Source organism: Hyperoodon ampullatus (genome assembly GCF_949752795.1).
Source record: "Hyperoodon ampullatus genome assembly, chromosome: 11".
In the NCBI taxonomy this organism is placed as follows: Eukaryota; Metazoa; Chordata; class Mammalia; order Artiodactyla; family Ziphiidae; genus Hyperoodon; species Hyperoodon ampullatus.
Window position 1 is genome coordinate 48,618,711 of NC_136924.1, and position 288,358 is coordinate 48,907,068.

At 38.7% G+C, this 288,358-nt stretch overlaps 2 protein-coding genes across 7 annotated transcripts; both read right to left on the bottom strand.

Moving 5' to 3' along the window:
- Window positions 1-92,403: 92,403 nt before the first annotated feature.
- Window positions 92,404-159,214, bottom strand: GXYLT1 (glucoside xylosyltransferase 1; the record flags this gene model as incomplete). Its single annotated transcript, XM_079714715.1, has 9 exons — window positions 92,404-92,544; window positions 98,363-98,520; window positions 106,112-106,284; window positions 106,498-106,621; window positions 120,343-120,594; window positions 123,540-123,665; window positions 128,388-128,559; window positions 144,779-144,871; window positions 158,994-159,214. The coding sequence occupies 9 exons, from the start codon at window positions 159,212-159,214 to the stop codon at window positions 92,526-92,528; spliced, it is 1,338 nt and encodes a 445-aa protein (XP_079570841.1). The 3' UTR covers window positions 92,404-92,525.
- Window positions 159,215-170,396: 11,182 nt separating this feature from the next.
- YAF2 (YY1 associated factor 2) lies at window positions 170,397-235,029 on the bottom strand (the record flags this gene model as incomplete). 6 transcript variants are annotated; one of them, XM_079715167.1, is made up of 5 exons in its annotated part: window positions 234,949-235,029; window positions 234,378-234,503; window positions 210,157-210,289; window positions 171,526-171,678; window positions 170,397-170,729 (listed from the first exon to the last, which is right to left on the bottom strand). In XM_079715167.1, exons 2-5 carry the CDS (start codon window positions 234,400-234,402, stop codon window positions 170,492-170,494), a joined length of 549 nt encoding a protein of 182 aa, XP_079571293.1. In that variant the 5' UTR covers window positions 234,403-234,503; window positions 234,949-235,029. The 6 variants fall into 6 exon arrangements, with proteins under 6 accessions (XP_079571293.1, XP_079571292.1, XP_079571294.1 ...); XM_079715166.1 differs by having other exon boundaries at window positions 210,157-210,228; window positions 234,949-235,023; XM_079715168.1 differs by lacking the exon at window positions 210,157-210,289 and having other exon boundaries at window positions 234,949-235,023.
- Window positions 235,030-288,358: the final 53,329 nt, after the last annotated feature.

The following is a 288,358-nucleotide window of genomic DNA, read 5'->3' on the forward strand; positions in this document are numbered from 1 at the left end:
GGATACAAAGTCAATATGCAAAAATCAGGCACATTTCTATACACTAAATGATAACAAAGTATTTGAAAAAGAAATAAAGAAAACAAACCCATTCACAATAGCATCAAAACAAAAACATACTTAGGGAATAAATTTAACCAAGGTGGTGAAAGATCTGTACCCTGAAAACTATAAGGCATTGATGAAAGAACTTGAAGAAGGCACAAACAGATGGAAAGATATCACATAATCATGGATTGAAATAATTAATATTATTAAAATGTCCATAATACCCAAAACAATCTAAGATTCTATGTAATCTTCGGAATTTGAATCAAAATCCCAATGACAGTTTTTACAGAAATAGAAAATATTCTAAAATTTGTATGGAACCACAAAAGATCCCACATAGCCAAGCCAATCTTGAGAAAGAAGAACAAAGCTGGAAGCCTCACTTGTCCTGATTTTAAACTATACTACAAAACTTGTAATCAAAATAATAAGAGACTGGCATAAAAACAGACACATAGACTACTAATGGGTCAAGTCCAGAGCCCAGAAACAAACTCACACATATATGGTTAACTAATTTTTGACAAAAGAGGCAAGAATACTCAATGGGGAAAAGATAAGTCTCTTCAACAAGTGATGCTGGGAAAATTGGATATTCACATGCAAAAGAATGAAACTGGACTCCTATCTTACACCACTCACAAAAATTAACTTGAAATGGGTTAAAGACTTAAATGAAAGACATGAAACCATAAGACTCTGAGAAGAAAACATAGGAAAAAAATTCCTTGACATCGGTATTGGCAATGATTTTCTGGCTATGACAACAAAAGCACAAGAAACAAAAGCAAGAATAATCAAGCGGGACTATATCAAACTAAAAAGCTTCTGCACATAAAAAGAAATGATCAACAAAATGAAAAGGTAACCTACAGGATAGGAAAAAATATTTGCAAATCATGGATAAAGGACTAATATCCAAAATATATAAGGAACTCATACAAAAAGTAATCTAATTAAAAAATGGGCAAAGGAGCTGAATGGACGTATTTCCAAAGAAGAAATACAAATGGCCAACAGGTACAAGCATTCCTTGTTTTACTGTGCTTCTCCCTTTTGCACTTTGCAGATGTTGTGGTTTTGGGGGTTTTTTTTAACATCTGTATTGGAGTATAATTGCTTTACAATAGTGTGTTAGTTTCTGCTTTATAACAAAGTGAATCAGTTATACATATACATATGTTCCCATATCTCTTCCCTCTTGCGTCTCCCTCCCTCCCACCCTCCCTATCCCACAGATGTTGTGTTTTTTACAAACTGAAAGTTTGTGACAACCTTGCAGTGAGCAAGTCTGTCAGTGCCATTTTTCCAACAACATTTGCTCACTTCATGTCTCTGTGTCACATTTTGGCAATTCTTGCAGCATTTCAAACTTTTTCATTATTATTACATTTGCTATGGTGATCTGTGATCAGTGATCTTTAAATTTTTTTTTAATTTTTTAATTTTTTAAAATTATTTTTTAAACTGAAGTATAGTTGATTTATAATGTGTTAGTTTCAGGTGTACAGCACAGTGGTTCAGCTATACATATATGTATACATATATGTATATCTTTTTCAGATTCTTTTCCCTTATAAGTTATTACAAAATATCCAATATAGTTACTATACTGTGTAGAGCTATACAGTAGGTCCTTGTTGGTTATCTGTTTTATATATAGTAGTGTGTATATGTTGATCCCAAACTCCTAGTTTATCCCTCCATCTAATTTTCCCCTTTGGTAAACATACGTTTGCTTTCTATGTCTGTGGGTCTATCTGTTTTGTAAATAAGTTCATTTGTATTTTTTTTTTAGATTCCACATATAAGTGATATCATATGATATTTGTCTTTCTCGGTCTGGCTTACTTCACTTAGTATGACAATTTTTAGGTACATTCATGTTGCTGCATATGGCATTATTTCATTCTTTTTAATGGCTGAGTAATATTCCACTGTATATATGTACCACATCTTCTTTATCTATTCATGTGTTGATAGACATTTAGTTTGCTTCCATGTCTTGGCTATTGTAAATAGTGCTGCGATGAACATTGGGGTGAATGTATCTTTTCAAATTATGGTTTTCTCTGGATATATGCCCGGGAGTGGGATTGCTGGATCATAATGGTAACTCTATTTTTAGATTTTAGGGAACCTCCATACATAGTGGCTGTACCAATTTACATTCCCACAAACAGTGTAGGAGCATTTTCTTTTCTCCATACCTTTTTCAGCATGTATTATTTGTAGACTTTTTGATGATGGCCATTGTGACTGCAGTGAGGTGATACCGCATTGTAGTTTTGATTTGCACTTCTCTAATAATTAGTGATGTTAAGCATCTTTTCATGTGCCTGTTGGCCATCTGTATGTCCAAATGTAGACATTTGGAGAAAAGTCTACTTAGACTGTGATCAGTGATCTTTTTTTTTTTTTTTTTTTTTTTTTTTTTTGCAGTACACGGACCTCTCATTGCTGTGGCCTCTCCCGTTGCGGAGCACAGGCTCCGGACGCACAGGCTCAGCGGCCATGACTCACGGGCTCAGCTGCTCCGCGACATGTGGGATCTTCCCGGACCGGGGCACAAACCCGTGTCCCCTGCATCGGCAGGCGGACTCTCAACCATTGCGCCACCAGGGAAGCCCAATCAGTGATCTTTGATGTTACTATTGTAATTGTTTTGGGGTGCCACAAACCACGACCATATAAAGATAGCAAATGTAATTGATAAATGTAGTGTGTGTTCTGACTGCTCCACAGACTAGCCATTCCCCCTTTTCTCTGCCTCTCCTTAGGCCTCCCTATTCCCTGAGAAACAACAATATTGAAATTAGGCCAATTAATGACCCTACAATGACCTCTAAGTGTGCAAATGAAAGGAAGTTGCACATCTCTCACTTTAAATCAACATTTAAGCTTAGTGAGGAAGAAATACCAAAAGCTGAGATAGGCTGAAAGCTAGGCCACTTGTGCCAGTTAGCTAAGTTGTGAATGCCAAAAAAAAGTTCTTGAAGGAAATTAACTTGCTACTCCAGTGAACACATGAATGATAAGAAAGTGAAACAGCCTTATTTATATGGAGAAAGTTGTAGTGGTCTGGATAGAAGATCTAACCAGTCACAACATTCCCTTAAGCCAAAGCCTAATCCAGAGCAAGGCCTTAACTCTCCTCAGTGCTATGGAAGCTTAGAGAGGTGAGGAAGCTGCAGAGGAAAAGTTTGAAGCTAGCAGAGGTTGGTAATAATATAATATAAAAGAGTAAGGTGAAGTAGAAAGTGCTGATGTAGAAGCTGTAGCAAGTCATCCGGAAGATGTAGCTAAGATCATTCATGAAGGTGCCTACACTAAACAGGTTTTTGATGTAGGTGAAACAGCCTTATGTTGGAAGAAGATGTCATCTAGGACTTTCATAGTTAGAAAGGAGAAGTCAATGCCTGGCTTCAAAGTTTCAAAGGAGAGTCTGACTCTCTTGTTAAAGGTTACTCCAGTTGGTGACTAAGTTGAAGCCAATGCTCATTTACCATTCTGAAAATCCCAGGATCCTTAAGCATTATGCTAAATCTACTCTGCCTATGCTCTATAAATGGAACAACAAAGCCTGGATGACAGCACATCTGTTTACAGTATAGTTTACTGAATACTTTAAGCCCACTGTTGAGAACTACTGCTCAGAAAAAAAGATTCCTTTTAAAATACTGCTGCTCATTGAAAATGCACCTGGTCACCCAAGAGCTCTGATGGAGATATATAACAAGATTAATATTGTTTTCATACCTGCTAACACAACATGTATTCTGCAGCCCATGGGTCAAGGAGTAATTTACACTTTCAAAACTTATTAAGAAATACACTTCATAAGGCTATAGCTGCCATAGATGGTGATTCCTCTAATGGATGTGGGCAAAGTCAGTTGAAAGTCTTCTGGAAAGATTCTACATGCCATTCAGAATATTCATGATTCATGGGAAGAGGTCCAAATAGCAACATTAACAGGAGTTTGGAAGACGTTGATTCCAACCCTCACGGATGACTTTGAGGGGTTCGAGACTTCAGTGGAGGAAGTAACTGCCGACGTGGTGGAAATGGCAAGAGAAGCAGAATTAGAAGTGGAGCCCGAAGATGTAACTGAGTTACTGCCATCTCATGACAAAACTCAAATGGATGAGGAGTTGCTTCTTATGGATGAGCAAAGAAAGTGATTTCTTGAGATGAAATCTATTCCTGGTGAAGATGCTGTGGAGATTGTTGAAATGGCAACAAAGGATCTAGAATACTACATCAACTTAGTTGATAAAGCAGTGGCAGGGTTTGAAAGGATTGACTCCAGTTTTGAAAGAAGACTTACTATGTGTAAAATGCTATCAAGCAGCATTGCACACCATAGAGAAATTGTTTGTGAAAGGAAGAGTCAATTGATGTGGCAAACTTCACTGTTATTTTATTTTAAGAATTTGTCACAGCTACCCCAACCTTCAGCAACTACCACTCTGATCAGTCAGTAGCCAACAACGTGGACACAAGACACTCCACCAACCAAAAGATGGTGACTCATTGAAGGCTCAGATGGAGGTTAGCATTTTTTAGCAATAAACTATTTTTAAATTAAGGTATGCACATTGGTTTTTAGACACAATGCTATTGTACACTTAATAGACTACAGTATAAACATAACTTTTATATGCCTTGGGAAACCAATAAATTTGTGATTCACTTTATTGTGACATTTGCTTTATTGTGGTGGTCTGGAATGAAACCCATAATGTCCTGGAGATATGCCTGTATACATACAATGGAATATTAATTAGTCATAAAAAAGAAGGAAATCTTGCCTTTTGTAACAACATGGATGATTTTGAGGGCATTATGCTAAGTGAAATAAGCCAGACAAAGACAAATAGTATGATCTCACTTATATGTGGAATCCCCCAAAACCTGAACTCATAGAAACAGAGAGTAGATTGGTGGTTGCCAGGTTTGGGGGTTGAGGGAAATGGGTGAAGGTGGTCAAAGGGTACAAACTTCCCATTATAAGATGAATAGTCCTGGGGATTTAACGTACAGCATGATAACTATAGTTAACAATGCTGTATCGAACACTTGAAAGCTGCTAAGACTATAGATCTTAAAAGTTCTCATCACACACACAACTATGTGAGGTGATGGATGTGTTAACTAACCTTATTGTGATAATCATTTTGCAATATATGTATATCAAATCATGATGTTGTATAACAAACTTATGCAATGTTATATGTCAGTTATATATATATATATATACACACACACACACACACACACACACACACACACACACATATACATATATACATATATATTTTTGTTGTTGTTTGGCCACACTGTGGGTTGCAGGATCTTAGTTCCCTGACCAGGGATAGAACTTGTGGCCCCTGCAATGGAAGCATGGAGTCCTCACCACCGGACCATCAGGAAATTCTCTCAATTATATCTTAATAAAGTTGGGGGGAAAAGAAGTGCAGGTTCTCAGGCCTCACCACAGAGCTACTGAATCAAACTCTACAGGACCCCAGCAACCTGTGTTTCCACATTCCCTCCAGGGGATTCTGTGCATGTCAATTACTGTCTAAGACCCACTCCAGGTATCTCTGTGGTTACTAAGGCAAGGGATTGGGGACTGGCAGGGAATGCAGACAGTTGAGGTGGGTGGACAGTTGAGGAGGGGTGAATCTAGCTCCACAGTGCCTTTTTCTAAGATTGGGACACTAGTAAAATCCATGTGGGATAAGGTGAATCACTCTTCCATCCCCCACCTGTTGCTGTCCTGACAGATTTTTCATCCCAGCATTTTTGCTAAAATTAGAGCCCTCTGAGGAGGAAATATAGAGCTGTACCTTCTCGCCATGGATGAAATCATCCTGGTACTTTGATGGATAAAGGGAGGTCGACATTCTCTGAGAGCTGGCAGGCTTCCGGGCGTTCTCCGTTGTCAAGGCAGCGCCCATGGAAGACTCTGCAGGGGAACGCAGAGCAGCCCCATCACCCCAAGGATATACGCTGCGGCACTCTTGACAGGCAGGACGACAGGAAAGTAAAGGTTTTAGTGTTTCATAAATCATTTGGAGGAAATTGTGTTTTATTTATGTTCATTTTTTATTGTATTTGAATTTTTATTACAGCTATTTTTCAAAGATGCAAAAGCATTAGAGGCAATCCTGGGGGAACACGCACCTCCAAAGAATGTGGCAGGGGTCGACCTGATTGGCTGAGGGGGTGAAAATTATTCTTTTTTTTTTTTTTTTTTTTGTGGTACGCGGGCCTCTCGCTCTTGTGGCCTCTCCCGTTTCGGAGCACAGGCTGCGGACGCGCAGGCTCAGCGGCCATGGCTCACGGGCCCAGCCGCTCCGCAGCATGTGGGATCTTCCCAGACCGGGGCATGAACCCGTGTCCCCTGCATCGGCAGGCGGACTCTCAACCACTGCGCCACCAGGGAAGCCCTAGCAAAGGACTTTGATGCTATTGTAACTAAAATGAAAATGGACGTTTTAATTTGAAATTTTTCATGCTGTGATGTTTGCCTCTACAAACATATTTTTTTGTAAGAATCTTGAATTTTGAGATATAATTTTCCTTTTCCATCATGGTATGAAGTTAGTTATGGGAAAAATATGTTCTCAATAAAATGAGGAATGGCAAACGGAGACAAGGAGCATTTCTTCTCCAATGTATCACTGAAACCGGACACAGGCAAATATTTTAGGGTACAAAGGTATGTGCCAGTGCCGGATGCTGGTACTTTTCTTACAGTATCTGATTTCATAATTCTCCCTGTTACATAATAATGTGACAACAAAAAAGTTGGTTCTGAGAAGAAACAGTGCCTTTGGAATGGGAAAGCAAGAGTCAAATAAGAATATTTTTGTTGATAAAAACTGTAAATTAAAAGGTTTTAAAAAGGCATTTTGATTAGCAATATTAGCTGTCACTGATTGAACTGTGCCCAGGACTTGATGTTTATTCACTGGTTAATTCAACTCATATTTAGTGATCTACTAATGTGTGCCAGGCACTAGCATGAGCTAGTTAACAAGACAGACTTGTGTGTACATTCACCCAGCTTGTCAGAGCAAGTGCCTACTGTAGTTCACCGCTGAGGAAACTAAAGCCAGGGACATGAAGAAACCTCTGGAGGGCTCTGCTTTTGAAAATACTGATGTCTGGGCTCTACCCTAGATCAATTAAACCAGAATCGCTAAATATGGGGCTGGGGGGCCAGTCTTTTCTTGTAAAGTTCCCTTGGGGGCTCTGATGTGCAGCCAGGTCTTGGGGACACTGCTGCGAGGTCACCCTGGGCCGCCCATGGACAGGAAGCCATGAAGTCAGGTGCACGTAGAACGTTGCTATTGACTGAACTCGGTGTCCATGCAGTGGTGTCACTGGTTAGCTGGAGGATGCTCCCGGGGCCTCATGGATTCTCAGCACAATCTCTGCTCTAGGCCTCTCAGTTTCTTGAAAAGTTCTGTCAAGGTTCCCAGTTTGAAGACAAATATGTGATCCTCTAAAGGCTTTTCACTTAATAGACTACTACACGCCGTGCAGCATGTGTGCTTTGTAACTTCACTTAAGAGGTTTGTTATATATATATCCTGGTAAGAGCAGTGGCAGAGATAGTGGGGGAGGGAAAGTGCCGGGGAAGGCTCCCCTTGTCCTCTCAGAGGAGAGCAAGTTATTGCTTTGTTTTCAAATAATGCAGTTGGTAATGAGTTTTTGGATGTGTGTGAGCTGTAAATCGTTCCGAAAATTGAACTGAAGATACAGTATCGTAAATCTCTTCTTTGGTGGTGGAATATTTATGGGGAGGGCAATCTAATCAGTTATGTGGGTATGCTGTGTCTGACGGCTGACTGAGCGGGACCCTGTACTGAGGATCTATCGCCTATTAGAAAATTCCTCTAGGTGAGCACACGCCTGTGTCAGCTGGAGGACTATTTTTAATGGGAATGATCAGATGATCCTTTAATAGAATCAATCCGGAATGCAGTGGTGGAGCAGGTAGGGATATCTGGGGCAGCACAGTGCCAGGAAGGCAAGGACAGGCAGGCTGCACAGTCACCTTCCTGGGGCAGCCTCCTCACCTGGTTGCTGTGGAATTTGGTTCCCTAAATCAATGCTTGTTTATTCTAGGAACTCAAAACTCTACAGATATGCACATTTCATTAGATTTGTTCTGAAACTCTTTATCATCACTATAAATACCTCTGTGTGGAAAGTAATGAAATAAAGCAAAAAGAAGTAGTGAAATCATGGCAAGCTGTGAGCAGTAAAGAATCAAGGCAGCAGTATATACAACGCTGTCGTGATTTTTCTTTTGAATAATTATGGCAGTTATTTAAAAGATAAAAATCTATAATTACTATTTATAGTTTTCAGACATTTTTGTGGGGGAGTTTGTAGTGAAACACTTTTTTCAAACAAAATCTGATTTACAGCCACATTATGTAAAACAGATCAAAGGTTGAAGCTGGGGACGTGACTCAAATCTTGGCCTACTTCGCCTCTAACAGCAGGATCTCCCTCCAAAGTACCTCCACCACCCCAAGGTCGTGCCAATAACAGCTCTATAACAGCTGACCTAGTTAGGACTCTTTCCTTTCATAGATGAGGAAACCAAGTCCAGGAAAAGTCAACTGGCAGAGAGAGAACAGGGACGAGTTGAATCCATTCTTGTGCTCCTTCGGTTAACCCACGCTGCCTATTGACACAGAAGAACTTGGTCACTTTGGGAGAGATAACTCATTTGATTGATTTCACCTCCTTCAAGTCTTTTCCTAAATTTCACCCTCATTTTCCTAATCAACTTTACCCTGATCACTTCATTTAAAGTTTCAAGTCCCCCTCTAGCTCCCTGTATACTTTACACTTATATATATATTCTCACAGCACTTATCATCTCCCTGCCTATGATATCATTTATATAATTTGTTTGTGTTTATTGTCTGACCCCCCGCCCCTACCAGCCCCTCCCCCAACCACTCTCCACTGGAATCTCAGCGTCATGAGGGAAAGGCTTTTTTCTTGGGGGGGGGGTCATTTGTTCACTGATGTATCCCTAGTATATAGAACAGTGCATGGCATATAACAGGTGCTCAATACATATCTGCTGAATTAATAAAATTTATGAAAACTGACTAGATTAATGAGATGGTCTCCACAAGTTATCCGTGACCGTCTTGCTCATGACCATGTATAATCAGGTTTTATTGGGGAATAGAAAAGGCTCAGCAAATCAAATTAGTTCAAGCATTTTCTCCCTCAAAGTGAAAGGTAATTGCCCTCTGAATCAACATTCTGTGTTAGTTTTGCTTTCAGTAGCATCTGCCTATTGTGGACAGGCATGAGAGGACTAGGCTGGTGGCTCTTTTCTTTTTATGGCTGAGTAATATTCCATTGTATATATGTGTCACATCTTCTTTATCCATTCATCTGTCAATGGACACTTAGGGTGCTTCCATGTCCTGGCTATTGTAAATAGTGCTGCAGTGAACATTGTGGTACACGACTCTTTTTGAATTATGGTTTTCTCAGGGTATATGCCCTGTAATAGAATTGCTGGGTTTTCTCAGGGTATATGCCCTGTAGTGGGATTACTGGGTCATTTTACTTTTTTAAGGAACCTCCATACTGTTCTCCATAGTGGCTGTATCAATTTACATTCCCACCAACAGTGCAAGAGGGTTCCCTTTGCTCCACACCCTCTCCAGCATTTGTTTTTTGTAGATTTGTTGATGATGGCCATTCTGACCGGTATGAGGTAATACCTCGTTGTGGTTGATTTGCATTTCTCTAATGATTAGTGATGTTGAGCATTCTTTCATGTGTTTGTTGGCAATCTGTATATCTTCATTGGAGAAATGTCTATTTAGGTCTTCGGCCCATTTTTAGATTGGGTTGTTTGTTTTTTGGATATTGAGCTGCATGAGTTGCTTGTATATTTTGGAGATTAATCCTTTGTCAGTTGCTTCATTTGCAAATATTTTCTCACTTTCTGAGTGTTGTCTTTTCATCTTGTTTATGGTTTCCCTTGCTGTGTAAAAGCTTTTAAGTTTCATTAGGTCCCATTTGTTTATTTTTGTTTTTATTTCCATTTCTCTAGGAGGTGAGTCAAAAAGGATCTTTCTGTGATTTATGTCAAAGAGTGTTCTTCCTATGTTTTCCTCTAAGAGTTTTATAGTGTCTGGCCTTTAACAAATGACAATGAAAACACAATGACCCAAAACCTATGGGATGCATCAAAAGCAGTTCTAAGAAGGAAGTTTATAGCAATACAATCCTACCTCAAGAAACAAGAAAAATCTCAAATAAACAACCTAACCTTACACTTAAGCAATTAGAGAAAGAAGAACAAAAAAAAAAAAAAAAAACCAAAGTTAGCAGAAGGAAAGAAATCATAAAGATCAGATCATAAATAAATGAAAAAGAAATGAAGGAAACAATAACAAAGATCAATAAAGCTAAAAGCTGGTTCTTGGAGAAGATAAACAAAATTGATAAATCATTAGCCAGACTCATCAGGAAATAAAGGGAGAAGACTCAAATCAGCAGAATTAGAAATGAAAAAGAAGAAGTAACAGATGACACTGCAGAAATACAAAGGATCATGAGAGATTACTACAAGCAACTATATGCCAGTAAAATGGACAACCTGGAAGAAACGGACAAATTCTTAGAAAAACACAACCTTCTGAGACTGAACCAAGAAGAAATAGAAAATATAAACCGACCAATCACAAGTGCTGAAATTGAAACTATGATTAAAAATCTTTCAACAAACATAAGCCCAGGACCAGATGGCTTCACAGGCAAATTCTATCAAACATTTAGAGAAGAGCTAACACCTATCCTTCTCAAATGCCTCCAAAATATAGCAGAAGGAGGAACATTCCCAAACTCATTCTACTAGGCCAGTGGCTCTTAATTCAGGGAGTCAATGAACTTGGATGGGGAAAAGACTACTATTTTATTTTAACTTACCTCTAGCTGAAATTTAGCATTTTATTCAGCTACAAATGTAGGCAACGAACTGCAAAGACTGTTAGCAATAGAAATCACAATTTTTTCATATCATGTTATTGTTTCAGATATATCAAAATATTTTCAATTATTCCCACTTCAAAATATGGTAGCTATTACACCAGTCTCTAGATTTTATTATTTAATGCATTAATAAAGAATCATATATACTACTATATCACAAATTTGTTAAAAATATTTGATAAGTATATTTCAATATATTTTGCTTCCTTTGTAATACAATGTATTTTTAAATTAAATTAAATTTATTTACTTTTTGGCCACACCACATGACATTGTGGGATCCTAGTTCTCCAACCAGGGATTGAACCCATGCCCTCCACAGTGGAAGCATGGAATCCCAACCACTGGACCGCCAGGGAAGTCCTGTAATACCATGTATTTTATTTGATGCTTTCAAAAACATTACTCTAAAAAGGAGTTCAGGTATCATCAGATTGCTAAGGAGGCCCATGGCATTATTTGTACCAGGAGAGAGTACAGTGGGAAGTCCTTGCTGCTTGGTGACTCCAAAGAAACGTCCAAGACCAGACTCACAAGAAGAGCTGCATCCTGCTCCCCTCTAGCGAGTGTTCTCTAGGTGCCAAGTCTCTGCAAGCCCAGTTTCACCAAGATACTTGGGCCAACCCAATGCAATTCTGTAGTAATTAGGATTTCCAGCCCTCAAGAGGTGGATCTTGAATTTATCAGCTATGTGAAGCCCTCCCGGCTACTCTACCTGAAATTTCAACAACTGTACTCCCATACATACTTCCTAAACCCCGTCTTGCTTAATTCTTACTGCTATTTATCATACTATATATTTTGGGTATTTTGAGTATTATCACTAGAAGGTAAGCTTCATGAAGGTAGGGAATTTTGTGTTTTATTCATGCCGTGTCTTCTATAATAAGTGTGCCTAGAATAATGCTTGGAACAGAGATAATAAATAGACGTCGGTCGAATCAATGAATGCATCTTGACGCCTTTATTTTGAACTATGTTGTGTCTGTGGGGGACACCGGCATCTCTTGACTTTCTAACTGGCCTGTCTTCCTAATATTACCCTACTGTGTTTAATAGATTGGATGATTAGGTGAGTGCTTTTGTGTTTTTCAGTGACCTCAAGTTCCCTCACTGGATTGGACACCTGGCCCGAATCACAGTCCCTTGGGCTGGACCCTTAGTTCTTCATTACACTAGTCAAGACAGACAAATAGGGGGTGCTTGGACAATCAGTCCTGCACTCATGGCAGACATAACTAATTGATTACAATGCTCTTTTGCTTGGCTCAGGGTTGGTTTCACGGTCCTTCCTAACCTAGTGGTCAGGAACTACTATTCTTTGGAATTTCACCGAGGATTTACCCTCTGGCCAAGTCCTGAGCTAAATCCTATTTCCGTACCCTTCAGCTACTGTCTGGGATCCTGTTCTAGTTTAAATTCACTCCTAAAATCTTGATGCCTCCCTGTACCACTTGCACAGTCCATGTCTCCCTCACCAGGTCCAATTCATTTATTCAACAGATTCTGCTCTAGGTAACTTGGTATATCAGTGAACAATATACACAAAATTTCCTGTACACATTCTTGCATGGGGAGAGAAGCATTAAATAATAAACACAACATAGTTAAATTATGTAATATTTCAGAACATTAAAATGCTATGGATAAAACCTAGAGCAGGACTTAGAGTGAGATTTAGAATTTTCATTCCCCTGCAGGGGGTCAGCAGGACAGTTTTGTTCGATTGGCCCTGTCCCTGTGTGGCCCTGTCTTCTCTGTTTTATTTGCCTAGTGCTCAATCCCAGCTTGGTGTGGGGACAAGTTGTGACACACATTGTAGATGCTCCAAGGAGAGGCAGGGCAAAGCAGGTCTGGGCTAAGCACTGCTGTGGGGATCTGAGGAAGTAACTTCTGACATGTTAAATATATATATGGAAAGGAAGTAGAAGTAAAGCTGAAAGCATGCTAACAGCAAACTTTATTCTTGCCACAGTTTCTCCTAGGGCTTGTTCCTGCAAAACCTGTTTGAAAATTCAAAATCTAACAAACCTTCATTCTTTTTCATCTTTCCCACTGAATGAGCTTCCTACCTTGAGGCTATCCAAATTAGAATTAATTAAAAGTTCATTTCCTCAGTCTCACCAGCCACATCCTAAGTGCTCAATAGTCACATGTGCTAACAGTTACCATATTGGACAGTGATGGTATAGAACACATCCATCATCACATAAGATTCTGCTGGACAGCATTGCTCTGGACTGTGAGCATAGATGGGTCCAGAGCTCACTGGGTAACTGGGATTGTGATTGACATATATACACTAATATGTATAAAATGGATAACTAATAAGAACCTGCTGTTTAAAAAAATAAAATTAAAAAAAAAATTTCTGCACCATGAAGCTTACATACTGGAGGGAGGAGATAGACTATAACAAATAAACATAATACTTCTTGTTATATTATTACATTTAATATATTATGTATGCCATAAGATTATATCTTGTAGGTACTGATTAAATAGTATATTAGAAGATAATAAATGCTATTTAAAATTCCAGTGTTAGAGGCCAAATGCAAACCAATAAGTCAGATTCTGTGGGCATGAAGTCCTGGCATAAATATTTTTCAGAAGCTCTCCAAATGATTTGAAAGTGCAGCCAGATTTAAGAACCACTGCTTTCATCCATGGAAAATATCATTATTGCTCTGTGGGAGTTCTTTCTTTTGTTAATTCATTTATTCATTAATTCATTTATTTAAATAAATAAATGTTTGTTTATTAAAATGTAGCACCTCCATTTTCCAGCTTTGTTGTAAACATCAGGCATACAGCAATGAAGAAAAGAGACAAACTCCTTGCTCTCATGCTGTTCACATACCAGACAATTGTTATTTTTCCTTCACCATCTCATTTAATTCTCACAACACATATAGGCAGTGATCATTATTATCTCCACTTTCCAGGTGAGGAAACTGAGCATTCATCAAGAAACTTGCCCCAAGTCATACAACTACTAAGTGACAGAGCTAGGACTCACATCCAGGCCTGGAGGAATCAAAAGACCATATTCTTTTTTTTTTTTTTTTTTTTTTTTTTTGTGGTACGTGGGCCTCTCACTGCTGTGGCCTCTTCCATTGCGGAGCACAGGCTCCGGACGCGCAGGCTCAGTGGCCATGGCTCACGGACCCAGCTGCTCCGATGTGGGATCCTCCTGGACGGGGGCACGAACCCGCGTCCCCTGCATCAGCAGGCGGACTCTCAACCACTGCACCACCAGGTAAGCCCAAAAGACCATATTCTTATAACCTCTCTCATAACTGCATTTTCCCAGTGACAGGCCTTTATGCACGCTTCTTTCCATCTTATTTTCAATACTTCTTATGGACCAGTTTCATGATATAATTTAATGGAATTAAATCTGAACAGCTCAAAATGATGTAATTGATTGCATTCAGTTTCCATCACAAATTACTAATTTGATTCACACCAGCTGATGTGACACCTAGAAGGAGGGAGTAGAGCTGGGTGGGTAGTTAGGCCTTATTGATCCATGATATATGTGCTAACTAATTGTGTAAAAGAAATGTTATTTAAAGATCTCCAATGGGCTGTGATTAAGCAGACCACATAGCTATCATCAGCTTACCTGTTAGACACCTGGAAATTACTGTAATCTGCCTGATAAATTCTGAAATTAATTTTCATTAAATCTCCCTATATGGGAGATTCAATGAGGATATCTCCATGTATTGTATGAGATACTCTCAATGTCTGCTTCATATATGGATCATACATTTATGTGAGATCATATATTTATAGAAATTCTAAATTTTTGGTCAGCATTTCACATTCAGTATAACTGTGTGTTATTTTAGAGATATATATTGTTATGGGCTGAATTGTGACCCCCCCTACACTTCAATGTTCAATCCCTGTCCCCCAGGACCTCATAATATGACTGTATTTGGAAATAGGCCTTTAAAGAGGTGACTGAGATAAAATGAGGCCATTAAGGTGGGCCCTAATCCAGTGTGACTGGTGTCCTTATAAAAAGAGGAAATTCGGACATACAGAGTGACACCAAGGATGTATGTGCACAGAAGAAGGGCCATGTGGGGACACAGCAAGAAGGTGGTCATCTTCAAGCCAAGGATAGAGGCCTCAGAAGACACCAAACCTGCTGAAACCTTGATCTTGGACTTCTAGCCTCCAGAACTGTGGAAAAATGAATTTCTGTTGTTTAAGACACCCAGTCTGTAGTTATGACTGCTGTAGCAAACTAATACACATGCATGTTACATTCAATTAAACAAATGATTATACTGTTACAAACAAATAACAAATAACTATACTGTTAGGGAGATGTTGTGGACCCTTTCTTCAAGGAACTTATAGTCCCTTAGAAAGACACATACATGGATGAGACAGAGAGTAATCAGAGGTCCAGTAGAGTAAATAAGTGCTACTCCGAAGCGATCAAAGCCAAGATAGAGCATCAGGGATCCCCCAAAGAAGAGTTTGAAAAAAGGGAAGTACTGAGGTTGGGTGGGGTAAGGGGTAGAATGGACAATAGCACAGACAGTGAAGGCTTATGAGAGAGTAAAACAAAGAGGTGAAAGGCATGTGCTTTGGAGCACTCATTGCCACTTACTGGATACGTGACCTTCAGGTGAGGGCAGAAAAATGCACTCTTTGTGGGGCTGTGGTGAAGATTCCCTGTGACAGTGCTGTAAGTGTGATTTGCTGACATATATTAAGCTCTCAGTAAGAGTAGTGGAATTTGGGGAGAACAGTGAAGAGAGCTCACGCAGAAAGAAAAGATTCAGCCTGAGAAACAGTGAAAGATAAGGGGTGTCCTTGGTGAGGACTTGAGACTAATCTTATTGGGAGATTAATCCTCCCAGTAAGATTTTCCCTAAAAGGAATATTTTGCTCCCAAACTTACAATACATCCATATAACAATAGCTGACGTTTGCTGAGTACCCATATATGCCAGGAGCTATTTTAAACATTTTGTTATGTATTAATTGCTTCATATGTATTAATTGCTTATTATTATGAGTATGGTAATCCACTGAGATAGGCCTGATAATAATGACCCCCACTTTATAGATGAAGAAGCTGAAATGGAAAAAGCTGACATAGGGGGCCCACAGTTGCAGTTATAACCACGGAGGGAGTCAAGAGCTGGCAGCTCTGCCCCAGAGTCCGACTCTGCACATGCACTGGGACCTACACCCTCCTCAGAAGCACACACAGTGCCCCACGGGCATGAGCTCTTAGAACCCTCTAACTGATTAATGAGGAAACTGAGGCAAGAGAAGTGTCCTGACTAATTACCCAAAACTGTATAGCAGGCAAGTGGCAAAGCCAGAGCTCAGAGTACTTAGAGCCTTTTGCCTGTGCCTTCCCCCAGCTTGGCCCTGGCTCTCGTTTCAAAATATGTCACTTTCAGGGATCATTTTTTATTTTCCCCAAGAGAATATGTTGACTTTCACCAGACTCAGTGTACTTCCCCTACTTCTCCACATGACTTGGTGACTCTCAGAACAACAACAAAAAAAAAAACAGGAAAACTCTCAAAATACAAATTCTGCGACTTCAGGGAGAAAAAGAAATTTTAAATGCAACTTTTTTTGTATGCATATGCACAAAAAAAGCTAGTATAATATTTACAAAGACTCTAACTGTGCAGAGCACATTTGCTGCACTTTCTCATTTCATCCTCACACCAGCCCCTGCAGATGGACGGATGCCATTATTATCCAGTTGTAGAGATGAGGAGACTGGGGATCAGAGAGAGTGAAGTAACCGGTCCAAGTCTGACAGGTCCTCAGTGGTGGGGCAGGAGGATTCAGAACCAGGTTTGTCAGACAGAGGCCACACCCCTAACTCCATGCTTTACTACCTAACTAACGTTTCCACTAACGTTCTCCTCTGTCCTTCCACTCATGCTCGTTCCCACTCTTGAAAGCCTTCTTTTCCCTCCAAATCCTAATTGTGTTCCAAGGCAGCAGTTTCCACCTTCCCTGCCTCACCTGCGGCCCCTTACACCAGGACACAGGCCTCAAAATGACCTAAGGTGGCTGGTTTATATGTATACATAGAGCTGAGTCACTTTGTTACACAGCAGAAACTAACACAACATTGTAAAGCAATTAGACTCCAGTAAAGATGTGAAAATAAATAAATAAATAAATGTAGTTTCCTGTGCCCCACCCCTAATCCAATGAATTATAATCTAGGAGAGTGGGGTTGACTCTGCATTTTTAACAAGGTCACTGGGGGATTCTGAAGCTCGTTGATGTTTGAGGGCACTGGTCTGCCCTACGCCACATGAAATGTGTGTACCAATGACAGGGTGACCCAGGGACACTTGGAGTCTAGCACGAGTTGCACCAGCTCCAAGCAGGTTTGGTCTCAAAGATAGCTGTTTGGCATCTCTCATAAAAGCAAGATTATAAATGTTTATTGGGCTCTTAGGTTGGCCAAACAAAGCAGGGTTATTCATAATGTGGCTTAACTATGGAACCAGTTGAACCTTGATACTGATAACTGAAGAAAGATTAGGTACAGAACACAAAGTATAAAAGAACATGGTGCCTTGCAAAACACTTATTTCCTGGGGTTCATGTTTACTGTGTATTTACAGGTCAAAGAGTATGCACACCCTTTTGGCATTTCCACTTCAAACATATAGATGTGTAAGAAAGGAAAATGGATACCAGAGATTTAAATCAAGCTCTGTAAGAAGCCACTTCTAAAAGCCAGGTGGCTAATTCAAATTAAAATATATTTTGTTTCTTTTCTGAATATCAAGGAGGAGCAGAATAGACACATTTTCAATAACATTTATGAAGCATTGATTTTCCTTTCCTTCTAACCCAGGGATACTCCATTCATTTCACAGATACCCCCCTAAATATGAATATAATTACCAATGATGATTTGATGACAGACGTACTTAAGAGTAAAGCATCTTCTTTGTCAACATTAATAAACATTTACTGAGCACCTAGTATGTATAAAGCATACAGTGAAATAGGGATTTGAAAAATATTTAGACTTAATGCCCATGAAGACCTAAAGATGACAGTATCTGAAAGAATGATTAAGCTGAGTCCTGGAACAGATCTGGAGCATTTAGGGAGCATCTTCATTCAGCCTGATCAAAGAAATAATAAAACCACTGGAATGTAAGTTTTCCTCAACTGCTTCATCAACTAGCAAGGTTTAGGGAGCAGAAACTGCCTCCTCCTAGCAGCCCTCCTAGCTCTCCAGAGCACCTGTGATTGCACAAATTGTTCCTAGGCCCAGTCGATGTGAGAAAAAAAAAAAAAAATCCATGCATCTTCCATAACATTATTTTTGTAGTATCTGTTAAGAAAATGTATGTTGTTGAAAGGTAACAAATTCAGTATGATCTTAAAATAACTTGTATTTCATTAAGCACAGCAGTATCTGCATTCTACATATATCTAAAAAGCAGTTAGTTAAATCATGTGGTTTATTCAGGCTACAGACCGCTCTTGGTGCACTGGGGAATTTGAAGTTGTTTTCAATAATTTCAAGGGTCAGAAGCAGAAGCTTGAGTCCCACAGGCTAAGATCTGTTGCCCCAGCCTGTCATCTCGAGGGATTCCCTCCCAGGCTCTTCTCATTAACTGGTCTGTGGAAAGACAGCCCTAGTGCCCCAGTGAAAACAAGGAGGTCAGACCTTTTAGGATATGGGAAGGCTGGCAGCAAACGCTGAGTTTCTGCAGATGGTTTGCAGCAGCATTTTTTAAAGCTGTCAGGGCCTTCACCATGTTTAGAATTGGGGACTGAACCTAGACTGGCTCAGAGCAACTACTTCACCCTCTGCAAAGATCTGATTTCACCCCAGAGGACACCTTGATGGCTTAAAGCATGATAGGTAGTAAAAGGATGAGGAAAAAAAGCATCAAGTATCTCATAAATGTACAGTTCTCTCTAAAGGAGGCGAGCATTGTCCTTAGAAATAGTTACACTATAAAACTGTAGGCAGCAGAGAAGTGGGTTAAAGCAGATCATTCTTGAGGTTTGTTCTTCAAATGTCAAACATGATTTCAGTTTGGGGTCATCCACGAAGCGTGAAGGTTGTGGATAACAGTATTATTAATATTCCATAAATTCTTTATATAGTACTCGGTGGAAAATCATCATTTGTAATATTTATCTGGTGCTTGAATGAGAACATGCAATAATATGACAATTCAATTTTCTACTTTGACATTTCAGATATGACCAAGTCATAATAATCAATCAGCAATACATTTATCATCTACATGAAGCCAATTATGCGCCAATAATCAGTAGAATTTCAAACTTGTAACCTAGACCCGTGTGCAGTGGCGACAGTGGAGGTGGAGACATTTGCTCTAATTATGCTGTTATTGCTTCTAACAAAATGTTTTATACCTGAAAGAGCAGGCAGTACTTTTAAAACCTCAATTCCACTCTGGCTCTTTGTTATTAATTGACTTTTGAATCATAAGATTTTTAGAAGGGCAGTAGGAGATGCAGTCATCATAAGGCAGCAGGAGTGTATGGCTTTGGAATCAGAAAGACGGTGGTTCAAATCCTGGCTCTTCATTTATTAACCAAGTAACCTTGGGCAAGTGATTTAACTCTCTAAGCCTCAGTATCCCCAGCTATAAAGGGGGTAGTAATAATTACCTCACAAGATTGCATAGGGATTCACCATGATGTAGGGCACAAAGGTGCTCAAAAAACAGGAGCTATCATTAGAACCAAAAGAATATAACCAAAGCTTAAAAGTTTAGATCGTGTTTTTAAAAGAATAAATTTAAAACTTTCTATATAAGTGAACCAATGTTGAAAGAAGAAAAACATTTCAAACAGAGGACTCATTATAATCAAGTATCTTTTAAAATATTCTGATTACTAGACAACAATTATAGGCACTATTTTAGTAATATCATAAAATGGTTGCACTTTGTTCTTTGTTTATTGCATTCTGAAAGCCCATGTTAGAATTATAGGCATATAAACTGTAGCTATTAAGAATGCCTGTGGAAGGCACTTACTGATGCATCATTTAGCCCGTATCTTGTCTTTGGAAGAGCGAAATCCAAATGGCTCCTTCTTTCAAAGGTCACCCAGATACATAGTATTCATTTGAGGTCATCTATATATTTCTGTGTATGCGTACATGTGTGTGCACATTTTAACTCAGCTTTCCACAGCACCTCATAGGAGTTTTTCTATCCCTATGAGACAGTTAAGAATACTGTCTGGGGGCTTCCCTGGTGGTGCAATGGTTGAGAGTCCGCCTGCCGATGCAGGGGACACGGGTTCGTGCCCCGGTCCGAGAAGATCCCACATGCCGCAGAGTGGCTGGGCCCGTGAGCCATGGCCGCTGAGCCTACATGTCCGGAGCCTAAGAGGCCACAACAGTGAGAGGCCCGTGTACCACAAAAAAAAAAAGAATACTGTCTGGGACAAGGAGGGATTTGGAGGTATCCAATATGCATGGGATATGGCACTATAGGAATCTTCCCATGAAACTCAGAACTCACAGAGCTACAGAGTTGCTGCCAAGGGATCCTTGAAACAATATGAACACAATCATTCACAGTGTGCAGAGTACAAAAAGCATATTATCACAAAGGATGTGTGTTCCAGTTATCTATTATTGTGTATGAATAATAACAGCCACCCCAAAACTCAGAGGCTTAAAACAAAATGTATTCTCTCTCATAATTCTGTGGGTTGACCAGGGGTTCTTCCACTCCACCTGGTGTTAGCTGGAGCTCCAGGATGGCCGCAGTCATCCGGGGACTTGATTGGGCTGGAACGTCCAAAATGGCTCACTTACATGGCTGCCTCTTGTTGGCTCTTGGCCGGCAGTTCAGCTGAGGATGTCAACCAAAGCACCTACACATGGAATCTCCATGTAGATTGGGCTTCTTAGTTGGGTGGCGGGGCTGAAAAAGGTAGCACCCACAAAAGAGACCATTACAAAGAGCCAGATGGAAGAAGCAAAGCTTCCTGTGACCTTGCCTTGGACACCACACAGTGTCATTTCCACCTCATTCTGTTAGTCAAGCAACTCACAGGGCTAGCCTGATTCAAGGGGAGGGCGATTAGATTTCGATTTGGGGTGGGAGAACTGCTATTTTTCAAGTTTTTCTGTGTGTAATAGCTAGAATACTAATTTATTGAAGCACATATTGAATTCTTAGTAAATTTTAGTCATTAAATATTTTTCAGTCAGCTCATAAAAATGTATAAGCAATTTAACAAGGTGATTAGGAGTTCAAGCTCTGCTGTCAGACAGCTCTGAATTTAAATACTGACACCTATTGGTTGTGTAGCCTTGAGAAAATCACTAAGCCTCGATTTCTCTACCTCTAAATGGGCGATGGAAATGGACTTGACAGAGCGGTTCCCAGGATTGCACAAGAACATGCATGGCAGATGCTCAGTACTCAGAAACAGTGAGCCCTTGTAGTTGCTGCAACACTGGGATCACAGCTCTAGCTGACTCTCCTTTCTTCTGGCTCCCAGCCCCCTCCCCCATCCCTCCCCTCACATCATCTTCTATTGTACTTGAATGGATGGATTGCTACAATGCCAGACCCGGTTGTGGCTGGGAAGCGTCTATAGGTAGAAACTTACTGGAAAGATGAATTTTAACATTTTCTCATGCAAAAAAAAAATTTATTAATGTCAAACAAAATTTAAGAGACATGATATTGTTGGAAGAAAATGAAAAACTTAAAAAGTAGCCCTATTATCATTAAGTATATTTTTTCAAAAATTCTTAAAAGCCCATACATGACAAGTAAGCCAGGAGTCAACTACTACGTATTAATCACACGTGGTGAATCAGCTCTGGTCCACTTGCCACATTTCTTGGGACTAAATTGACAAAGAGGCAGAAGTGGGCTCTAGCGCATAATGAGTTAAAAGCAGTATCTGAGTGCAAAGTGGGCAGATCAGGTCTGAAGCCCAGGAATGCAGGAGGAAGAGGGGTTGCACGCCAACACACAGCAGATAATTAGGAACCAAAAGAACTTCTGAATTCAGCCTGCGCAGTTAGGGTAACAACAGTAGACTAAACAAATGGGGGGCAGGAAATCAAACTGGGCAGAAGCCAAAGGTCAAATAGCAGAAGTATTGGAAGTTCACAGAAAAGATTCTGCTGGCTTTCTTGGGGCTGGTCTATTCTAACTGTCTATTCTAAGCAATTCTTCCCTACCTGGAGTAGAAAACTGCACTGGTGTGGCTTCTGACCCAAGCTTAGTCCAGTCAAACCCAAGTTCAGCCCAACTAAGAGCTCAATGTAGGAATCAAAATTCTGCTAAATTCAAATCTTTTAGTGAAAGGAAGGAAGGGAGCTCTCTGGCCCTAAACTATGCAAGTGACTGTCTCATGAGGTGAAGTGGTCCAGCAGACATCATGCATGAGGTTTCATTCCCATACTCTGAAGCCAACAAGACTTATGCACATGAGCAGAACCATGGAACCTGCTTTATAAAGTGTTTAGGAAACTCTGAGGGTGAAAATATTTATGAAAGTTCCATGGACAGCACCCCTCTCTGGGTATCATAACCCTGGTATGTCATGGGTAAAATAAGGTTCCAACAAAACGCTCCAATATAAAGCTTTTTTAAAAAGGTTGGTAGAAGGCTGATAGACCTGCCTACATCTCATTCCACACTGCAGTAGCTCTTGTTATGTATTAGGACTCCAGTGCATAATGCTTTTTCAGTAATAGCATTTCTCCCCGTTCTTGGACTATACCTACAGATTCACCAAGTAGCCTGTCTATGTCATCCTCATGTTTGGTGCTATGTATTAATAGTGTTGAAAAATGATTTATAGACAATGCATTAGCCACTGAAATTTGACTCACAGTAAGACATTCATGTCTTATTACATACAGTATTTGTTATATTGTTGAGAGTAACTTTTATATACTTACCCTTTCTTAATTTATAAGCTAGAAGAGAGAGCTGTCATTTAACATTCCCATTCTGGTGCATTTCCAATTCTGTTAGTGCCACCAAAGAAGAAACAGCTTGCTAGGACTGCTGGTCCCTTGAGAATTTCCCTAATACACTGATAGCCACAGCAGTCATCTATTCACGACTTCGATGTGAATGTCTTATATCTTTTTGTTTAAACTCAAGAGATTCTAGTTGGATGATTAGTTGGTTCAAATAAATCTCATTGCTTTTTGCCCCCTATCCCCATCCAGAGACCTTCTTTTCTAAAAATGCTCATTGGCCACACTACATTGTCATTGAAAAGAAGGGCCCACCTTTGATGATGCTCAAATGACTGTCCCACACCTTCAGGCAGCCATTTATTACTGAAAACCATGATACCAGAGAAAATGACGTTTATATCTTGTAGAATTAAATTCTGCTGACTACTCCCTGCCAACTACTTGCATTTAAATGTACACTTAATTAGATGGGAGTTTATCCAGGCAAAGGTGCAGATCTGCAGTCACCAGGCCATGTGGAATTGACTGTCACTCATTAAAGTTATCCTTAAGATAAAGATTTAAATCTATTTCATTTCCTTGCTCGGTATCACTAAAGTAAATAGGACTAAGACATGAGAATTAAAGGAGATTTTCCAGCCAAGAACATTGACAGCTGAAATATAATCAGTTTCTAAGATTTATAATGCTATTGACTTTTCTTTTGCATCATAAATTTCACTGCTGACTCTCTGCCTGAGTTTTATTATAATATCATATCATATTAGGGAGATCAGAGTTGCTGGTGACAAATGAAAATCACTGATACGAAAACAAATTCCCATTATCAGCTCATCACCTAATCATATTAGCATCTTTATATCTTATTATCAACTTTTTAATATAAAATAACATTTCCTAATGACAGGGATTTCACTAATGCTAGATGAGCGGGACTAATAGCATTTGAGAGTTCTCATCATGCATATCCTACTTGAAAGCAAAGTATATTTGTTTTCTACACAGACTTTGAAAATTTCAGATGAGTGTCTAGCAATTCAGGCAAAAATGATGGTTTATGGAAAAGCTATCTTCTTGATTGGCATTGAGGCCCTTTCACAATTTGGTCCCAAACTTCAATTAACAGCATAATGACTCACAAAATTTGAAGGTAGTTACAGCAGATTTTTTAAAACCCCAATCAGCTAACCTATTGAATGCAAAGTAGAATAGATCTAATTTCTTTAGTTATCACTCATATTATTCTTAAAGTTAAATCAGCATAAAGTTTAGCTGAGTTAACTATTACCCGATTCCAAGTGTTTGCCAATGCCACTGAATGAGAGATTTTTACCTATTTCTTAGCAAACTTTCTTAGACTGGTTGAAACCTGATAAAGGGAAAAAACAGCATTTCTACAATTTATTTTTTAGAATGTGACCGAATCACTGGAGTTTGTGGCTATATCTGCAAGATACTGAACTAGTCAATCACCTCAGCAATTCAGTATAACAACCAGTCAATGCAGTGAGAAAATCAATTTCATCAGCTCATTGAACTGAACTGATGCCGGTGGACACATGCAAATCGAAGGCCTTTCACGGCTTCCCATCGCTACTATGGCAGCTGCTTCTCTCTCGCCAGTGGGATAAGGTTCTCACACAGCCAGAATTCCACAAAGGGGGACCCCAGCTCTTGCATGTTTTTAAGTTCCCCTGGAACCTGGCACCAAACGAGAAGACACTTGCAAGGCAGCACCAAATACCTCTCCTGGCCAACTGCAGCCCAGGGCCCCAGAGAGCAGGCTGAGCTCCCTTGATGAGGACTTCCCTGGCTGTCCTCTCAGTCCTTCTAAAATCCAGGGTTCACCTTTGACCCTGCTATGAGAGTATGCTCCCAGTGATTCTCGAACTGATGTTTCAGTCCTCTCCAGCATTTCATCCAAGAAACTTACTTACCAGGCCCTCGTTTCGTACCTCCATAGTCAGCCAAGAGCTTCCAGAATTCTAGAGTGGTTAAATAGCTCAACTTCTCATGAACCCTCCCTAAATGTCACCGGCTGAAATGTAAGTGCTTGAAATGGAGGGGTCTGTCTTTATAACCCATGCAATGAATAGCAGGTCATGGGGTTCAGTAAGATTGAATGACTGGATTAATTAACTAATTAATTTAAAGCAGTGGCTCTCAAGCTTTAGATGGCATTAAAAGAAATTACCTGCAATCTTTTTAAAATATGGATTCCTGGACCCCATTCCCCCCAAAATGTTTATTTAAAAAGTCCTGGATTGGATGCAGATTTTAACAAGTAAAAATCCAAGATTGGATTTTTAACAAGTACCCTGGGTGACATGTTTTGATTTAAAGTATCAGTTGTCTTCCAGTGATCTGACTCTTACTTACTTACTTTATTTATTTATTTATTTATTTATGGCTGTGTTGGGTCTTCGTTTCTGTGCGAGGGCTTTCTCTAGTTGCGACAAGCGCGGGCCACTCTTCATGGCGGTGCGCGGGCCTCTCACCATCACGGCCTCTCTTGTTGCGGAGCACAAGCTCCAGACGCGCAGGCTCAGTAATTGGGGCTCACAGGCCTAGTTGCTCCGCGGCATGTGGGATCTTCCCAGACCAGGGCTTGAACCCGTGTCCCCTGCATCGGCAGGCGGACTCTCAACCACTGCGCCACCAGGGAAGCCCCGTGACTCTTACTTTAAAAAACAAAGAAAACTATGTAAATGTTTTCTATAAGACAAATTTTCTAAGTTGACCCATTTCTGCTGCAAGTGTCTATTTTTGCTGTTGTTTTGATGCATCATTTATCTAAGCCTAGGAGAACGACCAAGCATTTAAAATATATTTCCAGCCCTGAGTTTCAGTGGAGATTAGTTGGGAAGCCGTCCCTAGTGAAACGTGTGAAAACATTTTCACACAGAATACCTGAAAGTCTTAACAAATATCTCCCCTCTCGTGGCTTTCTCGTGACCTCCGCCTCGTGAATTTCCAGGCACCCAGCATTGGAAGGAAACACGCCCAAGTCCCGAGCAGTTCCCACCTTTAAGGAGAGGTGAGAGGAGTCAAGGAGAAACCTAACTATGCTGTCAGACTGAAGGATCAAGTGAAACAAGGAACAAGCTGGCTTCCTGGGAAGCTAGTAGAAGCCAGTAGAAGAGAGGAGGTTAGAAATGTCGTGTCTCTGCTGGCCTCTCAGCTCCTCCTGGCAGGGGAATTACCCCCTGTTCTGTGCTCCTTTTCTCACTAGCATATGTCTACATTCCAGTGCTTTTTACAGTATAGTCTACTTCATGGCCCACAGTTTCCACGAGTCCATAAGCCCTTCAGGGCAAGGCCTGTGACTGACAGTATCATGATTAAGAGCTTGTTCTAGAGGCAGACCCCAAATTCAAGTCCAGGTCTGTCATTTCCTGGCTGTGTGGGCTTGACAACTTACCCGCTAAGCCTCAGCTTCTTCATCTGCCAAATGGGCAGAATAATAACTTCCCTGGAGGAATGGTTGTATGAATTAAGTGAAATAATCCATGCGAAATGCTTAGCAAACCTGCTTTGTAAGTGTTGGGTACGTATTAGCTCTTATAATTATTGTTCGTTTTGTGTCCCCAGGAAAACTTGTGATAAGTGGAATGGAAATGAGGATTCTGATACCCATCCTACCACAGTCAGCCTCTAGCTCCAGTTGAGCCCCTGAGGAAGACAGACGTCAAGGCCAGTCACATGTCCACTTCTGGTCACTCTAAGTCCTGGCCACGAGCCTTATGTGGAATACCTAACCCTGGTGGGCCTGGACCAAAAGCCCAGGCCAGGAGATCGCCACGGCCTCTTCTGGGCCCATCCACTCTGATCTTGGCTCTTGAAGTTTCACCACTCCGTGGAAAGAAGATGTACAGAAAAGGGATGCTGAAGAAGAGAAAGGCCTTCCCTAAACCACACTCCTAGGTCAATCCTGGTATAATTATTAATAATACACCCTCTCCAAAGCACACCCAGCTTTGAAAGATAAATTCTGTGGTTATCCAGCCCCTACACATTGGAGGGCAAGAGCCCCTCCAAGTCACTTGCACCAAGTTGGAAATAGCTCAAGCCTGTCGTGTGACACCAGCCTCATGGGCTAACAGGGAAAGAAGCTATACAGGAGAAGAACCTCCAAGGATGTAAACTTCAGGCCCTACCTCCACTCTGAAAGGCCTGCCCTGGAGCTTTGTGGCCCAGGTGTATCCCTGGGAACTCCTTTGCCCCTGGACCCCTGTCGAAGTCCCTCTTTCTCAGTGGGAGGGAGCCCGGGGACACCTAGCTCCCAGGAGAGTTTTAAAGAGGCCTTTAGGGGGCTTCCCTGGTGGCGCAGTGGTTGAGAGTCCGCCTGCTGATGCAGGGGATACGGGGTCGTGCCCCGGTCTGGGAAGATCCCACATGCCACGGAGCGGCTGGGCCCGTGAGCCACGGCTGCTGAGCCTGTGCGTCCGGAGCCTGTGCTCCACAACGGGAGAGGCCACAGCAGTGAGAGGCCTGCGTACAGCAAAAAAATAAATAAATAAAATAAAAAGAGGCCTTTAAACTGCCACTCCTAGTAGGGTCCCCAACCACTTCAAGAAACTCAAAATATGAACTTTCACTTTAGGAAAAGCCTTTCCATGGACTTAAAAGCTAGCTTGTTTTTGATGATCATAGCATTCTTGGGTAAGAGACAAAAGACAATCTGACAAACTGCTGGTTGAACAGTGGTCACAGACTATCAAAGACGCAAGTCCAAAATAACAATAAAAACCACAGTCAGCCACAGTAACTCATTCCTGTCAAGTACTTTACATTCACCATGTGCATCCATGGCCTCATTTCTGCCTTTCAACAGCACTACAAGCTCGACATTGTCAGCCCAAAGTTTACAAGTGAGAAAAAGGGCACCAAGAAAAGTGTTTTGCCAAATCACACACATGTAAGCAGCAGGCCTGCAACCTGAATACTTGGCTTTTGATTTCAAATCTTTGATTCTCTTTAATACAGCCAGCCACATCATATTCAGATTAAACTTGAATTCAATTATATAGAAAAAAAAAGAAAAGGGAAAAATACAGATAGAAGGAAAAGCCAAGGAGAAACCATTTAAGAATTGCAGGCAACATCTCTGACCCACCCTTTCAATACAAACACGCCATGGAAGGAGCAAATAATTAGGGACAGGACCACGCTATTGACTAAGCTTACCTCTGTCCTCAGATCATTTCATAATGGAGCATCTCATCTTACTGAATGTGATTCGAAGATTTAAAGGTTTGTATTTTGGGACAACAAACTCCTTAACACAGATTAACTAGTTCATCTCATGCTCAACCCAGGGAAACAACCATATATTAGCTATAGGAGGTAAAACCCCAGGGAGGGACAATGACAGGCCCCACATGGCACCTTCCCAGAGCTGTGGCTCCTCCAGTGTCCAGCATCCCACAGTTGAGAAAATGCTTTCACAGACCCCACCTCATGCAATATTGTCAGCATCCTGGAGACAGGGAGAGATAGGAAAGATGTGCTTAAGATACTGCATTTTGTTTTTTCTGTCTGCATTTGTGCTACAGGGAAGGAAGGGGTAAAGTGGTTAAGACTCAGGCTGATCAGGCCCCTAGGAGTGGAGCTTTCAGAGATGGGCAAGGTTTTTGTGCCCAGGCTTTGTCCAGAAGCCACAGAGCTGCCTGCCTCCAAGGCACAGGGCTTAATGCAGATGCCAGCTGTGACCACACGGGACTGATACTGGATGGTCCTCCCCAAAAAGCAGGGCCCCACTGAGCATCCTGCGTTCTTGTCAACCCAAGGGAATTGGAAGAAGCCCCAATAATGACTATAAGTAAGTGTCTTGCTCACCTTGGGAGATAAGCACCCACAGTTATGTTGATGTTGACTCTTTGTTTGTTTTTAAATTAAGAAAAATTTTTACAGTAAAGTTCACAGCAGAATTGTGGGGAAGGTATAGAGATTTTACATATACCCCCTATGCCCCTACACATGCATCGCTTCCCCCCTGTTATCAACATTCCTCACCAGAGTGGTACATTTGTTTCAATGTTTCAATGGATGAGCCTACATGGACATATCATAATCATGCAAAGTCCATAATTACCACTAGGGTTCACTCTCGGTGCTGTGCATTCCTGGGACCAATGTATAATGACATGTATTCACCATTATGGTATCACATGGAGTATTTTTACTGCCCTAAAAATTCTCTGTGCTCTGTTTATTCACCTATCCTTCCACCTCCCAACCCCTGACAACCACTGATCTTTTTATTGTCTCTATACTTTCATCTTTTCCAACATGTCATAGAGTTGGAATCATACAATATGTAGCCTTTTCAGATTGGCTTGTTTCAGTTAGTGATATGCATTTAAGTTTCCTCCGTGTCTTTTTATGGCTTGATAAGTTCATTTCTTTTTAGTGCTGAATAATATTCTATTGTCTGGATGTACCACAGTTTATTTAACTGTTCACCTACTGAAGGACATCTTGGTTGCTTCCAAGTTTTGTGTTGACTTTTTTTAATGAAAAAATATGAAATTTCTTGCAGATCTTATTTTGTGATTGCAAATTTTTTTCCACCTGTGAATGAGGAAAAACTAAGATGCCAAACATCCAGAAAAATCATATATTTGTGTTATAAGGGCAACCTTTGTTGTGGAATGAGGCACTCAGTTTATTAGGCAGACTGTTGGCTAATGTATGCTTCTCCTTTGTTTCCTGTACAGACCTCAGTTGTTTAAAGTGACTTTGGGGTACCCCTGTCTTTACTGACTTACTTGTCTCTAACACCAATTACCATCCCAAGTATGTGACATCAGAACAACTTGTATGGCTCCTTGGAGACACACAGAAGAAGGGGTTCCCAAGGCACACAGTCATTAAGCAAGTTTTTGTGCCCTGGTGCCAGGGCCTTTCCTTATTATATAAGAAGTAGCTCAGTTTAATGGTTCCTTGCCATTGAAGAGTCTATGAATAAAAACTCACTTGATATTCATCTAGTTGAAAATATCTCCTACACATGTCCTGTTCTGCTCTCTCTGCAGCATTCTGAATTTTGGCTTTTGCTTGCTTTTGGTATTTAAGGATTTGTTTTCTTGCTTTCAAGCTCAGCTATAGTTAAGGGTTTCTCTTACATTGAATCCAGCATGTCTCTGTGTTCAGAGCCTCAGGAGGGCTTCCCATAGCACCCAAGTTTGCCATTTTCGGGGTAGTCTCCATAGAAAAGTTCATTCAATCAACATGTTTGAATCCTTAAGAGGTTTCAGGCACTATGCAAGGCACAGGGTATGACATAAACATGAGTGAGATGCAAAGCCTGTTCCCAACCAGCTCATAGCCTAGAGATAGACCACAGATGAACTCCAGTACAGTGGGACCCCGGGCCAGCCTAGGCACGTGCAAAGGGAACGGGAGCAGAGCGCTGACCGTTGGCTGTGGCCGGAAAGCTGAGGAAGGCTTTGCATGTACAGCTGTGTGTGATGACTGTGACCAGCCAAAATCTATCCATGATCAGTATGTCAGTGACAGAAATTAACTTTGACGTTTCTGATCCGACCCTGTTTTAAAATGCAATAGAGCATAAAGTAAAGTGGGTTGTTAGACTGTTCAAGACACCTGGGTCAAAGTTCTCATTCTGAATCTACGGGCACTTGTGAGAACACTTGTACACTTCTAAGCATCCCTTTCCTACCTTATTATTTAACCAGTTGGGTTAAATAATCTCTAAGATCTCATCTAGGGCTTCCCTGGTGGCCCAGTGTTTGAGAGTCCGTCTGCTGATGCAGGGGACACGGGTTCGTGCCCTGGTCCGGGAGGATCCCACATGTCTCAGAGCAGCTGGGCCCTTGAGCCATGGCCGCTGAGCCTGCACGTCCGTCCGGAGCCTGTGCTCCGCAACGGGAGAGGCCACAGCAGTGAGAGGCCCGCGTACAGAAAAAAAAAAAAGATCTCATCTAGCTGAAAATTATATGATTATTATACTGAACTGTCATCATTTTCCCACAAAAGCTCTTTTATTCCATTATTTAAGGAAATAAAGCTAAATGTATCTGTTTGCCAAGGTCAACAAGTGCAATTTAACTAAAGAAACAGACCCAGAAGAAGAAACAGACACAGACCAAAAGACTAAAGACAGGAGAGATTGCTGGTGAGCATCAGATGCAATTAGCACAGTAATGCTGGAACACAGCAAAATGAAACTGCTTGTTTAGTATCAATGGGCAGAAAATCGTTTTGACTGAATATCTGCCTGTCACCGTCGCAACCACAAACTTCTCAAAGTTACGAGTCACATCTTGTCATTGCAGCTCACTACCAAGCATCAAGGGACCCTTAATAAATACAAATTGGTTACGAGAAAGAAGAGAGCATCCTTTTCTTGGTATCTGTTGGGGGCTGCTGAGAACAGTCTTTCAACGTCCCACGGCAACGATCGGGTCCTTTCTCCTGATAAGCAGCCGGTTCCCTTAGCGGTAATGAGCACTGTTAACCCAATGCATTAAGCCCCCTAGATCAAGGATAACAAAAACTATGTCCTTGAGAGCACAGGTCGGTATGAAGTGAGGTGAATTATGATGCTAAAACGTAGCTTCAATTGCTCACCCAGTTCTGAATATGTTGTTTACAATCTGCAGCTCAGCTCTGCCAAAATTGGGTTCCAGTCCCATTACCGAAGGCAGGCAAAAGGGGAAGCGCAGCGCCATCTGCTGTCTGCCTGAGGGGAGAGCTGACACTGCGAAGGAATTACTTCTGTGTTCTGAAGGTGTTTCTTCCACGTTCTGTAAAGCAATGCTCTCTGATATCAACGAATACATGAAATTTACTTGTTGAATTTTTATTATTTATTATCATTTTATTTATGTGTGATATTCTAGATAAGGGTCTCAGACGAAAATAAGGTTTGAAGTTTAAAATCTAGTTTATAATATTTATGAATGTCATAGCATCACAGCATACATTTTTTTAATAAAGCATCTGACCTTAATTGAAGTTCTTTCTTTTGCATTCATTTTAAATACCACAAAATTAATGCCATACACAAAGGGAAATATTGCAGAGGGATAATGTATTCAAACAATGTTATAAAACAGCACTTTTTGAGTTAAGATAAATATTTTTAAAATAACATATTAGAACTTAAAGAATGACTCAAAAGTAGTCTTCTTTCCTTAAAATAGCTGAGGTTTTGCACTGGGTTACTGATCCTTCCTTAGCTGTATTCAGTATGTAATTCTATTTTAATGAAGCCTATTTTCAGAGCTGACAGTGGAGCACTGGGATTCTTTCAACTATGAATGAATATGCCCTGGACAGGACTAGATACTGGTCTCTAACTTGGATGATTTGGGGCTTATGTGACCAGAAAAAATGGTAAACAGGATGTCAAGGACAGCCACAAAAGTCTCGGAACCCTTACCTAATGTACAGCCAGCCCTAAAATTCTGGATTGAGGCCACAGCAGAGACCTGGACAGAGAAGCCCAAAGGCAGCTTCCTCTGGCACCTCCTGCCAACATCTTATTCCAGGTGTTGATTTTTATTAAGTTTCTACTCCTATAACTTGAGGTAGGAGTGACAGCAAGAGATAAACAATGCTTGTTTTTTATTATAACTATTCCTAAAAATATTGGGAGAGAACAAGATGCTAGAAGTAGTATTCATGAAACAAATTATAAATTAAGCCATAAGAAATTACTGATACTTGACTATTTTTTACCTTAAATAAGGCAATTTCACATACCACTTAGGAAATAGGAAACTCGAGGAAAGGTACACTAACATGGATGTGACTAGGGAATAACATTCCTTGTAAGTGCAGTTTTTAACTGCACAAAGTTTGTTCACAGCCGAAGCCATGTTTATGCAACATTAAGTTTGTCAAATATTTTAGCTCACTTCCGGGTAAGATGGCGGAAGAGTAAGACGCGGAGATCACCTTCCTCCCCATGGATACACCAGAAATACAGCTACACGTGGAACAACTCCTACAGAACACATACTGAACGCTGGCAGAAGACCCCAGACCTCCCAAAAGGCAAGAAACTCCCCACATACCTGGGTAGGGCAAAGTGGAGAGATTCCCGCACAGAGGAACGGTGCCGAGCGGCACTCACTAGCCCGAGAGGCTTGTCTGCTCGCCCGCCGGGGCGGGCGGCGCTGGAAGCTGAGGCTCGGGCTTCGGTCAGAGCGCAGGGAGAGGACTGGGGCTGGCGGCGAGAACTCAGCCTGAAGGGGGCTAATGTGCCACAGCTAGCCGGGAGGGAGTCCGGGAAAACTCTGGAGCTGCCGAAGAGGCAAGAGACTTTTTCTTCCCTCTTGGTTTCCTGGTGCGCGAGGAGAGGGGATTAAGAGCGCTGCTTAAAGGGTCTCCACAGACGGGCGCGAGTCGCGGCTGAAAGCGCGGAGCCCAGAGACGGGCGTGGGACGCTGGGGCTGCTGCTGCCGCCGCCAAGAAGCCTGTGTGCGAGCGCAAGTCACTGTCCACAACGCCCTTCCGGGAGCCTGTTCAGCCCGCCACTGCCGGGGTCCCGGGATCCAGGGGCGGCTTCCCTGGGAGAACGCACGGCGCGCCTCGGGCTAGTGCAACGTCACGCCGACCTCTGCCACTGCAGGCTCGCCCCGCACTCCGTGCCCCTCCCTCCCGCCCGGCCTGAGTGAGCCAGAGTCCCCGAAGAGGCTGCTCCTTTAACCCTGTCCTGTCTGAGCAAAGAACAGACGCCCTCCGGCGACCTACACGCAGAGGCGGGGCCAAATCCAAAGCTGAGACCCAGGAGCTGTGAGAACAAAGAAGAGAAAGGGAAACCTCTCCCAGCAACTTCAGAAGCAGCGGATTAAAGCTCCACAATCAACTTGATGTACCCTGCATCTGTGGAATACATGAATAGACAACAAATCATCCCAAATTGAGGAGCCAGGAGTCAGTGCTGTGCCTCTGAGGTGGGAGAGCCAACTTCAGGACACTGGTCCACAAGAGACCTCCCAGCTCCACATAATATCGAACGGCGAAAATCTTCCAGAGATGTCCATCTCAACACCAGCACCCAGCTTCACTCAACGACCAGCAAGCTACAGTGCTGGACACCCTATGCCAAACAACTAGCAAGACAGCAACACAACGCCACCCATTAGCAGAGAGGTGGCCTAAAATCATAAAAAGTCCGCAGACACCCCAAAACACACCACCAGACGTGGACCTGCCCACCAGAAAGACAAGATCCAGCCTCATCCACCAGAACACAGGCACTAGTCCCTACCACCAGGAAGCCTACACAACCCACTAAACCAACCTTAGCCACTGGGGACAGACACCAAAAACAACGGGAACTACGAACCTGCAGCCTGCAAAAAGGAGACCCCAAACACAGTAACATAAGCAAAATGAGAAGACAGAAAAACACACAGCAGGAGAAGGAGCAAGATAAAAACCCACCAGACCTAACAAATGAAGAGGTAATAGGCAGTCTATCTGAAAAAGAATTCAGAATAATGATAGTAAAGATAATCCAAGATTCTATTTCCAAGATCCAAAATCTTGGAAATAGAATAGACAAAATGCAAGAAACAGTTAACAAGGACCTAGAAGAACTAAAGATGAATCAAGCATCGATTAAAAACACAATAAATGAAATAAAAAATACTCTAGATGGGATCAATAGCAGAATAACTGAGGCAGAAGAACGGATAAGTGAGGTGGAAGATGAAATAGTGGAAATAACTACTGCAGAGCAAATAAAGAAAAAAGAATGAAAAGAACAGAGGACAGTCTCAGAGACCTCTGGGACAACATTAAACGCACCAACATTCGAATTATAGGGGTTCCAGAAGAAGAAGAGAAAAACAAAGGGACTGAGAAAATATTTGAAGAGATTATAGTTGAAAACTTCCCTAATATGGGAAAGGAAATAGTTAATCAAGTCCAGGAGGCACAGAGAGTCCCATACAGAATAAATCCAAGGAGAAATACGCCAAGACACATATTAATCAAACTGTCAAAAATTAAACACAAAGAAATCATATTAAAAGCAGCAAGGCGGGCCTCCCTGGTGGCGCAGTGGTTGAGAGTCCGCCTGCCGATGCAGGGGATGCGGGTTCGTGCCCCGGTCTGGGAGGATCCCATATGCCGCGGAGCGGCTGGGCCCGTGAGCCATGGCTGCTGAGCCTGCGCATCCGGAGCCTGTGCTCCGCAACGGGAGAGGCCACAACAGTGAGAGGCCCGCGTACCACAAAAAAAAAAAAAAAAAAAAAAAGCAGCAAGGCAAAAACAACAAATAACACACAAGGGAATCCCCATCAGGATAACAGCTGATCTCTCAGCAGAAACTCTACAAGCCAGAAGGGAGTGGCAGGACATAATTAAAGTGATGAAGGAGAAAAACCTGCAACCAAGATTACTCTACCCAGCAAGGATCTCATTCAGATTTGATGGAGAAATTAAAACGTTTACAGACAAGCAAAAGCTGAGAGAGATCAGCACCACCAAACCAGCTTTACAACAAATGCTAAAGGAACTTCTCTAGGCAAGAAACACAACAGAAGGAAAAGACCTACAATAACGAACCCAAAACAATTAAGAAAATGGGAATAGGAACATACATATCGATAATTACCTTAAATGTAAATGGACTAAATGCTCCCACCAAGAGACACAGAGTGGCTGAATGGATACAAAAACAAGACCCATATATATGCTGTCTACAAGAGACCCACTTCAGACCTAGAGACACATACAGACTGAAAGTAAGGGGATGGAAAAAGATATTCCATGCAAATGGAAACCAAAAGAAAGCTGGAGTAGCAATTCTCATATCAGACAAAATAGACTTTAAAATAAAGACTACTAGAAGAGACAAAGAAGGACACTACATAGTGATCAAGGGATCGATCCAAGAAGAAGCTATAACAATTGTAAATATTTATGCACCAAACGTAGGAGCACCTCAATACATAAGGCAAATACTAACAGCCATAAAAGGAGAAATCGACAGTAACACAATCATAGTAGGGGACTTTAACACCCCACTTTCACCAATGGACAGATCATCCAAAATGAAAATAAATAAGGAAACACAAGCTTTAAATGATACATTAAACAAGATGGACTTAATTGATATTTATAGGACATTCCATCCAAAAACAACAGAATACACATTTTTCTCAAGTGCTCATGGAACATTCTCCAGGATAGATCATACCTTGGGTCACAAATCAAGCCTTGGTAAATTTAAGAAAATTGAAATTGTATCAAGTATCTTTTCTGACCACAATGCTATGAGACTAGATATCAACTACAGGAAAAGAGCTGTAAAAAATACAAACACATGGAGGCTAAACAATACACTACTTAATAACGAAGTGATCACTGAACAAATCAAAGAGGAAATTAAAAAATACCTAGAAACAAATGACAATGGAGACACGACGACCCAAAACGTATGGGATGCAGCAAAAGCAGTTCTAAGAGGGAAGTTTATAGCAATACAATCCCACCTTAAGAAACAGGAAACATCTCGAATAAACAACCTAACCTTGCACCTAAAGCAATTAGAGAAAGAAGAACAAAAACATCCCAAAGTTAGCAGAAGGAAAGAAATCATAAAAATCAGATCAGAAATAAATGAAAAAGAAATGAAGGAAATGATAGCAAAGATCAATAAAACTAAAAGCTGGTTCTTTGAGAAGATAAACAAAATTGATAAACCGTTAGCCAGACTCATCAAGAAAAAAAGGGAGAAGACTCAAATCAATAGAATTAGAAATGAAAAAGGAGAAGTAACAACTGACACTGCAGAAATACAAAAGATCATGAGAGATTATTACAAGCAACTCTATGCCAATAAAATGGACAACCTGGAAGAAATGGACAAATTCTTAGAAATGCACAACCTGCCAAGACTGAATCAGGAAGAAATAGAAAATATGAACAGACCAATCACAAGCACTGAAATTGAAACTGTGATAAAAAATCTTCCAACAAACAAAAGCCCAGGACCAGATGGCTTCACAGGCGAATTCTATCAAGCATTTAGAGAAGAGCTAACACCTATCCTTCTCAAACTCTTCCAAAATATAGCAGAGGTAGGAACACTCCCAAACTCATTCTACGAGGCCACCATCACCCTGATACCAAAACCAGACAAGGATGTCACAAAGAAAGAAAACTACAGGCCAATATCACTGATGAACAGAGATGCAAAAATCCTCAACAAAATACTAGCAAACAGAATCCAACAGCACATTAAAAGGATCATACACCATGATCAAGTGGGGTTTATTCCAGGAATGCAAGGATTTTTCAGTATACGCAAATCAATCAACGTGATACACCATATTAACAAATTGAAGGAGAAAAACCATATGATCATCTCAATAGATGCAGAGAAAGCTTTCGACAAAATTCAACACCCATTTATGATAAAAACCCTGCAGAAAGTAGGCATAGAGGGAACTTTCCTCAACATAATAAAGGCCATATATGACAAACCCACAGCCAGCATCGTCCTCAATGGTGAAAAACTGAAACCATTTCCACTGAGATCAGGAACAAGACAAGGTTGCCCACTCTCACCACTCTTATTCAACATAGTTTTGGAAGTTTTAGCCACAGCAATCAGAGAAGAAAAGGAAATAAAAGGAATCCAAATCGGAAAAGAAGAAGTAAAGCTGTCACTGTTTGCAGATGACATGATACTATACATAGAGAATCCTAAAGATGCTACCAGAAAACTACTAGAGCTAATCAATGAATTTGGTAAAGTAGCAGGATACAAAATTAATGCACAGAAATCTGTGGCATTCCTATATACTAATGATGAAAAATCTGAAAGTGAAATCAAGGAAACACTCCCATTTACCATTGCAACAAAAAGAATAAAATATCTAGGAATAAACCTACCTAAGGAGACAAAAGACCTGTATGCAGAAAATTATAAGACACTGATGAAAGAAATTAAAGATGATACAAATAGATGGAGAGATGTACCATGTTCTTGGATTGGCAGAATCAACATTGTGAAAATGACTCTACTACCCAAAGCAATCTACAGATTCAATGCAATCCCTATCAAACTACCACTGGCATTTTTCACAGAACTAGAACAAAAAATTTCACAATTTGTATGGAAACACAAAAGACCCCGAATAGCCAAAGCAATCTTGAGAACGAAAAATGGAGCTGGAGGAATCAGGCTCCCTGACTTCAGACTATACTACAAAGCTGCAGTAATCAAGACAGTATGGTACTGGCACAGAAACAGAAAGATAGATCAATGGAACAGGATAGAAAGCCCAGAGATAAACCCACGGACATATGGTCACCTTATCTTTGATAAAGGAGGCAGGAATGTACAGTGGAGAAAGGACAGTCTCTTCAATAAGTGGTGTTGGGAAAACTGGAGAGGGACATGTAAAAGTATGAGATTCGATCACTCCCTAACACCATACACAAAAATAAGCTCAAAATGGATTAAAGACCTAAATATAAGGCCAGACACTATCAAACTCTTAGAGGACAACATAGGCAGAACACTCTATGACATAAATCACAGCAAGATCCTTTTTGACCCACCTCCTAGAGAAATGGAAATAAAGACAAAAATAAACACATGGGACCTAATGAAACTTAAAAGCTTTTGCACAGCAAAGGAAACCATAAACAAGACCAAAAGACAACCCTCAGAATGGGAGAAAATATTTGCAAATGAAGCAACTGACAAAGGATTAATCTCCAAAATTTATAAGCAGCTCATGCAGCTCAATAACAAAAAAACAAACAACCCAATCCAAAAATGGGCAGAAGACCTAAATAGACATTTCTCCACAGAAGATATACAGACTGCCAACAAACACATGAAAGGATGCTCAACATCTTTACTAATTAGAGAAATGCAAATCAAAACTACAATGAGATATCATCTCACACCAGTCAGAATGGCCATCATCAAAAAATCTAGAAACAATAAATGCTGGAGAGGGTGTGGAAAAAAAGGAACACTCTTGCACTGCTGGTGGGAATGTGAATTGGTACAGCCACTATGGAGAACGGTATGGAGGTTCCTTAAAAAACTACAAATAGAACTACCATATGACCCTGCAATCCCACTACTGGGCATATACCCTGAGAAAACCATAATTCAAAAAGAGACATGTACCAAAATGTTCATAGCAGCCCTATTTACAATAGCCCGGAGATGGAAACAACCTAAGTGTCCATCATCGGATGAATGGGTAAAGAAGATGTGGCACATACATACAATGGAATATTACTCAGCCATAAAAAGAAATGAAATTGAACTATTTGTAATGAGGTGGATGGACCTAGAGTCTGTCATACAGAGTGAAGTAAGTCAGAAAGAGAAAGACAAATACTGTATGCTGACACATATATATGGAATTTAAGAAAAAAAAAGGTCATGAAGAACATAGGGGTAAGACAGGAATAAAGACACAGACCTACTAGAGAATGGACTTGAGGATATGGGGAGGGGGAAGGGTAAGCTGTGACAAAGTGAAAGAGCGGCATGGACATATATACACTACCAAACGTAAGGTAGATAGCTAGTGGGAAGCAGCCGCAGAGCACAGGGAGATCAGCTGGGTGCTTTGTGGCTGCCTGGAGGGGTGGGATGGGGAGGGTGGGAGGGAGGGAGATGCATGAGGGAAGGGATGTGGGAACAGATGTATATGTATGACTGATTCACTTTGTTATAAAGCAGAAACTAATAAAAAAATTTAAAAAATAAAAAAATAAAAATATTTTAGCTTGCTTCATGAGTTTTATCAAACAGAATACACTGACTCAAATAAGCTTCCAGTAGGGGCTATCAATTTGGGTGTTAATACTTAGTTTCTCATCCTTCTTTACTAATTAAATTTCTGTCAAACCTTTTGTGTTATAATATAGATAAGAACTACATATGAAATTAACTAATAGATATGCTATGTTGCAAAAGTCCTTTTTTTTTTTTTTTTTTGCAGTATGCGGGCCTCTCACTGTTGTGGCCTCTCCCGTCGCAGAGCACAGGCTCCGGACGCGCAGGCTCAGCAGCCATGGCTCACGGGCCCAGCCGCTCCACGGCATGTGGGATCCTCCCGCGTCCCCTGCACCGGCAGGCGGACTCCCAACCACTGCGCCACCAGGGAAGCCCCAAAAGTCCATTTTTAAGGCAGTTACTTGAAGGTAAGAATGCACCTTCTCAAAGAAATAAAAAGTGGTTAATTTCCCAAGCCAATTCATGAGTCTGAGTAATTCATCATACAGTTACGTTATGACATTATTTTACAAACCAAAATGGTAAGCCCAGGAAACAGAAAGCTAAAAAGGAGAAGGAAAAGAATCAAAAAGTGGCATTGTGATACTTAGTGTTCGTGACACCATTTCCAGTATTCTGTCATACTATGTTATTTTTAAGTACTCAAATACATATTTAGTTCTGGATGATACTGTTGTTTCAATATTTGAAAAAATGTGAAACCTGAATCCTTTATGTATTCAAAAATCAGTGACTCAATTCTTCAATTTATGCCACAAAACAAACCTGTGCTCATTTTTTAGAGCTGGGTAAGACCACACCCAAAATGTTGCAATAAGCAACCAAATGTGCAATTGCAAAGCTTCCACTGAAAGGGTAAGTCTTCCAATTCAAAGACTTTCTGAACAAGTAAAATATGAATCTGTCAGTATTGACATTGATAAAGATCTCTCAATATCATTCTTTAAGACACTAAGAAAAAAAAAGACAAACCCAAAATGTTTTCTTCAAAACAAAATATTGAAGCTTATGATAATAAAAAGATTGTCACTCTCAAAAATATTCAGAAAGTACTCCTCAAAGAGATGGCATTGTTTGAAGATGAAAGAGTCAAAAGTAAATGTCTGGAGTTAGCTTCTAACTTGCTTCTCCACTCTGACAGGTATGTAGAAAGAGCATTATCAGCAGCTGAAAATATTTGTACAAAAACATGCTTGCAACTGAATAATGATACCATTGACCTCATTTCTTTTAAGTTAGTACTTCTTAAAAGAACTATAAATTACAACAGATATTTGATTTTACATTTGGTGACTAATTTTCTTCATTTTATAAAGAGCCCATTTAAGTAAAGCATTATTTTATATATTTCATCTTTTAATAATTTTACTATTATAATGTTTATTTATTTTCATGAATTTATATTTTACTTGAGGTTTTCTAGGTTTATAATTTTTATATTTGAAATGTATGACTTTTTAATCCAACTGAATTTTAAGAATTATGAAATTTTGTTTTAAATAAATTATAGGTGATACATGTATTTCAGTGTCCATTTCACTTAAAATCAAAATAAATACTGAAGTGCCAGAAATGTCAGTTTTTTCTGGTATATCATAATGCCTAGTGGTGCTCAGAGACAGCATGTCGAGGAAGAAAGAACAAGGAACTAGGACCCCAGAGACCTATATTTCAGGCTGAAATAAGACCTGCTGAGGCCATAAATAGTGAATGGTACCCCTTCACCAATATGTAATTAAAAATTAAAACAATACTAAGTCATAAACTAAACTCAACAGTCTTTATTTTTCTCATAATGAATAATAATTTTGTTGTTAAATATTAAAAAATATGACAAGCTTCATCCATCTACAGTTCAGTCCTCCCCAGTCTCCTTCTGCTGCCGACTCTGCCTCTGTTCACAAGTGACTTCACCTCTCCAGGTCTCTTTCTTTATCAACACAATAAAGGGTTTTGATTAGAAGACATCCAGCCTCCCATCCAGCTCTAAAGAATTACTAGAGTGAAGTAAGTCAGAAAGAGAAAGACAAATACCGTATGCTAACACATATATATGGAATTTAAAAAAAAAAATGTCATGAAGAACCTAGGGGTAAAACGGGAATAAAGACACAGACCTACTTGAGAATGGACTTGAGGATATGGGGAGGGGGAAGGGTAAGCTGTGACAAAGCGAAAGAGAGGCATGGACATATATACACTACCAAACGTAAGGTAGATAGATAGTGGGAAGCAGCCGCAGAGCACAGGGAGATCAGCTCGGTGCTTTGTGACCGCCTGGAGGGGTGGGAGGGGGAGGGTGGGAGGGAGGGAGATGCATGAGGGAAGGGATGTGGGAACAGATGTATATGTATGACTGATTCACTTTGTTATAAAGCAGAAACTAATAAAAAAAAAGAAATGTTTAATTCTAAGCAAAAAAAAAAAAAAAAAAAAAAAGAATTACTCCCTGCTTCCAGTCACTGCAGCGTCAGTCCTAGGCAATTGTGACATTGTGATTTATAATAAGATATATATATTTGGTCTTCATCCCCATTTCTGACACAGATCTCCTGAAACCCTTGGAATTTCCTAAGAGGTGAGAGGGATTAAGGTGTCTCTTGTTATGTTAATTAGGTGACTTTGGCCCCTACCTAATGATGGGGACTGGTTGCCAGGAGAACAATCCATGTGATTAAAGGGTTGGAATACTTAATGCCACTCTCAGACCTCCAGGAAGGGGAGAGAGGCTAGAGATTGAATTCAATCACCAATTGCCAATGATTTAATCAACCATGCCTATGTAACAAAGTCTCCATAAAAAACAGGAAAGACGGGATTCAGAGAGCTTCCAGGTTGGTGAACATGTAGAGATTCAGAAGAGTAGCACTTCTAGAGAGGGCATGGAAGATCCGAGACATTTCCCCACACCTCACCCTATGCATCTCTTCTATATCTAGTAAGTAAATGTTTCTCTGAGTTCAGAGGGCCGCTTTAGCAAATAAATTGAGCCCAAGGAGGGGATCATTGGAACTCTGGATCTATAGCTGGTCTGTCAGAAGCACAGGTGACCACCTAAAGTTTCCACTGCACCTGAAGTGGAGTGGGTGCAGTCCTGTAAGACTAAGCCTTTAACCTGTTGGATCTGACTCTACCTCCTGGTAGATAGTATCAGAATTGAGCTGAATTGTAGGACACCCAGCTGCTGTCAGAGAATTGCTTGTTGGTGTGGGAACCCCTTTCCCCCACATTGGAAGTTGGTTGCAAAACCTCTTAGCAAAGTTTATGAATACTTTTGAAATCTTCCTACCTCCCTTTAAGACAGAAAACTGTTGAACTAATTCATAGGACTGTGTGAATGCATGATAAATAGCCTTAACACTTCCAGGTGTGTATTTATTTTAATATTATTAACCATGAGTCTCTAATTAAGAGGATTTCAGGCATTTTTTAAGAATGATTTTTTTAGGAATGATAAGCATGGTATTTGCTGAGAACAAAGGCTTTGGTGCATGACTGATATGGATTTAGAGATTGACCAGTTCTACCAGAGCGGCAGGTACATGGATTTGGCAAGGGCATGGAAAAATAAGCACTCTCAAATACTCCTCTAGGGAGAGTAATTTGGTTATATGTTTCAGATTTTCAAAGGTATGTATCCATTGCCTGGACAATTCCACTTGAGGAGCTTGTCCTATAAATTTATTCACAAAAGGCAAAATTTAGGTAGAAGGACCTTTATGAGGCTGCGTATGCTACGGTGTAGACTGAGCTAGTTATCCTCAGCCCCCCTCCCCACCTTTCTGTACTCTGTTCTGTGCTACTGAGACTCTCATTGTGCCAACTGCATTTTCCAGCCACCCTTGTCAGCTGGCTTCCCATTTGGTTCTGCCAGTAAGAGATCCTGGAAGGTAATGAGAAGGCCAGAGAAAAAAGACAAACCTTCTATTTCTGGCTCTGCAAGTGTGGTGGTTACTGCTGGTTGCTGGCATATACTGTCATGGCAGCAGAAGTCCGAAGTCAGTACCCCAAGAAGCATCTTTTCAGCTATTTCAGTGCTGACCTAAGTGCACAGATTCAGCAGGTCCAGAAGCAACTGGCTGCAATAGCATCTCCAACAGAACAGCGCTGGTGCGGGTTTCTACTCAGTGGTATTAGTGCCTTCTGATCTCAGATTATCATGCCATCTTCCATTTTTCCCAGGGCTCCCTAAATCTTCTAACTTTTGCTGTTCCAACCCTTCTAAGACCTTTCTAACCAGTTTCCTATGTTGAATTTCCTCTGTTTGAAATACACAATAAATTCTGTCTTTCAAAATGGTCCTCAAATGATACAAAGATAATTCATTCCAGTATTGTATTTAATAGGAAAATACTTTAAAACAATACAAGTGTCACTCAATAAGGAACTGGTTAAATAAACTATGACACATAAAAACAATGGAATACTATACAGCTGGCATAAAGACTGGTGCATCTCTATATGCACCAGTATGAATAACCTCCAAGTTATTACAGTTAAAAAAAAAAAAAAAAAGCAAGGTGCAGAATACCATGATAGTATGCAACCATTTGTGTTAATCTTTCTTCCACTTGAATTTTAAGTTCACAGACCCTATATTCTGGCCAACTGGATGGTTTAACTGGCACCATGGCCATGCTGAGGCCAAAATACCTTTCTCATTTTCTCTTTGCTATTTCCTCTATTTACCTCCTTCCCCACAAAATACTGTTTCTGTCTATGGTCTGTGGTTGATGAAATTAATGTGGGTCTAAAATATATGATTGTGTTCTTGGATCATTTCTTTTGTTTGAGATGAGACTATAAGACTACAGTAAGTCCCCTACACATGAACAAGTTCCATTCCGAGAGCATGTTTGTAAGTCCAATTTGTTCATAAGTCCAATAAAGTTAGCCTAGGTACCCAACTAACACAATCGGCTGTATAGTACTATACTGTAATAGATTTATAATACTTTTCACACAAATAATGCATAAAAAACAAATACACACAAAAAATAAAACTTTTTTAATCTTACAGTACAGTACCTTGAAAAGTACAGTAGTACAGTACAACAGCTGGCATACAGGGGCTGGCATCGAGTGAACAGGCAAGAATAGTTACTGACTGGAGGAGGGAGAGGAGGTGGGAGATGGTAGAGCTGAAGGATCGTCAGCAATAGGAGACAGAGGGCAAGCTGCAATTTCACTCATGCCTGACGTTGATGGCACAGGTTCTGGTTCCTTGCTGGATTCAAGTCTATCGACACTCTTGAAAAAACAATCCAGTGATGTGGATGAAAACCAAATATATATGAGAAATATATTTGGTTAAGTGAATGACCAAATATATATTTCTTATAAATCACAATATCACAGTGGGACTTTTATTATGGTGATGAGAAGAAGGAAAATCTACTTTTTGTACTTTGCTTTGAACAACAGAAGAAAGACTTAATAGTCAAGTGTGCTTTAACTTTCTAATAGAAAAAAATATGATATTAATGAGAAGAAGAACTTAAACTTTTTTGTGAAATCCAGGTGCTTAGTTGACAGCCAGGGGATGCTCAAATCAAATTCGAGGTTATTGCTGGCAGATATGTCCAGTGCTCTAGAGACAAAGGAAATGAGTGAATTCTCCAAGGTAGAGAGACTTCTACCTCTACCAGAATTTATTGTGTATGTAGCCTTCAGGTTTACTTAATTAATGCTCTTCCTTGACCCATTTCAGAATTTCTGGAAGCAACATAAAAGAGGAATTTACAAAAGCCCTTCAGGGGCTTCACTACCTTTTTAATTAGTCCCAAGAAGTAGCTAACATATTTGAAGTGACTCCATAAAGATCCAAGCAGGATTTATCAGCCTGGATTTGGTCAGAGAACAGAGCCATTACAAGTTTTAAGAAATAAGGAGTTTAACATAGGAATTAAAGTCTGCAGCTGAAAAAGAAGAAAAATAGTGACTAACAACCTCGATTTAAACTAAGGCAGTGGAAGAGAAGTAGCCAGAGCGCACATAGGGAAGCCTGAGAAACTGTTGCTCGTGGCCATCAACACCGGCAGGGGGAGCTCTAGAGAAACCTGCCAAGCCATCACGTGTGGCCGCCTGACTTCCTGTGAATAATGGCTCTTGCTTTCACTTTCAAAATCTCAATGCAAGTTTCTCTCTTGCCTAACTCTTGCCATACAGGGAAAGAGTTCCTGAGAAATGTAGTTCCAGCTTTACATGGTGCCTAGTTGGGAATGGACAGTCTAGTACAGGGAACTTCACTCTTTCCTCCACCAAAAGCTTTAGCATTGGACACAGTTGGCTGCTTCCTTCTTTTCAAAATACTTTCTTCCCTTGGGTTCTAAAATATCACTTTCTCTTGGATCACATTTTACCTAGTTTCTATTTCTCAGTCTTTTTTGATGCTTCCTCTTCATCTCCCAGAGATCAGCCCTGGGACCTCCTTGCTGATCTCGTCTGGTCTTATGACTTTATATAATATCTGTGTATGGATGACTCCCCAATATACATCTCCAGCTCAGATGGCACAAAACTCTTGATTCATGTATCCAAGTGCCCTCTTCTCTGCGCACATGTCTAGTAGACCAAACCAAACTCTTGATTACCCCCAAGAAAAAGTTCTCCCTCAGTCTCCCACATCTCAATAAATAACAACACCATTTGCTCATACCAACAGTCATTTTTTTATTTTTCTCTCATCCCAAAGCCAATGCATCGCCAAACCCTATCAGCTCTATGCTCAAGGTATGTCAAGAATCTGTCCACATCTCATCACCTCTACCTCTGTAACCCTGTGCAAGTTCCCATCTGGATTTCTGCAATGGTCTCCTAATCCACCCCACCCCAAGTCTATTCCCAATACAATAGGCAGAGGGCTCCACCTAAAACATCCAACATACATTAGAACACAGCACTTCTCTGCTCAGAATTCTACAATGACTCTGTATCATTTGTTATCACAAAGGTTTGCCCTGACCACCTTATATAAAACAACAACCCCATCAGCACACCCCTTAGTGTCTATCACCATCTAACTACTATGTATTTATGTAGTAGTCTATTCCCTGCTGTGGACTGTGCTGCATCTCTCTAAGGTTCCTATGTGAAGCCCTAAGCCCCAATGTGATGCTGTTTGGAGACAGGTCCTTTGAGAGGTAATCAGGGTTAGATGAGGTCATGAGAATGAGGTCCTCATGATAGGATTAATGCTCTTATAAGAGACACCGGAGAGCTTGCTTCCTCTTTCTCTGCCATGTGAGGACAAGCTAGAAGGCAGCCATCTGCAAAGCAGAAAGAAGGCTTCACCAGGAACTGAATCTGCCCACACCTTGATTTTGAACTTCCTAGCCTCCAGAACTATGAGAAAATAAACTTCTGTTGTTGAAACCACCCAGTCTGTGGTATACTGTTATGGCATCCTGAGAAGATTAGAACAATCCACTCTCCCCAACTAGATTATAAGATTCATAAGGAACCAAATTTTGTTTGTTCACTGCTGTATCCCCAGCACCTAGTTGCCACTCAACATACGGTGTATTTGTGCAATGAAATGACTGAATGAATGAGTTGCCCAATATCTTAGCTAAAATGTGGCAGAGCTTGAACTAACTCAGATGCTAGCTGATAAAAACACAGTGAAGGGGCTTCCCTGGTGGCACAGTGGTTGAGAGTCCGCCTGCCGATGCAGGGGACACGGGTTCGTGCCCCGGTCCAGGAAGATCCCACATGCCACGGAGCGGCTGGGTCCGTGAGCCATGGCCGCTGAGCCTGCGCGTCCAGAGCCTGTGCTCCACAGCGGGAGAGGCCACGACAGTGAGAGGCCTGCGTAATGCAAAAAAAAAAAAAAAACCACAATGAAGGATACGTTCTCTATCTTAATTGTGTGAATCTAATTTGCAAATGATAATACAAGCAACACATCATGAATATTTTAGTACATTCAGAAAATAAAAATATTAATTCTTCCTCTCAGCCTTTCTCCTATATAAAAGACGTGGTCATCCACTTGGGAAAACCTCACAGCATATCTATCCCAACACAAACTTCATCCAGTAAACAGCATGTGGGGATTCAGAGAGCGTAGCATTAAACTCTACTCCCCATTCAAATCACAGAAATATGTTTATTTCTTGAAAGCTTTTGCAGAGCTGACTCCCAGTACAAGGGCCAGCCAGCACTCTTGAGGTCCTGACTTTAAAACGATGGCATAGCTTTGTTAATTCCCCAAGACGGAGTGCATTTGTGAAAGAGACATAATTCACAATGTGATTTAGCTTCTGATAGTAATTCATCTGATTCCACTAACACAGAAAGCTCAAAACCATTCAGACTTCTTTCCTTGAGACTACTGAAAATAAGATTCCTTTCAAAGCAGTAAGTAGTAATTGTCCCTGAAAATAAAGGCCAAATGGGCCAGAAATGAGAAGCAGGGTGTAAATTCTGAGTTTGGGCCCACCAGAGCCAATTACTGTAACAGGGACAATCTTGGTGTCTTTATTTGGATGCTTGAGGTAGCCTGTTTACTGCAAGGTAAATGAATTGATGTGTTCTCTACGTGTAATTGAGGAGAAACCTGTTGGATCACAAATTCATCCAGTAATTGCCTAGGATTCCTATGAGAGTGCTTACATAATTTCCTTTGTATGTGTTTTCCAAAAGGACATACGTCTCCTATCCAGTGTTCTCTAAACCACAGATATACCCCATTGATTTTCTTGGTCTACAGTGTGTTGATTTTCAGCCCATCGTGTATAAGGTGAAAGGAAACAATAGTTGTATATAGAAAATATTGATCTACAACCATTGATTCAAGGCCCCATGGTATCAAAAGATTAGTTACTTTTAAGAGAAGTACTAAAGGTGACTTTCAGCTACTTTTTATTGACTAACACAGGCCAGATAAATCCTTCTATTCAAAGCCATAGACTCTTCTCCAGAAGCCATAATGAATAGACTATTTTACTCTCTTGCTTGAGATCTGAATAACACTGTGAATGTATTTTCCAAATACATATAAACATGTGCTGCACTATTACCAAATAGTTCACAATATTTAAACTTAACTATAATAGTAAATAATACATTTAGTATTCACTGTGTCCCAGGAATTGTTCCAAGTGATTTACATATATTTATTTATTTAGTGTTCACAATACCCCAATACCACAATACCACAATACCAATATCATTCCCATTTTACAGAGGAGTAAACTGAAACATAGAAAGATTAAGTAACTGGTCCAAAGTCACACAGCTAGTAAGTAGCAGAGCCAGGCTTTGAACTCAAGTAGCCTGGCTCTAGAAGTTATACTTTTAAGCACTACACAATGGTACCACTCAAATTTTAAGGAAAACGTGAGAAAATTCATGGGTCAAAGATGCAAATAAAAATTATCCAAATACCATCCATTATTATGCATCTGAAGAAGGTGAAAAAGAAAAAGTAATTTGCTGCCTTTTTGATGATAGCCATTCTGACAGGTGTGAGGTGATATCTCTGTGGTTTTGATTTGCATTTCCCTGATATTTAGTGATGTTGAGCATTTTTTTGTGTGCCTGTTGGCCATCTGCATGTCTTCTTTGGAAAAATGTCTAGTCACATCCTCTGTCCATATTTTAATTGGGTTGTTTGGTCTTTCAATATTGAGTTGTATGAGTTCTTCGTGTATTTTGGATATTGACCCCTTATCAAGTATATTGTTTGCAAATATTTTCTCCCACACAGTAGGTGACCTTCTCATTTTGTTAGTGGTTTCTTTCACTGTGCAAAAACTTTTTTATTTTGATGTAGTCCCATTTGTTTATTTTTGTTTTTGTTTCCTTTGCTTGAGGAGACATATCCAAAAAATATTGCTAACACCAGTGTCAAAGAGCTTACTGCCTGTTTTCTTCTAGGGGTTTTATGGTTTCAGATCTTACTTTTAAGTCTCTAAGCCATTTTGAGTTTATTTTTGTACATCGTGTGAGAAAGTAGCCACACCATGTTTGATTGGTTTGCGTGTAGCTGTCCATTTTTCCCAATACCATTTATTGAAGAGGCTGTCTTTTCCCGACTGTATATTCTTGACCCCTTTGTTGTAGATTAATTGACCATATAAGCATGGGTTTATTTCTGGGCTCTATTCTGTTCCATTGATTTATGTGTCTGTTTTTGTGCCAGTACCATATTGTTTTGATTACTGTAGTTTTGTAGTTCAGTTTGAAATCAGGGAGTGTGATACTTCCTGTTTCGTACTTCTTTCTAAAGATTATTTTGGCTATTCAGGGTCTTCTGTGCTTCCATACACATTTTAAAATTATTTCTTCTAGTCTGTGAAAAATGTCATTGGTATTTTGTTAAGGATTGCATTGACTCTGTGTATTGCCTTGGGAAAAGGGAACCCTCGTGCACCGTTGGTGGGAATGTAAATTGGTACAGCCACTATGGAAAACAGTATAGATGTCGCTCAAAAAATTAAAAGTGTAGCTACCACATGATCCAACCATTCCACTTCAGGGTATTTCTCTAAGGAAAGAAAAAGCACTAATTTGAAAACATATATGAACCCCATGTTCATTACAAAATTATTTACAATGGCCAGGATATGGGAGCAACCTAAATGTCCACTGATAGCTGAATGGGTAAAGAAGATGTGATAGATATAGGTATAGATATAGATATAGAATGGAATATTACTTTAAAAGAATGAAATCTTGCCATTTGCGACAACATGGATAGACCTAGAGTGTATTATGCTAAGTGAAATAAGTCAGACAGAGAAAGGCATATAACATATGATTTCACTTATATGTGGAATCCAAAAAACAAAACAAATAAACAAACTAAATGCAGAGTCATACAAACAGAGAACAAACCAGAGGGAAGGAGGGTGGAGGGATGAAAAAAAAAAAGGTAACTATGTGAGGTAATGAATGCTAATTAGCTTGATTGTGATGAGCATTTCACAATGTATATTTATATGAAACCATCATGTTGAACACCTTAAATATATACAATTTTTGTCAATTATACCTCAATAAAGCTGAAAAAAAAATTTTTTTAAAGGAAATATAACTTTTTAAAATTTAAGTACTTTTTCTGGTTTGTCTTCAAAAAAACAATTTAGAGAATACTGAAAATTATGTTATCCCATAGCTTAATAAAATACTCAGGCAAGATTTCTTATCATCATTTATAATTTTTAAATCCTCTAGGCATATAATCTAAAGAAACACAAATAAAAACCACAATGAGATACCACTTCTCACCCATTAGGATGGCTATCATCAAAAAAAAACAGAAAATAACAAGTGTTGGTGAAGATGTGGAAAAATCAGAACACTTGCTAGCGGGAATGTAAATAGTGCAGCTGCTACGGAAAACAAGACAGGGTTTCCTTTAAAAATTAAACGTAGAATTACCATATGATCTAGCAAAGCCACTTCTGGGTATATACAAGAACGAATTAAAAACAGGGATCTGAACAGACATTCGTACACCCATATTCAAAGCAACATTATTCACAATAGCCTAAAAGTGGAAGCAACCTAAGTATTCACTAATAGGTGATTAGATAAACAAAATGTCATATATACATATAATGGGAATATTATTCTGCTTTAAAAAAGGAGGATAAAGGGCTTCCCTGGTGGCGCAGTGGTTGAGAGCCCGCCTGCCGATGCAGGGGACACGGGTTCGTGCCCCGGTCCGGGAAGATCCCACATGCCGCGGAGCGGCTGGGCCCGTGAGCCATGGCTGCTGGGCCTGCGCGTCCGGAGTCTGTGCTCCGCAACGGGAGAGGCCACAACAATGAGAGGCCCACGTACCACCAAAAAAAAAAAAAAAAAAAAAAAAAAAGGAGGATATTCTGACACATGTTCAACATGGATGAACATTGAAGACATTGTACTAAGTGAAATATGCCAATCACAAAAGAACAAATACTGCATAATTCCACATATATGAGGTACCTAGAGTAGTCAAACCTTAGAGACAGAAAGTGTAATGATGGTTAACAGATGCTGGGGTAAGGGGGAAATGGGGAGTTACTGTCCAAGGACATACAGTTTCCATTTGAGAAGATGAAAAATGTTCTGAAGATGGATGGTGGTGATAGTCGCACAAGAATGTGAATATATTTCATTCTACCAAACCGTACACTTAAAAATGGTTAAATTTTATGTTAAGTATATTTTACCACAATAAAAAAAGACCACATGTGTTCATTTGTGCATGCATGTAAATAGATAATAGATAGATGATAGAGCCTCTCTTTTTTATACTAACTGAAGCTGTGAACACTGTTCTGAACCTTCTTGTCTTCTCATAACAACATATCTTAGAGAGAATTCAATATCAGCACATTCTTTTAAATGGCTGGTTGATATTCTATAGTACAGGATACTATAATTTATCTAAGCTACCTGTTATCAATGGTCATTTAATTATCTACAGTCTTTTGTTACAATATACAGTGCTACAACAGCAACATAAAATCCTCTAGAATAGAAAGTACACAATAGAGCTTGTATTAGTCAGGATAGACTAGGTAAAATGGTGTTAAAAAAACAACCCCGAAACCCTTTACTAAACTCTCCAATTCTCTTAATACAGCAAGAGTTTGTTTCTTACTCATGTGACACAGCCTGCAGGAATCAGCAAGGGCTTCTGCTCCACAGAGTTCCACCATCTTCTTCATCATCCAGAAAACATAGCCTCCCTCCTTGATCACTGGGCTTCCTACAGTCTCAGCCCAGAGGTAAACTCATATCTCATTAGCCAGAACTAGTATTTTCTCCCTCTCAACTGAAAAGAGGCTGAAAAAATGTAGGAGAATAAAATAATCTATTTCAGTAACTCTTTCATACTTCAATCACACAAATAGAAATAATTTCCTCACTAAGGTAAATCCAAAGTTTGCAAATTATTTATGGAGGGCTTTTTTAACTCTCAAGTGATTATTTTTCATTCAACAAATATTTATGTCACTCCTACCATATGCTGAGTGCAGGAACATGGTAGGCACTCAATAAATATTTGCTGAATAAGCAAATAAATGATCCCTAATTGTGTTAGTAATTGCTACCATTTCTCCCAGAACAATCCAAGTACTAGAAATGGATAGGAAAAGAATAAGAAGTGACTTCTGTCTTCTCACCTAGTCACTTGACCAGAGCCCAAATTAACTAAACTTCCTATTTGAGGGCAAACCTCCTCATCAGGAGGAGAACCAGGAATCTGACTAAGCGCTAAGCTACAATTCAGCTATGGTTATTGCCCAATTCAAAATTCTCATTGTTTCAAGGTCAATCCATGAGCCATGGTTGGCACTTAAAACATTTCAGCTTACACCTCACATTTGCATTCTGCACAAACATTATGCACAGGTAGAAGAAGAGGATTCAGTTTAATCCAATAGCTAATTAGCAACACCTGCACCAAGGAACTATTAGCATCTTGCTATTAGCTTACTGTTTGCATTACAGGATAAGTGATTATGCCTGTCAAATTATGACAGGACTTGTTTCATTTTTATTTCATGTATAAATTTAAATGCCATTTTTTTAATGTCCCACAAAATGTTTAGATATGACATTGCTCTTTTTGTTTTTTGTTTTTTTTGGGTACGTGGGCCTCTCACTGTTGTGGCCTCTCCCGTTGCAGAGCACAGGCTCCGGACGCACAGGCTCAGCGGCCATGGCTCACAGGCCCAGCCTCTCCGCGGCATGTGGGATCTTCCCGGACCGGGGCATGAATCCATGTCCTCTGCATCGGCAGACGGACTCTCAACCACTGCGCCACCAGGGAAGCCCGACATTGCTCTTTTTGAATTGCAGTTACAGATTTCATTTGTCAATGACAGATTTACAATTAAATTCCTAGAAAACTTAAAAGTTGTATTTACGGGCTTCCCTGGTGGCACAGTGGTTGAGAGTCCACCTGCCAAGGCAGGGGACGCGGGTTTGTGCCCCGGTCCGGGAAGATCCCACATGCCACAGGAGCAGCTGGGCCCGTGAGCCATAGCCGCTGAGCCTGCGCGTCCAGAGCCTGTGCTCCGCAGCGGGAGAGGCCACGGCAGTGAGAGGCCCGTGTACCGCAAAAAAAAAAAAAAAAAAAAAAAAAAAAAGTTGTATTTACATGAATAAGCATATTCTTTTAATTATTAGTATCAGAGTATCTCCTCTACTGTGTCTACATGTTCTCCCTAAGGCTCTAGTGCCTAGATATAAACTCTAAAGGTAGTAACATGGGTTAATTCTCAAAATTTTATGCCTATGCCTAAAAGAACACCCAGCATATGTAGGTACTCAATGTATATTTGTTGAATTAATTAATTCAGCTTCTGCATCTATGTTGATGACTCTCAGATCTCCACTCCTAACCACTCTCTAAGCTTCCGGCTTCAATTCACTTACAAAATATATTTCAGTATTTCACAATTCTACAGACAGTATATGCTCTACTATGATAACCATTTAATTATTTTCTAGGTTTACAGTCATTCAGCTCAAGATTAAGAATTCACAGTATCCCCTGTCCACATGTGAGCAAAATCTTTTTTCCTCTAGAGAGAGGAGTGGTCAAGATGGTGGAGTAGGAAAACCCTGAGTTCACCTCATTCCACAGGCAAACCACAACTGCAGTTATTTACAGAGCAATTATACATGAAAGTGACTGAAAACTAGCAGAAAAGACCTACAGCTAAGAACAACAACAAGACAGGCAGATGGGGCAGAGATGCAATACAGTCAAGACCCACACCCAGACAGGCAGCCCACAAATGGGAGGATAATTATAATTACAAAGGTTCTCCCCAGGCAGCAAGGGGTCTGAGCCCCACATTGGCTCCCAAGGCCAGGGGTCCTGCATCAGAAAGATAGACCCCCAGAATATTTGTTTTTGAAAGCCAGTGGGGCTTACTTTCAAGAGAGCCAGAGTGCTGTGGGAAATAGACTCCACTCTTAAAGGGCACACACAAAATCTCACACACTCTGAGACCCAGGGCAGAAGCAGTAAACTGAGATGGGCCTGGGTCAGACCCACCTGATAATCTTGGAGAGCCTCCTAGAGAGGCAAATGCAATTGAAACTCATCCTGGAGACATAGACCCTGGCAGCAGCCATTTTTGGAAGCTCATCCCACCACAAAGACACTGGTACTGGTAATCCTCCCTCTAGCTTATTAGTGCTTGGACCTGGCCCCACCCTATAGCCAGTCAGCATCAGCCCTGAGATGCCCTAGGCCAGGTCCCTACCCACCAGCAGGCCAACTGTCATAAGACCCCCTGAGCACCCAGCCAACCTGGGAACCAGCCCAGCCCACCAGAGGGCCCAGGACCTAGCCCCATCCACCAATGAGCCTTCACTTGCCCCAGGACCCCCAGGGGCCCCCATAGCTAGCTATTAGATTAGCCCCCCCCACCAACAGGCCAACACCAGCCCCTGGACCACCACACCTCACAGACAATCAAGTCAAGACCCAGATTACCCACCAGCAGGCTGGCACCACTCATAGTGGATACCCAGGACCCTGACCATGCCCAAGGAAGTACAGAGAGTCCCAAACAGAATCAACCCAAAGAGGACCATACCAATACACACTGTAATTAAAATTAAAGATAAAGAGAAAATACTAAAAGCCACAAGGGAAAATCAACAAGTTATGTGCAAGGGAATTCCCTTGAGGCTATCTGCTGACTTTTCAGCAGAAACTCTGCAGGGAGTGGTATGATACAAAGTGATGAAAGGGAAAAAAAGAAAAAAAAAGCCAACAACCAAGCATACTCTACACACAAGGCTTTCATTGAGATTTGATAGAGAGATAAAAGTTAAAAGAGTTCAGCACCATTAAACCAGCTAAACAAGAAATAAGGTAAAAGTACTCGAAGTGGAAAAGAAAAGGCCAAAACTAGAAATATGAAAAGCACAAAAGGAAAAATCTCATTGGTAAAGGCAAATATACAGTAAAGGTAGTAAATCAACCACTTATAAAGCTAATAGGAAGGTTAAGACAAAAGTAGTGAAATCACCTATATCAACAATAAGGAAAAGGATATACAAAATAAAAGGATATAAAATATGATATCACAAACAATAAACATGGAGAGGGGAAATAACACTGCAGAACTGTTAAAATGCATTTGAACTTAAGAGATCAGCAACCTAAAATAATCATGTGTATGTACCTATAGATTGCTATATATAAACTTCATGGAAACCACAAACCAAAAATCTATAATAGATACACACACAAAAAAAAAGAGAAAGGAATCCAAACATAACACAAAAGGCAGTGATCAAGTCACAAGGGAAGAGAGCAAAAGAAGAAGAAAGGAACAAAAAAGAACCACAGGGGGCTTCCCTGGTTACGCAGTGGTTGAGAGTCCACCTGCTGATGCAGGGGACACGGGTTCGTGCCCCAGTCCAGGAGGATCCCACATGCCGTGGAGCGGCTTGGCCCGTGAGCCATGGCCGCTGAGCCTGCGTGTCTGGAGCCTGTGCTCCACAATGGGAGAGGCCACAACAGTGAAAGGCCCGCATACCACAAAAAAAAAAAAAAAAAGAACCACAAAACCAATTAACAAAATGGCAAATGAGTACATACCTATCAATAATTACTTTAAATGTAAGTAGACTAAATACTCGAATCGAAAGACATAGAGTGGGGCTTCCCTGGTGGCACAGTGGTTAAGAATCTGCCTGCCAACGTGGGGGACACGGGTTCGAGCCCTGGTCCAGGAAGATCCCACATGCCATGGAGCAACTAAACCCATGTGCCACAACTACTGAGCCTGTGCTCTAGAGCCCACGAGCCACAACTACTGAGCCCATGTGCCACAACTACTGAAGCCTGTGCACCTAGAGTCCGTGCTCCGCAACAAGAGAAGCCACCACAATGAGAATCCTGCACACTGCAATGAAGAGTAGCCCCTGCTCACTGCAACTAGAGAGAGCCTGCACACAGCAACGAAGACCCAACGCAGCCAAAAATTAAAAAATTTTTTAAAAAAGACATAGAGTGGCTGAATGGACACAAAGACAAGACCCATATATATGCTGTCTACAAGAGACTAATTTCAGATCTAAAGACACACATATCTGAAAGTGAAGGAATGGAAAAATATATTCCATGCAAATGGAAATGAAAAGAAAGCCAAGGTAGCAATACTTATATCAGACAAAATAAACTTTAAAACAAAGACTTTAGCAAGATACAATGAAGGATATTACATAATGATCAAGGCATCAATCCAAGAAAATATAACAATTCAAAATAAATATGCACCCAACATAGGAGTACCTAAATACAGAAAGCAAATATTAACAGACATAAAGGGAGAAATTGACAGTAACATGGTAGTAGTAAGGGACTTTAACACCCTACTTACATCAATGGACAGATCATCCAGACAGATAATCAGTAAGGAAACACTGTTCTTAAACAATACATAAGATCAGATAGATTTAATAGATTATATAGAGAACATTCCAGCCAAAAGCAGCACAATACACATTCTTTTCAAGTGTACATGGAACATTTTCCAGGAGAGATCACATGCGAGGCCACAAAACAGGTTTTAGTAAGTTTAAGAAAATTGAAATCATATCAAGCATCATTGCTGACCATATGCTATGAGAATAGAAATCAAGTACAAGAAAAAAAATGCAAAACCTACAAACACATTGAGGCTAAACAATATGTTACTAATAACAAATGGGTCACTGAAGAAATTAAAGAGGAATAAAAAAAATACCTGGAGATGAATAAAAATTAAAACCTAATGATCCAAAATCTATGGGATAAGGCAAAAGCAGTTCTAAGATGAAAGCTTATAGCTAGACAAGCCTATCTCAGAAACAGGAAAAATCTCAAATAAACAACCTAACCTTACATCTAAAGAAACTAGAAAAGGAACACACAAAACCCAAAGTAGAAGAAAAGAAACCATAAATATCAGAGAAGAAATAAATAGAGACTAAAAACAACAACAAAAGAAAAGATCAATGAAACTTAGAGCTAGTTCTTCAAAAGATAAACAAAATTGGTAAACCTTTAGCCAAACTCATCAAGAAAAAAAGGAGAGGGGGCTAAAATAAATAAAATCTGAAATAAAAAATGTTACCTTTGACAACACAGAAATACTGAGGATCATTAAGAGATTACTATGAAGAATTATATACCAATAAAATGGACAACCTAGAAAAAATGGACAAATTCCTAGAAATGTACAATCTCCCAAGACTGAACAAGGAAAAAACAGAAAGTATAAACAGACCAATTACCAGTAATAAAATTGAATCAGTAATTTTTTAAAAAAACTCATAAAAAACAGAAGTCTGGAAGCAAGATGGTCAAACAGGTGAATTCTACCAAACATTTAGAGAAGAGTTAACACCTGTCCTTCTTAAACAATTCTGAACAACTGCAGAGGAAAGAATGCTTCCAAACTCATTTTACAAGGCCAGCATCACCCTGATAACAAATTAGACAAAGATGTCATAACCAAAAAAATTACATGCCAATAACACTGATGAAAATAGATACAAAAATTCTTAACAAAATATTAGCAAATCAAATTCAACAATACATTAAAAGGATCATACATCATGATCAAGTGGGACTTTTCCCAGGGATCCAAGGATGGTTCAATATCCACAAATCAATCAATGTGATGCACCACATTAACGAATTAAAGAATAAAAATCATAAGATCATCTCCATCAATACAGAAAAAGCTCTTGACAAAATTCAACATCTATTTACAATAAAAACTTCAACAAAGTGGGTATAGAAGGAACATACTTCAACATAATAAAAACCACATATGACAAGCCCACAGCTGACATCATACTCAATGGTGAAAAGCTGAAAGCATTTTCTCTAAGATCAGGAACAAGACAAAGATGCCCACTCTCATCACTTTTATTCAACATAGTATTGGAAGTCCTAGCCACAAAAATCAGACAACAAAAAGAAATAAAAGGAATCCAAATTGGAAAGGAAAAATTAAAACTGTCACCGTTTGCAGATGACATGATATTATGCAAAGAAAATCCTAAAGACGTGACCAAAAAATTACTAGAACTCATCAATGAATTTTGTAAAGTTGCAGAACACAAAATTAATATGCAGAAATCTGTTGCATTCCTATACACTAACAACCAACTACCTGAAAGAGAAATTAACAATCCAATTCACAATCACATCAAAAAGAATAAAATATCTGGGAATAAATCTAAGGAGGTAAAAGACCTTTATATGGAAAACTATAGACACTGATGAAAGAAACTGAAGGTGACACAAACAAATGGAAAGACATACTGTGCACATGGATTGGAAGAATTAACATTGTTAAAGTGCCCATTCTACCCAAGACAATCCACAGATTCAGTGCAATCCCTATCAAGATACCGATAGCATTTTTCACAGATCTAGAACAAATAATTCTTAAATTTGTATGGAAACACAAAAGACTTCGAATAGCAAAAACAATCTTAAGAAAGAAGTATGGAACAGGAGGTATTACACTCCCTGATTTCAAACTATACTACAAAGCTACAGTAATCAAAATAGTATGCTACTGGCACAAAAACAGACACATAGATCAATTGAACCAAGAAGCAAACCCACATTTATATGAGCAATTAATCTATGACAAAGGAGCAAGAATATACACTGAAGAAAAGATAGCTTCTTCAATAAACAGTATTGGGAAACTGGACAACTACATTCAAAAGAATCTAACTGGACCACTTTCTCACAGCATATACAAAAATACAAAAATAAACTCAAAATGGATTAAAGACTTCCATGTAAGACTGAAACCATAAAACTCCTAGAAGAGTATGCTCTTCTAGGCAACATACTCTTTGATGTCAGTCTTAGCAATATTTTTTCTTGGATCTCTCCTCAGGCAAGGGAAACAAAAGCAAAAACAAGCAAGTGTAACTACATCAAACTAAACAGCTATTGCACAGAGAAGGATATAATCAACAAAACCAAAAAACTGCCTACTGAATGGGAGAACACATTTGCAAATGATATATCTGACAAGGGGTTAATATCCAAAATATACAACATCAAAAAAGCAAACAACTCAATTAAAAAATGATCAGAGGACCTGAATAGACATTTTCCAGAGAAGACATACAGCTGGCCAGCAAACACATGAAAATATTCTCACCATCACTCATTATCAGGGAAATGCAAATCAAAACCATAATGAGGTATCACCTCACACCTGTCAGATGGCTATTATCAAAAAGACAACAAATAACAAGTGTTTGCAAGGATGTGAAGAAAAGGGAACCCTCTTGCACTGCTGGTGGGAATGTAAATTGGTACAGTTGCTATGGAAAACAGTATAGAGTTTCCTCAAAAAATTAAAAATAGAACTACCATATGAGGGGGAATTAGATGAAGGTAGTCAAAAGGTACAAACTTCCAGTTATAAGATAAATGAGTACTAAGGATGTAAAGTACAACATAATAAAGACAATTAACACTCACAGTATTATAATGAAAGTTGTTGAGAGTAAATCCGAAGAGTTCTCATCACAAGGAAAAAGTATATTTTTTTGTTATTTCTTTAATATTATACCTATATGAGATGATAGATATTCACTAGACTTATTGTGGTAATTATTTCAGGATGTAAGTCAGATCTTCATGCTGTACACCTTAAACTTATATAGTACTGTATGTCAATTATATCTCAATAAAATTGGAAAAAACAATCTTTCTTGCTCTAGTCCTGGAAATGGGCTTTAGAGCTAGAGTCTTAAGCTGGGACCACAAAGGGGGTTTTAGAAATCCAAGAACCTTATAATATTCACACAAAATTTGTGTTTCATGGGTTTCTCTCTCTCTCTAGATGTAGGAGTGGGGTTGTTGCAGGACTGTATTTGTGGTGTTGGCATGTTGGTGATCCCAGTTGCAGCAGAACATGTTTGCAGTGGCCATGTAATGGCAGTGGGGGTAGTTCAAGGTCCATGTTCATGGTGTCCATGCTGGGTTGGTGGTGGTTGCTACAGGACCATGTGGGCAGTCAAGACCAGCTACGTAATTCACAGGGCCTAGTGCAAAGTGCAAATGTGGAGATCAGTGTTCAAAAATGATTCAGCAATCCAAGGCGGTGATAATAGGGCATTAAGCCAAGTGTGAGCCCTTCTGAACATGACACCCTGTGCAACTGCTCAGCTTGCAGACCTAGGAGGCAGGCCCTATTAGCAGTGTCAACAAGGTGCAGATGATGGTTGCTATGGGTCCACGTTTGTAATGTCAACAAGTACTGATGCTTGTTGCTGTAGGACAAAGTTAGTGGGGTGTTTGTGTTTGACGATGCACAGCCTAGCTCCTCATGACACTGCCTGCCATGTTCAACTATTTCCAGGTGCCAGATCAGCTAGGAATCCTCACTCACCTATATTTGATAAATGCAGGTTTACTGGGTTTTGCTGTTAAAATTGCAGGAGGTGCTCAGCAGGTAGCTCCCCTTTCTTGTTTATATTTTTAGACACATTAGTGTTTTGTTGCCGTTGTTGTCATTTTTTAATTTATTTGGTTGCACCGGGTCTTAGTTGCAGCAGGTGGGCTCCTAAGTTGAGGCTCACAGTCTCCTTAGTTGTGGCTCTCCAGCTCCTTAGTTGCAGCACGTGGACTCCTTAGTTGCAGCAGGCGGGCTCCTTAGTTGTGGCATGAGAACTCTTAGCTGCAGCATGCATGTGGGATCTAGTTCCCTGATCAGGGATCGAACCTGGGCTCCCTGCATTGGGAGCACCGGGTCCTATCCACTGCGCCACCAGGGAAGTCCCTCCCCTTTCTTGTTATACCTTCAGGAAGGCCAGGTGGATGCTGGGCAGACACACCATGGCAATATTACCTGGGATTGACCAGGTCTTGTTGCAACGGGAGACTGGCCTTCTCATCCTGTGTATGGGCTCCTTATGGAAAAGCTGGGAGCTGCTGAAGGAAGACTTCCTTTTGGCACTGACCCAAGGCAGAGATCCTGGCTCAGAACTGCTTCTCTACCTTCACCCTGATGAAGCTGTGGCACTTCTCTTCACTGGGCGGGGCAGCCTAGGGTTCAGACACATGCAGCACCCCCTTCTCATGGACTACAGAGTTAATGCCATCACTTTCTGCTCTACAACTTCTAGTAGGGGTGCTTGGCCCTGGCTCCACTCACCTCCAAGCCCAGTAGACACTGGGTCCTGGAAGGGAGGAGGCTTTTTCTCCTTTTCCTTAAACACATACACACACATACACACAAATAGAAGAAAATAAACACATTTTACCCCCTTCCAAAAAAAAAAAATAGGGTGGCAGCAGTGGCTTCAACAACACTAAATTCCAGAAATAGCAGTGCAAACTGCATCTTCTAGTGCTTCACAGAAGTATAGCAACGGATTCCTCACCAGACACTTCTGTAAGGGTGGGTTTGGACATTTCTTCCTGGTTGCCTAGTCTCATTCCCAATTCTACAGCTCTCCCAGAGGTTCTGTGAGCTACCAATGTTGTAAAAACATAAAGTCTCCTTTCTATTTCAAAATCAGATTAATTTCTGTAGCTTATAACAGAGAACACCAACAGATATGTGACTTACGTGCATTTACTGGGAAGCGGGCTATGGCTTTCATCAGATTCTCACAGAGGTTCTCTGCTATAGAATCAAACCTAACTGAATTCCAGTGTCAACTCTGTCCCTTTGCTGCTTCATGTCCTACTTCCCTCTTGTATAAAACAGGTTTAATAAAATCTACTTTGCAGTATTTTCTGAGGAATAAGCAATAATTCAAGGGGGAAGTATCTGGCATACATGTACTTCATCAAGGTTAATTCCCTTTCTCTAGACTCCTTTAAACTATAAATAAAACTTAAGTTTCATTTTAAGAAATGGGGTTGTAAGGTAGAGTTAAAAAACAAAGATCAGTGATAACACAAACATACTTAATATTTGTTAAAAAAATCAGGTATTCTAAATCTATTAAAGATGTTTTGAAAATACAAATAAAATCTACAGAAAACTGAGATGATATTAAAGTATTCTATAAACAATACAGGGAAAGATCAACAAAAAACTGGGCATAAGAATTAAATACCATTATAGTTCAAGATCGACACAAATGTTTCATTTCTGGGACTGATAGGTCAGGTGAAGTCCATATGCATAATATCACTGAATTTCAGAATGGCATTTGATAGAGTTTCATTATATTTGGTGATGACCTTGTTAGACATGAGATAAGACCTGTGCTGGCAGTGACTCCGTGTGGTGGCTTCGTAACTGGTTGAATGACCAGAGTCTAAAACACAGATTATGGATTGAGGGAGCAGGGTTTAATGAGGCACATCATAGGGCAACTTCCTTGGTTGTATACATATGCTTCTTATTACTTTGGTGAGGCCAGTTGAATCAAGAAATACATAGTAAAAGCCTACTATATGCCATGCATTGTACTAGGCACTGAATATACCATGGTGGAAAAATATATATTCCTGCATTCAGGATCTTACAGGTTGGTGAGGAAAAGAAGTCAAGGATATGACCATTATAATGTAGTTTGATAAGTGCTAGGATTAACATAAATACAGAGTACTATAGGAGCTCAGAAGTGGGCCAGTAATAAACAAAGTCCTAAAAAAAGTGATGTCTCAGTCAAGCCTTGAAGAATAAAAGTTAGCAGAGGAAAAAAGAAGTATCACAAAACAGTATGTGCAACAAAACAGTATGTGCAATCACAAAACAGTGTGTGCAACAGTATGTGCAAAGTATCACAAAACAGTATGTGCAACAGAATGTCTCAATTCACTCAAATTGAGATAAAGCATGATCTGTTCCAAGAATTATATTTCTGATTGTATGTATGGAGCAGGGTATATGATGGTGGGGGTGATGAGAGATGAGACTGGAGGTGACATAAAAGAGTGTTAGGGGATCATTAGATAATATAAGAAGAATCCATGGAGATTCTGGTAAGCCAAAATGATAAGCTAAATACAACAAGAAATTTAAGAGGGATAAATGCAAGTTTCAAAGTCTAACTACTCAAGGATGGGTGGAAATGTTTAAGAGCATGAGAAAAAGGCACAGGGATTTTAGGTGACTACAAGATTAATATGATTTAAATGAGTGAGAAGGTAACCCATAGAAGAAACCTCTTCAAAACCCTAAAAGGAAGAAGTCAGAATCTGAATTTATGGTGTGATACTTGCCTCACCATAATTCAAATTTTGTGTCATTGTATTTGCCTTCAAATGTCTAAAGGGATTTTGACATGGAAGAAGGGTCAGACTTGCTCTCTGAGGCCTCAGAGGACAGACCTGGCATGAGGAAATTATGTTACTGAACTCAGGTTCGGCTGCTCACCACTCAAATGCAAACGGTCGAGGAGCAAGTGTCGGTAGAAAGGAAAGTTGCTTTATTTACTTTATTCATAAAAGCCAGCAATCTGAGGAGAAGGTGGACTCTTGGCCAAAAACCAACTCCAAAGTTTCTGCTCAGCCATGGCAATTTTTTAAAGGAAAAGGGGGAAACAATCTCAGTTAATCATTAAGGTAAGAGATTAGATTGTTTGTCATTTTTCCATTGTGTGCAGACCCACTGACTTCTCCTGATTCCTTTGGATGCTGTCTTGCCCACCTGGTCCACCTGCAACTGGCTGTTCTCTGGCCCCTGTGGTCTGCCTGAAAATTTGTTACACTGGGGGTAGACAGTCAGTCATTTTTAACTACTTAATTCTTCATTCCTACTCCTTTTAATCCAGGAAAGGAGTCAACAGGTTAGGCAAGGCAGGAGTTAGATTAAATGTTACCTAGTGATCTCATTTTTATGATTAAGGTCTGAGGAAAACAGAGACGAACAAACAGAAAAGGGACAAAAAAGCCACTTACAAATCCCCACTGTCAGACATCATTCCATTTCTATGAGACTAGGGGCAAAGGCCCATCTGCTGTAACTGCTTCATGCTGAGAGAGGGCATCAAATTCTTAGAGTGAAAAGTGTTGACATGGGTCTGTAGCATCTCTTTGCTGACAGTTTTAATTGCCTGCTTATATACATGGGCAGAGCAAGCTACAATTATTCTTACGCCAACATAGATGACTATGAGCAATAGTGTTAATCCCATTCTTGCATCAGACACTGAGTCTGTTACTCCATTGTCCTAATCATTAACTGCTTGAACCTGCTCTTTTGTGATTCTGGGAGGCCTGGGAGACTTCAGCTTTTCTACAAATGAGAGGCAGGGGACATAGAGGGGCCTTTGTTCTTGGGGGTAGGGGGCGCTGCAGGGTTCTGCTCAGTTCCAGTTAGAGGAGAGCACATGTTCATTCAAGAGAAGAAAAAGTTTCCGCCTAAGCCGTCAAAACCAGAATGGGCTGACTGGTGCGGTGCGGGTAATTGTGTTGAAACATGTTCAAGCAGAGGCTCATCCATGATCATTTAGGTGGATGTCTCCAAAGACCTTCTTCCAGGACTGACCAGGTGTAGAAGGAGCGGGGACGATAAAAAATGAAGAAGAGATGTCCCTGCCTTCAATCTAATATCGTGCTTGACATAAAGAGTTGCATGGTAATTAGTAAGGCATGTTAAAATCATACTGTCACTCAAAACTGTCCTATTTTGGAAAGATTATTTCCCCTAAATATTAGCTTTTACAACTCCTTGTGTATTTTTTTAAAAACTATATTGCCAAAATATTTGGTATTTCATTTTTTTGTAATTAAAATAGCATTGATTTATGACCTAACATAAGCAAACACACTCTGACTCTAAAGACTAAAAACCTGTTCTCTATGCATGCCACCATCCAATAATCAAGGCTCCATGCTTCCTGTAAAATGGACTCAGACTTTGCCTCCAGCTATACAATATAGAATCCTGTAGACAACATTTTTAAATGTGCCATTAAAAGTATAAGAACGTTTTCCAGACCCTACAGAAAACTACTCTTTCAGACAATGGGAATCACTTTTTTCATAGCACAAAACTGAAAAAGGCACTATAAGTCAGAAACTTTATACTCAGAGAGCTCATGTATTCATTTATTACAAATTCCATCTGAGAATGAACCGCAGCAGCGGTGACCTACAATTTGCTACAGACTGATTTAGCCTAAAAAGACCCAAAATAGCCTTTCTACTCAGCATACAGTATCTACACATCTATTCTGAGAATCTAATCTTTGCTGCATACTTTCTCCAGGTATGGATATTCTTTTTGATATTCACTTGACTTTGATCACCAATTTGATAGTTTAGCCTCTACTGCAGAAATGTTCTCCAGTTTAAATACCTCATCTTAAATCTATTACAGAAAACTGTAATAGATTAGTCAAAGCAAGGCACTTTTATCTATTTTAGAATTTTTAGAGAATTTTAAGAATAAGACATTTTCAACTTGCTACTTTTCATGGGTTTTTTAGAAATAAAAATAAACTGATTTTTATAATGGACTCAGTAAAAACAATAGTTTGCCAATCTTCTCCTTTATATCAGGGACTAAGAAAAGTAGGAGAGGGAAGAAATAAAGCACAAAGGTTTTTAATATTTCTCTTGCATGAAGTAAGAACTCAAAATATCTTCCAAAATAAATGTTACCTACTTTTCAGAAATGGTACAAAAATCGGCACAATGTATGATCAATAGGGCCTGGAAGTTTTACTCTGTTATGCTGATTCTATGAAATTTCTTTAATTCTGTACAATATAAATCATCTAACAGCATTAAAATTAAATGTAATTTGAAATTAATGATGTAAAGAATTTATTTCAGTTATCATTTAATCAAACCACTTTCATAATTTAGCTAGTCACCTTGGCTTCCCAGAAACTAATGAAAGAAATAGCTTCCCAGTGGCAGGGGGGATGGATTTTGGCATCTGATCTTTTATTACAAATCAATCTCTGACTACCTCTATAAACTTGGACAAGTCACTTCACTTCCCTGGTCACAGGTCCTTATCTGAATATAGGTACATATTACCTATGCGCCTATCACCATTGCTGTCACTGGCTATGGATTGGAGGTTCCAGTGAATCAAATTGGGTTTGATTAATTTGCTAGAGTGGCTCGCAGAACTCAGAGAAACATTTTACTTGCTATATTAACAACTTATAAAAAGGTATAACTCAGGAACAGCCAAATAGGAGATGCATAGGGCAAAGTATGCGGAAAGGACCCAGAGCTTCCATGCCCTTTCCAGCACGCCACTTTTTCTGAATCTCCAGGAGTTCACCAACCTGTCCTTTTGGGTTTTTATGGAGGCCCATTACATAGGAATGCTTGACTAAATCATTGGCCATTGGTGATGAATTCAACCTCCAGACTCTCTACCGTCCCAGGAGGTCAGGTTGTAGGACTGAAAGTTCCAACCCTCTAATCACCTGACTTATTCTCCTGGCAACCAGCCCCCCCAATTAGGTGGGGTCCAAAAGTCACCTAATTAACATAACAAGAGACACCTTAATAGCTCTCATCACTTAGGAAATTCCAAGAGCTTTAGGGGCTCAACTGGGTGAAGACCAAATATGTATTTCTTATTACAAGTCAATATCATAGCACTATGCAGGATATATGCAAGGGGTGGACACAGAAAGTAACAGATAGGGTCGTATTTATATGATATGATCAGAATTACAGTAAAGATGACAAGAAAATGGGATCACAAATATAAAACACTTGGCACATAAAAGGCATTCAATAAATATTATTACATTGCTTCAGAACAAGATATGGAAAAAATTCTGAAATACAAGTAGGTAGGATTTGAAATTTAAAGGAAGAGCAGGCTAGATATTTTCAAATTCTTTCCTATAAGATACTTAGAAAAACTGGATCAAATATAATAGTCATTCTTTCCAATGAATAGCTGAATTCATTAAAAAAGAAAAAAAAAAGGTATGGAAAATTCCCAAGGGCCAAGTCTAAAAAGCAAGTTGTAACCCATAGTTGTAGGCTGACACTGAAAGTACAGTTGGCTTTAAAGCAGTTGACAGTTCCCATTTTCTAAATGCTTGGGTTTTAAGGGCAACCTCGAGACAGGAAACAAGACCTTGAACTTGCAAAAGATAGGGATTTGGAGTTGAAGTCCCAGTGCTCACCCTCACTGAAAAAGAAGGCTAGAAAAAGGCTGTCTGCCTATCAGCAAAGAGGAAACACAGAGATTTGTCTGTCTTGGCACAGACTTAGGGTGTTTAAAAATAAAAATATCCTCTGAGATTAATAACTACAGGTTATGAATCTGCATTGGGGATTAAAATTCAGCCTCTAAGTGGTTTGGGAAACCCCAAAACAGTAAATTAACATATAAAGTTCAGGTAAACATGATAATCACAATCCAAAATTACAAAACACACCAGCCATAAGGAAAAATTAGCTGAGATAAGAGATTAGGCCCTCAAGAACTTCAGCTATTGGAAATATCAGATAGAGAATATAAAATTAGAATGCACAAAAGAAGCATATAGTGACCCCAAAGTAAAAATCTGGAAAAGATTACTCTGATAATGGGGTAGAATACACACAAAAACTTAATTAGAAATACAAATTAAGCTGAAAAATTATAGGGGGAATGGGTGACTGTAAAATACAATGGAATTGTCTGGCGCGTGTCTGAAATTTAAGCAGAGTCCCAAACTGTCTCTAATAAAATAAAATTCATATATCACAAATTTTTTTAAGTTTCAAGACTGAAAAATAAACTGTTGAAATAGTCTCTTCTTCAGTGAAACAAAGATTCCTGTGAATATAATATAATGTAATAAAATAGGATGCCTGAGGACATCTTAGGCTTTCATTAGAACCACCTTATTTAGAAATGAAACAGCTATTCATTTTACAATTTTGATCAAAGATAATTTTGACCAAGGACTGCTGTTAGAAAAGGAGATTCACAAAATTGGTATCTTGTTATGTAAGCCCAGGGTTGATCAGGAGTGTGCAAAAGAACAGATGTAAAAAATGTGGGTGTGTTGGGCTTCCCTGGTGGCGCAGTAGTTGAGAGTCCGCCTGCCGATGCAGGGGACACGGGTTCGTGCCCCGGTCCGGGAGGACCCCACGTGCCGCAGAGCGGCTGGGCCCGTGAGCCATGGCCGCTGAGCCTGCATGTCCGGAGCCTATGCTCCGCAACGGGAGAGGCCACAACAGTGAGAGACCCGCATACCGAAAAAAAAAAAATGTGGTTGTGTACAAATCAGGACACTGTCGTTTTGCTCCCCACTTTGTATCTGCTGAGAAAGTAGTCTTGCATATCTGCCCCCAGGCTGGCATGCACAGAGGAAGGGGAACAGGGAAGAAGGAGGACAGAGAAAGCACAAGTGGAGCCAGCACTTGGGCTCCATCATATGAATAACATGACTTTTCTGTGTGGCTGTGTGAAAGTGCTTGAGCTGGAATCATCCGACCAGAACAGCACCCAAGGGAGCCATTTGCCAGGAAAGTGCTGTGGCAGTAAGAGGAGGTCAAGGGAAGAGGCTGATCTGGAGCCAAAGATCCCACAAGAGGGGACTTTGCAGTGGGGACCCCGTCAGAAAACTGGCACCTGCACTCTGCAAGGAGTTATCATCTGCCATCAGCATTACCGCAAAAGCAACAAGGAGCAGATTGTAATCACCCAAAGAAGACAAGGGGTGATTTCCTTCCCTGCCATCCCTTCCCCAAGCTCTAGAAAGAAGACAGAGGAAGAGTAACAAGTCTGACCAGCACTGGGGGAGAGTTTGGGATCAGATATGAAATTGAAGTTTTTAACTGGACTAGATTATTTTAATAACAGAAACTGACCAGAAAGGTATAGAAAGGTACCAGAAAGAACAACTGACCAAGGTGTTGTTAGGAGGTGGAAAGTAGTATTTGGCATAGAATTATTAAAGGCGGCTTGTACTCCAATGTTTTCCATGTATTGTAGTTAAAATTATGTAAAAGCAGAGAACGATACGGTACTCAGCTTCCAATCCCTCCGTAAAATATTAGACCTGCATTAGAAATGCCAATTTTTCTTGTGGATTGAAGTTTACAATCTATATCTAGAGGGATGCGGTTCTCAGACTTAAACGTTAATGCAAAACACTTCACATAGGGACACAGGGTTAAATGCTGAGTGCGTAGCACAGACTATGATTTGAGAGGACAATACTGTGAGCCACCCAGTCAGTTTCATGGACAATATAGGACCTAAGCTGTGCCCGGCGAGATGGATATAATTTGCATTGATAAAGGGATGTTGGGAGGATTTTGCAGAAGAGGTAGCCTGAGCCAAGGTGCAGAGGTGGCAATCCAGGCATCATGCTCTTCCTGGCTGCAATGGGATTTGTGTGAGGGAACAATGGGACAGAAATTTACAGAAAGAGTTCAAGGTCAGATTTCAGCAGCCAGGACATATCAGCCCAAGGAATTTGCATCTGATTGGATAAATAATAAGAAACCATTAGTTTTGCACAAAGGCTTTTGAGATGATTGTCAAAGGAAGACAGAGAAAGAAGCATTTAGAAAAGGAAAGAAAACATTTATTTTCTAAGAGGGCAAGAGAGTCAGACTTCAGAAGAATTGGCTGGCCAAAGTATTTAAATTTAAAAGCTGCAAAATTGCCCAGGTTACCAAGTTTACATTAGTTTGTCCATGAAGGAAAAACAGTAGCTTTCTCACATGATTATCATATTCAAAAACGCACGATGTATCTTCAGACACCAACATGGCAAATATCAAGTATAAAATGGTTTACAGGAAATATTCAAGGTTTTGCTATGCAGGGGCCAAACCCAGTCAAGGGGACCTCATTATTTTTGGTTTATGTCAGAGCATTACATGTTTTCTCTGACTGTCATATATGAAGTGCTTAATCATGTTGGAAGCAGGGTAAAATGTCACTTTTTGCTTCTACAGGATCAAAGTGGAATTTGAAGCTAATAAACTTGACACTGGTGTTCAGTGGGGTTGTTGAGATGAGCAGAAGTCTCTGTAGGTCTGAGCCGCTGTGTTTTCCAGCTTCACCACGAAGAAATTGAGGCAGAGGTGTCAACTGACGGCTCAATGACATATTCCATGCCATTTTACTTCTCTTTCAATAATAACTACCAGCGAATTAATTCAAGTGTGGGTGTTTTGGAGTTGTTATCAACAAGACAAATGATACAAGCCTCCCCAGCAGTGCCCATAATTCAGTTATTCTTAATTAGGCAGTGATAATCTGAGGAAGAACCATCCTACAAGATCCTTGATGCCTCCCTGGATATATCAGCATTATTGTCAGAGCATCTGCCTCCTTTATTGCTAGTTCCAAAACATATGATTTACTTCTTATTTTATTATATTGTGGGATTTTCCCCCTTGAACTTGGAATGTGCAGTTGGTGTCCTGTTATTACATTTTCATCCGGCCACAGAAGGAGCAATGTGAGGTTACAAATATGCCTCGGTGGTGTCATACCGATTCAGACATTAAGAGATTCCCATTATTTCCGCTACCTGGCTCCATCTGCTTCTGTGTTGATGGAAGGAAGCTCTTTCTAAAGTCTTGACTGTATTGGTTTGGTCTTTGCTACACAATGGACTTTCTGTTGTTCAATAACTATTAGTATAAAAAATACGATACTTCTCTATAATATGCTTTATAAAGCAGAGAATTTTTTCCATACATGTCATTCAAATATGCAAATTCAGACCTTCTCATGTCTTCATTTGTGTCACAAAATGATTTTTTTTAACAGAATGTCGACTTGGATTTTTCTGTTATCCTGATATTGCTGTTAATTTAGTCACTCTTTGTACTGATCTGACATACACAGGAGGACCAAGTGCCAAAATAGATGAACAGCTCCACTCCTCTGAGATTACAACTGTGTCTATGAACACATTTATAAAACTGCATTAGGGCAGTGGGAGTTGGTGATGGGGGTAGGAGGGGAAGAAAGAAGGATAAATTATAAATGTTTTGGACTTGGGAGTAAAAAGGGACTCTCAAAATGTTCTGAATAAAATTACATCTTTGTTGATATTTTTCCTTATATAAAATGTTTTTACTGTTCTTTGAAATTATGATAAACATGGTTACATCACAAGTAATATCTGAACAGGATTGAGAATACTTCAGAGATGTTTTGCTCATCAACTGACATCTTAAGAAATTCATTAAAAAATTAAATTGTACATTAATACAATGTAAATTAAAATATAAATAGAACTTCCTCTTTAAAAGTAATTTTTGAGAGCAAAGCTTGTCCTTGGAATTTTTGTCTTTTCCCCACTGGTGGCAGTTTCCCCCTCTGCTGGTTTGATGGCATTTTATTGAGAAGCATCGTGTTGTCAATAAATAGGGTGGTAACCCTGAGGTAGGAGGGACCGTCTGCCCAAACTGGATTCTGGAATGAGAAGTGTGTCAATCACTACAGCCTTTATGGTGCGTGTGGTATAATACATATGCCATACAATTTAACATCTTAACCATGTTTAAGTGTACAGTTCAGGGCTTCCTTGGTGGCGCAGTGGTCGAGAGTCCGCCTTCCGATGCAGGGGACACGGGTTCGTGCCCCGGTCCGGGAGGATCCCATATGCCGTGGAGCGGCTGGGCCCGTGAGCCATGGCCACTGAGCCTGCGCATCCGGAGCCTGTGCTCTGCAACGGGAGAGGCCACAACAGTGAGAGGCCCGCGTACCGCAAAACAAAAATAACAACAACAAAAAAAAGTGTACAGTTCAGTAGCGCCAGGTACATTCACATTGCTGTGCAACCCATCACCAGAACTCTTCTCATCTTTCAAATCTGAAACTCTCTACCCTTTAAACAACAACTCTCCACTCCCTCTTCCCCCAGCCCCTGGCATTTATGCACTTTTAAGAAACCCGTTTCATTTCCTTTCAATGCTGTCTGTCTGATTGTCCCCACCGGATTTCTGCTTCTGGGAATGAAAGGCAGCGGCTTTGTCATCTTCGTTCTCTGCCCACGTAGCCCTCTTAGCTTTGTCACACTCATCTCCCTGCTTCTCCTCGCCACCCCTCTCCTCCTCCTCTTCAGATTACTAATCCCACTCAGCGCTCTGTTTCCTCCTTAGCATCCATATTGGCAGGTAGAGCTCTTCCGTCTCCCCAAATTTTTATTCTTTTAGATTGACTGTGAGTCAGCATTTTAAACACAAGTTTAAAACTTTCCTGAAGGCTGTGTTAGCTGCAGTAGCAGGGGTAGCAGGGGTGTAGGCAGCTGTGGCAAAGCGAAAAAGAGGCTGAGGGGACAACCTGAAGATGGCGGCTTAGAGCACTCAGGCCAGACTTCATTCATGGAAACTACAACTTTCTCGGCCATCCTCCCGTTAATAGTCTTCAACCTTCCTTTTTCAACGACAGGTCTGTACTTCCACCCTCTTCAAGCCACAGATGCTCCACCTTCCAGCCCAATGTTTACAAACAGCACTGCATAGAAGAAGTATTCTGAGGGTTAGGAGGTGGGGGGGAACAGCTTCTGTGAGTACAAATTTAGGAAATGCTGCATACTCTTCCCCTCTTGGAAATTCCCAATGTTCTTTTGCATAATAAAAGCTCCGACAAGTCTTACAGTGAAGAAATCAATGTAATTTTATAATTTTGTCTAAAATAGCCCTTTCCAAATTACTTGACTCTGTACCTTATAACATGATGGTGAAGAACACAGGTTTGTGGATTCATGAAGCTCTAGATTCCAGGACCAACTTTGCACTTACAAACTACATCAAGTTAGTTACCCTCTCTGGGCCTTGGTTTTCACATCAGTGCAATAGGTTAAATAACATCCAGCTTTTCAAGGAAAGAAGGAAGGAAGGAAAGGAGGGAGGGGAATCCTATAAACTCAACTCTATGATGACATGGATTCAAAAGTATAGATTTAACCTAAATGTAACAGTAATAGCAAAAAAAAACTAAGTCAAGATCAAAAAGAACTACAAGAAGCTGACGAAATATTCCAGATTCAAAGAGGCTAAAGAAACAAGACAATTTAACACAATGTATGAGCGTGGATTAGAGCTTGAACCAGGAAAAAAAAAGCTATAAAGGACATTTTTGGGACGACTGATAAAATTTGAATATGGGCTGTATTTAAAACAATAGAATAGAATTGTATCATTGTTAAATTTCTTGATTTAGATTATTGTATGATGGTTATGTAAGAGAATGCCCTTATGTCTAGGAAACACACACTGAAGTACTGAGGGTAAAGGAGACATAATGTATCCAACTTACTCTCAAATGGTTGAGGGAAACCTCAGAACCACAAGAGAGAGGGGTAGGGTGGGGGGAAATGATAAGGCAAATCAGGCAAAATGTAAAAGAATTAAGGGTATACAGGAGTTCCTCGTGCTCTTCTTGTAACTTTTGTAGTTTGAAATATATCAAAGTGAAAACTTACCTAAAATTCATGATAACAGATATAAACATGTATAATGGCTAGCTCAGGGCTCTTCTTCTCAAAAACACCTGTGTCTAATGATGCCTTGTGCTGGGTATCTCCCACTTGCCCCTCCAGTTTGGCCTCCACCACCTTCCTTGCCCCGGTTTGATCTCTGGGGGTCTGTCTTTAAGGACTCTGTCAGTGGGCTCTGTGCTCTCTGGTCTTCAGTTGGATTTGCCCAGTGGGAGATGCTCTTTGGGTTCTGGCAGCCTCTACCTCCCTGCTCTGCCCCTTTGGGCTTAGAAGTGATAATAGTTCCCCAGCACTATGAGCCCTGGATATTCCAACATTCCGTGTTGTTTTCCCTAAACCTTGACCACACATTTGTAACTTCATTTACCACTCCTCAGCTACCCAGTTTGAACATGCTTCAGTATATATACTCTCTAGACACTGGAGACAAAAAGATGGCTGAACATGAACGATGCTTTCTGATTGCTCACAATCCAAAGTAAAAAATGAATGCTGTTAAATAAAATGCATTATGATACCCTCAATCATAACCTGAATTACTAAGGAACCTTCCCTCAACCCTCTCTCACCTGGCCTTATGGTTCGGAGATTAATCCTTCCTAAGTGTCCTCCAGCTATATCTGAGCAGTCGCCAAAGGGGGCCACCTCATGGGCACCCAGGAGCAGGGTCTTCAGTCTCTTCTGCTCTGGCCTCCTCGTGTTCACATGCCACTGTGTTTGATGACAATGACACATGTAGGATCACCATGCCCCTGAGCCCAGTTAATGTGGCCATGACCCCTTCCTCAGAGGAATGAACCTCCCTCTTGATTTCATAACAGTGTATCAGAGAAACTGTAGTCAAGGTTAATGAGAAATTACTAAAAGTCTTAGAATAATGGAATATTATAACCTTACAACCACCACTCTGCTCTGGAATGTCCTGGTGTCCTTCACCTGACCCACTCACTGCATCAGTCCATCACCAGAAGCACCCCAGCCTAAACTTTCAGTGTTAAACAATTGAGAAGATTAATGAACAGATCAAATAAATCCTCAAAATGATGGGAGACTAAGCAGCCGTTAAAGTTATGCTAAAGATCTATATAAACAATAGTGTTTACAATGGTTGAAGTGAGAAAAAATAGGTTACAGAACTCCTTGTAGAGTATGAATTCATACATACACACACACATATACACACATATAGGTACATATACGTATAGAAACATATATACACAAAAACATATATGTATGCACTTATACACACACACACACACACACACACACACACACATGTTATTGTCAACTTTGTTAACCTGGGAACTCTTTTTACCAGAAACCTCTTCCCTGTCTGGCTCTGAGCTGGAGTTGGCAGCCACACGCTGAAGGAATTCCCAGTTAGATACACTGCCAGATAGACCCAGACTTGCCTGGTGGTTTCCAACTTGTCCTAATTCTCATTCCACACCGAACTCTTCTGCTGCTGCCACAGCAGTACCCTATACCAGCCCTCACTCCACAGAGGCAACAGCTTCCCAGAGACCTCACCACAAGCCTCAGCTTTGTAGTGGGATGTGGTAGGGCTTCTCAGATTTCCTGCAAGCTCCGCTTGTCCAACCACACTGGTGCTTCAGGAGAGTAGCTAGTGGCTCTTTCTCAATCCTCCAACTCCCCCTTCTGGACTCTCACTTCTCCAGCTCCCCCCCGTAACTTGTTATCGTCTAATTCCTATAACCAACCCCTTCTTCTATAACATCCACAGCGACTCTGCTTCCCTGACTGTACCCTAACTGATGCACTGACTGTACCCTAACTGATGTACCCTAACTGATGTACCCTAACTGAAACAATACATGAATGTGTGTAGGAAAATGTCTGAAAAGATAAGTGTTAAATGGAAATCCTCATTATGTCTGAGTTGTAGGCTTATAAGGTTTTTTTCTTTTTATTTGTTTGTGTTTAACTTTTTTTTAATAATGACCATGGATTAACTAAGTTTAAATGATTAAAGAAAAATATCTTTTACATGGCAACAATCAAGTAACAACCCATTCTTTTTTTTAATACTAGTTTCAGGTGTACAACATAGTGATTTAATATTTTTACAAATTATAATCATTTTAAATTTATTATAAAATATTGCCTATATTTCCCATGCTGTACAATATATCATTGTAGCTTATTTATTTTGTACATGGTAATAATCCCCCTCCCCTATATTATCCCTCCCCACTTCCCTTTCCCTACTCCTAATCACTATTTGTTCTCTATCTGTACCTTTGTTTCTGTTTTGTTATATTCATTCATTTCATTCTTTTAGATTCCACATATGTGATAACATACAGTAAATACTATATGTTATGTCTTTCTCTGTCTGATTTATTTCACTAAGCATAATACCCTCCGGGTCCATGCATGTTGTTGCAAATGGCAAAATTTAGTTCTTTTTTATGGCTGAGTAATACTTCATTATATATATATTATATATAATAGTATATATATTATACATAATAGTATATATAATATATATACTATTATATATAATATATATATATATCTTATATATGTTGGCTAATGCTGCTATGAACATAGGGGTGCTATCTTTTCAAATTAGTGTTTTCATTTTTTCCAGATATATACCCAGGAGTGGAACTGCTGGATCATATGACAGTTTTATTTTTAATTTTTTTTGAGGAATCTCCATACCATTTTCCATAATGGCTGCACCAAATTACATTCCCACCAACAGCGCACAAAGGTTCCCTTTTCTCCACATCCTTGCCAACATTTGTTATATGTGGTCTTTTTTTTTTTGTGGTATGCGGGCCTCTCACTGTTGTGGCCTCTCCCGTTGCGGAGCACAGGCTCTGGACGCGCAGGCCCAGCGGCCATGGCTCACGGGCCCAGCCGCTCCGCGGCATATGGGATCCTCCCGGACCGGGGCACGAACCCGTATCCCCTGCATTGGCAGGCGGACTCTCAACCACTGCGCCACCAGGGAGGCCCTATATGTGGTCTTTTTGATGATAGTCATTCTGACAGGTATGAGGTGATAACTCATTGTAGTTTTGATTTACATTTCTCTGATGATTAGCAATGTTAAGCATTTTTTGATGTGTCTGTTGGCCATCTGGATGTATTCTTTGAAAAATATCTATTCAGGTCTTCTGCCCATTTCTTAATCAGCTTGTTTGTTTTTTGATATTTAGTTGTATGAGCTGTTTATATAGTTTGGATATTAACCACTTATGGGTCATATCATTTACAAATATTTTCTCCCATTTATTAGGTTGTCTTTTAGTTTTGTCAATGGTTTTCTTTCTTTCTTTCTTTCTTTCTTTTTTTTTTTGCCACATTGCGAAGCTTGCAGGATCTTAGTTCCCTGACCAGGGAATGAACCTGGTGAATCCAGGGTCATGGCAGTGAAAGTGCGAAGTCCTAACCACTGGACAACCAGGGAATTTCCTGTCAATTGTTTCCCTTGTTATGAAAAAGCTTTTAAGTTTAATTAGATCCCATTTGCTTATTTTTGCTTTTGTTTCCTTTGTCTTAGAGACAAATCCATGAAAAATTGCTACCATTTATGTCAAAGAGTTTTCTGCTGATGTTTTCTTCTAGGAGTTTTTTGGTTTCAGCTCTTACATTTAGGTCTTTAAACCATTTTGAGTTTATTTTTGTATATGGTGTGAGAAAATGGTCTAATTTCATTCTTTTACATGTAGCTGTACAGTTTTCCTGTCACCATTTGTTGAAGAGACTATCTTTTCCCCATTGTATATTCTTGCCTCCTTTGTCATAGATTAATCGGCCATAGGTGAGTGGGTTTATTTCTGACCTCTCTATTCTGTTTCATTGATCTATGTGCCTGTTTTTGCACCAGTACCATACTGTTTTGATTATTGTAGGTTTGTCATATAGTCTAAAATCAGCACGTGTGATATCTTCAGCTTTGTTCTTTTTCTCAAAATTGCTTTGGCAATTACAGTTCTTTTGTGATTCCATATAAATTTTAGGATTATTTGTCCTATTTCTGTGAAAATGTCATGGCTATTTTGATAGGGATTGCATTAAATCTTCAGATTGCTTTCAATAGTATGGACATTTTAACAATATTATTTCTTACAATCTATGAACATGATATATCTTTCTATTTGTTTGTGTCATCTTCAGTTTCTTTCATCAGTGTCTATAATTTTCCATGTAAAGGTTTTTTACCTCCTTAGTTAGATTTTTCCTAAGTGTTTTATTCTTTTTGATGTGATGGTAAATGGGATTGTTTATTTAATTTCTCTGATAGTTTGTTGTTAGTGTATAGAAATGCAACACATTTCTGTATATTAATTTTGTATCCTGCAACTTCACCAAATTCATTGATGAGTTCTAGTAGTTTTTTGGTGGCTTCTTTAGGATTTTTATGTACAGTATCATGTTATCTGCAAACAGTGACAGTTTTACTTCTTCCTTTCCAGTTTGGAGTCCTTTTATTTCTTTTTCTTGTCTGACTACTGTGGCTAGGACATCCAATACTATGTTGAATAAAAGTGGCAAGAGTGGGCATCCTTGCCTTTTTCCTGATCTTAGAGAAAATCCTTTTAGCTTTTCACTGTTGAGTGTGATGTTAGCTGCAGGTTTGTCATATATTGCCATTATTATGTTGAGGTATGTTCCCTCTATACCCACTTTGTTGATAGTTTTTATCACAAATAGATGTTGAATTTTATCAAAAGCTTTTTCTGCATCTATTGAGATAATCATATGATTTTTATTGTTCAATTTGTTAATGTGGTGTATCATATTGTTTGATTTACAGATTTTGAACATCCTTGTATCCCGGGGATAAATCCCACTTGATCATCATGTACGATCCTTTTATTGTATTGTTGAATTCAGTTTGCTAATATTTGGTTGAGGATTTTTGCATCTATGTTCATCAATGTTCTTGGCCTGTAATATTCTTTTTCTGTGATACCTTTGTCTGGTTTTGGTATCAGGGTGATGCTGGCCTCATAGAATGAATTCAAGAGCATTGCTTCTTCTGCATTTTTTGGAGTAGTTTGAGAAGGATAGATGTTAACTCCTCTCTAAATGTTTGGTAGAATTCACCTGTGAAGCTATCTGGTCCTGAACTTTTCTTTGTTGAGAGTTGTTTTATTACTAATTCAATTTCATTACTGGAAGTTTGTTAACTCATATTTTCTATTTCTCCCTGGTCCAGTCTTGGGAGACATTTATAAGAATTTATAATCGTACATTTATTCTAGCTTGTCCATTTTATTGGGTTATAATTGCTGGTAGTAATCTCTTATGATCCTTTGTATTTTTTTTTTTTTTTTTCTGTACGCGGGCCTCTCACCGTTGTGGCCTCTCCCGTTGCAGAGCACAGGCTCTGGGCGCACAGGCCCAGCGGCCATGGCTCATGGTCCCAGCCGCTCTGCGGCATGCGGGATCCTCCCGGACCGGGGCACGAATCCGCGTCCCCTGCATCGGCAGGCGGATTCTCAGCCACTGCGCCACCAGGGAAGCCCTCCTTTGTATTTCTGAGATATTGGTTTAAACATTTCCTTTTTCATTTCTGGCTTTATTGATTTGAGCTCTCTATTTTTTTCTTGATGACTCTGGCTAAAGGTTTATGAATTTTGTTTATCTTTTCAAAGAATCAGCTCTTGGTTTCTTTGAGCATTTCTTTCTTTTTTCTTTTTTTTTTTTTTGTCTCTGTTTGTTTATTTCTGCTCTGATCTTTATTTCTTTTCTTCTACTAATTTTGGGTTTTGTGTGTTCTTCTTTCTCTAGTTACTTTAGGTGTAAGGGTAGGTTGTTTATTTGAGATTTTTCTTGTTCCCTGAGGTAAGCTTGTATTGCTAAAACTTCCCTCTTAGAACTGATTTTGCTGCATCCCAGAGGTTTGGGATCATTGTGCTATCATTTTCATTTGTCTCCAGGTATTTTTTTATTCGTTCTTTGATTTCTTTGGTGATCCATGTTTGTTTAGTAGCATACTGTTTAGCCTCCACAAGTTTGTGTTTTTTGCTGTTTTTTCCTTGTACTTGATTTCTAGTCTCATAGCATTTTGGTCAGAAAACATGCTTGGGATGGTTTGACTTTTCTCAAATTTACTGAGACTTGTCTTGTTGCCTAGTAACAACCCATCCTTAATCATTTGTTACACAGGAGCACTAACAAGAATGAATAGGACTCAGACTGGCTGGCATCAATATCAGAACCTCCTCTCCAATATTCAGCCAGAAGTACTCAATTTATTCCCTGGGACAATTAAGGCATCTCTGAAATATTATGGGTTTTTTCTTTTTTAAGGAGAGATACAGAATAATTATAAATTTTCAGACGTTTTATCACCTTCACATTTCTTTCTTGATTCCTTTCTCACCCTGGAAAAATTAATATATAAATCTTAATTTTACAAAGAGAGAGACTGACACAGAGGGCAAATGAGAGTCAATTAAAAAATTAAATTTTTATATTTAATGTTTTTCTAAAACTATTCCAAATAAAGATCAAAGATATCTGTGAATATATAGAGATTCTGTATGGATTTGATCAGTCTTGGGTGGGAAGGGGTTTTCTGTTTGTTTGCTTTTGCAGGATAGGTTGATTTTTCTGTAGGCCAAGTGGGCACATGTTTGGAATAATTAATATAAATATTATAAATTAATTTTACAGATGATATTTTGGTATTAAAAGGTTGGCAGGGCTTCCCTGGTGGCGCAGTGGTTGAGAGTCCGCCTGCCGATGCAGGGGACACGGGTTCGTGCCCCAGTCCGGGATGATCCCGCATGCTGCGGAGTGGCTGGGCCCGTGGGCCATGGCCACTGGGCCTGCACGTCTGGAGCCTGTGCTCCGCAATGGGAGAGGCCACGGCAGTGAGAGGCCTGCGTACCACAAAAAAAAAAAAAAAAAAGTGGGCAAATTGTCAGCAGATTTGACAATTGTTTAAAAATGAACATTTTGGGACTTCCCTGGTGGTCCAGTTGTTAAGAATTGCCTTCCAGTGCAGGGGAGGTGGGTTTGATCCCTGATCGGGAAAGCTAAGGTCCCACATGACTGTGCAGAGCAATTAAGCTGGCGCACTCTAGAGCCCATGTGCCACAACTAGAGAGTCCACGTGCTGCAATGAAGAGCCTGTGCAGCTCATCTAAAAGATCCCACACATCACAAAGAAGATCCAGCATGCCGCAGCCAAATAAATAAATATTTAAAAAAATGAATATTTTATCAAATGAATCTGTAGGGTGCAGCACATAATTACAGAGCTGTGGATATGATGCTAAGTTATCAAAAGGAAAAGGATGAGGTGAATTGGACTCCTAGAACCTGAGGGTAGTGAAAAACACATTACAGCACTCTAATAAACTGCCCATTTCAAATGACCTAAAGTGGTATTAACATAAAAACAAACAGAAAGTCCCTTTAGAAAAGAAAATTAAATGATTTATTCAGTAGCTAACTACATTTTCCCCAAAAGACAATATAGTAGTAGAAAAAGGAAGAAACACCACAACAAAGCAAAAGGATACATATTTGTTGCTTTGAGGTTAAGAATAAGAGCACTAAAGTCTGCCTTTGCCGCTTATAAGTTGCTTTGCCTTAGGCCAATAACATAACATGTCTCTCAGTTGCTCCATCTATAAAGTGGGGATAGTACTATCTAGCTCCTGGAACTGTCATAAATATTTCATGAGATAATAAATATAAAGCAAAAAGCATCAAACTTAGTGCTCTACCTTAGAAAAGGCTTAGCTCCTTTAATAAACTCATGTGTGGGGTGAAATAAGATTTCTGAAAGCAGATGGAGCTTAAAACACCCAGAGTTTAGCTAAATGAGTCTTTCACGTGAAATTAGGGCCACTAAAAATGTAAGATACTAAAGTAAGAAGCATAGATAGAAAAGAAAATCAAAACTCTTCATGTTGGGACTTCCTTGGCAGTCCAGTGGTTAGGACTCTGCACTTCCACTGCAGGGGGCTCGGGTTCGATCCCTGGTTGGGGAACTAAGATCCCGTATGCCTCACAGCATGGCCAAAACAACAACAACAAAAAACTCTTCATGTTAAAAACAACAAATTGCCTAATTAAACATAGCGAATTGAACTCACATACTTACCTTTGTTTCTTCACTAAACTCCACCAAAATGAGAGTAAAACAGGAGAAGCATACACCCACATGGACACTTTCATACTGTTTTCATAGTGGCTGTACCAATTTGCATTCCTACCAACAGTGCATGAGGGTTCCTTTTTCCCCACAACCTTGCCAACACTTGTTATTTGTTGTCTTTTTGATGCCATTCTGACAGGTGTGAGGCGATATCTCATTGTGGTTTTAATTTGCATTTCCTTGATAATCAGCAGTGTTGAGCATCTTTTCATGTGTCTGTTTGCCATTTGTACGTCTTCTTTGGTAAAATATCTATTCAGGTCCTCTGACCATTTTTTAATCAGATTGTTTGGGTTTTTGTTTTTTTTTTACATTGAGTTGTGGGAATTATTTGTATATTTTGGATATTCACCCCTTATTGGATGCATCATTTGCAGATATCTTCTCCTATTCTGTAGGTAGCCTTTTCATTTTGTTCATAGTTTCCTTCACTGTGCAAAAACTTTAGTTTGATGTCATCCCATTTGTTTGTTTTTACTGTTATTTCCCTTGCCTGAGGAGACATATCCAAAAAAATTGCTAAGACTGATGATATCATAGAGCTTACTGCCTATGTTTTCTTCTAAAGGTTTTATGGTTTCATGTATTACATTTAAGTCCCTAAGCCATTTTGAGGTGTTTTTTTTTTTTCTTTTTTTTTTTTTTTTGTATGTGGTATCAGAAAGTAGTCCAGTTTGATTCTTCTGCATGTAGCTGTCCAGTTTTCCCAAAACAATTTATTGAAGAGGATGTGTTTCCCCGTAGTATATTCTTGCCTCCATTGTCATAGCTTAATCGACCATACAAGTGTGGGTTCGTGTCTGGGCTCGTGTCTGGGCTCTCTATTCTGTTTCATTGATCTATGTGTCTGTTTTTGTGCCAGTACCATGCCGTACTGATTACTGAAGCTTTGTAGTATAATTTGAGATCAGGGAGTCCCCAGAAGTTTTCTTAAAGTCTGAGAGCAGGCCCTTTTCCTACCATTTCTTCGTCCACGCTAGCTAGAAAACAGACACGGTAGATGGAACCAGAGGGCATTTTGTTACCATTGTTAGAAATCATTTATTGGGAATGACAAAGAAGCAGCCAGGAGGGAGGCTGAGTTCCTGATGTTCTGAATTAGCCTTGACAACCCACATTTATGTGAGAGAGAAATAAGCTTCTATCTTCTTTAGGTCATCATTATTTTTGGTTTCTGTCACTTGTAGTCAAATCTCATCTCAGGTAATCCAACCTAATACACAAGCTTAGGAAGGTTTTCTTTGCAGGTTATTAAGTCCTAAAAAAACGTATATAATATGGATATATATAACATGGTTTTTATTTATTGTGTTATTTAAATCCTGTAAATACATCTGATATTTTTGGTCTTCTTGATGTACAAATTCTGAAAGTTTATTAAAGATTGATATTATGATGGTGGCTTTATCAATGTCATATATTTCTGGAAGATTTTGCTATATGTAAACATCTTCTATGATGTTTGATGCATAACAATTAGTGTACATTTTGGTAGACTACTATATGAAATTTTAAAAAAATTTCTTTGTCCCATTTTAAATTTTGGATCTTGATTTTACTCTTTCTGATAATATTACATTTGATTTCTTTAAAAAAATTTTCTTCTATGCTTTTCCCCATTCCTTTATTTTCCTTCTTCCTTTGTCACTTTGCTTAGGTATTGCAGGATTAACCTCAAAGTGTCAGAAGACTAACTCTTCCAAAGGGTGCTAGGCCTGCCAGGAAATGGCCCTTAAATTCACCCATTTTCATGGTAAGCACTCAGAAACATTGTGGGATTATTTTGTCTCTGCTGAGTGGGAAGGCACAGAGTTTGAGTTTCTAGAACAGTAAGGATAGGAGGGAATAGGCAGAGGTGGGGAAAAGAAGGAGATGAAAATCCTGTGAGAATGACAAGATAAGATCTGTCAGAATCCTTACGCAATGCAGCTACTCATATCCACAAATGTATGTCCCAGGGAAATTACTGGAGACTAAATAGCCCATATCACCATCAGGCAGATTTCTGTGTCATCTCCTGCCTTGTCTAAACAAATCCATAAATCTCCACATCCTTTTCTATAAAGAAATATTACATCCTCTAATGATATGGGCATTTTTCCAACAATTACATTATCATTTTCTTGCTAAAGTTACCAGATATATTTCTCACAGAGAACATGAAGCTAGTTTTTTTTTAAACCAAACATCAAGATTTTGGTCTGTATTTTAATAATTTTGTTTATATAAAAATGGTACATGCTTATTTTAAGGAATGTCTAGCACGAAGAAGACTAGTAGGAGGAAAGGCAGTTAAAAAAACAAAGTTAACATTTATTGAGACCTCTTTATATGTCAACATTATTTTAAGTACTTTGTGGATATTAACTCATTTAATCCTCACAATGGCTTGATGAAGTAGGACTATTACTGTACGCATTTTACAGATGCAGAAACTTAAAATTTATTAACTTGCTCAAAATTACAGTCATTGAGAGGCAGAGCTGCTGTCTCAATCCCCCAACCCCCAACCCCTGGCTCCTTAGTTTCTCTTATACTTCTCAGCAAAAAGTTAAAACTATCATCACCTCAAACTCCACCATCCACAAAACTATCACTATTAGGTGAACATCATTTCACGGATCTTTCTCTACATATATACGGGTGGAATGATAAGTAGAAATACTTTTATGAAATAGGGTTATACCATGCATGTTATGAAGGAATGAATGAAAGATTACAAATAGACAAAAACTGAGAGCATATCTTGCACCAAGCATTGTGATTCATCTAATTTTGTGATTAAAACTTTAAAATAAATAAAAAATTTTAAATGAGGTTGATATCCTAATACATTTTTAAACTAGTAAAGGCTTAACACTTTATATACCCTCCTTGCTTTCCACCTCCCAATTTTTTGTGAGGTGGAATTATTACATTATTAGATTAGATTAGATTAGATTCAGATATGTTATCGTAATACCCCCACTATTTCCAATTAGCCCCATAATTGAATGCTTCACTGTTTATTGTAAATTCTTTTATCATGGCGTCCCCACTGCTGAGGTCTCTGTATTGATTCATCAGTTAGTTGTCTGCTTTCATTTATAAGTAGGTTTTTCAAGAACAGCTCAAGGGTTTACCATCTTTTGAGTTCATGCATGTTTGAGAATATATGCATTTTGCCTTTATATTTGAATGAGATGTTCTTTGTTATAAATGTTAGAGTCATTTTCTTTCATTCAAAACCTTGTAGACATTTCCTCTGTCTATTGAATGTTGCTCTCCAGAAATCTAAAAATAGCTTGATTTTTATTTTTTCATTCTTTTTTTGGGGGGGGTGGTGCCTAGGAGCATGATTTGCTTTTTCTAACAAAAAAAGATTTATCTGAAGAAATCTGTCTTTACTTTTGAAATTTTACAACTTACCTAGAATATATCTGTTAGTACTCAGAAACAAAATTTCCTGAAATAAGATGTGCTCTTTTAACTTGCTGATTATTCTTTTAGTTTTCATTCCAAGGAAACTTTCTTGTTCCATGTGTTCATGCCCTATTTCTAGTTTGTGGTCCTTTTGGATTTTTCCTAATTATGATGATCTATCTTTCTTTTTCATTGGCATTTGACTCACTGTACCTTTACTCTATGTCAGCAATTTAATTTTCAACTGTCTTTTCTGTTCCTTTCTAATTTACTTAACAAACTTTTAATGATCTCCTTTTGATCCTCAACTTGTTTCTTAGACCTATAATCTCTTTTTAAAATCTCATTTATCATTTCATATTTGAGGCTTACCTTAATAAATTCATGAGCTTAATAAGTTGTTGCCTAGTATGAAGCACTTGAGGGAAATTTGTTCTTTAGGATATAGTTTCTTCTAGGTTAGATTTTTTTTTTTTCCTGTAGTATGACCCCATAGTTACCATGCCACTTTTTAAATTTTATCTTGCTCATTCTTGGACAGCTCTGATGAGATCCTCTATATCCTGTGATAAAGTGTAAATTAATTCTCATTCATCCAACAAGATTTTATTGAACACTTCTATGTGCCAGGCATGTATCAATGAATAAAACAGAAAAAAAAATTCCCATTTATATTCTGGTGAATGGGAGAAGGGGTCATTGATTAAGAAGAGAATGATAATAAATAATAAACATAGTAAATATATTACATGTTAAGGTGATAAGTAACAATGGAGAAAAAAATATAGAACAAAGTAAGGAGAATTGAGAGTACCAAGGTAGAGACAGGTACAAATTGCAACTTTAAATAGGCAGTCAGTGTAGGTGTTCTGGTTGTCTATCATTGTGTAACAAACTACCCCAAAACTTTAGTGGTTTCAAGTAACAACCATTTTATATTATATAATTTTGTGGGTCAGGAATTTGGGCAGGGCTTCTGTTCTACCTGATGTCAACTGAAGTCACTCAGTGGTTTTCAGCTGGTGGCAAGTTTGGGCTGGAGGATCCAGTATGACTTCACTTGTCCAAGAGGGTTCAAGATGTCTTCACACACATGCCTGGACTTGGCAGGGATGCTGCAAGCCTAGTTTCAGCTGGGACTCTCTCACTCCCCATGTAGTCTCAGGATGTCTCCAGGTGGTTTCTACAGAAGGGTAGTCAGACTTCTTACAAGAAAACTCAGGATTCTAAGAGTCCAAGGTGGAAGTTGTTAGTCCCAAAGATAAGCCTGCCATACTCTACTGGTCTAAGCCATCACAAACCATTCCTATTAATTCAAGAGGATGGGAAATAAACTCTCCCCTCAACAGGAGTGTCAAAAAATTTGCAGCCATCCCTTATTCTTCTGGTAGGTTTCACTGGGAATTGACATTTAACCAAAGATTTGAAGGAGATGAAAAAGTTGGCCAGGGAAATATTTAAGAGAAGATTTGCGGAGAAAGGAAACAACCGTGCAAAATCTTCTAGTTGGGAGGTTGTCGGGCATGCCAGTGTGGTGGAAAAAGAGTGAGCAAGGCAAGAGTATTAAATAAAATTAGAGAAATAATGCTGGTAGATCCTGTAAGGTCTTGTAGCCACTTAAAGACTTTGGCTTTTACTATGAGTGAATGGTGTGTCACTGAGTGATGAGTAGAGACAAGACATGATATGACTCATCTTTTGAAAAGGACCAGTCTAGCTGCTATGTTAAGGATAGACTGTGGCTGGATGCTGCTGGCAACATGGTCACCATTTAGGAGTCTGTTGCATTCATTCAAACAAGAAGTAATGATGGTCTAGACAAGTGCAGTAGAAGTAGTAGGGAGGAGTGGTTGGATTCTGGATTTAATTTAAAGGTTGATGCAATAGTATTTTTAATACCTTAGATGTGTCATGTGTATGAACAAGAGGAAAGTAAAGAATGACTCCAATGATTATAGCCTGAGCAGCTAGAAGGAGAGATTTGTCATCATCCAAGTAAAAAAGATTCTAAATAGAGTAGGTTTAAGAAAAAAAATCAAGAATTCTGTTTTGGGTATGTTAAGTTTGGGATGAATACTAGATATCCTAGTAGAGATAACAAGCAGAAACAAGTAGTAGAGGAGACTGGAATTTGGCAGACATCTTGATTGATGATATAAACTGGGGACACGGTCCATGTTTGTAAAGGATGAGATTGTTGAGAGGCTCTGATACACTCTAGCATTAAGAGAGTGGGAAGAAAATGGAGTGCCAGACAGAAACCTGAAAGAAGTATTGAATGAGGAAAGAGGAAGACAAAGAGTACAATGAAATGGAGGCCAGGTGAAGATGTTTCAATGAAGAGAGTGCTTCTTCAAATTCTGTCACATGGTACTAATAGGGCAAATAAGATGAGGATTAGCAATTGGAGATTAGAATTAACAACACACAAGTTGGGAATTCCCTGGCAGTTCAGTGGTTAGGACTTGGCACTTTCACTGCTGAGGCCCCGGGTTCCATCCCTGGTTGGGGAATGAAGATCCCGCAAGCCATGAAGCGAGAGAGAGGGAGAGGGAGAAGGAAGGAAGGAAGGAAGGGAGGAAGAAAACACAAGTCACTGTGATTCAATGTTTTTATAGAACCCTGAAACTAATACAATATTATAAATCAACTATAATTTTAAAAAAAAGAACACACAAGTCATTGGTGATCTTGACAAGAGAAGAACTGGAGACAGAGAATACAGACAATGCTTTCAAGGAGCTTTCCTGGGAATGATAGTAGAGTGGAAACAATTATGAGGTAAAGGGAAAGCGGGAAGAATTGATGGAACATTGTTCTTGAGTTACACAAGAGAGGACAGAATCTGTTACCGAATGCAAGTGTGTGGGCCCGACACACAGTGAGGCGAAACAATACCAAAATGTCAGAGTTTGGAGCAGAGAAAGGTTTATTGGAGGGCCGTGCAAGGAGAACAGGTGGCTTGTGCCTCAACCCCTCTACCCCCCTACCTCCCCCCACTCCCCAAAAGCTTTCAACAAAGACCTTTTATAGGAAAGGTGAGGGAGGGGCGTGGTTAGTTGCTGCAAACTTCTTGGTGTCCTTCTTGGATCCTTTGTTCTTGAGGTCAGGTCACGATGTTCCTGTAAACCTCCACCAAAACAAATATTATTCTCAGTTCTGACAAGAAAGGGCAAGGTCCCAAGGCTTAACCTTAGCCCTCTGAGGTCCAGGTCCTGGCTAAGAGGAGGGGGTCCCTGCGCAGGCCAGTTACCCTGAGAGCATTCGTCCCGCACCCAGTCTGGGTCTTCCTGCCGGTGCCCAGGCCCAGCTAAGCAGGCAGATCTCAGCTGGAGGTGCCCTCAGGGCCAGGTCCCCAGACCATGCCCAGCCGTCATCACTGAGGGAGCCACGTGCCCGGGAGCCAGCTGGCCCTCAGGCCACCCAAAAGTGGTTCACTGCTGCTTCAAGGCCTAAGCCCAGCCAGTGGGCGGCTGTGGCGAGGGCTCTGGAGCTCTGCAGGACGCACCCCCAGCCTGTCCCTGGGGCTCCCAGCTCAGCCACAGGCCCGACGCCGCAGGGCCTGGGAGGCCCCGGAGAGAAGGCCACGATCCGCGTGCGCTAACAGCTAACCTGCCCCGCCTGTTACAAATCTAGTGCAAAATGAAGGGACTGGCTTTAGACGGGAGGTGTAGCAACGTGGCAAAGCCAGAATCTATGGGAGCAGACTCAGGTTTATTACGGATTTGAGATCAATGTTTGTGCATGTGTAATCAATGATCCAAAAAGTGGGCTCTGAGGGTATGTGAATCATATGACCTCACTATCATCTGAAGTTGTGTAGTAGCTTCACCATAACCTTGCTAGCATGGAGCTTCCTCTCATTCTCTCACTCACTCACTCTCTCTCTCTTTCTCTCTCTCTCTCTCTCTCTCTCTCTCACACACACACACACACACACACGCACGCACACGCACACACACATTCATTAAAGGATTTTCACCTCTTCTGGTTTAATTTCTTTCACTATCAACGAGGGTATACATTTTGGGGGAACAGAATTTTACTTAATGTCTTTATAAATAAAATGGCCAGAGTTCAAACTCTTTTCCAAATTTACAAAAAAACAAAAAACTTCCAGTTTTATAAAACATCCCTCAGTTAAAATTCTCTGAGCAAATCTGTGTGTCTACCATGTACAGTCACAGTGACAGATAGCACTGAAAAAACAGAAATGATTTTTGCCTCCAGGGTTTGGACTCTATAGAGCTGTGCTGTCCAAGATATTAACTATGAGCCACAAGTGGCCACTTGAAATGTAGCAAATTTGAATTGAGATGTGCTGCATGTGAAAAATACAGGCTTAGTACAGTATGGAAAAACTATGATCTTGCTAACATTTTTATATTCACTACATGCCCACATGATAATATTTTGGATATACTGAATTAAGTAAAATGTATTATTAAAATTAATTGCAGTGCTTCCCTGGTGGCGCAGTGGTTGAGTCCGCCTGCCGATGCAGGGGACGCGGGTTCGTGCCCTGGTCCAGGAAGATCCCACATGCCGCGGAGCAGCTGGTCCTGTGAGCCATGGCCACTGAGCCTGCGTGTCCAGAGCCTGTGCTCCACAACGAGGCCCGCGTACCGGAAAAAAACACAAAAAAACAAAAAAAAACTTAATTGCTTTTTATGGTGCTTTTTACCGCTTTTAATGTGGCTACTAGAAAATTTAAAATTAAATGTGTTTGTATTATATTACTGTCAGACTGTCAGATAGCCCTGTTCTAATAGATTAATGGCCCACTTAAAATATTTTAAATGCTAAAGAACAGTAGGTAAAGCACAGGTAAAATTGAGGGTCAAATTTTGTTAATTTCTACAAATAAATTTTTTAGAGCTATTCAAATGTATTTTAATACTATTCAAAATGTATTTTTTAAAAAGAATGGAAAGATAAAAGAACCCTGAAGTAACAATATTCAGACATGCCAGTCTCGCAGAAATGTAACTATTGTTATTTTATTATTATCTTACATATTATTACTTACAAAAACTTCCCATTTAATTTAAAAAATTTTTAATAATCTGACATTTACTTTGATTTTTAAGGTACACTACAGTTTATTCACGATTTAATGCACCTTAAATTACAAGTAGAAAAATGGTAAAAGTAGTTAATGACTATTTCCCCTAACAAGTTAAAACTCATTACTTACGCTTTCATACTTCAGAAGTCCATACGCTAATCTCTACTTAAGTACACTACTATGACATAATATGCAGCTAAAGAATGAGGTAGGTCTAATGTATCGACAAGGAAAGATATCATAATATACTGTGTGAAATAAGGCAAGTTGTAGAAGCCATTGTAGGACCAAGCCCGTGTGTGGGTACACTGTGTGTACATGTGCATAGCAAGATAGGGAGGGTACACACCAAATGCTCTTAGGGGTGGATTGTTAGGAGTCTTTTACTTTTTACTTCATATACTTACAATTCTTCAGTATTGTTTGAATGTTTTTCAATAAGGGCATTTTGTAATTTATAAATGATTAAAAATATGATAAAGGTTGCTAATAACTAACTATTAATACATTTCTCAACATAAATTTAGAAGAACTTTTTTTTTTTTTTTTTTTTTTTTGCAGTACGCGGGCCTCTCACTCTTGTGGCCTCTCCCGTTGCAGAGCAGAGGCTCCGGACGCGCAGGCTCAGCGGCCATGGCTCACGGGCCTAGCCGCTCCGCGGCATGTGGGATCTTCCCGGACCAGGGCACGAACCCGTGTCCCCTGCACTGGCAGGCGGACTCTCAACCACTGCGCCACCAGGGAAGCCCTAGAAGAACTTTTAAACTCTCCTGGAAGTAGTCATCACCTCAATAATCTTTTAAAATCCTTCATGCTATCACTGTAACCAGAAAACCATTGTATAGATAATAAAATATGTAAAACTGAGAACTGTTGGATCATAACATTACAGAGACCCGTTAAAGCACAATTACACCCTGGCACAGAAAAGGTACTCTTCTCTAGATCTGAAATTTGATCCTCTGGGTAATTTTAAGAAATACTTGGGGACTTCTCTGGTGGCGCAGTGGTTAAGAATCTGCCTGCCAACGCAGGGGACACGGGTTCGATCCCTGGTCCAGGAAGATCCCACATGCTGCGGAGCAACTAAGCCCATGCACCACAACTACTGAGCCTGTGCTCTAGAGCCTGCAAGCCGCAACTCCTGAGCCTGCTCGCCACGACTACTGAAGCCCACGCGCCCTAGAGCCCGTGCTCCGCAACGAGAAGCCACTGCAGTGAGAAGCCTGCACACCACAACGAAGAGTAGCCCCCGCTCGCCACAACTAGAGAAAGCCCATGTGCAGCAATGAAGACCTAGCGCAGCCAAAAATAATAATAATAATAATAATAATAAAAAGAAATACTTGGGCCAGTAAAATCATCTAGGTCTGTTGCCTACCCGATAGCTATCTTCTAAGCCCCTACCCTTCTACCCCACAGACTTCTAAAAGAACCCTGATGTTATTTCCTTTCCTGTGAGTAGACATTCTTCAAGGGAGGCTATATTTAAGTTTGGGGCAAATCATGGTCTGAGCCAACCATTGAAGTTTTATTCTCTTTGCAAAGTAATTGTTTTGGACACAGATATTGCTATGGCTATGAGAGCAAGTGAATGGAGACAGGTGGCACCTTCCTCTTATAAAAAGATATATTTTTGCCTCTGGTTGTCACTTGAGATGCAGAATGTTGGCTGTCACTTGGGGGCCGTCAGGGGAGACACAGCTCACATGCTGAGAACAGTACTGTAAAGACAAAAGATACCCAGGTTTCTGATGACATTGTCCAGTTGCCGAATTAGTCCAGGAACTGCCCTTTTAGTTATCAATCTTCCCAAGCCTAAAGATTCCAAAATTGCTTCTGACTGCTAGAATAATTCAGACACATCACTTGAAGAAATTATATATTTATTGAGTAGATGTTTATTTAGTAAGAACAACACAAAATTTCTCAAGAAAAAGATGATTTGAATCCCCCCAAAACAGAACAGAGCAACTTTCCATTATTCTCAGGTTACATCCCAATCTATAATCTTATATTGACCCTCCCTTTAATAAATGTCAAGATACACAAAATACTTGGAGGAAGATACCCAAATTATCCTAAAACCGTCATATTTTCAGGTAAAAGTCAATTTAAGAGTAGTAATCTCTGTGTAACACAGTACACCAAAATGCCTTCCTGCAACTTTAGAATCATTACTACTCAAAATATTAACATATTTATGCAAAATGCTTGTGAAAAATGGAAACACCTTCCAGTTTCTGACTTCAGGAACAAGTACAAACCACCATCTCCTTCATAAATCTTCTGTTACAACATGCATCAAAAGCCACTGGCCCAGCTCTCAGATACTGACAACAATGGATGTGATGCAATGGATGACACAGTTTACAGCTATGCTACAAGCCCTGAATTATTTTTGCATAACATTCCAATATTCCCTGAAGAGATTTTATACACAGGTTGAAAACAGCTATTTACCATCATAGTCAAAGTCAACTTACATTTTAAATGAAAGGTACACTGTTGCTTTTCTTCAGTTTTTACAAGGAGTTGCTATGATGATGTGTGTTTGAATATGCTCACAAATTCAGATTGTATATGTAAACTACACATAATCAGAGGCTCCACATCAGGTCTTAAGTTTGGCATTAAAATGTTTGACCACAGACCCTCCAAATAACATTCACAGCATTAGAAGTGACAGAAATTTTCCTTTCTTTTTCTCTCCATATCTTTTCAAAGGTCCTCTTTTGTTTGAAAACTGGGTGTATAGAAAATTCTTAAGAAACAATCCCATTAGACATTTGGAATTAATTGGTAGAGATGAGGTGACAATACATATTTTCCATTTAGAAGTTTGACATCGACTTGTAATCAGTTTTAAATTGCCTAGTCCAATATGCTATTCCATGTTCTCATAATTCTGTAATTGCTAGATATTTGGATTAATACCATATTCATTTTTAGTTAAAAAAAATTCTTGCATCACCTTTCACACCTGCCTTAAGTTTATATAATTTAGTTATAAAAATCTAGTTTCATGTTCAATGAATTAAGAAACGACGAACACCAGGACAGTTTAGCCAGACTTTAACAGGCAAAAAAGGGTTGCTTTGGCAATGTATAAAAGGATAACTGTTACAGTACTAATCATTATTTAATCTACTTTTATTAAATATTAAAATGCAATAAGGCAATTGTTTAAGATGCTTGAAATTACATTTAATAAAATGATAACTGGCCCCACACCTGACATACTGCTTCCCTACTTCTCTATTTTACTCTAAGGAACCAAAAGTTATTTAAAAAAAAAAAAATCAGTGGTCTCGCTAAATCACTACTGATTAACACTAAGGTGTTTATTACTTACAATATAAACTTCTGAAAAAGAAGACACTGAATACTTTCTTTTAAGGTTTTTCCATTTAACGTACTCCTGCTGTCTCCTGTTCTCTTTAATCCATTCCTAACACTTCAACTGGAAGTATGCCTACTGAAGAATCAAGAGATGTGATGTACTGTTTAAGATGCCATTCATTCAAGGTAGGGCAGTGGTTCCCAAATCTAGCTTCTTATCAGTATCATCTGGGAAAACCACTGTGATAGATTCCTGGGCCCCCTTCAGATCTGATACGGCCATCCCCTCCTCCTGTGTTATCTATGTGGTCAGTCCTGCATAGTTCAGCATCTGGGAAGACTAAAAGGATGTTAAAAAGGAAGATATTTGTCATTGTGTTTCGACAGGTCTTAGCTCACAAACTTGGATCCAATTAACGAAAAAATACAAAAAAAAAATACAATGTTGACTCACAGCACTAAATGATCAGTGAGTAGAGTGACTGGGAAAATACTTTAGGATCAACAAATCAAACAAAGGTAGCCTGGTTGCCCCTTCCATGAAATCCAGCACAATTCCTGAGCCCAGAGGGCCTCGTGAACTGAAACAGAGGAAGGCAAGCAGACAGTGGTACAGGCTGGGGTGCTGCAACTCAAAAAGTGACTGTTCCCACACCTCTGCTCTCTACCTCTACTTCTCAATTTCCCCACTCTCATCCCCTCTCTTCTTGCACTCTGCCTTTGGCCATTCTCACTCTTATTCCCTTCTCTTTCCTCACTTTTCTCACTTCCTCTCTTTTCCTTCTTCCTTTGATCATTCCTTTACATCATTCTTTCCTTTGCTTTCTCTTCCTTAAAAATTCTTCCTTACATAATCTAAGCAAATTCATACCGGAGATATAAAACATGTCAAAAAACATTCAGCCTAAAACAGAATGATCTGTTCAGGAGAAAACAGAGCAACACAGAACTTCAACAGTAATGCTGGTGTGGCATGATACAAGCCATGCAGCAAATCCATTCTCTCTTCTGGGTCTCAACTTCATGACTTCTGAGTCTTATGAGGTGGGAGGGGCATACTGATTGTTCACAAACTTATGGCACAGAGAAGGTTAAATGATATGCCTCGGGTCCCTAACCAAGAAGAGAATCCAGATCTAGTTCACAGTCTGGTTTTCTTTCCATTACACCAATAACATCTGACTGAAGGCAAGATGAGAGAGCAGTGAGTAAGCAGTAGTATTGTTTCAGGCTCTGAAGTGTCCAAAGATAAGTGGGTTACCGTATACATTATGAACTACTCTTCACAGGGAAAAAAAAAAGTATGTATTTTCTTAAAATGTAAATCACAATATATATTTTCTAAAGGTTTTCCAAGTTCCTCTAAGATGGCTACTTCATATAAATGAGGGTTGGCTACATTATAAAGTCATTCCGCTTTGGTAATACTGCAGCCCAGAGATAGTTCTGAGGTCAGAATTGTTCTAACACATAGACTCAAAGAATATAGAATGTAATTCGTATAAACTGCATAGATACACCATCTTATGGAAAGAAATATAAAACGTTCTCTAATCTGTTCTAGAATTTAACCTCATTAATGCTGAGAACTGCATTTCTTGAGACTTCTCAAGGAAAAAGTTACCTTATCTAAACTCAGAAAACTCATTTTAATATTGTTAAGGTCTTTTTGTGATACCCTAACTTTCAGGTAAACACAGTCCCTAAGTGGAGAGTTTTCACCATAACCCAATTTATGGTAAAACGCTCAATTAAGTCAGGTCTGAATAAACCACATGAAGAACCTTCCAACTGATCCACAGTGTAGAGTGTGTAACAGTGTAAATAGGTACAACAGGCGTGAGACCACAGCATACAGTCCAGTTAAACTATGACCACACTCCACCCAGTCCCAATCATACTAGAGCCTATGGGGCTAAGAGTCTCTGTTCACTAAGGAAATTAAATCTAAGCAACTTCCTAATATAAATTTGTATCTTGTCAATAACCCCAAGTACTTCCGCTAATGTTTCAGAATCACATTTATAATCCACCAACTGTGCCGAGAGTTGTGGTCCTAACTTCAACCTTCAAGTTGGCAAAATGATTTCCAGGGGTTCCCAAACTAACTGACACCAAAATCATCTGAGGTGCTTATTAAAAATAGAATCATAATGTGACTTATTTTTGCACTCTGATTCTAACATTGTAGTCAATAAGGGAAATCTGCCTAAGAACTGGATATTAACCGAAGCCAAAGGAGATATGATGTCACTGTAGTTACCTAAGTGTTCACAGAGGTGAAATAACATGATGCCTGGCATTTTCTTTAAGATACTTCAGCAAAGGAAAAAGGGACAGATGACACAAATGTGGTAAGATATTGACGTGTTTGATCTGGACAAGGAGTACCACTGTACTATTCTCTCTACTTCTGTGTAATGTGCAGACCCATCTAGACATGGGGTACCAGAGTCACCAAAGGTGAGGCCCAGGAATTCATTCTCAGCAAGGTCCCCACAAGAGTCTAATGTAGCCAGGTCGCCAATGGTCTCACCTGGGGACCATTAAAACTAATCCTATACCCTCCAAACTTCAAAATTCTAGGGACCTCATTTTTTATTTAGCAAATTAACTTCAACAAGTTCACAAGTTCTCACAGTCACCACGGTGCTCTGCCAGGGACGCACAGACTGTGCTCTCTGAACGCTTCTGTCCAAGAGTGCTGAGCTGGCCATCAGCTTCTAATCTGCCTTTCTTACACCTTCCTCTCTCAATTTGTCCCTGACTGAACTGCAAAGACAGAGCACCGTCTTCCACGTCTCCACAGAGGGCGCTGTGTCTTCATAAAGCCAATCACCACTATTTTCACAAAGGTGATCGTCTTCCTTCATGGTTTTCTCTTCTCTATTTAAGCGTTAAAATGTCAAAAGGAGAAAAAGAAGTTAACCATACAGTACTTGGTAAAATGAGACGTGTGCCCCAGCACAGTACATGCTAAGTACTCAGAATCTACAGCTATAGAAGACAGGTCAAAAACACAGAGAAGTAATATTTTCTTATTGCCAAGATAAAAAAAATAATAACTGTCTTAAGTGAGATTTAAAGAAGGAGGACATGTACATCAAACCAAATCAAAACTAGTTTTTCTATAATCAGATGTGACAATCTTCTGAAGCCAATCATCCATGAAAGTTGTCTAACTTAAAGTAAGGCTCTATACGTATATCTGCTTCTTCAAAAATATCTTGCAAAGCCATTTTGAGGTAGAAGGACAAAGGTTTCAGTGGACCAGTTTTTTCCTGCTCCACTGTAACTATAATGACTGCTCACAGGAAGTACATAGCTTATGCATTTTGGTCCATCACATTTTCCACCATCATATAAGTATACTCGTTAGGTTCTCATTTTATTATCAGTATATTTATTGTGTCCAGAATGCCCAGTAAAGCTGAAAATTTTCATTTAAAGTGAGAAAAAATTTCCTAAAATACCTAATTAATAATCTTAGATATGACTTTTGGCAAGACAGTTAAGCACGTACAAATGAAAATTCTACGTTTCACAAATACACACAGAGACTAATAATCAAAACTTTCAGTTTTCCCTCTCAATTTTAAATGTGCAGTTTACTTATAAACTAAAAATAAGTTTAAACATGATTGTCACAAAAATATTTTAAAACAGAGATGAAATGTATAAAGGCACACACAGATTGTCAATAGTGACATCAGTTACATCCCATTTCTTTAGAAACAGAACATTTTCTGCTCCTGTAAACAACTTCCTTTTCTCACACATTTAAAGTGAGGTTAGTGCTGACATAAAATTATTGCTATACTCACAGTTTGAGTGTTTCCACTGTGTATGAGGTACATTTTTCTCCAACCATACATCCCTACTGCTCTTACCCACTTGAGAGTAAGAGTAAAACAAAGTCTGTAGGCTATAACCATTCAATAATATCTTCATCAATACTAGAATGATAGCAAATAGCATTACAAAACATCAGAAGTCAAAACTATCTTCTTGTTGGGGTCCAAGACTTCAACTTATTCTTCATTACATGAAAATACTGCTCATTTAACTTCTTCGGGAAAAAAATTATTCTGAAGATAAATAATTCCTTCCTGAACACTTCATCTAAGACTATTCCTTCACACATATACTCTGATATTTTGTTGTTTTAATTCATTTGATTTAGCGGTCACCAAGAATCACCTTTCCTTTGGTGGTCTATCATAACGATCTTGTATGCTTTTTGACAGCTGTTTGATAAATATTTTGTAAATTTTTCCACAGTACGTATGCACTGTCTTTTGTAGTTCCAGTTCTAAAGGCTTTAATAAAGAATGGATGTTGTCATCTTCAAAAGAACACTAGAGAAAGAAAATAAAAAGACAAAGATATATATAAAAATTTAACTCTATTCCCAACAACTTCTTCAATCAACTTGACATTGACAATCTCCATTTAAAGTCTCACAGAAAGTATGTGCCCAAAAAATAATTTCAATGAGTTAAGCAGACTACGATCTCACAGGAGGAGGGAGAGAGTACGGGTAACTCACTGGGGGTACTGGGGAGAGCCCTTCAGAGAGGAGCATGGAGGCAGGGCACTCCAGGCCAAGGCAAGAACATGGTCAAGGGCAGAAGACCAGAGATACTGACAGGCGTGAGGTGACAACCAAAAGCTCGAGGTGTCTGAGAGAGACTAATAAGCCAAGAATCACTCTAATAACACTGGTGCGGCTGGACTGGAAAGGAGTGAGATGGAGGCACGGAGTGGGAGGAATGCAAAATGACAGCACAGGTCAGTGCTTTCCACAGAACTCTAACTGCACAAAGGGATCCCAAGGATAAATATGTTTGAGAACTGCTAAATACCATGCATGCACTCTTGGGGGGATTCACAGTGGCACATGAAAAACTATAAAAACAAAAAATACATCTGTTGGGTATTGTTTGGCCCACTAATTCCAAAATATACTTTTTACCCTTTTCACCATAAAATATATTAATAACCCAAGGAATATATTTTGGAAAACACTGTTGTAATAGTTAAGTGCAAATAACCTGTGAGCTTAGTATTTTCAACCAGGTACATTTTTTCATTTAGTATTTGCAACTACAATCAGAAAGACTGACGGGGCTTGAAAATAGAACATTTTATGGGAAAAGTTTGAAGTCAGTGAAAAATGCAAAATCCTGAAGGAAATTCAGAACCTGAAATCTAGAAGGGCTGCATATGACCTGAGGTTCACTACGCTGCCACTGAGGGAGAGGAAATAAAAGCACCATTTGAATCACAATTAGTGAGTCTGTAGGAAGCCACAGCCCATCTAGGGAGAACAGGCTGAACACAGATGCTAATTTAGAACATGGACGTGTAGAGCTGCAAAGAGATCCTAAACCTGGGTGCCTCTAGTGCAAGAACACTATGAACATTAACTGCATGAAACCTTCACTCTTGGGGTGATTTTTCAAACCTAATCCCATATACTGAAGATAAATATCTTGAAGTATTTTTGAAAAAAAAAAAAAAGAGAGAGAGGCTTAACTGGGAAGAACGTAACGAAAATAACAACAGCTAGCACACAGGGATCTAGGAGAGACTGTTGGAAGCCGGACTGGTTAAAAGAGGACCCTTCCTACCCTGCCTGGCATTGTTCTAAGAGCTTTATACATATTAATGCACTTAAGCCTCATACCAACTTCATGAAATAGGACATCACTATTTACAAAGAAGCAACTTAAGGCAGGGGGAGAATCTTCCCAGTTACAAAGCTAGTTAAGTGGCTAAGCCAGGAGTCCACCTCAGCTGCAAAAGAAATCGACAGCTAGTGGGAAGCAGCCGCATAGCACAGGAAGATCAGCTCAGTGCTTTGTGACCACCTAAAGGGGTGGGATAGGGAGGGTGGGAGGGAGGGAGATGCAAGAGGAAAGAGATATGGGAACATATGTATATGTATAACTGGTTCACTTTGTTATAAAGCAGAAACTAACACACCACTGTAAAGCAATTATACTCCAATAAAGATGTTAAAAAAAAAAAGAAAAAAACGTCAACAGCTTTACAACCACACAGCACTGCTAGTCAGTTTCAAAAACTCTGTTAAAAGATGCAGCTCTGTTAACAGTGGGAAACTGTGCTGTGCTGTATACAGCACATTTGTCTGGGGTTATGCTGAAGAAGGTCAGGTTTACCTGACCTTCTTCAAGGTTTAACACCTGTATTAAGTGATACTGTCAAGTAACATTTCACTGTGTATAAACAACATACTTGGACAACTGTGGCTGAGAGGCGAGTAATAATGGAAGAGCCAACTGTGGTCTTTTTCTTACTCTACAATGACAAAAAATGAAAACATAACAAAAGTGTTTAAAAGTAAACTCCCAGGAGTACTTGAGATTCAGTTCATCCATTTTCATGTGATTTAAATCCCAGTGTTTGTGGTTAAATTTCTTTTTTCTTCACTGGGAAAGTCTTTTGATGAGTATTTTCCCAAAATAAAAATAGTGCCTCATGAATTAGGGCCCTTTTAGTCCAACATATAACACAAGTAGTTTGACCTTTACGGGAGAAGGTGATAAATCACCCAGATGTCTACCTGTAGTACACAGCCGGAAGTCACGCCCTCCACCAGCCACAGACTCTGCAGTGTCCAGGAGTTGTGCAGCATGGAATGCACATCCAGACGTTCCCTTTCCCAGAGGCCACATGTGCCCTTACCTGACTGTGCGCCTCTTCCCATACTGAGTGCTACACTTGACTGGTCTGCACCATTCCTGCCTGCCTGGTACTCATCCTTCCAGCTCAGTCCAATGTCAGCTCCTCTGAGAACCTCTCCTGACACAGTTAATCACTCCCTCCCTCTTCACTGGCACCGTACCCAGCACACAAACTTTTAGGAAGGTCATGTTTTATATCTAAGACTGTCAGTTGAAGGCAGTGAATAACAGTGAGGTTATTATGACCACAAGTAGGTAATTAAAGACATTTTCAAAAAACAAAACACGTTTTAAAAGTATGGCAGAATGGCAGGCAGTTCAATCTGACAAATGCTGAGTGCCAACTATGTACAAGGTCGTGCAGGAGGGAAATGGACGAGAATCCCTTGCATCTCTGCAAACCTACTGCATCTTATGCAAATAGAAGGGTGTGAAGTAAATCAAAGGTAACACAGAAACACCAAGAAATCTAATAATTCAAACGAAATACAAGCAGAAAATATTTTACAGAGCAATAAAATATTTTGTTCCCATTGCAAATCTGCAATTTTTAATCTTAGTATTTTTATTCACTCAGCAACTAATATTTAACAACTATGTGTGGGCTGTAAAAACTGATTTGCTGGCAGACATAGCCGTGCATTTACATTTTAAAAATGGTTCACGTCCTTATTGTTCACAGCATTCGATGGCTATGACTAAGCTTCTGTCTGAAACTTGCATAAATGCCCTTGTCTAAACTGCAATTCTTTTAAATTACACTTCTCACTGAATTATAGATAAGGGAAGATAAAAACACTAACCAAGAGCACCAAAAAAGACTGATTAACTTCATTAAGTTGAAAATGGGTAATATGGCTATTAATATGGACCCAAAACAAATATTAATCTTTTTTTTTTTTTTTTTTTAAATTAATTTATTTATTTACTTTTGGCTGTGGTGGGTCTTCATTTCTGTGCGAGGGCTTTCTCTAGTTGTGGCAAGTGGGGGCCACTCTTCATCGCAGTGCGCGGGCTTCTCTTGTTGCGGAGCACAGGCTCCAGACGTGCAAGCTCAGTAATTGTGGCTCACGGGCCTAGTTGCTCCGTGGCATGTGGGATCTTCCCAGACCAGGGCTCGAACCCGTGTCCCCTGCATTGGCAGGCAGATTCTCAACCACTGCGCCACCAGGGAAGCCCCAATATTAATCTTTAATTACTTCAGTATTTGAAGTAGTTTTTAAAATAAGATTTATTTTTTAAAAATCAAGTGTAATTCATCAGCTTAAAACCAATACTCAATTTTTTTAAAGTATACATTTATAGAAGATCAGAAAAGATCGAATAAAACTAGTAAGATTTAATTCCTTAATAATGTTTTTTTAAATGATCCAAGGCAACAAAGAAATCACATTTTTATAGGAGTGCATTTCTTTTCTATCCTGCAAAGTCTCAGAACCCCAAATGTACCTTTTGTCATTTTTATCACCGCTTGACAACCCATGATAAAGCATTATTAAAATACGATATTGATTTCTGAAGGCATACAAGGTCGGCTACATGAAAATGAACATCACTAAATTTTATAATTCTTCAGTGAGTGTAGCTGTATCGTGATAAACTGATTCTTCAGAAACCTTCTCTCTCAGGTTTATAGGACAGGAAACTTAGCAAAAACACTAAAACTGTAGCCTACAATGCTGTCAGCACTTTGCCTACCGCCAGGTTTGAGAAACTCAGACTTCCAGGAGACAACTTCAGCTCCTTGTCACTGCAGACCATCACCTTACACAGCACGTCATCACCGCATCTAGCCCAGCCCTGCCGCTGCCTCCCTTCACCCATCACCCCAAACAGCTCAACGCCTGACCTCCTCGTGGACCTTCCACAACCCCTGAGGCTTTTTCTCAGGCAATTTTGGCCCAGCCTGCTCACCTGGCAAACTCTTACTCATTCTTCAGGGCTCACGTCAAATGCCTCCTCATCAACGAAGCCTTCCCTGGCTCTTCAGGGCAAAACTTGCAGTCTTTCACGGTCCTGGTACAATCTGTGTCTCACTAGGTTACAGTTCAGTATCTTTATCCTCATTCCTATTACTGAGGCTGTACTAGCAAACAGTGAGAGCAGTCACGAGCAGATGCTGAGCATCTAGCAAACAGGGGCATCAGCTCTTCTCCTGACCCCCAGGCTTACACCAAACCACTCTTGTTATTTTACTTATGTTTTTGTCTTCACGTCCACATAAGATTAGACACAGTCTAGCAGAGCAGTGAACACACCCACGCGAGAGATGAGTGCTCACATACACTTCTCCCCAGGTATCAATGAATTAGCTGCATGGATAGCACTTGATATAATGCTCCTTAAGCAAAATCATAAATCCAGTCCTTATTTGGATTTGCCCCAAGTCTTGGTCCCCAACATATTCAGAGACCTGGTTCATGCATCATCTCCCCCTGTCAATCCACCTTAATTAAACAAGAGCACTGTAAGAACAAGGAAAAAAAAAAAAGAGAGAACAGATATCTGGGGTGGTGGGGCCAGTATAATTTTTTCCCAAACTCGATATAAAGTAAATGCTTAAAAGAGAAAACCCCATTTACAAAGGCAACAAAGAAGATAAAATACTTAAGGATAAACTTAAGATATGTTCAAAATCCATAGTATGAAGAAAACTATTAAACATTCCTGAAAGACACAAATGAAAGACAGACCTTGTTCTTAAGATGTCTCAACACCATTAAAATGTCAGCAGTCACTAAGTTAATATGTGAAGATGATACACTCCCAACAAAAAACCAAGTTTTTTATGTAATTAAATGAGTTGATATTTGTGGAAAAATAAAAATACAATCGGTAGGAAAACACTGAAAGGACAGGCTATGAAGAGGAAGTAACCCTACCAGATATTAAAATACAGCACAAAGGCTTTATAATTAAAATAGTGTGTAAGAGTACACAAATGGACAGACCATTGGAGCAAAACAGAAAATCCAGAAATTACAAATGGAACTTTAGTATATAATAAAGTCAGTATCTCAAATCTTTGGGTTACAGATAGACTTTTAAATAAATGGTGTTGGGAAAAGACAGCTGTTTGGAAAAAGATCAAATTAGATCTATTCCTCTCTCAAGAGTAAATTCCAAATTGAGCAGAAGGCTAAATGTAATAAATGAAAAAGTATATAGGTGAATTTTTCTATAAGCTGAGTATAGGTAGGGAAAGACTTTCTAATTACTACTTTTTTTAAAAAAGGTTTTAAATTTGATTACACAAAATTTTTAAAAAACAACTTTGAATGGTAAAAAATTCCATAAACAGTCAAATTGGGAAAAAAATTTACATCAGATGTCACAGAAAAAGAACTAACATCTTTAATACACAAAGAACTTGCAACAAATGGTGGGGAGGTGGGGAGTAGAGACTGAAACTCCCTCATGGTGATAACTGTACAACTCTGTAAACATGCTAAAGACCACTGAATTATTTACACTATGGGTGAACTGTGTGGTATATAATGTTATCGATAAAGTTATTTTTTAAAAGTGATAGAAGACTAGGTGAGAGATTTGAAAGAAAATTCACTCCCCAAAAAGATGTAAAAACAGCTGTTAAATATATAGAAAGATGTTCATCTCAATCATAAGAGAAAGGCAAATTAAAATTAAACTAAGATTCCATTTCTCACTCGTTAGAATGGCAAAAATTTTTCAAGCTTGATAATACACTCTGTTAGTGAGGCTGTGAGCAACAGGCCTCGTCATGAACTGTTGGCAGGAATGCAAATAATCCCCATGTAGGGAAAACAGGCGGTATCTTCAATTAAAATTATCCCATGTCCAGGAATTAACCCTGAAGAAACATCTCCCAACAATACAAATATACGTATGGCAAAGTTATGCACTGCTGCATTATTTATTATTCAAAATGCTGGAAAAGAGCAGAATGTTCAAACATAAGAGATTAATTGAATAAACTCTGGTACATGCACAAAATGGAATATCATACAGCTGTTTAAAAAAAAAAAGCATGAAGAAAATATTTATAAATGCCGAAATTTCCAGAATACGGTAAAAAAGGCAAAGCACAAATAAAGATGAACAATATGCTACTTCTCATGTAAGAAAAGGGGAATTACAAAACATACATGTATCTACTTACCTGTACAGGAAGGACAAACCAGAAAATGAAATTGGTGATGGGGTGGGGGGCCTGGGGTGGAAGGATGGGGAAGGAGTGCTACTTCTGAGTAAACCGTTATATAGTTTTGACTTTTTGAAGTATATTAATATTCCTCATATCAAATTAAAGTTAAATCAACAAAGATGAGGGGAAAAAACTTAAAACTGAAAGCATACAGAAACACATGAACCCAACTGTATTTCAAATGAATGAATAACCACACTGAAAGAAGGAGAAAAGAACTAACGCAAGTAACTTCTGTACATAGTACTGAGTACACACCCTCGTCTGGGGCAGGGGAGGGGCGGGGGGAGGACTCGAAACAAATCCTTTATAGTAGGTTGGTTTTTCAAGAACAGAGGAGTGGAGATAGCAGTATGAATGGAGCATTTTTGAAATTAGTTTAAGTGTACTGTAGAACTAAGCAAAAGAGGAAATATTTTATGTTCGGAGCCAGGATTCTAGTTGTGGAAGAAATGAGATAAAACAGAAACAAAGTAGGAGAAGGCAAGTAAGGGGCCTGAGGGAATGGAACTGGAGGCACTGGTGTGAGCACATGACTGTGTGTATTTGTATATTTGTATTTCCCAGCTCTGCTGCTGAAAGGGCTTAGAAGGGAAGACACCCTTGTAGCAATAAGCATCAGAGTTCCTTTGACAGCTGATTTCAGGGTGAGGGCAGGGAATGTATAACAAGATGAGCCTGGGATATTTTGTTTGGACAAAGAATGTGGAGGTACTGAAAATAATGATGGGAATATGTCAAATGAGCACAAGAGGTAGCCAAAAGAGCTCCCAATCGCCAAATCTGGCACAACTTCAGCATCAATATAAATAAAATTGAATACTGCATTATAAATCATGGAAAAAAATACATATCAATGAGTTCACACTGATAATGTACAGATCAGTAAGTGGGCAAAGGGGAGTGCTCTTCCTTACAGCAGAACGCCAAGTGCCAGAGCTAGATGTGGAAGGAGTGCTGGGTTTATAACTGATGAACTAGGGTAAAGGATATGCAAATTCTCGGTAAGCTTGCGAGTATGTCCACAAAAACATTTTTTTAAAAAAAGCTTACATTTCTCAGTGCTTCATAAATAGCTCTAAACGCTGGTTGCTTATCATCATGGTAAACACCTCTGTTCCCATGAAGAATAAAGATTCCTTCTTCTTCGGCTTCTTGGCAATTGCTTCCATATATGCAATGATCTGGTCGATAGTTCCATTGACACGGAAAAACAAAAAGGCTTTCTAGGCAGAGACAAAACAAAAAAGCAAACATACCCTAATTCCACAGAATTAACACTTTGCAAAATTTTACTTTAAATTTAGTTTACTCTGTCTTAAAAAAAAAAGTGATAACCATTAGTATAAGCCAAAATCAAATAAATGCATTTCTCCAGTTTTGACTAAATATTAACTATGATTTTTTTACAAATGCAAAGAATAAATTTAAATGATTACCTGGATTATGAAAAAATATGATATTCAACAGATCTTGATCACCCCATGTGATGTTCAGTTTGTATTTTTTAAGCAATGGCATAAGTATATCTCCCCATCGTAGTCGCACAGAGGTCATATCATTCTGTTGGTAAATACATTAATGAGATTCTCAGGCTTCCAGGTTTAAAACGGCAGCATAATGACAGTTCCCCATTCTTCCCTTAGCAATTGTTACAGAGCAAGGGGAGAAGTGTAAACTTTTGTTTCAAAATCAAGTGATCCTAATGTAAACGTAAATGTCAGTAAAACTGTCCAGCGGGAGTGCAGAAGATAACAAAAGAAGGTATCTGAAGCTGCACAAAGAAGTGATAAAACTAACAGATGTCTGGGAGGAAAGGGAAAGAGAAAGTAGGTGGTAGTTTAAGTAATATGACTGTGATCTCATCTTAAAAAGCAGATAGCTTTAGTACCTATGTCATATGTCTAGACACAGTACCTATGTCTCTGTCATACAGCTGCTGAGGATCAAACCTGTTAATATATAAATAAAAAGTACTAGGAAAAGTACCTGGCACAGTGTTAGCTATTATTATCACCATGATCACTATTATTCTTAGTCTGATTTGCCAACCCTTTATAATTGGCATTTCAAAGAGGTCATTTGAAATTGATAAATCAAAAATAGATACTGGGGCTTCCCTGGTGGCGCAGTGGTTGAGAGTCTGCCTGCTGATGCAGGGGACATGGGGTCGTGCCCCGGTCCGGGAAGATCCCACATGCCGCAGAGCGGCTGGGCCCATGAGCCATGGCCGCTAAGCCTGCGCGTCCAGAGCCTGTGCTCCGCAACGGGAGAGGCCACAACAGTGAGAGGCCCGCGCACCGCGCGTACCGCAAAAAAAAAAAAAAAAAAAAAAAAAAAATAGATACTGAATTTCGTCAGATGCCTTTTCAGCCTCTACAGAACTACTCATAGCTCATACCTAAGGAAACAACAGAGTTTTGAAAGAGGGCTGGGGATCATGTGAAGCTGGGGTGAAGTTGAATACTAAGTCTTTTATACCAATTTGACTCTTTGAAACTCTCCAGACTTAAACCAGTACTCCTCAAAGTACAGTTTGCAGTGTGCTGATCAGTAAATTTTTCATGTCCTCTACAAGATTTAAGTACACAAATTAAGAGTAAGATTTAGAAACTTTTACAGCAATTTTATGTCTATTTAGCCTAATATTTTCCTAGTAATTTATTTACATTATTTTTACAAAAGCATTGCCTCATGACAGATTGTAAATAATGTTTTAAAAAAACACTGATTCTTCTCCACAGATAGCTTAAAAAACATTATTACAAGCTATTCTAGGATATATAATAAACACAATGGAGGCAAAAACAATCTATCCTTCGAGAAAGAAAAGTCAGAATTCCTGGAAAAAAAACTACGTATTTAAACTAAATATAATTGTATTACCTTTGTGTGAAGTTTCTCAGACTGCAGTAAATACAGTAAACTATACACAATCAGAAATAAATCTGGAAAATGACTGAAACAAGTTTTACTTAAGGAATTATTAAAAAAATACTTTATTGAAAGGATGACTCTGAAATACATCACTGATCATGTTCACTAAATGTTCTTAGGATCTGAAAAGGAAACTTTTGAATTGCTCAAAAGGACCAAGGCCAGAAACAGATTAAATAAACAGGACTGGTGGACCCCTTGTACCATGTCATGTTCAAGTCTTCACTGGATTCTACTTACGCAAAAATTAAAAAAAAAAATGTATAGAGAGACAGAAATACACCTATTCAAAAAATACATCTATTCAAATAAAAGAAAGATAAAATAACAAGGTCCAGGGCAGTTTTAGGGAAAAAAGAAAAAATCAAGGGGTGGGAGGTGGGGGGACCTTTATAATACATGTAAAGGAAAAGTCCTACTAGAAAAATACTGGACAAGAAGCAATAACACTAGTATTATTTGCTGAGGATATAACCTAGAATATCCAAGATAACCAATGAAAAACTATGAGAAATGAGTTTAATAAAGAGGCATCATATATAAAAAGAGCTCAAGTCAACAGAAATGGAAAAACAGCAAAGTACAGAAATAGTCAAAGGATATGGCCATATAGCCATTCACAAAGGAGGAAACAAAAATGGCTAAAAATTGTTATGAAAGATTTTCATCCCACAGTGGTGGTACAGTCAGGAAAGTAAAAATTAAAATACATGAGATATTTTTCAGCCATGTAACTACATATTCATACTAGTACACACAAACAATAAAATCAAAACGTTCTTTCTCCACAGTATCACACATATTAAATGTGACAGACTATATGTACTGACATAAAAATCATTTATATATTTACTAAGTGAAAAAAGCAAACTGAAGATATATAAAAGAATTCTACATATAAATGCTAATGTACATGTATATCTGTTTCAAAATACTTTTTTAAAGGGTCTGAAGAATACATAGCAAAGTTTATAATGCCATTTGGGCAAAGGAATGAAACTGAGGAGAGTGGTGTGTAAATGGGGGACTTGTCTTTTTACTCTATATGTGATGAATTGCCTGAATTTTTATAAGCATGATTTAGTTTTGTAAATTTTTTTTTAAAGAAAACACTTTTAATCTTACAGTACAGTACCTTGAAAAGTACAGTAGTACAGTACAACAGCTGGCATACAGGAACTGGCATCAAGTGAATGGGCAAGAAGAGTTACTGACTGGAGGAGGGAGAGGAGGTGGGAGATGGTAGAGCTGAAGTAGTTTTGTCATTTTTTAAAAAGATGTAGTTCTAATTTACTAATTTCAGCAAACCTACCAAAATGCACATGCATTATATTAAGATAAATTAGCTTCATTTCTAGAACTATGTATGCTTTTGAAAATAGACAGACTCATTATTATCATCAGTTTATGTTACAAACAAATATAAAACTGACAGGTGGCTATTCATATTATGTTCCAACAATGCTAGAAACTGAGAACTCATGAATTCCCAAAGATTAGTCACTCTCCTAATCTCTGAAAAGTTCCATCCCTTTTGGTAAGATGTTAATTGATATTGTTTTCTTAAGCTCTACATGTAACACAATAAAAGCCCTCCATCACATACATCTTCCAAATAAGTAAAAACGACCCTCACAGCCACCTCACAATAAGTATTCTCTTTTCTAATATTTTTCAATAATGCATTAATGGCCTAGTTTCTAAAACTTCTGTCTGTCCTCTGCCAGTAATTATCTACTGAGTTGCTACTTTACGCCAGACTCCCTGCTAAATATTCTGAATACAAAGCTGCATAAAAGATACACCCTGCCCTCAGTAGATGGAGAAAACAGGCAAAAATTACTTTACAAAGTAATAAATGGCACGACATGAACAGGGTACAGTAAATATATAAGAAAAAAATTCTCAAGAAACCTTATTTATATTCTCTGGTTTTTAGCTAATAAATAGAAAAAGGTTAAGAAATACCTTAATAGAGATTCAACACTGCAAATACAATCATAATACAAAATACAAAGCAGTATCTTAGCCAGTGTTATATCAATGTCTATCAAGCATTATGAGAAAAAACCAAAAAAGTTAAAATTTTACTATTTTAATTTTTTAAATACATAATTATAATACATCAGGTTGGAACTGAATAATCATGAATGGTAGGGCTGGGTGACAGCAAAGCAAAGACTTTAAAACATGGCCATGGCCACTGTCCTAAGGGGTAATCTTACAGCTTTTCATGTGATAGGCACTATGGGGTAACATTCATGGATCTGCATGAAACAGTTTGAAAAGTTATTACAAGTAATTCAGTTACATCACTAGAGCTCTAAAATTTAAGATCTGTGCCAGAAATTATAGAGTTAGTAGGAAAGAACAAGGCAATGTTTGCTAAAGATATGTTTGGAAATCAGGAAAAATAAAGATATATGAAAAATGGAACTAAAAATCAATAAATTTTGTAGAAACATATCAGCAATCATAAATACAATATTTAGAAACAAAATAAATCTGTGTTGTTCCCACTGGGCAAGAATAGAGTTGTTTGAAACAGAGGGATAGTAGGTATGAAGTAAATTGTGCCTACTAAATTAACGTACTATCACACTCCTCATATTTTTCATTAAGTCATTAATACATAGAAAAAAACAAAAGCTTGAAAATTTAGAAATTATTTCAACTCCTATATCTACATCTCTAGCTGGTTTAGAACATGCCACAGACAAAAAGAAAACGGAAAGGGGAGAAACTGTTAAACATATTTAAGAATGATATTTAAGTAAGTAAAAGGTAAATAAAAAATAATCAGAGATTTGAACTATATAGCTGCAATTTGAAATTTTCTTAAAAATCAAGTAATGGTGTTATACTAAATTATCTCTAAGGTTATTTGCAACACTACACTTCTCAGATAAGAATTTCAAATGAAGAGTTCCTGAGCAGTCACATTATTCCTTAGCACATAATCTTACAGCACCATCTTCTGGTATAATATTACTGTGCATAGTCTAACCATCAGAAAAGTAAGAAAACTCATGGTATGACACCTGTTTTATTTAGTAAAACTTTATGGTACATGAAATTTTAAAACCCAAAATACATCAAAAAATTGGGTAATTGAAGAAAGATGTTCACTTGTAAGCAAAAGCAAAGGTTACACTGGCCTCATTAATGCATTCATTTGTGGAAGACAAAAGTGAAATGAAATCAAGATTTCAGAAAGGCACAGAAAATGGGAAAGCTAAAAAAACCCCTAGGTTTACTAGATCTTTACAGAAGACAAGAGCGATGGGTATTAACTGTCTTAAGAATGAAATGGCGAGATGTGGGTGGTGAAGGCTACAAGCAGTACTGCTGCCTAGAGCAAGGATAAGAAGGGACAAGAGATTTAAATCAGACATGCAGAAAGGAGTAATAAGTAATGGTGTAAATTCTGGTCCACCAGAAGCCATAAGAAAAATACCAGACAAATATATATACACATACAAATATACATATATATTACATATATATTCATACCATAAAAGACATAATATCCCTTGATGTTTGATTTAGTACTAACTAGATGTAAAGGGGTAAACAGTGAGTCTCTATCAGTGTTTCAGAAGCCACTGCTTTTAGCTAACACTGAAGTGCTTACTATGTGTCATGCTCTGTACTAAGCATTTTGAATGGGTCTCTTCTAAAAAAGACAACCAGGGGCCGGAGGAAGATGGCGGAAGAGTAAGACGCGGAGATCACCTTCCTCCCCACAGATACATCAGAAATTCATCTACACGTGGAACAACTCCAACAGAACACCTACTGAACGCTGACAGAAGACCTCAGACCCCCCAAAAGGCAAGAAACTCCCCACATACCTGGGTAGGTCAAAAGAAAAAAAGAATAAACAGAGACAATAGGATATGGACGGGACCTGCACCAGTGGGAGGGAGCCGTGAAGGAGGGAAGGTTTCTACACACTACAAGCCCCTTCGAGGGCGGAGACTGCAGGTGGCGGAGGGGGAAAGCTTCGGAGTAGCGGAGGAGAGCACAGCAACAGGGGTGTGGAGGGCAAAGCAGAGAGATTTTGGCACAGAGGATCGGTGCCCTCAGGCACACACCAGCCCGAGAGACTTGTCTGCTCGGCCGCCAGGGCGGGCGGGGCTGGGAGCTGAGGCTCGGGTATCGGCTTTCAGTCGGAGCGCAGGGAGAGGTCTGGGGCTGGCGGCAGGAAGAGACCCTGAAGGGGTTAGTGCTAGCCCGGAGGGAGTCCGGGGAAAGGGTCTGGAGCTACCGGAGAGGCAAGAGACTTTTTTCCCTTTTGTTGCCTGGTGCGCGAGGAGAGGGCATTCCCCTCCCTCCCCTCTGCCTGAGTGAGCCAGAGCCCCCGCATCAGCGGCTCCTTTAAACCCGTCCTGTCTGAGCGAAGAACGGACGCCCTCCGGCGACCTACGCGCAGAGGCGGGGCCAGGTCCAAGGCTGAGACCCGGGAGCTGTGAGAGCAGAGACAGGGAAATCTCTCTGTGCAGCCTCCGAGGCAGCGGATTAAAGCTCCACGGTCCATTTGATGTGCCCTGCGTCTGTGGAGTGCATGAATGGACAGCGAATCATCCCAAATTGAGGAAGTGGACCTTGAGGACAAGATTTAAGACTTCCCCCCCCCTTTTTTTTTTCTCCTCTTTTTACAACGAATTATCTCAAATTAAGGAGGTGGAGTTAGCAAGATTTCAGACTTTTCGCCCTTTTCCTCTTTTTACAACGAATTATCCCAAATCGAGGAGGTGGACTTGGAGAGCAAGATTTTTGATTTTTCCCCCTGCTCTCTTTTTGTGAATGTGTATGTGTAATCTTCTGTGTAAGATTCTCTCTGTATAGCTTTGCTTCCACCATATGTCCCAGGGTTCTTTCGGTCCGTGTTTTTTTTCAATAATTACTTTTTAATTTTAATAACGCTACTATATTTCATACTTTATTCTATTTTACTTTACCTGCTCTTTCTTTTTTTCCTCCCTTCCCTTCCTCCCTCCCTCCCTCCGCTCCTCCTTTCCTTCTTTCTTTTTCTTTCCTCCATCCCTCCCTCCCTCCCTTCTTCTTTCCACTTTCTTTTTCTTTCCTTCCTCCCTCCCTCCCTCCCTCCTGTCTTTCTTTCTTTCTTTCCTTCCTCCCTCCCTCCCTCTCTTCTTCCATTCACTTTTGCTTTCATTCCTCCCTCCCTCCCTCCTTTCTTTCCTTTCTTTCCATCCTTCCTCCCTCCCTCCTTTCTTTCTTTCTTCCTTCCTTCCTTCCTTACTTCCCTTCTTCCTTTCTTTCAATCTCTCTTTCTTTCTTCTACGAATTATTTCTTTCTACTTTTTCTCACTGTTATTCTGAGCCGGGTGGATGAAAGGCTCTTGGTGCTGCAGCCAGGAGTTAGTGCTGTGCCTCTGAAGTGGGAGAGCCAACTTCAGGACACGGGTCCACAAGAGACCTCCCAGCTCCACATAATATCAAGCAGCGAAAATCTCCCAGGGATCTCCATCTCAACACCAGCACCCAGCTTCAGTCAACGACCAGCAAGCTACAGTGCTGGTCACCCTATGCCAAGCAACTAGCAAGGCAGGAACACAACCCCACCCATTAGCAGAGAGGATACCTAAAAACATAATAAGGCCACAGGCACCCCAAAACACACCACCAGACGTGGACCTGTCCACCAGAAAGACAAGATCGAGCTTCAACCACCAGAACACAGGCATTAGTCCCCCCCACCAGGAAGCCTACACAACCTACTGAAACAACCTTAGCCACGGGGGACAGACACCAAAAACAACGGGAACTACGAATCTGCAGCCTGCAAAAAGGAGACCCCAAACACAGTAACATAAGCAAAATGAGAAAGCAGAAAAACACACAGCAGGTGAAGGAGCAAGATAAAAACCTACCAGACCTAACAAATGAAGAGGTAATAGGCAGTCTACCTGAAAAAGAATTCAGAATAATGATAGTAAAGCTGATCCAAGATTCTATTTCCCAGATCCAAAATCTTGGAAATAGAATAGACAATATGCAAGAAACAGTTAACAAGGACCTAGAAGAACTAAAGATGAATCAAGCACCGATTAAAAACACAATAAATGAAATGAAAAATACTCTAGATGGGATCAATAGCAGAATAACTGAGGCAGAAGAACGGATAAGTGAGGTGGAAGATAAAATAGTGGAAATAACTGATGCAGAGAAAAATAAAGAAAAAAGAATGAAAAGAACAGAGGACAGTCTCAGAGACCTCTGGGACAACATTAAACGCACCAACATTCGAATTATAGGGGTTCCAGAAGAAGAAGAGAAAGAGAAAGGGACTGAGAAAATATTTGAAGACATTATAGTTGAAAACTTCCCTAATATGGGAAAGGAAATAGTTAATCAAGTCCAGGAGGCACAGAGAGTCCCATACAGAATAAATCCAAGAAGAAATACGCCAAGACACATATTAATCAAACTGTCAAAAATTAAACACAAAGAAATCATATTAAAAGCAGCAAGGGAGGGGGCCTCCCTGGTGGCGCAGTGGTTGAGAGTCCGCCTGCCGATGCAGGGGATACGGGTTCGTGCCCCGGTCTGGGAGGATCCCATATGCCGCGGAGCGGCTGGGCCCGTGAGCCATGGCCGCTGAGCCTGCGCGTCTGGAGCCTGTGCTCCGCAACGGGAGAGGCCACAACAGTGGGAGGCCCGCATACCGCAAAAAAAAAAAAAAAAAAAAAAAAAAAAAAAAGCAGCAAGGGAAAAACAACAAATAACACACAAGGGAATCCCCATCAGGTTAACAGCTGATCTCTCAGCAGAAACTCTACAAGCCAGAAGGGAGTGGCAGGACATAATTAAAGTGATGAAGGAGAGAAACCTGCAACCAAGATTACTCTACCCAGCAAGGATCTCATTCAGATTTGATGGAGAAATTAAAACCTTTACAGACAAGCAAAAGCTGAGAGAGTTCAGCACCACCAAACCAGCTTTACAACAAATGCTAAAGGAACTTCTCTAGGCAAGAAACACAACAGAAGGACTATACCTACAATAACGAACCCAAAGCCATTAAGGAAATGGGAATAGGAACATACATATCAATAATTACCTTAAATGTAAATGGACTAAATGCTCCCACCAAAAGACACAGAGTGGCTGAATGGATACAAAAACAAGACCCATATATATGCTGTCTACAAGAGACCCACTTCAGACCTAGAGACACATACAGATTGAAAGTAAGGGGATGGAAAAAGATATTCCATGCAAATGGAAATCAAAAGAAAGCTGGAGTAGCAATTCTTATATCAGACAAAATAGACTTTAAAATAAAGACTATTAGAAGAGACAAAGAAGGACACTACATAACGATAAAGGGATCGATCCAAGAAGAAGATATAACAATTGTAAATATTTATGCACCCAACATAGGAGCACCTCAATACATAAGGCAAATACTAACAGCCATAAAAGGGGAAATCGACAGTAACACAATCATAGTAGGGGACTTTAACACCCCACTTTCACCAATGGACAGATCATCCAAAATGAAAATAAATAAGGAAACACAAGCTTTAAATGATACATTAAACAAGATGGACTTAATTGATATTTATAGGACATTCCATCCAAAAACAACAGAATACACATTTTTCTCAAGTGCTCATGGAACATTCTCCAGGATAGATCATATCTTGGGTCACAAATCAAGCCTTGGTAAATTTAAGAAAATTGAAATTGTATCAAGTATCTTTTCCGACCACAATGCTATGAGACTAGACATCAATTACAGGAAAAGATCTGTAAAAAATACAAACACATGGAGGCTAAACAATACACTGCTCAATAATGAAGTGATCACTGAAGAAATCAAAGAGGAAATTAAGAAATACTTAGAAACAAATGACAATGGAGACACGACGACCCAAAACCTATGGGACGCAGCAAAAGCAGTTCTAAGGGGGAAGTTTATAGCAATACAATCCCACCTTAAGAAACAGGAAACATCTCGAGTAAACAACCTGACCCTGCACCTAAAGCAATTAGAGAAAGAAGAACAAAAAACCCCCAAAGTTAGCAGAAGGAAAGAAATCATAAAGATCAGATCAGAAATAAATGAAAAAGAAATGAAGGAAACGATAGCAAAGATCAACCAAACTAAAAGCTGGTTCTTTGAGAAGATAAACAAAATTGACAAACCATTAGCCAGACTCATCAAGAAAAGAAGGGAGAAGACTCAAATCAGTAGAATTAGAAATGAAAAAGGAGAAGTAACAACTGACACTGCAGAAATACAAAAGATCATGAGAGATTACTATAAGCAACTCTATGCCAATAAAATGGACAACCTGGAAGAAATGGACAAATTCTTAGAAATGCACAACCTGCCAAGACTGACTCAGGAAGAAATAGAAAATATGAATAGACCAATCACAAGCACTGAAATTGAAACTGTGATTAAAAATCTTCCATCAAACAAAAGCCCAGGACCAGATGGCTTCACAGGCGAATTCTATCAAACATTTAGAGAAGAGCTAAAACCCATCCTTCTCAAACTCTTCCAAACAATATCAGAGGAAGGAACACTCCCAAACTCATTCTACGAGGCCACCATCACCTTGATACCAAAACCAGGCAAGGATGTCACAAAGAAAGAAAACTACAGGCCAATATCACTGATGAACATAGATGCAAAAATCCTCAACAAAATACTAGCAAACAGAATCCAACAGCACATTAAAAGGATCATACACCATGATCAAGTGGGGTTTATTCCAGGAATGCAAGGATTCTTCAATATACGCAAATCAATCAATGTGATACACCATATTAACAAGTTGAAGGAGAAAAACCATATGATCATCTCAATAGATGCAGAGAAAGCTTTCGACAAAATTCAACACCCATTTATGATAAAAACCCTGCAGAAAGTAGGCATAGAGGGAACTTTCCTCAACATAATAAAGGCCATATATGACAAACCCACAGCCAACATTGTCCTCAATGGTGAAAAACTGAAACCATTTCCACTAAGATCAGGAACAAGACAAGGCTGCCCACTCTCACCACTCTTATTCAACCTAGTTTTGGAAGTTTTAGCCACAGCAATCAGAGAAGAAAAGGAAATAAAAGGAATCCAAATTGGAAAAGAAGAAGTAAAGCTGTCACTGTTTGCAGATGACATGATACTATACATAGAGAATCCTAAAGATGCTACCGAAAAACTACTAGAGCTAATCAATGAATTTGGTAAAGTAGCAGGATACAAAATTAATGCACAGAAATCTCTGGCATTCCTGTACACTAATGATGAAAAATCTGAAAATGAAATCAAGAAAACACTCCCATTTACCATTGCAACAAAAAGAATAAAATATCTAGGAATAAACCTACCTAAGGAGACAAAAGACCTGTATGCAGAAAATTATAAGACACTGATGAAAGAAATTAAAGATGATATAAATAGATGGAGAGATATACCATGCTCCTGGATTGGAAGAATCAATATTGTGAAAATGACTCTACTACCCAAAGCAATCTACAGATTCAATGCAATCCCTATCAAACTACCACTGGCATTTTTCACAGAAGTAGAACAAAAAATTTCAAAATTTGTTTGGAAAAACAAAAGACCCCGAATAGCCAAAGCAATCTTGAGAACAAAAAACGGAGCTGGAGGAATCAGGCTGCCTGACTTCAGACTATACTACAAAGCTACAGTAATTAAGACAGTGTGGTACTGGCATAAAAACAGAAAGATAGATCAGTGGATCAGGATAGAAAGCCCAGAGATAAACCCACGCACATATGGTCACCTTATCTTTGATAAAGGAGGCAGGAATGTACAGTGGAGAAAGGACAGCCTCTTCAATAAGTGGTGCTGGGAAAACTGGACAGGGACATGTAAAAGTATGAGATTAGATCATTCCCTAACACCATACACAAAAATAAGCTCAAAATGGATTAAAGACCTAAATGTAAGGCCAGAAACTATCAAACTCTTAGAGGAAAACATAGGTAGAACACTCTATGACATAAATCACAGCAAGATCCTTTTGGACCCACCTCCTAGAGAAATGGAACTAAAAACAAAGATAAACAAATGGGACCTAATGAAACTTCAAAGCTTTTGCACAGCAAAGGAAACCATAAACAAGACCAAAAGACAACCCTCAGAATGGGAGAAAATATTTGCAAATGAAGCAACTGACAAAGGATTAATCTCCAAAATTTATAAACAGCTCATGCAGCTCAATAGCAAAAAAACAAACAACCCAATCCAAAAATGGGCAGAAGACGTAAATAGGCATTTCTCCAAAGAAGATATACAGACTGCCAACAAACACATGAAAGAATGCTCAACATCATTAATCATTAGAGAAATGCAAATCAAAACTACAATGAGAGGGCTTCCCTGGTGGCGCAGTGGTTGAGAGTCCGCCTGCTGATGCAGGGGATACGGGTTCGTGCCCCGGTCCGGGAAGATCCCACGTGCCGCAGAGCGGCTGGGCCCGTGAGCCATGGCCGCTGAGCCTGCGCGTCCGGAGCCTGTGCTCTGCAACGGGAGTGGCCGCAACAGTGAGAGGCCCGCGTACCGCAAAAAAAAAAAAAAAAAAAAAAAAAAAAACTACAATGAGATATCATCTCACACCAGTCAGAATGGCCATCATCAAGAAATCTAGAAACAATAAATGCTGGAGAGGGTGTGGAGAAAAGGGAACACTCTTGCACTGCTGGTGGGAATGTGAATTGGTACAGCCACTATGGAGAACAGTATGGAGGTTCCTTAAAAAACTAAAAATAGAACTACCATATGACCCAGCAATCCCACTACTAGGCATATACCCTGAGAAAACCATAATTCAAAAAGAGACATGTACCAAAATGTTCATTGCAGCTCTATTCACAATAGCCCGGAGCTGGAAACAACCTAAGTGTCCATCATCGGATGAATGGATAAAGAAGATGTGGCACATATATACAATGGAATATTACTCAGCCATAAAAAGAAACGAAACTGAGCTATTTGTAATGAGGTGGATAGACCTAGAGTCTGTCATACAGAGTGAAGTAAGTCAGAAAGAGAAAGACAAATACCGTATGCTAACACATATATATGGAATTTAAAAAAAAAAAAAATGTCATGAAGAACCTAGGGGTAAAACGGGAATAAAGACACAGACCTACTTGAGAATGGACTTGAGGATATGGGGAAGGGGAAGGGTAAGCTGTGACAAAGGGAAAGAGAGGCATGGACATATATACACTACCAAACGTAAGGTAGATAGATAGTGGGAAGCAGCCGCAGAGCACAGGGAGATCAGCTCGGTGCTTTGTGACCGCCTGGAGGGGTGGGATGGGGAGGGTGGGAGGGAGGGAGATGCATGAGGGAGGGGATGTGGGAACAGATGTATATGTATGACTGATTCACTTTGTTATAAAGCAGAAACTAATAAAAAAAAAAAAACAGAAAAAAAAAAAATAAAAAATAAAAAAAATAATAATAAAATAAAAATAAAAAAGACAACCTACATAAGTCCATTTATTATCTCTATTTTTCAGCTGAGAGCACTGACATTTGAAAGTTAACTAGTTGGTTAGTGGTTGTGGTGAACAGGTGGCAAAGCTAAACGTAAGGCTAAACCACTTGACTCCAATGCCCCCAGACTACAACGACTTAAGGACTCATCAGCATGAAACTGGTAAACAGTACAACACACTCATGTGTTCAGAATATGCAGAATCAGAGAATTTAAATAGCCTCACTCTTCCACTGACCCCACAATTTGAGAGATGAGAAACACACAGGAACTTTTTTTTTGAAGTTAACTTCCAAAAGCACCAAAAATAGCCAACATTTCCTATGTGTTAGCCTCCCTTCTAACTAATTTAACCCTCACAAAAGCCCTATGACATAGGTACTGTTATCTATCATCCCATTTCACAGATGAGGAAATCAAAGCCCAGAGATGTTCAAAACTTACCCAAGATCTCAGCGTCTGAACCAAGCCAACAGGACAGTCTTTAGCTCTTAACCACAATCTGTGTTCCCCCAAGATGTACCACACTTTAGATTCAAGTATTATGAGGCTGCACAACTACAAAATGACAACTCCTGCCTGGAATACCAATCTAGGCAGGTGATGTTCACACTTGTTGCACTGTTACTTCATTGTAACGCCATCTGCTCTGACCTACTGTAATGCTCTAATAAACAGAATACTAAGAACACACTTTTCTTCAATTATTCTAGTTAAGTGGAAAAATTCTGAATAGCTCGATCTAGTTTTTAATAAAGCAAAATTAAATTGGAAACCAAACAATATGGAGGGAAAAGAGAGATAAGTTAACCTGGATCAGTGACTTACCTTGAAATACTTCCTTCTCATTCTGGTCATGTTCATCAACATAACTCCAGAGTTCACTCCAGTTTTTCCATAGTATGGATGTCTGGCAAAGCGATTATACCAGCCTATTCGAGGCTCTTCATGTTCTGGTGCCATTGCAGCAATTTGTGTGGAATTAAATTTCTTTAGTAAAGACCAAATATCATCAACAGGCCGTAAAAAAAGGATATCAGTGTCGACATACAATAGTGAGTCAACTTCTTTCAGAATTAACTGTGGGGAAAGATATTTGAATCATTAACTATAACTCTATTTAATATAAAACATGAAAGAGGCTTTCATTATTTAAAAAATACCTAAGAGAGAAACTAATTGACATTAATATTTAAAAGTAGTTTTTCCCAAGTCTGTCATTTTTTACAAGAGCATATATAGATAGTCTGCTAATCTTTTTAATTAACTTTTAGAGAAGAAAAGCTATAAAAACAAATCAGAACAAAAACTCAATACTAAAAATTGGAAGAAAAAATAAAAGCAGTATCCTCAAAGACTAGGGTGGAAATGTTTTTCATAATGGAAAATAACATTAGCTTCAGTGAACTGACATATTGAATCTTAATTTCCTGAGGTAAATACAGAAATTAATCAGTACAAATGAAGATCTTCTCAAGTCGTCCCCTCAGCCTGTAACACTAATGGCCAGCACCTTTACCTCACTCTGGGCTCAGCTAGCAAATGGTAGAGACAAAATTGAAATCCAGACCACCTAACTCCAGAGTCTATGCTCTTATTTCTGAGCTTACTATCTCCCAATAAATCGAAGAAAATGTGCACTTACATAGCAAGGGCGAAGACAAGACTTGTCTTGGAAGACTCGCTATGTCACTTTCCGAGAGACATTAAACCTCCAACATGCATCTCTTATAGGAATTTTCAAGGGTAAGTTTTTATTTCTGCCTTACCCATACACTTTAGAATGTGACTCCTGTGAATTTCAATGTATTGCCTATCCCAGTGTATTAGTAAGACTCAATGATTAGGTTAACCTAAAGGTTTTTGGTTAAGAATACAATGATAAGAGCTTGATCTTCATTCTGCTCCTTTTCAAAGCTGCTACTTCCTCCTGCAGTTACGAAGGTGAGCAGTTACGAAGCTGAAATCACTCTATGCCCCCACTGATTTAGAATCAGGCTGGGGAAAAATATCTGACAGTTGACTATAGAGCCTGAGTAGGGAAGTCTCACTTGTTCAAAGACTACAATTAAAAGGGTATGTATGTATGAGGATGTCTGTTCCTCTCTCTCTTTTTGGGGGGCGAAGAGTAAGGGAAATTGTTTTTGTATCAACATTTTGCTTCTGTACCATGAGACAAATGTGTGTTTACAGACTTTTGTATTGTTAGCAGTCTAGGAAGACACTACAGGAAGCTCCAGGGTTACTGTTGGGAGCCACTGCCAACTGGAGTTCATACATAAGGTTAAATAATAACCACGTCAGTATTTTTCTATGGCTCCTTTTGGGGGAACAAGGAGTTGGCAGAGCTTACATTGGTTCTTTTAATCCATCTATTTTAGAGGAGAAACTTAGTTTAAAAAAAAAGGATTTTACTTGGAAAAATGAATTTACTTAGACCTGGTTAAAAAGATGCAGAAGTAAGAGTGAAGGACGAGGACAACTTGACTGGCTTCAAGTATTTAATATTCAAATTCCATTTAGGACTTTAACCAGATTACGTCATTAAATGATCTGGCAAATTTCCTATCACGACATCAACAATTAAACTTGTTAATAATGCAGAATAAAAAAGAAGAGCAATGACTGTAACCTCGTGCTTCTTTCATCATCGTTTTTCAGTGACATATCTGTGCTTATTTAATGTCATAATGTGCTTGCTTAATGTCAGCCTCCCACATCAGACAACAGGCTCTATGAAAACAAGAAATCTGTTTCATTCATTCCTATATACCCAGCACTTCATTACAGATACTTGGTAGAATAGAGGCACTCAAACTATTAAGTAAATGATGTAACATTGCAATGATTCAACATAAGATTTTTTTTAATTTTTAAAATTTAAGGCCTACATGAAGTACCTAAAACTTCTTAGGCTTTTCCCCTTTAATCCCTTATTTGTGTGCTTCTTACAATGGAAGCAGGTAATGAGAAAGATATCCTAGGATCCAGATTTTTTATGCTCAGCAATAAAGCTACTGGTTAGGCAGACTCAGCTATCAAAATGTAACTTAATTTTAAATTTTAACTGACATCCTGGATTTGATAAACTCTATTCTTAATATGCTAAGAATTGCCTTAATCCACTTAATAATAACAAGTAACTTAAGTTTCTTCATATACCTTCCAGAAACTTGTGAGATTCTTAAACTTAATATTTCTACCTACCATAACTATTTTAAACATTACAGTGGTTCTAACAACTACTGAGAATTTAAAAACTATCAGTGAATTCAATTCAAAATGGAAGAGGTAAGCTGGCTTCTGAATATTTTTATTTATTTTTAATTTTTTTTTTCTTTTTTGGCCATACCACGTGTCTTGCAGGATCTTAGTTCCTGACCACAGATCAAACCCGTGCCCCCTGCAGCGGAAGCTCAGAGTCCCAACCGCTGGACCGCCAGGGAAGTCCCTGAATATTTTTAGATTAAAAAAAATAATCAGGGTTTATCACCAGAGACCACCACCAAAGAACAGCCCCATTGAATAAATGGTTCCCATTTCCCTTCGAGTTCACGTGCCTCAAATTTTGTGTCTGTGTTAAAATATCAGCTAGAAAAGGTGAACTGGCTTGCTGTTAAGACAGAAATGATTATCTAATGATCTACTTCATTTCCCAAATTATAAATGCAGTCTGCAACTGGCAGGTGATCCTGCCACTGTATTCCTCCTGGCAAAGACTTGGCTCCACTGAGATCTGACAACCTCTAGCTCCTTAGAGATGAAACAGTTTATAGCAACTGAATAAATTAAAATGTAAGAAATAGTATTTCAACAGAAATTATTTACATTTTTCGTTTTTAACAGAGGTTTTTTTATTGTAGCTTTTATTTGTTCTATGGGAAGTTTTTCTTTCTCCTAATGTTCAAAGGTAAAATCATACATGTGTGTTTATTTAACTGATTTATATGGAACTCTTCATTAACTTGTGTGTGTAAAAGCAACATTCAAACGAACAAAAAAAAAACACCAGAGAAAAAACTTACTGGCAAGAACAATCTCTGGGAAGCACACGGTTTAAAGAGCTTTTTCCATTCTGCTGCATTCTCACTTGGAAAAGTTATCGGGTATAATGAATAATTAAATGTTTGTAGAAATGACCAGCTGTTAAGCTAAAATAAAAAAACAAATAAAAAATAAAAGAACTCGGTTTAGATTTGTTTCACTTTCTCTGCAAAATCATAAACCAACAGATTATTTTTCAAAAGCTAAAATTTAAGATGTTATACATTGTATGTCATAACACTTAAGAGAAAGTTAGATTCTTCTTTCCCACTATTTTGTTTTCATTCAAAATCTTAGTCATTCCAATATGCTAGAAAGACTCCACTGTAAAGATCTGAGGGACAGTTGAAGTTATAAGGATATCAACCACAAAACCAAAGTGGAAAGAGCCTTACAATCTGTTCGCCTCCATCAGCTTGACCTAATGTATAAATCCTCTCAAGCCCTAAACAAGTTAAACTCAGAAAAATTAAGCACTAATTTTATTACCACAGTATGTATGACATAACAGAAAATATTCACAATCCAAGTCAGACCAATGTGAAAAACTAATTAAAAAATATTTATCTATATAGTTTCAATGTCCACAGATATTCCTGGTAATAAAATATTTTGATAAATACATATCCAGTGCTGATTTAAAAGAAAATCATTACAAAAAGCAAAATCTGATTTTCTGATCTGAAAATCTATAATGAACACGTTTACTCTTTAGTATCCCGAATGCATTTCAAGACACTGAATTGCTTCAAATTCAGTTTAAGTATTACCTATCACTGCTGCTTAAACAGAATTGTTGATTTAAATTTCCTACAGAGCATTCACAAGTTTTGAGGGAAGAAAAAACTAAGCATTTTATATAACAGGCTGAAGATGATCTCTTTTTGAATTATGTCTGTATTCAAGTAATTTTTATTTTTTAAAAATTTTTTAAATGCTCAACACATATCTATTTTTTGTTTTATTTTTATTTTATTTTTTAAATTTATTTTCAGTTGCATCAGGTCTTAGTTGCGGCACACAGGATCCTTCATTGTGGCACTCGGGCTCTCTACTTGTGGCGTGTGGGCTCAAGTGCATGGGCTCAGTAGTTGCGGCGCGTGAGCTATTTGTGGCACGCAGACTCCCGACAGTGTGGGCTCTCTAGTTGTGGCGCGCAGGTTCCAGAGTGTATGGGCTCTGTAGTTGCGGCACGCAGGCTCTCTAGCTGTGGTGCGCGGGCTCAGTAGTTGCGGTGCAAGGGCTTAGTTGCCCTGTGGCATGTGGGATCTTAGTTCCCTCACCAGGAATCGAACCCACATCCCCTTCATTGGAAGGCTGATTCTTAACCACTAGACCACTAGGGAAGTCCCTGTTCAAGGGAATTTTAAAAACATTAATTCCTCCCTCTTTCTTTCCTTCTTTCTCTCTCTCTCTCTCTCTCTCTCTCTCTCTCTCTCTCTCACACACACACACACACACACACACACACACACACACACACAAAATCAATGCCTTCCAACATAGTTTAAGGGAATAGCTTTACTTCCAACACACTGTTTTGATGTCTCTGTTAATTAGTTTCAAACACTATTATTTTCTTTTCCTTGCGTGACTTATAAATCACTTAAAGATCCTTTCAAGGGACTTCGCTTCACAACTACAGAGCCCACGCGCTCTCGAGCCTGCGTGCTGTAACTGGAGAGAAGCCCACACACTGCAACAAAGAGCCCAGGCACCATAACGAAAGATCCCATGTGCCGCAACTAAGACCCAACACAGCTAAAAATAAGTAAATAAATAAATAAATAATTTTAAAAGAAGATCCTTTCAATACCAACTTCAAAATAAAATCTTAGTCATTTTTAAAATTCTAATATCTAATCATCTTTTCTGCAGTAAAAGCACATTCCACAAAATATTTGATTCTCCTTCGTCAAAAGCAAAACCAAACAGTCTCAGAGTTAACCATGATAGTTAAAGAAAAACTAAGTTTAAAAATATAGTATATATTATACAAGCAATAACTCAGCCAGATTTGAAGACAACACAGAAGCCACATATAAGATGAAGCAATAAATTTATTTTACTTTTATATTACATTTTCAAAGGTTTCCCAGTTGGTAGCAATCTCTTACTATTCTCTGAACTGTTAGGACAAGATTAATTCCTCAGTTAATATTTTAGGAAACAATCCAGATAATAAGATTAAGATCACAAAAGCGCATATCACAAGTATAGAGACTAGAAATATTTTAAAACAGTAAGTAAAGCTTTTTTTCTGCGCTTTTTTTAAATTGAAGTACAGCTGATGTACAATATTATATAAGTTACAGGTGTAAGGTACAGGTACACAATTTTTAAAGGTTACACTCCATTTATAGTTATTATAAAATATTGGCTACATTCCCACACTATATAAAGGATATACTGTGATATAAAATATATCCTGTAGCTTATTTTATACATAATAATTTGTACTTCTTAATCTCCTACCCCTTCTCCTTTCCCTCTCCCCACTGGTAACCACTAGTTTGTTCTCTGTTAACTCTGAGTCTGTTTCTTTCTTGTTATACTCACTAGTTTGTTGTAATTTGTAGATTCCACATATAAGTGATATTATACAGTATTTTTTTCTCCGTCTGACTTATTTCACTTAGCACAATGCCCTCCAAGTCCATCCATGTTGCTGCAAATGGCAAAATTTTCATTCTTTTTTTATGGCTGAGTAGTATTCCACTGTATGTATGTATGTGTGTGTGTGTGTGTGTATATATATATACACACACACACACACACCCCACCTCTTGTTTATCTATTCATCTGTTGATGGACACTTAGGTTGCTTCCATATCTTAGCAACTGTAAACAGTGCTGCTATGAACATTGGGGTGCATGTACCTTTTCTAATGAGTGTTTTTATTTTTTTCAAATATATACCCAGAAGTGGATTGCTGAGTCATATGGTGGTTCTATTTTTAATTTTTTGAGAAACCTCCATACTGTTTTCGACTGTGTCTGCACCAATTTACATGCCCACCAACAGCATATGAGGATTCTCTTTTCTCCACATCCTAATATTTCTTATCTGTGGTCTTTGTGATGATAGACAGCCATTATGACAGGTGGGAGGTGAGATCTCATTGTGGTTTTGATTTGCATTTCCCTGACTAAGATTAATGAGCAATGTTGAGCATCTCTTCATGTGCTTGTTTGTCCATCTGCATGTCCTCTTTGGAGAACCGCCTATTCAGTTCTTCTGCCCATTTTTTAATCAGGTTGTTTTTTTTTTGATGGTGAGTTGTATGAGCTGTTTATGTATTTTGGATATTAACCCCTTATTAGTCATATCATTTGCAAATATTTCTCTCATTCAGTAGGTTGTATTTTCATTTTGTCAATGGTTTCCTTTGCTGTGCAAAAGCTTTTAAGTTTAATTAGGTCCCGTTTGTTTATTTTTGCTTTTATTTCCTTTGCGCTTTAGGAGACAGATTCAAAAAAATAGTGCTATAATTTATGTGAAAGAGTGTTTTGCCTATGATTTCTTCTAGGAATTTTATGGTTTCTGGTCTTACATTTAGGTCTTTAATCCATTTTGAGTTTATTTTTGTGTATGGTGTTAGAGAATGTTCTAATTTCATTCCTTGTAAAATAGTAAGTAAAGCTTTATGCCTCTTGGAATCAAAGATTTTAGCAGAAAACTAAAAGACTTGAGGTCACAAGTAGTGTTTTTCACTTAATATGCAAAATGAACTAATTTAACCTGAAAAAACATCAAATATGCTTTTCCTACACAGATCAAGCAAAAAAAATCCAAATCATTTCGAAAGCTTAATTGAGTGTAGATAGAGAGATAAGAGATGGTGCGGGGATAATCATTATCATCTTCACCACCATCTCAGAACACAAGGTAATGAGATTTCAGGTGAATTTTCTTCTTCGTATATGTTCTCCCTCCTATATTTATCTGTTCTCCTCTTCTTGCATAGGAATAATTTTTTTTGTTAAGGTTATGTGGCAGTCCTGATTAAAAGGGTATATTGTCAACCAACACAAACAACTAGATATGGTCACATGACTAAGTTGAGACCAATGAGATACTGGCAGGAATGTCATGTGCAACTTCTAGACAGTTTCCTTAGAAAGGAGGAGGAGAACCCCCTTCTTCACTCATTCCTCCCTCGTGGCTAGAACATGAGTGTGATGGCTGGAGCTTGAGTAGCCATCTTGGATCATGAGGTAGAAGCTTTATGTTAAAGACGGCTCAGCCACAAGAGAGAAAAAAACAGAATCCCTGAAGACACGGCGCTGCCATATACCACAGGCTGCCTACTTTTATATAAGAGAGAAATAAACTTCTATCTTGTTTAAGCCACTGTTATTTTGGGTTTTCTGCCATTACAGCCAAACTGACTGTAACTAATACAAAACCAAAATAAGAAACTTTCTTACCAGAGCAAGAAGCTACTTCCCTCCATATTGTCAGTTAAGAGTTCCCTCCACTCAAAACAGAATTAAAACCTTCGTGCACACTCTGATTGAGGCACTCTAAAGCCGAGGATGGGATCATAATTAAGAAGTAGGACTTCTCAGACAAAACATCCTGGAACTATAGTCAGTAAAATAAAACCTCCATGCTTGGCAAAGGACTTTAAGTAGCCTAACTCCTTTTAAAAAACGAGTCTTCTTCTTACACCCTAGATCTGGAAGCGCAGATGGAGTGGCAGCAGGGAACAGTCCCCACTCTTATAGGGCAGAGCTGCAGAATACATATTTTTGTTCAACAACATTTTACTATATATACCATTAAATATTCAACTATACAGGCTTGACTAAGTCCAAATACTTACTATGCCTTTAAAACTATCATGAAGTTGATCTTCAGCAAAAATATGGAACTGAAGAGGTTTGATGCTGAAGATAAGTGCTGACTTCAACATGGTTAGAGTTTCTTCCAGTCTTTCCCCACAGGCAACTACAGCTAGATGCACTCTCTCAACAGGCTGCATTTTCAGACTATACCTGATAGAAAAGAAAACCACATTTTCCAACAGTGTTAGTACAGGGTAACATGTTAACGACATGGTGTTCTGACCGTGTTCAAAGACTGAAGTTTGAACAAGGTCCTACTGTACAGCAGAGGGAACTATATTCAATATCCTGTAATAAAACAAAATGAAAAAGAATATGAAAGAGAATATATATATAACTGAATCACTTTGCTGTACACCAGAAACCAGCACAACATTGTAAATCAACTATAGTTCAATTGAAGAAAAAAAAAAAACCCTGAAGTTTGAACCTTCTATTTAAAAAGCAAAGACACATCAAATTACAAAACAGTATAATGTTGAATCAATCATATATATATCTATACTCTCAACCAGCCTTTCTCAGCTAATGTTCCTCACCAGGAACCACAAAACACAAAAAATGACCACTTCTGCATTCCCCCAAGAATGGTACATAACTAGCATCATTCTGGATGCATGGGAGAGAAGTTAATTCACTACTCACTCTGGATGCTGTAGGACATTAGAGCTTAATTCTCTCAAGGAAACCCCCACTTGAGAAAGGGAGCAGCACTGATCTGAAGGTCTTCCATTTAATTTTTAACTATTTTACTTTAAAACAAAATCTCAAACACACCAAAGTAGAGAGAGTACAACAGTAAATCTCCAAGTACCCATCTCTCAGCTGCAACAATTATCCATTCAAAGGTATTCTTATTTCCTCTAAAACCCCTCCCCACAGCCCCTTCCACTAACCAAAAGATCATTTTGAAGCAAACCCATATATAAATTCACCCACAAATATTTCAGTATTATATCCAATCTTCAACCATGCTGATTACAAGAAGCTTCCTTCACATAAGTTTTTTTTTTTTTTAACTGTGCAGTCCCATTTATCAAGTAATCAGTGAGAAGTAAAAATTTCTGAGGTGGTCTAAAAATACTAGTCAAACGCTAGTAGCACATCATTTTGGAAGGAAGGAAAGATTCCTAAACCCCAGTTATCAGCCTAGGCTATGTTAGACCCTACCTCTAACACAGAGCAGCAGTGCAAGTACCTTACCACTGAACCAGTAATACTCCACCATCATATAAGGAACGGAACTAATTATGTGTGACTGCATTGTTATTAAACAATTAACATTTACAATATGAAATAAAGACCTCATCTGTAATTAGGACATAAAATAATCTTTTTGGAACTGACAGCTAAAGGTATGTAGGAGTGGAAGACAACATAAAACAAACTAGTAGCACATTAAAGTATTATGAAGTACAAACATTCCAAAAGTAAAAACATACAAATTTGACTTTAACTCAATTTTTAGTCACAGAGATCCTTTCTGTAAAATGTATAAGGGGATTAGAAATAATACTATTTAACGTTAACAGTTGTGTGTATCCATTACTGAAATTTTGTAGTAGCAGGGATGGGTGAATAATCATTTTTCTTAAATTTATAAGCTAAAATTATCGTAGTTATGTTCCTTAGCACAGGACTTTGGAATCTTGAGTGTTCATGTGTCCATGTGTCAGAGTGGACCCAGAACTGTTTCCTGAGGAAAACCTTGGTCTTGCTCATGGGTAGTCCCTCAACTGACCAGGATATGAGAAAACAGAAAATAATACTAAATAACATTAAATACAAACAATTGACTATATAAAACACACCTGAATATCAAATTCATACAACTTAATGTTTTAACGTTAAACATTTGGAATTATTAATTTTTTATCCTATTAATAATAAAGTCTGAATATATATAACGTGCTCCTGCTTTTACTATGGATCTATTCAGTCATATTAACAAGCTTGCTTGCCCAGGGCCCAGAGACATTTAAGACAGCAGTTGAAACTGATGCTTTTCTGGTCTGAGTTCCTGAGGCCTGAAAATGGGTTCACTTCTCTTACATGGGACATCTCTTACCTACACAATTACTGGTAACTGTCAGCCTTAAGCAGAGGAGCAGAAAGGCTTTCCAGCATGAATATGTATCTCCTAGAAAACACAAGAGTCATTTCCTTCCCTGATCCCTCAACTGGGAGGCTGAAACCCAATACCTTGATAACCTACCCTTTATTCAGACTAATGGGTCAATTATTCTAAAGATGAGGTTCTTTAAAAACATACAACAACAACTGCTTTTAAGAAAAAGAAACCTTCCCTGGATAATTCATGAAGTTAAACATTATTACACCACTTTGTTAATGGTATTAAATGGAGAAGTCACATAAAAAGTGGTATTCTTGGAAGGGGAATTTACTATTCGAGAAGCGGTGGTGATAGCTCATTCTTCATCAAGTTATTAAGATTATCATTAAATTAAGATATAACATCAGGTACATACTTTGCCTTTAAAATTTAGATCAATCTACCAGGAACTGGTTTTTATGAGTGGTTTGAGGAGGGGACAACTGCATAATCTTGCACATGGCTATCCAGCTACCCAACCATCTTCTGTTACAGGGTTACCAGAGTTTAGCCTTTCACCACTCACCTGCTGTGCTACCTCTTTCACTCATAAGGTACAGCATAAGCTTGGGTCTTTTGAAAGCTCTATTCTTTTCCACTGACAGGAATTAGAAAGAAGCAGTGCCTGCTTCCTCGTCTGCACCCTCTCTACCCATTCCCCTCGTTTCTGTTGAGCCCCTCAGTCTATAACTTTGGAGCCCTATCAGAGGGGAGACCATCTACACTTTCTATACCTAAACAAGGGGACATGAACCCAGTTCACCTGAAAGCAGTGGAAGCCACAATGACACAAGTAAAAGAGAAGGCAATCAAGACACATAACAATCTCACAGAGCTCTCCATTGTCTCAGCTTTCTGATAAATGCCTCCAGGTCCTGTTCCTCATGAGGGTATAAAGACCCTCATTAAAGCACCAAGATTTGAGAATCTATAATGGGCTCGGATTGCTTACCTGGCCATAACTAGATCCTGTCCCAAAGCTAAAAGCCTAGAGATTTAAAGAGTGAGCCATAACAGTCATGTGCTGTTTGGCACAGAACTCTCTACATACAGAAGTATAATAAACCTTCTCAAGAGAAGTAAGTTAAATGCTCTTCAAGGAAAAAAAGTCCTTCTAAGGTCAGTCCCAGGGACTCCTGCTCTCAGGCACTGCAGAAAGGCTTGTTCTAATCACACTGCTAGCACTCCTTCCACCAATTTCTATAAAAGTAGTAGTATTGTCAACAATATTGCACTTGTTTTTCTGTTATGTGTCCCTTTTTAGCAAAAGCATTATATACAGTACAGACTCCAACAGCTAAACTGACAAGACAAAACATATTTTAAAGATGTCTCTGCTCACCACCCTGTCCCTAGACCCAGGAACTGGAAGTAACTGCAACTGGAAGAAATCTGAAGTAAGCTTTTACACTAGAGGAAGGGATAACTAAAACCTCTGAAGAAGTTGTAGGGAAGTAGCCATTCAAGTAATTTTGGTCCCAACTGAATGGTGTTAATATTGTCAGGATCTACAAAAATATGCTATATATTAATCACAGTGTGAATAAGAGAAAGTCCCTTTGGATTTAAAGAAATGTTATCCAAAAAGGACATTTTAGAGTCATACCTACTTTTCTACAGACACATGATTAGAAGAAATGCTTCAGATAATTCAAAGGTAACACCTGAGGGTCCCCATGACTAAATGTGGCATAGCCTGAGTACAGACTAGAATTGTGACAGCAATGAATGGTAACACATTCTATTAAAAAACTGAATCAGTGAGTCCAAAATGATACTAAATAAAGAGTAAGGCGGAGGGGGAAACCCTCCTTTAAAGATGAATACCAACCAATAAATGTAGAAGGAATGACAGAATTACAAAAAACACTATTTTGCATTCACTACTGCAATAGATTGTTTGAACAAGAATAATTAATGGATGCTAAAACAACAGAGTATCAGGGTATTATCCCCACACATTACAAAGGGGATAAAGATACTGTTACAGTGTAGAAATGTGACACCGCCACCTTAACCAGGGGATCAAACAACCAATCATGTTAACTGTCTGCCACCACATGCCTCCCCATAGAACGCCCAAAGAGCACAAGATCTCCTGCGCAGTATTCCTGCCAAAGATCCTGAATCGAATCTAATCCTAAGGAGACGGGCAAATCCAAATAAAGGAACATTCTGCAAAACAAAACAAAAATATCATGTCATGAAAGAAAGACACCAACCACCACGCCTCCCTGCCCTGTCCCCCACCTCAAAAAAATGTCTGGGAATTGTTCTAGAAAAAAGAACACTAAATAGATGTAATAACTGAGTGCAATTGTTCCTTGACTGGGTTCTGAATGGGGAAGAAAAGATACAAAGTTCATTAAAAGGAAAATAAGGAAATATGAATATATATAAATATAACATTGTCAGTGTTAAATAACTTGAAAATGCCGATTTTGTTATGTTGGTACTGGAGAATATCCCTGTTTTTAGGCGATACATGCTGAGTATTTAGGCTGTCGCTCAAACAGTTCAGCCAAAAAGTGGCAAAATGTTACTAATAGGTAAATATCTAGTGACAGGTATGTAGTGGCTCACTATGCTATTCTTATAACCTCTGTAGATTTGAAAATTTATCAAAGTAAAAAGCTGAGAGGAGGAATCCAGAAAAAAAAGTTAACACAATGTTTTAGATGAAAATTCTAATACAAATACTGTAAACAGACTTATAAGCCTTGAGAACAGACTTATTTTAAGTAACATTTCTGCTATAAAGGAATAATAATTTTTCTTTTTTTTAGACAGCATCAAAATTTAAACATTAAAAAATTTTAATCAAAATTTAAAAATTTTTAATCAAAATTTAGCATCAAAAGCTTCCAGTGTGTTCTTCTAGCCTATAATTAGATTAGTGTTTTCTCTATAAAAGAAAACAACGTAACAATATTTAGACTAGGAATTAGCATTATAATTAAGTACACAGACTCAAAGTAAACAGATTAAATTTCTGATAACAATCTCCCCAAACTAAAAAATAACTGCCACGAACTTATCTTTAAAAACTTGCAAGTGAACAAAATTGGAAAACTATATTCAGAAACACTAATGATAATTTCCTTAATGTGTAGCTCTTAAAAAAAAGTTTTTCCTCTTACTATAAAAAAGAGTTGTGGTGAATTAACATACTAAGGTAAAACTACTTTAAAGGCTGTATATAAATCACTTTGGGGACAAAATACAATACTTAAAAAAAAACTCTGCAAGGTTTTATGCAAAGCATTAAAAAAACTAAAAATTCAACATTTTGTAAGTATTAATTGTTAAAATATAATTTTAAATAGTCTGTAAAAATATACCTCTTAAAACTAGCATGGGGACCAGAAATACAGCTACACGTGGAACAACTCCTACAGAACACCTACTGAACGCTGGCAGAAGACCCCAGACCTCCCAAAAGGCAAGAAACTCCCCACATACCTGGGTAGGGCAAAGCGGAGAGATTCCCGCACAGAGGATCGGTGCCGAGCGGCACTCACCAGCCCGAGAGGCTTGTCTGCTCGCCCGCCGGGGCGGGCGGCGCTGGAAGCTGAGGCTCGGGCTTCGGTCAGAGCGCAGGGAGAGGACTGGGGCTGGCGGCGAGAACTCAGCCTGAAGGGGGCTAATGTGCCACAGCTAGCCGGGAGGGAGTCCGGGAAAACTCTGGAGCTGCCGAAGAGGCAAGAGACTTGTTCTTCCCTCTTGGTTTCCTGCTGCGCGAGGAGAGGGGATTAAGAGCGCTGCTTAAAGGGGCTCCACAGACGGGCGCGAGTCGCGACTGAAAGCGCGGAGCCCAGTGACGGGCGTGGGACGCTGGGGCTGCTGCTGCCGCCGCCAAGAAGCCCGTGTGCGAGCGCAGGTCACTGTCCACACCGCCCTTCCGGGAGCCTGAGCAGCCCGCCACTGCCGGGGTCCCGGGATCCAGGGGCGGCTTCCCTGGGAGAACGCACGGCGCGCCTCGGGCTGGTGCAACGTCACGCCGACCTCTGCCGCTGCAGGCTCGCCCCGCACTCCGTGCCCCTCCCTCCCGCCCGGCCTGAGTGAGCCAGAGTTCCCGAAGAGGCTGCTCCTTTAACCCTTTCCTGTCTGAGCGAAGAACAGACGCCCTCCGGCGACCTACACGCAGAGGCGGGGCCAAATCCAAAGCTGAGACCCGGGAGCTGTGAGAACAAAGAAGAGAAAGGGAAACCTCTCCCAGCAGCCTCAGGAGCAGCGGATTAAAGCTCCACAATCAACTTGATGTACCCTGCATCTGTGGAATACATGAATAGACAACAAATCATCCCAAATTGAGGAGCCAGGAGTCAGTACTGTGCCTCTGAGGTGGGAGAGCCAACTTCAGGACACTGGTCCACAAGAGACCTCCCAGCTCCACATAATATCAAACGGCGAAAATCTTCCAGAGATCTCCATCTCAACACCAGCACCCAGCTTCACTCAACGACCAGCAAGCTACAGTGCTGGACACCCTATGCCAAACAACTAGCAAGACAGAAACACAATGCCACCCATTAGCAGAGAGGTGGCCTAAAATCATAAAAAGTCTGCAGACACCCCAAAACACACCACCAGACGTGGACCTGCCCACCAGAAAGACAAGATCCAGCCTCATCCACCAGAACACAGGCACTAGTCCCCTCGACCAGGAAACCTACACAACCCACTAAACCAACCTTAGCCACTGGGGACAGACACCAAAAACAACAGGAACTACGAACCTGCAGCCGGCAAAAAGGAGACCCCAAACACAGTAACATAAGCAAAATGAGAAGACAGAAAAACACACAGCAGGAGAAGGAGCAAGATAAAAACCCACCAGACCTAACAAATGAAGAGGTAATAGGCAGTCTATCTGAAAAAGAATTCAGAATAATGATAGTAAAGATGATCCAAAATCTTGGAAATAGAATAGACAAAATGCAAGAAACAGTTAACAAGGACCTAGTAGAACTAAAGATGAATCAAGCATCGATTAAAAACACAATAAATGAAATGAAAAATACTCTAGATGGGATCAATAGCAGAATAACTGAGGCAGAAGAACGGATAAGTGAGGTGGAAGATAAAATAGTGGAAATAACTAATGCAGAGCAAAATAAAGAGAAAAGAATGAAAAGAACAGAGGACAATATCAGAGACCTCTGGGACAACATTAAACGCACCAACATTCGAATTATAGGGGTTCCAGAAGAAGAAGAGAAAAAGAAAGGGACTGAGAAAATATTTGAAGAGATTATAGTTGAAAACTTCCCTAATATGGGAAAGGAAATAGTTAATCAAGTCCAAGAAGCACAGAGAGTCCCATACAGAATAAATCCAAGGAGAAATACGCCAAGACACATATTAATCAAACTGTCAAAAATTAAACACAAAGAAATCATATTAAAAGCAGCAAGGCAAAAACAACAAATAACACACAAGGGAATCCCCATCAGGATAACAGCTGATCTCTCAGCAGAAACTCTACAAGCCAGAAGGGAGTGGCAGGACATAATTAAAGTGATGAAGGAGAGAAACCTGCAACCAAGATTACTCTACCCAGCAAGGATCTCATTCAGATTTGATGGAGAAATTAAAACGTTTACAGACAAGCAAAAGCTGAGAGAGTTCAGCACCACCAAACCAGCTTTACAACAAATGCTAAAGGAACTTCTCTAGGCAAGAAACACAACAGAAGGAAAAGACCTACAATAACGAACCCAAAACAATTAAGAAAATGGGAATAGGAACATACATATCGATAATTACCTTAAATGTAAATGGACTAAACGCTCCCACCAAAAGACACAGATTGGCTGAATGGATACAAAAACAAGACCCATATATATGCTGTCTACAAGAGACCCACTTCAGACCTAGAGACACATACAGACTGAAAGTAAGGGGATGGAAAAAGATATTCCATGCAAATGGAAACCAAAAGAAAGCTGGAGTAGCAATTCTCATATCAGACAAAATAGACTTTAAAATAAAGACTACTAGAAGAGACAAAGAAGGACACTACATAATGATCAAGGGATCGATCCAAGAAGAAGATATAACAATTGTAAATATTTATGCACCCAACATAGGAGCACCTCAATACATAAGGCAAACACTAACAGCCATAAAAGGAGAAATCGACAGTAACACAATCATAGTAGGGGACTTTAACACCCCACTTTCACCAATGGACAGATCATCCAAAATGAAAATAAATAAGGAAACACAAGCTTTAAATGATACATTAAACAAGATGGACTTAATTGATATTTATAGGACATTCCATCCAAAAACAACAGAATACACATTTTTCTCAAGTGCTCATGGAACATTCTCCAGGATAGATCATATCTTGGGTCACAAATCAAGCCTTGGTAAATTTAAGAAAATTGAAATTGTATCAAGTATCTTTTCCGACCACAATGCTATGAGACTAGATATCAATTACAGGAAAAGAGCTATAAAAAATACAAACACATGGAGGCTAAACAATACATTACTTAATAACGAAGTGATCACTGAAGAAATCAAAGAGGAAATAAAAAAATACCTAGAAACAAATGACAATGGAGACACGACGACCCAAAACCTATGGGATGCAGCAAAAGCAGTTCTAAGAGGGAAGTTTATAGCAATACAATCCCACCTTAAGAAACAGGAAATATCTCGACTAAACAACCTAACCTTGCACCTAAAGCAATTAGAGAAAGAAGAACAAAAACATCCCAAAGTTAGCAGAAGGAAAGAAATCATAAAAATCAGATCAGAAATAAATGAAAAAGAAATGAAGGAAACAATAGCAAAGATCAATAAAACTAAAAGCTGGTTCTTTGAGAAGATAAACAAAATTGATAAACCATTAGCCAGACTCATCAAGAAAAAAAGGGAGAAGACTCAAATCAATAGAATTAGAAATGAAAAAGGAGAAGTAACAACTGACACTGCAGAAATACAAAAGATCGTGAGAGATTACTATAAGCAACTCTATGCCAATAAAATGGACAACCTGGAAGAAATGGACAAATTCTTAGAAATGCACAACCTGCCAAGACTGAATCAGGAAGAAATAGAACATATGAACAGACCAATCACAAGCACTGAAATTGAAACTGTGATAAAAAATCTTCCAACAAACAAAAGCCCAGGACCAGATGGCTTCACAGGCGAATTCTATCAAGCATTTAGAGAAGAGCTAACGCCTATCCTTCTCAAACTCTTCCAAAATATAGCAGAGGGAGGAACACTCCCAAACTCATTCTACGAGGCCACCATCACCTTGATACCAAAACCAGACAAGGATGTCACAAAGAAAGAAAACTACAGGCCAATATCACTGATGAACATAGATGCAAAAATCCTCAACAAAATACTAGCAAACAGAATCCAACAGCACATTAAAAGGATCATACACCATGATCAAGTGGGGTTTATTCCAGGAATGCAAGGATTCTTCAATATACGCAAATCAATCAACGTGATACACCATATTAACAAATTGAAGGAGAAAAACCATATGATCATCTCAATAGATGCAGAGAAAGCTTTTGACAAAATTCAACACCCATTCATGATAAAAACCCTGCAGAAAGTAGGCATAGATGGAACTTTCCTCAACATAATAAAGGCCATATATGACAAACCCACAGCCAGCATCGTCCTCAATGGTGAAAAACTGAAACCATTTCCACTAAGATCAGGAACAAGACAAGGTTGCCCACTCTCACCACTCTTATTCAACATAGTTTTGGAAGTTTTAGCCACAGCAATCAGAGAAGAAAAGCAAATAAAAGGAATCCAAATTGGAAAAGAAGAAGTAAAGCTGTCACTGTTTGCAGATGACATGATACTATACATAGAGAATCCTAAAGATGCTACCAGAAAACTACTAGAGCTAATCAATGAATTTGGTAAAGTTGCAGGATACAAAATTAATGCACAGAAATCTCTGGCATTCCTATATACTAATGATGAAAAATCTGAAAGTGAAATCAAGGAAACACTCCCATTTACCATTGCAACAAAAAGAATAAAATATCTAGGAATAAACCTACCTAAGGAGACAAAAGACCTGTATGCAGAAAATTATAAGACACTGATGAAAGAAATTAAAGATGATACAAATAGATGGAGAGATGTACCATGTTCTTGGATTGGAAGAATCAACATTGTGAAAATGACTCTACTACCCAAAGCAATCTACAGATTCAATGCAATCCCTATCAAAATACCACTGGCATTTTTCACAGAACTAGAACAAAAAATTTCACAATTTGTATGGAAACACAAAAGACCCCGAATAGCCAAAGCAATCTTGAGAACGAAAAATGGAGCTGGAGGAATCAGGCTCCCTGACTTCAGACTATACTACAAAGCTGCAGTAATCAAGACAGTATGGTACTGGCACAGAAACAGAAAGATAGATCAATGGAACAGGATAGAAAGCCCAGAGATAAACCCACGGACATATGGTCACCTTATCTTTGATAAAGGAGGCAGGAATGTACAGTGGAGAAAGGACAGTCTCTTCAATAAGTGGTGCTGGGAAAACTGGAGAGGGACATGTAAAAGTATGAGATTCGATCACTCCCTAACACCATACACAAAAATAAGCTCAAAATGGATTAAAGACCTAAATGTAAGGCCAGACACTATCAAACTCTTAGAGGACAACATAGGCAGAACACTCTATGACATAAATCACAGCAAGATCCTTTTTGACCCACCTCCTAGAGAAATGGAAATAAAGACAAAAATAAACACATGGGACCTAATGAAACTTAAAAGCTTTTGCACAGCAAAGGAAACCATAAACAAGACCAAAAGACAACCCTCAGAATGGGAAAAAATATTTGCAAATGAAGCAACTGACAAAGGATTAATCTCCAAAATTTATAAGCAGCTCATGCAGCTCAATAACAAAAAAACAAACAACCCAATCCAAAAATGGGCAGAAGACCTAAATAGACATTTCTCCACAGAAGATATACAGACTGCCAACAAACACATGAAAGGATGCTCAACATCTTTACTAATTAGAGAAATGCAAATCAAAACTACAATGAGATATCATCTCACACCAGTCAGAATGGCCATCATCAAAAAATCTAGAAACAATAAATGCTGGAGAGGGTGTGGAAAAAAGGGAACACTCTTGCACTGCTGGTGGGAATGTGAATTGGTACAGCCACTATGGAGAACGGTATGGAGGTTCCTTAAAAAACTACAAATAGAACTACCATATGACCCTGCAATCCCACTACTGGGCATATACCCTGAGAAAACCATAATTCAAAAAGAGACATGTACCAAAATGTTCATAGCAGCCCTATTTACAATAGCCCGGAGATGGAAACAACCTAAGTGTCCATCATCGGATGAATGGGTAAAGAAGATGTGGCACATACATACAATGGAATATTACTCAGCCATAAAAAGAAATGAAATTGAACTATTTGTAATGAGGTGGATGGACCTAGAGTCTGTCATACAGAGTGAAGTAAGTCAGAAAGAGAAAGACAAATACTGTATGCTGACACATATATATGGAATTTAAGAAAAAAAAAGGTCATGAAGAACATAGGGGTAAGACAGGAATAAAGACACAGACCTACTAGAGAATGGACTTGAGGATATGGGGAGGGGGAAGGGTAAGCTGTGACAAAGTGAAAGAGTGGCATGGACATATATACACTACCAAACGTAAGGTAGATAGCTAGTGGGAAGCAGCCACATAGCACAGGGAGATCAGCTCGGTGCTTTGTGACCGCCTGGAGGGGTGGGATAGGGAGGGTGGGAGGGAGACGCAAAAGGGAGGGGATATGGGAACATATGTATACATATAACTGATTAAATTTGTGATAAAGCAAAAAAAAAAAAAAAAAAAAAAAAAAAAAAAAAAAAAAAAAAAAAAAAAACTAGCATGGGACCACGCAAGATAACAGTTCAGGTAGCAAATACACAGACTATGAACTGAGAATCAATTCCCATCATAGAGAGAAAGATTAAATATTTTAAAAGTTCAAGTCACATAATAATATTAGATTACATAATGAAAAGAAAACTACAATTAAAAAATGAAACAAATAAGGAAAATATTTGTAATCAATGGCAAAGGTAGAACGTATTATTCTAAGAGTTCATAAAATAAGCATTAAAAGCTCAATAGGTAAATATCAATACAGAAAATACAAACAAAAATTTAAAAAGCCAAATATATGCAGAAATCTATTCAAGGAATAATCAATGAATATAAATCAATAATAAGCTATCATTTTACTCTAATAAGTGGTAAAATTATAACTCCCAACAATGAATGTTAAGGTTATGGTGACACCAGTACACTCACACAATGCTGGTACAGGCTTAAATCTGTATAATTTTTAGGACGTAAGTGATATCCATTCTTTTTAATGAATATTTGAACTCCTTTCACATGCTAGACACTGGGGATAAACAAGAAAGCCACAATCCTAACCTCACACAATTTATAGCTGTTGTGAAAAAGACAAATTTTTAAAAGATTTAATCAGAAAGCATGGTAATTGCTTAAATAGAAAACAATCAAGGTTGCTAACTGGGCTCACTACACAAACATCTAACCTAGTCTGAAACTGCTGGGGAAAATTACTAGTCATTTACTGGTTGCCAAGCACCTTGCCAAATAATGGGGCGTAAATAATGAACACCACGTGGTGCCCGTCTGCGAAGTCAACACTCCAGAAGTGGGTAATGATTCGCAACCACAACAGATGCAGCAGGTACAGTAACTAGGAGGATACAGAGAAGGGAGAAGCGGTGGGCACGGAAGGGAGGTCACAGTGGCGGGATAAGAAGTGATTCCACGGTAGTTAAGGGACAGAAAGGAAGAGGCCGGCAGGAGCAACAGCATGAAAGGAGACAGGCGGGAAGAGTCACTGCAGACTGACTGACGTGTGGGAAGCCCACCATGAACCAAGACACAAAACCCAGATGAGGGGAGGTGTGAGGGGCTAGCCCAAGTCAGCAAGGTGAAAATCACCACCGTGCAGCTGGAGACACAGCTCGGGAGCTCAGAGAACAGCTCTGGAATGAAGGTATCAGTTAAACAGGTGATCCTGTGACCATCCAGGGAGCAGCAGAAAAAAGAGCAGAGTCCTAAGGAGTTAGGACTAGAGAGAGGAGTCCAGAGGTGGCGGGAACAAAACCTGAGACGACAAGAGCCAGAGACGGACAGAGTCGAAAGGAAGAAAGAGGAAGTGGTAACAAGAAAGCACATTAGGGCTCAAAGAACAATTCCGAGGTCAGAGGTGACTTCAGTGAGAGCGGGTTTTTCGTCAGGTGGCAGGCGGGTGCTGCTCCTAGCGGGCTGAGGTGTGAAGGTGTTCTTTTTTGCTTTTTGTTTTTTATGGAAGTAAAGCCAGTAGATACTCATAAATGTTTGCCGATGACGAGAAAGATCAAACAAAGGATGCTTGAAGGAAAGGAGCTGGAAGCAAGCTGCGGTAGGGACTTTGGGTTGTTTCAAGGACAGAAGCGGCAGAAGAGGTGTGAGCGCCGTGACGCCACCGGGAAGCAGTCAGGGGCAGACAACTCACGCAGATACAAGTTACTAGACGCACATGCACAGGAACGGCAAAAACACTTGCGGTGGGTGTTGAGGCGATTTGGGCTTTTTTATGTTATTTTATGATCACTGTATAATAAATTAATTGGGAGGAAATAACCCCCCAGAGAGGTCTAATCAAACTACATAAAGAATTCAAATTGGAAACGCTGGGACAAGTCTGGGGAGAAGAAAATGGTGCCAGTTAAGGGCCCACTGGTGCCAGGCAAAATGGGAGAGCTAATGGTAGCCGAGGGGATTTCAGAGAAGCTTCCCCAGGTGGGCAGAGTCAGGCAAAAATGAGGTGCTATTTAAATACTGAAATGGAGGGGGAGAATGACATGGCAATGGAACGGCACTTTAGCTTGTCGGCACATTGGAATAGACTGAATAAATCAGGGATTCCCAAGAGCAAAGTAAGAAACTAAGTGTTGGGCTGCAGCATGCAGGCCTGCAAGCCCTGTACTTGCCCAGCTTCAAGACCGAAAGAGGAGGCCAGAGTCAGGCCGGCAGAGACATCAATGGCTTAATGGACGGGGGGAGCTTACATTTCGAAAGCAAGGTCCTGGAGCAGCACGCTACTGTGTGCAGATGACATGGCAGCAGTGTTTGCTGGGGGGTGGGGGGAAGGGGTAATCAGTTATAGGGAGAACTGACCTCAGGTTGGCTCACTGGTTACCAGGGAAACTAGCAAAGGGGCATGCGCCTCACCATCCCTTTGATAAGCTATCATGGAGGAGATGTTCTGATTTAAAGGTCAGAACCATCACTAGTTGGGGCAGGGGCAAGTATGTAGGAAGGTCAGTCATTTGAGTACGGTGTAGGTGAGGCAGGGACTGGTCGAGCAGGGGATGTACAGAGAGCAAGAGAACAGCCATCTTGGGTGGCCTGATCATACACTAAGTTTAAGAGATTTTACGTAATGATATGATACATGTAACAAAATGGTTACAGATTTATACTATGGATGTAATATTACAGGCAGAGAGTATAACTTTTAAAATCTCAAATTTAGGAGAGTAAAAAAAGCACAAGGGTTTACAATATCATGTATCTATCCACATGTAATTTCTTCCAGGGAATACTTGGGAGCCTTGGGAAAATAGTGAGTTGGAGAGACTCAAAGAAAAGGAATACTAAGCAGAGGCTCCAGGATTCAGACTAGGTCAACTTCCCTGGGCTACTTCCGCAGCAGAGGAGGTAGGAAGATCATTACTCATGCCGTAACTTACGAAAGGGCCTGGGTTATATAAATCGGAGTATACAGGGGCTTTCAACCTTACCCAGCTCCCAGAGTGAGCAGATTTATGTCAGGTCGGAGATAGCTAAGTGGTGCTTGTCATTACTCTATTCACTAGCAAACTCTTTAAAGGATGAAAAATATGGAGCTCCTAGTCTCCAAAATTATGAACAAGCTGAATGGTAGATTATCTTGAAAAAGTTAGCTTTTAAAAGTTTACATAATCTGACTCGACTGACCCATATTAGAATTTCAATCATCCAATCTTTTCCATAGCAATGAGATACAATTAAAATATGTGATTTCAATGATTCCTTCCCAGTTGTTCATGGGATGTATAATGTATTGAGAATACAAGAATTTAAAAATACACACTACTAATATTTATTAAGAATGCAGTTCATCCCACCTGGAATATGTCACCTCTTGTCCTTAAGCCTGGCTAATTTCCTGTTCGTCATGCAGTCACTCCCTTGAAAATGCCTTCCCTGATGCCTCCCACCTGCTTCTCCCATCTTCATGGCTATAACCTGTCACCCTCTATTAGAGTCTCAGGTTGACTAGTGTGAAGCTCCCATCAGAATGTAAGCTCCAGAAGGATGGGGCCATGTTAACCAGACTCAGTCTGATTCTTAGCACCTAGCACTGTGCCTGGCAAATGGAATGAGTAGAATTAAAATTCAAATGAATCATAAAGAAATTTTATTCTTGGGAAGGGCACTTCAGGCTACCGCCTCACTCTCCCTTGCTACTATCTCAGAGTCTGATATCCCATTCCTACCAATACTTGTTTCCTTCGTTGAAGGTGAGAGCAGGAAGGGACCTGAGAGTCAGCCAATCCAATGCCTTCATTGTCCAGAGACGTGAACAAAGCTGCACTCGTCAAAAACTTTAAAAAAAGGGCCAATAAACAATGTCATATCATTTGCTCCTTCATTAAACACTTATCTTTATCCTCCCATTCCCCAATATTCAACCCTCTGCTCATAACCAATGTAATCCTTCCCCAGTTGTCTCCATCTGCCTACAAAATGTTTTTTCAGTATACCAGCTTTAAGTTAGATAAATGCTATATGTCTGTAAATGTCAGTGGAAATCTACCTTTATTATCTGGTAACCACTTCATCACCTGTTACCTAAAATTTGATCATAAGTTGTCCTAAGAACAATGGTTTACCTTAGTAACATCTTTAAAATTTTTTAGAGCATTTTATACACAGTATGTATTAAAAAATTAGTCATAACTACTTCAAAGTGGGAAAAAAGAATAGAAAATCCAATCAGAAAACAAATTATTTACTTGTATAATAATATTACAGGAAAAGAAACATTTTTATGACCATACGACCATATTTTTATTACACTCAAAAATTTATTAGCTACTATCTAATCTTACCTACACTGATCTACCAATTAAATATTAAGTGCCTACCTAAAAGCCGCTTCCCAAAAGCAGTTCATTCCACAAACATCAGAGGGCAGCATCCAATAGGGATTCCAGTAACACAGAGAGAAATCTTTACACCTAACAGAGTAAGACAGAAATAGTCCTATGTGAGTATTTTGGCTTAAAACTAACAAGGAATTTACTCAATAACATAAAAACTTACTGTTCTATTTTACAGCAACAAAACTGCAAATCCATCTTGCTATGGTAACTTGAGGATTTCTGGAAATTGATTTCTCCCTTACTTAGGGTACCACTACTTTAAGTAGAACTTTAAAACCTTTAGGCAAAAAATACCACAGACTGGAAACGTTTTTTAGTCATGAATGCTCTTAATATATTAAGATCTCCTCCTAAGATGACATAGAAAATATTGGAATACTTCTAAAATTTTCCTTCCTTCATGAACTGCACATATTCCCCCTAGAATAAAATCCATTCCGCCAAACAAAGCATTTGCTTATCCTGAAACAAAATTTAAGCCACAAATGCTGGTAGAAAGGAAAGAGAGAATCTTTAAATGCTTTTAAATTAATCCTCAATCCAAGCTTAAAACACCAAGTATGGCGTTTTAAGTTGGAAATAAGAGACCAAGCTGATATTCACGGCTCAGTTTCATTACCTACACATCTCAGTTTCACTATATTTCACAAGCTAAAATGGGGGATCAAATGTTGTCTTTCTTCTTAGATTGCAGGTTGGAGCTAAAAAAAACCCCACAAATACACAACAACAACAACTGCTTACATTACAAAAAGTATGTTTTTCATTGTTATTCCTTTTCAAAACAATAGTCTAGTTGGAAATTCAGTACAGTGGAGGCTTGGGTTTACTAAAGCAAGTATGAAGTCAGAGTGAGTCACTAAACCAGGTCACCTCATGTCCCATCACCATGAATTCAATTATAAGTTACTGTTCTTACAGTGAAAGGTCTATGAAATTTCATATTTGCAACATCTCTGATCACACCTCTCACAAATGTCAACAGGCTAAGACAGGAGGTCTCAATCCAGGATGTAAAATGAAATCACCAGAGAGCCCTACACCAGACCTGTTAAATCAGAAACGCTGAGGACAGGGTCAGGCACTGGTTGCTTTTAAAATCCTGCCTAAGTTATTCTGTATACTACCGCATGAAGAACTACGTCAGAATTTTTAAATCAATGGAAAAAAGTGACATTATAATTTGTTTTTTCTTGAAATGGACACCGTTTTCAAGCACAGTTTAAAAAGTTAACATATCTGGGCTTCCCTGGTGGCACAGTGGTTGAGAGTCCGCCTGCCGATGCAGGGGACACAGGTTCGTGCCCCGGTCCGGGAGGATCCCGCATGCCGCAGAACGGCTGGGCCCGTGAGCCATGGCCGCTGGGCCTGCGCGTCCGGAGCCTGTGCTCCGCAACGGGAGAGGCCGCAGCAGTGAGACGCCTGCGTACCGCAAACAAAACAAAAAAAAACAAAAAAAAAAACAAACAAAAAAGTTAACATATCTTAGTTGATAAGTCAGACAAAGGAAATGTGTGCAGACCAGTAAAATGTACAACCTGATGAGGAAATGTGTTTGTCCCCTTCCAGGCGTGGTCATGTAGTTTTTAAGTCTTGTAGAGACAGGCTGAGTGGAAGTGGCAACAACTAACACAGAGTTTTTTTCAGACTCAAGAGTTCTCACATCCATTTAAGCCTCACAACAAACTTGTTCAAATAGGTATCTCCATCTTTCAGATACAGACATCATCAAAGCTTTCTTTCAAGAAATCCACAGTTTATTTATAATCAACACCTAAAGTGCCCCTTTGTTCCAGGAAGGAAATAAGTTGGTTATTCCATCTCCGTCTGTCAAATCTTCCAACAGTAGAAAATGAAAATTAAAAATGAAGTCTCAAAGAAAATGACTAATTAAATCTTTTTGTAAAAATGACTGCTTGAAATTGTGTATTAATACCATTTTCTGCCTCAACTTGTATTGCTCCCAGCCCTAGGCAATCACGCATATATTTTCTCTCTCCAAAGATAAATGGAATCATATAATATGTGACCTTCTGAGTCAGACTTTTTTCACTTAGTGTATTTTCAAGGTTCACCCACTGTAGCATTTATCAGCACATTTCATTCCTTTTTATGGCCAAATAATATTCCCTTTTATGAATGGATGGATATACCACATTTTCTTTATCCACTCATAAGTTAATGAACATTTGGGTTGTTGATACTTTTTGGCTATTATAAATAATGCTTTTATGAACATCCATGTAAAATTTTAATGTGAACGTATGTTTTCTATTCTCTTGAGTATATATATACACACACACACACACACACACACGTGCACGCACACACACATCCCTACGAGAGAAATGGCTGGATCATGTAATCAATGTAAACTGACTAATGCAGATGAAATTACAGGGAAAAAAATGTCAAGTTTTAGGTAAGTTTCTTGACCATAACTCAATGTCAGAAAACAGTTTACAGAAAGAATGTTTTCTTTCTTTCTTTAATGGAAATATAAAACATATGCACTAGTTAGTATACATCCTCCTTACCATTAAAAAACAAAACAAAACAAAACATAAAACACTGAGCTGCTGCTAGCAAGAGGGGGCATAATTTATTCACAGTTTCTTAGCTCCCAAATTTACATTCTTTCACTTCTGAAAACTTGGTTTTAAAGATTAAGATAGAGAGTAGAAACTCATACTGAGAACTCATTATGTACCAATAACGATCACTACAAGCAATAAATGAGGAAAAGCAACTAATCTGAGACAGACAGAACTTGTATTTTCAGGCCGGAAAAAAAAATTAAAAATATTGGAAAAGTAAAGGTACTTATCCAAGTTCTAATTATTAGTTGCTTTTGCTTTTACTCTTTAAGACTATTGAAAATGGAACATTAGACATACAAAATTCAAAGAGGTAACTCTATTAAATAATTTTAATTGGGCAAAACTGTAGCTGACCTAAGTGGGTATGTCTTCAGTAAACAATGACATCCAGAATCAGTGAAGTCCATAAATGTGAAGTTTTGCCATTGTGGATCAAACTGAAATAAAACTTTACCATGACTCATCCCCCTGTTTCATATGGCTTAATGTTTCTAGCTCTAGGTGGCTTGTCTACAAGCAAACTGATCAAGGGATAGCACAGGGATCTCCGTGGTAATAAAACAGTCTGTATCCTGACTGTGGGGATGATGACACGAATTTTACTTATGTGATACAACAGCATAAAACCGCACATACACATGAGTGCAGGTAAAACTGGTGATGTCTGAAGATGGTCTATGGGTTGTACAATGTCAATTTCTGGGGTTCTAATACTCCACTATGTTGATACACATATATTCCAGATACAGTGGTATTACACTAAGCTCAAGTAAAAAAGTTACTACTGGGGAAAAACTGAGTGAAGGATAAATGGGGTGTCTATGAAGCTTCCTGTGAACTTATATTTATTTCAAAAGTGTAAAAAAACAAATGAATCGCAAATTAAATTCCCCCAAATTTCAGTACTTGAAAAATGTTTTAAAAATTGAGACATCAGAAGCAAGAAGAACTATAATCCTGCAGCCTGTGGAACAAAAACCACATTCACAGAAAGATAGACAAGATGAAAAGGCAGAGGGTTATGTCCCAGATGAAGGAACAAGATAAAACCCCAGAAAAACAACTAAATGAAGTGGAGATAGGCAACCTTCCAGAAAAAGAATTCAGAATAATGATAGTGAAGATGATCCAGGACCTCGGGAAAAGAATGGAGGCAAAGATCGAGAAGATGCAAGAAGTGTTTAATAAAGACCTAGAAGAATTAAAGAACAAACACACAGAGATGAACAATAAATAACTGAAATGAAAACTACATTAGAAGGAATCAGTAGAATAACTGAGGCAGAAGAACGGATAAGTGACCTGGAAGACACAACGGTGGAATTCATTGCTGCGGAACAGACTAAAGAAAAAAGAATGAAAAGAAATAAAGACAGCCTAGGAGACCTCTGGGACAACAACACAACAACATTCGCATTATATGGGTCCCAAAAGGAGAAGAGAGAGAGAAAGGACCCAAGAAAATATTTGAAGAGATTATAGTCGAAAACTTCCCTAACATGGGAAAGGAAACAGCCACCCAAGTCCAGGAAATGCAGTGAGTCCCATACAGGATAAACCCAAGGAGTAACATGCCGAGACACACAGTAATCAAATTGGCAAAAATTAAAGACAAAGAAAAATTATTGAAAGCAGCAAGGGAAAAATGACAAATAACATACAAGGGAACTCCCATAAGGTTAACAGCTGATTTCTCAGCAGAAACCCTACAAGCCAGAAGGGAGTGGCATGATATACTTAAGGTGATGAAAGGGAAGGACCTACAACCACGATTACTCTACCTGGCAAGGATCTCATTCAGATTCGATGGAGAAATCAAAAGCTTTACAGACAAGCAAAAGCTAAGAGAATTCAGCACCACCAAACCAGCTCTACAACAAATGCTAAAGGAACTTCTCTAAGTGGGAAACACAAGAGAAGAAAAGGACCTACAAAAACAAACCCAAAACAATTAAGAAAATGGTCATAGGAATATACATATCGATAATTACCTTAAATGTGAATGGATTAAATGCTCTAACCAAAAGACACAGGCTTGCTGAATGGATACAAAAACAAGACCCATATATATGTTGTCTACAAGAGACCCACTTCAGAGCTAGGGACACATACAGACTGAAAGTGAGGGGATGGAAAAAGATATTCCGTGCAAATGGAATCAAAAGAAAGCTGGAGTACCTATACTCATATCAGATAAAATACACTTTAAAATAAAGAATGTTACAAGTGACAAGGAAGGACACTACATAATGATCAAGGGATCAACCCAAGAAGAAGATATAACAATTATAAATATATATGCACGCAACATAGGAGCACCTCAATACATAAGGCAACTGCTAACAGCTATAAAAGAGGAAATCAACAGTAACACAATAATAGTGGGGGACTTAACACCTCACTTACACCAATGGACAGACCATCCAAAATGAAAATAAATAAGGAAACAGAAGCTTTAAATGACATAATAGACCAGATATATTTAATTGATATTTATAGGACATTCCATCCAAAAACAGCAGATTACACTTTCTTCTCAAGTGTGCACAGAACATTCTCCAGGACAGATCACATCTTGGGTCACAAATCAAGCCTCAGCAAATTTAAGGAAACTGGAATCATATCAAGCATCTTTTCTGACCACAACGCTACGAGATTAGAAATGAATTACAGGGAAAAAAACGTAAAAAACATGAACACATGGAGGTTAAACAATACATTATTAAATAACCAAGAGATCACTGAAGAAACCAAAGAGGAAATAAAAAAAAAATACTAGAGACAAATGACAATGAAAACACGACGATCCAAAACCTATGGGATGCAGCAAAAGCAGTTCTAGGAGGGAAGTTTATAGCTATACAAGCCTACCTCAAGAAACAAGAAAAATCTCAAATAAACAATCTAAACTTACACCTAAAGGAACGAGAGAAAGAAGCACAAACAAAACCCAAAGTTAGTAGAAAGAAAGAAATCATAAAGATCAGAGCAGAAATAAATGAAATAGAAACCAAGAAAACAATAGCAAAGCTCAATAAAACTAAAAGCTGGTTCTTTGAGAAGATAAACAAAATTCATAAACCATTAGCCAGACTCATTAAGAGGGAGAGGACTCAAATCAATAAAATTAGAAATGAAAATGGAGAAGATACAACAGACACCATAGAAATACAAAGCATCCTAAGAGACTATTACAAGCAAATCTATGCCAATAAAATGGACAACCTGGAAGAAATGGACAAATTCTTAGAAAGGTATAACCTTCCAAGACTGAACCAGGAAGAAATAGACAATATGAATAGACCAATCACAAGTAATGAGATTGAAACTGTGATTAAAAATCTTCCAACAAACAAAAGTTCAGGACCAGATGGCTTCACAGGTGAATTCCATCAAACGTTCAGAGAAGAGCTAACACCCATCCTTCTCAAATTCTTCCAAAAAATTGCAGAGGAAGGAACACTCCCAAACTCATTCTATGAAGCCACCATCACACTGATACCAAAACCAGACAAAGATACTACAAACAAAGAAAATTACAGACCAATATCACTGATGAATATAGATGCAAAAATCCTCAACAAAATACTAGCAAACAGAATCCAACAACACATTAAAAGGATCATACACCATGATCGAGTGGGATTTATCCCAGGGATGCAAGGATTCTTCAATACACGCAAATCAATCAATGTGATACACCATATTAACAAACTGAAGAATAAAAACCATATGATCATCTCAATAGATGCAGAAAAAACTTTTGACAAAATTCAACACCCATTTATAATAAAAACTCTCCAGAAAGTGGGCATAGAGGGAACCTACCTCAACATAATAAAGGCCATATACGACAAACCCACAGAAAACATCATTCTCAATGTTGAAAAACTGAAAGCATTTCCTCTAAGATCAGGAACCAAACAAGGATGTCCACTCTCACCACTATTATTCAGCATAGTTTTGGAAGTCCTAGCCATGGCAATCAGAGAAGAAAAAGAAATAAAAGGAATACAAATTGGAAAAGAAGTAAAACTGTCACTCTTGGCAGATGACATGATACTATACATACAGAATCCTAAAAGTGCCACCAGAAAACTACTAGAGCTAATCAATGAATTTGGTAAAGTTGCAGAATACAAAATTAATGCACAGAAACCTCTTGCATTCCTATACACTAATGATGAAAAATCTGGAAGAGAAATTAAGGAAACACTCCCATTGACCACTGCAACAAAAAGAATAAAATACCTAGGAATAAACCTACCTAGGGAGACAAAAAACCTGTATGCAGAAAACTATAAGACACTGATGAAAGAAATTAAAGATGAAACAAACAGATGGAGAGATATACCATGTTCTTGGATTGGAAGAATCGATATTGTGAAAATGACCAAACTACCCAAAGCAATCTATAGATTCAATGCAATCCCTATCAAATTACCAATGGCATTTTTTACAGAACTAGAACAAAAAATCTTAAAATTTGTATGGAGACACAAAAGACCCTGAATAGCCAAAGCTGTCTTGAGGGAAAAAAATGGAGTTGGAAGGAGCAGACTCCCTGACTTCAGACTATACTACAAAGCTACAGTAATCAAGACAATATGGTACTGGCACAAAAACAGAAACATAGATCAATGGAACAAGATAGAAAGCCCAGAGATAAACCCACGCACCTATGGTCAACTAATCTATGACAAAGGAGGCAAGGATATACAATGGAGAAAAAACAGTCTCATGGAGAAAAAACGGTCTCTTCAGTAAGTGGTGCTGGGAAAACTGGACAGCTACATGTAAAAGAATGAAATTAGAACACTCCCTAACACCAAACACAAAAATAAACTCAAAATGGAATAGAGACCTAAATGTAAGACCGGACACTATAAAACTCTTAGAGGAAAACATAGGAAGAACACTCTTCGACATAAATCACAGCAAGATCTTTTTTGATCCACCTCCTAATGGAAATAAAAACAAAAATAAACAAATGGGAACTAATGAAATTTCAAAGCTTTTGCACAGCAAAGGAAATCATAAACAAGATGAAAAGACAGCCCTCAGAATGGGAGAAAATATTTGCCAACAAATCAACGGACAAAGGATTCATCTCCAAAATATATAAACAGCTCATGCAGCTCAATATTAAAGAAACAAACAACCCAATCCAGAAATGGCCAGAAGACCTAAATAGACATTTCTCCAAAGAAGACATACAGATGGCCAAGAAGCACATGAAAAGCTGCTCAACATCACTAATCATTAGAGAAATGCAAATCAAAACTACAATTAGGTATCACCTCACACTGGTCAGAATGGCCATCATCAAAAAAATCTACAAACAATAAATGCTAGTGTGAAGAAAAGGGAACCCTCTTGCTCTGTTGGTGGGAATTTAAATTGATACAGCCACTATGGAGAACAGTATGGAGGTTCCTTAAAAAACTAAAAATAGAATTACCATATGACCCAGCAATCCCACTACTGGGCATATACCCAGAGACCACCATAATTCAAAAAGACACATGCATCCCAATGTTCAATGCAGCAGTATTTACAATAGCCAGGTCATGGAAGCAACCTAAATGCCCATCAACAGATGAATGGATAAAGAAGATGTGGTACATATATACAATGGAATATTACTCAGCCATAAAAAGGAACGAAATTGGGTCATTTGTTGAGACATGGATGGATCTAGAGACTGTCATATACAGTGAAGTAAGTCAGAAAGAGAAAAACAAATATCATATATTAACGCCTGTATGTGGAACCTAGAAAAATGGTACAGATGAACTGGTTTGCAGGGCAGAAGTTGAGACACAGTTGTAGAGAACAAACATATGGACACCAAGGGGGGAAAGCCGTGGGGGAGTGGGGATGGTAGTGTAATGAATTGGGCAATTGGGATTCACATGTATACACTGATGTGTATAAAATTGATGACTAATAAGAACCTACTATATAAAAAAGTAAATAAAATAAAATTTAAAAATAAAAAAAAAAGGGCTTCCCTGGCGGCGCAGTGGTTGAGAGTCTGTCTGCCGATGCAGGGGACACGGGTTCGTGACCTGGTCCGGGAGGATCCCACATGCTGTGGAGCGGCTGGGCCCGTGAGCCATGGCCGCTGAGCCTGCGCGTCTGGAGCCTGTGCTCCGCAACGGGAGAGGCCACAGCAGTGGGAGGCCCACATACCGCAAAAAAAAAAAAAAAAAAAAAATTGAGACATCATGCTCTGGATTAAACAGCATTTAACAGTAACACTCTCCACAATAACAGTCCTCAAACTTAAAGTTTACTTAAATGCAATAGCAGAAGGTCTTTCATACTTTTAAATAAAACTGGAAAAGGTTTTTTTCATTTCTAAATGTCCATGATAGCCATGAGGCTTTAGTGAAAACCATGTGCATCGTGGAGAGTAGGCAATAAGTCTAGGCATATCCAGCATAAGAATGTGGAAGTCTGAATGAGGTGCCTCACCAAAGATGCACCTTAAAGGCACGGATACCTGCACTGTGACTGCAACAGAAATAAAGATGCTCACAGCCATGTTAAAGGAGCATTCCCATGGTTCTAACCACCATTATTTAAAGATAAGTTCCTGCACAACTCATTTTCAACTAAAAATTGTCTTCAGACATCTAAGTCAGGTGTTCTTTTTCATAAATATCTAGTGTCATGAATATTCAAGAAGTGGGAAAAGAACTGCTTATATACAAATGGCAATGAACAATTATCTAACCATTTCAAAAATAAGTTAGCATCACACTCTACAACCTAAACTCTCTCGAAAAAAAAAAAACTGAATTAAAGATTTAAATGAAAAAAAAAAAACGGAAAAAAACCCACTGGTAGAAAGTTTTTCTATGTATGACAAAAGTAAAAATGATAAGGAAAAAACTGCCAATCTGAACACATAAAAATTTTAAACTTCACGTGGCATACACTCTGAAAAAAATTTAAGTTAGGGCTTCCCTGGTGGTGCAGTGGTTGAGAATCTGCCTGCTAATGCAGGGGACACGGGTTCGAGCCCCGGTCTGGGAGGATCCCACATGCCATGGAGCGGCTGGGCCCGTGAGCCACAACTACTGAGCCTGCACGCCTGGAACCTGTGCTCTGCAACAAGAGAGGCCGCAATAGTGAGAGGCCCATGCATTGTGATGAAGAGTGGCCCCCGCTTGCCACAATTAGAGAAAGCTCTCGCACAGAAACGAAGACCCAACACAGCAAAAATAAATAAATAAATTTATAAACTCCTACCCCCAACATCTTCTTAAAAAAAAAAAATTTAAGTTAACATGTTGAGGGGAAGTATTTCCAACAGGTATGACACACAGATAATAATCTTAATGTTTGAAAATAGGATTTCTATGTCAAAAGTACACATTATTTTCTCATTAACCTAATCACTTTCCCGTTCAAAAGCACAGACTATTAATTAATTAATTTACTAGTCAGGTTTGTGCTAAGCACTTTACAGCTATGTGAAGTATGATCTTCAGTGAACTGAAATACAAGGTGCAAAGTACTGGTTTTTATCTAAGATGTCTCTGCATCAACAAAGCAGAGATTAAGGTGGGTTTAGTAAATAATTCAGCCTTCTTCACTGTTCACTGCCTAACTCCTCTCTTCTTCAAAAATAACTGCAGGGAAGAGGGAAAAAATATGCCCCTCAAAAAACAATAGCGCAAAAACAGTAGTCAAATCATTCTCAGTTAAATCAATGGTTCTCAATCTTTGGCTTCATAACAACAACCTGGAGCACATATCTAAAATATAGATTCCCAAGCCCCACTCCCAGGGACTCTGGTTTAGCAGGTCTGGACTGGGGCCTGAGGACATTTTTCCCAGAGGTCAGAAACTGAAAATAATAATAATAATAATAATAATTTAAAATTTAAATGATCAAAACCATCACTGAATTAGCTATAATTTTATTGTGCCAGGCACCATACCAAGTAATCTACACAAGCTATTTTTTTCAATTCCCACAAACAACCCAATTATCACAGATACTCTTACCTCTTTGTAACTGATGAGGAAATGTGTTCAAGGTTAACACAGCCAGTGAGTGGCAAAGCTGAAGTCTGTTTCCAAAGCCCTGACTCTTCCCACTCTACATTTTCAGTATATCCTACTAGTTAGTGTTCCTGGGACCCAGCAGAAACCATAACTTGATGGCCTGACCAGATCTGAAACGGAAAGTAAGGTGACTACCTCCCAGTTAACAGTCATTCACACTAAGGGTATGACGGGTCCAGAAATGGTAGCACTGAAATGCCTAGTAGTTTTTTGATTCCCTACTACCGATATGCTGTACAGCCTCAATGGGATGAACTCTTGATAATCGCTGCCATCAGTGAAATGTGAGAATTTAATCACCCAGAGTATCTAGAGCCAGAGAATGGTTTAACTCCTTCTGAAGTACTGACGTCTGGTCAGTGCTTTAGATAAGTGCTTTAGATTGAATACCTTAAATACAGCCTGTCCACACTGAGCACCTTCAGAGAGTCCCTCTGTGTGGAAGAGCCACTACCTCCCGAGCATTCCTCTCCACTGACGCAGCACTCCTCTCCAGCGCCGGTCATGGGATTCTGTCTGCAGTATGGATGTGCAAGGGACACAGCCCAGAGAACCAGAGGCCCCCATCCCAGGCAACGTTGGCTGGTCCAAGGATGGGGGTGTGATGCAAGTCCAATGAGAGCCTTTTTCTAGAATTTTCTACGTGAGATTAGAGATGAAACACTACAAGAAGTTGAAAGACCCCAGGAACAAAGCCTGTCTACAGCAGAAGAGAAAGAGTCCCCAGTCCTTGAGGTCCCTGGAACTGCCCGGGGACTTCTTTCAATCCTGTTCCTTCCAGCAACCGATATAAGCCTATAAATACCTGTTTTGCTGAAGTCAGTTTTAATGGAATTTGGTGACTGACAACTAAGAATTCTGATTACTATAAATTAATTAAGGTAAATACAAACTACATCTTACAGGTAAGAAAAGTGAAGCAGAGAGGTGGTCAAGGTTTCACAGGAAACAGGGCCAGAATGAGACCACAGGTTTGTCTGACACTAAGATCTACCCATTTTCTAAATACCAAAATAATGGATTCAAACAAAATGAACTCACTAATAATAAATTTCACTGAAAAATTGTTTCCATCATTTTCTGGTTTTTACTTTGAGAACGTGCAAGGACATTTCCAAGCATTTTGTTGTCGTGGAATTCTGTGCAATGAATATTTTCTATAAGGTTTGACCACTGGAACCTATTGGGTCTAACCATAATCCCATGTTTCAAATGAGAGAGAGAAATAATAGTTTTAATTTTGAGGTAAGACTGCTTTAAAAAACAGTAAGAATGCAATGATAATCAAGTCCTACCAAAAAAAGGAAGATGTTGCTTGCCTCATAGCCCCATTTTCCACTGATGTAACACTATGCAGACTAGGTTCTTATCACAGCAGCTTTATAGAAAGAGCACTTGCAGAGCAATCAAAGGAAACATAGTTTCTAATGCTGGTACTGATGACCTCTGCACCTCCGCCAAACTATTTATACATAGGAAAAGAGGTTAAGAATACCTACTCCAGGGGCTTCCCTGGTGGCGCAGTGGTTGGGAGTCCGCCTGCCGATGCAGGGGACACGGGTTCGTGCCCCGGTCCGGGAGGATCCCACATGCCGCGGAGCGGCTGGGCCCGTGAGCCATGGCCGCTGAGCCTGCGCGTCCGGAGCCTGTGCTCCGCAGTGGGACAGGCCACAGCAGGGAGAGGCCCGCGTACCACAAAAAAAAAAAAAAAAGAAGAAGAATACCTACTCCATATCCCATGGTAGCCAAAAAAGTTGACTGAACTCTCCGAGAAATCTAAAAAGATGTTATAAATGATAATATTTAAAATGAAGAGTCCTGATGTCTTAGGAATTCTTCTGACCTTAATCAAATCATAGGCTACAAACATTGCGGCTTTTCCAGGTTGCTCCTCTGCCCACACTTCTTTACAAAGAATGATACACCTTCAGTTTTAACTCAAATGTGTGCCTCATTTAAAATGAGGAGTTACGTTGCCCAGAGGACCTGTAATATACAGCTTTTTAGCTGACTCGACTCTGACACATCAAACTTCAGATTTCAGTAATGGCTCTATAAAATATTCATTAAAACTGAAGCACTTATTTTCTGAATTTCAAATAATGTAATTTTGTTAAAATTAGCTAGCCAAGCAGATACAATTTATAAAAATTTGTCACAAAATATTAAGTATCTCAGATAAAGCACTAAAAATGAATGTTACTCTATCAGATTGAAATGCTAATATCATAGTCCACTTTCATTCAATGTTTTGATAAAAGTGTTGCTTCCTGACAATTCTACCCAATGCAAAAATAGCTTCTTCCCCATAACTTTAAATAAATGCTTCACTGGAACATAACAGACCACCATTAGCTTTTCATGAGCTCATCCAGGTCTTCAGTCACGGCCTCTCCCAGAACAGATAATAGCGTTGACAAACCTGGCTCTGGAAAGTAGTTCTGCTTTTATGAACAGAGTCCTGACTGTAATCAAATCACAGGGTGAAAACAGGACAATCCAGCTTTTCCATGCTGCTCCTCTGCCCAAACGTCCCCTTTCATTTTGGGAATGGCCATCAACTCTCAGAAGAACGTTAACAGCCTACAGCTGACCTGCGCTCCCTCCTCCTACCAGCCCGTAGGAAGTTTTTCATATCAAAGCAGCCTTCGCCTCTTACTAAGGGAGCACACAGAGTAAGAGAGGTGCCCACAAACAGAGGAGCCTCGTTTTCAAGGAAGTGGAAACGCTCAGATTTTGTTAAGCATTCGTAATGCGTTGCTTTTTCCATTTAAATCTCATGTTGATTCCAACTCTGACAGTGATCTGTGTAAATCCACTTAAGTCATTATGCTTTTTAAATTCCGATTTTTAAGGAGAAACACCTCTATCCCAACTCACAAAAGACGTGAGCATGTTAAGTATCGCTTATTTTTCTTAACTTGCTGTAAGTTTCACGACAGCCCGATCGTTTCCTAAAGAAAAATTCACAATCCGTAGAAATGCTCTATCCAAATTTAACTAACCGGCAAATAATGAAAATTTTAAGCGTTAACAGGAAATTTAAATGTCCCATTCAGGAGGGGGGAAAAAACTGAACTAGGGCGCCAGCCCGTGTTTAAATATCTCAACTTGAACTCCACGGAAACAAGAGGGAATTCCCACTAGCCAAACAGCAAGAAGGCTTTGGTAGGACCCTCTTATTTTCAACGAATTCTAAGAAAAAAGGGGAAAAAATGCAACTGTCAACTAAGAGTTGACAATTAATTTCTAACTGCTGTGAATAGTGCCTAAAGAATGGGTCAGAAGACAAACACAAAAAGCGTGGGGTGCTCTCGGGCTGGAGCAGCGCTGGGCTCACCCCCAGGGTGAGGAGGAGGGAAACGAGCAAAGGGGATCAGAGTCTGCGGCAAAGAAGCGGGAGATGCGGGCCTGGTGGCGGGAGGAGCGGGGCTGACCCGCAGGCAGCCCGGGCCGGGCGTAGCCACGCGCCCCCGCGCCCCCCGCCCCGGCCCCCGACAGGGAACGGCCCGTACCTGTCAGACCGGCCGGGATGCGCCGCGGGGCCCGCGCTGCCCGCCCCTCTCCCGGCGCCGCGTCCGCCGCCCGCGAGCCAGGAAGCCGCTGCGGCCTGCGGCTTCCCGCCACCGCCGCCCGCTCCTTCCTCCAAGGACACGGCGAGCTGGCTGAAGGCGTAGAGGAGCGAGCAGAAGCCACAGGCCAGGCACAGCACCACGACGCGCAGGTAGCGCCGCATCGCGCCGTCTCCGCGCCACCGCTGCCGCTGCAGTCGCCGTCGCCGTCGCCGCCGCCGCGCCCGCCCGGGCGAACTGGCGCGGAGGGAGCGACACCACGCAGCCGCCGGCGCAACAAGTTCCTCCTCCGCCACGGCCTCGCGCCCGCCCCCCTTCCTCCCTGCCTCCCTTCGCTCTCCGCCCACCACCTTCGAGAGCGCGCGGACACCCCGCCCCGGAGCCCCGGCCCCGCCTCCGCCGCGGGCCTCTCCCCAGAGGGTGGGCGGCCGGACGCGCCGGCGCATTGAGCCCGAGGGGGGCAGGGCGCGCCGGGTGGGCTGGGGCCCGCGGGACGTGGGACGCGGCTCGCGCAGGGTCTTGGGCCACCGGCGACCCCGGGAGGGCGACTCTCGAGCCCTGTGGCTCCCCGCTGCGGGGGAGAGGCGTGGCGAAATGAGCGGGGCATTGGAGGCAGCCGACCCAAATTCAAATGATAGTTCTTCCACGTGGTAGTTTGGGACGCTGAAAGCCCTAAATTCTCTGAGCGTGTTTCTTCGTTTCTAAAATGGAGATGACATCCTCATCATAGGGTGCTTGTAAAGATTAAATTGCTTAACGCACGAAAAACCCCTTGCACTTAGACGGCCCTTGATTAAGCCATTTTTCACTTACATCCTTCTCAGCAGGGACTTCCCCAGCCTCTAAGATTCTATAATACAGTCGGTACGAGCCATTTTCACCCAGATGTCTAATTACCTCCTAATGCCCTTTAAGATGCATATCCTGCCTCCCGTCGAGGTTGTAAGTTCCTATAAGGCTGAGGTTCAACCTTTTACGCCTTTTTGATCCTCCTCACAACTCACCATTCGCATGTCCAAAACAATTAATATTCTCCCTAAAGAGCTTTGCCTTTAGCTTTCCATTTCTTTTCCCTCTTTCTCAGCCATATTTTCACTCCATTCATTTATTGAACATTTCCAAAGCATGTGCCAAGCACTGTGTGAGTACCTTGGGGTGCAAAGACGCCTAGTTGGGGCATGGGGGTGGGACAGTGGATACTTGTAAGTGCAATACGACCATACAGACATTAGGATATAAGCCTGTAAAGGTGTGGGCACACATACAAAATGGAGCAATCAGTTCTGCCTGCGGGCATGGTTAAGAGACACTTCATAATGTTAAAATGAAACACAGACGCCAGATTTGAAAATTCCCTGAGCGAACAAAACCAGTTAGTCATACAAGCAAAGCTTAATTTAGTTTATTTTGCGGGATAAGAGGTTAGCGTGACCTGGGTCATTTTTTGCTTATGCGTGTGAAAATCATAAGCAGACCTTAAATAGTTCCCGAAAATTGGTATGAGGTAACCACTAACCAATTCCCTTTCATTTAAGAAAAGTCTAGTAGGGGTGGGCAAAATGGGTGAAGCGGGGGTGACTTACCTGATGGTCCAGTGGTTAAGACTCTGCACTCCCAATGCAGGGGGCCCGGGTTGGATCCCTGGTCAGAGAACTAGACCCCGCATGACTCCACTAAAGATCCCGCACACGACTAGGAAGATCACGTGTGCCACAACTAAGACCCGGAGCAGCCAAATAATTTTTTTTTTTTTTTAATGGGTGAAGAGGGTCAACTGTATGGTGATGGATGATAATTAGACTTGTGGTGGTGATGACTTTGTGGAGTATATAGGTGTTGAATTATAATGCTGTACACTTGAAACTTATATAATAAAAAATAATTTTAAAAAAGAAAGAAAAGCAGTTGAATACTCAACGTTTGAAGTCTACACTGCAAAAAAAATGAAAAGAAAGGAAAAGAGAAAATTATAATATTTTAACCAGTCACTGTAAAGAATACACACTCACAGTCTTCACAGAATATACCCCTGAGCCTCATTCCATATTTTGGTTTGAGTGCTCCCAGTTTGCTGTCTTTTTGGTGTACACACAATAAACATTTACTAATAACTATGTAAGTGACTCATAGGTTTTACTTCTGTTTTTTGTGAACTTTTGACTGTAGCAATAGTAGCCCTAGAGTCTAGGGTGTGGTAAGAGAAGTAATTCCAGGCTGAGGAATCAGGCTCTTGGGTCAGGGAGCTGTGAGAAGTTTGATATCACCAGTTAAGTGAATGCAAAAGAGGAGAGGATGAGCTATAAGACTAGAGGTTGAAGGGGCCAGATATCGGAATGCCTTATTTAGTACACCAAGGAGTTTGAACATAATCTGGCAAGGGGTTTGAACGTAAAATGGTGAACCATTGAAGGGTTTTTAAATTAGGAAATAACATGATCACATTTGCCTTTTGGAGAGCAGATTCTGGCTGCAGTGTAGAGGCTGGGACAGATTGAGATTGGAGCCAGAAAGCAGCTACAGTGCCAAAAAGTGAGGGAAAGGAGGCTTTAAACACACACACACACACACACACACACACACACACACACACACTCTCTCTCTCTCTCTCTCTCTCTCTTCATGGAGTAAAATCATGCTGTTAAACTGTACAAATTGCAGTTGGAGCTTTGAAGAGTTTGGCCATGAGAAACAAGATAGGGAAATGCTGTATAATTAGTGGTAGTTCTTCATTTGGAATCCCTACACCAAATAAGTGCTGGCTCTGTGACCATGGGAAAGTCACTGAACAAATTTAAGCCTCAGTTTCTTACCCTATAAGGATTAAATTTCTTGCCTTACTTGACAAAAAATGAAAACTAGCATGCTATCAAGCTGTGAATAGAATGAAAACATAACACTTATTCATTCAATAAACATTTATTGAATATATTCTACATGCCAGACAAGGGGCTATTCTGTACTGCCCCCAAAACTGGAGACAGGCAAGTAAAAACCACGACAATATGAAGTTAATCCTTTCACTACACCTTACAATTCTTAGAGAAATAAAGATAAACTTAATGAGGTACAAAGATGGATAACAAAAGCATTTATAAGAACAGAAAATAGATTTTCAGAGAGAAAACTAAAGGATATGGTACCAAGAAACTAGAGTAAGAGCTAGCACTCAAAGTACGTTTAATTTAAAGAGATGCTAAATACAATTGCTTCTATTTCAACAAACTAAATTTAATGAAAATAAAGAATAATTTAATGACCCAGAGATTGTTAAAGTACTAGAATGGCAGTATTCATTTCTGTGACAATATATGAGAAGAGCATATCCGGAAGAACAATCATCCATTTACTTGACATCAGGGTTCTGGACCATATCATCCCTTTACGTTCCTTTTTTTTTTTTGCGGTACGCAGGCCTCTCAGTGTTGTGGCCTCTCCCGCTGCAGAGCACAGGCTCCGGACGCGCAGGCTCAGCGGCCACAGCCCACGGGCCCAGCCGCTCCGCGGCATGTGGGATCCTCCCGGACCGGGGCACGAACCCGCGTCCCCCGCATCGGCAGGCGGACTCTCAACCACTGCGCCACCAGGGAAGCCCCCCTTTACGTTCCTTTTAATCCTGTAATTAAAAAGGAAATTCTGTTGAAGAAATATGTAAGGCATTCCAAAAATAGAAATGATTTTTGTATTACCCACACACTGTCCCAACTGGTTATCCTGGAGTATAAGGAGCTGTGTGAATACTTCTGATCATTTCCAGGATTCACACATTTTGATATTCCTAAAATTAATTGTAAATTATTGAAAATATTTTTTTGCCATAATGGTTAGGCATTTCTTTCACTTACTGTGTGTATGTATGTGTTCTTAAGTCTATTTTTTCATCTCTAGACCACCCTCTTAATTCTCTAGTGACAGGCTGGCTATATCCAAATTTTTAATCAATATTGATCTTCCCTTCATTCTGTCAAAAAAGGTAAATTTAGGTGGACAAAAAGAAATTTAAAAGTAGCAACATTAGTTGTTTAAATTATGGAGATAGAGACCTTCTCCATGACCTGGAAAACTCTCGGATTCAGGATAATCCAAATCTCAACAATCGTATATTCAAAAGATTAATTTTGATTTTTCATATGGCTCCTAGTACATGCTGGATATATGGTAGACATTCAATTAATGAGTTTTGGGTTTTTTTTAAATGTCTTTTCTAAGACACTCTAGAGCAAATTTAGGTCCTGCTCAGCATTTCCTTCCCAATTCTACCTTTTAGTACTTCTTAAAAAAAAAAAAAAAAAAAGACATCCTGTGGGGGAAAAGGTAAATTCTATACCTTTTCATAGTAAAGTTCAAAGACTTTTTAAGATAATTTCCACTTTATAAAGGTCTATGCATAATCTAACTTAATCCTGATAACAATTATACTTTATTCTTTTAACAAACAAGGAACCTGAAATTCAGAGAAGTTTGTTAATCACATGGCTAATAATGAAGATCCATAATTCAAATGGAAATCTTTGAGGATCCAAAGTGCATGTTTGTTTTTTCCCTTATACCATGCTATCTCACTGTGAAAAAATAAATGCTAAACTGAGTGATGCAAATTAAAAGTAAAAGCAAAAAAGAAAAAAAGATGTTATATGAAAATCTCTTAGATTGGTCTTGGGGATTGAAACAAGTTAAACTTGCAATCACAGAAATACAAATCACGGGGTTTCCCTGGTGGCGCAGTGGTTAAGAATCCGCCGCGGGGGATGCGGGTTCGAGCCCTGGTGTGGGAAGATCCCATATGCTGTGGAGCAACTAAGCCCCTGCGCCACAACTACTGAAGCCCAGGTGCCTAGAGCCTGTGCTCTGCAACAAGAGAAGCCACCGCAATAAGAAGCCTGTGCACCGCAACGAAGAGTAGCCCCCGCTCTCCGGCAACTAGAGAAAGCCTGCATGCAGCAACAAAGACCCAATGCAGCCATAAGTAAATAAATAATACATTTATATTTAAAAAAAAAGAAATACAAATCAGATTAGTTGCAGAGCACAAAGAATCAGAAATTCACACTAAAAGTGAAAATCATTCTCTCCTCTTGTTGGCCTCTAGTGAAATTTCTTCATTTTTCACAGTCCATTTCCTAGAGACCTTGTTGGGCTGGAGGAAAAAGTTGGAAAAGTATGCTGTCAGTTGAAGCAAAGAGTATTTCATTTTAAGTGTTCATTCAGACTAGTAAATGTGGGAAAAGGGTAGGGTAAGGGGGAAGACGAAAGAGTAACCTGATTCTCTTCATGCTCAAAAAACTCAGCTATAGATCGTAAGATTAGAAAAAAGTGGCAGTGGAAAACTAAGTGGGGACACCTTAACTCCTAAATAATCCTAGAATTCAGCTAGTATTTCCATCCACAAAGGAGAGAGATTATGAAGCGGGCAGAGTGGGGAGGGAAAGAATGAATATCCTATGGACCATCCTTACATTTCTCCCTGGTTCAATCTTCAGGAACCCTCCATTCCCATTAATAGATTATAACCTATTATTGTTCTTTTTAAAAAATACTGTCAGTGAAATTAAAAGCTAGATTTACAGGGAAATTTAGTCATGGGGAAAATTAGAATTAAAACATATATGCACAAGTTCACCAAAACCTGCCATCAATCAAGGTCATGATTATAATATTAAGTAACAGATAAGTCTCTGGACCCAGATTCCCCAAAATTGAAAAATGAAAATAATTAAGAATTCTGATACTATTACACTTCAGAAATACAGTACTTAGTTGAAAAATAAAATCAGAATTCTTGTTATCTATATTCCTTTCTGTATAGAAGTTACATCCTAAATAGTCCTATGTTATGTTTGGTTTTTCTTTTTTTTTTAATATTAATAGGTTTCATATGGTGAAATGGTTTTTCTTTTCACGTCTATATTTTATTTTAAATAAAGTAAAAAAAATTCTTTTTCTAATTAAGTTAAAGTGTCCCTTAAATTATTTATCTTATCCTATACTGGAAACATCATAGGCTTTTACATTTTCTCTTATTAAAGACCAAAAGCTACCTCTTGGACCTAAGGCCAGATCACTCTGTTTTTTAATTCTGAAAACAGCCTACTTTTCTTTTTCTTTTTAATGCTTTCACTACATTTTTGTCCTTTAGGAGTCTTCTTCTCCCAAACTGGTTTTATACAGTATCCCAACTCTTCTCAATCTTGCTGACTCCAAGTGAACACAGGCTAATTTCATTGTTGCTATTAGTCTGAATTAAAAGAGGTTAGTGAAAATAATACATATATAAAGTCTAAATTAGTAAATCTTGGTACCCAGTTTAGTTTCTGAATTCTCTCAATAAAAGAGTTAATGAATACATGAAGATGAGATGGTAGCTTTCATCCACATTCCCTACTTCCAGGTAAGTCAGAAGATCCAGGTTTACCTGCATGTAATTCAAGACCTGCCAAACTTGTGTATTATTTCCACTCCTCAGGAATTCCAGTTGGATCCATTTTACTGGATCCTTGCACTGAAAATTTCACATTGGGGCTTATCCTCACAACTAAAATAAAGCAGTTTTTTTTGAGATTTTTTAAAAAAGTATTACTATTTAGCCTTATGTTCAAGAGATTTGAGGAACTTTATAAGAACACAAGGATAAACGTAAGTAGATAAAAATTGTAGTTAGATGAAGTTAAAAATGTATTTAGATGAAGAATAACAAGTTTGAATATGGATATGCAGATGACTGAGTTCTACATAATTATTAAAAGTATGCCTAATTTTAATCTGAGATTTCCCACAACTAAAGCAAAAACTGAGGACAATCGATGATTTGCATTGTTCACAAGAAGAAGGTAAACTGATTTCTCAGGTTGAAGTAAAGCTTTTCCTGAAACAGGTCTGAATAAATTTCCTCATTTGGATTCTGAGTGATGTAATGTTTCCTCAATACCCTCACAAAAAGGCAACAGGAGACCTCATTCAGCTGTTCACTAATTTTTAAAAATTAGTATAGGAAAATGATAATCTCACATTACATGCCTTAAAGTCTTTAACTTTTGAAAATTCAAACTGGAGTAATGAAATGGTAGCTGGCTAAAATTACTAGTGACACCCAACATTATCAGCTGCAACTATCAAGATGAGATCCTAACATCTCCACTGTGGACTTACAGTGGATACTCAGGCCAAGCTGAATTTTCTAGGGGGAAAAAAAAAACGGTGGCAAGCACTCCCTCTTCTGTTACTTCTGTATCTTATATGTATTTTTATTGTTGAAATGATGGCATTTGTATTTACAGATCTCTCCTCTAAGATGTGAGTTCCACATCTTTGTCCTCTTTGCAACCAACCCCCAGACCAGTGCCTAGCACACAAAACATACTCAATAAAGGTTCACTGAATTGAAAACTGACATAAAGAAAATCTAGATCAGGAAAATACTGAAAGTATTACAGCAGTCAAATAGCTACTACAGTCTACAATTCCTACTGATGGGGAGGAATGAAATCACCACTGAAAAACAATTCAGAACATGAAACATGTCCCAGAGAACTAAAAGCTTTCAGAGCTCTACTTGATTTTTCTATGTAAGTACCTAGTCTTATCGTGGCATTTCATATGCTCCAGAATTGGCCCATTCCACAAAGGCTGGAATATCTGCACTGGCTAAACACAAAGCCACATTAAAAACATAACATTTAAATTATCTGGGCTAGCAGGGCTGCGCATTCAGGAAGGTAAAGTGTTCATATAATTCAAGGTAGATCTCTATGACAACTTCTAAAAATGAACTGGTTTTGAAGAAAATCATTTTGTAGTGATTACACATATTGCTGCTCTAGTAAACAGTCTACTAAACACAACTGAAAACTTAATGACTGAGTCATTACAAAGATGATTTATCATAGCATGTTTTTAAAATTTTCTCAAGAGACCGAGATGCTATACATTCTATTTGTTCTCTCTCTCCCTTCTGAGCAATTGTTCTCTATCATCGGCTACATCACAATGCCCCATTTTCTAATTTCTGCTACTATCTTTGCTTTTTCTCCTTCCTCCTCCCTCATTTTTTTCCCATTTCTATCCTTCCTTGCCTTTGTTATTAGGGCATCTTCTTTTTCATCACTCTCAATAGCCAGGGAGGGTGTTCTTTTCCTTCTGCTTTCACAAATGATCAGTCACATCCTGTATTCTGCAATCTTCACTGTCTCTTGAGTCTACTCAGCTATTTTTGTCACTGATGACTTTTCTACACTTCAGTTTTTCTACATTTCAGTTGTTCCAGACACCTGAAGGTGCCTGTGGTTGAAGAGGGGAGCCAGTGCTAGTAAGTCGATTATGATTATGATTTATGATTACCCTTCTTACACACACATTCACTCTTCTGTTTGCACTTAATTTTCAAAGTACAGTACAGAAATTTCTATCAATGGCCCAGTTCCTACTTCAGGTCTTCAAAAGATTCCAGAAAAGAGATGTGGCAGACCAAGAAAATAAGTAAAATAAGGGTTTCAGTGGAAACTAAAACGTCTAGACCACTCAGCATGAATGTATATAATATGAATAAACTATATTCTTTTCAGGCAATAAGAACTTCTTTCTAAAAGAAGGGTAATAAATGTTATCAACTTAGAAAAGCAAAGGTTTTTCTTCCTTTTTTAATGTTTTCACTTCGTCTACAGTCATCACTATAATTTTAGGAAAGCATTTAATAAAAATAAAACCTTTAAGTTACTAAGTCAACTATTTCTACTGTGTAATATAAAAGGTTTAAGAATATGTATTCTTGTATGCCTCAAATTATATCTTCACTCTTACTTATATCAAAATAAGCTAATAAACTCTGAAAAACATCCAAATGCTCTTTTTGTATAGAATTTGGCTAAAAGAACCCACTATTAAAACCATAGGGTAAGTTGATTAACCAGAGCTAAAAATATACCCTAAACCCAGGCTCTGAATCTTTTTGCATATTTTAACATTAGGTGTATTTATGGAATTTGAGTCTGTTTCCTGGTTTGGAAGTGTATTTGAGGTAGGGTGAAATGAAGACAGGTAAAGATAACTGTGATTAATGAAAGGAAAACAAAATATCAAAGTAGCCAACTCAGCTCATTTCTCCTGTCTCATGCTGCATACCATCAGGTTCTTTAATTATAGAAAGACAGCTGGTCTGGATCAGAGCAAACATCTGATGTAAAAAATTCAGTTTAACCTACAGAACACAATTCCTTTCGGGCATCCAAGAAGGCACGGAAACCATTTTTGTTACGAAAAAAATTGTGTTTCTGTAATGGGATTTTACCTATAAAGATAGTAAAGGCTCACATTTACTGAGCATAGAGTATGTGTCAGGTAGTTGTTAAGAATTTTATATGGATTGACATTTAATCCTCCCAACAACCCTATGAGTTAGATATGATTACCATTATCCCTGTTTAATAGACGGGAAATGACCTTGAATGACTTACTCAAGCTCACTTAGGTTCTACAACAGAGATTCAAATGCCAGCCATCAGTTAGCATTCTCAAATTCCATGCTGTCTCCCTACTATTTAGAAAGATGACTATGCCCCGTTCAGGTAAAATCCCATCTTCTGTCAGATTTTTCTCTCTTGCAGTCCATTTAAAATATATCCAGAAAGTATTTGATCATCATGATAAGACCCAGTACCTCCAAAGAGTAATTTTGACTTAAAAATTAGAATATTTTCCCTATTACAGTTAGTACTTGCAGTTTTTACTATGTCTAAAAATGAATATATATGTATATATATATAAAACATTTGGAACATGTGAAAAAGAATAAAATAAGAGAAAAAATTTTTCATGTTTTAAAAGAACATACCAGTCATTTGGGGTTCCACTGAAAGTATCTTAAAAACAAATAAAATTCTTTCATTTAACAACACTAAAGAATGAGGTATATAAATGTTTTAATCACAGACTTTTACTGTATGCAATTAACTGTATTTCACAACTTGCATCTTACAAAAAAGACAGTACCATTGTGCCTGTAAAAAGTACTGCAATTAAACAGAAAATTACATTACCACATGAAACCACCAAATATCACAACTGTCAGGGTCTACAGTTTTATTTCTTCCTTCAAATGCTATCATGATGTTTTTATGTGATATTCTGTAACCAAGTTATGATTTAAAGTTCATTTATAGTTCAAAAGTCTCCTATAGGTGAATACATATTAAACAAATGGCTAAGAGAAAGCAGGAGACCCTATAATTTAAGTACTGTGTGGTTTCTAAGTTGGATTTTTAGAAACAACAAAAAACACTTTTATTAGTTGTAAACAAAAATGCAAAATCTGTAGTCATAAAAATATTTTATTGGTAAATTTACATAATAGTAAGTGGGGCTGTAAATACTTTTTAAATTTTAGGATATTGATAAATGCATAAACTGGCAATTGTTTCTGAAAATAGGGTACTATAATTTTTATAAGAATTGTTATATTTAATAAGAGGCCAATTAAACTGATTAAAGATTAGTTATTTCTCAGTTCTGTGCAACAGTTCCCATTTCTGTATTAATTAGATTCACACTTCTATGACCCTGGATAAGTTTGGGGCAAGGAAACAGTGATAAAACTATTAAGTTAAAGCTTTTCCAAAACTGCAGCTTTCAAAATATGACAGGTTTCTTCTCTTCTGTTTTTGCCAAATGCTTATAATTACTTGAATTTTAATGTTCTATATAATACAGAAAATACCAGTGTTCAATGACAATAGCACTAAATCTGAATTATAAAGCCAAGTAATCAATGTTTTATTGTTTACTAGTCTGCTAGTAAACATTACAATAAATGAATGTTTTGAAAGATAAGCAAAAAACCCCCCCAAAAACAGATAAAACCTAAAACATAATTCAGGAACAATAATTTAGTAAAATGTGTCAAAAACATTGGCAATGGTTCATACAAATTCTTTATTTAATAACAATCTTCCTATTTAACCACACCAAGTACCAGCAGGTGTATTTAAGAGGATAACCATTAAGAAAATTCTGTTGTATCAACAGCTGATTAAGTTGATTTTTGACTTGTATACATATAACTATTTGTTTCACAATTCTCAAATAATACATATTTAGGCAGCTTGCACTATGTTATAAAAATTTAAATTCGTTACATGCCAATAGTAGAGAATTCAAGAATTATGTGTTAGAATTCACTAAACTAAAAGTGAAAATAGACTTACCAATAACACTGCATAATGAGTAATTCAACCACATTTTCATGGCACCTTTAACTGTGGAGACCAAAATGTTAAGTCTGGAAATGTTTGGTAGGCATAGATTGCAATAAAATCTAACAAATTTCTATTTTATGTAAAATGCAAATTATGGATTGTGCATGAATATGTTTGTCATGAAAATGTGGTACTTCTTGGCATAATCTGTGTATTTGCATGGTATGACAGAAGTGACTAGGAAATTGGAGAAAATAAACTTTAATGAGATTCTCCGTTCAATGATGAGGCTTCTCCTCTGGGTGAAGATGACCTGGACATTCCCCTCTCTGTGTTATCAGAACTGGAGCCACTCTGACTGTGTTGATCTGCAGAAGCAGCACTAGATGCGGGCGGTGACTTCGTTTTCTCCTTAAAGTCTGTAATAATGACTGTCAGATCTCCAACGGTAACTTCCAAATGTTGAGCACTACTCCGATCCACATTTTTCAATCTTGGCCTAAACACAAAAGATGATAAAATTTTAAACTAGCTTTTCTCTCTACCAACTTTCTGAGCATGTAATGCATATTAAATTAGGTAAAAATAACAAAACAAATACATCTATCTTTAAAGCTCTATATTCATGTGTAACTAGCCACAAAAATATAATTAAATGTTTGAAATCATTAACATTGATCAAGCCAATCATTCCTGAATCTTCCTCAACATGACAAAAAACTCTGGGAGTAATGTTCTCTTAAATGTGCTTTTATAGCTTTATCATAATTTTGCAGACAGCTTATCAATTTTACTAAAATAAATGTTTTAGAACAGCAGTGATATAGCTGAATCACAGAGGAAGCTGACAACAGCTAAGGTTGAGTTATATGCAGGGCTGTTACTCCACTGATGTGCACTTATGTAAGAGCGTCATGACTGTCTGTTCTGCCTGGACCCGTGACCATTTTGATTGGTTAAAGCTCATGCAAATATCTGTTCAGTATTGTGAACATCACTCCTGGCTTTATGAGTGAAAAACAAACATTTCAAACACAAATGTCTTGTAATCTAGTAAAACAAAAACAAAAACAGAAACAAAAAACAGCAAGTGTCCTCACACTTAAGCTTGTATTTGTGGCCTCTGTGTTTAATTTCTAATATACCTTCAACTAAGAAAAACACTTTCATGATATAGTAAAAGAGATGAAATCTTTTATTTCTACTTTATATACTTTATATATTGATGTTAAAAGACAATATTAAATGGTTAATTTTATTACGTCAAAAGTGCCATTAAAACACTCTAAATTTACCTGGTTTTCTTATGACTGTTCTTTTTGCTAGTTGTTTCCTTTTCACTTTTTTCTTTTTCTACTTTATCTTTTTTCTCTTTCTTTGACTGTGTAGGGGGCACAAACTGCTGAGTAACCTGCTGTGCAACCAACTGGGAGACAGGCCGAGGTTTCCTGTGTGCATGTTAAAAAGAAAGTTTTTTTTATTACTATAATTTAAGAAAGTATTTTTTATGTCAGAATAGCTCAAATTATGAGAATAGATATATGATTTCACATATAAAAATTTCTCATATGTAAGGTAATTCAGATGTGCAATTTAACAGATATATATATATACACACACATACATTACTGTCTTTCCTATCCAACAAAAATAGAACTATAATAACAGTTAAAAGTTATAGCCCAAGATATATAGTCAAACCATTAAAATATAACTGTTACATAAATCGACACAAAAATTATTAAAAATGTATATCAAACTGTGCTTATGGGGAAGCACACATATAAATAAACACGAATTTTTAAAATTAAACTTGAAAGTTCACACTGAAATAAAAGTTAAATTTATCCCTCTTCTCTCAGAGAAGGAAATACCTCACCATCTGTTACAATGGCTATTCTTTTCTTTAAAATCTTTCATTTATTCACTGAATAAATATTTGAGTGTCAAAATTTCTCACTTCTTACTGCTCAAATCTTTGAGGTTCCTTATGTATCCAGCCACAATTTCACTGTGGTTTTTTGACCTTGGAGATCTGTCCAGTCCTTTGAGACTTGCCTAACTTACTCACTTACTCAATAGAAAAACATTTATTGAGAACCTACTGCAGAAACTGTACCGAGATAGATGAAATGTTGCCTGACTACAATCTTTGGTACCAGTTGTCACTTTTGGTACCAGTTGTCACTTTTGGTACAAGTTGTCACTCTATTAGCCCAGGGTCAAGGATGCCTCCAGCTTTATGGTAGAACGTGGACAGCTGAGGTCAAGATTCAAAGTAAATGGTCTCTAAGTTCTTAAAATGAGAGAGAGAGAAAGACAATTGAGGAGGGAAAAAAGGTGGGAAGGAAAAAGCAAAGAAGAGTAAGATAAAAATACATTTAAAAAAATACATTTTAACAGATGGTCTATAAACAACTGTAATCTATTGCCTGGAAAATCCTGACCCTACTTTGGTCAGTAGAGTTATTAAAAAATCTTTTCCTTTGTTTCTCTAAAGCAAGACAAAATAGAAAGCAAAGAGAAAATACTGCATAATCTAGGATTCAAAGCTGCAAGGAGGAATTCTTTGAAGGAGGAAATAGGAAACGCAGTAAATAAAACATCTTAATAGATGGGTACTGAATTTTGTTTAGAACCTACAGAGTCTGAAATACAGGAAGGATATCCAGGAGAGATGTCCAATACACAGTTTAAAAAGCAGGACTGACACAGATACCAGGGTCAATGATGTAAATTAAGAGTTACACAAATGAAAATGATATTGAAAGCATGGTAATTAATGGCTGAGCTTGTTAAGGAAATGAACTTAAAAAAAAAAAGGACTAAAGTAGTGATTCTCAAATTTAAGGTACATCAGGATTACTGGGAAGTCTCGTCTAGCTTGCTTAGCTCTGCTCCCAGGGTTCTTATTCAGTAGGCCTATTTAAAATTTGCATTTCTAAATAGCTTCCAAGTTAAGGGGAAGCCTGTGGTCCAGCCACCACACTTAGCAGAGAAGCTTGAAGAAGTGCAATATATTGATACTATTGCAGCATAAAGTTTGAGATGGAGAGCAGGGAGTGGCAGAGAAAAAAAAAAAAAAAGGCTGGACAGGTAGGAAGGAACCCGACAATGAAAAGCGAAGGAGTCTGATTTACCTTTAAAAGACAGCAGATCACTGAAGAAATTCAGACTTGAATTTTACAAAGATTACTGGTAGCAATCTGAAGGGGAAAGGTAGCACAGAGGCAGGGAAAGCTGCTTTAATAGATCAGGTAAGAATAAAAAGGGCTTGAACTAAAAGGAAGCAGCAGTGGGGTTATTTAAAGACAGGCTGAAGAAGCAGAATCAAGGGGACGTGGTGACGAATTAAACGTGCCTTTCTCACTTCTCAACCAAAAAATACTCCTTTAGCAAAACATACAGAAATTCTTGTTTGTCTTCATGTAACCAACGTTCTGTGGATGAAATCAAACAAAAAATAAAGTCTTAGATGTTGATAAATGTTATGGAAAAAAATAATAAAGTAAGGAATAGAGGGAGTGTTAAGGAAGGAGTTACTGTCTGTTTCCTCATCTAGGATATACACTCCACAAGGAAAGGGATGGCTTCAGGTTTATACACCACTGGATAACTAGTACCTAGCACAGTACTGAAAAAATACTAGATATTTAATATTCGTTGAAAAATGAATGAATGATAAAATCAGGTTTAATGAGGAACGAAGATGTTTTAAAAGACAAGGAATACTGTCTCGATGCTTACTCACGGGCCAGGATCAACCACTCACTACACAGACGTAAACAAGCAGTGAAAAGTAAGAGCATCAAGAATTAATTCCTCTTTTAATTATGCTGGAATATGGAAAGAGAAAGAAAGTTCAAAGGCGTGACAGGTTGTGAAAAGGTTTGGTTAGACTAGTGCCTGGTGAACAGTGAGTCACCTAAAATTAAGAGTCACTCCAAGCTATACAATGGAATTGAGGAGTAGTCATCATTTGTCTCCTAAGGTATTATGGGTCTCTGAATGTCTTCCTGCCATAACAAATGAAGGTTTGACAACATCCTTTATTATAGTTTGTACTGTCGTTCCCTTCGTCCCAAAATTTAATGCAAAATGAATTTATAAAAATGTTAAACTAAATTACAAGAAAATTGCGAACATTAAAATAAATTTACATTCTAGAGTAGAAATCCTGAAATTCCTAGCAATAAATTGACATTAATTATTTAGAGGCCATTATCACGAACTTAAGATATATAATAATTTATATTCTCTTTATTTAGTGCTGCCTTTAAGTAAAATTGAGTATTTTTCTAGGTTTTTCTAGATTCATTAATAACCTCAGTACTCAGTGCTGTTTTTCCCATAAGATGTAAATGTCTTAATCATGGATTCTCTGATCATGAAGCTTTTTAGGAATACAACGATTGTGTTGTGGTTAGGTACAGAATATTTTTATAACATTATCAATCACTCCCCCACCCCTCCAGCATTTGTCTCCAAGTTGGTGCCCATCAATTATGTGACACAGTTCCTCAATCACTCCCACTTTTATGTGAGAGAAGGGATAATCCTAATTCCCCAGCTTCATGGATCTTACAACTGCTGCCAAGTCTTTTTCATATTTAACAGGTTTTCTCTCTCCAGAATCTTCCTAGAATCATTTTCCCTTTTTATATGGCCCATAAATCTGAAAATGAGGGAACGCCCTGGTGGTGCAGTGGTTAAGAATCCACCTGCCAATGCAGGGGACATGGGTTCAATCCCTGGCCCGGGGAAGATCCTACATGCTGCAGAGCAATTAAGCCCGTGCACCACAACTACTGAGCCTGTGCTCTAGAAGCCACGAGCCACAACTACTGAGCCCGTGTGCCACAACTACTGAAGCCCACGCAGCTAGAGCCCGTGCCCTGTAACAAGAGAAGCCACCGCAATGAGAAGCCCGTGCACCGCAGCAGAGAGCAGACCCTGCTCGCTGCAACTACCTCTAGAGGAAGCCTGCGTGTAGCAACGAAGACCTGATGCAGCCAAAAATTTAAAAAAAAAAAAATCTGAAAATGAAAGCATATCAGTACAGCATGATTTGCTCCATGAAACCACGAGGAGAGTTAAATAAATTAACATTTTTTTAAGATTTATTTACTTATTTATTTTTGGCTGTGTTGGGTCTTTGTTGCTACATGGGGGCTTTCTCTAGGTGCAGCGAGTGGGGGCTACTCTTCGTTGCAGTGCGCAGCACAGGCTTCTCATTGTAGAGCATCATCTAGGTGTGCGGGCTTCAGCAGTTGCAGCACGTAGGCTCAGTAGTTGTGGCATGTAGGCCCTAGAGCACAGGCTCAGTAGTTGCGGCGCACGGGCTTAGTTGCTCCACAGCATGTGGGTTCTTCCCGGACCAGGGCTCGAATCCATGTCCCCTGCATTGGCAGGTGGATTCTTAACCACTGCCCCACCTGGGAAGTCCCTAAATTAACATTTTGAAACAAGTTATGAATCTAGAATTCTTCTCAGTGGTAAGAACAAAATACTCAGTAAATGTACACTCTCTTACAAGGTAAAAACCAATACAGAAAGAACAATTAGCTGACCTGGTCAGGTGAGAGACTGCAGTCTGGAGACAAACTAGAAGACTACCACTTCATACTATAAACGATGGTGCTGGTCATGTTGGGTTTGTGGATTTTATAAAACTTAAGCAAAGGTGTCCCTGGGGCAAGTGGAAATGTGAGACTAGTGTTCTGATAAGCAACCAGTAATTTCTGTATGTGGCATTGTTTGTGGTTGATTTTGTTAGTTTTTAATCACCAACAAATTTTCTATAGTGGTTCTCTTCTGCCTCAAGAAAAATATTATTTTTGTTTTTCAGTAGTTGTTATGTCTTTCTCTCTCTTTTTATCCTAAATTTTCCTAAATGTGTAGTAATTCATTCTTTTTTCACTTAAAGATAACGACTTTGCTCTTCTCTTCTAGGATTATTTGATCTGGTTCAACTTTGGGAGAAAAGAAGCACAAAATATGTGTTTCCATGTAGCTTAACTATTGAAATAAAGTTCTCTGCTGCTCTCTAACGGCCTGAATGAGTTTTAAAGATGCTTCAACGAAGGCAGGAGGAACACAGCTTATGACGATCTTTGTACCCTATCATAAAGTGACTCACCTTCACCATGCTCTATTAAAAAGAAAGCCCTCCTAGCTCTAGGGATCTTAAAAGTTTAACCGTGATCCTTTTTCTACTTAGTGAGAAAAATCTAGAGGATAGTAGGGAATTTTAGAGGTGGGAGATAGTTAACTTAGGATATAAGGGGCAGGGTATTATTTACAAGGTGTGCCTTTTTTATGTTCAGCGATTTATCATTCATGATTTTGACAGTACACCTACAATGCTAAAGGTTCTGCGATAAGGAGGACAAAAAGGTCATCCAGTGCTATCCAGACATATCCCAACTGCACTCTATTGTCATCTACTTGTTCACATACGTCATTATTAGCTGTAACTTGTAAAATATGGTGTTCCAAAATTTTGAGATCCCTATGTGTCCCTACGTATCCTTCATAAATAGCTCAAACAGACTGTCTGTGTAAAGTGTGGCAGGTCTGTTGACTTACTGTGACATGAAAAAAGGGGGGGAACATTTCAACAACCATTTCCGGTTAACTATTATTCATCAGATATAGTTTCTAACTGTGTGTCTGCCCTCCACCCCACAACAAAAATCCTGTATGCTAAATACTATAAGAAAAATGTTTTAAGCTTGATTAACCTCATCACAACAATTTAGCTTTGTCAAGTTGGACAGGCAAAACAAATACGATATAAAACCATTGCTGATTCTTTTCTAAAGGAGGCAGCATTGTTCATAGCTCAGAAAGAGGCAATCTGCTTCCCAACACTAAAATATACATAGTAAATTGAAGCAGTATAAATCTCCATGAGTTAGAAGGCTGAACTAAACCCAAATCTGTTGTGAGTCTGCTAATACACTAACAAAAGTCCAAAAATCTAACCAAGGAAGATTTTTATAAGCAAGCCCCCGGTTTGACAAATGTATTACACACTTAACACGTGTCAGGCACTAGATAAGGTGCCGGAGACTCACCGTGAACAAAACAGACACAGTGCTCGCCCTCACAGAGTCTGCTTAGTGCATGGGATAGAAGCCACACAAAAGGAAACTAACTAAATAAAAGTAACTTTTGTCAGAAGCCCTAAGAAGGAAAAAACGGTGTGCTGTGATTTTAAAAATTAGACAGAGGACTTACTACAGGGTGGAAAGCACTTTAGTTCATGTTTAAACTGTCAGCACACCAAGAAAAACAGCCATCACCGTGGGCTGCCACCCCCCTTTTAAGTCATTTTATGAATAATTTACAGAAATAAGAAACAAAGGAACAATTAATATTAAAAATTTTAATAAGACTTTACAGTGTAGTTAAACCCAATTTTTTATTCCATTTGAAGGTATATAGACCTGATATAGATTAATGTAACTAATTCCTCATCAGCTGTTAGGCCTAATCCTAGGAACATATCTAATCTTGTAAACAGTGAGTGATTCCTGATTTCAAATACATCTCTAATAGACTGTGGCTTATCTTTACTTCCACTTCTTGCACTTGCATCATCAAAACACTTTACTTTGAAAACCCTGATGGCTCACAATTTTTTGAAAAGGGGACAGCCATTCCTTGTTCCAAAATTATCAAACATTGCCATTTCCAGACTAGGTATACATCCCTACCCTTCAGCATCTGTCCACTTATGAATCGTATCAAATAAATTTTGATGCCAAATATCAGTGAAGATGAAAGAAATCCATCACTTGTCCTAATCCTAGGATAAAACAAAGATGGTTCAGGTTCACGGTCACAAAATACTGCATGATAAAGTCCTTTCTGTTGAATGACTATTCACCTCGTGAGAAACCATATTCCCTTCTTAAGTTCTTAAAGATACATTGTTCACGTAAGGATTCTTGACTTTGCGGAAAAACTCGTTCAGGATATTCTCATTTGAAGGTTCAGAGAGCTCTAGCACCATGCAGCCTACAAAGCGTTAACAAGCATGAAGGGCTGTAAGTTACTCAGCGTGAATTCCCTGGATTTCTCCTCCCCAGGCCCTGGGAAGTGCTTTCTATGGCCTGGCCTGCTCAATGTATCTTCCCTTCCCAGGATTTCTGAGGTAGATCTTATCTGATAGATCCATTTTTGAGATTTTGTGATGAAGAATCAGAAGGAAAGGAAGTTAGGAAGAACCGCTGAAACAGGGTTTGCTTTGTTGTGGGGCCTGGAGAGGTGTGAGGAGTGTGACTTGGGGGCCAAACTCCTCCGGGAGGGCAGAGGTGGAAGAGGGAAAATGATGGCCAAAACGTGTTGCTGGTGCTACGTGACTTTTTTCAACGGCTTCGAGAAATACAAATAAAGGATCTGCTACTTTATTTTGAAATGGTGAAAAAAAAAAAAAAAAAAAGAGTGAATTAATCTACAAAATAAATTAATGAGCTTTAGTGGTCGTCTTCCTTCTGTGCACGTTAATATTTGGTGCATAGGACACTTTTATTTAATGGGTTATTTAATATTTTAAAAAGAAATGTGCATCACATATCTGTGGAACCCCTGCAGCAGCTCTGCAAAGTCGTGGTCTTCTACGCTCTTCTGCAATGCTGTTGATCTTTTTATGGCTGTGTTCTATTTCCCCATCTGGACTCTAACCCCTACGTGGGAAAAGATCACATCTTGCCTGTTTCTGTATCCCCAACACCTAGTACAGTAGATCTTACGTGTATTAGATGCTCAATAAATGTCTCTTAATATTAACAATTATAAATACCAGTTAAATATGATGCATAAATACAACTATAAATCAATTGTGTAAACCCCTGATTTAACTAGGTGCCAACTTTCAAGGATTCACTGTCTTGAAAAATTTGCTGATGTCATTTTGCTTTTGAGCCATTTACTTCCTTTTTCATGAAAATAAATGAAGGGCTTAAGGTACGACTGCTTTCCATAAAAACTGATTACTGAATCAAAGGATAAAAGAGGCCTTTGTAAGTGGTTTTCCCCACCTCCAAACAATGAAATAATCTACTCTGATAAAACCAGCACTATCTGACTTACCAGCAAAACTCAAATGTTACCTACACTAGTGATACTCAAATGCTTTCTGTTATTGTTTCTGCAGTAGAATCACCATGCAAATAAAATCTTACAAGGAATCTCAGTGTATAAAACTGAAAACAAACTAACTTCTATTGAAGTTGATGTGGAGACTCCACAGCCCCCATCCGCTCAGTGCTCATCCGTGCATCTCCCAGTTAGCCCTGAGGTGTGGCTCTGAGAAAAACAATTCAAAATCTGCTGATCCAAGGTATTCACACTAAACTAATTAAATTTACACCTCAGGTTCAATGCACTCTTTCTCGTCACTTGCCTTAGTTTGCTTATAGAATGCAGTGAATAGTATCCTTCAACATTTCAAGAATCTATGTTGAGTATTTTGAAGAGTTCTTACTCCAAGGTCTACATACATTTAATTTTCAACATCAAACACTTCCGCAGACGCCCAGAACACAATTTTCCCTAAACTCCTGGGAGGTGGTGGCAGGAGAGACTTGATTCCTTGGCAGCTACAGAGATATTTTCTGGTAAGTACAGACAAAATAGATGACTACATCAGCTTTATACAAACTAGGTTAGAGTGCTCAGCAATTAAGTCTCTGAAAAATCCCTCAAATCATTGAACAACATCACAGTCCACTTCATTTGAAAGACTAAGGACATGCTCCAGAACTACAAACAGGTCATACTCAACCTTTCCTTCCCCTTAGCCAAATAAAAATCAAGTCCTTTCACTTCTTCTTCCATATGACTGGAACAGTTCCCCTCATCATTCCCAGGAGCACTGCTCTCGCCTAACCCGACAGCCACCTCTGCGCTACCTCACTTGCCTCCTTGCCTCCTCCCCTCCAATCCAGGGTTACTCTTCCTTACATTCATTTATTTAACAAACATTTACTAAGCACTTACTACGTTCAAACCACTGTTCTAAGCACTGAGGAGAGAGTACTGAACAAAACTTTTATTGTGCTCTGTTTATTTATTATGGGGTGACCTTGATTCTTATTTCAGAGAAAACAGAAGCTATTTAATTAACATTTCTACAAGCTGCCATCCGTGCCCATACACTCTAACTTCCCTCTCCGTATTCCTATTTAAGGCCATGACTCTATATGCCAACTGGATCCCTTCTCCAGGACACCACTCCTGCTACTGGCCTCTTGCTCTCCTGCTCCAACCATATTTCCTTCTCTAAGTTATTCCTGTCAGCATACAAACACATTATGATAGTTCTTACCTTAAAGGAAAAAAAAAAGAAAACCCATCCCTACTTCCACATCCCCTTCTAGCCACTGCCCCATTTCTTTGTTCTCTTTTCCACAATAAGCATCAAATGATTTGTCTATACTTACTTTCCTCCCTTCTTTCATGGGCTCACCTCAATCAGGTTTTTGCCCTGACTGGACATTCTACCAAAAGTATTTCTTTCAAGGTCATCAACAATCACTTTACCATATCCATTAGTCAACTGTAACTCACACCTCGCTCGGTCTTTTCAAGCCATATTTTACAGAGTTTATCATGCTTTCCCTCCTGCAAAACTATCTTCACGAGCCTCTAGAACACCACACTCTTTCTTTTTTCTCCTGCCTCACCTGCTATTCTTTTTTTTTTTTTTTAATTTATTTTTGGCTGTGTTGGGTCTGCATTGCTGTGCGCGGGCTTTCTCTAATTGCGGCGAGCGGGGGTTACTCTTTGGTGCAGTACGCGGGCTTCTCACTGTGGTGGCTTCTCTTGTTGCGGAGCACCAGCTCTAGGCACATGGGCTTCAGTAGTTACAGCACACGGGCTCAGTAGTTATGGCGTAAAGGCTTCAGTAGTTGTGGCTAGCAGGTTCTAGGGCACAGGCTCAGTAGTTGTGGCGCATGGGCTTATGGTTGCTCCGTGGCATGTGGGATCTTCCCGGGTCAAGGATCAAACCCATGTCCCCTGCATTGGCAGGTGGATTCTTAACCACTGCGCCACTAGTGAAGTCCCACCTGCTATTCTTTTACAGTCTTATTTACTGGTTCCTTCCTCTCCTTCCCAATTTCTAAACTTTGGAGAGGCCAGGACTTAGTCTTCAGGTAGATATCTCTTTTATCTACACTAACCCTCTAGGACAGGCTACTCAAAGTATGGTCCATCAGTCCAACTGAGGGTATCAGTACCTGGGAGCCTCGCAGAAATACAAGTTCTCAGAACTTGCCCCAACTACGGGTATTTTTATGCCAGCAAAAGCTTGAGAAATGGCTGTGCTAGGTGCTCTCATTCAATCCTTGGCTTTAAATACCATCTGTACAATGGTTCTCAGCCTTGGCTCCACATTAGAATTAACCTGTGTTGCTTTTTAAAAATAATTACACCTAGGGGGCTTCCCTGGCTTCCCTGGTGGTGCAGTGGTTGAGAGTCCGTCTGCCGATGCAGGGGACACAGGTTCGTGCCCCAGTCCGGGAAGATCCCACATGCCGCGGAGCGGCTGGGCCCGTGAGCCATGGCCGCTGAGCCTGCACGTCCGGAGCCTGTGCTCTGCAACGGGAGAGGCCACAACAGTGAGAGGCCCGCGTACTGCAAAAAAAAAAAAAAATAATAATAATAATAATAATAATTACACCTAGGAAAAAAGAACTTAAATTTTGCTAAATCTTATAAACTAGATATTTAAACTGAAATTAATAAATTGAACATTAATTTTAATAATGAAAATAGTGTCTGAATAATCTTTTCTGGGCATAAAAGTTTTCCTCAAGGACATACATACACGCACACACACACATACAAAACCCCTCATGTTGAAACATATGAAAAAATGTGATCCATACGATCCAGCTATTCCACTCTAAGGTATTTATCCAGAGAAGGAAATACATGACTACACAAAGACTTGTACACAAATGTTCACAGCAGCTTTATTTGTAGTGGCCCAAAACTGAAAACAACCCAAATGTTCATCAACAGCTGAATAAAGAAATAAGTTCATACAATGGAATACTACTCAGCAACAGAAAGGAATGAAGTACTGATACATGCAACAACATAGGTGAGTATCAAAACAATTATGCTTAAAGAAGCCACATAGAAGAGTACACACTGTAAGATTTCATTTACAGAATTCTAGAAAATACAAACTAATCTACACAGAAAGCAGATCAGTAGTTGCCTAGTGACTGAAGATGGGAGGGAGGGAGGGAGAGTAGGGAAGAACTGAAAAGGGGTACAAAGAAACTTCTGGCGATGATGGGTATGTTCACTACCTTAACTGTGGTGATGGTTTCACGGATGTATTCATCTGTCAAAACTTATCAAATTGTACACTTTGTGCGTAGTATATCGTATGTCAATAATACCTCAATAAAAGCTGTTTAAAAAAATGTTTAACCTAACCACTAATCAAATTAAAACAGGAATACCTGAGCCCCACCCCCACGTTAAACAAGAATATACAGGGGTGGGACCAGGCTCAGAAATTTTTTGAAAATTCCCAAGCTGATTATAAAGTGTAACCAAGGTTGAAAACTACTGATCTATACGCTACTCCAAAATTTGCATCACCAGCCCCAGTGTCTCCCCTGAAAAACTCCAGACTTATATAACCAACTGCCTACTTACATCTTCATCTGGATATTCAGTAGCAACTCAAAATAACTTATAATTTTGATTGCTCCCTCCTCCCATTCTTCCATTCTTTGACAGTCTTCCTATCTTAATAAATAGAACTCCATTTTTTCAGTTGCTTTGACCAAACACTTAAGACACAATATTTCATTCCCCACTTTCTCACACCCACATCTAATTCACCAGCAATTTCTCTCCACTCTACCTTCAAAATATGTCTAGAATTGGATGATTTCACACTACTCCCACTGATAACCACCCTTGCAATAGTTATAAAGATAACTATCATCCCTGACTCCTCAACTGTTTTGCTACAGACTATTCTCCCACAAAGCAGCCAGTTGATCCTTCTAGGTATAAATCAAATTATACCACTCCTCTCCTAAAACAGTTCAATGGGTTCCTCCTCCCCACCCAAACCCCTTCCCTAGTTATACTCTGGCAACCAGAGTATATGGCAACTCAGAAGAAAATCCAAAGTTCTTGCTCTAGACTGCAGCCCTACATGATTGAGTCCCTCTTCCTACCTCATCTTCTATACTCCCCCCTCTGGAACCCTCTGTTCCTGCAGTCTTAGTTGGCCAGGGCTGCCATAACAAGATACTGTAGAGTGGGTGGCTGAAAGAACAGAAATTTATTTGCTCGCAGTTCTGAAGACTAGAAAGTCCAACATCAAGGTATGTCGGTGTTCAGCGTCTGGTGCGGAGTGCTCTCCTCCTGGCTTGCAGAAGGCCTCCTCACTGCTCCTCACATGGCAGACAGAGGGAGAGAGATCTTTTTCCTCTTCTTAAAAGGCCACCAATCCTATCCCATTAGGACCTCATCCTTATGACCTCATTTAACTTGCATTGCCTCCTAAAAGCCCTGTCTCTAAATATAGTCACACTGGGGATTAGGGCTTCAATATACAATGGGAGGTGGTGGGGGGCAGTATGTGTGTGTGTGCACAGTGTAGTCCACAGCACCCAACCTAATTGGCCTGTGCCTGCCTGGGCGTTTCCCCTGTCATCTCCTCTGCCTACTCACTCCCTCACTTCTTCCATGTCTCTGTACACATGCCAACGGTTAGGGAAGTCCCTCCTAACCTGACATAAAATAGCACTCTCCTCTCCAACTCTACTCCCCTTCTCTGCCTATTCCTGTCTCCCTCATTATGCTTTCTTTTCTTTTTCTTTTTTTTTTTTTTTTTGCGGTACGCGGGCCTCTCACCATTGTGGCCTCTCCCATTGAGGAGCACAGGCTCCGGACGCTCACGGGCCCAGCCGCTCCGCGGCATGTGGGATCTTCCCAGACTGGGGCACGAACCCGTGTCCCCTGCATCAGCAGGCGGACTCTCAACCACTGCGCCACCAGGGAGGCCCCTTATTATGCTTTATTTTCTTCAAAGCATTTGCTTTTACTTACCAAATTACACATTATTAGTTTATTGCCTGTCTTCTCCTACCAGAAAATAATACAAGCTGACTTTCACCCCCATAATGTAAACAGACACCTTTTTCTTGTTTTATTTTGTTCAACGCTGTTTGCCCTCTTCCTGTGGCATAAAAACAAAACACATCCTAATGTGTTTTTAATGGATGGGTGAATATGAAACCCTCCTACTCAAAAATTTCCAGGGACCTTAGGTGATCCTACAGCAGTTTCCCAACCCTGGCTGCACATCAGCATCACAGGAAGTCTTTTAAAAATTACAATACTTGGGCCCCAACCAGACCAACTGAATAAAATTCTCCAGGGGTATTTATCTGGAGATAAAAATACCTGAAAAATCTCCAGGTATTTTTCAAAGCTCCTCAATTGCTCTTGTGCAGCTACTGGCCTACAGAATAAGATCCAAGTGCTAGCTAAACTGTCAGATTTCTCCAAGTCAGACCCTAGGATCTGTCAAGTGAAGCAAATTACTGCATTTCACCTTGTAATACTTTCCTAACGTACCCAGATCCCATCTCTTCCAAATCGCATTATCTACTCTAGCCTACATTCATCTCTCCCCTCTCTGAAACCCTACAGCACATGTGGACTGTTTCCGATAACCATAGTAAATACATATATACCATGAAGTATAGCTTAGTCCCGTTTTAAACTACTTATATGTATATTTTTAATCCCCCACATGTGCTACGCACATACTGGACACAATAAATACATGTTGAATAAAGAAAGTTTGTTCATAAAATTATTTCCCTTTTCAATTTGTACTAAACCTGAGAAAGGGTGCATGCTTGAATCTTTCCATTAAGAGCCACTTAAATCAGTGGTCCCAAACCTGACAACAGATTGGAAACACCTGAGGAGCTTTTAAGACACTGTATCCTTGTCTGGACCCCACCTTTAGGAGTTGTGATTTATTTAGCCTGGGATAGAGCCCAGTTATCCTTTTGTATTGATAGTTTGGTTTTTCAGTTTCTAAGGCGTTTCCAATGTGCAGGACAGCTGAGAACCAATGACTGAAATGCATCAAATTCGGAAGCTCTACCTTTTCTAAATATAGAGATTTGGCAGCATTAAAAAGATGTTAAGTTACAGTCTGCAGAAAACAGCACTCATATTTTCCAAGCCTTTCTTTTATGATATTGATGAACTCCTAGTGTACTTACTGATCAAAATGTCTATTTTAAGCTAAAACAAGTCTTATCCAGAGATTAATTTTCTGTTTTATGGTCCAGCTTCCCTTCTAGTAATCTGTATTTAGGGAGGACTTACTAGTACAAGCAATTTTTCTTAAGTTTCTCTTCTTCCCTTCATTCATTTACTCATTCATGAACATGTCTACTGTGGCAGGCAGCCTTCTTCTAAGATGTCCCCAATAATCTCACCCCCCGGTATTCCTGTTCTTGTCTCATGTCCCTGGGAGTGACTGGACCTCGTTAAGTGCTTCTAAGGAATAGAATATGGCAAAATTGATTGATGCCGCTTCCAAAATCAGGTTACCAGAGGACTCTAGCTTCCATCTCTCTCACTTTTTCTTGCCTTGTTGAGAGCGCCTCTGTAAAGTGGCCCACGTGACAAAGAAGCCTCTGTTCAACACCCAGTGAGGAAGTGAGGCCTGCCAACAGCCACCTGAGTAAGCATGGAAGAAATTCCTCTCCCACCAATGCCTTTAGATGACCACAGCCCGTGAGAGACCCTGAGTCAGAAGCCCCAGCTAAGCTATACCCAGATTCTTGGCCCACAGAAACAGTGAGGCAGTTTATGTTTGTTGTTTTAAGCAGCTGAATTCTGAGGTAATTTGTTATGCAGCAACAGATAACTAATATACTTATTGACACCTATTATATTCCAAGTATTGAGATGTCATTCTTCGTTACAGAAAATCTGATACCCATACTGGAGGATGGGCTCTCTGAATCTTTATATATTACATAGAGGTTATGGTACTGACTTAGTTCACCAGGGGACTACAACAAATCACCCATCAGATTAGAGCACCTTCAGCGTGGGACAAGTTGTCCTGTGCTTGAGGTTACTCAAGTAAATACTTGATTTGTTCTTCACTTAACGTTCTCATACAGCTGTTCCAACTGGTATTTCTTTTCACTCCTTTGTAATGTTCACCTTTATTCTGTGCTGTCAGTTATTCTTGTTACGCAGTTTACTTTGTGTTGTCTATCCTTACTCCTTGCTCTAGTGCTTTTCCTCTGCTTCTTGGCCTGGTGTGGGTAAGACAGTGGTTTTCAGAGTCATCACCAGGCAGCAGTACTGCTCCTTTCATTTTTCTCTCTCCTTTACCTTTTACCAGCCAGACCTGTTACTTATGTAATAATCAGATCTGTGGCTGTTTTAATAACTGCTCCTGGAACAGCTCAGTGCCATGTTTTCAAAGCCTGGTTTATGTACCACCAGTGGTCCCTGTCATCTGCCTGCTCCACAGGCAGCCTGGTTTAATCATAAATTTAAAAGGTAAGATCAATTATGATTTTTCACTGAAAACTTGTTATTTTGTAATGTATAATCCAAACTCATAAAAGTTGTTTTAGCTCATAAAAGTAGAGATGAAAATAATTCCAGAAATGCCAGAATTCACTGAACAGGGCTTCATTAGAATACAGAATGTCAATCAGTATGACAGGTAAGTGAATCTGCAAGTATTGATGTGTACGCACAAGCACTTGGAAAAGAAAAGTATGAATGGAAAGCATACTGATAAATATCTAAAAACTGTTTTTTTTTAACAAACCAGCATCCTGTCACCTTTCGTGATCACAGTATAATCCTCTTTCAAATAGTGGCATGAGCATTAAAGCTTTTAAATTATTTTCAAAAATATAGTACTTTTCTGGCAAACCAAGTAAATTTTTATAAAACAAGGGCAAAATATGCTCTTTGATGTAAAATCAATGCACTCTGTCACCAAAAACGGGTAAGTCAAAAACTACAAAGGCAGCGTTCATAGTTGTACTCAATATCAAAAATATTATAAAGAGAAGCTTTTTAAAAAAAATTCACAAAGTCAATGACATGTTTAAAGGGAAAGGAGAAGGCATAAATTCTTGTAATATATGATATAGTTGGGCATTATATAATATTAATAGCATACAATATAGCAGAGTTAATACTATTACATGTGCATGCTAACAGGTATTTTTGTTTCACAGTTGGAAAAAACCATAAATGTGAAAAAAATCAAGCAGTTCTTACGTCATTATAGACAACCTATTTCAGAGAGAAATGATCAATGATTTTGTTTGATTTATCACTTGACATCCCAAGCTACAGAAAAGTTACTTCCAGTAGAGTGAAACTATATTAAAAACTGTGAACCACGATGTCAGCTGCAAAAGGTGGGTTGGGGTCAGTACTGATAGAACACCAGCTATTTGTGTAGATATCAAGCTATAAAAGAGATTGCAGTTGACTGCTTAACCTACACATTGCTTTAGTGTTCAGTGTATAGCTGGCAATCAAAAATATACCTCCCAATTTTGATTCAATGTGATCAGAATGGTCATAAGGTTTTTTGCTATACAAAGAAAACATTACTGAATATACTGAATTTTCCACCTTAATATAAACTGTTGCAGTAAAAAGTATTTACATTTCTTTAAGAAACTGGTAACATCTGAAATGATCATTTCTATGATTTCTAGAGACTTGCTCAAGTAGTATATGTATCTGAGCAATATGTTTAAAATCTTGAATAGCATGAACATGTTGATTTAGGGTACAATACAATAAATTTAATTTTTAGTTTAAGAAAAAGCCAAATATGGTATATGGGGTTGATCACCGAGAGATTGACTTTCCCACTAAAAATAACCAGGAAGTTAATTAATATTACATTTACCACTGACTCAATTTGAAATATGCAAACTTTCAGCATTTTAGTGAGACAAAGTTGATCAAGAGTCTGAGAGTTCAAGAAACAGCTTAAGAAACTATCTGTAATTTTGGGGTCATGTTCAATTTTAACATCCAGAATTATCTGAGCAAGCCAGTGCTTGTTACCATTTCAGTAACCTATAATTATAAGTTAGCAGAAATTAAGCAGGAAAAGAAATATACAATAGGGGGAACCTGATCTAGAGTTCAAGCTCACAAGCCCTATAGAACATCCAGTAAACAACATCTCTTTCACAGATATGACTTATTATAAATAACTATTAGTCTTACTTAAAATCTCATTTCTCATTTATAAAACCATAACTGTGGGAAGTAAATATTGTGGGGAGTAAAAGTTGTGAGCATGAAAATACATTAACACATTGTCTTATACATAATAAGTATTAACAAAGAATATAAGAATAAACTTATTTTTTCTTATTCTTTGAGGTTATTCAAACAATTGAGTATATAAAAAATCTGAAAGCTAATATGTGAAGGTACTACTAAAATATGATTTAGGAACACATCCTTATAAGAGTTTAAGTTTTTCATACTTTGTCATCTTCAAACAAAATGGTAATGCTACACTATAAAATCCCAATTTGGAAAAAACTAAAAGCTATTTGGTTTATTCACTTCACCTCTCTGTTTCCCAGTTCCAGAGCTGGGTTAGATGACTGCTGCTAGCCTCCAAGATGGTCTCACATCTCTTGGCATTCATGCCCTTGAACAGGCTCCTCCTACAATGAACAGTGCTAATTTGTACCAACAGAAGGATACTGCAGAAATGGCTATAAGTGGGACTTTTGAGGCTAGGTCATAAACAACACTGTGCCTTCTATCTTGCTCACTCTTGATCACTCACTCTGGGGAAGCCAGCTGCTATGTCATCAGAACATTCATGCAAGCCTAGGGGGAAGTACACGTGGCAAGACACTGAGGCCTCCTGCCAACAACAGCCAGTGTGAGCGCACCGTCTTGGAAGCAGATATTGCAGCTGAGTCAGGCCTTCAGATGACTGAAGCCTCAGTTAACATCTTAATTGCAACCTCATGATAAACCCAAGGCCAGAACTACCAAGCCAAGCTGCTCCCAAATTCCTGACTCACAGAAACTGTAAGAAAATAAATGTTTTGGAATGCCATTACACAGAAATATATAATAAATCTGTTCGCCAAAAATCCAGGTGAAAAGACAGTGGTTTCTGGTGTGGGAAAGGGGAACATGAAAGAGGGAGAGGAATGGGAATAGACCTAATCAAAGTGAACAGAGTTAAACAATGCAAAGTGTTAAAAATGTTTTAGGCTGTTATCTCTAGGTTTCAAAGATCATTTTAATTTTCTTCTTTGTCCTTTTCTATATTGTCCACACTTTAAACAATCTATCTTACTTTTTAAAATAAAAACAGAAATATGCTTTTTAATTCTAAAAACTTTCTAAATTTCATGTGTATAATCTTATTAGGTAATAATCTACTTGAAAATAACTGAAGGTCAACTGTTGAGATCACTACTGACTTTAAAGCTTCACCTATTATTTGTAGTGAGGTGGATGGACCTAGAGTCTGTCATACAGAGTGAAGTAAGTCAGAAAGAGGAAAACAAATACCGTATGCTAACACATATATATGGAATCTTAAAAAAAAAAAAAGGTCATGAAGAACCTAGGGGCAAGACGGGAATAAAGACACAGACTTACTAGAGCATGGACTTGAGCATATAGGGAGGGGGAAAGGTAAGCTGGGACGAAGTGAGAGAGTGACATGGACATATATATACTACCAAATGTAAAATAGCTAGCTAGTGGGAAGCAGCCGCATAGCACAGGGAGATCAGCTCGGTGCTTTCTGACCACCTAGAGGGGAGGGATAGGGAAGGTGGGAGGGAGGGAGACGAGGGAAGAGAGATGGGAACATATGTATATGTATAACTGATTCACTTTGTTATAAAGCAGAAACTAACGCACCATTGTAAAGCAATTATACTCCAATAAAGATGTTAAAAAAAAAAAAAAGCTTCACCTATATGCAAGGCACTGTGCTAAATGTAAGAAGAGACTAAAAGATGAAGATGACATGGCTCCTAACATCATGGAGCCTCAATTTAGTAGGAGAAACTGTCAGGAAGAATTCAATTATGGCCTAGAACATGGTATATTCTCAATAAATATTTGTTGAATAAATATGAGGGGTAGGAAATACTAAAAGAGCACACCTACAGTTGGGAGAGTCAGAGTGGAAAAGAAACGTGTCAGGAAAGCCTTCCTGAGGAGCTGGTAAGTAAAGTGAGCCCTACATGTAGAGACAAAGGTGGAACGGCAAGTTGGAACCAGGCTATGGAGAGTTCTGACAGAGTCAGTGATCTGGAGTCTGGATTTCATTCTGAAGGAATAAGGAGCGATCACAAGTTCAATCTATATGCTATTCTCTCTAGCATGTTTGAAATTTTACATAATGTTATAGAAATAGAAGTTTAAAAGTTGAATCTTTTTTTGAATCCTCACTGCTGACAATGCAAGGGTATCAGGGTCAGACTGGAAGCAAGGAAAATCATTAAGAAATCATTACTATAGTTGAGAGAGAGGCGGTAAGTGTCTAAAGTAGGGCTTTAGGGGCTATGTGAGAGAGCATATGTAAGGAAAATACTCAGAAGTCTATTTGGATTTGGGGGTGTTGAGACAGAGGAGAGGAGTAAACAATGACACCAAGGTTTACAACTGATGCCTAAGGGCATGATGATGCCACAATATCAGAGACATACTTAACATTTCCTATTTGGCCTTACATATGTATATATGTACTAACACATACATATATCCAAGTTATCTATATATTATCTGATGTTTAAATGTTACATACATTATATATTACAAAAAGTATATACAATATATAACATTTGCAGCAGATATAAGATCCTTAGAAATTTTATTCTGATTATGTTTCTTAGGTTAATATTAATATTAGATGATATTTCATAAGTACCAACTGATGGTATATGCTACAGATAGACAGGGAAGGTAAACAAACCCACTCTAAGTATCAGAAGAAAATTATCCTAGTATAAGCACATTTTGTTGATAATTCATATACAAATAAGCAGTTCAAGACAAAAAATAGGTTATATAATATATATATCACTGTAGCATATACTTTCTAAATAATAAAAACAGCTACATTTAATTTTGAAAATGTTAATCACAAATTGTGATCAAAATTGTCTGTTTTAATATATTATACAATGCCATACAATTTGCTTTTGTCATTTTCTTTAGATTGTTTGTTGTATTTAATTCAAGATGCCTACAATCACAGAGATCTCATTCTAATTTAAAGAATGTTCTTTTAAAGATACCTATCCTATAATTAGAAAGATTTTAAAAATATTGAGCCCAGTAATACAAATCACTGCTAGTCTGTTTCCTTTTGATTATACTACATATTAATTTTTCAGAGGCATAAGTAATCAACAAATGGTTATTATCTTCTGTCTGCTAACAGAAGATTTAATTCATCCTTTGTAAAGTTCTCCAAAATTTGGATTAATGACTATATATGAAGCTTAGGGCAGAATATCACATTTCTTAGAATAAAAACAGTATTATGAATGTAAATAAATATTCACATGTTTGCCAAGACACATATTTAGCTCTAATCAGTTAAAGTATATCACAAAATAGTAAGTGGCCAACTTAAGTTGTACAGAAGTGAACTAAATTAACTTAGAATGAATGGATTATAATGATATATGCCAAAATAACTGACAAGGGGAATTTAAGGTTTAATGATAACATCAAATATAAAGACACATGCAACAAAAAAAGAGGCTTACCTAAAGTAAAAGAGGGTAGGAAAAGACTACAGAAGGAATTTCTAGTGATGAACAGAGTCCTGATTTAGCAAAGACAAATGTCCTCTACTCTTAGCATGTCTCAGTCAAACACAAGTGAACTCCCAGCTTCTCTCTCCAAAGACAGTAAGGAAACCAGTTCAGGATCCTCTATCTCTAATGATCCTAAGAGATTTAAGTTAAATTTACTTTCCAAATCAGCTGAGGAAATAGTTGTAATTTTCCGTTCCATCCCATAGTTCCCCATCTGATTCATACTAGCCAAAACTTACTTTAGCACACAGAGCTAAAACACAAACGTATGGTTGAAATGACAAATTTATAAACACAAGTAATCAACCAGCAGGCATAAATGACTACTTCAGATCTTTGCTTTTTGATAAAAGGAAAGTATAAGGAAGAATAGAAGTATATTAGGCCAAATGAGATAAATAAAAAAGAAATTTGAGAAGACAAACTTAAAATCTTACACAGGATTACAGCAGTTAACACGTACTATGTACTAATAAATGGAAGCTATGTGCAGAAATTTTTGGTGGACAAGGCCACAAATAAATGTTACTAAAAAACACTGCCACTAAGTTAATATAGACCAACAATGACTACAAATCAACTCGGTTTTTAAAAATAACATTAACTTTCTATAAAAGCACTTTCTTAACATAGAATTTAATAAGTTATCATAGTTATCAACTATATTTAGCAATTCACTAATAGTTCAGTACAAATGAAAGATACTATCACATTAATATTCAAAGTTAAATGTAGTCAAACTGAACATTTAGGACCTGTGCATCTTATTGTATGTTAATTACTCTTCAATTAAAGAATTAAATGTGGCAAGACTTTAGTTATGAGTAACTAAAGGTGAAATATTTAGATAAAATTGATTTTTCCAGCTAACTAAAATATACATTTCAAAGTAACAAATCTTTTTTATTTTGTTCCTAAAATTTATTACATGCTTCACTGCCTTAGTAAATAGTATAACATATAAAAGCTATTAATTTTTAAAGATGTCTTACATGTGCCAAGGATACTAAGCTCTTTACATTCACTAACTTATTTAATTTCAAATTCCTTTTTATATGACAAGGAAACCAAGGCTCAAAATGTTTAAGACATCTGCAATGATCATATTCCAAGTCATACTCAACTCCAGGTCTGCCTGACTCTAAAGTCTGTACTTTTATTTTTTTTTTCCTAGCTTTATTAAGGTGCAATTGACAAAACTGTATATGATTAAGGTGGACATGATATTTTGATATACGTATACACTGTGAACTGGTTACCACAAACTAACATATCCATCACCCCATGTCACCTGTTTTTGTGGTGGTGAGAACATTAAAGATTTACTCTTTTAGCAAATTTCCAGTATACAATATTACTAACTACAGTAACCATGCTGTACATTAGATTCCCCAGAACTTACTCATCCTGCATAACTGAAACTTTGTACCGTTTGACCAACATTTCCCCATTTCTCCCACCCCCAGCCCCTGGAAGCAACCATTCTACTCTGCTTCTATGAGTTCAACTTTTTTAGATTCCACATATATGTGACACGATGCAGGATTTGTCTTTCCACAGCCCGTACTTTCAACATGTCACAAGGCTGTGTTGTCTTGCTTACTCAGAATCACCTTTTAGAACCTCATGCAGCATGTTATTCTGGAGCCATTAAGATGTTTTGGGACATCTGCCCCTATCTGAAATGGCAGTTCCAGAATGCTGTCTCATTCTAGCTGGTGATTCTTTTCTCTCCTGTCTTGGCATCAGCTACCACTTCTCCATATATCTGATTTGGGCAACCTTAGTCTTCTCAGTCACAACTCCAAGCCCCAAGCTGCTTCTAATTTAATATCTACCATAATCAAAGAAGAACGGAAAATTGCCAAGAATAAGATCTTATCAAATTGGTGATCATATTCTATACAATTGTTTTACATCACTGTTAACAACTGTGACACATAAAAATTGCATGAAGCAGAATACGGTTGTAATTCTTAAAGCTGCATACAGCACTCCAGAAGCTAACGGGGGAGATGTGGATGATGAGGAAGAGGTGACTACAGAGCTCCCTAACCCCTCTGCAATTAAAGCAGCTCTGCTTTCACTTTATTAATTGGAGCTCCAAACAAAATTCTATGAGATTTTTAAAATTAAATTTATTTATTTATTTTTGGCTGCATTGGGTCTTCGTAGTCGCGCGCGGGCTTCCTCTAGCTGCAGCGAGCGGGGGCTTCTCATCACAGTGGCTTCTCTTGTTGCAGAGCACGGGCTTTAGGTAAGCAGGCTTCAGTAGTTATGGCACGTGGGCTCAGTAGTTGTAGAGCATGGGCTCAGTAGTTGTGGCTCGTGGGCTCTAGAGCACAGGCTCAGTAGATGTGGCACACAGGCTTAGTTGCTCTACAGCATGTGGGATCTTCCCGGACCAGGACTTGAACCTGTGTCCCCTGCGCTGGCAGGCGGATTCTTAACCACTGCGCCACCAGGGAAGCCCTATGAGTTTTTTTTTTTTAATGGGAAACTATTAAAATAAACTAACCAAGGGCTTCCCTGGTGGCGCAGTGGTTGAGAGTCCGCCTGCCGATGCAGGGGACACGGGTTCGTGCCCCGGTCTGGGAGGATCCCGCGTGCCGCGGAGCGGCTGGGCCTGTGAGCCATGGCCGCTGAGCCTGCGCGTCCGGAGCCTGCGCGTCCGGAGCCTGCGCGTCCGGAGCCTGCGCTCCGCAGCGGGAGAGGCCACAGCAGTGAGAGGCCCGCGTACCGCAAAAAAAAAAAAAAATAAAATAAACTAACCAAAAACACTGTAGGACTGTGTTTGTGGAAATTACTGAAAAATGGCTGAAAATTCAACAAGGTGGATAGTTCTTGAATCTAGTAACTGAATGCCCAGAACAAAGCACTGAATGTTATCCCAAGGGTTTGGGGATTACTTCAATATCATGCTTCTCTAATTTCTGTAACTTTTAGCACATCTAGAACAAAGTTAAATAATACTGATGAGAATTTCCTTGCCTTGTTTCTAATATTAATATCACTTAATTTCTAATATATCTCCATGAAGCACTTTCCTGATTATGGTTTTGAGGTGCATATTTCAATTATGTTATGGTTTTATTAAAGACTGTTTCCAGATTTTTTAGGAGAATGTTTTTACATTTTTAAACTCAATTAATTGAGGTTTTTTTGTTTTGAGGTTTGAGAAGGTTTCATGGTTTGGTTTCTAGTTCTTGCTTTTTTATTAACTTAAAATTTCATTGTAGAGTGTATGGTTGATAATACCTTTTTCCTCCCAGTTTTCTTTCTAGTACTTACTTTTGAAAATGTCACATGGGGAATTAAAAAGGTGTCGTTCTTTTTACAATAACAAAGTATGATATATTATATCAGATTTATTGACTACATAATTCAGAGTCTCCATATCTCATATATAATCTCTCTGATGTGGCAAGGACTGAAAGATGTTTTAAAGTCTCCCATTACTGTTACATTTCTTTCTCTTCCTCCTTGAATTTACAGTTTTCACTTTAAACACTTTAATGCTTCATCTTCAGAAAATAAAGATTTGTGGTTCTCTTCATATTGGTAACTGTATCCTTGACTATTACAAAGGGCCTCTCTTTTTTTTCACCTGATGTCTACTGCTTTTAATTCAACATTGTCTAGCAATACCATCCAATGATTAATTTTTTGTTTTTATTTGCCTAGTATCTTGTTTTGACTATCCATTTACCTCCAACCCCCTTAGTAATTTTGTTCTAGATGTTTCTAACATCAAGTGTGTAGCTGGGTTTTGTGTTTTATCTAATCTGAGTCTTGCTGAACAGCTGAGCTTATGTCATGGGCTTCTATTGTTTTAATAAGCACATATGATCTTGTTTCTATGTTTTCTGGGTCTGTTTTTCCTTTCATGCTCATTCTTTTTATCTTCCATCTTTTGCTACACAGTTATTCACCTATTAAACAAATGTTTACTGAGCACCTACTATGTGCCAAGTACCATACTTAGTGTTAAGAACACAATGGTAAACAAAAAGGTTAGCTACATACATACAATTACAAACTGGTTTTGTTCTTCCCCACCCCACTCAAATACCATTAGCAATTCTAACAGGAGTGGGCGTAGATAAGGCTCCCAAGGAAGACTGCTCCCATGACCTGACATGCTCAGACTTAAATAACACAAAGGAGGTGCTCCAATGAAATAGTGGAAGAAAGAATTATATTGGGCAGAAAGTAAGCAATCAGTGTACAAAGGTGGCAAAGAACTCGGTGGGCTATAGAAACTGAAGGAAAGACTGAAGGATATTGAGCAAGGGGGAAGAACTACATGAGATTAAGAGGTAGAAAGGTCTTCAAATGGGCCAAGTTAAAGAAAGAATCTTGGCTTTATTTTAGGTACAATAGGTATCCTGAAATACTTTTAAATTTTAAACGTAGAGAATGAAGCGTGACATGTATGGAACTGAAGAGACCAAGTAGTACAGTATTAGAGTAGCCCTGACAGGAAACGGGGGTGACCTGGAGTAGTTGGCAAATGGTGAAGATGGATCCAAATATTTTAATCAAGGTAGTACTATCACTCTTCTCTTACCCTTCTCCCAGTTCTGGAGTTACGTGGTCTACTTTTAGGCCTATTCAAGATTACTTTTACATATAGTATAATTTGGTTTATTAAAAACACATGCTACATAAACTCATTCATTCAGTAAATATTTATCAAATGTTTATTACTGCCAGGAAACATTCTAGGCATGGGAATATAGCAAGGAAAAAAAAATCCCTAGCCTCGCAGAGCTTACATGTTGTGAAATAAAATAAAACTAAGTCTTCTTTATGTATCTCATTATGTCCTACCATAATATTCTAAATCGGTAACATTAAAGCATTTTTTGATGTAGTATAGTCATTCATTCACTCAACAGACATCTACTAAACACCATCTATGTACCAGGTCCTACTCTACAGGTATACAGAAATATCCCCTCATGAGCACACATATTAACTGCTAGAGATAGGCACACGCACACACACACACACACACAAAATATATATATATATATATAAAATTTATCTGTATTATTATAAACAAGCACACACATATATATTATTACATGTGTGTATGAGTAGAAGGTAGGAGTAGAAGAAAAATAAAGCAGGGTATGGGAAGAAGCACAGAAGTGCTATTTTTCTGCAGGGAAATCAGGTAAGCACCTCTCATGAGGTTACTCTTAAGCAGAGTCCTCAGTGAAGTGCAGGAGGAAGCCATGCAGGTATCTAGATGTGAAACATTCCAGGAAAGGCAAAACCAACTGTAAAGGCCCTGAGGCAGAAGGCTGGTAAGTTCAAAGAACACTAAGGTGACCAAAATGTCTGAACTGCAATGAGTGAGAGAGAAAATGGTAAAATCAGTCTGAAGAGGTGGCCAAGGACCAGACCATGAAAAGCCTTCCTTTTCTACAATGGAGATAACTTGGAATTTTATTCTAAGTAGGATGGGAAATGAAGTAGGATGTGAAGGATCTGAATAGGAGAATAACATGATCTGACTAAAGTTAAAACCAAAACTACTTGGCTGCCCTACTTAGAATGGTCAAAATCTAGAACACTGACAACACCAAATGCTGGAGAGGATATGAAGCAAAAGGAACTCTCAGGGGCTTCCCTGGTGGCTCAGTGGTTGAGAGTCCGCCTGCCGATGCAGGGGACACGGGTTCGTGCACCGGTCTGGGAAGATCCCACATGCTGCGGAGCAGCTGGGCCCATGAGCCATGGCCGCTGAGCCTGCGCGTCTGGAGCCTGTGCTCTGCAGCGGGAGAGGCCACAACAGTGAGAGGCCCGCGTACCACAAAAAAAAAAAAAAAAAAAAAGGAACTCTCAGGTACAGTCACTTAAGAAGACAGTTTGGTAGCATTTTATAAAACTAAATATACTCTTACCATACAATCTAGCAAGCGTGCTCTTTGGTATTTACCCAAAGGAGTTGAAAACTTATGTCCACACAAAAACCTACATATGGATGTTTACAGCAGCTTTATTCATAATTACCAAAACTTGGAAGAAACCAAAATGTCCTTCAATAGGTGAATGGATAAACTGTGGTACATGCAGACAATGGAATATTATTCAGTGCTAAAAAGAAATGAGTTATCAAGCCACCAAAACACATGGAGGAATCTTAAATGCATATTACTAAGTGAAAGAAGCCAATCTGAAAAGGCAAATACTGTATGATTCCAACTATATGACATTCTGGAAAAGGTGAAAGTATAGAAACAATAAAAAGATCAGTGGTTGCCAGGGGTTGGAGGAGGGAAGGATGGAATAGGCAGAGAACCGAAGACTTTTAGGGCCATGAAGCTATTCTGCATGATGTTATAATAGTAAATACATGCCATAATATATTTGTCCAAACCCATAGAATGTGTAACACCAAGAGTGAATCCTAATGTAAACAATAAATTTTGGGGGATAATTATGTTTCAATATAGGTTCATCAATTATAACAAATGTAGCACTTTGGTGGGGATGTTGATAATGGGGAAGCTATGCAAGTGTGGAGGCAGGGGATATATGGGAAATCTCTACCTTCCACTCAGTTTTGCTCTGAACCTAAAACAGCTCTAAAGAATAGTCTATCTTAAAAACAAAAACTGATTGCTTTAAAAGAGTGAATATAAATGGTATGAATGACATATCCCCTTGCAAAACAGTCTGGGGGACATATTAAGGTAATGTCCTTCTTATAGTTTCCCAAGTCAATCACATTTAGAGTTTGTGGTCCACAAGGCAACGCTTTGAGACATGAAGATCTATAATTAAATTCTGGCTCTGCTACTGAATGACTTCTGCTCTTATGTAAGTCACTTAACCTTTCTGGACACTGCTTTCTTGAGAAAATAATTACAATAATAATAGTCATTCTACAAAGGGGTTTGTGAGGATCAAATTAAAATGAGCACTGGAAACTTTAAAAAAAGATTACCTGGCTGCTATTTAGAGACCAGATGGTAGGGGAGCAGAGAGTAATCACAGAAACCAGTTAGGAACTTACTACAATAGGCAGGTAGGAGATGATGGTGACTTATATTAGGAAGGCAACAACAGAGTGTGGAAGAAGTGGCAGAATTCCAAATATATTTTGGAGGTACAACAGACAGGATTTGTAGGTGAATAGGAAGTAAAGGATAAGAGAGTGAGGGGAGAGAGAATGTGTCATCAGAAAGGAGAAGGAATTTGGGGAGAGAAATCTAAGTTCAATCTTGCACATTAAGATTGAGACACCTAGGACTTCCCTGGTGGCACAGTGGTTAAGAATCCGCCTGCCAATGCAGGAGACAAGATTTCGCGCCCTCGTCCGGGAAGATCCCACATACCGTAGAGCAACTAAGGCCATGCGCCACAACTACTGAGCCTGCGCTCTAGAGCTCGTGAGCCACAACTACTGAGTCAGCATGCCACAACTACTGAAGCCCACGCACCTAGAGCCCGTGCTCCGCAACAAGAGGAGCCACCGCAATGAGAAGCCTGCACACTGCAACGAAGAGTAGACCCTGCTCACCCCAACTAGAGAAAGCCTGCATGCAGCAACGAAGACCTAACGCAGCCAAAAATAAATAAATTAAAAAAAAAAAAGATTGAGATACCTAGAAGACACGAAGTGGAGTTGCCTAAATAACTGTCTAATGTTTCACACTCAAAAAAGTGGGAGATGTTTACATCTAACTTATTGAAAACACTCACTGTTTTACAACCACATCTTAAACATGCATATGGTAAATAGCAAGACCTTCCAAATGCCAGTATCAGTGAAACTATTATACCAACAGGTGATTAAAACAAGACAGGCATGGTTTTAACCCTTAGTTAGTTTACAGTTTAGTGTGAGAAACAGAAAAATACACAAGTAATTAAAATATATGCACTATGGGAGAAGTCCAAAATGGAGGAAGAAATTTAGGCAGAGATAAAAACTACCTTAATATTACCTATAAATAACACTCATGCTGCACTCACTATGCTGGGTGACGTGTACTGACCATAATGGGTATTATGAACATAGTAGGGTTAGGAAGATGATAGAATGGGATTGAGATTCTACTAGAAGGGAGATGGAGTAACAAAGAGGTAGGTTAAGAAAGACTGGAAACTCCAAACAGGTATGAAAGTTAAACAAAAATTAAGACAAGAAAACAGGTAGCCCAGGAAACCCCAGAATCTGAGCATTTATATATTCAGAGCCCAAGTAATCTCATGTTATAAGAATAAAGTTTGGCACTCTTTGATATAACTTACAGAAGATTGTTCTGCTGGTACTGGGACACATGGATAACCATTAGAGGTTACAAATTCATTTACTGAGAATAATCTTCTTAAATGTCCCTCATCTAGGAAAGATGAAACCAAAAAGCTATTAAATGTCAAGTCACATGTCTTGCACCTTAGTTATGGCTTTATTTTGCAGTATGCTCATTCTCAAACAGTATCAACTAGGGGAAAAAATGGATTGATTTGAAAATCTCCAAGCCCTTAGTATCTTAGAGAATGGATACTCAATCCCCATAAAGCAAGATGTTAGATCTCACCTCATAAAAAAGAAGTCTGCATGTAAGGAAACCTTCTGCTTCAGAGCAGTGACTCTGAACCAAGAAAGGAGAGGTCTGTTACCCTGCTGGGGTGAGGGAGCTAACAATGACAGTAATGTGCAGTCGACCCTTGAACAACAGAGGGCTGAGGGGTGACCACCCCCATGCAGTCAAAAATCTGAATATAACTTATAGTTGGCCCTTTGTATCCAGGGTTTCTGCACATCCATGGATTCAATCAGTGGCAGACTGTGTAGTACTGCAGAATTTACTATTGAAAAAAATCCACGTATAAGCAGACCCATGCAGTTCAAAGGTCAACTGTATAATGCTACCTACTATAGCCCATATAGAAGATCTGAGTCTGATATTCTGATGAAAGGAGGAGCTGATACTCTGATTAAAAGCTTATAGGGGGGCTTCCCTGGTGGCACAGTGGTTGAGAGTCCACCTGCCAATGCAGGGGACACGGGTTCGTGCCCTGGTCCGGGAAGATCCCACATGCCGTGGAGCGGCTGGGCCCGTGAGCCATGGCTGCTGAGCCTGCGCGTCCGGAGCCTGTGCTCCACAATGGGAGAGGCCACAGCAGTGAGAGGCCCGCATACCGCCAAAAAAAAAAAAAAAAAGCTTATAGGAAGGAAACTTTACAATTTATCTAAAGAAATTACGTAGGCCTGGATATGAGAAAACATTACAGAAAGACCTAAATGGTCTGTCAAATTTAGGAATGCATAGTAGGGTTTCAGGTTACCAATGATCAACAGTAAAGCTAAGCACCTATGAACAGGTGAAGCAATAAAAGAAAAAAAAATACTCAAAGCATCTTTAATGAGAAGTAACAGATGGAGAACTATATAAAACCACATGTTTTTCAGATGCTCCAAGTCTGCACTGTATAATACAGAAGCCATATGTGGGTCCTGAGCACTTGATATGTGCTAATCTGAATTGAGATGTGCTCTAAGTATAAAATACACCCCAGATTTTTAAGACTTAATATGAAAAAGATTGTGAAATATCCTGCTAAAAATGGAAAGGGTAATATTTTAGATATATTGAGTTACATTTTAATTTTTTAATTTGGCCACAAGAAATTTTAAAATTATATATATAACTCCTTTTTGTGGCTTGCATTATATTTCTATTGGACAGTGCTGTTATAAATTAGTCATGTTTAATGTGAAGACTTAAGTTAATATGACTATTTTTAACATTTTCATTGAATATAATAGTTTGTTCCTTTAGTACTAAATTCCTCTTGGGTACATCCTGAATAAGATGATTTTAATGTGAAGAACAATGACAGCTTACCAGACTGTCCAGAAAACAGACTGAATCAAATATCTGGGGAGGGGCTTGAGCCAGCAGGATTGTTCCACCCAATGTTAACCAGGCTCTCTTCGTGTTATCTCTGGCAAAAGGGTTACACAGTAAGAAAGAAGCACTATGTACACATAGAACAGGATTTGACCAATAGTTTAGCCAAATCCATCCAGGATAACAATAAACTTTGTTTTAGGATTTTTCTCAATTACAATCCTAGTGTTAAACTTACAGTGTAAGATAAATATCTTTCACTATGATTTATTCAAGCTTACCCATTCTCAGCAATTTTCAGATATTCAAATTCACCCTTTGGGGAAAGAGCTCACCTAATTTCAATTTGCTATAAAGGAAAACACACCTCTCTCATTAGGGTGAAAGGAAATAACTGTATTACTTTTTATGAGATACCATGACAGATTTTAAAAGATAGTGGAATTCTCATAAACACTAATACCATCTGGAAACATTCCATGGTCCATTTGGAAACTTAAAAAGAATGTTGTTTTAGAAAATTAAGAATTTCACAAACAAAATACAGAACATAAAACTTTTACAAGATAGCACTGACTCAAAGACAGAGAATGCAATATCTGAGAAAAACAACTGAACTATCCCAATATTAGAAGACTACTAATTTTAAAAAAATGTATTGGACTCAGCACAAAGAAAATTATATTGGATTTTAGAGATCCAATATTTCCTACAGATTAAAATATTTCTCAAGTCAGAATTCTTTGGCACAAAACAATTCAAGACTTCATATATAATTCTCAGTCAAACTGCCTTAGACTTTGGTCATCAGTTGAAGAAATGGAACCAGTGGAAGATAACCTAGACGGCTTAAGGAGAACTTTGGGCTCAGGTGTTAGTTAATTTGAGAGCGAAGTGTCAAAGTGCATCATTTCAACATCCAGGGGTCTACTAAGCACAAGGTATTAAACTAAGTTTTGGAGATATAATGGTGAACAAGCTACAATCTCTGACCATTATAGAATTTACTCTCTCATAGTTTTGTAAAAGAATAAGAAGTAGGATTGCTATCAATATTTCATTGCCCGTTTCTCTTGCCCCAACTCAAGACATTTCCCCCTTCTCCTATTTGTATATGGAGGGGAAAGGGTGGGGATGGAGACACAGGGAAGAAGAGATAGGGACATAACATACTGAATTAAAAGTATTTTTCTCATCTCTTTCCCTGTTCAACCCTTGAAGACAGAGGGTGAAAGCACCCTATCCCCAGCACCTAACCCAGGGTCTGGCACTTACCTGCTGCTCACTGTCTCAGAACTAGACTAAATTACAGCCATTTTGCTAGGGCCACTGCTTTTTTCTTTTTCTATATAACCAATACCAAGGATAAACAAAGATTAAAATAATAAAGGTCAATCTTTCCAGTGTTTCCTTTTACAAAAATAAGCATATACATACATTAAGTACAGATGTTTAAAAGCTATAATGTACATATTACTTTACTTATATTACTTTTATATTAAGGAAAAACATGCAGTTCCATAAGCTAGTTTCTTTTACCACTATCATTAAGATCTCTCTCACCTCCCAACCCCATCCAGGGGTAACAACTACCATGAGTTTGGTGTAAATGAGATCATATTGTATGCATCATTCTGCAATACCTTTTCCTTGCATTTATGAGGTCTCTCCATATTTATAAACATCAAAAGGTGGCATGGCATACTGGACTCTGGAGCCAGGCCACTGAGGTTCAATCTTAGCTTTGAATCCCAGCTCTGCTATCTACTACCTATGAGAGTAGGTAGGGTTATTTACCTCTCTATGCTTCAGTATTCCCATCTATAAAATGGAAATAATGACAGTACCTATTTCTATGTTCTCATGAGGACTAAAATATTTAATGTTTATAAAATTCCTGGGCATAGACAGTAGAATCTGTTTCTTAAATTAAAAAAAATCACTGACAATAACCTAATCATAGATCTAGGTAATTCTTCATTAAATAACTTTTATATCTTATTTTATTTATCCATGCCTCTTATTGTAGACATTTAGATATTTTTTCCAAATGAATATCCCTGCATAAATCTCCCTGGGCAAATGTGCGAGTTCCTCTAGACTAATACCTTGAATAGTAATTGCTAGATACTAGGTATGCACATTTTAAATTGTGTAACACTTATCTGATCCGGAGCTTTGCAATCTAATGAGGCTAAGCATATTCTCAGTCCAATTTCCAGTTTCCCTACAAATGAGGCTAAGCATATTCTCAGTCCAATTTCCAGTTTCATCTGCTGTGAATTGCCTTACTATCCATTGTTCATTTTATTTGTATCACCTATAGCACCTCTTTTGATCTTTACATATTCTGGACACAAATCCACTGGACATTACAGACATCACACATATCTCCCAGATGTGACATTATGTTTTAGTTTGGTTTATGATACCTTACATTAAACCTAAGTTTTTCTTTTTGAGGTAGTCAAATCCTTGATGGTTTTTTATCCTTGAAGGTTCATTCTTTTTTTCTTGACTTGTTAAAGAAGGCCTTACATATCCTAAAGATACATATTCTTCTATACTTTCCTCTTTTTTAAAAAGTTTCCCATGTTTAGTGTTTAATTCAACTGGAATTTATTTCTGCATATGGTCTGAAGTAGAAATCTAGTTTTCCCCCATATAGAAAAACCAATTCAACAGTCCACATTTTCTTTCCCTGCTGATAGAAAATGCCATCTCTAGCACCTACCAACTTCTCAAATATATATGGATCCATTTCTGAACTCTCTATTCTGTTATATTAATGTCTTTTCCTGTATTAAGACTATACCATAAGGCTTTACTTTTCTTTGAGGTATAATTTATATAAAGTATACAAGTACTCAAGTACTACATACAGCCTGATTTTTAAATATGTACTATACCCCTGTGTGATCCAATTCAGACCAAGACATTAACATTTCTCATGCTCCAGGACGCTCCTCATATCCCTTCTCAGTCAGTACCATGCTTCCAAGATAACCACTATTCTGATCTCGAGCACCACAGATTAGTTCTGTTTTTGAGCTTCCTAGAAATGAAATCATACAATATGAACTCTTTTGTGTCTCACTTCTTTTGCTCAACATTTAGTCTAGAAGTTTCATCTCATGTTGTGTGTAGCAGTTTAATTTTTTTCATGCTATGTAGGATTCTATTCTAAATATCATAATTTTAAGATTAGTCTACATATCCAACAGTGCAACTCCCTCTTCCTTGTTCTTTTTCTTCTTTCAGAGCTGTCTTGGTTATTCATGTGCCTTTACTTTTGTATATGAAGGTCATTTTCCACCAAAAAAGAAAAAAAATCCTACTGAGATTTTTGTCTGAAATTACATATAAATCACAGAGAAGTTAATTTTTTAGCAATATTTATACTTCCCACTAATAATTATAGTATATCCTCTTATTCATGTTTACTTTTATGTCCTTCAATAAAACCTTGGGTACTTTATAGAATTTGCTGTAAAAGAGGTATTTTTCATTTTCTAACTGGTTGTTGTCAATTTGAATACTGAGCTTGTATCCAGTAACACTGAATTCTCTTATTAGTGCAGTCTGTTGATTTTTTAAAAAAATTTTTCTAGGGATATCTTCATCTCATTTTTCTTCTTTTCCAATCCTTCTGTATTTTATTTCTATTTTTTTCTTATCTTATTAGTAGAGATGTACTTGTCTTATTCCTGACGTTAAAGGGAATGTTTCTAAGGTTTCACCATTAAGCATGACACTTGCTGTTTGAAAGACAGCCTTAACTGGAAGAAAAAAGTTCATTTCTCTTCATGGTTTGAGGGTTACCTTTTTAAAAAACATTAATGAGTGCTGAGTTTTATCATATACTTTTACCAAATCTTTCACGATTTTTTCCCTAAATCTTATCATATAAATTACATTGATATAATTTTCAAATATTGAACTATCCTTACATTCTTATCCTAATTAAAATTTTTCAAGAAAAAATAAATTAATAAAATAATAAAATTTTTATCTCTGTTCATAAATGAGATTGAATGTAATATATTTTTCCTTGTATATTCTTTTCAGTTTAGGTTTCAAGGCTAAATTTGTCTGATAAGCAACAGGGCAGCTCTCCCTCTTTTTCTATTATCTGGGTCAGTTTGTATAAAATTGGGATTACCTGTTCCCCAAAAGTATATGTGAAATTATGATTAAAAAATCACAATTAAAACTACTCCTTCTGATACTACTTCACACCAATTTTAGGATGGCTTTAATCAAAAAGAGAGATAATGAAAATGTTGGTGAGGGTGTAGAAAAACTAGAACCTTCATACATTGCTGGTGGGAAAGTAAAACGGTACAGCTGCTCTGGAAAACAGTCTGGTAGCCCCCCAAAAGGTTAAACAGGGTTACCATAAACCCAGCATGCTACTCCTAGGTATACACCCAAGAGAAATGAAAACACATGTTCACACAAAATCTTTCACACAAATGTTGGTACCAGGAATATTCATAATAGGCAAAAAACAGGAAAAAAAATCCAAATATACATCAACTGATGTGGTATATCCACACAGTGAAATACTATTTGGCCATAAAAAAGGAATGAAGTATATTGATACACACTGCAACATGGCTGGACCTTAAAAATATTATGCTAAATGAAAGAAGTAAACCACAAAAGGCCATAAACTGAATGATTCCATTGTGTGAAATGTGTAGAACTGGCAAATCTATAGAAACAAAGAGTAGATTAGTGGTTGTCTAAGGCTTGAGGGTTTGTGGAGAATTGGGACTGACTGCTAATATGTACGTGGTTTCTTTCTGAGGTGATGAAAATATTCTAAAATTGACTGTGGTAATTATTGAACAATTCTGTAAAAATATTAAAAACCATTAAATTGTACATTTTAAATGGGTAGGTGGTATGATTTATGAACTATAGCTCAATTAAGTTGATATTTTAAAATACTTCTTGGGGAAATTTACTATAGCTTCAATGTCTTAGTGGTTTTTAGTTTCTATGGATTTTCTTCTTGTACAATTTTTGTATGATTTTTTTCCCTAGAAAACAGACCATTTCACCAGGTTTTTAAAATTTATATACACATAAATTAATAGTGATTTCTTATGGCTTTAAAAATTACAATTACTATTTGTAATTATATCCCATTTTATAACTGTATTATTTGTGTCATCTGCTTCTTGGTGAGTACTTCCAGAACTTAATCAACTGAAAAGAACCAGCTTCAATTTGAATGAACATTGCTACTATTTCTATTGTTGATTACTTTCTATTTCATCAAATTCTTTTATTTTCATTTCCTCTTTCCTTCTTTCTTTGGTTTTACTTTTTACTTTTTTTAGTTTTTTGAGCTGTATATCCGGGTCACTTATTTTCTTTCAACCTAATACATGCATTTAAGGTTATACGTTTACCCCTAAGCACCACTTTTCTTATATCCCTCAAGTTCTGATACAATGCTTTTGTTGTGCTTCAGTTCTAATTATTTCATAATTTCCACTATTTTTTTTAATCCTTGAAAATTCTTAGTCATTTTTTTCTTCAATATTGCTTCTCTACCATGCTCTGAATAATAAAAAAGGAATAGATATACTTTAATCTAATATACTTTTAGGTGAAATGTTCTTTGAAAAGTTCTCCATTATAAAATTCTTCTTTAATGTCAAAAAAAATACTTCTTAAGGGCTCTCTTGACTGCTATTCTACCGAATGTTATCCCACTGTGCCTACCTGCATCAAGGCATGGAAAGAATAAGTCCTATTATTGCCATTTTAGAATTAGAGAAACTGAAGCACAATAAAGTTCTTTATAAAATACTTTCTCCCTAACTTTTCTTTGAAAAATATCAGAGCCACAGAGAAGTTGAAAGTACAATGTATACCACCGTACCCTTCACCTAGATTTAAAATTGTTAAAATTTTCCAGATCTGCTCTCTCTCTCCTTTTCTCTCTCTTTACATACACATATCACCACATCCTGATACCCACACATTTTTCTTCTGAACTCATCATGATATTTCACTTCTAAATATTTCAGCATGCATCTCTAAAGAACAAGTTCATTCTCATACCATATCACACTAAAAAAACCAGGAGACTAAAGAGTCAGCAGATTCAAACACTTAAATCATCTGACTAACTGTTCTTCATTTTGGCTTGTCTAATTAGACCTGAAGTGGTTGTCTGGTGATTATTTAGAAGTGACACTCAATCTGTTAAAAATCATTTCCTTCCTTCAGTGACCTTGAAATCAGATTTCGTTTACTGCTTCATCAGACAGGTATCTTAAATCCAAGCATTTCTGAAAAAATCAAGCAATAATCTTCTAAGATATTTCAACCTCAAAAATCAAGTGTACTACTACACAGAGTCTTAAAGTGAATACAATCGAATTAACACTCTCAAAGCTATACATTCTTTTCTAATGTGCAATGGAAGTTTATAGTGTATTAAACAATTATAATTTCACTATACCAGCTTTGAAGGGAAAAAGTTGTTGTTCTTAAGAAAAATATACAGTACAAACAAGATTGATTAGCCAAATGAACCTGTTTTATAAATGAAAAAACTGGCAAGTGTATTTGTGATTCTACATGAAAACTAATTTTTCAATGGGCACGATTTAATCTCAGTCACTAATGTTAGGAAGTAAGATAACAATAAAATCCTATCCTTGCTCTCAAAGACCATACAAGTCAGCTTAAGAGTTTTACATCAGAAGAAATAACAATCAATACAACCTGAAGCTAATATTTAAAGCTAAACTGTGTCATATAGATAAGAATTATACCTACAATCACAGATATATTTAAGATCAAAATACAATCAAATAATAGCTAATAAGAGAAGCTACTATGTGCCACTAGGCACTGTTCTAAGTACATTCCAAGAATTAGTTAATTCAATCCTCATAACAATCTCATTTTTCCACTTAAGAAGCAGAAATAACAGAGATGCCAGCATAAAAGGATTTATGTAAGGAGTAGGACCTAAGCTCAACCTTAAAGTATAGAGAAGAAGAATGAAAAGAGGGTCATTTCAAGAAAATGGAAAAGCACAAGCCAAAGCATAAATATGAGAAGTATCCTGGTAAGACCAAAACAAAAGTTTCAAATTGAAGAAATTAAAGCTGGAAAAATAGGATGGGATTAGATTATGGAAGGCCCTAACTACCCAGCAAATGGATGAAATTTTATAAACAGCAAGAGCACGGCACCACTACAGGTCTTTATGTGCTATAAGTGGCCTTTTAACAATGGTAACCTGGTAACACTGCAGAATGAGTGAGAGAGAAATGGGAAGCAAGGAACTCTGTCCAATTCTAACATTTACATAAATAAATCAGGTTGGTACATGAGGAATCACAAGAGCTCACAGTGAACCAACTATGTCACCCCATCACATCAATAAGCCAATCCATTATGAACAATGAAGTGGTAAGTATAATTGCAACATACCCTGAATTATTTCCAAATATACCTTCAATGAAATTAAAAGGTACATTGAAAACTAGGTCAGTAAGAAGTAAAACTATTCTTGCTGTTTACTACTATGCCAAAAGAATCTGGCCGAATCTGACATAAGCAGAAATTTTACAGTACAAGTATCTACTTCAATAAAACAAACATCACCAATAAAGGAATTAAAATAATCCAACATATAGCTTCCTCACACTGCTTTAGAACTCTTACACTATTTATCAAAAGGTAATAAATATATAATTTTTATAAACAGCTATTATGTAAATGTATACTTTAAAATTAATGTCACGTTTATTCATGTACCCGTTAAGCACTAGGTATTTATCATCCATACAATAAATTCTATAATCCACATCAAACTTATAAAATGAGGCTATCCCAAACAACTTCCTCTCTTTGTAATTAAATGAACTCCTAAAGAGAAGAAATGTGGGAAAAAAATCTTAAGTCTGTGAAAACTAGATTACTTACCAGCAACTTGAGTTATCCTATTGGGTCTTTTCCCTCACAGATCCACCTCTCTTGCCCTTCTGTCCAGCATGAGAATCTTCCTGATGGGCATCCACTGGAACTGAGGGGGCATGCAGTACAGACGCATATGTAAGAAAGTTGGGGGGAGGGGATTTGGGAGATGCTAGAGACATGCTTCAGTGTGCTTGCTTACCTTCCTGAAATTGGAAATTTCAACGGTCCCTTGGTCCTCGAGGCATTCACAATAACTTCAAAGAATGTGGATCTGTGGAGATTACCCAATAGGAGAACTCCAGTTACTGGTAAGTGATCCAGCTTTTTCTTCTCTATCAGAATAAGAAAATTATTTAAATTTATTTGAGATTATTAATACATGTAGAACTACAGGGGACAGAGTTGTAAATTCATCAGATTATTATATATGAATGCACCAAAGTAAATACAGAAACAATGTGCTAACTATGAGGTCAACAGAAATTTCTGGCATTATCAGAAACACAAGGAAAAGAAAATGATCTGAATGGTTTCATTTTAAAATCTCCACTGTAACAACAGCTATATTTTAATATATAAAAAATCAGCTATCGACTATTCTATCTCACTAAAACACCACCATCATTTTTTAATATTAGTAAAGGATAATTAGTTGATCAAAATCTACCATTTCTTAACTAGCCATTGTCATTAACATTGCTTGAATTTTGGTGTAGAGGCCACCACAGTGGATTAACAATCTGTAAGCCTTCAGATAAAAAGCATCAATGCAATTCCCATTCATCACTCAATAAGTCTTTAAAATAACCATTTGTCACCTACAACAAACCAACCACATACACATACATAAGTATACACATATATAAGTATGTCCACAAAAAAAAAAAAAGGATGCCAGGCCACTGATAAACAATGATGCTGATTTTAACGTAAATAATTGTACAAAGTAGTACAATAATATTTTTGATTAACTGTTATATTTTTTATTTTTATAGCAATAAATTATTTTATTTTTTTTCCATTTATTTTTTTACATCTTTACTGGAGTATAGTTGCTTTACAATGTTGCGTTAATTTCTGCTGTATAACAAAGTGAATCAGCTATACGTATACATATATCCCCATATCCCCTCCCTCTTGCATCTCCCTCCCACCCTCCCTATCCCACCCCTCTAGGTGGTCACAAACCACTGAGCTGATCTCCCTGTGCCTATGCAGCTGCTTCCCACTAGCTATCTATGTTACATTTAGTAGTGTATATATGTCAATGCTACTCTCTCACCTCCTCCCAGCTTCCCCTTCCCACCCGCCCCCCATGTTATACTTTTTAAATTGGACCTGTCATTGAAAAACAAAAAACTACTTCTAACAGAAGAAAAGTCTCCTCAACAGAACTTTATTTCAGGTTCACATGAAGACTGCCTTTACCTTTAACTCAATACATATTAATCAGGTACATGTTCATTTTAATGTGCTAGAGCAGTGATGACTTCAAACACTAATTCTTACTGAAGATACAGATACGTTTCAGTTATAGTCTTCCCTGCTACCATTATGCTCCTATTCAATAATTATCCCCTACCTTCAAGAAACATACGGTTTCATGGTTCTTTGTTCTATGGAAAAAATTAAAGATAATGTATAGTTTTTCCTTTGTTTTAAGAGTAAACAGGATAAAATGGTGTATAAAATCATTACTCAACAAAAACAAACTGAAAATGTAATTCTAATGAAAATCTTAAAGTGTCAATCTTGTTATAAGGTAATATTTGTATTTAGTAAAGACTGACAGCACCATGTCAACTGATTTTTCCTAGATTCACACTTAAAGATAGAAATTGTCTTGGACCAATTATATCCATTTTTATATAAATCTGAGTTTTAAAAAATAATAGTAATTAATGCATTAGCTTTTTGGATGAGTTAGCATCTTTTGTTTTTATTTTTCTTTTCACTTTTTAACATCTTTTGGGGAGTATAATTGCTTTACACTGTTGTGTTAGTTGCTGCTGTATAACAAAGTGAATCAGCTATACATATGCATATATCCCCATATCTTCTCCCTCTTGCGTCTCCTTCTCACCCTCCCTATCCCACCCCTCTAGGAGGTCACAAAGCACCGAGGTGATCTCCCTGTGCTATGCAGCTGCTTCCCACTAGCTATCTATTTTACACTTGGTAGAGTATATATGTCCATGCCACTCTCTCACTTTGTCACAGCTTACCCTTCCCCCTCCCCATATCCTCAAGTCCATTCTCTCTGTCTGCGTCTTTATTCCTGTCCTGCCCCTAGGTTCTTCAGAACCTTTTTTATTTTAGATTCCATATATATGTGTTAGCATACAGTATTTGTTTTTCTCTTTCTGACTTACTTCACTCTGTATGACAGACTCTAGGTCCATCCACATCACTACAAATAACTCAATTTTGTTTCTTCTTATGGCTGAGTAATATTCCATTGTATATATGTGTCACATCTTTATCCATTCATCTGTCAATGGACACTTAGGTTGCTTCCATGTCCTGGCTATTGTAAATGGTGCTGCAATGAACATTGTGGTACATGACTCTTTTTAAATTATGGTTTTCTCAGGGTATATGCCCAGTAGTGGGATTGCTGGGTCATATGGTAGTTCTATTTTTAGTTTTTTAAGGAATCTCCATACTGTTCCCCATAGTGGCTGTATCAATTTAAATTCCCACCAACAGTGCAAGAGGGTTCCCTATTCTCCACACCCTCTCCAGCATTTATTGTTTGTAGATTTTTTTCGATGATGGCCATTCTGACCGGTGTGAGGTGATACCTCATTGTAGTTTTGATTTGCATTTCTCTGATGATTAGTGATGTTGAGCATCCTTTCATGTGTTTGTTGGCAATCTGTATATCCTCTTTGGAGAAATGTCTATTTAGGTATTCTTCCCATTTCTGGATTGGGTTGTTTTTTTGACATTGAGCTGCATGAGCTGCTTAATGCATTAGCTTTTAAATGAGCCATTCAGGCAAACAGTGGCACTACACAGAACTCAATTTCTAACTGTAATACAGAGATAAATGCCAAAAGGGCCATCTAGTTAACTAGATTCCTAGTTAACATCTATTCCCTGAAAAGAAAGCAAGTACGTGGCAGAAGGTTCTATGTGTTTGGGTTGATGCAACAGATACAGGAGCAATAATCCAAATATTTTATCCTTATGGTATAAGCTAGTATAGAAGTTGTCATTAAGAACTAAATTATAATATCCAATTTTAATTTATAGCAACACTTGCAGTCTCCATTTAGACTCAGATCTTATGAATTGAAAATAAAACCAAGTGCATTTAAAAAAATAATTTGAGAATCAAAATATCTTGAAAATATTTTAAGGTAACCAAAAGGTTCACTTAAGAGACTAGCATTCAAAGCTGTTTGTTGTTGTTACCATAGCATAAGCTCAACTAAGATGGATTTTATCAGAGCAGCTGAGAAAAGAAATTCCAGAAATTAGGATACTCTATTCAAAAGTATCCTCTGTAAGCTCTAATAATTGTAACACCCATCCACAGAAAGGTACTCCTTAGTAATCAAGAACCTAATCAAGTGTTTCACTAATGAGAATCTACTGCATAAAATCAATTTGAACTTTTGAAAAAACTGTTCAGAAAAAAAAGAGTTAGCTAACTTTCACTTCCACTACTACCCATTAGTTTAGACATTATATTTTGGCCGGAAGCAACTTAAATTACAACTGGTTTTGTGATTCCAAGTACATATTTTCTAACTTTCAATTAAGATTTAAAATTCTAATGTAAGGTATTATAGCTGTGGAAAGTTGTTCGTGGTAAATCCTGGACTTGAAATCCTTTAGCAGTGTAATAAAATTCAACACTATACATATATTCACACATATTTCAGTGACATTATTGATGGTTCATAAATACGGGGGGATGTGTGTACCTCAGTTAACCAAAATAAGGTCAAAAGTGAATTATACACTTACTTACTAAATAATGTTATTTACAGAAATTGTCATCCTTTTTTGCTCCTTAAACAGCTCATCAGATAATCCGTTTCTTAATTAAATTTTCCTTTCCTTCAGACTTATCCACTACTTAGCTCTACATGAACACATAAAGAAACAAACAAAAACAGTACTATTTTCTTAACATAAATTAACCTAAAATCAAGATGGAAAAAACTGTATTTATCTGTAAAATAGGGGTAACAGCAGAACCTACTTCACAGAACAATTGTGAGAATTAAGTTAATAAAAATATAAGTAATGCATTTAAAAACCATGCCTGGAATCTAACCATATATCAAATTATAACATAACCACCCAGAAACGGAATTATTTTCAAATGATTTTATATATCTTTAAAGAACTATTAAAAAAATTCTAAGTTTAGGGCTTCCCTGGTGGCGCAGTGGTTGAGAGTCCGCCTGCCGATGCAGGGGACACGGGTTCTTGCCCCGGTCCGGGAAGATCCCATATGCCGTGGAGCGGCTAGGACTGTGAGCCGTGGCCGCTGAGCCTGCACATCCGGAGCCTGTGCTCTGCAACGGGAGAGGCCACAACAGTGAGAGGCCCGCGTACCGCAAAAAAAAAAAATTCTAAGTTTAGAGATTTAGTGTTTGTATTAATTTTGGTACTGTTGGCTCTCTTTATCCAGGGGTTCTGCACCCACAGATTCAACCAACCATACATCAAAAATATTCAGAAAAAAAATTCCACAAAGTTCCAAAAAGCAGAACATGCTAACAACTATTTACATAGCACTTATATTGTATTAGGAATTATAAGTAACCCGGAGATGATTTAAAGTATATGGGAGGATGTATGCAGGTTTATGTTTAACTCCTACACCATTTTAGTAAGGGACTTGAGCATCTTCACATTTTGGTAACCAAGAGGGTCCCAGAACCAATCCCCCATAGATTCCAAGGGATGACTGTACTATTATTTTGAGACTATACTCTTTATATTGCAAAATAAAGAAAATAAGTAATTTATGGTATTGATTAGGAATCACGATGTGCAGCATGAAAGAGATACAAAACACATGAATATTGAAAGTGCAAATACCACTTATACAAAAATACACATAATTTGGAAATAGTTAAGAAAACATTCTAGACAGTAGTTACTAAGTCAATCACTATCATTATCCTACCAATATATAAATTATATCTGCTAATATTACAAAATCAGCCATTCTATTAGATTTACTAGTAAAGAAAGCTCCTCAGACCGTTAAAGTTGCCAGAAACATTTACACAAATCATTTTCCATGTTCCAATACCTGATTTTTATTTATAAGCTAGAATTTTAGAACTGCAACTGCTGACAAATTCTAAAAGGAAAGTATGAAAAAAATAGTACATATTCATGTTCTTGACTGACATTAGACAGTAAAGGTACTAATATTCAATCTGTTCAGAAAAGCTGAAGTGGAGGGATGCCAGCAGGTAAGCTCTAGGTCCCTAGAACCCCTGCTCTGGACAGAACAGCTCTCCATTTATCTATTTTATATTTTGGGTTTCCTCCATAAGCTTCCCTTTCAGGAAAGAATTCTGCAACCACCACAAAAAGTTTTAAACTTTAAAGGACCGTGTGATGAGCAGCCTTTTAAGATGGTCCACAATGATCCTACCTCCTGGTATGCATGCCCTTCTGTAATCTCCTCCCTCTGAGTATGGGCTGGATTTAGCGAGTCACTTCTAAGGAACAGAATTTGGCAGAAGTAATGGATGTCACTCCCAAAATTAGGTTATAAAAAGACAGTGGCTCCCGTTTTGGTGACTTTCACCCAGATATCTTGCTTTGGGGTAAGCAAGCTGCCATGTTGTGAGCAGCCCCATGGAGAGGCCCACATGACCAATAAATGAATGTATCTGGCCAACAACCAGAGTCCTGAGGCCTGCCAACAGCTGGAAGGTATTCTAAGGCCTGCTGACAACCCTGAGTGAGCTTAGATGTGGATCCTCCCTCAGTTGAGCCTGAGAGATCCTGAGCCAGAATCACCTGCTAAATGGCTTCTGAATTCTTGACAAGGAAGGAAAGAAGGAAGAAAGGAAGGGAGCGAGAGAGGGAGGGAGGGAGAGAAGATAATAAATGCTGATTGTTTTTGGCCACTGAGTTTCGTGGTAACTTGTTATAAAGCAACAGGTAACTAATACGGAAAGCATTACAAAGTAATTAGTATTAAGCTAAAAGTTGCAAAGTGAATATTAATTATGTTCCTAAAAAGGAACTCACAGAAAATATGAGTTAATGGGTGGGGGCCCAATTTGGAATTTGGTTCTTGGTTTTTAGGTCCAAAAATTCAACCTAAAGCTAAAGCAGGTAAGACTCAACTGAACTATACCAACCAACCTCCTCAAACTGATTAATAAATCACACGCCACCTTCCAGGGCACTTCCTTCCCAACAACTCTGGATGGAACTGAAGCATTACAAAGAATTGCATAATGCACACAGTCTAAGTGTGCAGCAGCCCTGAAAACTGGTTGTTGTGTCTACAAGCTACTTTTTTTAATTGAAATTTTTTAAAGTTTAAGATGCAGTTAACTTAAATATAAAGAAGCCTACGTTACTACCACTCCAGAATAAAGCACCGCCAAATAACATCTCTCACTTCCTACCACCTCCTGTACTATGCTAAACACTAACCAGTTGGCTGTGTGGTTTTTCTTTTTATATCATTTTATGTTCTAGTCATTCTTCCTAAGGATACCTTAATCACATTAATTGATCTTCAACAATATTTTGATCTTCCTAATTTGACAAATACCCAAGTCCCATAATTAAGCACCACATTTTATAAACCATATCTTAAAATGGGATACTTCTGTAGAAAAGTAATATCCTCTATTCTTAATAGTTTCTAGTTCAGGGAAACATTTTCCTGATCCTAGTCCAAAATGTGAGAAGCATTAGTCCTTCATTATCTAATCAGTTAGTATCCAAGTTAAAGATCGGTTGGCCAAAAGGTTCATTCGGTTTTTTCCATAAGATGGCTCTAGTAGCACTTAGTTGTCTTTAACTTAATTCGAAACAATTTTGTTAGACTGTATGTGACAGCTGTCATATCAGCGTGCATTTTCAAAAAGACTTATCAAATTGGTGAATTTCTGTGTAGACATTTTAATATTGAAGATGGAAGAAAATAAGCAACATTTTCAGCATATTATGCTTTATTACTTCAAGAAAGGTAAAAACGCAACTGAAACACACAAAAAAGATTTGTGCAGTTTTCTGAAGCTTCATGCTGGAGATTTCTCACTGGACGATGCTCCACGGTCAGGTAGACCAGTTGAAGTTGATCAAATCGAAACATTAATTGAGAACAATCAACAATATACCACGCAGGAAACAGCCAAATTAATATCAAAATATCCAAATTAAGTGCTGAAAAACATCTGCACCAGCTTGGTTATGTTAATCGTTTTGATGTTTGGGTTCCACGTAAGTTAAGTGAAAAAAAACCTTCCTGACCGTATTTCCACATGAGATTCTCTACTGAAACATAATGAAAACATTCCGTTTTGAAAACAAATTGTGACAGGCAATGAAAAGTGGATACTGTACAATAATGCGGAACAGAAGAGATCGTGGGGCAAGCGAAATGAACCAACACCAACCACACCAAAGGCCGGTCTTCATCCAAAGAAGGTGATGTTGTGTATATGGTGGGATTGGAAGGGAGTCCTCTATTATGAGCTCCTTCTGGAAAACCAAACAATTAATTCCAACAAGTACTGTTCCCAATTAGACCAATTGAAAGCAGCACTCAACAAAAAGCATCTGATATTAGTCAACAGAAAACACATAACCTTCCATCAGGATAACACAAGACCGTGTGTTTCTTTGACGACCAGGCAAAAACTGTTACAGCTTGGCTGAGAAGTTCTGATTCATCCACCGTATTCACCAGACACTGCACCTTCAGATTTCCATTTATTTCAGTCTTTACAAAATTCCCTTAATGGACAAAATTTCAATTCCCTGGAAGACTGTAAAAGGCACCTGGAACAGTTCTTTGCTCAAAAAGATAAAAAGTTTTGGGAAGACAGAATTACGAAGTTGCCTGAAAAATGGCAGAAGGTAGTGGGAAAAAAGGGTGAATATGTTGTTCAATAAAGTTCTTGGTAAAAATGAAAAACATATCTTTTATTTTTACTTAAAAACCAAAGGCACTTTTTGGCCAACCCAATACACAAAAATAACAGCTAACAATACTTTGAATGCCAACAATTATGTCAACACGATAAGGAAATCAAACTTTTACTTTGCAGTTTCAAATTCTTTTTCTCACCTTTTCTGACCATAATATTAAAATTAATCTAATGAGATTCTAAGCCCTGTATTAATTTTCAAATCAATTCTTAATAACTATCTCTAAAACATAAGTGCATATTCTTGATGTAAAACAGATTTATTTATTTATTTTTAAATAAATTTATTTATTTTATTTTTATTTTGGCTGCATTGGGTCTTTGTTACTGCACGTGGGCTTTCTCTAGTTGCGGAGAGCGGGGGCTACTCTTCACTGCATTGCGTGGGCTTCTATCACGGTGGCTTCTCTTGTTGCAGAGCACGGGCTCTAGGCATGCGGGCTTCAGTAGTTGTGATGTGCGGGCTCTAGAGCACAGGTTCAGGAGTTATGGCGCACGGGCTTAGTTACTCTGCGGCATGTGGGATCTTCCCGGACCAGAGCTCGAACCCACGTCCCCTGCATTGGCAGGCAGATTCTTAACCACTGCGCCACCACGGAAGTCCTGTAAAACTGATTTATAAAACAATGGCAAATTTTTCTAATATAATAACTTTCAAATAGTCTGAGGTCAACAGTAATAGTGTAACCTACTGACTATATTCTAAATAATAACTTTGTTATTCAGCACTCATAAAATCTGAATTATGGATATTAAGTTAAATGAACTTACACTTCTCAAAAGAGATAACCCACAAGTGGGCTTATTAGAGCTTGTCTAGCATGGCATTAAAAGGTCACAAAATTATTTTTTGTCTTAAAAAAATTCTGAATCATGGGGCTTCCCTGGTGGCACAGTGGTTTTGAGTCCGCCTGCTGATGCAGGGGACACGGGTTCGTGCCCCGGTCCGGGAAGATCCCACATGCCGCGGAGCGGCTGGGCCCGTGAGCCATGGCCGCTGAGCCTGAGCGTCCGGAGCCTGTGCTCTGCAACGGGAGAGACCACAACAGTGAGAGGCCCGCGTACTGCAAAAAAAAAAAAAGAATCTGAATCATGGATCACATCAAATCCAATATACTCCACAATGACTACCACTTTATAGACCAAATATACTGTACAGTTTTATGAAAAGTGCTGTGGTTTGCTTGGTTAGCTGACCTAATGCTATGATTCATTCCTTCTAAAAACAGAAGATAAGGACTTCTTCAAACTATACACGCTCCCTCGCAATTAACTATGCAGTTTTCCAAGAAAGCATTCCAAGTTGTTGTACTTACCACTTAAAAAATTCTTGATACCAACATAGACCCAATTTTTTAAATTAATTCTATTAATTTCTATAACCAGGAGTTACCTGTAAAAGTAGAGGCTTGGTGATATTTAGATAAGGATGCTCTAGATCATTAGAGCACGCTTCCTTGAAACAAGTTAGTTAGTAACATAATTTTACTCATCTCCTGACCTACCATTATTAATCTCCTTTATTAGATATAATTTAGAACTGTTGTAACTACCATGGAAAGCTTAGTGCAAGCACTATGCAAGATTATAATCTTGCTACAATTTAAAATATAAATGCTAATGCAACACTTGTTAAAATAAACATTACACAGAATGCAAAGGAAAAATTAAGATTCTGATGAAAGTAAAAGCCATTTGCCATGGCCAACCACATCCCCTCCTTTTGAAAATATTCTCTTCCCTCTATTCCCATAACATTACACTCTCCTGGGCTTCTCACTCCCTACTTAATTTTTCTTTCTCCTCTATTTCTTTCTTCATCTTTGTAGGATGCTCTTCTTCCACCACCACAAAGAAGTGATGATGTTTCTCAAGTTTCTGTCCTGGTTCTCTTTTCTCATGCTGTTCTATCTATTCTCTCCTTGATCTGTCTTGATCTGTCTCACTCCCATGGCTTCAATTTGGTCATGTATGCTGATGGCTAACAAACATGTATTTATAGCCCTGATCTCCTTCCTAAGCTTAAGCCCCACATATCCAACTGCCTCATAGATCCCCCTTCTCAGATTTCTCTCAGATGCTTGAAATTCAACAAACCTAAAAGTGAACACTACCTTCCCCAAAACCTGTCCTTCCTCTTGTTTCCGGTCAGTGACAAGTACCACCATTTACCTAGCTGCATAATTAAGCCAGAATCCTGGGATTTATCCTCGATTCTTCCCTCTCTAAAACCCAAATTCCTATCCCTCACAACCATTTCCAACCATCCATCAAGTCCTATATATTTTCTACTAAACATATCTAGAATCCATTCACTTCTCTCTCCTATTGGCATTATCCTTGTTTGGGCCACTACTGTCTCTTGCCTAGACTACTGCAATGGCTTCCACCAAATGGTTTCTCTACCGCTAGTTAAGATTCAACACAATAATCACAGCTTAGAATAAAATGCTACTTGCTGTGGTTTCAACTATGCATTGTATCAATGACAAAAGAAAACATTTTTTAAACTGCTGAAAAAGTTGAGTATGAAGGTAATTTAGGTTGACACAAGTTCTTTTATGAAGTAAATGGACACAATTAGACATACTCTACCCAACTCACAGGCCCATGAAATGAAATGAAATGATGTAAATGTTCCTTAAAAACAAGTGGAAAACAGTCTAAAGCAACAACAGAATCAGATAAATGATAGAGAGACTTTGCAGTTCAGTTAAGCATTGTCAGTACCTATGCAAAACACAATGACAGACACTGGGATTTTTTATTAATATCATTTACAATTATTACATTATTAACTAAAAACTATGTTAAGTTCCTTACATCATTTATCACATTTAATCATCACCACAAAGCCCTATGGTTATATGACCATAAATGGCATGGTGGGGATTTAAACTAAAATGTGATTCTGGACCAGTCGCACTACTCTCAAGATTACAGTTCAGGGAAGGAGAGAGAAACAAAATGAAATATTTTCAATACACTATGTAAACATAATCATCACATTTTGCACAGAATGCTTTAAGAGTAATTGAAAGGGCATTCATTCTGGCCTATGGATAAAGATATGCTTCTTGAGAGAGATGATGCCTTGAGCAATCATAAAGAATAAGAAAGAAACTGTGGAGCATAAGAGAGTACAAAGCAGAGGAAATGATATAATAAACAACAAGACACTATGGCCTAAAAAACACCATGACCATGCCGTCTGACCATCCAACCTTGAAAGCAGACTTACTCTTTAACTCTGACAAATAGTTAAAAAAAAAAATGCTGCTTTTAACTATTCAATTCTTAAGTCTATATATACTGCTCACCACTATTACACTACCAAAGTACTTTCTAGATGTAAAAACTTTTACTGGTGAGGCCCAAGTGTTTATGTGACAGTACACATCAGCTTAACACACACACACACACACACACACACGAAGGGAAGAGAAGAAACAGGGAGAGAGGGAGGGAGGAAAGGAGGGTAAGAGGGTGAAAATATCCCTGAAGCTATTTGTGGAAGTATTATTTTTTAGTAGAAAACACTTATTCTTATGTTCTGGTTTTGTCAGTCACCCACTAGAACCCACACATTTGACAACAGGGACTGTTATATACAGAAGTCTATTATTATATTACCACTCGTGTATTTGACTGTTTCAGCTAATATTTTTTGAGGACTTACTGTATGCCAGGCACTGTGCCAAGTACTTTACAAGAATTATCTCATTTAATCCTCACAACAACACTTGGTTGTTATTATCATCTCCATTTTACAACTGAAAAAACTGAGGCTCAAAGTTAGTAACTTTCACAAGTTCACACAGCCAGCAAGTGGTGAGACTAATATATAAGCACAAATAGTTGAGCTCCAGAATCAAAACTCTTCACCACTATACTACATAATTGCAAGCAACTCATAAATATCGACATTCTTTTCTCTTTTTTCTTGCTTTCCATTATCATGAGTACACATAAAAAGTAAAAACAAATACACAGTGGAAAAATAAAACTAGATATATTTTCCTGCACTAAAAACATGTATAATGAAATCCTACATAAGTGGAAGATGGCAAGACTACAATTAAAATGTAAATTACCAAGGAATATTACAGAAAAGTGCTGTGTGAATCAGAGACATTAAGTTTACGAAAAGTTGGCAACAAGGGAATACTGAGCAAATTTGATAACCACATTCATATAGATGATGAAATAGCCTTAAGTTTTATCAAAAAGTACAATTTGGGGCTTCCCTGGTGGCGCAGTGGTTGAGAGTCCACCTGCCGATGCAGGGGACACGGGTTCGTGCCCTGGTCCGGGAAGATCCCACATGCCGCGGAGCGGCTGGGCCCGTGAGCCATGGCCGCTGAGCCTGTGTGTCCGGAGCCTGTTACGCAATGGGAGAGGCCACAGCAGTGAGAGGCCCGCGTACCGCAAAAAAAAAAAAAGAAAAAAAAAAAGTACAATTTGATGACATTATGAATTTAAAATATTTATCTGTAAGTTGTACTGCTCATTACTCACCTAATCAATGATTATAGAGCCCTGGGCCTTATCAGCCTTGGTCTTAAAAAAGAAAGCAAAATGTCTAAGAAGATGGGTGAGAAAAAAGGAAAGGAACAGGGAAGGAGGGAGAAAGAAAAAAGGCTTTTCAAAGGGAAAAGCTTCAAATCTCCCCACCACTATACAAAACTCATTATTAGCTCTTCCCTTTGAAATGTGAGGCTAAGAAGTCCAGTCACAATTAATCCAGCCTGTGCTGAGCAGAATTTGAGTGGGAGAAGGCTAAATGGATGGAACAGGGCAATGATTCTCAAAAAAAAAAAAGGTTTTAATAGCAAAACTCATTTAGGAAATAAAAATTAAGACAAATCCTAACAAATAAAACATATAAGAGCATAGATGATCTGGCTGAAGTGGAGTGTGGGAACACAAAGTCCCACTTGTCTGCTCCCATTGGCAGCCACTGAGATAATTTCAGGAGATCTCGGGGCTCCAAAGAGCACAATTCAAAACCTCTGGGCTCTTTTGAGGGAAGGACAGCTCTCTCTACGCCAAGAAACCTGTTACTTGATTCTAACTGGCAAACCCATCTCCTCCTTACTCCCTTATTTCCTGCAACTTGCTCTCTCACAGGAGGCTTCCCAAAGCTGGCCCTGAAAGAACAGTACGGCTAAAGGAATGGACGGCTGTGCATTCAATGCTGTGCTAACATCTCTCTGGCCTGAGAGATGTTATGATGGTGGGCATTCTTATTTTCCTCCTTATACTTTAGTAGCTTCAATGAACATGTAATACTTTTATCATCAGAAAAAGAGTTATTATCTTAAAGAAATAAATAATTCTATCCCCCATGCCCAGGTTACTTACATTCACACTTGAAACTACTACTTTATTCAGATTTACCTAAAACAGGAAAGATTTTCTAGTAAATAAAGGAATGAGAACATTTTAGAAAGTAGGCTAGGAGACTCTGGGCCCTGGGTAGACAAAAAGTAAATTAAAAAAAGGATGGAGAAAGATGAAAAAACGACCAAAACAACTTTGCCTACTTTGCAAATACACATAGAGCTCTGCTTCCTGAGCAACTACTTCTCTGGCATTGAATATTATCTATTTGCTGCTGTTTTAGGTTGATCATTGCTAGTATATACTATAAAGGATGATATTGTGTAAAAGAACCCTGATCAGACTATAAAATACGTAAAGGTGAAGTGATTTAGCTCATGTCTAAAAACTGTCAGAGAACTGTACAAATCTTTTATCATACACACACATTCACATACACACATACAGTCAAATCTGTAATTTGTTATACTATTAGAGATTCTTAGAATTTATATCACAAATAAAAGAGGGAAATAATATTTACTGGGATTTTTCTTGTAAGAAATACTATGATATCAAAGAAGTCAAGATATACAGCACAATAAACGTTATTGTAAAAGACATCAAAATGAAGTTTGACATTTTAACTTCAAAAATATTTCTTAAAATAGAGAAAACAATTGACCGTCATTTTGTTTTTCATTCACTATAGTGCTAGCCCAGATTTTAACATAAGTTCTTATATCAGTTGTAAGTAGTAGGTTTAATGTTAGAAGTTTTCAAGATGTACAGCACTAGATGCAGGTATAATGAAATTTACAAGAAGAAATCCTTAAGAAGTTACTTGCTACAAATTTGAATGCTACCACAGCAAGGTGATAAAAAGGACTTAGAAATCCAAACATTTGAATCTAGCACTAACCAGCTATTGACCTTGAACAGCTCTATCTTTCCAGGTCTGTTTTCTTACTTGTCAAGAGCCTACTAAGCTAGAGCCATGAGTTCCAACAAATAGAAAAGACCTCACCCAGCAGATTGCTATGCATTACCTGGCAGTTCTCTAAGACGGCAGCACAGCAAGAATCCTCCAGAGTTGAAAATCCCAGATGAAAGTGTTTGGAAACAATAGTGGCCTCAACAATTTCAAAAGTTTAAATACCAACATCTCTACCCCATACCCCTCAAGATCTTCCCCCTGAAAATTATCTTATCTCTACCATTAAGGTTTCAAGAAATAAAAAATAGCCTGTCTCAGAAAATGACTAAACACTTTCGAAGCTCTTAAAAGGTTCCTTCCAGCTCTAAAATTCTCAGTAATTCTGTAAATTTCCATAATAAACAACATTACAGAACAAAATGCTTACTGAATCTTTTAAAACAGATGATTATCAACCACAGGTCATATATAACAAAAGGTAGAGATTTTAGCAATCATGAAAGCCAATAAACAAAACAGTTAAGTGTTCAGTAAATATTTGTTAAATGAATGATTTAGTTTCAAAGTCACAATGACATAATAATATTTTACACACTTGTAAAACCACTAACATTACAAGTTATAAAAGATAATTATTTAAGGAAAATGTGTCTTTAAAAAAAAACACCTAAGGTTTCACTGATTGAAAACTTGATACCCCACAGAATGCTAATCTTTCTACCAAAGTATGTTGGCCGGATATCTAACCTTGAAGGAAAGAGGAATAAGCAAAGAAACCTAGAATAAGCATGTGTAGAATTCTAGAATTTTGTTCCCTTCTGATAATTTATATCCAATAATTCACACATGTATATAGGAGGGTTCTTTTCCAAATAATGACAGTATCAGAATTCCAACTTTTTCAAAGCTTATTTAAAAAAATAATAACTTTTCCTTTCTAATACCTATATTCCTCTTTCAACAAACCTTTACTGAACACCTATTATTTCCCAGGCACTTGGTTAAACATCTTCGAAAAAGATAATGAAAAACTCATATTCCTCTTAAGAAACTCATAACGAGAGTAAATGCATACATCTAACAGAACCATGGTATGCTAAATGATAGAATAAAGGTAAGCATCACAAATTGACTTTGAGGAACTACTCATTCCAGGAAGAAAATACAGCCATCCTCCCCTCTCTGCTTAATTTGTCCCACTGAGAGAGAATACTCAGCTTCATGAGAAAGACAAAATCAATTCTGAGTTTATGAGGAAATGCTGAAGTTAGATAGAGATCACAATCAGAGATATCAACAAAAAACACAAAGGAATGCAAGTTTGGGATGGGCTTAGGAGAATGTCACAGGGACTAGATACGTGAGCTGGATCTTGAAGAATAAGCAGTTAAAGAGGAAGGCAAAATAACAAATTCTAGAAAGATATCAATGACTAATCTTTTTAGCTTGACTGAACAATTAGAAATAGTAAAGAAACACAAGATGAGGGAAAATTCCTTTTTTTTTGAATGTCTGCCTATTTCTATAGTTATATAGGTGTCTGCTAATTTGTACAATTGATTTATCTTTAAAAGTAACATGTTCATAGATAAATACTGTCTCAATAATAAGGTAAAAATTACTTAATTTGAATTATAATTAAATTTAATTCATTCCATTAATTTTAAATTCAGTGTAGTTCAAACAAATGCAAAATCCGAATTCTAAACTATTTTTCAATTAAACAATCTCAAATACTACAAATCTATGCTTAGTATATTTTAGTTTTTGAGAGGCTCTTGACATCAACTATTTTAACTTTAAATATCATTTAACGGAGAACCCACAATTTAATTGAGTAATAAAATATATTTTATAATATGCTGTACTCTTTCATGACTTCAGTAGTTTAGGAAAAATACTTTTCATTTTCAGCTATACTATGTAAATTTCAGTAATCTAAATAACAAGACCTAAAGAAAAGGTTGTGAGGTAATAAATACACAATTTTCCAAAGTTATACCTTAAAAATGCTAAGGTATTCATGTACAATGTCATCCTTGAAATAATGCTACAACATGAAACTTACATAATGTTATATGTCAATACAAAAAATGACAAAGCTAAAAATGTTCTAAAACTGAGATAAAAGTTATATTTTCTCTTGTATACATACATGCTTTTGAGAATGTGTATAAGAATAAAATATAGTAAGACGTGCTAAGTTCTTTATGTTTTTATTTAATCTTCAAAATAATCAAATAATGTGTTATAAAAATACTATTCCCGTGTTTAAATAAAGACTCAGAATCACTCATCTCAGTTACTCATCTAACTGTAAAAATTATGCTTTAAATCAAATAACACAGTATCAAAATATGAAGCAAAATTGTGAAAATAAAAATAATGCTGAATCAATAAATACCTACAAATTAGGGACAAAATAATCTGGTAATATTGTTACAAATATAATCTCAGAAGTTATTGGAGGGCTTCCCTGGTGGCGCAGTGGTTGAGAGTCCGCCTGACGATGCAGGGGACACGGGTTTGTGCCCCAGTCCGGGAAGATCCCACATGCCGCGAAGCGGCTGGGCCCGTGAGCCATGGCCGCTGAGCCTGCGCGTCCGGAGCCTGTGCTCCGCAACGGGAGAGGCCACAACAGTGAGAGGCCCGCGTACCGCAAAAAAAAAAAAAAAAAAAAAGTTATTGGAAAAGCAATGCCAGGTGGCAAATAGTACCAGTCAAATTTAAAAGAACATTAATTGACAAAGTTTAAATGCCTACAATGTTCCAGGTACTTTACTAGCTTCTGGGGATACCAAAGTGAGTAAGACAGTCCCTGCCTGGGAGAGCAGGCAAAAATCTAGACAGTACTGCGTTCTCTAGAAATAATTATACACACATATACATAGATACACTGAATCAACATGATAGTGGGGGTGGCGCAGGCATGATTGTAATCGCAGAGGATTTCTTTTAAGAAGTACCATCTGACAGAAATACTTGAGTGCTGATGCAGCATAGGATTGGTTGGGATACACAGCAGGAACTGAAGTTAGCAAGGCAATCTAGGCATAGATTATTATGGCCTTGAACACCATGCTCAGGAGCTCAACTTTTATTCAGTAGTCACTAGAAAGGTCTCAATTTTTTTTTTTTTTAATACAGGGAGACCAACATAATCACAGAGATTTCAAAAAAAAATCCTGAAAATAATGTTAGCAGCATTCTGGAGAAGAGACCCATTTGTCCAATAATTCATGAGAGAAATGATACGGGCTTCTAAATTACAGTGACATAAATTGTAAAAAGGAAAGATTTGCGAGCCAAGCCAAAAGAAGACTGGACACGAGGGATGATGATGAGTTAGAATCAAAGTTGAGAAAAAGATAGTTTCTAGCTTAGGTTAAAGAAAGTTTATGCCCCATACAAAATAAGGAATAGGGAAAAGAAGTCAAGTTTGGGTAGGCAGAAATTGATTTCAGAGATGTACAAGGAAAGCTAGGAAAAAGGAGTGTAAGAGACGTCAAGGAAGGAGAATTTCAATTTTTAAAAAAGGCTGCCAACATCATGGGCTTCCCTGGTGGCACAGTGGTTGAGAGTCCACCTGCTGATGCAGGGGACAGGTGTTCGTGCCCTGGTCCGGGAAGATCCCACATGCCACGGAGCAGCTGGGCCCGTGAGCCATGGCCGCTGAGCCTGCGCGTTCGCAGCCTGTGCTCTGCAACGGGAGAGGCCACAACAGTGAAAGGCCTGCGTACCTCAAAAAAAAAAAAAAAAAAAAAAAGGCTGCCAACATCAAATACTACTGAGGTGACATGGAAAGAAGACTGAGATTAGGTCCCCGAGTTTAACAACTAGGTCACTAGGTTATATCAGAGCTCTCACTCAACAAAGGATAAAGGAAAGGGAAAGAATACCTGCCGAAGTAAACCTGCTGTAAACAGAAACCAAAGCTAATAAGACTCTATGCCAATAGTGCATAAACTTTTTGGTCTCAGGATCTCTTTATACTCTCAAAAGTTAAAAGAGTGGGGCTTCCCTGGTGGTGCAGTGGTTGAGAGTCCGCCTGCCAATGCAGGGGACACGGGTTCGTGCCCCGGTCCGGGAAGATCCCACATGCCGCGGAGCGGCTGGGCCCGTGAGCCATGGCCACTCAGCCCGCGCGTCAGGAGTCTGTGCTCCGCAACGGGAGAGGCCACAACGGTGAGAGGCCCACGTACCGCAAAAAAAAAACCCAAACAAACACAAAACAAAAGTTAAAAGAGCTTTTGTTTATCTAGGTCTTATCTAAATCAAGAAATAAATTACTATATCGAAAATAAAAACTGATAAAAAATTTTAATATACATTATTTCATTTTTAAAAAATCATATTTTAATATAAATAATATACTTTCATGAAAATACCGTATATTTTCCAAAACAAAGATAACTTTGTGTAAAGAGTTGTAATTGTATATTTTTAGCTTAGCGGTACTCAACTACCCAGCTTAATAGAAGACATCTGGATTGTCATATCTCCTTCTGCATTCAATTTGTTGCAATGTGTTGTTTTGTTTTAAGAATATGAAGAAAATTTCGACTCCCACAAATATGTAGTTGAAAAAGGGAGGAGTATTTTTATAGGCTTTTCAGATAATTGTGGATATTCTTCTTTGATACTAAATAAAAGCACAACAAAGAGCTGTTTCTCAAACGTTAGTTGCATATAAAATCTGGAAACACGTCAATGAAGTTCTCATAGTGTTCCCTTAAAATCCATTAGTTTATTTTATACTTTGAGTGGATTATCTATGCGTGGTTTTGTAACATCATACATTGGTTACTGGGAAATACTGGTTTACTGAGTTATGCAAATTTTCCAAATGTTGACAAACCACTTGATAAAATATCAGAAATTATATTCATTGATATAACCATCTGATCTCATCTTTAAACTACTAGGAAGCTCTTAAGCTCACTGTAGTGGTTACAAGTTTTCAAAAATTCTAATTTTTACTTGAAAGCTCAATTTTTATCATTGGCAACAAACATTATCAATTGTTTTCCCTGAACTGACAAACTTACTGTGTTCATTTTTGAGAAAATTGCTAAATATCCGAGTATGAATAACCATAGTTTGCCACGCATTCTCTCAAATAAAAATAATGTTCTATGAAAAAAGCTAGTTCTGCTCAAAACTCAAACAACTACAAACAACTACAACTGCTCTCCCGCAGGCTCAACCACACTAGTTCGGTATGCAGCAGGAGTGCTTGACTTGTACTTCCCAGTTCATCAGACAGAATATTAAAAAAGACACAAGACTTGCTAAAATTAGTCATTTTTATTGCTTCATGAACAATATTCTTAAGTGAAACTAGCATTATTTTTACTGCATGTGCATGGTGGTGAAGATTACGATGAATACAGCAATGTGGTTCCACTGCTTTGATTTATGCTAAAGAGCCAGCAGTTTTACTCACCATTGCCTCTGCACCACCTCCTCAAGTGTCAACACAGTGAAAAAGGCTAATAACATCTTAGTATGATTATGAACTCCCTAAAAGGTCCTCAGGGACCCTCAGGGTTCATCAGATCACACTTTGAAAACCACTACTATCCAAACACTAATCACTTGCAAAATTTCTCTTAAACAATGAACCTGTGTGACTACTCTAACCCAAGATGTAGAAAGAAAAACCAACCAACCAACCTCCTAGAATAAGGAGTCTCTGGACAACACCTGTGTGGTAGCTGGAAAGGCTCCTCAGGTAAGGGAGGCTCAGAACTCTGCATTCTGAAAAACAGACTGACTGAGATGGTCCGCAATTCTTTTCTCACATTCCCACACCAAGGGTCTAGGAGAATCTGTGCCAAGCCTCAGATTAGAAGACAGAAAGCAAGTATGACAAGACAACAATGATACTGGAAAAGTTTTATCAGATGATAACTCGTTTAAGTTTCTTCAAAATGTGAATTTTATATTGTTTACTTCCATTTTATAGAAGCTGAAATAACTCATTCTTTTTAACAACAGTCAGATCCTAACCATAACACTTGTTCAATTATAAACACTATTTTTTTAAACAAGAAAATTTCACCTCTTCAGCTCACACATAAAGATTTGCTAATACTACCTCATGTACAGAATTGGTTACAATTCAAAGTGTTTCTGAATTCACAGCAAATCATAAAATTTTACAGAAGAAACAAACATCTATTTTGCCCACCACTGTATGTCTAGTACCTAGCTCAGCCCTCGTACAAAATAAAACGTTCAATAAAAACTGCTGAATGTTGAAGGGGTTGAAATGGGGTAAGAACTCACTGCCAGACTCCTAGTATAACACCTAGTACTCTTGTTAATATGTGAAATCTTTCTCATCATTCTCTAACATCTCTGAGAAACCTAAAGGGACTACTACAATTTATCCTGAGAAAATATAACATTACCTGTTACGCTTGAAATTACATTTGAAAGCCTGCTCTGGACTAGGTGTTTTATAGGTTCTCATTTAGATCACAGTTCAAAACCAGAACAAATAGCTCTAACACTTTCATTTTTAAGTATCTGCGATCTGAATTAAGCATTAATTTCTATTCCTATATGAAGTAGCAATAAGATACTAGTCTAACTCAATACACTGATTGCACTACCCTCACACACACTATACTAAATATTTCTTTTTCTCTGATGATTCAGAATGGTTCTTGATTTCTTAAAGTTTCTTAGGTTTATATTTGAGACACTTATTGCGTTAAAAGAATTTCAAATATAAAGATGGAGGAAATTGTGTAGTACCTTTGAAAATAATTGTCACCGTAACTTTTTCATTTTTAATTTTTCCTGTCAGTTTGACATTTATCATTGATTCTTTCACAAAAGCACAATGTAGAAAACTTTCAGTTTTGAACTATCTAGTTATTTAGATTCTAGATTTTTAAAAAGATTAGTCAAATTTAAACTAATTAAGGCCAGCAAGTACAAAATTAAAATTCAATCAGAGAGGGCTTCCCTGGTGGCGCAGTGGTTGAGCGTCCGCCTGCCGATGCAGGGGACACGGGTTCGTGCCCCGGTCCGGAAGGATCCCACATGCTGCGGAGCGGCTGGGCCCGTGAGCCATGGCCGCTGAGCCTGCGCGTCCGGAGCCTGTGCTCCGCAACGGAAGAGGCCCCAACAGTGAAAGGCCCGCGTACCGCAAAAAAAAAAAAAAAAAAAAAAAAAAAAAAAAAAAAATTCAATCAGAGAAATGACATACACTTAGAGAATATAATTTATCAATTTAGGAATTGAAGCTACTTCAAATCACATTTCATTTTGAAATACTGCTATGAATATAACCTCATTTCATTCCATACAGTTATTCTGCAGAAGAACATGACCTACCAGGGATATTGCCAAAGGAAAAGGTCATCTGTTGCAATATAAAGGATTTGAATTAGATATCCTTTAAACAAAAAAGACTGTCAGAAAGACTTTAAAGGGAGGTCATGGACTCCATCTTCTCTGGAGGTTTAAAAAGAAAAGATTTTTCAAATTTCTGGGATTGGCTTAGACTTGGCCTCACATTTGGTGACTAAGACAAAATCAGTTCAAAGGGTGAGTCTGACCCAAGGGATTCGAGTCCTGTTTGTCAGTCACACAAACAAGTAACTAGCAAACTGCATCCCTCTGCTCTGCAGCTATCCAGTCCCTGCTTTAGTAATTGCCAGCCTTATTCCTGAAATTACCCTAACTGCTAATTAACGTGTCAGTCGTAGAGAATTATTTCTTCCAACTACTGAAACTTTTGCTTCTCCAGTGTTATGTAGCCCTTTAATCCTGTTTTTCTAACATTACCAGAGAGACAAATATTCTGTGGTGCAATCAATATCTGCCCTGTTAACAGTGCCCTGGTCCATTGTTCTACCCAAACATGGATTCCACTCTGAATTTCAGAAACAGCGGGAGAAAAATAACAGGTAACAGAGAAATTAGAGCTCTTAGGTTTAACTTAGGGCCAAAATCAAAAGAGAAGAGACAAATTCAGAGAGAGGAAGGAAGAAGCTGAGAGGGTCGTAGTGTAGAACACTTACTTTTAGGAACAGAGTGTCCCTTAGACTTCTGGTGAGTTGCCCAGAGCCTCTTCAGTTTCAATCCAAATGACAATGCTTCTCTGAGTCCTTCTCAAGTAATGTTTCCACCACTAAAAATTGGATCTATAAGAGCTTAGATGTACTGGTAAGAAATGTCAGGGGCCCCCATGGGGGCCTCAAGCCTCTTTTAAACTAGGCCCACTTCTCTGTCCTGGGCCAACTCCCCTGTGCACTATATTCCTTCTTCTTCCAGGTGCCAGGTATTCGGCCTGTTTCTTCTCTTCTGAGCTGCCACCACCTACTCTATTTCTCAGGGTTCCTCTAACCCCAAGACTGGCTGTGGAGTAGGACACCAGCTTCCCCCCTTCCTTGCTGTCCCTGCAAATAAACATATAGGCTCTTCTAGTTTCAGTATTTTTCTAGTGGCTACAAGAAAATAGAGAGGGAACAACAAAAAGCAACAATATCGCACCAGAGATTAAGATTATAAAAACTGTCTCCACATTAAAGTTCCTGCCTTTTCTGAAAATTGCTTACTGAGCATTTAAAAAAGTACAAAGTACTAACATAGATATACAAATATAATCTAAGCCAAATCCAACCTTATATAGGCTTAGAGATACTGCTTTTCAAAATACTTAAATCATGGGTCCAAAAATAGTTACCATTCATTTTAGCAAATGGTACTTTTTTCTTTTTAGCATGTTCTGTTATATTCCCTTGAATTTAACAGCTGTTTGAAAATTTGCTTTTTAAAGGACATCATGAAAATATTTAATATATTTTATCCAATGTAATGAGAATTAATATACGAAAAGCATATTGCGGTTTACAAAAAGACAGGTATGTCAAAAGCAGCTAGCTTCACTCAGCAGATCTTAAAATTTCAAGTTTTTGACAACCATTTATGTGTTCACATTTAAAAATTTAATGAAATGCTGTAAATAGTGTTTAAAAATCTGGATATCTCATTTTTAGGAATCTAACTCCTACTAAATATATTCCTCTAATGTTACTATTGTATAGCCCTTTTTAAAAACAACAGTATAACGCATTAGTATTCTCGTGATAATCCAGTTTCTAACAGACTTTAATCAAGAGTATATGTCATCTAAATATTAGGCCATAAATCACAGTAATTAAGTGCTGGCAGATCAAGAATGCCACAGACTTTGAATTTCCTGAATGATTTTCTTTATCCACTTAATACACTTAAGTGGTTTTTTAAAAGACTCTTATCATACTGTAAGCTTACAATAAAATAAAGACCAAAAATAAGCAGAGATCATTTTACCCCATTTGTATAGTCTAACAGATTGCCATTTAATCAAACTAAAGATATTCAGACACTTTCAGGAAAAATGTGTCCCTGTGACTGGGCTCACCTCCAACTATTAATTTATACAATATTAGAGAACTTGGGATTAAAAACACTACACAAACCCCTGATCTGACCCTTCCAGACGTCTATGTAAAAAAAAAAAAAAAAAAAAAAGGAAGCTTAATCTGTTGTGGATTCTATAATCAGATACTTTTTTGAGGAACGACATTAAATTACATCTTTTGCTCCTAAAGAGGATTTCACGGTTTTTCTTTGATTCCTGCACACTAACACAACAATGCAGCCAACGTTATTACATCCGGACTGTGTGGTGGGGAAGGGGTGGGGGGCGGGGGGGGCATTACACCCAGCGACACGAATTAAATCGCAGTAGCTAATGCCTCCCTTAAACAATTTATTCTCTCTTGGCAGCAAAAAACGTTCCAGACTCTTCAATTACCCCTCACCGCAAAGCATCGCTTGGGTCGCGATCAATCTGACCCAGTTCCTATCGCGGCCACCACCTCAGGCTCGCCTCCGCCCGCCGGGTATGCCAGTGTCACGGGAGGGGGCGGCGGCCGCAGGGGCGTCCTCGGCGCCGCGAGCCGGTGGGCGGGCGCCGCGCGGGGCAAGCCCGGGACTCACCGGGTGGAGGTGCCCTTCCGCACATCGCACATCATGCACTTGAAGGCCTCGGCGCTGTTCCGGAAGGTGCAGACGCTACAGTCCCAGTAACCCTCATCCGAGGACGGCTTCGGCTGCCGCTTCGGCCTGCAGGACACAACCCGGACACGACGCGGCGCGGGGTCACCAGCGGGCCGCGCCCGGGCCCCGCGGCCGCCCCCGCCTCGCCCCCCGCCCAAGTCCCGCGACCCCAGCCCTGCAGGCCCCCAGCGCGCCAGGCTCCGGCTCGAAGGGGGAGGGGAGTCAGGAAGGCGGGGGCGTGAGCGCGGCCGCAGTAGCAGCAGCTGCCGCTGCCGCCGCCGTCGCCGCCACCGCCGCTCGGACACCCCGAGCTGCCGCTCCGGCCGCCGCCATCGCGACTCCATTGTGGGGCGGCCGGCGCCGGCCCCTCACGCGGCAGCGCTCGCGCAGCGGCGGCACCGCCCCCGTTTTCGCCCTGCTGCTCGGGCGGCGAGCGAGGCGGCCGCCCGAAGCCCGGCGCAAGGGCCCCGCCGCCTGCACAGTCCGGGCCCGGGGGCCCGGGCGCTGTTACCTGGTGGGGCTCTTCTTGTCTCCCATGGCTTGGCTACAAACGCACGCCGAGAGTCGCCGCCGCGGCCGCTCTATTTGTCAATAAGGAGGATAATAAGACGGGCGGAAGCGGGCGGGGGAGGAGGGAGGGGGCGGGGAAGGCCGCACCGCCGAGCTCCGGAGCCGCCGCCGGATCCCACGCAGCCTCCAGCTGTCGGGGAAACTCCTGCCTGAGCCACGTGACCCGCGCCCGCCAACCAGCGGCCGCGCCGGAGACTTCAAACGAGGCCAGCGCGGCCCAGCACTCGCGGCGAGTTCGCGGGCGGCCGCGTGGGGGTGGCCGCCGCAGCCTCAGGCGCGGTCACCGCCTCTCCGCCCGGTGCCGCCAGCTTCCTGTCGGCATCCTGGGAGCCCCTCCAGCGAGAGATGCTCTGTCATCCTGCGCGAAGCCTGGTCCAAGGCGGGGGCCGGCGTTCAGAGGTCATCCCGACTCCGGAGCAGAGTGCGCGACTGCGGTCTCCAGGTAGAACCGCTTTCCGGGCCTGGGCGGTCCTTGGCGTCTCAGCCCCAGCCCGAAGGATACCCGGGGGCAGGCGGCAGCCACCAGTGAGCGCCATTGCTAGGTGCCTTAAGCCACTTGGTTTTGTGCACACGAATGCTCTACCAAGTAGGGATTGTCGCCCTTAATTTGGAGGAAACGAAACCGAGGCGCGAGAGGTTAGGTGACTTCCTCTATATTACCTAATTAGAAAAGGATAAAGCCAGGAATCTAACCCTGGTTTAATTCCAAATGCGCTCTTCTCGCCTCCAAGGCCTCTACAGTATCTGCTTTAAAAAGAAACAACAACAAAAAACACTCATAAAACCTTGTTTCTTCTTTGTAAATAACGAGATTGCATGTGCCCTGAACATTGTTAAGAAAAGAACATTTTCCTCCCAGGTCTCATTACCTTAGCGTACTGGATGCCCTCGTGTTGTACTGGACTCTGGCAACCCATCCAGCTGGTCTCTGAAGCTCCAGCCCCACCTCCTCAATCTATTCAGTAATTCACAACCAGATTAATAATAAATGCTGGTAACATTATGTCACCACGCTGATCAAGAACTTTGCTAAGGCTCTGAGACTCCTTAGCCTAATAACACTTTTTACCATTATGTGCTGGCACTTTGTAAATCTCTTTACACAAATGCATGTTTTAAAGGGCTCAGAGTACTATGCAAATATTCTCATCAACTAGCCTTTCCCTACATTTGAAAGACAAGGAATTTAGGGACCAGGTTAAATGTTTTCTCTAATGAACTGGCCAGGATTAGAGCTCAGATACCCTGTCAGTCTTTCACCAAGTCATGCTTGCTTTCTTCCTTTTTTTTAATTGAAATATAGTTGATTTACAGTATTAGTTTCAGGTTACAGCATAGTGATTCAGTATTTTTACAGATTATACTCCATTATAAATATAACAAGATAATGGTTATAATTCCCTGTGCTGTACAATATATCTTTGTTGCTTATCTACTTTATACATAGTAGTTTGTATCTATTAATCCCATACCCCTAATTTGTCTCTCCCTGCTTCCCTCTCGCCTTTGGTAACAAGTTTGTTTTTTATATCTGTGAGTCTGTTTCTATTTTCAAGCCCTGCTTTCTGATTAACCAAATCAGGTTTGCAATCTACAGCCGTTTCTGAACTCATCGCACCATCTGTGTTTTTTGCAAGCATCGCTTCTTACGACTCAGACCTCAATTCAGAAACCCAGAAACCATGAGGACTATGATTGAGGAAAGCATACAGAGATCTAAGGCCTAGTCTTCAATCTCTCAGTAATGTAACGGTAAATTTAGGTAAGTCACTTCCTTTTTTCCATCTGTAAGATAAAGGAGTTAAAACTATTATCTCAATTCAGGTGCCTTCCAAGTCTAAGGTATTGTGATGTTTTTAAATTTCTCAACTGGATGGATTATCAAGGAGATTAACAAAAATTGGCCTACTTGCAAAAGTGATGGCAACAAAGTATTTTTAAATCAAAAGAAAAGCAAATGGAGCACTCTAAAAATCCCCAACGTGCAAATCACCATTTTGCTAGGCTATAATATCCACCATTATAAAGTAAGCTCCACCTCTGAATCATAAATTCAAGAAGGGCAGGAACTTTTATTCATTGTCTTCATCACTGCGTCTCCAGCCCCTAGAATAGTCTGACACATAGTAGGCAGTCAATAAATATTCTCAGAATAAATACATTCACCTGTGTCACAATTCTACAGTGAGGTATTTTTTTTCATACCAGGATTTACAGCCTGTTAAGCACTTTCCGGGCAGTGGATCATCAATCACTGCTGAAATTTACAACTTCCAAACTGTACTTTACAGCTCTGCAACGCAGTCCCTGTAGAAGAACCAGAAACCCATTTTCTGCGAAGTACCAAGGCACATGCCCTTGCACTGTACCCGCTGCCTCCCATTTATTGGTGCTTATCTTAGAAAAACCCCTTCCTGTACTAGGCTTCCATGGAGACAGAGATACAGGAGCTACTTCACCACAGAAATCACACCTTTTTCCTAAAGTGTTTCTTACCTGTCTGGAAGAGTGGCTGGCGGAGAAGAGAAAGATCTTTGTCAGTAGATGGTGCAGGTTCTTACCCATTCATGTATCCTTTTAGTACATCACCAGAGTTCAATACTTTAGACATGCAATTCACTAGCGTCACTTGTAAAATGGTAGAGCTTAATAATAGTTTTTAACCATTTAACAATAAATTCTTGAAGTTTTCTAATGCTATACCTTTTAAAAATTAAAATAATCCCTGGATTCCTTAGTGGTCCAGTGGTTAGGACTCCACGCTTCCACTGCAGGGTGCCAGGGTTCGATCCCTTGTCAGGGAACTAAGATTCCGCAAGCCACATGGCACAGCCAAAAAAAAAAAAAAAAATCCGTGGGCCATCAATATAATAATATTAATTTCCATTCTCTTATGCTTCCGAGAATGGTAGAGACTGGAGAAGTTACTGAAATGTGCATGGGCTCCTGTACACAGGATTCTGTTCTCTGTGGAAGTGGCTAAAAAAGATTGAGTGCACCTGTCTTATATCAAGAACCTGACCTTGGATCCCAGAGACCCCAGGCTGTTCTGATTAGTCCTGAGTTTATATCAACAAGGCAAGCATAACAACAGCAATAAAAACTATGTATTAAAGTTTTATATATAGTTATCAGGCAACAGGAGCTATTACCTGAAATGAGAAGTACCATCTTGTTTATCAACTGGAATTTGAGGGGAAAAATGGTATAAATGAGGCAGAAATAAGCTACAAACCTTCCCTGAAAGAACTCAAAATGAAGTACAACAATAGCAAGCTACAGTTGTAAAACCAATCACATTTTAAAAGGTTGATTGGTTTTTGTTTAGTCGGTTGGTGTTTTGTTTTGTTTTTACAAAATGGACATACCTTTATTGATGTTTGTTGGTCATAAAAATTATATGTTACCAATTGTATTAGCTTCTGGGGTGCCAAAACAGAATACCACAGACTGGGTGGCTTAAGCAGCAGCAATTTATTTTCTCACAATTCTGGAGGCTGGAAGTCCAAGATCAAGGTGTCAGCAGGGTTGGTTTCTTCTGAGGGCTCTCTCCTTGGCTTACAGATGGCCGCCTTCTCTCTGTTTCTTCATCTGGTCTTTCCTCTGTATGTGTGTCCTAACCTCATTTTCTTATAAGGACACCAGTCATATTGGAGTAGGGCCTAACCTAAGGACCTCATTTTATCTTAATTACCTCTTTGAAGACCCTGTCTCCAAATACAGTCACATTCTTGGGTACTAAGGGTTAGTGCTTCAACATGAATTGGGTGGGGGGACAGAATTTACCCCATTACACCAGTGAAAAAGTTCAGCAAAGATTTTTTTTAATTAACATATCCAGCACATTCTTGTAACACTACTGTTACAGATTCACAGTCCTCATCTGAAACCCTTAAAGGCTGGATATGTTTCATAAGTAACACATTTGGGATTTTTCAAAAGGCAGTATGGTCCAAAACTGTGTAATTACCTAACACTCCACATGGGTTCTGAAACAGTGACCTATAATCAAATGCATTAATGTTTCTGCAAAACATAAATATTCACACTAAGTGGAAAAATAAAGTCTATAAGTTACTTCACATCAGTTCTACTCAGGTTTTACTGCTAAATTATTACAGATCAGGCAAAATGTGAAAATGCTTTCAGTTTTCAGTGCTTTTAGATTACAGAACTGTGGACAAAGGATTGTGGATCTGTAAGAATTTGAGGATGAATTCAGATTGAAAAGGTGACCCAAAATTTCATTCCTAAATGCTCAGTGGTCCTGCCTTGATTTGCTTGCTGAAATTTGCATTAACTTTTTTTTTTTTTTTTTTTTTTTTTTGTGGTATGCGGGCCTCTCACTGTTGTGGCCTCTCCCGTTGCGGAGCACAGGCTCCGGACGCGCAGGCTCAGCAGCCACGGCTCACGGGCCCAGCCGCTCCGCGGCATATGGGATCCTCCCAGACCGGGACACGAACCCGTATCCCCTGCATCGGCAGGCGGACTCTCAACCACTGCGCCACCAGGGAGGCCCTGCATTAACTTTTACTTTTGGACATTGAACTACTAAGAGGTGCTCTCAAGAATATTCTGGGTTGAAGACATGTCTTTCCTACCCTCACAGTATACCAGATACCCAGTTTTCCCTTTGTAATCAGGATCAATCTCTCCATCCAAAAAAAGCTGATCTGCTGGCTCAGTAGCATGAGGAGCACTAAATGCCCAACTGGCAGTTTCATCTTCCAATCCAGTAGAAGAACCATGTTGTTGCCCCTTTTGGAAGCATTCTTAATCCAGGAATCAAGATCTCCAGATCAGTAGTTTGATGTTAGGAGGATGGAAAGCAAAAATTTTGCAATCAGGTTTTTACGTATAATAGTGAGAAGAGCCACTCCCACTTTCATCTTTTTATTCCCGTGTTTAGTCTGGCTATGGGAGAGACAGCACCACACACTGGGCTCTGCTTCAAAGCATATATTGCATTTTAAGATGTAAGATGTGGATGATGTAAGATGTGAAACCACATTCTTTGTGGATGTTGTCTTTTTTTTTTTTTTTTTTGCGGTACGCGGGCCTCTCACTGTTGTGGCCTCTCCCGTTGCGGAGCACAGGCTCTGGACGCGCAGGCTCAGCGGCCATGGCTCACGGGCCCAGCCGCTCCGCGGCATGTGGGATCTTCCCGGACCGGGGCACGAACCCGTGTCCCCTGCATCGGCAGGTGGACTCTCAACCGCTGCGCCACCAGGGAAGCCCGTTGTCTTTTTTTAAATTTATTTATTTTATTTATTTTTGGCTGCGTTGGGTCTTTGTTGCTGTGTGCAGATTTCTCTAGTTGCGGCAAGCAGGGGCTATTCTTCAGTGTGGTGCGCGGGCTTCTCATTGCAGTGGCTTCTATTGTTGGGGAGCACAGGCTCTAGGCACGTGGGCTACAGTAGTTGTGGCACACAGGCTCAATAGTTGTGGCTCGCGGGCTCTAGAGTGCAGGCTCAGTAGTTGTGGTGCATGGGCTTAGTTGCTCCGCGGCATGTAGGATCTTCCCGGGCCAGGGCTCGAACCCGTGTCCCCTGCATTGGTAGGCAGATTCTTAACCACTGCGCCACCAGGGAAGCCCTGGATGTTGTCTTTAAACTGACTGAATCTTGAGTAATCCACTCCACTGTTCTATCCGGCCAGGCCCTTAATCAGAAGCAGTGTTGTACAGAATAGAATGAAAATGAATAAGGCATTTTGTGGAATATATATATTCCAGTGAAAAGATCTCTGTCATCTTCCATGAGGGAAGTAGTCCAATATAATTAACCAATCAGCAGGTAGCTGGTTTGTCCTTCCAATGAAGGGTGTCAAATAGAAGACCCAGTGTTGGTCTGTGCTGTTGATTAGTTAGGCACTCAGCAGTGACAATGTAACAAGGCTACAAGGTCAGCCTTGGTGAGCAGATAATATTGCTGAGCCCATGCAGAGCCTCAATTTCAGCCACATGGCCACTTTACACATGGGTCCATTGAGAAAACACTAGGGTGGCTGGGGACAGTGGCTTACAGACATCCAGAGAGCATCATTTTGTCCACCTGATTATTGAAAGCCTCCTCTTCAAGTGATGCCCTTTGGTAAGAATTTGCATGGAGCATAAATATCTTCATATACCCTGTGCCTGTTCTGAGAGGTCTATCCATATACCTCTTCCCCAGACCTTCTTGTATCAATTTTCCAACCTTGTCCTCTCCAAGTCCCTGACAGTCCAATCCAAATGTTAGCAGGTGCTCACGAATCACTGAAGATCCATACTTCTGATCATTTTCAGTCCAGACAAGGTGGACAGTCCAATGTGTTGCTCTCGATTATGCCCGTTAAGAGAATTTCCCTCCACTACTGTCCTCCAGGGCCACCTCTCCATTGGAACTGTAATGATACAACCATCCAGCTTGATGCCAGTGTATCATGAAGAACCATTTGTAAACCAGTCCTGGGTTTTTCACCTTCCTCCTCAATAAACCAGTTATAAGAAACTCCCATAAGGCTGTAAATATAGATTGAAGGAGAGGAAGAGTCACTGTTGAAGGACACTTCATGCAATTACTTGTGTCTTCCATCTTTGCTCAAATCCAATATCATATACAATTTCCACTTGATGATAGATTGCTGCCAAGCACAATCAGCCTTATCATTTGGTGGTCCAAATAGCACTCATTTCATAAAAGGAAGCTCAGTCATTATGGTCACTTGATGTCCCATGGTTAGGCATTCAGTCTCTACCCAGGGCTAAATAGCAAGACTGGAGCTCTTCCTAAAAAGGAGAATAATTATCTAAAAAGGGAACATGGATTTTCTCCAAAGCCCTAGCGGTCTGCGCTGTGATTTCCCTTTGGTGCAAAGGATATCTGCTTGCTACGTAATGGAGTGAATATATGTACAGCTATTTGAGTATTAAATATCACCATTCTTATAGATTTTTTTTCTTGTTAAAAATTTTTCTTGGGGGGCTTCCCTGGTGGCACAGTGGTTGAGAGTCTGCCTGCCGATGCAGGGGACACGGGTTCGTGCCCCGGTCTGGGAAGATCCCACATGCCGTGGAGCGGCTGGGCCTGTGAGCCATGGCCGCTGAGCCTGCGCGTCTGGAGCCTGTGCTCTGCAACGGGAGAGGCCACAACAGTGAGAAACCTGCGTACTGCAAAAAAAAAAAAAAAAAAAATTTTCTTGGGAACTTCCCTGGCAGTCCAGTGGTTTGGACTCTGCGCTTCCATTGCAGGGGGCATGGGTTAGATCCCTAGCCAGGGAACCAAGATCCTGCAAGCTGCACAGCGCAGCCAAAAAAAAAAAATCTTTTTGTTAAAAATGTTTTCTTTGAACTTACAGTTACCAAGGGGAAGGGTGGGGGAAAGGGATAGTTAGGGAATCTAGAATCGACATGTGCAGATTGCTATATTTAAAATGAATAACCAACAAGAACCTACTGTATAGCACAGGGAACTCTGCTCAATGTTATGTGGCAGCCTGGATGGGAGGGGAGTTTGGGGGAGAATTGAATACATGTATATGTATGGCTGAGTCACTTTGCTGTGCACCTGAAACTATCACAACATTGTTAATCGGCTATGCTCCAATATAAAATAAAAAGTTTTTAAAAATATGTTCTTTAATCTGCTAGTCTTCAGTATTTTGTTTTGGTTTCTATTCTCATTATTTTATGTTCATTTTTCCTTATGTTTTCCTTCTTTTGTTTTCTACAGATACTGTCTTTTCAGTTGCTCTTTTCCAAGTTTTTCTCTTTTATTTTAGTTTTCTATTTGACACACTTTCTTCTCCTTAGGTTTCCTATTCTTTCCCAACTCCACTTTTATCTCTGTATTTTCTTATTAATTCTGTTCCATTTCTACTAGTTCTTATTAGCTCCATTTTAAGTTTTTAACACATGCCCCAGGATAAGTTTTTTATATTTATCCTTATAGATCTTACAGAAATTCAATGGCAGAATTTACAGTCTATGAGAATATTTAATGTAGTATGGGGGATTAGCTGTTGAGAAGGTCATAAGTTTGATATTCCTAGCAATCAGAGTGTTCAAAACTGAAATAGTCTTTGTTAACTGCAGTCATACTGCATCACTAACTCTGTTGGGTGCCCTCACACATCTGCATCTTTAATATGAGAGGAGTGCAAGGAAAGCAACTCCATGTGCATATCCTATAACCAAGTAAGTTAATGGTGTTGTATTTATTATAAAAAGGAGCATGTTAATAGACTCCACAGTTGTAAAGATTTCATCCTCAATCATATTTTAAGTAATTTGATAGACTTCCAATACAAAATATAAATACTGTAGCTACACTTAGAACCCCTAGTAAAGTAAAATATATTTTAAACATTTTTATATTAACATGTTTGACCCAGAAAAGTCTACTGTAACATCTGAAAATTTTATTAAGCGCCCCAAATCTTTCTGCCAATAGCACAAACACAACTGCAGTGTCAAATTTCTCACTAGTGAAAGTAATATTTTCCTTAGACATAATCTTGGAGACATGTTTAAGGAGAAACTTCAATCTGTCATATATCTTCATATGAAAGTGATTGAACTAGCATCAGTTTTTGCAGTAATATAAATAAAACTCCAGCAATTCCTACAAGGATTTCTTGCAGCAAACACATTGCCATTTAAACAGTACATTTCATTAGTATATTCTCAAAACAAAAGTATATCAGTAATATACTTAAGTAACATATTTTACATGTTATTTATTGCTTCACATTTCTCAGATTAAATATATTTTTAAATTTTAATATGAATAAATTTTGACAATAAGCAAAACTAAACTGCTTAACCAGTGGTTAAGAGCATTATCCATAGGCACTTTGCTTGAATTCAAATTCTGGCTCTGAAACTTACTAGCTGTGTTACCTTGGGCAAATTACCTAACCTGTCCCTCAGCTTTCACATCTATGAAATGGAGCTAATAATATTAGGTATTTATAGGATTATTATGCAGGTTAAACAAGTCAATATATGTAAAGCCCTTAGAAAGGATGCAGTTTTTCTGAGGTAACAACAGAATGGCTAGAGCCAGACTAACAGTTGCTAATCGCAGCTCTACAATTTACTACTGCCTGGTTAACATTGGACAAGTTATTAAACCTTTTAAACTGTACCTCAGTTTCCTCATCTATAAAATGGGAATGATACTAATACTTGCCTCGTAGAATTATTGTGGGTTGATATACATAAAGTACTATGGTTAGTACACAGTAAACTGTATATAAACATTTCTTTTTACCAGCAGCTGAATGCCAGTGAGGGTTGAAAGCCCTAAAAACTTAGTGGAACTTTGAGGCAGCCCATCCTCCCTGGACCCACTGATACTTCTATGTGGTAGCCATGCCAAACACAGGGATTTCTTCTGCTCAGGGTTCCCTGTGCACTTCAGACAACTAGAAGTTTACAGATAATAAAAATTATTTATCTTTTAGATGAAAACAACAAGGAAAGAGGTATATAATCCACTGAAGGTTGTAACATATTTGAGTTGGCTCTGGTTTTCCTACTCTGGAACTGTTTTTAATCTAGTTGTTTTTTGGTATCTAAATATATGTCAAATGATTTATCATTAAGCTTCTCTGGTCCTCAGTTTTCTTACTTGTAAAATGAGAGGATTGTACTAAAAAATCTCTCATGTCCCTTCCAGGTATAAAATTCTAAAATTCTAGCATTCTATCCACATAGTGTGGTCTGAGAGAGAGGTGGAATCTCAGTTGCTGTTTGAATCAAGTCCATAGCTCAAATACCACTCACTGTTGGTAGCAGCTGCCTAAACTGTAGGTCTCTACAAATCCTATAATTTCTTGTTATTATGGAGAAAAAGTACCAAAGTTAATTGGAATGTTTATAATGTATGTATTTCCATGACTAAATTGCTATAAAACTCTTGAACTACTTTGGAATAACAGAATTTTATAGGTTTGAAAGTTTCTAAAATCCTTAAAAATCCAACCTAAGTTCTAAGTTTAAATGAGGAGATATACATATATATATATATACACACACATATATATTCTTCACACAGTTAATACACTTTACAAACGCTAGATGTGATTTTTTTTGTAATTTTATTTATTTATTTTTGGCTGTGTTGGGTCTTTGTTGCTGCGTGGGCTTTCTCTAGTTGCAGCGAGCAGGGGCTGCTCTTCGTTGCGGTGCGCGGGCTTCTCGTTGCGGTGGCTCCTCTTGTTGTGGAGCACGGGCTCTAGGTGCACGGGCTTCAGTAGTTGCAGCACACAGGCTCAGTAGTTGTGGCTTGCGGGCTCTAGAGCACAGGCTCAGTAGTTGTGGCGCATGGGCTTAGTTGCTCCGTGGCATGTGGGATCTTCCCGGAGCAGGGCTTGAACCTGTGTCCCCTACATTGGCAGGCAGATTCTTAACCCCTGTGCCACCAGGGAAGTCCCTAGATGTGATCATTTTAAAAATCAAACTTGTCTTAACTTATTTTAACAAAAGAACTTTATAACAGTTTATGGAGATAGAAACCTCTGGTTATTTAAGAAGCATATAGAAGTCCTTGATCCTAAACTGACATCAAAGCATTTCTATGTGATAAGATGTCCAAGTAAGATTTCATGCATATGAAGTCATGCCAGTTGCTAGGAGGATAAGCAGCTTTACTTCGATGGTTTTGAGTTTCCACATTTGCTTTCAGCTCCTCTGCTAGTGGCACATACTGCACACACACCCCCACACTCCCAGATAAATTTCTCTGGTGTTTTTAATAGAAAGGCATTTTTTCCACTGCCTTTTAGTTTTATCAGATAGCAGAATAACTAATCTGTTGGCAAAATTTGTTTATATATTATTATGGCTCTTAGTATGTCATATAGTGGTTAATTCTATAGTATTCTTTAAAATATGGCTTGGGTTTATCATTGCAGTAGTATGGTGATCCACTTACCAATGCATATTTGAAAGACAGCTTTTGGTGCAAAATCACCTTGTCTTTATCACACCTTGCAAAATGTTTACATTAGCACATCTCCTCACATACTGTGCAGTATCTGTGTTGATATTTTTCATGTTTCTTGATCATATACTCATTGTTTCACTAATCACCTCAATTGATCTACGGGATTATTTGTTTTCCTTCAAGCTTTATTGAGACATAATTGACATACAGCACTGTATAAGTTTAAGGTGTACAGCAAAATGATTTGACTTACATACATCATGGAATGATTACTGCAATAAGTTTAGTGAACATCCATCATATCAGAGATACAAAATTAAAGAAATAAAAAAATGTTTTCCTTGTGATGAGAACTCTTAAGATTTACTCCTTTAACAACTTTCATGTAAATATACAGCAGTGTTAATTGTATTTACCATGTTGTACATTACAGCCTTTGTACTTATTTATTACGTAACTGGATGTTTATACCTTTTGACTGCCTTCATCCAGTTGTGCCTCCCCCATCCCTCCAACCTCTTGTAAACATAAATCTGATCTTTTTTCCTATAAGTTTGTTTGTTTGCTTGTTTGTTTTAGAGGTATAACTGACCTATAACACTATATTAGTTCCTGTCATACAACATAGTGATTCGATATTTCTATACATTTCAAAATTATCAGCATGATAAGTCTAGTGACCATCTATCACCATACAAAAATATTACATAATTATTCACTGTATTCCCCACACTGCACATTTCATACCTGTACATTTTATTTATTTTATAACTGGAAGTTTGTATCCCTCAATCTCTCTCACCTATTTCTCTCCTCCTTCCACTGCCTTCCTTTCTGGCAACCATCTGTTTGTTCTCTATATCTGTGAGTTTGTTTCTATTTAGTTATGTTTGTTCATCCATTTGCTTTGTTTTTTAGATCCCACATATAACTGAAATCATACAGTATCTGTCTTTCTCTGTCTGACTTATTTCACTTAGCATAATACCCTCCAGGTCCATCCATGTTGTCGCAAATGGCAAGGCTTCTTTTTTATGGCTGAGCAATATTCCACTGTATATATATGTGTGTGTGTATATATATCACATTTTTTATCCATTCATCAGTTGGCGGGCACTTAGTTTGCTTCTGTATCTTGGCTATTGTAAATAATGTTGCTATGAATACTGGGGTGCATGTGTCTTTTTGAATTAGTGTTTTTGTTTTTTTCTGAGTAAATACCCAGACATGGAATTGCTGGATCATATGGTAGTTCTATTTTTAATCTTTTGAGGGGTATCCTTACCGTTTTTCATAGTGGCTACACCAATTTACATTCCCACCAACAGTGCACAAGGATTCCCTTTTCTCCACATCCTTGCTAACACTTGTTATTTGTTGTCTTTTTGATAATAGCCATTCTGGCAGGTGTGAGGTGATATTTGTGGTTTTGATTTGCATTTCCCTGATGGTGAGTGACGTTGAGCATCTTTTCATGTGTCTGTTCACCATCCATATGTCTTCTTTGGAAAAATGTTTATTCATGTACTCTGACCATTTTTTAACTGGGTTGGTTTTTTGATGTGGAGTTGTATGAGTTCTTTGTATATTTTGGATATCAACCCTTTATCAAATATATCATTTGCAAATATCTTCTCCCATTCAGTAGGCAGCCCTTCTCTTCTGTTGACAGTTTCCTTCGCTGTGTGAAAGGTTTTTAGTTTGATGTAGTCCCATTTGTTTATTTTGCTTCTGTTTCCCTTGCCTGAGAAGGTATATCCAAAACATATTGCTAAGACCAATGCCAAAGATCATACTGCTTATGTTTCCTTCTAGAAGTTTTATGGTTTCAGGTCTTACATTTAAGTCTCTAATCCATTTTGAGTTAATTTTTGTGTATGGTGTGAGAAAGCATTCCAGACTTATTCTTTTGCATGTAGCTCTCCAGTTTTCCCAACACTATTTATTAGAGAGGCTGTCTTTTCTCCATTGTACATTCTTGCTCATTTGTTGTAGATTAATTGCCCATATAAGTGTGGGTTCATTTCTGGGCCTACTATTCTGTTCCATTGATCTGTGTGTTTGTTTTTGTCCCAGTACCATACTGTTATGATTACTGGGGCTTTATAGTATATTTTGAAATCAGGAAGCATAATGTCTCCAGCTCTTTCTTCCTCAAGGTTGTTTTGGCTATTCGGAGTCTTTTGTGTTTCTGTACAAATTTTAGAATTATTTGTTCTAGTTCTGCAGTATATCTTCCCATCTGTTTGTGTCATCTTCAGTTTCCTTCATCAGCTTCTTATAGTTTTCTGAGTACAGGTCTTTTACCTCCTTAGATAGATTTATTCCTAGATATTTTATTCTTTTTGATGTGATTGTAAATGGGATTGTTTTCTTAATTTCTCTTTCTGATAGTTCATCGTTAGTGTATAGAAATACAACAAATTTCTGTATATTGATTTTGTATACTGAAATGTTACCAAATTCCTTGAGGAGTTCCAGCAGTTTTTGATGGCATCTTTGGAATTTTCTATGTGTAGTATCTTTTCAAACAGTGACAATTTTACTTCTTCCTTTCCAATTTGGCTTCCTTTTATTTTTCTTGTCTGATTGTTGTGGCTAGGACTTCCAAAACTACATTGAATAAAAGTGGTGAGAGTAGGCATCCTTGTCTTGTTCCTGGTCTTAGAGGAAATGCTTTCAGCTTTTCTCCATTAAGTATGATGTCAGCTGAGGGTTTGCCATATATGGCTTTTATTATGTTGAAGTATATTCCCACCTTGTTGAGAGTTTTTATCATAAATGATGTTGAATTTTGTCAAATGCTTTTTCCAGATCTACTGAGATGATCATATACTTTTTATTCTTCAATTTGTTAATGTGGTATATCACACTGATTGATTTGCAGATATTGATCCATCCTTGCAACCCTGGGATAAATCCCACTTGATCACAGTATATGATTCTTTTAAGTGTTGTTGAATTCAGTTTGCTAATATTTTGTTGAGGGTTTTTACATTTATGTTCATCAGTGATATTGGCCTATAATTTTCTTTTTTTGTGTTATCTCTGTCTGGTTTTGGTACCAGGGTGATGCTGTACTCATAGAATGAGTTTGGAAGTATTTCTTCCTCTGCAAGTTTTTGGAATACCTTGAGAAAGATAGGTATTAACTCTTCTCTACTGTTTTCGACATTATATTTTACACCTTTTTGTTTTTTGTAACTCTTAACTATTTATTGTGGATATAGATGATTTTACTACTTTTGTCTTTTTACCTTCCTTCTAGCTTTATACATGGCTGATCTACTACCTTCACTGTATATTTGCCTTTACCAGTGAGATTTTTCCTTTCCTAATTTTCATATTCTAGTTGTGGCCTTTTATTTTCCGCTTAGAGAGTCTCTTTAACATTTCTCATAAAGCCAGATTTGTGGTGCTGAACTCTTTTAGCTTTTGCTTGTTTGTAAAACTTTTCATCTCTCCTTCAAATCTGAATGATAGCCTTGCTAGGTAGAGTATTCTTGGTTGTAGATTTTTCCCTTTCATCACTTTAAATATATTATGCCACTCCTTTCTGACCTGCCGAGTTTTTGCTGGAAAGTCAGCTGATAGCTGTATGGGAGTTTTCTCATGCATAGCTTGTTGCTTTTCCCTTGCTGTTTTTAAATTTATTTATTTTATTTATTTATTTTTGGCTGCACTGGGTCTTCGTTGCTGCATGCGGGCTTTCTCTAGTTGTGGCAAGTGGGGGCTACTCCATTGTGGTGTGTGGGCTTCTTGTTGTGGTGGCTTCTCTTGTTGCAGAACAATGGCTCTAGGCGCATGGGCTTCAGTAGTTGTGGCTCTTGGGCTCAGTAGTTGCGGCACACGGGCTGTAGAGTGTAGGCTCAGTAGCTGTGGTGCACAGGTTTAGTTGTTCCATGGCATGTGGGATCTTCCCAGGCCAGAGCTTGAACCTGTGTCCCCTGCATTGGCAGGCGGATTCTTAACCACTGCACCACCAGGGAAGTCCAACCCTTGCTGTTTTTAACATGCTCTCTTTATTTTTCATTTTTGCCATTTTAATTACAACGTGTCTTGGTGTGGTCCTCTTTAGGTGGATCCTCTTTGGGACTCTTGGTGCTTCCTGGACCTGGGTATCTGTTACCTTTCCTAGGTTAGAGAATTTTTCAGCTATTATGTCTTCAAATATGTTCTCTACTGCTTTCTCCCTCTGTTCTCCTTCTGGGACCCCTAAAATGTGAATGTTAGTATGCTTGATGTGCTCCCAGAGGTTTCTTAAACTGTCCTCATTTTTTAAAATTCTTTTTTCTTTTTTCTGTTCAGCTTGAGTGACTTCCACTATTCTGTCTTCCAGGTCGCTGATCCATTCCTGTTTCATCTGAATCTACTGCTGATTCCTTCTAGCGTATTTTTTAAATTTCAGTTATTATATTCTTCAGCTCTGTTTGGTTCTTTTTTATATTTTCTAACTCTCTGTTAGAAACTTTAAACTTTTTACTGTGTTTATCCATTCTTCTCCTGAGTTCTTTGAGCATCTTTATGAACATTACCTTGAACTCTTTTGGGGGTAGATTGTTTACTTCAAATTTAATTAGTTCTTCTGGAGTTTTATCTTGTTCCTTCATTTGAAACATATTCCTCTGTCACCTCATTTTGCCTAATTTTATTTTTATGTATTTGGTAGGTTGGTTACATTTCCCAGTTTTGGAGAGGTGGCCTTACGTAGGAGATGTCCCATGGGGCCCAGAAGCATATTCCCTTTGGTAACCAGATCTCTGTGCTCTAGGGGTGCCCTCTATGTGGGCTGCATGTATCCTTCTATTGTGGTGAGCTGACTACTGTGGGTGGTATGGTAGGCATAACTGGTCCCAAGCCTGTTTGGTTGCCAGGCCCTGCCTTGTGCAGAGGCTGCAGGCCACTCATGGGCAAGGCCACATCCTGGCATGGCTGTCTGCATGGCCAAGGGAGTCCCATGCCTGGTGCCAGCCCGCTGGTGGGCAAGGCCAGGTCACAAGGCAGCTGGGTGCAGGGCCAGGGGTCCTAGAGCTAATGTTGGCCTGCTGGTGGGCAGGGCCAGATCCTGGGGCAGCTGTCTGAGGAGCCCAAGGTGTCCTTGAACTGATGTCAGCCTACTGGTGGGTGAGGTGGGGGTCCATGGAATCCCAGGGTGGTGCCAGCCTGCTGGTGGGGGCACTGGGTCTTGACATGGCTAGCTGCAGGGCTGCAGTTGTCCCAGGGCTGGTTGGTGGGACTGAGTCCTGGGGAGTCCTGCGGCTGACTGTGGCCTGCTGGTGGTTGGGCTGAGTCCTGACATGTCTGACTGTGAGACCACAGGGGTCCCAGAACTGGTACCCACCCCCTGGGAGGGGAGGCCAGGTCCCAGGCCTAGTGCTGGCCCGCTGATAAGTGAAGCAGGGTCCTGGGGTCTCTGGCTGTGGGGCACGGGGCTCCTGGAGCTGGTGTTGGACTGCAGGTGGGCAGGGCTGTGTCAGATGACTAGTTGCGATGCCTGGGTTCTGGCCCACTGGTACGTGGTGCCAGGTCCTGGGCCCTCTGGTGGGTAGGACCAGATCTGGGGCAGCTGGGACTCAGGGAGTCCTAAGGCAGCTGGCCTGATTGTTGGTGCAGCTGTGTCCCTCCCCAACTAGCTGCTTGGTTTGGGGGTGTCCCAGGACTTGTGTTGACCAACTGGTGCATGGGACCAGGTTTCAGTGCTAATAAGCTAGAGGATGGATTCCAAAATGGCTCTTGCCACCACCAGTGTCCTGGTGGTAGGATAAGCTTCCCACAATGACAGCTGCCAGCATCTTTGCCCCCAGGTGAGTCCCAATTGCCTCCTTACTCTCTGTGAGACTCTCCAATAGCAGCCAGTTCATCTGACCAAGGTTCCTTTCAAATTACTGCATTTGCTCTGCATCTCAGAGCATGTGAGATTTTGTGTGTGCCCTTTAAGAGTTGAGTCTTTATTTCTCACAACCCTGTATCTCTCCTGAAACTAAGCCCTGCTGGCCTTCAAAGCCATACATTCTGGGGGCTTGTCTTCATGGTGCAGGACCCTGGGCTACGGAGATTAATATGAGGCTCTGACCTGTTGCTCCTTGGGGAGAACCTCTAAAATTGTAATTATCCTCCAGTTTGTGGATTTTCTGCCTGGGGGTATGTACTTGAAGGTACTACGTCTCCACTCCTCCTGCCCATCTCGTTTTGATAGGATTATTATTATTATTAACTACACTTTTCATTATCATATATGTGATTATTTCTTAAAAATTATATTTCAATTTAATACAGTAAAATTCACTCTACTTTGAGTTTTGACTAATGCATAGAGTCACAGAACCACCCCAGTAGTAAAGATGTACAACAATTTCATCACCCAAATAGTTTCCTTCATTCAACCCCTTTGTAGTCAAACTTCCCCTCAATCTCTAACTCCTGGCAACTACTGATCTGTTCTCCACCCCTAGAGTTGCCCTTTCTACCATTTTATATAGATGGAATCATACAGATATATGTATATAGCTTTTTCAGTCCAGCTTCTTTCACTTAGAATAATGCTTTTGAGATTCATCAGTGCTGTTCCTTGTGTCAATAGTTTGTTCCTTTTTATTGCTGAGTAGAATTCCCAGGTTGTTCATCCATTCCCCAGTATAAGGACCCTGAGTTATTTCCAAGTCTGATGATGTGAATAAAGCTGCTATAAACATTTGCATGCAGAGTTTTGTGCAAATATAAATTTTCATTTCTCTTGGGTAAATACTTAGGACTGGGATTGTTGGGTCAAATGGCATTTTATGTTCAAATTTATAAGAAACTGCCTAACATCTTCCCAAAGTTCCATACCATTTTGCATTTCTGCCAGCTGTGTATGTGAGTTCCAGGTGCTCCAAATATGCATCAGCACTTGGTATTGTCAGTCTTTTTTTTTTTTTTAACTACAGTCATTCTTGTGAGTATATAGCAGCATCCCATTGTGTTTTCAATTTGCATTTCCTTTATGATGAACAATGTTGAGCAGTTTTTCATGGGCTTGTTAGCCATTTGTACATCTACTTTGGTGACGTATCTGTTCAAAACTTTTGTGCATTTTTTAAAATGTGGTTATTTTTATTAATGTTTTCAAAATTTTAGTAAAATATACATAATATTTAACTTTTTAAACCATTCATAATTATATAATTCACTGGTATTAAATACAATCACAATGTTGTATAACCATCACCATTACCTATATCCAAAAGTTTTTCATTATCCCCAACAAAAACTCTGTACCCATTAAACACTAACACCCCCTTTCCCCTACCTTCCCCTAGTCTCTGGTAATCTCTATTCTACTTTCTGTCTCTGTTAATTTTCCTATTCTAGGTACCTCATATAAATGAAAGCTTGTCCTTCTGTGTCTGGCTTATTTCCCTAAGCATAATGTTTCAATGTCCATCCATGTTGTACCATATATCAAAATTGCATTCCTTTTAATGGCTGAATAATATTCCATTGTATCTAATTATTGAGTTTAAAGAGCTCTTTTTACATTCTGTTTACAAGTTCTTTTCTATATATGTAAGTTGCAAATATTTTCTTGCAATCTGTTGCTTATCTTTTCATTTTCTTTGAGGTTTTTGAAAGAGGAAAAATTTTAATTTTGATGAAGTCCAATGATCAATTTTTTCTTTTAAGAACTATGGTTTCGATGTCATACCTAAGAACAGTTTGCCTAACCCAGTGTCACAGAGATTTCCTCCTATGCGTTCCTCTAATGGTTTAAAATTTCGCTTTAGGTCTATGATCCATTTTAAGCAAATTTTTATATAAAGTGTCAGGTATGAATCAAGTTTATATTTTGCATGTGTATGCAATTGTTCTAGCACAATTTGTTGAAAAGACTAACCTTTCTCCATTGAATTGCCTTTGTACCACTGTCAAAAATTAATTGACCATATTTTTCAGGATTTAATTCTGGACTCTTTATGTTCCATTGATCTATATGTCTATCCTTTGGCCAAAACCACACTGTCTTGATTACTATAGATTTATAGTAAATCTTGAAATCAGATAGTGTGAGTCCTCCAACTTCTTTTTCAAAATTGTTTTGGCTATCCTTGTTCCTTTGCCTTTACATAAAAATTTTAGAATCAGCTTGCTGATATCTACAAGAAATCCTGCTGAGATTTTGATCAGAATGGGGGTGAATCTACAGATTAATTTGTTAAGAACTGACTTCTTAACATTTGTGGTTATTTGGGGATACAACTGTCTGATTCTAAATTTCTGCAACAAATCTTTCACTTCTACTAAATACAACCTGACATCATCTTATCATAGCAAACCTAATACAGATGTTTAAAAGTTTTTTTAAAGTTTTTTCTTCCGCAATCATTGTTTCCAGGTGATTTTATGTTGTAATAGATTACTCTCTGCTATTACGTTTTAGTGACACAAAGCTATGGTCACTTTTTATTTATTGCTTTAGTTATAACTATTAAAATGCTGATTTTTTTCCTTTAATTTTGTAACTGTTTAGATCTTTACATGGGCTAAAGTCTTATTTATTAATTGATGGATTGTGGTAAAATATACGTAACATAAAATTTGCATTTTAACCATTTTTAAGTATACAGCCATTTTTAAGTTCAGGGGCATTAAGTACATTCACATTCTTGTGCAACCATCACCACCATCCATCTCCAGAACTTTTCTCATCTTCCCAAACTGAAACACTGTACCCATTAAATAATAACTCCCCATTTCCCCCTCACATACCCCCAGCCTCTGGCAACCACGGTTCTGCTTTCTGTCTCTATGAATTTGACTGCTCTAGGTACCTCATGTAAGTGGAATCACATACTATTTGCCCTTTTGTGACTGGCTTATTTCACTTAATGTTTTCAAGGTTCATCCATTTTGTAACATATGTCAGAATTTCCTTTTTAAGAGTAAAATATATATAGCACATTTTTTAATCCATTCATCTGTTGACAGACACTCAGATTGCTTCCTCCTTTTGGCTATTGTGGATAATGCTGCTCTGAACATGAATGTACAAGTATCTGTTCAAATCGCTGCTTTCAGTTATTTTGGGTATACCTCCAGATGTGGAATTGTTGGATCATTGTAAATCTATGTTTAATTTTTTGAGGAACCACCACACTATTGGCTAGTCTTAAAAGAAAGATATACTTAATTAACATTGCTTTTCATATGTTATTGCCAAATTTAAGAGGAATATTTATAAAAGAAGATGGATTTCAGATGACGATGGACAATAGTATGCCTCATGGGAAGAGTCAGGAAGAACCTACTGAGAGGAAAGATACTTTAACAAAGAATTTCTAACATTTCCTTGTACTTACATGACAACTAGAGCAGCAGTATGTTCACAGCATTATTTGTTTTCTAAAATTCTAATATCAGAGGTATATTCAGAATGTGGATTTTTAACTTTTTAAATTTTATTTGTTTGCAAAAAGAAAATCTGACATTCCAAAGCACTTAGCTCTGGAAACAGCTTTTGTACCAGTTTTTTTTTAATTAATAATTTCTTTAATAAGCTATTTTATGGCTTCATCCAGAATTTTCTTTTCTTTTCTTTCCCTTTTTTTTTTTTTTTTTTTAAATTTCTTGGCCATGCTGCACAGCATGCAGGATCTTAGTTCCCTGACCAGGGATCGAACCTGTGCCCCCTGCAGTAGAAGTGAGGAGTCTTAACCACTGGATCACCAGGGAAGTCCCCAGAATTTTCCATAATGCTGTTTTTAAAATACTATGAGAAGCAAATAAAAGATACAAAAACTACAAAGAACTAAATGTTTATTTGTTAAGCCATGTTTATTATTATTTATTTATCAGACATTTTCCTAGATGCTAGGAATTTAAAACACTAGACCCTTATTCATTTAGAATATACTGCAGATGTTAAAAAAAAAGACACACAGATAAATGAGCTAAATACAATCATGTCTTAGAATCAATAGTACTTATATTATTACCATCTACGGAAGTGGTGCCGAGTACCCACAAACTTTTGTTTGTGGAGAGACAGCTTTAGGAATGTGAGTACTACTTGCACATTGAAGAGAGTTTTAATTTCCTTAAGTGGAAACTATAGCTTTTAAGTCACATTGGGCCCAAACTACACTGAGAGGTGAGATCCTTGGAACTAACGCATCTTTCTGCCTCCTTCTCTCTCAGTCACTCAGCGAGAGAACACTTTAGGAACCACATCACTCTCATCTGGCCGGATCTCTCCTGAGGAACTCACAACACAGACCATGCACTGTTCTAATGAGTATAAGAGGAAGGCTGCAGAGTCTTGACAGAGGTCTAGACTTTAGCCTCATCAGGTCTGACACCATCAGAGGCCTTAGCCTGGAGCAGTGTTGAACCTCAAAGCCCATTGATACTAACATGCTTCTAATCTCTGTCATTTTCAATCACTCTCACAATGGCAAACCATAATCTCCCTCCTCCACCAGTATTTACACTCTGTCTTTTGAAGTACTGCTGTCATGCTACTGCTCTGTACTTTCCCCCCAATAAATTACTCTACCTCTGGTGGTTGCCCACCCATTCTAGCCCTTTTACTATGCCTTTTGGAGTGCTCCCCTCAACAACGAACCAACCAGCCAACCAAACAAACAAACCCTTTTCTAACAACACGGAATTTCCTTTTTAAAGTGCTTTGCTCTTTGAATTGGCTGCTAGAAAGCTTAGAGCAACTTCTGTGAATGAATCCCACTTGCATCTCCAATGTATGATCCTATTTTTATTTCTCCTTTGCTTTATCTCTAAGACTTTTTAAAAACTTTTTATGTTCTACGTCAGGTCTTCGTTGAGGCGTGTGGGCTTGTCTCTAGTTGCGACATGCGGGCTTCTCTCTGGATGTGGCGTGCGGGTTTTCTCTCTCTAGTTGTGGCGCGGTGGCACAACGGCGCAAGGGCTCAGTCGTTGTGGCGTGTGGGCTTAGCTGCCCTGCGGCATGTAGGATCTTAGTTCCCCAACCAGGGATCGAACCTGCATCCCCTGCACTGGAAGGCGGATTCTTTACCACTGGACCATCAAGGAAGTCCCTATCTCTAAGACTTCTTAAAATCTTTGCTATGTTTTTAACATCTTTGTAAAACCTCCTTAAGTACCTTTTAAAACAACATGAGATTGTAATACATGAATACTCTGGTGTTCACTTACTACGTATCCAGAATTCTATTACCTCTCATTCTTTACTAACAGAATACCAATTTTACTTGGAATATCAATGTGCCCCAGGTCAAACAATTTTGATTTTTCAAGCTCCTTTAAAGCTAGGAGTGGTCATTTGACATGATTTTAGCTAATGAGATGTAGACTCAAGTCTACTTCAGAGTTTCCAGAAAAACTATTGTTTTCCTATTAAAAGGGAAAGGCTCAACCTGGCACACACTTTTGCCCTTTTTCCTCTTCTTCCTTCTGTAACTAGAACATGATGTCTGGCATTACAGGAGCCATCTTGGTACGATGAGGTCAAAAGCCAGGTGCTAAGAATGGTGTCTCAAGAAGCAAGCATGATCCTTCTCTGATGATCTCGTAAAGTCACCTTACCAACCCTGCAATGCTTTTTCTGAGACTTTTTATTTCATAAGATCAAGGAATTCCTTATTTGCTTAATGTAGGTCGAGATTCTCTTACGTACTAGCAAATCCAGACCTAGCCCTTACATACCCTCTCTATTTCTGTCTCCCCCAGTGGATGTGCCTCCCCCAACCCATGCTTTCACTGGCTGCCTTCTTATCACACCATTTTCACTAGAAGCCCATGGAGAAGAGGTTGCTCCTCCTCATACCCCACAAAGCAAAGGCCTGAGAGGAGGAGTCATCTTTCTCTGCCTTTCTCTTTGCCAATTTTAACCATTATTCTTCCACTCTAATGCAAAAACACTTCCTTCTTCCAGGGACACACCACTGATTCCACCCTTTAACATTCCTTGTTGCTATCATTATCCCACCTCCCAGAGAATCCCCCTCAATCTCACTCTCCAGCCCGAATTCCATAATCATTGCAGACAGTTTCAATGCAAGCATAACTCATTTTATTGCACTTTGCTTTGTCTGTGCTTTACAGATACTGTGTTTTTTACAAATTGAGAGTTTGTGGCAACCCTATGTGGAGCAAGTCTGTTGGCACCATTCTTCCAACAGCATTTGCTCACTTTTTGTCTCTGTGCCACATTTTGGTGATTCTCACAATATTTCAAACTTTTCCATTATTATTATATTTGTTATGGTGATCTGTGATCAGTGAACTTTGATGTTACTATTGTAATTGTTTTGAAGTGCCACCAGCCATGCCCATATAAAGATGGCAAATGTAATTGATAAATGTAGTGTGTGTGCTGACTGCTCCACTGACTAGCCATCCCCCCATTTCTCTCCCTCCCCTTGGGCCTCCCTATTCCCTAAGAAATAGCACTATTGAAATTAGACCAATTAATAACCCTACAATGGCCTGTAAGTGTTCAAGTGAAAGGAAGTTGCATATCTCTCACTTTAAATCAAAAGGTAGAAATGATTAAGCTTAGTGAGGTAGGCATGTGGAAAGCCAAGATAGGCTGAAGCCTAGGCCTCTTGCACCAAACAGACAAGTTACTGCTACTTCAGTGAACACAGGAATGATAAGAAAGCAAAATAGCCTTATTTCTGTTATGGAGAAAGTTTTGGTGGTCTGGGTAGAAGATCAAACCAGTCACAACATTTTCCTTAAGCCGAAGCCTAATCCAGAGCAAGGCCCCAACTTTCTTCAATTCTGTGAAGTCTGAGAGAGGTAAGGAAGCTGTGGAAGAAAAGTTTGAAACTAGCAGACGTTGGTTCATGAGACTGAAGTAAGAAACTCTCCATAACAAAAGTACAGGTGAAGCAGTAAGTGCTGATATAGAAGCTGCAGCAAGTTATCCAGAAGATCTAGCTAAGATAAATAATGAAGGTGGCTACACTAAACAACAGACTTTCAATATAGATAAACCAGCCTTTCACTGGAAGAAGATGCCATCTAGGACTTTCATGGCTAGGGAGGAGAAGTCAGTGCCTGGCTTGAAAGCTTCAAAGGACAGGCTGACTCTCTTATTAGGGGCTAATGCAGCTGGTGACCTTAAGTTGAAGCCAGTGCTCATTTACCCTTCTGAAAATCCTAGGGCCCTTAAGCATTCTAAATCTACTCTGCCTATGTTCTATAAATGGAACAACAAAGCTTGAATGACAGCACATCTGTTTACAACACTTCTACTGAATATTTTAAGCCCATCGTTGAGACCTACTGCTCAGATAAAAAGGTTCATTTCAAAACATGACTGTTGACAATATGGGACTTCCCTGGTGGTCCAGTGGTTAAAAATCCATCTTGCAATGCAGGGGTCGCCAGTTTGACCCCTGGGAGGGGAACTAAGATCCCACATGCTGCAGGGCAACTAAGCCTGTGTGCCACAACTAGAGAGAAGCCCAAGCACCACGATGAAGAACCCATGTGCCACAACTAAGACCCAACACTGCCAAAAAATAAATAATTAAATAGACTTAAATGAATAAAAAATAAAAAACATGACTGTTTGTTGACAATACACCTGGTCACCCAAGAGCTCTGATGGAAATGTACAATGAGAGTAATGTTGTATTCCGGCCTGCTAACACAATATCCATTCTGCAACCCATGCATCAAGGAATAATTTAGACTTTCAAGACTTATTATTTAAGAAATACACTTCATAAGGCTATAGCTGCCATAGTGATTTCTCTGATGGATCTAAGCAAAGTTCATTGAAAACTTTCTGGAAAGGATTCACCATTCTAGATGCCATTTGGAACATTCATGATTCATGGGAAGAAGTCCAAATATTAACATTAACAGGAGTTTGGAAGAAGTTGATTCCAACCCTCACAGATGACTTTGAGGGGTTTAAGACTTCAGTGGAGGAAGTAACTGCAGATGTGGTGGAAATGGCAAGAGAACAAGAGTTAGAAGTGAGGCCTGAAGATGGGACTGAACTGCTGCAGTCTTATGGTAAAACTTTAATGGATGAGGAGTTGCTTCCTATGGATGAGCAAAGAAAGTGGTTTCTTGAGATGAAATCTATTCCTGGTGAAGATGCTGTGAAACTTGTTGAAATAACAACAAAGGACTTAGAATATTACATAAATTTGGTTGATAAAGCAGTGGTAGGGTTTGAGAGGATTGACTCCAATTTTGAAAGAAGTCCTATTGTGGGTAAAATGCTATCCAAACAGCACTGCATGCTACAGAGAACTTGTTTGTGAAAGGAAGAGTCAACTGATGCAGCAAACTTCATTATTGTTTTATTTTAAGAAATTGCCACCCAGGCTTCAGCAAACACAACCCTGATCAGGCAGCAGCCATCAGCATTGAGTCAAGACCCTTCACCAGCAAAAAAAAATTTATGACTCACTGAAGGCTCAGACGATGGTTAGCATTTTTTAGCAATGAAGTATTTTTTAATTAAGATATGTACATTGCTTTTTTTTAGACATAATGCTCTTGCACACATAATAGACTACAGTATAGGGTAAACATAACTTTTATATGCATTAGCCAAAAAGTTAGTGTGACTCACTTTATTGTAACATTTGCTTTCTTGCAGGGGTCTGGAATTAAACCTGCAGTGTCTCCGAGGTGTGCCTGTACTGATATCCAACACCCTGATCTTGACATTCCTTGACTTCCTTCAACCAGCCCTTTCCCAAAGCTACAGTCAGGACCATGTTGCCTCCTTGAGCTCCTCTATGTGTTGTTTTGTATAGAGATAACTCTTAGAATTTTAATGCATACCTAAGTTTTTAAAAGGGTAGTCCATTTTTTAATTAGCAAATTAATCCATTTTTGATGTCCACAGTTATAAGTTTGGAGAAATTTTACCATTTATTATGTACATGTTCTCTTGTTTCATTTTATCCCTGTTTTGCTTTCTGTTAATCGGATTTTATTGATTTCATTTTTATTTTAACTGTTTAGGAGTTACACACTCTATTTCTATTTTGGTAGCAACCAATAAGGTTTTGTTTTACACTTTTATTGAGGTATATAATTTATATGCCATACAATAAACCCATTGTGAGTGGATGATTTTTCAATAATTTTTTACAAATTTATACAATTGTGTAGCCACCACTACAATTCAGTTTTGGAACTCTTTCATCATCCTCTAAAATGTCATTATGTCCTTTTGCAGTCAATCCCCTCTCTCGCTCAGCTTCAGGCACACATTGATTTTCTATCTCCATAGTTTTGCCTTTTCCAGAAATTTCATGTAACTGCAATCATACAATATGTAATCTTTGTGTCTGGCTTCTTTCACTTAGCATAATAATTTGAGGTTCATCCACATTGTTGCATGTGTCAGCTGCTAATTCCTGTTTATTGTTGAGTAGTATTCTTTGTATGGGTATACCATTTTTTTGTTTATTCATTTATCAGTGAGTTGATGAATGTTTGGACTGTTTCCAATTTTTGGCTTTTATCAGTAATGTTGCTATGAATGTTCACGTACAAGTCTTGTATAGACATATGTTTTCAGTTCTCTTGGGTAAATATCTAGGAGTGGAATGGCTAGACTATGTGAGATCTGTGTGTTTCCACTATTTGCCTCTTGGCATAAACCAAGAAGGGGGAGGACCTAAGCTCCCTGGCTACTTGTACTCCAACCAATATTTCTGACAGTTTCATTGGGCTCTTTCCTGCTCCCCCTGTACAGTCCTTCTGAACCTTTAGCATCCTTAAAACCTCTCCCTCTCCTTTTTTAAGTTAATTAATTAATTTTATTTTTGGCTGCGTTGGGTCTTCATTGCTCCATGCAGGCTTCCTCTAGTTGCGGCGAGTGGGGGCTACTCTTCGCTGCGGTGCATGGGCTTCTCATTGCAGTGGCTTCTCTTGTTGCAGAGCACGGGCTCTAGCTGTGTGGGCTTCAGTAGTTGTGGCACGTGGGCTCCGTAGTTGTGGCTCACTGGCTCTAGAGCGCAGGCTCAGTAGTTGTGGTGCACGGGCTTAGTTGCTCTGCAGCATGTGGGATCTTCCCAGACCAGGGCTCGAACCCGTGTCCCCTGCATGGCAGGCGGATTCTTTTTTTTTTTTTTGCGGTACGCGGGCCTCTCACTGTTGTGGCCTCTCCCATTGCGGAGCACAGGCTCCGGATGCGCAGGCTCAGCAGCCATGGCTCACGGGCCCAGCCCCTCCGCGGCATGTGGGATCCTCCCAGACCGGGGCACAAACCCGTGTCCCCTACATCGACAGGCGGACTCTCAACCACTGCACCACCAGGGAAGTCCCACTCCCATATTTTTAACAGTCCTCTTTTTTCTTTGTTTTGGGCTTTGGTTCTTTCCTCAAACTGAGTCCAGCTACTTTTTGCCTTGAGGGATGCTTCATAATTTTTGGCCCACCAAGAGCATCTTTACTGTGTTTTCAACACTGTCATGAATTTATTTATAGTGTGACTGGTTGTGAAATTGGAAGTTCTGACCAAGACCATAAGATAGTAGATAATCAGATCCCAAAGTGAAGTGATAGACTCATATACAGATTTTCAAAGCAGGAGATTGAAAAGCAGTTAGGAAAGTGACCCACAATGAATGTATAAACAGGTTAAGAAAGTAGAGGAGGGAGAAAATGTGTGGAGAGATTTTTTGGGGAGAGCTACTGCCATAATGTTAATTCTACTCCTGTCCTACGACCCTCCACTGCCTCCTCCCCTCAAGCCTAGCCAGAGTAGACTTCAAGGGACCACTGGAGAGCTTGATATGTGTTCCCTGGAGTTTGAGAAGCACGTTGGTCTGGCATCTGCCATTGGGCTGGGGAGTCTGGGCAGAGCCACAGAGAGATGTTTCTGCTTTGAGAAGTAACTGCATTCCTTTCTGACACAAGCCAAAGTGCACAACCATCAGGGATGAAGTGTAGAACTCTTGGGAGGAATATCAGCCAAGGGTCATTTTAAAAGCATTCCAGGGACTTCCCTGGTGGTGCAGTGGTTAAGAAGCCACCTGCCAGTGCAGGGGACACGGGTATGATCCCTGGTCCAGGAAGACAACTAAGCCTGCGAGCCACAACTACTGGGCCCACATGCCGCAACTACTGAAGCCCGCACGCCTAGAGCCCATGCTCTGCAACAAGAGAAGCCACCACAGTGCGAAGCCCGCATGCCGCAACGAAGACCCAACGCAGCCAAAAATAAATAAATAAATATTTTCCAAAAGGTGTTCCAGTGCTTCTGCCATAGGAAAAGGAGACACCCTCTCAAGAGGGGGTCTGTGCGAGTGGGCTGAGATTCTAGAGGAGAAGTAGCAGGGTCCACTGAGGAAAATGAATTCGTCACAGCACATGCAATTGGATAAACACAGCAAAGGACCTACAGAACACCCATGAGAGAGTCCACTTTGAACACCTGCAAGGCCTAGAGAGAAGGAGGTCACTTATAACAGTATCTGTCAAATGAGAACTTTCTGTGTCCCCTTTCTTTTCCTCTCTCTTTGTGGCCCAACCCTCAAGGGGCCATAAGTTATGAGTAGCACGCTGAGGGAGGAAACACAAAGAAGGAAAAGAAAGTCATGACATCTCCTCTTTCACATGTCAGGAGGCCTGCCTGAAGCTGGCCCTAACTGTAAGAGAAGAGAGGATTTCATTCCAAATCAATTTTAGAATTGTGATTCCTGCAAAGAATTGACTGTACTAATTTCCATATTCAGACTGTGTTTGGTGACTTAAAGTGAACATAAGAGTCTATTTCCAAAGAGAGACCAAGAGAGTCTTGGGGGCGTGCTGGAGATTTCAATGGGGCAACAGAACTACTTCCCTCACTTAATAAGTTTTAAAGGGATAACATAGTTCATCAATCATAACCTTACGTTGAGCTTGTTAAATGATATGGTTACAATTATATCTGTTCTGTTGTTTAGAGGGACTTAGAATGGAGGGGAAAGATGAAGTATTTTCACAGTCCAAGTTTTTCACCTCTGAAATCTTGTATTCTTTTATTTTGGATTCCAAATATAATTGTCTATTTTCCCAGTATTCTTATTGTTTCTTCATATTCACTTCTAGACACTAGTCAATTAAATCTTGTGTTTCCCAGCTTGGGCTCAGCTTCTTTTCCTTTGCAGCCAAGATGTTCTAGTGCATTATTTCAACTTGCCATCCTATTTCTACCCCCTCATCTTTTTTTTTTTTTTTTTTTTGGCCACACTGCACGACATGTGGGATCTTAGTTCCCCAACCAGGAGTCGAACCCATGCCCCCTGCAGTGGAAGCTCAGAGTCCTAACCACTGGACCACCAGGGAATTCCCATCTACCACCACATCTTTGCAGTGATTCTGCTATCTGCCTTTTCTGGTGCTATACACAGGCTGCTGAGCAATACTGCAGAAACCATTTAAACCCACACCCAGCAAATTCTTACTCTCCCATCTCAGCTGAGCTCCTAGTACTTCTTTGCAAAATACTTATACATTTTTCTGGGCCAGTTTCCTTTTCCATCCATTTTAGTAGTTTTTATAATTCTTTACCACTCATTTCAAGCTCTGTGCTCTGAATGAATTCGTATTTTATAGAAAATACTGAAGCAATGTTTGTGAACAAGCTCTCACTTTCTCAGCTTCATCTACAAATTGATTTATAGTTCCATCTCTTTCTCTAGTCCCTCTAGTGTCAAGTGGAGATTACTTTCCTACTGACTCAGTCTATTTTGTTTACTTGTGTTCTGGGTCAGTGCACATGAGTAATCAGGGGAATCTTGTTAAAATGCTGATTCAGCAGGTCTGGAGTGGGACCAGAGATAGTGCAGTTCTGACAACCTTCCAGGTGATGCTGATGTTGCTGGTCCGCAGACCACACTTGGAGTAACAAGGCTGTTGTTTGATACCCTCTCATCTCCTTTTGCTCTACCAATTAATTATCTTTCCTCCCTGATTTAATTTCAAACTCTCTGTACTGGCTCTTCAGCATATAAAATGCTTGAATTTCTCTGATCTTAAAAAAAAAAGTCTCTTTCCAAAATCTTTTCTTCTTAGGGCATCACACCTTATCTTCTGTATGTGTTATCCATTGCTGCCTAACGTATCACCTTAGTACTTAGCACCTAAAAATAACTGTTTCTGGGGCTCAAGAGCCCCGGTATGGCTTAGCTAGGTCCTCTGGCTCAGGGTTTCCCACAAGACTGTAATCAAGATATCTCCTAGGGTGTCCGTCATCTCAAAGCTTGTCTAGAGGAGGATCCATTTCTAAGTTCGTTCATCTGGTAATGACAGGGTTTAGTTCCTTGCAGGTTGTTGGACCAAGGGACTCATTTCCTTAGTGGGTATTGCCTAGAAGCCTCCAGCGTTCTTTGCCATGTGGGCCTCTCCACAGAACAGCCCGCAGCATGGCAGATGGTTTTCATTGGAATGAGCAGAGTGTACAAGAAAGGGTGAGCAAGGCAGAATCTAGTCTTTTTGTAACCCAGTCTGGGAAGTGACATTCTATCGCTTTTGCTGTATTCTATTCACTAGAAGCAAGCTGCTAAGTCCAGCCCACACTCAAGGGGAGGAGGTTTCACAAAAGTATGGATACCAGGTGGCCATTTTAGAGACTGTCAGCCATACCCTCATAGCCAAGCCTCTTGAGAAAGTCTACAATTGCTCTCCCCATTCTGTCAATTTTCATTCACTTTTCAAACCTTTAGATTTTGGTTCCCCCTTTCACTGCTTACTAAAGATGCCCTAGTTGTCAAATCCAAAAATTGTTTCTCAACACTCACCTTACTTGACCTTTTACTTAGTTTTCATAGCACTATTCTCTCCTATTTCTCTTCCTATTCCTTGAACCAAATCCTTCTCACTATCCTTCCTAACTTGTCCTCATCTATGCATATTTTAAACATAGATGTTTCAAGTTCCTGGGCTTCATCTTCTTTTCACTCTATATACAGTATTCTCATGTTCACCTCCAGCTTCCCTCATCACGTATACATGAGTGTACTAGTTAGGGTTCTCCAGAGAAACAGAACCAGTAGGAGCTGTATATGTGAGATTTATTACGGGAATTGGCTCACGTGATCCTAGAGGCTGAGATACACCACAGTGTGTCATCTGCAAGCTAGTAACCCAGGAAAGCCAGTGGTATAATTCAGACTAAGTCCAAAGGTCTGAGAACCAGGAGAGACAATGTTGTAACTCCCAGCCTGAGATCAAAGACCTGAGAACCTGGGGGCCACTGGTGCAAGTGGCAGAGCCCAAAGGCCCCAGAAATAGGAGTTCTGATGTCTGAGGGCAGGAGGAGGTGGGTATCCCAGCTCCAGAAGAGAGAGAGAATCTGCTGTCCCTCTGCCTTTTTGTTCCATTTGGACCCTTGATGGACTGGATGATGCCTACCCAAATGCTCATCTCTTCCAGAAACATTTTCACAGACACACCCAGAAATAATGTTTCACCAGTAATCCTAGCAGACATTAGCTTAGTCAGTTTGACACCTAAAATTAACCATCAGTGATAATGCCAAGAATTTTCTTTAGAACTCCACAACAGTATTCCTGACTTCCGGCTGTCCCATAAACGTCTCAAACGTGAACTCATCCTTTCCCCCAGATACATTTTTCCTCTTGTTTCTCATATCCTGCTTAATGTCACCATGATCTACCCCACTGCCCACACTGGAAATCAGGACTCATCTTAGAAGCTTGGCATCCTGTCACCTTCCACATCCACATCTAAGTCTTGTTGCTTTTACCTCTTTAACATCTTCTGTATTTTAGCCATTCCTCTGCTTGGTCTAATGCCTTTGACTCCTTCTGTAATTTCTTCACATTGTAAACCCCACGAGGACAGGGAGTGTAACTTGTTCACCTCTATGACCCTAGTACTAGCCCAGGTAGTATTGTTCTTGCTAAATATTCCTTGTCTGCTTGATTAAAACTAAAATTTAAATCTGACTGTGTTATTCTAACACTTAAAGGTCTTTAATGACTTCTAATTACTTATCTAAACTCCTTAGTATCAAATAAAAGATATTCCCTTATTCAGATGTGTAATTTGTTTATATATATAATAGATACCCTCAGATGCCTAAATGTTTTAAGGTCTTTAATCTGCTTTTGCATTTTTTTCTGTCACTTCCCTCATTATTCAGCTGTCACTTCCCTCATATTCATTATTCTACTTCTTATGCTATCATTGTGCTTTCTATTACCTGCCTTGTCTTCCTTTCTAATCTGTTGCTTCTGTGCTGCCACAGGCAGGGAAAACAGAGACTGACTGAAAATCCAAAGGGTTGTTTTCTGGGTGAAGTTCATGAACACTAGTGGACAAAAATTATAATTTCTCATTTGGTTTATTACAGCCTTCCCCCTATTTCCTGCTTCTTGGTTATAACACAGAGATGAGAGGTTGTTGGCTGAATGTCTTTTAGACAAGTTAAGGTATAGTAATACATAGCAATTTACAGAAACAAAAATTATGGGCTTCCCTGGTGGCGCAGTGGTTGAGAGTCCGCCTGCCTATGCAAGGGACACGGGGTCGTGCCCCGGTCCGGAAGGATCCCGCATGCCGCGGAGGGGCTGGGCCCGTGAGCCATGGCCGCTGAGCCTGCGCGTCCGGAGCCTGTGCTCTGCAACGGGAGAGGCCACAACAGTGAGAGGCCCGTGTACCGCAAAAAAAAAAAAAAAAAAAAAAAAAAAAAATTATATGTCAGCTTTGCATATATTTTCCATGTGGGAGAACCATCCTATTAGGAAATCGATAATCCAGTACTTAAATCTGAACAAATTATAAGTGGCTCTCTCATTCATTCCATTTTCTTGCACTTTATTCCCAGTCATTTTCTACCATCCTACTTTTCTATCATAGCAATCTCAAGCATAGAATGGTAGGTGTAGGGCAATGTGTATAACCGTAAAAGAGAATCCTAAAGAAATCTTAATGTTTTCCATTTCCTATTTCATAATGTTTAGTGGAGAGATCATATGAAATCAGCCTGTCCATTGGCAGATGGATACCTTATCCTGCCTGTCCCCATATAACTTAAGTGAGAATATTATTTAAATAAATATATCACTAATGCTTTTTAAAAGGGGCCCATCATAAGCTATTTGACCCTTGCCCAAAACAAAAGCAAAAACTAAATACACTGGACAACACTATCTGCAGGTGAGCTGATTAGCACTGCCAAAATAGAGCAAATATTTAGTCATTAGGAAATACCTGAAATGACAACACTCTTAAGAGCTGTCCATTAAACCAGGTATATGTGAAGATATAGACACATGAGAAAAGCAAATAAATAGATATGGGTAATCCTTTAGAAGTTCTCTATCAGAATTAGCTGTGAGAGCCTGGTGTGGAGGAATGCAACAGAAGAAGCTTCCGTTTGAGCTGAGGTTTGTTTATCCTACTTATCTGAAGTCAGAGCCAATAACCCCAATGATCCCAAGAATGGTGATAAGTGTTTTTCCACATTTAGAGAGAGCCAATTGGCAGAACCTTTGCAAAAGGGCCAATACCTTCTCTTAGTAACGTGATACAGATAGGGCTCTTCTGGTTTAATCCTGGGGGGTCAGGTGTCTTGAGTTGTGTCTTATTAGCAGAGAGAGATTCACACTCATTCTCATGCTTTCTGGCTCAGGCTGCTACAGCACATCTTTGGTGGATTCCACAAAGACATTTTTGTGTGTGTGTGCTCTCTTTGATTTGATTCTTTTAGCCCAAGCAGATCTAAATCTTAAGTATCTTTTAGATCTCTGCTCTTTCTATCTCTACTAGTTTTTATTGTTTCGTTTGGGCAACTTGGTTTGTGTCTTTTGCCAGTTACTGATTCTGCTTTTGCTTTATTTCACTAGATCTCATCGGGCACCGGCTTGTGCCCTTCTCTGTATCTGGTTTCAACCTCTGGCTACTTTTGCTTTAGTTTTTCCTTAATGGTCTGTACAGACTTCGATCCGTCGTTCAACACAAGATACGGAGAGCTACATTAGAACAGTGTAAACTGGTTTATCAGCCCCTATGACCTCCCATCTTCTAAAATGATTTTATTTGTAGGCTTTTTAGTTGAAGCTTGTTTATAATCTTGGATTATGACCTGTAAGCAAGCATCTTGTAATGAGGATGGATAGAAAGTAACATTTCTTCTCTCAATTCCCATCCTTTTGTTTATAACATGAATTGAATGCTGAGTATCCATAGGAGAAAGCGTTTCACTTGCCTTTAGAAATAACTTGGAGCTATTATTCCCCAAAATGAATGCAGATTAGTAGCCCACTTAATTAATAGATAGAAATCTAGCAGAGAAAGATCTCATTGTTTTTTCTTCGAGTAATTAATGACACCATATGTGAATCTAAGTGATTTCTATAATTTTTAGATTGAGTCTCAGCTATGAGCTAAAACTGTTCATTTTAGCACCTTATAAGGAGGCTTGCATCCCTACAAGTTGCCATTTCATATATTTTAACTCCTTACTGCCAACATTCAGAATAAAGTGTCTTTCAACTCTTAAGGGACGATTTTATTTCCAAGGTAATATGTTTCTTGAGAGGATAAAATCAAAAGAGAAAGAGCTGGTCCCATTTTAAATGTGTAGTACTAATTCTTAGCTCTTATTGGTATCCCAGTCTTGGTACGGCATTTGATAAATGGCCATACAACGAGCCCCTAGACGTGGCCAATGCAGTGTTCCTTAAACCAAACCAGGCCAAACCAAACTCCTCCTTATAGACTGAGTCAGAGGACAAAAGACTAGAGCAATGAGTACCACCTTTGCCTGTGAGCACCACCTATCTTCCAGGATTGTAATGCTAGTTGGCAGTAATGTATGTAATGTACATGGTGCAGAGATCCTCAAATTGTAGCTCTTTTTTCATTTTCCTATTATGATTATTTAAGAAAATCCTCTATGCTAGATACAGAAACACACAAAACTGAATGAAAATGCAAAAATTACTTAGTGCTTAATGTAACTATTGCACCTCCCAGAGCTATACTTAGGGCTTAAAATCTAAAGCATGGTTTTATTTTCAGTCTTCTCTGTAATTGGTGGCTACAGGTGGTCAAATACAGTTTTGGAGTATAGAGTTAAGAAACTTAAAATGAGTACAGAATCTGACAACTATGTTCCATCTAGATTTAAGTCACATTTAGAGTTTGGCTGGGATGTTAGCCAAAAGAGATTTGCTATAGTTTCATGAGATAAAATTATGGCATGAATCATCATCTCTCTAGCTTATTCAAGTAAAGATATTTTTTCAGAGGTTATTTTAAAGACGCAGTTCATAATTTGATGTATATGGGTTTCTACAATTTGATTCTTTAATTTCAAATGATATGGTGAAGGCATACATTATTTAAAGCTATATGTTCAGATTTATCAGATGAGAACTAAATGAAGGTATGCAAGAACATTTTTTAAAAAGGAGTTAGAGGTTCTATTTAAAAAGAATCTTGACATTTTCCAGGCTAAACTATTATTGTAGAACATAGAACTTTTATAAAAATACAGATATCTTTCTGAGCAAGGATTTTAAAGACCAATTATCATACATTTTGACAGTATAAGACAAATGCAGCATGTTGGAAAAGCTCATACTGAGATCATCACCTAATACTGAAGCCATAAAACATTCAAGTCCTACCTTAGAATTCCTGACATTTGCTATGGAGATGAAAATGTGGGTTTCAAAAGACTAGTCCAGTAAGATGTATTTTCTCATTTACGCTGGAATTTTTGATTGCTTAAGTTTTCACAGGCCAATTTAATCTTTATCCTTTAACTTTATCATAACCTTTAGGTATTAGCATCAGGCATTCTACTGAAGTTAATTGCAGTGTCCTTAACAGTCATTTTTTAAAAAGGTATTAGAAAATTATATAACTTATATAATTTAAGTAATTTATATAATTTAAGCAAGATGTGTTATTTAGATTGACTCTGCATAAACCTAAGCGTCACCTAGTATTACAGCCATAAAACATGTAGATTACTTAACTTCTCAGTGACTTGGTTTCTTCATCTGTAAAATGGGCATTACCCCTTCCATTCTTAGGAGGATTAAATTAGAAAATACATTTCAAGTGCTTAGAATAGTTCTTGGCACGTTGTAAGCATTCAACATAGGATATATATTATCAGTAGCAGTAGCTGCATATGGGAAATGATGGCTTAATATGTAGTAATATGAAAATAAATAAAGGGCATATTGTTTTAGAATTTACCTGCCTAAAATTTGGAGAAAATATTTTATATTTCCTAATCAATAAAAAATAAAATTTCTTAAAAATAACCTATGCACAATTAATATTTAGTGAGCATTCAGTAATACATTATATAATTACTACCCCTTAAGCAAAGGAAACGAAATAAACTTAAAATGTTATACGTAATACATAAAGTAGTACTTATTATCACCATACACTTTATTGTTTAAAAAAGTTTTCCCTGAATTAAATGTTCCCTAGAAAATCTTCCATTGTAGATTATTAGTATGTTAAAGTCCCTTTATAACACAGCTTGTTTAGTACTTAGATTTGTGTGCTGTGTCAAATCATTTCCACTGAAAGTTATACCTTGTCCTAAAATAAAATCTCATTAATTTATTATTTTATTTAAGCGATGGGTCAGATAATGTTTCCCTGAAAAACAAATATTATAATGTTAGGCTAAAAAAGATATTAATTTTCCTCACCAACACCAGGATTTCTGTATATTTGTGTCTAGTAAGGCAAGTAATTTCCACTATACTATGGCAGTATAATTGGTTTAATTGTTTCCCCAAATTTGTACAAGTTCTGAATCATTGATCTTTAAACTTAAGAGAATAACTTCATAAAATTTGGCCTTAAAAAAATAAAACCACTCTTTTCAATATTCTGCACATTTTATGTACATTGTTTTCTCTCCTGAATTCCAATTGTATTATTTTAGCTCCATTTTCCATCACCTCTTTATAGTCTTTATAGTCTAAAATGGATACTTTCATGTCCAGAGAAAGAAGAATAAGAGTGGCAGTAAGAGGAATAGAAAAATGGAGTTTCGAGAACCCTGAAAATTAATTAGAAAAAGGTGGGAAAAGGATGGCATGAAAAAGAAAAGTTTAAGAGAAGCACTGAGGCTAATCTAATGCTGATCCTAGCCTGTTCCTGTGTCCAACTGTAAACTTAGGAATTCTATTTTGGGGCTACAGTTATTGGACGATTTAAACAGGTTGGATATCCAAGACAACTTGTTTGCATGGATATTAGCAGACAAGTTGATGCTTGTTGTCTGCTGGGAGCTCAGCTAGAACTTCTGACGAGTGGCAACACATTCTCCATGTGGCTTGTTTAACATGATGGCTGGGCTCCCAAAGGGAGCATCTTGAGTACTAAGCGTCCCAAGAACAAGCATTTCAGGTCAAAGTTGCAGAACTTCTTATGATTTAACCTTGGAAGTCCCAGAACATCACTTCCAATGCATTCTATTAGCCAAACAAATCACTAAAGTCAGCTCAGATTCAGAGAGAGGAGCTGGACTTAATGTCTCAATAGGAAGTTTAACAAAGAATTTGTGACTATCCTTAAACAACTGCAAATTTGAAAAAATTCTAGAAATAAAAATCATTATGAACAAAATTAAGACTGCAACATGTTGATTTCACAGAATTTTTGACAAAGTTTAAGAAGTAATTAGTGATTTGGATGATAGAACTGGAAGAGAATATTCAGAATAAAAATCCCAAAGGTAATAATCATATATATATATAATATATATATAATATATATATAATATATATAATAATCATATATATATATATATATTTTGGCCGTGCTGTGTGGCATGTGGGATTGTAGTTCCCTGACCAGGAATTGAACCCATGCCTCCTGCAGTGGAAGCATGGAGTCTTAACCACTGGACTGCCAGGGAAGTCCCAATAAAATATATTTTTAAAAAGACAATGGAAGCCAGAAGATAACGGAACACACTTTTCAATGAGCTTGAAAGAAAAAAACTACCAACCTAAAATTCTGTACCGAGTGAAAATATTCCTCAGGAATGTTTCACACAAATAAAAACTAAGATAATCCATCTTCAGCATACTTGTATTAAAGGAAATACTAATGGGAGTTCTCTAGGTTAAAAAATGAGAATGGTCCTAGGTAGAAGTTTCCAGATGCAAGAAGGAATGAAGAACACAAAAATGGTAAAGCTATGGGTAAATCTGACCAAACAGGGACTGTATCAAATAATAATACTAGGATTTTTTGGGGGGGTGGTTTCAAAATATAGAAATTGAAACATGATAACACTAGCATATAAACCAATAGAGAAGGTTAAGTAGAATAAAAGTGCACCAGAGGAAAAGTAAAGTACTAATTATCATTAGAATTTGACAAGTCAGGAATATATTTTTGAGTCCAGATATAAACCCTCATATTTATTATGTCGATTTTCAATAAAGGTGCCAAGACAATTCAGTGAGGGAAAGGAAGATTTTTTTTTAACAAATAGTGCTGGAATAATTAGATATCTACATGCAAAATGATGAATTTAGACCCTTGCCTCATACCATACACAAAAATAAACTCAAAATGGATCATAGACATAAATGTAAGACATAGAATTATGAAAATCCTAACAGAAAACATAGGAGTAAATCTTCATGGTCTTGGGTTAGGCAAAGATTTCTTAGAAAGAACATGAAAATCACAAGCAATGGAAGGAAAAAATGATAAATTGGACTTTATTAAAATTAAAAACTTGTCCTTCAGAAAACATAATATGAAAGTGCAAAGACAATCCACAGATTGGAAACTATCTGTAAATCATATATCTGATAAGGGACTTGTATCCATGATATATAAAGAGCTCTTACGACTCAATGAGACAAATAATGGGGAAAAGATTTCAATAGACATTTCAGCAAAATATATGAATGGCCAATTAGTACATGAAAAGATGCTCAATATCATTAGTTATTACGAAAATGCAAATTAAAATTATAATGAGATGATACTTCACACCTACAAAAATGACTCTAATAAAAAAAAAAGACAATAACAGTTGTTGGTGAGGATGTAGAGAAACTGGAACCCTCATATGTTGTTAGCAGGAATGTAAAATGGTAGAATCACTTTGGAAAATATTTTGGTAGTTTCTTAAAATGTTAAACGTAAATTTACCACATAACCCAAACAATTCTTCTCTTAGGTGTTTACCCTCTCAAAATGAAAATATATGGCCATGTAAAGACTTGTATACAAATGGTCATAGAAATATTATCCATAATAGCTAAAAACGTGGAAATAATTCAAATGTCCATCAACTGGTGGATGGATGAACACAATGTAGTGCAGACATAAAGCAGACTACTGTTAGGCAATGAAAAGAAATGAAGTAATGATACATATTACAACATGAATGAACCTCCAGAATGTTATACTAAGTGAAAGAAGCCAGACACAAAGACTACATTTTGTATGCTCCTATTTATATGAAATTTCTAGAAAAGGCAAAACTATAGAGATAAAAAGATCAGTGGTTGCCTAGAAATTAGAAACTGCAAATTGGCCACAAGTTTTATTTTGGGGGCAACAGAAATGTCCTAAAATTAAACTGTGATGATGATTTCACAACTCTGTAAAATTACTAAAAACCAATTTAATTGTACACTTAAAATGAGTGAATTTTATGGTATGTAATTTACCTCAATAAAGCTGTTAAAAACTGTTATGTAAAATGACATGTTTTGTAATCAGAATTACCTCTAAAACAGTAGCAAAATAAAGGTGAAATAGAATAATAGAAATACTTAACCAAAAAGAAAAGAAAAGAAAAGCTAGAAAGGGGACAAAGAGGAACATAAAACAGGTGAACAAATAACAAGCACACTGTGAGATGGTAGATTTAAACTCAGATATATAAGTAATAACATTAAAGTATAAATGGACTGTGTGCTGTTTTTCAATTTATTGCCTCAGCTCCACATTCATCCTTTTTTCTGTTCTGTGGAAATGGTTCTGGGCCTTTTAAATATTTTTCCTTTGCCAGATGGCACTGAGGCTTTGTCAGTAGAGGGCGCTGGAGAGACATTACAGAGAGAATGGGTTTTTACATCCTGGTGCCACTGTGCTCACTCTTCAGGCTCTGGCAGCATGCGCAGCTTTCCAGCGTCCAGCTCCTGCAGTGCACATGGCTTCCCCAGCCTCAAGCACTTGTCCTTTCTCCAGCACAAAGTTCCTGCGCGCATGGTGACCAGCTGCACCCAGTGGCCAGCACCTTTCCATTTCTTGGGTGGCGTTTTGAGATGCTTCCCCATGAACAGCTTTCCCCAGCGTCCTGGAGTGAGAATTTCCGGTAAGTTCCAGAGGGTAGACTTCCAGAAAGTTCCACCCACATGGCACCACAGAGAGTTCTCTGCCATCCAGTGAGCCTAGCTATGATCAGTCCTGAGATGGTGGGGGAGGGAGGTGTACTTTTCCTTGGACACTCTGTCTCAGCCCTAGAGTCGTGACTTTTCCTTATATCTGCTATATTTATCAGAATTCTCTGCTTTTTACGAGCTAATCCTTCATTATCCAACCGCCTGTTATAGTTCATTATTCTTTATTACATTTTCCCTTCAAATTACCGTACAGTTTCTCTCTTCTGAGTGGACCTAGACTGATACATGGACCAAGTTCTCTAATTAAAAGACAGAAAATTTCAGATTCAACTAAAAAAATACCCAAATATGTTTTGCTAAAATGTAAGAATACATTAAGATTGAAAGTAAATATTGAACAAATATTTATTCTTATGCAGTTGCATAACATTGAAATAGAAATTTAGCATGGAAAAAAGATTGAAAGTAAAAAAAAAGGAAACTATATATACTGTAAAATAACTGGCCAAAGGGAAGCTGACATAGCTATTAAGGCAAAAGTAATTACTAGAGATAAAGAAGAGTATTTCATAATGATAAAAAGTTTAATTCAGAGGGAAGTATAGAAAAATTCTAAATTCCTATGGTGACTAGTAACAGCTCCCCCCATCAAAAGCAAATATGAACAAAACTACAAGAATAAATAGATAAATTGAAAATTATAGTGGGAAGTTTTAACATTCCTCTCAGAACAAATGGAAAAGAAAATCAGGTCCTAGCTTTGAACAATATAATTAACAATTTTATTGCATGCTGCAGCTGCACAATCCATGTTTTTTCAAAAAGAAAAAGAACATTAATAAAAATTGACCATTTGTTGTACAATATAAACACATTTCAAAGGATTGAAATTATATACAGTATGTTTTCTGATCAAAATGAAGTTAAACTTGAATTTTATTATAGAAGTAGAAAATATTCATACATTGTAGAAATTTATAAGTACGTTACCAAATAACTCATGTTTCAAAGGAGAACTCACAATGGAAATTCGATAGTATTTTGAACTGAGTGATAATAAAAATACAGCTTATTAAAACTTGTGTGATGCAGCTAAATAGTACTTAGAGGTTAATTTCTAGGCTAAATATGTATATGTTAGGAAATGAAAAAGGTTGAATATCAATTATCTAAACATTCAGGAAGTTAGAAAAAGTACAACAAAATAAACTTCAAAATGTCAAAATAAGAAATAATGACAATAAGAATAGAAATTAATTAAAAAAACAAACAGTGGAAAGCTAAATCAACAAAGCTAAAATTAAATTGATAAACCTTTGGTAATGCATAAATCAAAAAAGGAGAGAAGGCACAAATAACTATTTGTTCTAAGCTATTTTAAAAGTTAATAGAAGCTATTGTAAGCAACTTTATACTAGCACTTTTGAAATTTCAGGAAAAAATGGTCAAATTCGTAGAAAAATACAGCTTATCTAATATGATACAAGAAAACTAGAAAATCAAAATATTCTTAGAGCCATTAAGCAAATTGAGTCTATGCTTAATTGCCACAAAGAAACCTGCAAGCCCAGATAGCTCCCCTGCATATTTTCATGGAACATTTAAGAAAGAAATGGCAGTGTAAAACATCTCAGCTAGAGGATACGAGGCAAACATGATCTTGATATCAAAACTCAACAGGGACATAAAGAGAAATGAAACTTAGAAGAATATCATGAGAAGGAAAGCCCGTCAGAGTATAGATGAAGAAATTCTAAACAAAATATTCTCACACCAAATCCAGCAAGATCTAAATAACATAATGTATCATATTAGTCTGCTCAGACTGCCATAACAAAATACCAGAGAATACATGGCTTAAACGACAGGAATTTATTTCCTCACGGTTTTGGAGGGTGGCAAGTCCAAGATCAAGGTTCTGGCTGGTTGGGTTTCTGGTGAGAGCGGTCTTCCTGGCTTGGAGATGGCCACTTTGTCCTCATAGGTCTTTCCTCTGAGTGCCCATGAAGAGAGAGCAGGAGATCTCTGAAGTCTTTCCTTATAAAGACACGTGTTCTATGGGATCAGGGCCCCACTTTATAACCTCACTTAACCTTAATTACTTCCTCAAAGGTCCCATTCCCAAATAGAGCTACACCGGGGGTTAGGGCTTTAACATATGAATTTTGAGGGGACATAAATACTCAGTCCATAAACATGCATCATGACCAAGTGGGATTTATTCAAGGAATGTGATGTGATTCACACATTATCAGAATAAAATAAAAATGATAAGACCCTTTCAATAGATGCTGAAAAATAACATTTGATACAGTTCAGTATCCATTAGCTGGTAACATTTAACGTTCCTTAGAAACCTAGGAATAGAAGGGAATTTTCTTAATCTACCAATAAGTGACAGTATGCATCGTATTTAATGGTGAAATTGTGACAGCTTTTCTTTTGATGTCAGGAATAAGACAAGGATGTCTGCTGTAACCACTTCAATTCAGTGTTGTAGTGGAGGCCCTAGCTAGGGCAGTAAGGCAAGAAAAAGAAGTAAAAGATATAAGGATTAGAAAGTGTGCTGGTTATTAAGCTACTGTCTCTGAGCCTGAATCCCCCTTTGTGATGCTGGTTCTGTGACTCTGGAAACCACATTTCTTTGTTAGCTGTATCAGCTCTGCCTATAGGAGGCCCTAAAGGGTCCCAGGAGTGGAATTGCTGGGTCATAGGTTTGTTCTGTGTGTGTGTGTTTCTGAATCATCTTATAGTCACCTGGTAAAAAAATTTATAGAAAATCACAATTTAGAAGAAACCTTTGAATTCTTATTTTCAGTATTATTAGAGATGAAGAGAATTAGATATAAAAAACTTTTTAAAGGATCCTCATCAATTTTTTTAAATTGAAGTATAGTTGATTTACAATATCATGTTAGTTTCAGATGTACAGCACAGCAATTCAGATATATATATATGTATGTATGTGTATATATATATATATATATACACATACATACATATATATATGTTCTTTTTCAAATTCTTTTTCCTTATAGGTTATTACAAAATACTGAGTAGAGTTCCTGGTGCTAAACAGTTCTGCTGATTATCTATTTTTATATAGTAGTGTGTATACGCTACTCCCAACTTCCTAATTTATCCCTCCCGCTGCCTTCCCCTTTCGTAACCATAAGCTTATTTTCTATGTCTGCTCATCACTTCTTTTAAAATTACATGAAGACACATCAACTGCAACCTCCTGAAACGTATTTTGCTCTAAGGAGTAATCTACACTTGTTGGGATTGATCTGTTCAATCCGTTACATCACTGAGAGGGCAGTGGGCAGTTAGTCCAGGCTTACACGACTGTGTGACCTCATTTCTCTGCTTTGTTTCCAGAGGAGTTTCCTGCCTGGTTATGAACTGTTTCCTTGCAGTTGGCTTGAATCCCAAACCTCAGCTTCTGCCTATGAAGTAAATATTTTGCCTCTGATTTTATCTTTTCTCCATGTGTGAACTTTGAATGCAGACTTTTTCCTATAATTGTGACCTGAAAACAGAATTGTCATCATTCTATTCCAAATATACCCTGACCACACTTCTGCCTATGTACCTTGAATTATTTGGCATTATGAACAGCATTTAGCGTAGCATCTTTCCCTTTCTTCCTTGGGGAATGAGAGAGAGGTTGGGTTATGAACCAAATTTATTTAACTAATTGATTCTATTTGAGGTGGTATCATACAGTGTTAAGTGTGAGTAAAATAACCAAAGAGGTGGTGGTCAGGTGGTGGCAGGAAGCTATTTAGTTCCTAGGAAAGTACACTTATTATGTAGAAAAAGGGAAAAGATAGTTTTATTCATATTATGCCAAATTAATGAGTCAAAATGAAACATAATGAATTTTCTGGGTTACATACAGTCACACTGATATAATAATGGTTTCCCCACTCCCACCCTGAAACTTTGCAGGATTTAACAATGGAAAGACTTTTAAGTTTTACTATTAGAAAATTCTATGGTCATTGTTAACAGTCTTATGTTACTTTAGAACCTTTTTGAGTTTCCAGAAATCAAGGCAGTGTTAATAGGTAACAGCTATCCTCTGACAGCTTCTTGAAGACACTGCCATCAGTTTATAATTGCTTTATCAAAGTTATTAATTACATAATTTCCTATCTGTTCTTTCCAGTTTAAATAAAAGTGAAAATTTCCATAGCATCAATTTTGGTAAGTGAATCCAGAGCCAGACAATAACAGACTCCATGAAATCTGAATAATACTTTTTATTCAGACAACTTGTTCAAGGAGTTCATTCTTGAGTGTTCTGCTTTTTACCTTAAACATTTAAAAATTAATATTGGCCTGTTTTGGTAAGAAAGAAGCCAAAGGGTTAGTGATTAACCTTAGAAATTTTTTTCACCCTTCTCTGAGTCAAATTCAGTAATAAAAAATACTAGTGTAGGCAATTTATTTCTTCACGTGTCTAGTAATTTTTTATCATATACTGACATGGTGGATGATAAGATGACGAGACTCTGAATTCTAATATCTTCCTCTGGAGAGTGTTGATTTTTGTTCTAGCAGGCAATTATATTATTGGAGAATCATCCTGATCTTCTAGAGTCTTGGTTGTAGGTTTTTTTGGTGTGAATCTGTTTAGGTTTTGTCCTGGAGCCTATTCCTCTCTAGGAACTTGATCTTTATTCATAAGGCCTGGCCCTTCTTGAGTTCAAGGTGTTTACTAAGTTCCTGTGACTTTTATGGTGTGAGGTAAGTGTCTAAATTAATGATTTTGTATGTGGATATCCAATTTTCCCAGAAATATATGTGGAAAAGGCTACCCTTTCCCTATTAGATTGCCATGGGATCTTTGTCAAAGATCAACTGAACATGAGTGTAAGGGTTTATTTCCAGACTCAAAATTCTGTTTCATTTTTTCCATATGCTTATCCTTATGCTACATTCTCTTAATTGTAGTAGCTTTATATTATGTATTGAAATCAGGTAGTATAAGCCCTCTAATTTTGATCTTGTTTTCTTTCTTTTTTTTTTTTTTTTGCGTTACGCGGGCTTCTCACCGTTGTGGCCTCTCCCGTTGCGGAGCAAAGGCTCCGGACGTGCAGGCTCAGCGCCCATGGCTCAAGGGCCTAGCTGCTCCGCGGCACGTGGGATCTTCCCGGACCAGGGCACGAACCCGTGTCCCCTGCATCGGCAGGCGGACTCTCAACCACTGCGCCACCAGGGAAGCTCCTTTGATCTTCTTTGCAAGGTTGTTTGGCTATTCTAGATTCTTTATATCTCTATATACATTTTAGGATTAGCTTGACAATTTCATAAAAATAAGTTTCCTGGCATTTTATAGGGATTGCATTGAACTTATGTGTTAACTTAGGAAGCATTACCATCTTAATACTATTGAATCTTCCAGTCTATGAACATGAAATATCTTCCTACTTATTCAAATCTCTAAAAAATTTCTCAGCAATGTTTTGTATTTTTCAGTGTACAAAATCTTAAACTTTTTTGTTAAATTTATTCCTAAGCATTTTGTTCTTTCTAATTATTTTGTGAATAGAATTGTTTTCTTCTTTTCATTTTCATACTGTTTGTTGCTAGAGGAATGAAGCTGATTACTGTCTATTGGTCTTGAATTAGTGATTTTGCTGAACTTATTTTTTTTAGTTTTGGTTAATTTAATTTTTTGGTGAATTTCTTAGGATTTTCTACATATAGGATTATATTGTTTGCAAATAAAGCTAATTTTATTTCTTTCTTTCCAATCTGGAGACTTAATTTCTTTTTCTTGCCAAATTGTACTGGCTGGAATATCTACTACAACACTGGAGAGGTGAGAGCAGAGATCTTTGCCTTATTCCAAATATTACAGGGAAGGCCTTCAGCATTTCTCCATTAAGTATATGCAAGTTGTAGGATTTTTGTAGATGGCCTTTATCAGGCTGAGAAAGTTACCTCTATTCTAAGTTCCAAGTTTGCTGAGAGATTTTATCATAGATGGGTGTTGGATATGGTTAAATTAAACGTTTTTCTGAATGTATGAAGATAATCTTATGTTTTTACCCTATTAAAATGTTGTATTATATTAATTGATTTTTGCATGTTAAACTAACCTTGCACACTGGAATATTTGGTCATGGTGTATAATCTTTTTTTTATATGCTATTGGACTTAGTTTGCTAATATTTTGTTGAAGATTTTTGTGCCTATATTCATAAGCGATGCTGGTCAGTTTTCGTTTTTTATGATGTTTTTGTCTGGCTTTGATATTAGAGTAATACTAACCTTATAGAATGAGTTTAGAAGTGTTCCCTCATCCTCCATTTTCTGGAAGGATTTGTGAAGGACTGGTATTATTTCTTTGTTAAACATTTGGAAGAATTTACCAGTGAAGCAATCTGAGCCGTGGATTTTCTTTGTGGGAACATTTTTAAACAGTACTTCAGTTTCTTATTATAGGATCTCCCAAAGGTACCCATGTCTTAATCCCCTGAGCATGTGAATATATTACTTTACATGGCAAAAGAGACTTCGCAAATGTGATTAATTTAAAGACTTTGAGGTAGAGAGAATAGCCTGGATTATTCAGTTGGGCCCAATGTAATGACAAGGGTTTTTAAAAGTGAAAGAGAGGGCTTCCCTGGTGGCGCAGTGGTTGAGAGTCCGCCTGCCAATTCAGGGGACACGAGTTCGTGCCCCGGTCCGGGAAGATCCCACATGCCACGGAGCGGCTGGGCCCATGAGCCATGGCCGCTGAGCCTGTGCGTCTGTAGCCTGTGCTCCGCAACAGGAGAGGCCACAGCAGTGAGAGGCGCCCGTACCGCAAAAAAAAAAAAAAAAAAAAAAGTGAAAGAGAAAGGGAGAAGAGTCAGAATGATGTGATATACAAAGCACACCTGCCATTGTTTACTTTGAAGATAGAGCACGGTGTCCATGAGCCAAGCAATGTGTCTAGGTGTCCTCTAGAAGCTGGAAAATTCAAGGAAACAGATTGTCCTTTAGATCCTCCAGAAGGGGATGTAGTCCTACTGTTACTTGGATTTTTTTTTTTTGCGGTATGTGGGCCTCTCACTGTTGTGGCCTCTCCCGTTGCGGAGCACAGGCTCCGGACGCACAGGCCCAGCGGCCATGGCTCACGGGCCCAGCCGCTCCGCGGCATGTGGGATCTTCCCAGACCGGGGCATGAACCCGTTTCCCCTGCATCGGCAGGCAGACTCTCAACCACTGCGCCACCAGGGAAGCCCCTGTTACTTGGATTTTAGCCCAGTGAGACTTATAATCTTTCCTCAGGGAGTTGAACTTCTAACCTGTAAATGTAAGATAATAAATCTGTGGGGTTTTAAGCCACTAAATTTGAGGTAATTTATTACAGCAGCAATAGAAAATGAATACCTAGACTATTCGTATTTTCTATTTCTTCCTCAGTTAGTTTTGCTAACTTGTGTCTTTCAAGGAATTTGTCCATTTCATCTAATTTGTCTAATTTGTTGACACAAAGTTGTTCACAGTATTTCCTAACAATCCTTCAATCCTTTTGGTCTCTTTAAAGTCAGTAGAGACCTAAAAGAGGTCTCTCTCTTTCATTCCTGATTTTGGTTATTTGTATATTCTCTCTTATATTCTCTCTCTCTTTCTCTCCCCATCCCTCCCTCCTTCCCTCTCTCCCTCTGTCTCTGTCTCTGCCTTGGTCTGTATGTCTAAAGGTTCCTCAGTGTTGCTGATCTTTTCAAAGAACCAGTGTTTGTTTCATTGATGTTTTTTTCCTGCTCTCTTTCTGTTTTCTATTTCATTGACTTTCACTCTGACCTTTATTATTACTTTTCCTCTACTTGCTTTGGGTTTAGTTTGCTCTTATTTTTCTGGTTTCTTAAGGTGGAAGCATAGGTTGTTTATTTGATACCTTTCATCTTTTCTAATGTAGGCATTTAAATCTGTAAATTTGCATCTAAAGCACTGGTTAGTTATATTCCATACATTTTGAGATGATTTATTAAATTATCATTCAGGTCAAAATGTTTTTTAATTCCCTTGATTTCTTTTTCGACACATGGGTTATATATATATCACTTCAGGTACAACACAGAAACCTGTCATTTAATCCACCAACCACAAAATACACCAGAAAAAAGGACTACAATAAAGGAATTCTCAATATTCAGCATGCCAATTTGTGACCTTGTAGCACAATTACTGCTGGACCTTTTCACTTTCTTAGTTGAATTCAACATCCATGGAATGTAAGCCATCTTCATCCTTTAAGGGAATGAGTCCCCCCAAAAAGGCTACTTACACTAGGGAAATTATTTTTGCAGAAACTTACTCCTTGGGACGTATCACAGATCTACTAAAACTTCCAAGACTCCTGTACAAGGCTCCCTAGGCTAAAGAAACACTGCCCTATAACAATGCTAGTCTTACAAAGCCCACAGAACTTTGGGTACATTAAGCTTCTGTAAATTGTTAGTTTCTGCTAACAAAAATGACAAAATAGTATATATTTGTTCTACTCTCCCCTTTCCATTTCCTGAGTTTAAGTCAGAATACCAAAATAAGTTTGGCAAATGAAGCCCCCAAAATACTGTGTCACCTGCTGTATTTGGAATACTTTTTATCACTATCGCATTTATCTAATGTCATATCAACCTGCTCTAGACTGAAAAAATAAGCACATTTACATGAAAGAGTTGCTTGAATTGTAAATTCTCTAGGATACTTGCAACCATCATGGTCCAAATGAAGGCACTGTCCTGTGATGCTTGAAATTCAAATGATTTTTATTTAAATTGAAAACATATTTAAACATGAAAATATATGAAGGCATATATATATATATATATTTTTTTTTTTGTGTGTGTGTGTGTGTGGTACGCGGGCCTCTCACTGTTGTGGCCTCTCCCGTTGTGGAGCACAGGCTCCAGACACGCAGGCTCAGCGGCCATGGCTCACGGGCCCAGCCGCTCCGCGGCACGTGGGATCTTCCCAGACCGGGGCACGAACCCGTGTCCCCTGCATTGGCAGGCAGACTCTCAACCACTGCGCCACCAGGGAAGCCCTGAAGGCATATATTTTGGATATTAACCCCTTATTGGATGTATCATTTGCAAATATCTTCTTTCATTGAGTAGGTTGCCTTTTGCTTTGTTGATTGTTTTATCTGCTGTGCAAAAGCTTTTTAGTTTGATGTAGTCCCATTTGTTTATTTTTGCTTTTGTTTCCCTTGCCTGAGGAGATGTATCCAAAGAAATATTGCTAAGACTGATGTCAAAGAGCATACTGCCTGTGTTTTCTTCTAGGAGTTTTATGGTTTCAGATCTACATTTAAGTCTTTAATCCATTTTGAATTTTTTTTTTTTTTTTTTTTTTTTGGCTGTGTTGGGTCTTCGCTGCTGTGCGTGGGCTTCCTCTAGTTGCGGCAAGCGGGGGCTACTCTTTGTTGCAGTGCACGGGCTTCTCATTGCGCTGGCTTCTCTTGTTGCGGAGCATGGGCTCTAGGTGCGTGGGCTTCAGTAGTTGTGGCACACGGGCTTAGTTGCTCTGTGGCATGTGGGATATTCTAGGACCAGGGTTCCAACCTGTGTCCCCTGCATTGGCAGGAGGATTCTTAACCACTACACCACCAGGGAAGTCCTTGAATTTATTTTTATATGTGGTGTAAGAAAGTGGTCCAGTTTTCCCAACACAAGTTATTGAAGAGTCTGTCTTTTCCCCATTGTATATTCTTGGCTCCTTTGTTCAAAATTAATTGACCACATAAGCATGGGTTTATTTCTGGGCTCACTATTCTGTTCCATTTATCTATGTATATGTTTTTATGCCAATACTATACACTTTTGACTACTGTAGTTTTGTGGTATCGTTTGAAATCAGGGAGCATAATACCTCAGTTTTATTCTTTTTTCTTAATATTGCTCTGGCTATTTGGGTCTTTTGGGTTCCATACAAATTTTAGGGCCATTTGTTCCAGTTCTGTGAAAAATGCCTTTGATATTTTGATGGGGTATGCATTGAATCTGTAGATGCTTTGGGAAGAGTGGACATTTAAACAGTATTAATTCTTCCAGTCCATGAGCATGTTATATCTTTCCATTTATTTGTGTTGTCTTCAATTTCTTTCTTCAGTGTTGTATAGTTTTCAAAGTATAGGTCTTTCACCTCCTTGGTTATTTTATTCCTATGTATTTTATTCTTTTTGATGCAGTTGTAAATTGCAGATTGCTTTCTTAATTTCTCTTTCTCATAGTTCATTATTTGTTTATAGAAATGCAACAGATTTCTGTATATTGATTTTGTATCCTGCACCTTTACTGAATTCATTTATTCTAATAATTTTTTGGTCAAGTGCTTAGGGATGTCTATATATACTATCATGTCATCAGCCTATAGTGAGTTTTACTTCTTCCTTTCCAATTTGGGTTTCTTTTATTTCTTTCTCTTGTCTGCCATGGCTAGGAATTCCAATATGATGTTGAATAAAAGTGGTGATAATGGGCATCCCTGTTTTGTTCCTGATCTTAGAGGTAAAGTTTTCAGCTTTTTACCATTGAGCTATGTTAGCTGTGTGTTTGTCACATGTAGCCTTTATTATGTTGAGGTATATTCTCTTTATACCAACTTCGTTGAGAGTTTTTATCATAACTGGATACCAAATTTTGTCAGGTGCTTTTTCTGCATCTATTGAGATGATCATATGATTTTTATCCTTTGTTTTGTTTATGTGGTGTTTTGTTGAATCATCCTTCCATCCTGGAATAAATCTCACCAAATTATACCATCTCCTTATAAAAGGTTATGTGTTTCACACAGAGCCATGCATTTGGTGCTGGAGAGGGTGTGGAGAAAAGGGAACCCTCCTACACTGTTGGTGGGAATGTAAATTGGTGCAGCCACTATGGAGAACAGTATGGAGGTTCCTGAAAAAACTAAAAGTAGAATTGCCATATGATCCTGCAAATCCACTGTTGGGCATATATCCAGACAAAACTATAATTCAAAAAGATACATGCACCCCAATGGTCCTAGCAGCAATATTTACAATAGCCAAGATGTGGAAACAACCTAAATGTCCATTGACAGAAGAAAGGATAAAGAAGATGTGGTACATATATACAATGGAATGTTACTCAGCCAAAGAATGAAATAATGCCATTTACAGCAACATGGATGGACAGACCTAGAGATTATTATACTAAGTGAAGTAGGTCAGAAAGATATCACTTACATGTGGAATCTAAAATATGACACAAATGAACTTATCTATGAAACAGAAACAGACTCACAGACATAGAGAACAGACTTGTGATTGCCAAGGGGGCGGGGGGTAGGAGAGGGTTGGATTGTTAGTTTGGGACTAGCACATGCAAACAAACTATTATATATAGAATGGATAAACAACAAGGTCCTATTGTATAGCACAGGGAACTGTATTCAATATCCTGTAATAAACTATAATGGAAAAGAAAAATACAGTCAGAGGAAAAAAAAAAGCCATGTATTTGGAAAGATGTAGTGATAAAAAATGCAACAATCCCAGAAAGGAATCTGCTTAAACACATTCTATAAAAGGTGTTGTATTTCTGGTCTGCTTATTCTAGGTGCCAGAGCTTAACTAAAATTATTAATTGGTTCTATCTGTAACAGTGCCTAAGGATTCTGAAAATTTGGATCTTATAAAAGCAATTTTTAAAATAATTGACAACGGCTAAACCCATCTTGTTGTCTTGGGTTTGCTCTCTGACTGCAGTTGCTTACGTTGTTACTTTAAGTAACAGTGCTTATCAAACTGCTTTCCAAAGAGCCTGTACCCTCCTTCCATGTTTTGCAAGTTATCTGTGAACATTGCTAACTGTGGGAAATAGCTTCTTTTTGTTTGGTGCTGCATCTCTGTTTTCTCTGTGCATCCTGCTCAGCTGCCTCAGTATTCTGTCTTTGACAATGATGAAGGGAGAGCCTAATAGGCTTGACAAGATAAGGAACTTCCACATTGATTCCAAACTGAAAATAAATACCACATTGCATGGGAACATCCATGTGAGTTGGGTCAGACTGACCTACTCCTCATCTTCCGGAATGGGGACTGGGACACAGGACTGGCACATCAGGGCTTTTCTTGGGACTTTTGCTGGAACCGTTGGGGGAGACGTGTTCTCATTCTTAGGATTCCTAGCTTTAGAGATACTGGTGGTCATCTCTGCTATCTCATAAAGAAAGTTTGTGGAAAACAAAGGTAGTACAGAGGAAAGCAGTGGTTAAGAGACAAAGAAAAACGATTTCTAATTAGATTTTTAACCCCTTCATCCATTTCTGAAGCTAAATGTCTCAGTTATGTGATCCAGTGATCCTTTACCTCCCCTTTTAAAATCATGCTTCACTCCTCTATAAACAATTGTGTCTAAATTACTGATCTAGCTCTGGTATATTCTATGTAAAGCTTTCAAGTACTTCTCTTTTACTATTTACACGTATTAATGCCTAAATATTTTGTGATCACTGTTGTATACCACAAATTACACACACTTATGGAATATAAAACAAAGAAATGAATTAAAAGTTAATACTTATAATATAAATATGTCCTATTATATGTGGCCATGTTTTTTGTGATAATCTGAAAATTATAACCAGCAGTTCCAGAATAGGCACCTAGTCAAAAAAACCCCAAAATAACAAATGAGTAAATAAATGATTGCAGAGGGAAAGAAAACATATCTTATATCTGGTAGGATGGGCATTCTCTGATTGACAGCTGCTTTTACGTTAGAAATCATCCAGTTTATTACAGGTCCACAGTCCTTTTCCCGGAAACCCAGGGAGTCAGATTTTTAAAGCCAGAATTCCTCAGCTCCTCTAAGCTCCTTTCTTTGTCTAGTCATTTGGATTTCTACTGTTTGAGGACTTCCTCAAACACTTGTTTTTTTTTTTTTTTTTTTTTTTTGCGGTATGCGGGCCTCTCACTGTTGTGGCCTCTCCCGTTGCGGAGCACAGGCTCCGGATGCGCAGGCTCAGCGGCCGTGGCCCACGGTTCCTAGCCGCTCCGCGGCATGTGGGATCTTCCCGGACCGGGGCATGAACCTGCGTCCCCTGCATTGGCAGGCGG